Raw genomic sequence first — 242,126 nt, 5'->3', positions numbered from 1 at the left:
TCTTCACATAATCCTGCCCTGAAAAAAGAGAGGTGGGGAAAGAAAGAAAACCCCCATCAAACTGGGCTTGCATCCTGCTCTGTTTCTTTATGGTCCATAAAGAAGGCATGAAAGATAGGTGTGTTTGATAGATCTTCCTTTTTTACATTAGAAATTCAGGTTTTACCTACCCTAGAAGACTCTAGATGCCAGAAGCTGGGAATGGGCAATAGGGGATGGATCACTTGATGATTATCTGTTCTGTTCATTCCCTCTGGGGCACCTGGCATTGGCCACTGTCAGAAGACAGGATACTGGGCTAGATGGACCTTTGGTCTGACCCATTATGGCCATACTTATGTTCTTATGACTCTATGAATTATTAGAGAACTAGTAGGATTATGATATCACACTTGGGCATTGATCCTGCACATGATTACTTTGCGCATGATGAGTAGTATGCAAAGTGCATAAAGTTAAGTATATGTGGAAGTCTTTGTAGGATCACTGAGGGAGCAAAAGCTGGTTCACTGAGAGGGGAGAGGGCCGAGGAGCATTTGAGACAAAGGATGTCTTTGTTTAAGATTCATAAGCCCCTTCCCTTCCACTCAGTTAGGGTCTATGAAAACTCACGATGTACATTTCTGAGAATGCCAGCTACTGGGATGACTATACTTGACCTTCTTCGTATTTTTATGTTAAAAAACAAACGGGGGGAAAACCTTGGGGATGGAGGTGCATGGGGTCCCAATCTTTCAGGACCTCTTTATGCATCAAAAAGAGCATAAATGGGCACAAACTAAATTTTTGAACAAATCCTCAGTAAGTCACCTTTAAAGTGCCTTAAGGAATGAGAATTGTGAAAGGCCTTAACATTCTGGGGGCCTCCCCTCCAGGTATCTAACCAGGGTCTCTAAACAACCAAAGAAAAGCCCAGCTCCTAGAGAACGCAGGCCAGGTTTTTCACAGAGTCCAGTGCATGCTGGACAGGACTTTGGTAGTTTAACCTGGGCTCTGTGGATACCACCTTTTGCTGTCAGGAGAATTCCCATTAGATTGTCACAAGGCCAAGTGAAGAAGTAACCAGCTGTTCCATACAACCACTGTTCTTGTGACACCTGGGTTAGATTGGACAAGAGGGAAGTGGGGAAAAGAAAGCATTAAGGAGAAATGTCTGCCACTTGTCTTGTTAGGGGGGTGAAAGTATGAGGAGATGGGAGTGTCTGGTTGAGAGAACAGTCCCCTAGAGGAATGAGGCAAAGTCTGCACTTCATCAGAGAAAGTTTCCCTGATTAGAGGACACTTTAAGTGGCATTGGGGTTTATGCTGTTACCAAAGAATTTATAGCAAGATTTAAAATATTTACGCTCCCTAGAAGCAGATTCTAAGCCCAGCTGAGTTGATTCATCCCCCTGGTTCTTTTGTAGTACTGGAGAGAAAATGAGTGGCATGCAGTTTATTGGTCTGCTCTGCTCTACTGGACATGAAAGATCCCTGGGTTACGGGCATGCGTCTTGGCTTCACAGACCTGCCAGGCTATATGTGCAACAGCAGCAGCTAAATGCAGGGGTCCATCTTTTGGCTGCAGTGGTGATAGTTTGCTACAGACCGGGACAATAGGAGGACAATAGTGAGGAGGATAGAAGGGAAATGGAAGCCCCATCTCTTGCCAGAACGAGGCAGAAAGTCTGGCTTGGGAGAGCAGGTGAGGAAAGCGCCTGCCTAGGAAAAAAGGAGGAGAGGTCAGCATTGTGGAGAGCTGGGGCCAGCCAGTCACCAGCATGAAGAGAAGCTTTCAAGAAAGTGCTGGTGAGTGTTTGTTGTTTGACATAATCCCCAGTCAAGGGCTTGCAGACAGGTTGTAAGGTTAATCCTATCTTGAGTTGGAAATGAGGGGAGAGATGGAATTCAGTCCTTTGCTGTCACTGTTGTTTGTCTAGTGACAGTTTTCTGTCAAACTGGCTTAGCAGGCTGATAGGGAGATGGTTGGAGCAGATCAAGAAAGAATTTTGGTGTCCGAAGGAGGAGCAACAGAATCTTTTTTTTAAAAGCGAAGGTCAGTTTGAGTGTGCGCACTTGCACAGCCACAGGCATGTACATACAAACACATACACACAGGTGAGTGCACTTAGAAATACATGCATGTGCATACACACATGCAGCCCCCACATGCACATACCTGCTCAGATCTAGCCATCCACACACGTGCATGTGCACACACACACACACAGATCCAGATGTACACACACATGCACATGCACAGACACACACATAGGTAGGTACACACACAGGCATGCACATCTGCATGGACTAACACATGTGCAACCCACGGAGTGAAAGTGTGTTGTAGGTTTCCTGCGGTGCCTGGTGCACAGAGGATCTGAGACTGTTACAATGCCAGCTGGGTAGCAATGGCTCTTTAGCTCAAGCTGCAGCTGCTTGTGTTCTTCCGTGCGGGAGGCCCCTAATTCAGTCCCTGGTGTGCTGGTCAAAAAGGCAGTGGTCACACGTGTGATGCACACACTGTTGTAGTCATAGGCACATAAACATATTGACCTTCAGACTGGGAAATCTGCAATTGACTGAGCCCCAGATTGCTCAGTGTCCCAGCTCAGTCCCTTGGGGCCACTTTAACCACCTGGTAGCCAATGATTTTAGTGTATTGTCATTTAGTGTGTGACGTGATGGTTAACTAACATGTTATGCCATATATAATCATTGTATGCTAACTAGATTTAAATTCTAGGCTTATAGAAGTATAAGATTGATCAGTAGTTAGAAGGGATAATTATGTATTAGGTATGTCTGTAAGCTGTGCTGAAATGCAAGGCCTACAGGCTGAGGCCTCTAAGATTTTAGCTTAGTGCAAGGGTGAAAATGGGCCAGTATGAAGCCAGTACCGGTAAGAAGCCAGTACTGGCCCGTACGCAGCCCACGTTAAAGCGCTGCTGCAGCAAAGGTCCCTGCTTAAAGCTGCCCCTTCCCCAGCTCCCTCCCCGCCCCCTGCCCCCCTGCGCAGGCCGCGCGGCGCCGGAGGCAGGGCACAGTGGGTTGTGCAGCAGTGGCAGCACTGCCTTTTCCCTTCCCTTCCACCCTCAGGGCCCAGGGCGCCAGGGGCGCGGGCCAGGGCCCCTGGCTGCCCCGGCGACGAGCCGCGCCTTTTCCTTACTGGCCGGGGGTGGGGGGGGGTGGGTGGGGGGGGGGGGGGAGCTCCCCACAGCCCCGCCCGAGGGCCTGCCCCTACTGGGGGCTAGAGCCGCCCCTGTACCGGTAAGAATTTATTATTACTTTCACCCCTGGCTTAGCCATACTAGGCCATAGGCTTAAGAAACGCTTGACATAAGTAAGGACCAAAGAATGCCCCTATGCCACAAGGTTACGGGAAAAGATGTACCAATGGATGATATTACAAGAAATTAACAGCAAGAGTCATTTTTTGCTTACAAGCCTCCCCAGACAGGGCAAGAAATGCCGGCTGCAGCACACCTCCCTTTGGAGGCCTGCTGGCAGAAGATCCCGAGAAGTGAGAGGGCCACTAGTGTTCGGACTGTGGCCTCGCCACTCCTGCTCCACCCTGAGGCCCTGCCACCACTCTGCCTCTTCCCACCCCCGCTCCGCCTCTTCCCTCGAGGCCCTGCCGCACCTGCCACCCACTCCTCTCCGCTGCCTCCCCCGAGACCCCCCTCACCCACTGACTCCAGCAAAACTAGAAAATGTTCAAGATTGGTAATAATTGGAGAAATACCAATCTCCTAGAACTGGAAGGGACCTTGCAAGGTCATCAAGTCCAGCCCCCTGCCTTCACTAGCAGGATTTTTTTTTGCCAGATCCCCCTGCCCCTCCAAGTTGAGCTCTCACAACCCTGGGATAAGGTTAGGTGCAGGGCGTGTTGCATGTGGGGGAGGCATGAGGTTGGAATGAACAGTGCTTGTTGAAAAGGGAAGAAAAATTGTGAAATATTTTGAAATTTGTTTTCTTTTTGCAAGGTTTGAAATGGACCAATTTTTCTTTTCTTCTTTTTCCAATATTTCCCCCCATTTTTGAAAATTTTCCATTTTCAAAAAAGACGGGAAAAGAAAATAGTTCAGTCATTTTTTAAAGGAAAAAGTCAAAAGAAAAATGAAAAAATAAAAGAAGGGACAAGGAAAAACAAGAGAAGAGGGACAAAAGGAAAAGATGGGGGGGGGGGAATGAAAATCTAAAATCTCCAAAAAAATGGAAAAAAATAACTAACAATCTAGATATTTTCATTTCTGATTTGCATCTAAAAAAAGTAAGAGGTTAAAAAATATCAAACATTTTTCACAAAAAAGTCATTAAAAAAAAGCCATTTATCAAACAATAACAACAAAACCAAACAGAAAACCACACCAAGCCTTTTTGTAGGAAAAATTTCAACCAGCTCTTTTACCTAAGGGTTTGTTCACAGGACATGAATGTGCTGTGTACACAGCATGCTTCTGTATTAGGTGGAAGCAGAAGGAAGTGCCTTGTGAAAGTGAGGTCTGTCACTGAGAGAGAAAACATACCTGTGGGCAACAGGATACTGTTAAGAGGTGCCCCAGAACTTGGTACAGTATTGCCTGCTTTTTAAAATTTGCCTGGGGAAGGGGGAGATATCAGAGGTTGTCATAAACTGAACATCCAGCCAGACGATCACATTGCCACAGATCAACCCAGGTGGCACTCGATCTGCAAGGAGGCTATGTCCCTTTGGGATCTGTCATTATGATTATGACGACTTATAATACTTAGTCCTGCCATGAGTGCAGAGGACTGGACTAGATGACCTTTCGAGGTCCCTTCCAGTCCTACGATTCTATGACATAGGCGCCAACTCCGTGGGTGCTCCAGGACTGGAGCACTCACAGAAAAAAATTAGTGGGTGCTTAGAACCCACTGGTAGCCAATCTCCCCTTCCTCCGTCCCGCCCACCAGTGGTCCTGCCGATCAACTCCTCCCCTTCCCTTCCAGTCATAGGCGCCGATTCCATGGGTGCTCCGGGGCTGCAGTACCCACGGGGAAAAAATTGATGGGTGCTCAGCACCCACCAGCAGCTCCCCTTCCCACCCCCCTGCCCAGCTCATCTCCGCCTCTGCCTCCTCCCCTGAGTGTGCCACATGCCCGCTTTTTCCCCCTAGCTTCCAGCACTTGCACCGCAAAACAGCTGGGGAAGGGGTGGAATCAATGGGAGCAGTGCCTGGGGCAGAAGAGGCAGGGCAGGGGCAGGGGTTTGGGGGAAGGGGTGGAGTGGGGGCGAGACCTGGGGCAGAGTGAGGGTTGAGCACCCCCCAGGGAAACTTGGAAGCTGGCACCTGTAGATGATGATCTGCAGCAGAATGAAGATTACAAACAAACCCTATTAGACTGCATGAGTAGTATCAATGAGTCGGCCTTGCTATTGAGCTATGGAGAGATGGACCCTTCCTCACCCTCCTGCCGCCTTTGCTTCCATGCCATGCAGCGGCTTAACATCCAGAGAGTGTAACCTCACAGCAGGAGAATGGAAGCCACTGGCCAGATGAACAAGACCTTGTGAGTCTGCGTCACTTCCATGTTAAGAAGAGAAGATGAACCACTACCTCTCGCCCCTGGTGTGGATTACATTTGCAGCTCTGCATGGGAAGATAATAAGGATGATCAGATCTCATTCTTTAGAGCATCAGCTGGTCACACATGGAATCAGGAAGGACCTCCTTTGCCCCAACCCTGCACACAATGGGCCAGGTACATTATAGGTTTTTCTTCAACTGCTGAAGCCTTATGTATTGGTTAACTCACAGGCAGGATAGGAGACCTGATGGAGAAATGGTCTGAGAGGGTACAGGAAATCTTATGTTCCTAGGTGTGTAACTGCAGTGGTTATTGATCACTTACACAGGTTAAACTGGGCACCATCGCTGAGTTTTTCTGGGGCTGCGGGGAGGGGCTTTTTTGCTTTCCTCTGGGGCACTGAACAGAAGTCACCTGTTAGGGTCACCTGATGCTCCAACTAAAATCCACTAGGGAAGATTCTGAATTAAGCAGTATTCTCCCTACAGAGCCTTCTCATCCTCTTGAACTAAGGCTTCCCTACAGTGCTGTAGCAGGGTAAAGGACTTCAGCATATCCGAGGAATAAGGCCAATTGTCTGGGTCGCCATGTCACCTAATCGTGTTCCGAAAGATCTGAGAGCTGCAGAGTTAACATTTTATTAAGTATCTCAATCACCTTCTCCAAAAGGTGGCATTACAAGGGATCCCCAGACTCAAATTCCTTCTCCCCAAATGGCTCCAGCTCCCTGCTCACATTTCCAGGCGCACTGGGAACAGCTGCGTCCAGCCCAGTGCTCACCCTTCCTCCTCTAACCCAATTTCACTATGAGGCTGGCGGCATCTCATGCCTGTCCTGTTTACGCCAGCCAAGTGTCATGGCCGTGTGCCAGTTCTTTCTAGAGAAGAGGGGAATTTCTCACAGCTGCCTCTGCCTCTCTCACTGCATGTGTGTGTCGAAGGTGAGGTTGTGGGCTTTTCTGAGAAAGATGCTTATGGAACCACCTAGAATTCAAACTCTCCCTGGCCTGGCTCCAGATCATCCTCTAAGCCGGGGTGGGCAAACCTTTTGGCCCAAGGGCCACATTGCAAAACTGTATGGAGGACCGGGTAGGGAAGGCTGTGCCTCCCCAAACAGCCTGGCCCCTGCCCTCTATCCGCCCCCTCCCACTTCCCGTCCCCTGACTGCTCCTCTCAGAACTGCCGACTCATCCAGCCCCCCCTGCTCCTTGTCCCCTAACCGCCCCCTCCTGGGACCCGCACCCCTAACCGCTCCCCCGGGACCATACCCCCTATCCAACCCCCGCATCCCCTGACTGCGCCAACCCCTATCCATACCCCTGCCACCTGACAGCCCCGCTCCCGGGATTCCCATGCCTATCCAACTGCCCCTGTTCCCCGTCCCAGGACCCCCCCCCCCCAAACCTCCGCCCCATCCAACTGTCCACTGTCCCCTGACTGCCCCCCGGGACCCTCTGACCCTTATCCCCTCCCCCCTTCCCATGCTGCTCAGAGCAGCAGGAGCTCGCAGCCCCGCCGCCTGGCTGGAGCCAGCCATATCGCCCACGCTGACCGGCAGGAGCTGCAGGCCAGAGCGCTGGTGGCGTGGCGCACTGAGGTTGTGGGGGTGGGAGGACAGCGGGGGAGGGGCCGGGGGCTGGCCTCCCCGGCTGGGATTTCAGGGCTGGGCAGGATGGTCCCGTGGGCTGGATGTGGCCTGTGGGCCATAGTTTGCCCACCACTGTTCTAAGCTCATATCCACTCATTCCACTCGTCCTATCCTGGTTTTCTCTCTGGCCTCCTCCCCAAGGCTCTCCGTAGTGAGCAGGGTCATACTTTCACTTGAGTTGCCCCTCCTTTTGGAACGATCACCACTTCTGTACCTTCTAGCACTGGAGACGGAGAAATAACTGTAGTGCATGGATGATATATGAATGAACACCACCCAGGGAGATCAGGGGAACAGGACTCCATCCCTAAAATGTTTACCAAACACTACTGAGTGCAGAGAGACAACTAGCATACCATTAGCAATAACTATGAAGCTAATTATACTGACCTGGAATAACCCACTGGATCTATTTCAGTTTGCAAAAATACATTCCGAAAAGCAGAATTGTATGCAAATACTTAGAATAATATGGAATGCAGTTAATTAGTTCCATGATCTCAGATACACTTGTGAAGAGGGCTGTACGAAGCTTAGATAAATACACCTTGGTGATTCCATATATCCTGGTATTTTGGACTTGGAGATAGAAAATCCCTCCTGGATGTGGCATTGCATCTTTATTCCTCAGCAGAGCTAAATAATGGAGACTCTCCAGGGTTTGTTTCCTCTCAAAAAATTTAAAACTTTATTTTATGAACTTGTATCAGGATGGTTTCACAGATGGACAATACAGTTGTGCTCATAAATATGATGGGTTTTTAGGGTTGCCAATACTCACAGTATTTGGTGTTCATCTGAAAGCCTCAGCTCCTGGAGTCATGTTATTACACAAGAATCTCAGGTGTCATTCAAAAACTGGAAAATTAACATTTTCCCAAAAATAATTCAGTTTCTAACCCCGAGGGTTGCAGAGGAACATTTGAAAAACAGGAATCCTAAAGCCTCCAAAAACAAAAATAAAAAGAGCCCCAAATGTATTCTTCTTAAAATCTGATTATTTTAAACCAATCTCATGATTTTGGGGGGCTTGGCTCATAATTATTGAGTGCTTGGGGTTGGCAATACTCAATTTTGCTTTTATTCATTTTTTTTGTATTTTGCCTGCCTCATATTTCCATAAATAATTGTGGCAGTGTGTGTTACTTTTGTTAATATGAAATTTCCTGCATTCTAGAGATCATTTTTTAAAATTCAGAGACCAAAAAGCCATAGATAGGGACACCTCAGCAGCAGACCAGAAAATGAAGTGTTTGATCCTGCTCCATTAAAATCAATGGGGTATTTTCATTTGACTTGAATGGGAACAGGATTAAGCCTTAAGTCCTGTATTATTATTAACTTAGCATCCAAATCTGCACTATAGGGCATAAAAATAAAGAAGAGAAATAAATGGAATACATCTTCCTCAATTTAAATCACACCTTCAACCATCTTTTGTTTAGCTAATGAACACTGCTTTGGATGAAGGAGATCGTAGGAAACTAGAAGTGTATTTTATTGATTGAATGGATTACACAGTTATGTTAGTTTCCAGTGCTCTCCTGTTACAGGGAGTTGAGCAGAGTCAGTTACCAGTACTTTGCACGTTTGATTACAAAGTGCTTTGAGATGAACTGCACTAATATTAATCAGTGCTCATAACTCACCCTGTCAGATTTAAACTGGTGCATATTAACAGAAATTAGCTTCAAGGACTGTGGCTCAAAGGTGTTGGGAGCTCCGTAGTGCACAGCAAGTGGATGCAGCCAGAGTAAGCACTTCCCCTCTATTGAACAGGGCAGACAGGATCTGTTTGTGCAGGTTCTCCTGAGCTCCATTCAAATGCAGCTAGACAGTCAAGAGCTACCAGTATCAGAGGGGTAGCCGTGTTAGTCTGGATCTGTAAAAAGCAACAAAGAGTCCTGCGGCACCTTATAGACTAACAGACGTATTGGAGCATGAGCTTTCGTGGGTGAATACCCACTTCGTCAGACACATGAAGTACCAGCGGTAGGCACTGTGGTTGGTCTCCCTCTCTATGTGATGTCATGGAATGATCTGGAGGGACAAGCTCAGGTACTCTGTGTTGGGAATTGGAAGCAGAATAAAGGTGAGTCTGAAGTATGTTCACAGGATTCCGGCATTCCTAAGAAATACGGCAGTCAGGAGCGCACTGGGGAGCCTGGATGATAGTGGCTCTAAAAGATATTTAAGAGGAAAGGATTGTTCCTTGATAAACAAGGACCAAAGTGGAGATCCCAGAAGGTGTCAGACAAAGTCTAAGTTCAAGGCACTCCTTAAGGGACCCTTGGCAAGCAACCATTCCCTGAAGCATCCAAGAGAACATGCTTGTCAGAAGACTGGCTACAAGCAGATCCTCTGGAAAACAAGTTAGTTTCCTGTGAATGAGAGCCAGACCAAAGGGAAAAGTTAATGGATGGTTAGACGGTGGCTAAGTGTGCCTCAGTGATACACAGCATGATTGCAACAACTCACTTATGCCAGCCTGTTTCTTTTCCTGTAAAGATAACTAACAACCCTTTGATTAAGAATTTTTCCTGTCCAAACATACATTGGGACGCGGCAAAGCATTACCAGTTACGATGAAAACCACAGAGCAAGGAAAATGGGTGTCAAGGACACAGAGCTCTTGTGCCCATGCCTTAGACAGTCCATTTCAAAGGGTGGCATTGGATCCAGTAGAGCTGCTGAAAGGTATCTCAGATGGCCTATACTACAAACTATTGTGAAACGCTGGCCTTGTGGCCTGCAGGGTCTGAAAGGATTGCATGTGCCTGAATGGGCCAGCCAGTCAGGGTGTGGTTCCAGCACTCAAATGGCCCTGGAGCTGGAGAAGGTTCCAGCTCTGATATTCCAACGGAGATCTATTGTACAGATTAGGGCCAAGCTGTGATATTTGGATGTAGTGATGGCCCTGCTATAGCACACACCCACACAAAAATCTGTTCACAAAAATGAGCAACGTGTTGCCCATGCAGCACTGTCCAGAACCATCACATTGAAAACTGGACTCTTGTTGTGTCACCTCTGCCTCTTAAGGGAACAAAGGGATTTCTTGTTCATGTGAATCGGCGCAACCAATTCTCTTTATGTTACATGGGGGAAAAGCCTGCTGTCACTGCTGTGCACTAGCTACTAGTGCATGTTAGCTATTCCACATTAACACCCTGTGTGGACACTCTTGCTGAGCACTAAGAATAACTTCGTGCACATTAGCTTAATGCACTTGGGAAGTGTGTTAAGCTAAACCACCCGAGGGCACGCTTAGTGCACAGTCAGAATGGCCATATGGGGAGTGAGTGCAGAGTAGCTAGTGCGCTTTAAATTCACACCATTGCTTACGGTGCACTGATTTGACAAATTCTGTGCAACTACACATTGGAAGGCTATTTGGGGATACCTAGTTCCCTCGAGCCCTTCTGGTTTGCCTCCCTTAGCATTAGCTGCTTCTCTTTCAGAACGATGGGTCAGAATGGAAGGGGCCCCTTGCCAGCTACATATGGTTGCCTGTCCCCATTTTCAGATGCACTTATTGGAGGCCAAGTGTAACAAGCATCACTCTAACCTGTCTCGGTGCCTATACCACACCCTTCTCCACAAGATCTGAGCTGTTCCAGTGATTCTAAGCATAACCAGACAGTTGCAGAATGAGAGTCCTGAGGAAATGAATGGGGCCTGTGTTGGCTTGAGCAGAAAGTGGAGCTCTGAGCATTGTGACAATCTGAAAGCTGAAAAATGGGTCTGACTGGGACAAATCCCTCCATGACATTGGCGAGAGGGTGGTTGGCATCTCATCTCCACACTGTCATTAGCTAGAGGTTTGGGGGCTGTCCAAAATACTTTTCATGACATTCCAGATCAGGTGAAACGGCCTCATTTTAGGAGTTTGATAACCAATCTGAATCTCAGGCCAGATTCCCTGGGAATTTCATGAGGTTCATAAAGCTTGGAGTAAGCCTGGGGCCAGGATTTGGGCAAGCCAAGAGTATTGTTCTAGTTCCAGGTGGGTGACATATGGAACTGCAGTTTGGCCTGCAAGGCCCCGAACATATTCATTGCATTCCTATTCATAGCCATGCTGCTGTGCAACTGGATTCAGAGCCAAGTTCACTGCTTGCTTTCACAATCTGAAGAAATCGCCATAAATGTGTGCTGCCCCCTAGTGTCCCTCTGTAAAGAAACAGTTGAGCTTTCACCATCACAACTTTCTCATGTATGGTGCCAAATTCACACCAGCAATATGTTATCAGTGCAGGGGGTCTCAAACTTCATTGTACTACGATCCCCTTCTAACAACAAAAATTGCTACACAATCCCAGGATGGGGGACTGAAGCCTGAGCCCCACTGTCCCAGGTGGCTGGAAGGGCAAAGCTGAAGCCCTTGGGTAACAGGGGGCCTGTTACCTGAACCTCAGTAGCCCTCCACTGCGGTTGGGCCCTGCCCCCCTCTGGAGCCACAAATGCTGGAGGAGGAGATAGCTGGTGTGAGTTCCCCACCTTCCCGGGGGGCTCTGGCATCTGGCTTTAGCCCTGGGGTGGCGGATGGCAGGCTCTGACAGTACAGTGGCCGGCTCCAGCCAGAGGCTCTGACTGTGGGACTTCGGCTGCGTAGCAGCGGGCTCCATCCCTCATTCACAAGGCCTAGCAGTCTCTGTCCCCCAGCACTGGGCTCACCTCCCCCCTCATCTCCCCTGGCCCCCGCTGCCTCCCCAAGGCTCACCACTCTGCTCATCACCCCTGCTGCCTGCTTACCCACCTCCCCATCCAAGGCTCAAGTTGTCCCCCAGCTAGACAGGACTGAGTAAGTCTGCTGTGAAAAGTGATATTTGTATGTTTGTCAATATCGCTTTTCACTGCCTCTCAGCTAGCTAACAAGGCTGCGGCTGTGAAAAGTGATAATAACAAACATACAAATATCACTTTTCACAGAAGTAGACTTACTAGCTAGCAAGTCTAAAAAAATGCAACCAAAAAAGCAAAAGAAGCAATAAAAAAAGACAAGTACATGCAAAGCACCTTATCTGTGTTTCTATTCTGTTTAGATCCAGTAAAAAATAGAGACAACGGTACATTATTTTTATTATTAAGTTTGCAATAAAACCCTACATAAATAAATGACTATGATTTGGACATGTAGATGTGCATATTTATTTGTTTTTCCTAAAGTTAATTAAGTATTTTAGGAAAAATTGTCAGCATGGTCACCAGCAAGAGTCGGTGGCCACACTCAGAAGCCAATAAAAAATGTTGGTACTGAAGACCCCGTCCACTCTTCAGTCCCTTTTTGAAAACCAATGGCTGGCGTGCTGCCTGCAGGGAATGCCATTGGTTTGTATTTTAAAAATCCCTTTGTATCATTCCCCTGCCCTAACCTCTGTCTACCTGTCCGCCTGTCCTGAGACTGTGAGCTCCTCAGGGCAGGGACTATCCTTGGAAGTATGGAAACATCTAGCACTATGTGAATGTTACCAGCACCAGAAAACAATACTAATAATTTTCATGTGCTCCCCTATCTGTCTGTATCCACCTGGATCTCTTGTTTTATATGTAGATCGTAAACTCTCTGGGGCCGCTGGGTATTTTTGTGTTCTGTGGTTGTGCAGCACCCAGCACAGTGGGGCTGTGACTGTAATACAATTAACAACATTTGTAATAATTTGGAGTGTCTCAGCCCCACTCTTTAATTGCCCAGAAGAGCTGCTACAGCAGAGGTGGGCAAACTATGGCCCGCGGGCCACATCCGGCCTGCGGGACTGTCCTGCCTGGCCCTTGAGCCTGGCCTGGGAGGCTAGCCCCCAGCCCCTCCCCCACTGTTCTCCCTTCCCCACAGCCTCAGCTTGCCTTGCTGCCAGCGCAATGCTCTGGGCGGCAGGGCTGCTAGCTCTTGCCTGGCAGCGCAGCTGCAGAGCTGGCCTGACCCAGTGCTCTGTGCTGCATGGTGGCGTGGCTGGCTCCAGCCGGGTGGGACAGCTGCCTTTCCTGGTGCTCTGTGCTGCCAGCCACTGGTGCTCCAGGCAGCGCGGTAAGGGGGCAGGGAGCAGGAGCGGTTGGATAGAGGGCAGAAGAGTTTGGGGTGGTGGTCGGTGGCAGGGGTGTGGATAGGGGTTGGGGCAGTCAGAGGACGGGGAACAGGGGGGTTGAATGGGGGCAGGGGTCCCAGAGGGGCAGTCAGGAAGGAGAGGAGGGGTTGGATGGAGCGGTGGGAGGCAGTCAGGGGCGGGGAGTCCAGGGGCAGTCAGGGGACAGGGAGCATGGATGGGGCAGGGGTCCCGGGGGGGCATCAGGAATGAGAGGAGGGGTTGGATGGGGCAGGAGTCCCAGGGGGGCTGTCAGAGGGCGAGAAGCAGGGGGGGGGTCAGATAGGGGGCAGGGGCTGGGCCATGCCTGGCTGTTTGGGGAGGCACAGCCTCCCCTAACCAGCCCTCCATACAATTTCAGAAGCCCGATGTGGCCCTCAGGCCAAAAAGTTTGCCCGCCCCTGTGCTACAGAGCGCTGCAGAGACTAAGGGCTTGGCTACACTTGAGAGTTGCAGCGCTGGTGGAGGCTTTCCAGCGCTGCAACTTAGTAACTGTCCACACCTGCAAGGCACATCCAGCGCTGCAACTCCCTGGCTGCAGCGCTGGCTGAACACCTGGTCTGCTTGGGGAATAACGAGTGCAGCACTGGTCGTCAGGTGTGGCCAAACACCAGCACTGTTATTGGCCTCCAGGGTATTAGGAGATATCCCAGAATGTTTTTAACTAAATTACTCTCTTTGTTTTGTTATGCAGCCTCTCTTTGTTTTGTTGTGAACTCGGGGCTCCAGGGCTCCCGGAACTGCTTATCTAAAAAACAAACACAGCTCCTGTTTGCTGTGATCAATTTGTAACTTGCTGTGAACAATCAAATGAGATAAACCCCTGCCTGCCTCATTCACAGGGGTTGAGTGTTTGCTTAACGACAGAAAGGGGGTGGGGGGAGAAAGGGAGTCCGTGCTGCTTATCTGGTCTGCAGGCTGTTTGCAGTTAAGACTAAGGGGTCGGGAAAATTTTCTGATTTTGTAAGGCAGGGAGCTAGTGTCGGCTCCAAAAATCAACTCTCTCTCTCTCTCTCTCCCCCGGTCCCTGTCACACTCCACCCCACCCCCATCTTTTGAAAAGCACGTTGCTGCCACTTGAACGCTGGGATAGCTGCCCATAATGCTTCACTCCCAACAGCACTGCAAATGCTGCAAATGTGGCCACACTGCAGCGCTGGTAGCTGTGAGTGTGGCCACACACCAGCGCTTTCCCTACACAGCTGCACGACCAGCACTGTAACTCCCAGCGCTGCAACTCTCAAGTGTAGCCAAGCCCTAAGGCTATGGCTACGCTGCACACCTTACTGTGGTGTGGCTGTGCTGCTGCAGCTGCACTGCTGTAAGGTGCGCAGCGTAGCCACTCTTTGTTGCCGGGTGAGAGCTCTCCTGGTGACAAAATAAAACCACCCCCAATGAGGGACGGTAGCTTTGTTGACGGGAGCACGGCTCCTGCCCACAAAGCCCTGTTCACAGCAGCACTTTTCATTGTTCAAACTTTTGTCATTCAAGGGGATTTTTTTCACACCCCGGAGTGACAAAAGTTTTAACACTGAAAGTGCCAGTGTAGACAAAGCCTTAGAGTGTTGGCTCTACATCCCCCATCTCCTGCTGCCTTGAGGGATGAATAACTAGGAGCAGGAAATTAATTTAGGTCTCGCCACAGGCAGTGCAGGGCAAAAAGCAACCACAAAATGTTTGATTCGTCCCTGGTGTAATTTCACTGCTGCTAATGAAATTACACCAGTTATTACTCTGCCCTTTTATGTTCTGCATTTCCAAGTTACATAGCTTACTGCAGCCTCTCCTGGTAGCCTTCTTAGCTCCTGAAGGACAATAAATGCCTTACATTAGTCACTGGCGAGCCCTCCAGCTGGAGAAGTAGGGTACTAGGTGCTCTGAACATAATCACAACCAGGTCTTAGTGGGATGGATGAGAAGAGATCTCTGTCCATTTATTCATCTACAATATTTCTGGTGCACCCATCATTGCACAGTCAGTTTCAGATTCAAGATGAAGAATGCATTGAAACTGCTCATAGAAAGCTCCCCTTTCTTATTCCTCCTGCTCTGTCCACAGGTCATTCTTCAGCTTTCGTTACTGAGAGGAGGAGTGACGGATATGGCAATGTCCTGCAATATCTTGTGGGAAATCTTATTGAATGAAGGTTAAGCATCTTTAGAGTCCATTGCATCAAATGCAAAGGGTATGTATTATTGTGGGCCTGGATACTAAAAGGACTATATTGAACAATGTAGCAGGTAAGAATAAACTTTTGGGATAATACACGTGAAGTGGATTTCCCGTGAAATAGCTAGGAGGAGGTGAATGCAAATTCTTCTCCCCCCACCTCCAGTTATGCAAAAACCCAGCTTTTCAAGCTATGTCCGGAGGAGAGAGTGATTGTCTGCTGATAACCTGTTCCAGAGCCCCAACATCAAAGGCCCAAACTGCATAGAAGAGGGATTCACAGATTCATGGGGATGCTTGTTCCGAGCTAACACCTCCCATGAACTTGTAACTACAGAACAACCTCTTGGGGTATGAAGGACTGCTCCCTTGCTGGAGCCCTGACTGGAGTTGTGGGTGATCTCTGGTAAGCTTACTAGCCTGTGGGTAGGTTTGGCTATTGTTTTAATATGTTTCCTCTGGAATGCTTTCACCTGAGGCCTAGTTTACACTGGCGGGGGGGGGGGGGGAATTTATCTAAGTTACGCAACTTCAGCTACGTGAATAATGTAGTTGAAGTTGATGTACTTAGATCTACTTACCACGGTGTCCTCACTGCACTGCACTCACTGCTGACACTCCCCTGTTGACTCCGCGTCCACTTCTCACTCCGGTGGAGTACCGGAGTCAACAGGAGAGCGCTCGGCGGTCACTCCAGCGCGTAATGTAGACATGCCCTTAGAAATGAATGTGCTTGCTTAGAAAGGGTTGTGTGGTAACTTCTAACAGTGGGCAATTTCACTGTTTATAGCCACTGGCCTGCTTAGGCAACCTGGCTTGCTGGGGAACTCACAGTGTAGGCAGGGAACTGTGCAGCCCAGAAAAACCCTGGTCAGGAGGGAAAGAGACACGGGTCTCTGCTCAACAGAGGTGATGGCTGAGGGGCCAGGAGCCTAGAGTGGGTGCCCTGGCTACACCACGCAGGAGGAATGCAGGTGCAGTTGCCTTAAATTGTGACAGACGGCTTTTGAGAAAAGCTGGGTCTTGCAGCTTGCTCTGAAAATGGTCCAGACAGAGCTCATTCCTGCTTTGCACCCAGGTTAAAATGACGGTGTAAAAGGGAAAATAATGTGCCTAAAGGTGCTCAGCAGCATTATGGATGGGACATGGGCCCACGGACCTGCTATATTTTCATTGTAAGCTAACATGCTCTGACTCCGCTCCCAATAGGGAATACACACCAAACTTACCCCCGCTACTTAGATTTGACTTTAATATTAACTTAAATAGCAAGGCAACACAAAACTCATTTTCCTAGGTTTGGCTGTTGCCAGGGTTTTTCCATGCAGGACTTTTCTGTCCCTGCTTTTAGTTCCTTCTGTTTCAAATGCATTCCTACTCTGGAGTTGGCACAAATAGGATGCCACTGATCTGATAACAGAATAAGACCATGTTTACACTACCACTTTTGTCAGTATAATATATGTCGCTCAGGGATGTGAAAAAATACACCCCATAGCAACATAAGTTACACTGATAGAAGCGCCAGTGTGGACAGCACCATGTCAGCAAGAGAGCTTCTCCTCCTGACATGGCTACCGCTGTGGAGGTAGTTTTATTATGTTGACGGGAGAGCTCTCTCCCGTTGGCACAGAGCGGCTACATGAGCAATCTTATAGCAGCGCAGCTGCATCAGTACATCTGTGCCACCGTGAGCTTTCTAGTGTAGACATGGCCTGAAAGTCAGCATAATTAATCTGTCTCCAGGGTTCTAGCATCTGACATCAGGGTGACTCAGTAGAAGAGCTCTGCACAGTCTTATAATATGCCAGCCTACCAAACACCTCTATTACTTTTCCATTATGTCACTGTTCTGTGTGGTTGTGCGCGCGCACACACACACACACACACACACTTTCCCACTTAATGGCTTGAACCTGCAGCCTATACCTATGTTCAGACCTGTGATGGGGTGTACCCCCAACCTGCCCTGCAAGAGCTGAATTAGGCCAAATTAGCCAATTAAGCTGCCTCGGCTATATGGAAGGGGCTAATTAGAAGGAAGCTCATCTGTGAGGGAACAGATGAGGCTTCTATAAAACCAGGAAGCCAGCAACAGTGTGGGGAGCAGCATGGAGGAACCCTGTGGGCCCTCTCCCTGAGGAGGAGAGGCAGAGGCAGAGGCAGAAAGAAAGAAAGAAAGAAAGAAAGGAGTCTGGAGGTGAGAGCAATAAGGTTGTGTAGATGCAGACCTTAACTGCTCACTACAGAGCCCTGGACTGTTCACTATAGAGCAGAGGGTGGGCCTGGGTTCCCCTACCAACCACTGCAGAGTGGTATTGCTAAGGGCAGTAACTAGGAAGACTGCTGTACTCACTGCAGGAGTGACACAGTCAGGACAGTGGGTGTGAGGACTGCCTGTGGAGAGAGACTTTGAAAGACACCCTGGAAGAGGAAACCAAGTAGTGATCTGGCTGAAGGACTGAGTCACAAAGAGGAAGCTGCAGTTCCTGGAGTGACAGAGGGGCTGCAGAGCAAGAAAGAGACAATGATGGAGGGCAACTGCAGGAAGAGGTGTTGGCCTGTCACAGCTAATCCCCAGAACAGCCAGGAGGAGGTACCAACCACTAGTGAGTAGAGTGCTCTGTCACAAGACCCCCAAGAATACTATTCATGTGTGTAAGAGCTACTGTACAAGGCCCTAACTTTCAAAAGACTAGAGACCTGACTCACCACTGACTAACCAAAGTTTGTTACCTGTGTAACACCTTTGAAATCAGCAGAGTTAGGCCAGCTTTAAGAAGTGTCATACAGTGATTATTCCATCCCAATGAGTCTTTATCAAGCAGTAATGCACCATGCCATAAGCAGCTGACCATTGAAGAGAGAGCCCATCTAGACATTCTGCCTGATGTAAAAAGCATAGCAGAGGGTGTGGCTGATCTTTGCAAAAGCACTTTAATCAACAGAGCGATAACATTTCTATGCACATGATCAGAGGCTGTACTCAGACAACACTTTCATCTTGTTGGGGAGCCTGGCTCATTTTATGTCCCACGCAGAGATGTTGCAAAAAATTCTGGTTAGATCTGAGGCCAAGAACAATCAATTTGGAGGCTGATATGATTTCTTTGTGGGCAGTCCCTACAAGTTCTGCTCGTCCTTCTATCATTAGCAAGGGTACATGGAGCAGCCACTCCTATGACCATGAGTCCCACCAGCTCTGTATCATGCCAGTGCTGAGTGTCATGCCTGTATATGTCAGTCAATGGACTTCTCTGCAAAAAAAGATAAAGCTCATCTGTGTAGGTGACAGAGCTTTCTCGGATGCTGGTCCTAGACAAAAACAACGAGAAGTCCTTGTGAGACCTAACAAATTTATTTGGGCATAAGCTTTTGTGGGATATAACCCACTTCATCAGATGCACGGAGTGGAAAATCCAGTAGGCAGGTATAAATATACAGCTCATGAAAAGATGGGAGTTGCCTTACCAAGTAGGGGGTCAGTGCTAACGAGGCCAATTCAATTAGGGGGGGATGTAGCCCATTCCCAACAGTTGACAAGAAGGGTGAAAGCTTACGCCCAAATATATTTGTTAGTCTCTAAGGTGCCACAAGGACTCCTCGTTGTTTTTACTGATACAGACTAACATGGCTACCCCTCTGAAACCGGGTCCTAGACAGTGGTATGAACTACCCCAGGAGATAAGAACAATTGCAAACCTCACCACCTTCCACTCCAAGTGCAGAGGAGTGTGTACATTAATAGAACAAAACAATCCCCCCCCCCCGCCACCCAAACAAGACACTCTATTGCACACACTTCTCTCATTCTCTCTGCAGGGGGAGAACTAATAATCAGACATGCCAAACCCACAAAAAACCCCACAGAAATTGGGCTTGTTTTTAGCTTAATTGGCTTGTGAGTTGCTTGTTGGCTAGTTTTTGGCTTGTAGCTTGTTGCACCTTGTTTCTTCTCTCTTCTGGGAGAGAGTTGAGGTGCACAGCAGGTCCACCACAGTCCTAGACTGTACACTGGGGGAAACTAGTCACATAGAGTGTTGGGGTTCTTAGGGATTGGCTTGTTTTCGCTTGGTTTTGAAATGCGATTAGCTTGATTTCTGGCTTATTGTGAAAGTCGGGGTGCCAATTTATGGCATGAAAGTTGGCAACAGTGCTAACAATGCGTGATAGATGTTAGTCACGTTGCTTAATACACCACTGGAAAGCACTCAGATACTACGGTGATGAGCACAGTTTAAGAACCTATATAGAACAGTCAGATTTGTATATGAAATAGTCTGAGGGATGGTACCATGTCCCACAGTGAACTGAGAGTTCCGTCAGAGCACTGAAGACAACAAGAAGTTTGCCAGTTGCTATTAGAGACAGTTGTGCCACTCTGTATCCACTTATCAACAGGGAACTATGGCTTAGGGGGAAACATTACAGAACAGGGACAGCGCTTCCAAAGGCAAGACTGCAACTAAGTTTCCATTTTAAACTCCAATTTGCTCCTCTTCCCCTTGATAGAACCCCCCTCATCCCCACCCCGCAAGGCCTCAAAATATCACCCTCAAAATTAGCTGGTTATAGCTGGGGCTAAGACAGATTTTAATTTTTTTTCTAACTTTGAAGCAAATCAGACAAGGGGGTTCTGATTTATGACATCCTAAATAGAGATGTCCGGGGTTCCACATAATTCTTCTGATAGAAAGGACAGTGATAAAATCTACTTTACTGGACTCCTTTAGCGGAGATACCCAGGTCCAAAATATAGTTTTTAAAATTTGATTTTTAAGAATTATTTAAATTTCATTCTGTAATGCTGCCAGGAAGGTCAGCTCTGGTAATCTGAACACAAGACATCACGTGATTGCTGGAGACCTCAGCTTCAATTTTTTCTCCTGCCCTTTTCCTTGCAGAGAGAGAGCTAAAAGTGTAATGTGGTCAACTTGGAAGGCTCATCAAAAGGGGGGCGGGATTTTTCCACTGGAAGGTTCACAAGTGGGTCTCCCTATTTCTGTGGGTTGCAGGAGGTTCAGGGGAATGGGGTAACAGTTACCCCCATCAAAGCCCTGTTCTCAGCCAGTCCTTTCTCCTAGTGAACCTCCTGAGGAACAAGAAGAAAGTTTTTCTTAGTTCTACAATCTTCACCCCAACTCTCTTGCCAGCCATAGGCAGCCAGCTCCAGTCCTTCAAACATCACGCAATTGAAAGGAATGGGGCTATATTCCTGTGCACCATCTGGTCCCTGCAGGAGAGGAGCCTTGTTCCTATGTACCTACAGAAGTTTTCAGGAGTTCAGCTCCCTTTATGTGCACCCATGGGAAGCCTCCCCTCCAAGAATGGGTGGAGATGTTAGTAGCAGGAGTTGATGCAGTCAGCAGACCCACGAGGTATTCTTTCCCCTGGACCTCCTAAGGACTGCCAGTTTGAGCCTCCCCTCTTGCAAAACTCATAGGATTTGTGGGAACAGGTCAGGGCTCCTCTCCAGCCAACCTTAGGGCCATTTAAAAGAAACTGAGGAATTTCCCCCCACAAAAAACGTCAGTAATGTGAAGTTACAGCTGCAGGCTCATCAATGGTTTGAGTGCATATGGCCTTTCAGGAATGTTAGAAATTAAAAAACAAACAACAAAACACAATGCTTAAATGTTAGAAACCCAGTCAATTCAGAGTTAAAGTTGCATTTTTTAAAGCAAGGCACCCCAGGCATCTTAACTCTGTTTCACAGCAATATCCTGACAAAAGAATCAGAAAGACACACTAACTTATCCATCTCAAATGAAGTTTCCCTTGATAGGTGGCCACAAAAAGCTAGAAAGCTTCAGTCTTAATCATACAGTAATGCTGCTGCTTTCCAGCCTTCCTAACAGTCATACCCAGTGCACATCAAAGGGTTTTACAAAAAGTCTTGGTTAGACAAATACCACCAGCCTGAAGAAAATCATTCCCCACATTTCATTAAGGGTCCAATTCTCTCAGGTGCTGAGGGCACTCAGGGCCAGATAGGCTATGTGATGGAGCAAGGCCGGATGGCTACAGGAAAGTACTGAGGAGCAGGTATGTTAGCTCCAGGCTAAGCAAATCCCTAGTACCATGGGAACCAAAATTGCAGTTGCTCCAGGCTAATCAAGGCACCTGGGGCCAATTAAGAACTTTCTAGAAGGCACCGGAGAGAGCTACATTGATTGGAGCACCTGCAGCCAATCAGGACAGGTTAATCAAGGCACCTGGTATAAAAAGGGGAGCTCACCCCAGTCTAGGGGGAAGGAGCCAGAGGAGAGAAGTGTGTGTGAGGAGCTGGGAGCAAGAGGCACAAGGAGCTGAGACTGAGAGGGTGTGCTGCTGGAGGCGTGAGGAATTATCATACCATCAAGCATTATCAGACACCAGGAGGAAGAACCTGTGGTGAGGATAAAGAAGGTGTTTGGAGGAGGCCATGGGGAAGTAGCCCAGGGAGTTGTAGCTGTCATGCAGCTGTTATAAGAGGCACTATAGACAGCTGCAATCCACAGGGCCCTGGGCTGGAACCTGGAGTAGAGGGTGGGCCCGGGTTCCCCCCAAACCTCCCAACTCCTGATCAGACACAGGAGGAGTTGACACAGACTGTGGGTTCCACCAGAGGAGAAGATCACTGAGGTGAGCAAATCCGCCAAGAAGCGCAGGACCCACCAAGGTAGAAGAGGGACTTTGTCACAGCACCTAATGAGAATTTCAAAAGCACCTAAGTGATTCAATAGGAGTTAAGTACCTAACCTGCTAAGGACACTTTAAAAACCCACTAGGTGCTTATTAGCATCTTTAGACACCTAAAGAGCTGTAAAAATCTGGCCCTCCATGCCTTACAGGATCATGCTCTATTTGGAAAAGAAAGATGGTACTCATGTGCCTCTAAAATGGAATACAGTAGATTAACTAATAGTTCTGAGTGCTTGGAGATCCTTGAGTGGAAAGAACCGGCATTAGGTAGCTATTCAAATGCCATTAGATACAGAGCTAGCATGTGACTATATACAAACCTCAAAGACCTAGATCATGATATTAAAGCACTTACCTAAAATGAGCAAAGGTCAGTGTGGTGCCAAAACAGCACACTAAGTACTGGAGATTAGGTATGCATGAAATAAATTATAAAGCCAGTGTTCTACGGTGCACATTTTCTATACCTGCAGTGTAGGCAGACATTTCTAAGGCGATGGAGATAGGCACTCAGATACTATGGTGATGAGGACCATATAAGTAGGGTGACCATACATTCCATTTTGGCCAGAACAGTCCCTTTTTTAAGCCCTGTCCCAGCCGTCCCGACTTTTTTGAAAAAAGTGGGCCTTTGTCCCGTTTGGTCTTGTCAACTTGATCGATTGGCAAGAGCAAATGGGACAAAGACCCTCTTTTTCCAAAAAAGTGGGGTGCAGAGGAACATGGGGGGAGGGGCGTGAGTGGCAATGCCAACCTGGGGCGGGAGGCAGGGCTCTGGCGTACGGGAGAGCAGGGCTTGGATGAGCGGCTCAGGCCCTGTGGGGAGGAGAGGGAGGCTTGGGTGAGTGGCTCCAGCCAGCCCTGGGGTGGGGGGTGCTTGGGCCAGCCCTGCACGGTGTCCCGTTTTCCTTTGGGAAATATGGTCATCCCACGTATAAGTAACTTGAATGACAGATAACGGTCATTTGAGTTACTTGTTTGAGAAGTTCCCTTTAACTCTAAATTTCCTGGGTTTCTAACACTTGTTCTTGTTTTTTATTCAACTAGTATTTTTAAGAGGTGATATGCTCTGAAGCCACACATGTCCCTGCAACCTTAATTTCACCTTCTAGTTGTGTGTGTATAGGGATTGTACATGCCATGAAAGAGAGAGAAGAATACAAAAGGACAGAGTGATCTGAACTCAGCAGGGATAGCTGAGGGGGAAACCGTCCCTTCCAGTGTGGGGCAAGGGGGTTCTGGGAGGGAAAGGGACAGAGAAAGTCCCCTTCCAGTGTGGACACTGGAGTTCCAAACTGTTATATAGTGGATTGTTATATGACAGCTTGGGATAGAGCCCCCCCGACGCCCGCAAAACAGAACAGAGAAGGTAGAGACGTGTGTAAGTGTTCAAGGGCTGGTTGGGTCGACAGCCATTAAGTCTGATTGCTGTGGGTTTGTGCTGTTGTCTGGGCATATGTGTGATCAGAGCTGTAGGGTCTGTGTGCACAGAAATGTAGTCTCTGTGTGTACAAGCTGTGTGGTGGGTTTGGCAGGAATGTTCAGGGGGTTGTGTGTGTGTTTCTTAGGAGGTTTGTGTATCATTGATAACATGCAGTTGCATAATTTACAAGCAGTTGGAAGCGCAGTACCCAGAACAAGAGAAGCCAGGAAGCTCAGTTACCATCAGACCAGTTCAAAACCATTTCCATCAAGCGTGAGAGTGCAGTGCTAGCCAGAGGCCCTGTGCTAACAACCATGTTGCCAAGGTCACTGGTGGCCACCAAGAAAGTCCTCTGCTATGTAGAAGCTGTCACCACCCAGCTCCTCCTCTTCCTCCTCTTCCCCCTCCATTTCCAGCTGCTTGTTCATCATGGACTGCACCTGGGGAGGAGAAGAAAGTGGTCAAGTCACCCTCCAATGCCATAACACTGGAACCCAGAGATAGCACCACAACTGCTTCTGCCAGCCCTGAAAACTGAAGTACAGAACAAGTCTTGAGTCTCCTTTAAAAACAGTGGGGACTGTCTCCCTGGGAGAGGGGAAATGAAAGGTATCCTCTTTCTGCCCTTCCTTCTCTTTTGTCTTTACTGTAATCCCCTCCTATCTCCTGTTGTGTCCCCCCCAACCCTCCCCATCCCCACTGTCTCTCACTCAACAAGCTTTTAGTTCTCTGTATTTTAAAACCCTCTCATTTCTGATAGATCATTCTCTGTCCATGATCTTCCCCTCACAATTCCAGACACTGTCTTGTAGGACCTGTGTACCCCACCATCTCCTGCTGTATCCTTCCCTTCCACACACTGACCCTATCCTCCAGCCTTGTTTCCCCAACTTGCCATGTCCTGCCCCTTTAAAACACACTCAGACCCTGTCAACCAGGGCATTCTTCCCCATGTCCTATCCTCCTCCTTCCAAGTGCCAAGGCTCACGGCGAGAGGAATATTCATGGCTTCACTGTGGCTCCGGCCTGCTCAGCCACAATTCTGCTGCAGATTCGGAGGCAGACCTAAAAGACAGACTCGGTGTGTCCCCCCAAACACTCCATACCTGCAGCAACATGAACTGTAAGGGGTCATCGGGCTTCTCATACACCAAGTTTTCAGTGATCTCCTGAGAAAGAAAGTAAGAGGTGTTATTAGATTTTCCTGCTGAAGATGGGTAATAGGTTCAAGAATGCAGAAAGTTCTGCCGAGGGCAGGGGTGCCCTGTCTTTTGGGATGAGATTACTGAGTATCTGGGATGTGGTACTGGATGTATGGAAAAATAAAGAGGTGTGAACAAGTAACAGGGAGCTTGTAAATACTGGTATTGATAGAAACAGGCACAGGAACATTTGGAAAATGTGAACAAATACAATGAGCTGGACTGGACAATATGTCATGGGAATCGGATACTAAGTTTACTCAACCACTGGCAATTATTGTTCAGAACCCATGGGAAATGCTGGAGGCACTAAGGATTGGAACAAAGCTAATATGTTACTGGTCTGCTGAAAAAGAAAGAAGAGTGATCCAGGCAATTACCTCCGTAAGTCTAACTTCTGTTCCTGGATTTTAATGTGTGTTCTAGTATTTTTAGCTGTAAACATTTTGGAGCATAACAGGACCATGAGCAATAATGCAGGACCTGGGCTCATAAAGACAAAAAAAGCCAGCTTCGTTTCCTCTGCAGGTAGCAGAAGGAGATGAAGAACCCGCCCCACTCCCCTTTCAAAAACATTCACTGCCTTCCTTCCCAGGAGCCAGGGGATGAAGGATACCCTCCCTCCTGGCTCAGTGGAGGACGGGGGCACCAGAGAAAGGAAGGCTAGACTCTTGGCTAAGGCTCTGGACTGTGACTTAGGAGACTTGGATTCAATTTGTGCTTCTTCCCCTGTGACCCTGGGCATGTCATATGGACTTGTTGTACCTCGGTTCCCCATCTGTAACATAGATTTAATAATAGTTCATTTCTCCTACCCTTGACCGTCCCTGCCCTAAATCTAGATAGACAATCACAGGACAATGCCCTGATCTTGTCTTGGCCCTCCAGGTACTACTGGAGTAATAAATAATAGATTATGCATAAAAGTACTCTCAAATGGCTTCAGTGCAGGGATTTTTTGGGGGGGGGAGTGAAAGGAGGATGGAGATACAGAATCCTCCTTGCCTCTCATTTGTATTGTCACATCAATATGGAGTCTCCATCCTGGTCAATCGTACATAAGCCATTTGCAGGGGTGGAAATGGAGAGCACCAAGGATATGCTGCCCCCAGCTCCACTAACTGCATACAGCATATATCCGCCCTGCCCTCCCGCCACACTTTGCTTGGATATGGCCCTGCTGCTTGGAGATGGGAATGCCTGTCAGATACATTTCTTTTTGTCCCAATTCTCTTCCCCTTCCTGCATGCTGTCATCAGAAGATGATATAATGCTGCATCACCAAATGGGATCATGACCTGGGGTGACAGCCCCCTGGCTGGTCAAGTTCCCTTCCTTACTTAGATCTGCTTTAACCACTGGAAATGATCAGCCTTCCAATTTCCATGGTTTGGCCCTGAGCCAATATGAGGCAAGGACCAGAGGGAGCCTGTGCACAGACATTTGACTCAGTACAATGCTGACAAGATAACTTTAGGTCAAGTGAGTCACTGGGAGAAGAGAAGGAGATGGAAAGGAAAAGTTCACCTGAAATATCTGCAGAATGTTATGTTTCTCCATGTACATAACAGAAACTTCAAAGGGGTCTTCATACACCATAGGCTCTTCAACTTCTGGTGATTCGACCACTGCTGCTGATTCAGCCACAGGTGTTTCGACTACAGTCTCTGCTGGCTCAGCCACAGGTGGCTTGCCCACAAATGGTGACAATTCACACACAGGTACTTGGGCCACAGTTGGCAATTCAGCCACGGATGATTCAGCCTCGGCCTCTGGCAATTCAACCATGAGTAATCTGGCCACGGACTCTGGCAATTCATCTGTAGGTGACTGGTCCACTGATGTTGGCAATTCGACTATAGGTGACTGGTCCACTGATGTCGGCAATTCAACTATAGGTGATTGGTCCCCGGGTGACTCAATTACTGCTGCTGGTGATTCGACAGGCTCCTGCACTTCAGTCATTCCTACTTCTTCAGGCTCTGGCTAAAACGTTTAACACACTTTAAAAACTATTTTAAATGCATAGAGTTGTGCACTAGACCCATTACGTTACTGCACCCTTTTATACGAGAGTGGGATGAGGTCCAGTATTCCTTTGTAGCTACAGCTCCTACAGCAAGGGCTCCTCCACCATTTGCTATAGCACATATTTCTGGGAGAGGCTGGAAGCCTCATCTCTTTCTAGTATGACTGAAAAGGGGAATATTAATTTTCTATTCCTCATATAAGAGATGCTACTTTCTGGGTGAGATCCTGGCTCCATAGAAGTCAATGAATGACAAAACTCTCATTGACTTCCACAGGACCAGGATTTCAGTCTTTCTTTTCCAGCTCAGAAAGAAGTTTAAGCAACACGTGGCCCTGTAATTCTACCTTCTCTAAGAGGCTTCTGTTTTAAAAACTCTACAGCAAACAAGAATATCCACAGAGCTGAGAGCTTATACAAAACAGTGCTTTTCATCCTTAGATGGCAGTGTGCTTCTACAGGGGGTAGAGTCTTGGTGCGGGACTCAGGAGACCCAAGTTCTGCCCACAACTCTGGGTGACTGGAGGCAAGTCACTTGGCCTTTCCCTGTCTCAGTTATCCTACTCGTAAAATGGGGATAATGATATTGACCTGCACCTGCCTTGTGCAGCACGTTGAGCTCTATGGATGATAAGGGCTAGGTATTATGACAATGAGTGAATATCACTCTGCCAGTTTTATGGAGGGGAGGGAAATGAATGTACAGAGAGCAACGATTTGCCCAAATTAACACAGCTTCAGTGTGACAAACTGATAGCTGGTAGCATGGCTCCATGGTGCAGTTTTGGGATTTACATTTTATCAGACACACATTGTGCAGGGTGAGAGGGCAGAGGGTGCAGCGGGTGTGTGTGTGAGAGCAAGGGGGTGATAGGTTGGGGAATGTGTGTGTGGGAGTGTGTGTGTGGGGAAGATGCAGAGGGTGCAGCAGCAGTGTGTTTGTGCGCCAGGGGGTGATAGGTTGGGGAATGTGTGTGGGGGGAGTGTATGTGTGGGGAAGATGCAGAGGGTGCAGCAGCGGTGTGTGTGTGAGCAAGGGGGTGATAAGTCAGGCAATGCGGGGGGCAGTGTGTGTGTGTGTGGGGGGGAGATGTAAAGGGTGCAGCAGGTGTGTGTGTGTGAGAGCAAGGGGGTGATAGGTTGGGGAATGTGTGTGTGGGAGTGTGTGTGTGGGGAAGATGCAGAGGGTGCAGCAGCGGTGTGTGTGTGAGCAAGGGGGTGATAGGTCAGGCAATGCGGGGGGCAGTGTGTGTGTGGGGAAGATGCAGAGGGTGCAGCAGCGGTGTGTGTGTGAGCAAGGGGGTGATAGGTCACGCAATGCGGGGGGCAGTGTGTGTGTGTGTGGGGGGGAGATGTAGAGGGGGCAGCAGGTGTGTGTGAGCAAGGGGGAGACAGGTCGGGCAATGCGGGTTGCAGAGTGTGTGTGTGTGTGTGAGATGTAAAGGGGGCAGCAGTATGTGGAGGGGCCCCAGGCTGGGGGGCAATGCCAGGGGACACGGGGTGAGCTGGGCACAGTGCCTGGGGGCAGGATGTGCAGTGGGCAGGGGGCGCATATGATGCGGGCGGCGCAGGGGCTGCGGGAGGGTGTTACACCGGGGTGGGGGCGCTGTCTGGGGAGGCGTAGCCCGCCGGGGTCTCACCTGCCCCGGCCCCTCCATCCCGGAGCAGAAGCGCGTTTCATCGCCCAGCCGCCCCGGCCTTTTCTGTCTCTCGGCGCTCTCCGTATGGGGGGTGCGGGGGGAGGAGGGGACAGACGCTAGCGGCGGTCGGCATGGGAACAGCAGACCTCTAGCTCCGCCCCCTTTGTCCGCAGGGGGCAGGGGCGGGGCCTAAACCCGTGAAGGTCACGTGGCTGCCCGGCCTTACGGCTCCTGCCGGCCATCTCGGAATCGGGCGGAAGGGGCCTGAGTTCTAGGGCTGGACGGACAGGTGCTGAGGGGCTGGGCTCGTGCCGCCGCCGGGAGTGGGCAGTTCCGCGCGGCCGGCGGCTGCAGCATCCCCCCCGCAGGGGCGGGGCGCGAGGGCAGGGGGCGGGCCCCTGCCATGGGTGTGGCGCGTGCGGGCTGCACGAGAGGGGTTGGTGCGTGGCGGGATGCGGGGGTCACCCCCGGGCTTGGCATGAGCGCCTCGAGGCCAGGTAGCGGCCATGGGCCGTGCACGCCCGCCGGGCTCCCAGCGCCTCCGGCCTCCGGCTGGAGCCTGGGGTGGTTCTAATCTGCACGGGCCACCTGCCCAGTGCGAAATAGACGGAGCCCTGTGTGGGGCCAGGAGGTGGGTAGCGAGAGAGCTGGGGCAGAGCTTAGGGGCTCAGACACCGAACCCAGCCTTATCCATTGCGCTGTTGCTATAGATTGGTATCTACTTTGTTCACTGACACCTGAGGCTCCATGCATCGTCACCAATACTGCTCACTATGCTGGTGGTACTTTTCCCCACAAGATGCCTGTGCTGGTGAGAGAGCACATATAATTATGCTATTGTGTACACGTTAATTGTGGCCCTTGGGCTCCTGCAAAGGTGACCATATTTCCCTAAAGTGAAAATGGGATACCCGGTAAGTGACATGGGCCGGCTCCAGACCCCAGCGCGCCAAGCGCGTGCTTGGGGCGGCATTTTGCCAGCAGGACGGCAGGCGGCTCCGGCGGACCTTCCGCAGTCATGCCTGCAGGAGGTCCACCGGAGCCGCGGGACCAGCGGACCTCCCGCAGGCATGACTGCGGAGGGTTTGGTGGTCCCGCGGCTCGGGTGGACCTCCTGCAGGCATGCCTGCGGATGCTCCACTGGAGCCGCGGGACCAGCGCACCCTCTGCAGGCACATCTGCAAGAGGTCCCCCGGAGCCGCGGGACCGGTGACCGGCAGCGCGCCCCCTGCGGCATGCTGCCGTGCTTGGGGCGGCCAAATTCCTAGAGCCGCCCCTGTAAGTGACAATGCAAGAGGCGGCCCGAGTTGCCTGTTGTCGCTGCTGGCTGAGTTGCCTGGCGTCACTGCTTGTCACTCGCCCTGCTCTGTAGGGCTGATGATGGCCTAAGCCATCTCGCCCGAGACTCGCTCCAAGCCCAGGCCCTGCCGCATGAGGCGTACGCCACCATCACAGACATCACAACTTTTTAGGTAAAACTGGGAATTTGTCCCATTTGCTCTTGCCGAACGTTCCTCCTCGTCCCCATAAGGCAAGAGCAAATGGGACAAATGCCCAGTTATGCCAAAAAAGTTGTGACGTCTGGGACAGAGCTCACAAAGGGGACTGTCCTGGCCAAAATAGGAGGCGATATGGTCACCCTACTTCCTGCCAAAGTGCCCCTTTGTTTGCTCACACATCTCATCTACTTCTTTGGGAATTTCATTACTTCAAGCAATTTAGCAGGTCTAGACCTCTCACCTCCTTTGCCATATAAATGATTAAATACTGTTTCCCTTCCTCGATTCTATTGCAAAACTGTAGGGGTAGCTCTCTGCATCCTGTGGGATATTAACTAGGATAACCCTGCTCTGATCCACATCTCAGGTAATACTGCCTAAAGAACAGCTTCATTTAGTGAATCAGATACGCCTGCATAAATCCAAAGTAACTCCACTGCCTCCAGATTTGTACTATTGTATCCAAGAGCACAACTTGGCTCACTATCTTCACTGTGAATAATTCTCTAGATATTTTTAATTGTATTTTGGACACTAGAGGGCAAGGCAAAAGCAAAATACTGTACAGTGCAACCCTGAAGAAAATGGAAGTAGAACCATCTTTTGGGCTAAATTCTATCTATTCATCCAACCAGGTACCTCTCATCTTAGTACCTGAGCACCTCCGAGTAGTAAAAAAACATGACAAAGATCTCTTTCTCCACCCCTTCCTTACCAGTGAGTGGAAGTTTGGATTTATTTATTAGTAGTAGTATTAGTTCTTTATTAATATTTTTGACTAAGAAGAGTGGGAGTATTGGTGTCGCTGAGGGATCTATTATGGAAGAGCTTGGGTGAAGAGATGGGCTTTGCATTTAGTGCTGACTGTGGTGACCATTCTTATTTCATCTGGCAGTGTGTTTGGTAGTCTTGATCTAGCTTCTGTGAAAGTTCAGTCTCCTGTATTCATGAGCCTTCCCCATTGTTGACATTTTTGTTGTTTCAGACACAGTCCCTGCCCTGAAAAGTTCTGTGAAGAAGTAGAAAACATACAATCAATGTTTTTCATTTAAATTGACTATCAACATCATTAGATGCATGCATCACAGTGGCAGTGGGTCTTTGAGGAGAGAGCTGAAGGGGCAGAACGTGGGGGCTCTTACAGATCAAAATCGGGGAGTGTTCTCTGTGTAGGGCAGTGTGGAAGAAAGCACAACGGTGTTTGTAAAAGAATTGGGCAAACGCGAGATTGAGGTTAGCATCACTAGTGGAGAGGGTAAGGGATGTAAAGCAATATGATATGTATATAGGTATATATAATATAGTACACATTTATGTGAAAGAGAGAATCTCTCTCTCATATATCTCCTCCCCTGCTATACAAGCCCTGACAGTTGGCTCATTGCTCTACGAACCTCTTCAGATGGCACCAATAAACAGATTGCCAATTTCTCCCAAAGAACAGATGAAATGAATGGAGATAAAAGCTGTGCTGTGTTACCACAGTAACCAGCCTTCTGAAGTAGTTCAGTTCGTACTCCAGTGTGACAGAGGTGGGATTGGAATACAAGAGGCTGAAGTTGTAGCTGCTGGGAGAAAGGGAAAGACCCAGGACTTATAAAGCATGTTTAACTGAGAAACAGAAGTTAAGTTCTGTGCAGTTCAGTTTGTGTGTGTTTTTATATGAGACTGTTGACTTTTTTTTTTAAAAAGCTGTAATTGATTCAGAACATTGCAGCACATCTGCTCAGCACTGCAGACCACCGAGAGTCTGTCACCACACAGCTCCGCTGTCTGCACTGGCTCTGTGGGGAATACTAGTTCAAATGCCAGGTTTTGATCCTCATCTCCAAAACCCTTCCAGGCAAAGGTCTAGGATAGGTTACATGAGGTAGTCTCACACTGTGTGATCACGACAGCCATGTTCTACTGCAAAAATGGCACCGTGTCCAGGAGATAGAGCGTTTTCGATAACAGGCCCATGAATCTGAAACTCGCTCCTGGAAGACATCAGGGTGAGCATGAACCTAAGCACCTTGAGAGCAAAAGCAAACCCCACTTCTTCAGCTGAGCCTTCTCTCAATAAACCCACCAAAGTCACATACTTAAAAAGCAAACCAGCAAGTCAAGGTCCTTACAGAATGAGGGGAACAGACAGAGAACAATCTTCTTGATTTTAGTTTCATACGTTTATAAGACACTTGGGCTGGAATTGCCAAATGAATTAGGTGCCCAACTTGTATGGAATTTAGGTGCCTAACTTCTTTAGTCTTCTTTGAAAATCCCATTAGAAAAGCTACAGCGGGAGAGTTCAGTGCCGACACTGCAGCGATGAAAGGTGTTCTTCCATTGCTGTAGTAAATCCACCTCTGAGAGGTGATAGCTAGGTCGATGGAAGAAATCTTCTGTTGACCTAGTGCTGTTTACATGGCCTTAGGTTGGCTTAACTACGTCTCTCAGGGGTGTGAATTTTGGCTTGACTTAACTTTCTAGTGTAGACCAGCACTCAGAGCCCAAGTCTCCAGGCTCAGGCTCATGGGGCTTGTGCTATGGTGCTGAAAATAGCAGTGTGTAGACATTCCTGCTCAGGCTTGGAAACCCAGTGGATGGTGTGGTTGTCAGAGCCCAAGCTCCAGTCTGAGCTGGAAGGTCTACACAGCTATTTATAGCACCAATGCTTGAGCCCTGCGAGCCCAAGTCTGTCAACCCAGGCTCAGACTCACTGCTGCGGGTGTTTTTTGCAGTGTAGATGTACTCATAGATGCCCTCATCGTTAACTATTTCTATGATGATTTTTGTAATAAAAGTGAAGATCATAATATCTGAATCACATGGCGTGGGGTAGTATCATAGGCACCAACTTCCTCTCTTTCCCCTGGGTGCTCGACCCCGCCCCTGGCCCCGCCCTCACTCCACCCCTTCCATGAGGCCCTGCCACGCCTCTTCCCACCCCTGCCCTGCCCCCATTCCAACCCCTTCCCCAAAGTCCCTGCCCCAACTCTGCCTCCTCCCTGCCCCTATTCCGACTCCTTCCCCAAATACCCACTCCAGCCCCGCCTCTTCCCCACCTCCTCCCCTGAGCGCACCATGTTCCTGCTCCTCCCTCCCTCCCGGAGCGTGCTAATGCCGGATGGGAAGCACTGGGAGGTAGGTGGAGGAGCAGGGATGCGGCATGCTCGGGGGGGGGAGGGGAGGAGGAGATGAGGTGGGGGGTGAGGGGAGCTTGGCTGCCAATGAGTGCAGAGCACCCACTGATTTTTCCCCGTGGGTGCTCCAGGGTTGGAGCACCCATGGAGTCGGCACCTATGGGTAGTATCTACGGCAGTTACTACCATTACCGTTTTAGCTGAAATATGCAGCTACTCTGGATTTCTGGGTGGATTGGGCAATGGTGGGTGGAGCATACTAGCACTATTTCCTCCACAATACAACTCCAGTGTCAGACTCACTGGGTGCAATTTCACCCTCCACCCACTGTTGTGCAGTTCTGAGCAGACCTCTACCACCTGTTGGCCTCAAGCAGAGTCCAGCCTCTGGTAAATCCTGAGCCCCATGTGACACTTTTAGCATGTCTCTTCAACTCAGCCTCATTGGTAAATAACAGATCTCTCCGTTTGCAACATTATGTTCCTGCAGAGATCTGGCTGCTGGGTCTGGAAAGCCAGGATTTTGTACAAGGGAGCACAATGAATTATTCCATTAAATATACATCACTGCTCTGTTCATTCTTTCAAAAGAACAGATTACAAAAACCAGAAGATGCATTTTAAATGCATTAAAATTCTAAGTAAAACAATGTCTTAAATACAATGGTCATGTTACATAAATCATATGGCTTTTCTACTCAGAAAGCAAAACTGTATTATTATATTATTATTTATATCACACCATATGCTAGGTCTGGAACTTAAACACTTTGAAATAGATAAGAAAACACAAGCTGTGTGACTCTCCTTTATTGTGTGCCTACGGAGTCACGGTTTAGCCATGGCCATCCTTCCCACTATTAAGTTGAAACTTAGATTGTCAAAGAAATCAGATAACCATTATAGATTCAGTCTCTGTCTCAGGGAACACTTCTTTAACATCTGCACCACAGATCTGCTGCTGGTTTTGTCCTGTCTGTGTACTAAGTCACTGCTAGCATTTATCCTTGTGTGATCACACAGTTGTTATTTAGACAAGTTGGTTGATTTATTTATTATGATCATATTGGCTAGCAAAGTAGCCACCTTTTTGGCTAGCAAAGTATGAACAAACTGCTCCCTAGTTGCTTTGAAAGTATTTGTTACTTGTATTTGTTGCTGTAAGTATTCAGTGAAGAGTTTGAACAAATAATTTTCACAAATTGTTCCCTTTGAGTCTCTCTTATTCATGTTGTTGATTTAGTGAGATGTACACGACACAAACACCAGACATGCCCATCGCAAACCTCAGACACCCTTTACAAAACTGAACATTCATAATATTGACTTTTAAAAATGACATTAAATCAGTTACATCCACTCCAGTACTACACAATCTGAGTCAGATCCAGCCTGAAAACATTCTGAGCCCAGGGTGGGCTTTAAAAACCCCATCCAGCCCTGATTCCAGCCCTTCCCAAATACTGGATTATGAATGAGTGACTTTGCAGTGTGGCTCTGAGGGGGGGTCAGTGAGAAAAGTAAGAGGAAGGATGGTCCAATAGGCACTAGCTTATTACTTGCGAGACCTATCTTCAAATCCCGGCTCTACCCCACACTTCTTGTGTGACTTAGGCTCAGATTCTTAAAGGTCGTTGGGTCCCTCTGTCCCACTGGACTCAGAAGCATAGGGCTGGGTCTGGCGGTGTATTCTCCCATACCTTTTGTAGTATGTTCCCCCACACAATACTCCCCTAAGGTTGCAAGCACATAACATTTGGGTATCTAGCTCCCACTGAGCTCAATGGGAGTTAGGTGCCTAAATGCCTTTGTGTATCTGGGCCTTAATTCCTCTGTTTCTCATCTATACAACGGGGAGAATAGCACTTCCTGATCTCACAGGGGTGTTGGGAGAATACACATGTTGCAGTCTGTGAGGTGCTCAGATACTATGGTGGTGCTTCAATATAAAATACTATAGACAGATACCAACACTGAGCTCAACACTGAGGGAGAAAGAGACTGCTCTTGGGTTAGAGATGGAGGAGATTCAAGGGGGAAGAGAATATAGCTGAAGCCAGGGAAAGGGGAAGGAAAGATTTAGATCTGAGATGTTACCACATGTGAGATCCCCTGGTAGGCTGGTTCTAAACCAGGGGCGGCTCTACGAATTCGGCCGCCCCAAGCAGGGCAGCACGCCGCAGGGGGCGCGCTGCTGGGCGCCGGTCCCGCGCCTCCATGGGACCTCTTGCAGCTGGTCCGCGGCTCTGGTGGAGCTTCCGCAGGCATGACTGCGGAAGGTCCGCCGGACCCGCCTGCCGCCCTCCCGGGAAAATGCCGCCCCACGTGCGCGCTTGGCACGCTGGGGTCTAGAGCCGGCCCTGTTCTGAACAGTGTTCCTGAGGCATGCTGCACCCGTGAGCTTTTGAAAGGCTGTAACATGATAAGAACATGATTAAAATAATATTGTCATAGGGGCTGGGGTGGGGGGTGTTGCACTGAACTGTTAAGTTTTCATACATTGGTGTGACCGTTTATTTGTTGGGGGCAGATGGGGCCTGAGCATGAGTGTGGGGAGAAACCCAACTCTTCTGTCAGGCAGAAAAATATCCACTTGCAGTGTCCCTTCCAGCTCTTCCCACAAGAGAGCAGCAGAGGCTCAGAACTGCAGGGTTGGGTCTGACAGTGTATCCTGGCATAGCTTTTATAGTGCAATTACTCTACAAAAAATCTTTGCTAAGGTTGCAAGCAGATATTGTTCCTTTCAGGAACATTGGAGTGAACAAATAAGCAGAAAATACACGCTAGAAAGAAAGTCAGGAAATGCACACCTAAACTGGACAAAAACATCCCAACCTTTCAAGTGTAGGAATGTGCAGAAGAGGCACCCAAACTACCTGAGCTCTGACCTTTGAGCAGTGCCAGCCTCCCAGTTACCCCGCTTTGCATGTAGAGTATCAAAAATGGGTGCCTCCAAATATGGCTTCTGCAGCCAAAGAAACTCTTTCAGCCCACTGCATTGGGAATGTTTTTCGATGAATTCCATGAACTTTGTTGGATGGAGAAGGGTGGGAAGCCCTAATAGTTCCCCTTGTCCTCTCCTTCTGCACCCCTGAGCAACTCTTGCGCATCCCCTCACCCCACAAACAGGTCTTCGTGGTGGTACAGTATTGTGTGACATCTGTGCACTATCAGCCCTTGACTCTCTTCTGCCTTAGTCCTGCAATACCCAGTCTGTGCTTGTGAATGCAGATTCCGTTGATCTCATGATAGCTAACCAGAGCCAATGTTCCCTAGCAACATTACTAAAGAAAATGTTAATAACTTTTATGTTTTCAAATTAATTAAGTAAACGTTGGTCCTGGGGACTAGATCTCAGCTAGGAGAGGCCTGTAAAAGTAGGTTTTATCTGTCTTTTCTTCTGTTTTTTTTTTTATTGTTTTTGCTCCAAAGTGGGGGTAGGGAAATTAGAAGACTTTTAACAGCTTCCCCACCACCCCCAAGATGATAAAACTAATGAGCCCTAGTGTTAATTCACTTTAAATTTTCTAGAAAATTCAATCTTGGCCTGAGATTTAACTTACCAGTTTTGAGGCCCCTCTGACTTTTACTGTGGATTTTTAGTGGGGGAGTCATAACTAGGTTTATACTGGAAACTCAGCTGCAACTTAACTATGGAGCAACTACTGTCATTCCATATATCTTCCACTCTTATTTTCAAAGTCCAAAGCAATGAGGCTTTTATGTTTTCCTTCATGAGACTGCCATGGACCCAAACACATGTCAGATGGTGTGATGTTCATGCACCGCTACAGGCTGTGGGCTGACTGGCTAAGCAGCAGTTCTGCAGAAAAGGACCCAGGGATTATAGTGAACAAGAAGCTGGATATGAGTCGGCAGTGTGCCCTTGTTGCCAAGAAGGCTAACAGCATATTGGGCTGCATTAGTAGGAGCATTGCCAGCAGATCGAGGGAAGTGATTATTCCCCTCTGTGTGGCACTGGTGAAGCCACACCTGGAGTATTGTGTCCAGTTTTGGGCCCCCCACTACAGAAAGGATGTGGACAAATTGGGGAGAGTCCAGCGGAGGGCAATGAAAATGATCAGGGGGCTGAGGCACATGACTTATGAGGAGAGGCTGAGGGAACTGGGCTTGTTTAGTCTGCAGAAGAGTAGAGTGAGGGGGGATTTGATAGCAGCCTTCAGCTACCTGAAGGGGGGTTCCAAAGAGGATGGAGCTCGGCTGTTCTCAGTGGTGGCAGATGACAGAACAAGGAGCAATGGTCTCAAGTTGCAGTGGGGGAGGTCTAGGTTAGATATTAGGAAACACTATTTCACTAGGAGGGTGGTGAAGCACTGGAATGGGTTATCTAGGGAGGTGGTGGAATCTCCATCCTTAGAGGTTTTTAAGGCCCAGCTTGACAAAGCCCTGGCTGGGATGATTCAGTTGGGGTTGGTCCTGCTTTGAGCAGGGGATTGGACTAGATGACCTCCTGAGGGCTCTGCCAACCCTAATCTTCTATGATTCTATGATGTAGAGGGTCTTGAAGGTACAATTTACTCAGTCACCACCACAACTCTTCCCACCCATTCTTTACAACAACAGAAGGAACAGGAGGGGGGCTGTGCTGTGTTCTCCCTTGTTGCCTTTGGTGGACTCTCCCCCCATAAACTCACCATGTTAGAAGACTTTTAACATTGGTTAAAAGACCATCGGCAGACCATCGGTTGCTGGTGTTTGAATTAAAATAACAATGGGAAGAGGAGCCTAATTTGAAATCCCTGAAGAACAAAGAGCCCAGGAGTTCAGGAGAGTTTTAATTTTAGTGAGGGGCCATTTAGGGTGCTGTGCTGGGGTTAAGAAAGGGTTTTCAGTAGCTTAATGGTAGGACAAATCCTGACTTACCCTCCTACCCCACTGCTGGGACTTCTCCGTTATCCCTGCACTTCACACCTACTATGAGCTACCTCAGTGTAGGCAGACAGAACAGGCGGGGTCCATGGGAGCAGGTGGACATGGAGTGGGAGGGACACAGGTAGACAGAGTGGGGAGGAGGGCATGGGGACAGGCAGACAGGAAGGGCCCCTGGCATTTCTTGTCTTTTAAGGTTACATTTTGCTTTCTGCATTGCTTAGAAGCCTCAGAAGCCCTGCACCTGTACCCCCCACCTGGCAGCTGGCATATATGCCAACCCTAATTTAACATGTGATCTCCAACAGATCAGCCCCAGGGCCACTGGGCTAGCCTACAAAGTATCACATCACTCACTCCAGGAGGGATCTGTCCTCCTCTAAGGATGCGAATGATGCTTCATCTCTAAATTGCTGCTGTACATGCGAAAGATGCAATTAGCTGCTGCAGGCTGGGCCTGTCTCATGCCTTGCCTTGTTTAACAGAGGCTTTAATTAAAGACCCCCTGATGTTAGAAAGCCACATTAATTATTCATCTGAAAACATTTACATAGAATCCCCCGATTCCCTTCTTCAATAAATTATCAACTTCACGTCTCCATAATTTATTGAAATGACTAAAAATACATTGTCTCAGCCTCCATCACCATCCCCCTTGCTCTGGCTTTGTCTCTTCAAAATGTGATGGGTTTGCTTTCTTAATGGTAAGTTATCCTAGTGCCCGGGAAGGAAGGAAGGAAGGAGTGAAAGACAGAAAGAATTGTCTCTATGCAGGGGTTGTGGAGATGGCTGTTGTTTTTCTTTCTTAAATATCTGTCATGAGCTGTGGTTTACAGCAGCTCAGCGACTGTGTTTGATGAGGTTAGTGCTGGAGCCCTAGCCTTAGGCTCCAGCTGAGAAGATGCATGTTCAATTCTTGGCTCAACCACACTTGCTGTATGACCTTGGTCAAGTCATTTAATCTATCCTGTCTTTCAGTTTCCTCTGTGTGAAATGGGGATAATACTACTTTGATGGTAAGGATAAAATCCATTAACAACTGTAAGGTACTAAGAGGAAGACCACATAAGTGCCTAATTAGATAGAACATTAGAACCTGCTTTATAGCAAACCACAGGGAAAGTATTGCCATAGGAACAGCCAAGTGAATGATTCACAGCAAGTAGTTAATCCAACACATTTCATTTTGTGACAGAATGGACTGTCACACAGGTAGGAGAAAAAGACCTCTGAGAAGCAGGAAATTAGAACTAGGGTGTAGGTCAGCTAACCCTAATTAACAGCTAAGCCTTGCAGAAGCTTCTGGAAGTGGGAGGAGTCAGGCGCCTATATAATTTGGTCCTGTTTGCTTCAGGGTTAGAGTCAATTTCAGGATATAGGGGTCTTCATGTGTATGCAATAGCACTAAGGCATGCATGACTACTCACCCAATGTCTTCAGAGTGGCTGGGCCAGGTGATGGGGGAAGCAGAAGGAGGCCTATGCTCATGAGTATTCTTCAAGTGGTAGTTTAGCAGCAATGGCTGAGGTTCTGGGTACTCATGATGTTGAGTTGGGTGAGCCTAAAGTTTGATGGTCATCTCCGCCTGGACTTCTGAGTGACCATATCTTGTATAGTCTAATCTGCATGAAATGTGCTTGTCGTGTCACTCTAGGGAGAAACATCAGGTTTTTCTGTGCAAAGACCCGTGAGGGATGACGGAGAAGATGGGAATCGGATGAAGGGACAAACTCTAACATACCCAGACAACCTGCCAGATGCTGTCTTCTTCACTGCCCATCCTAACCTGCTGTGTGCTACTAAGAACCTGAGCAGCAAGAGAGACTGGATGTCCTAGAACTGCCACACTGGACAATCAGGAGAGGCCACAGTTCCTCTGAGCTTCTGAGGTAAATGTCACTCAGTTTCTTTGAAATCATTTTACAGTTCCTCAGAAAGACATCAAGTGGCTCAAGCTAGAGTTGATAATAGCAGCCCCAAGATAAATTGGACAAACAAAACAAACAAAAGGAAGTATTTTTTCACACAACGCACAGTCAACCTGTGGAACTCCTTGCCAGAGGATGTTGTGAAGGCCAAGACTATAACAGGGTTCAAAAAAGAACTAGATAAGTTCATGGAGGATAGGTCCATCAATTACTTTTAGTCAGGATGGTTAGGGATGGTGTCCCTAGCCTCTGTTTGCCAGAAGCTGGAATGGGTGACAGGGAAAGGATCACTTGATGATTACCTGTTCTGCTTATTCTCTCTGGGGCACCTGGCATTGGTCACTGTCAGAAGACATGATACTGGGCTAGATGGACCTTTGGTCTGACCTGGTATGGCCTTTCTTATGTTCTTATGGATGTGTGAAAGGGTAACTTTTTGGTTCAGATACTGTGGTGTTGGGAGTCGCTAAGTAGATAACTATTATTCATTATTTATTATTTGTGTTATCATAGTGCCTAGGATCCTGGTTTGCCCTTGTTCACTTTTTTTTTAACTCCTCAGAGAGGCTAGCAATGGCAGTCTTATGGCTTCAAAGAGCTTAGATTTTTCAACACTAGTGGATGGCTCCTTGCTCAAAAACCTTTGCACTGTCTATGGGGTTGCTAGCTGCACTGATTGACCAGGTCAAGCCCATTTTTCTTAGAAATGGGTCAAAACTTCTGGATCCAAATTCATCAGCTTGACCCTATCTCTTATTTCTGGGCTCTCCCAGCAGCACCTGTGCATAGAAGGCTGAATGACCCGTTTTCTCCTCCCATATCTTTCTTTCTATGTGGTTCCTCCATACCCCCATGCCTCTTGCCCCCATTAAACACTTTACCACAGCTGATGTGGCATCTGTAGGGAACAGCAGGCTGGCTCCTTCCCGTGCCTTGTCTGGTGATACCCTGCACCTTCCATTATGTCAAGGAGTTTACAACTGGCTGTGACAGATCTGAAAGGGACAAGGAAATGTCACGGGCAGCACCGAGAAACTCCATCCAAGATCCTGTTCCATACGGGCAGGTGCAATTCCAGCTGTTCAGCTCTTGGCATAAGCTGGATGCAATGCTGCTGTCATCATAACTCTGATGCAAGGCAACCAAGCCCCGCCTATGAGATCTTGTGACTAGGGAGAAATACAGTAACTCCTCACTTAACGTTGTAGTTATGTTCCTGAAAAATGCGACTTTAAGCGAAACGATGTTAAGTGAATCCAATTTCCCCATAAGAATTAATGTAAATGAGGGGGTTAGGTTCCAGGGAAATTTTTTTCACCAGACAAAAGACTATATTATATATATATATATATATCTACACACACACAGTATAAGTTTTAAACAAACAATTTAATACTGGTACACAGTGATGATGATTGTGAAGCTTGGTTGAGGTGGAGGAGTCAGAGGGTGGGATATTTCCCTTACTGCTAAATGATGAACTAGCAATTGGCTGAGCCCTCAAGGGTTAACTCTCACACTCTACAAGGCAGCAGGAATGGAGGAAGATATGCACATTTCCCCTTTAAGTACACTGCCTTGTTAATTAGAACAGCTTGCTGAGACCGAAGCTGCTGCAAGCGCCCTCCATCTTGAGCCCTGCTCTATGGAAGATGGGGTAAGCGGGGTGCAGGAGCAGGGGGGAAGGGGACACCCTGACATTAGCCCCCCTCTTCCTTACCTTCCCCCTGCACAGCAAGCAGGAGTCTCGGGGAGCAGCTCCAAGGCAAAGGGCAGGAGCAGCACATGGCAGTGGCGGGAGGGACAGCTGCAATTACTAGCCTGCTGGGTGGCTGCAGCACAGGGAACTTATGGGAGGGGGAGTTGATAGGGGGGCTGCTGATCCACCCTGGTTCCAAGCCCCCACCAGCTAGCTGCAACGGGCTGCTCTTCCTGCAAGCAGTAGACAAAGCAGGCAGCTGCCAAACGACGTCAGAAGGGAGCATTGCACAACTTTAAACGAGCATGTTCCCTAATTGATCAGCAATGAAACAACGTTAACTGGGATGACTTTAAGTGAGGAGTTACTGTAGTGGGGTAACAGCATCCCAAAGCATAGCACTGGCACTAGAGAATCATGCACTGGTATTTCTTCCCGTCCTGTTGATATTTGGGAAGAGGCAGGGTGGGGATTAATGTGTGGAGAAGGAAAATGGTTATTTATTTAAAGGTAGGGTGACCAGACAGCAAATGTGAAAAATCGGGACCGGGGTGGGGGGTAATAGGAGCCTATATAATAAAAAGACCCCAAAAACGGGACTGCCCCTATAAAATCAGGACATCTGGTCACCCTATTTAAAGGTGATTGTGCATTTAAAAAAGGGCTGTTTACAATGCTTCCTTCATGGGTAGGAACCAAGAGGGTGGTGTCCAGAAGTAAGAAGCGACTCCCTGACAATGGAGGGGAGTTTACAGGGGAGATATTGGTAACACCTAAGTTACAAGGTATAATTCTGCTGTGGCTAGCAGTGTTACTTGCATCAAGTGTCACAACTGGGTATTAAGGATTTTTGCAATAGAGAAATGGGACAGAACTCTCTTTCCACTGAGGTTTTAGGATTTTCTTAGTGTATGAATACCAAGAACCTAATCCTGCACTCCCAAAGCGCCCACTGATTCCAGTGGGTGCACATTTCCTGAGACAGCGATACGGATTGTGTGTTAATATTATTTACCAGGAATATCTGGGGCTTAGACCCTCTTGAAAAATAAAATTCCAGATCCTTAATGGTGTTACACCAATTTACACTACTGAGAATCTGGCCCTGAATGTCTGTATAGCAAGAATAGAGGAAAGCAACTTAAAAGATCAAACAATCTGTGTACTTGTCAATTCAGAATTAATCGGGACTAAGACAGAGAATACAGGTGGCCACTTCTAGTGTTACTACATCTAAATGTCAAATGGCAAGAGAAGACTATCTTGATTTCCACCTCCCCCCACACACCCAACCTTCCTTCAGGAAAACCCTAGCTTTGTCAGAGGCTTTACTGCCAAGAATTGAACAATGCACCCATAAACTGTTGTGCAAAGACTCCTATTGTCTCCACAGACAAAGCAACTTAACACAAGGATGTGAGCTGTAGAAGCCTAGCATATTACTCCCTGGCTTTCAAGAAGTTCACTTCTCAGAAGCCACACCAGCTTCTATGATTCCCACAATAATGTCACCGAAATGGCTACGACCAGCAGCACAAGTGAGACCTGGGGCAGCTCTCACCCATTTTGTGTGCTGCAAAGTGCATGAGTATCCAGATCCTGTGTGACACTATTGAAATCAAAATAGGTTTCCTTTAATTGCTGCTACAGAATGTGCTCTATATCGCACGAACATTTAGCTGATCCAGGAGTGATCAAACTGAAGCGAAAATAGCCTACATCAAAAGCCCTCTGTTCCAAATGGGAAGGCTTCACCAATGGGCCTCACTGTTTGAAAAGCTCATGAGAAATTAGCCAAGAGAAGAGTGTCTAATATATTCATTATTTATGGAAAGTAACTCAGTCACCTCCAAGCTGATAATGTCCTGTGGAGACAGGGGAAATCTGCTGACACAATTCAGCATCAGGCATGAGACCAACCCTTAGAAAATGAGTTGTGACACCCAGCTCTCCCTGGCACCAGTGACGTATTGTTGCTGCCTTCCAGAGGGACATAGCAATCTAACGCCATCCCTGTATGAATTGGTGGTTCAACAGATTGCACACAAATTAACCATCGGTAAAAATGTTACTTACATCCAGGTACCATTTTCAAAAGTGATTTAGGAGCTTAAATCTCCTGGACTTTCAATGAGACTTGGGCTCCTAAGTGCCCAAGTCACATTTGAAAATGGCACTTAGGCATTAGTAAAAACTTGACCCAAGGTCTGTGTTTTTGTCAACTTTAATTCTGAAGTAAGGTGGCCAGGTGTTGCTTTCCTTGGGAACATCTGAGCCTGGAGAACACTGTGAAAATGGAACGCTGGCTGCTATAAAGGCAGCTGTTATATCATCCCGTATACATAAGGAACAAACTATGCTGCGTTCACTCTAGTTTATTTTTATCTCGGACTAAGGAGACGCATAAACAAAATAACATGAGAGAGATCACACACCAGGGCTCAACACACACCATTCCCTGTCCAGACTTGAACCCATAATGGTAGCTGCCTCCAGCAGCCCCTGCATATCGACGCTTCTATAGTTAAAGGTACGGTACGCAGTAGACAGACTATCTCTAAAGGTACACAGTGTGATGATGGGGCACACAAACCCCACACTGGGCAACAAGGGGTTGAGGAGCTGCTTGGGGCTCAGGCAGCTCTGCTCTGCCACACATGGAAGTCATGCACTGGCTGGAGGAGGAGCTTTAAAAGGGGAGCAGAGCAGCTCCCTCGTTGGCAGGGCAGGGGAGAGAACAAACCCTCAACCCTTAGTTCCTGATGAAAGGTGGGAGCTTCCTAAGCCACTGCTGCCTGAAGGCTCCTCCTTGAGGGAAAGAAGAGCCAGATTCTGACATGCCTTGAGAGGGAATCATGTCCCTCTATTTCCTATAGACTCCACTTTTTGGTGTTACTTCCCCTTGCTTTTTGTCAGTGGACTACCCTGGAAGGGGAGAGACTTTAAAGTGACCTGTTCAGAGGGCCAAGTTGCAGGAAGAGGCAGATCATCACAGGGAGGGAGTGACCATTGGCAGGAGGGACCTGATAGGAAGAAAGCTGCTACGCCATCTCTGCCCACAAGGAGGCACTAACAGTGAGTCAACCCCATCACAACAGCTACCTGCTACATCAACCATCCTGGGGGTAAATACGGATGGGTGCTGTGAATCACACCAGGCGCAACAAAGGGAACTTTAGAGGAAGTAATGTCTTATGGAAATTAAAAAAATATATGCAACCAAATTTGAAAGAGGCAGAGAGCAGGTTCTGGTGTCTGGCATATAGCTCACAGCTCACTTGGCAGTCAGCAGTTCCATGCACAATGTGTCTCATTTATTTCAGGACTTGATCAGCTTTGTGCGCTGAATCCATACCTCAGGAATCTGCTGCATTTCAGTTTCCCCAGATGATTGACGTGTGATGGTTTGAACATTCTTTTGATCTTCTGAACAGCATTCTCCACTCCGGGCATGCTCTTGTCACATACTCTGAATCCTCCTCTGAGCAGCGGTCAAATGGAAATCTTGTGTATCTAAACGTCAGCTAATGCATATTGCACCAGACACACACAGTATGTGTTCACAAGTCTCCAAAAGCAACTGCAGAAGCATGACCTAACACTTGAGACCATGTCAGAACATGCTGCTTTTACAATCCATGCTTTGAGGGGGAGAATCGCTTCCTGGGGGATGGAAGAACATTAAAGGGATGAACAGGAGAAAATGGGGTACATTCAACAAAGAGAGCAATAGCCTCTCTATGTCCCAGTCAGCTGTGAGAGAGGAAATCCAGCAGAGTTCCCAAACAATAGTTTTCAGTTGGCAAACTTGTCTCTGAAACTATACAATTGTTCATTGAACCTGGATCCTGACATGGACATGTTCATTAGCAGTGAGGCAAGCAAGGGCTCAGATTTCGACTCAGTCTTGAATGCCATGAACTGCTTGCAAACATCTGTCTGATCCACGGTGGCTTTCTTGAGAATAGTTATTAGCATAATAACCACGCCGCAGAATGAAAGCCAGGGCTCATGCGATGGTGACAATGCCATGCTGAGAATTAAAATAAAGATCCATAAGTGCCTGTATAATCTGCTGAAAACTTATCTGTGAAGTGCCTACTTGATCACATCTCCTCGTCTGCTTCAGGCCCCCGGGTTGGACTGATTGACTGGAGTCCCAAGAATACTGTTGCAAAACAGTTCAGCATTCAAAGCTTCCACAAGGAGAAGATAAGGAAGCCAGAAAGCAGCCATACTTCTGCTTGGTATCCACTGGGGCATTGTGTCTTTGTGATTTAAGAATACAGACTATGACAAAGGCAGCAAATAAGACTCAAGCAATTAACACCATGCATCATACCTTCTATATGCTCCAGGCTATGGCTTTTTGTGGTAATATTGGTACATAGCAGAGATGTATGGATTATTCAGTGTGAATGTTATTCCTTCCAAATTAACTCCCTCTTCTGTTCATTACTTGTTTGGGACCCAGTCATGATCTCTTTGAATGCATCTGTTCATAAGAATTGCACCAAACAGTTATGACAGTTTTCAGACTGTGCCAGTAGGTTGTTTGCAAATGGTTTCAACCCACTTAGTGCTAGTTGTTTGTGATTTGTGGTTGGCCTCTTAAGTGGAATTTCTGCTTTCTGATTGGATGACAAGAACTTCTAAAACAGGAAAATAACAAATCACTTCCTACGGTAAACTTTGTGGACAAATAGTTATGAATGCTAAAATTCAGAATGTTCTCAGGATTATCCACCCTGTGATTGTCCGAATACCTGCAAATACCAATAAGACATCATGACTAAAGCAAATCAAATGCAGGGCTCTGATTCTTGAAACAGGGCTTCTGCTATTCAACCAATACTAGTAATACTCACTTTTTTGGGCACGGGGGGTGGGAGGAGAATCTGTGCAGGATGTAGGGACTGAAATGTGCTTACAGTACACTGGTTGCCAATTATTTAGAACAATTTTCCCCAACAAAACACACTTCCCTTTCCTTGAAATATTAACACCTGATTTCACAAAATTGTTCTATCTCCCAGGTACAGGGCCAAGATCAGCCTTGGTGAAAGTGAGCATAACCCCAGTGACATCACTAGAAGTGCACACATTTATGTCAGTGCTGAATTTAAGCTACAGCCGAGAACGCTTCTGATTTTATATGGTGGTTTCTGTGACTACTCGCAGAATAGTTTAGGCAGAAGTACTGACAATAAAGGAAATGGGGGTGGGGTGTCACTGATTAAAATGCAGCCTTGAAAACACTATGACATTCTTAGAACATAAGAACGGCCGTACCGGGTCAGACCAAAGGTCCATCTAGCCCAGTATCCTGTCTACCGACAGTGGCAAATGCCAGGTGCCCCAGAGGGAGTGAACCTAACAGGTAATGATCAAGTGATCTCTCTCCTGCCATCCATCTCCATCCTCTGACAAACAGAGGCTAGGGACACCATTCCTTACCCCCCTGGCTAATAGCCATTTATGGACTTAACCACCATGAATTTATCCAGTTCTCTTTTAAACGCTGTTATAGTCCTAGCCTTCACAACCTCATTCTTGAAAATACTATGAGCCCACTTCAGCCTCTGTTTAAGCAGGTGCAAATACTTTGGCTTCCATGGAGTCCCACCTACTTACATGATTTGTGAATGTGGCTCTGTGCTTGTGCATAGCTGAAAATTGTGTCCGGTTTCTGAAACCAAGTGTTCAAGTCCAAAGATAAAGGGCTAGAGTCAGTGCTGCAGTGTGTCAACCTGGGCTAGCCAACCATGGGAGGATCTTTACGTCGCATAGAGCCTGCTCCTATAAACTCTCATCCCCCCCAGCTGTTGGCATGGGGAATATGGTTGGGGAAAAGGGCCGGTAGCTAGAACATCCCAACACTCCAAGACCTACAGTTGCCATATTGGTTGCTGGAGCAGCCTATAAACCAGCTAGTAAGTTACACCTGGGGGCTGGTCTGGTACACAGACAGCCCAGCATTGGAAGAATGCCAAGGCAACTTGTGCTTTTCTGACACAGTTATGCTCTGCACTCCTCTGCCACAGATCATTATGTTAATAAGAATCATTATAACCTTAAAAAATTCCAAATCCCAAATTCTCCCATGGATGGGGCTCTTTACCTTAAAAGACCATTTTGTGTCGCTAACAACACTTCATAGGGAAACTCTGCTGTACTTTTCTCTGTATCAATCTGCGGGGGAGACCTTAACTGTCTGCAGCACCCCCTAGCCATGCATTAATTGCATTATAATCACTGCTTGAGTAGATCTGAGCATTTAAATAAAACAACAACACAATCCTAGCCGTCTGATTTCATTGCCATAGCGTCTCTCCCAGCTTGGAGCTGTTGACTGTGCTCCTTCCCCAGGAAGTCACGCCACCATTCTCCCTCCCTTCTCTTCTCCCTCCCCCAGTCGGGGAAAGGCTCCCTGTTTTTTAAGTGGGAGCAGATCATGGCAGATGTATGTTCTCCTCTGGGACTCGACCACCATTTGGTCTAATTACTCCTGACATGTTGCTGTTGCTATTACGGAAGAAATGTCAGGAGAAATTAGACTAAGCGGTTGCATGTAAAGCAGAGAGAACCCAGTACAGTGTTTCACTTTCCTGAAGAAGCTCTCATTGCCAAACTTTGCTGCTGCTGCTGCTTTTCCAGCAGAGAGATGGAAGGGAACTGAAAGAACATGAAAGTGAGAGGCTGGTCTGTGTGGACCAACCTTACCATTGTACTGAGAGAGCTGGAAAGCATTTTTGGGTGGTTCTGTTGTTGAAGCTAACATGTCAGGAGAGCTTTACAATGGACATCGGCTCTTACGAAATCCTGGCCAGTCTACCATGTAGTGGAAACAGCGGGTAACTTTGAGATTCAATGTTTGGAGCATTGAAATCCCACTCTAAAATTTTTTGGAGTCTGGAGCAGAGATTTTGGCTCAGCTCATTATAGAGGAAGGAGTCACTTGCATGTTTTGTTTCCAGATCTGAACTTCACTGCTGTTTAGCAAAGAAGCTGGGCTCTAGGGTTTTGTTTCAGGCCACTTCTCTACTTAAAACAGAGAATCATGGAGCAATCCAGCCACTTGATGGTAATGCTTGCTAAGTTCTGTGTATAAATCTTTAGTCACAGGTTTTAGCTGCTTAGCTATGTTACCTTTCCTTGTACCAAAACATTGTTGAAAAGGCAGGGGAAAATGTTTTGTGTGAGTGCAATATTTAACACATTCACCCTAGCCATCCCTTCCTTTTATAATTCATTTTAACATGCTTGAATTACAGTGCCAGCATTAGGACCCTGCAGAAGCCCAGAATTTGCAGCAACGTTCAAGAAACTGAAAAGTTTAGCTAGAATGGGGCAAATACTGATTTTTTTTATGAATATTCATTTAAATTTCCAAGTGAATTCTTTTGGAACATGCTTGCACCCCTCTCCTGTTTAAGTTCTGCAAATATGTGAGCAACTGAGTTTTAGTGACAAAAACATTTGTGGAGAATGAATTTCAAGTGTATGCCCGAAGGGGTTTTCATAGAAACTAGATTTAAAATCTGCATGTAGACGAAGTCACACATGAGTTTGCATGTTCACTGGTCAAGTGAGAACATAAACAATATCTGCCTGTTACAGAGTAGCAGATGCTTGGGTGCTAAAGAGAGCTGCAGAGCTATTCTGCTGACTCATTCTGGAAATCAGATGAGATGGATCATATTAATTCCAACTCAAGAGTTTTTCCAAGGTAGAAGGAGCTAGCAGGATCCTGCAGGGATTAGCCAGTGTCAGAAAGAAGTTCAGGCTGAGATGTGTTTGTTATTTGTTTTCAGTAAATGAAACTCCAGGAAGTGGGTAAGTTTGGACACTACATACTGCATGTAGGTAGTGTGTAGGATCAGGATAGAAATGCCATCTGCTTACAGTGACTTTTCACCAGCTAACAGCTTGTCTGCACACACGCCTCCTCTGCTTTAGCTAAACTGATGCAAACCTCTGCATGGGGCTTGAGTTTTTGTTACCTTGATCATCTTTGATCAGCCTCATGATCGTCCTCCCACTGTGTGATTAACGAGGGGGTAGGGCTGACCTAGGAGAGAAGGGCTTAAAAGCCAGAGGCTAAGTGATGCAGAGGAGCTAGCAAACAGGGGACAGCAAACGGGAATTTGAGATGGAGTTTGTAGGAGGGTATAATCAGTATGATTAGGAAAGGATGTACCACTAGTGCCAATACTGCTCCTGTCTCCTCCTCTTGCACTTGTATCCAGACACTGGCCATAGATCATAGAATAGAACCACAGAACTGGAAGGGACCTCGAGAGGTCATCTAGTCTAGTTCCCCTGCATTCATAGCAGGACTAAGTATTATCTAGACCATTCCTGACAGGTGTTTGTCCAACCTGCTCTTAAAAATCTCCAATGATGGAGATTCCACACTCTCCCTAGGCAATTTATTCTAGTGCATAACCACTCTGACAGTAGGAAGTGTTTCCTAATGTCCAGCCTAAACCTTTTTTGCTGCAATTTAAACCCATTGCTTCTTGTTCTATCCCCAGAGGTTAAGAAAAACAATTTTTCTCCCACCTCCTTGTAACCATCTTTTACGTATTGGATAGATGCCTCTACCCAGATCCTGGTGTGGATTTGCAAAGACTATGGCCCGCATTTCCCTTTCATAGAAAGCCAGGCTGGGGAGACCATGCAGTGTGAAAGGTGTCTGCTGGTGGAATCTCTCAGGAAACAGGTGGGAGAGCTACAGGAGGAGGTGTCTAGGCTGAGGAGCATCTGTGCCCATGAGGAATTCCTTGGAAATATTCAGATGGAGACCTCCAAGGCTGAGGAAGCTATTCAACTAGGGAGGATTGCTGGCACACCACCGGGAGAGGCTCTGTCACAGGAAGGACACTGGCTGCTGGCTACTTCGGGCAGCAGGCAGTGCTCCACTCCTGCTCTCAACCCACTGACCGTTGCTACCCTGGCAACAAGGGATGAGGAGTCATCCCCCAAAGGTGAAGGAGGAGAAGCTCTGTACCCCAAGACTGGGAGAATTGTGTCCACCATCCCAAGAGGAAATGTAGGGTAGTGATGGTTGTTGATTCTTTTCTGAAGGGGATGGAGGCTCCCAGGGGTCAGCCTCACATGGTATCCTGGGAGGTGTAGTGACTGCCACGGGCCTGTATCTAAGATGTTACAGAGGGATTGTTGAGGATCATTGTGCCCTCTGACTACTTCTCCATGCTACTCTTTCATGTGGGCAAAGTTGATACTGCAGGGTATGACCCTGAGCAGATCAGAAGTGACTACAGGGCTCTGGGAGTAAGGGTAAAGGAGTTTGGAGTGCAGGTGGTGTTCTCTTTGATCCTTCTGGTCAAAGGTAGGGGCCCAGGCAGAGCAGATGCATCCTGGAGGTGAAGGCCTGGCTGCGAGGATGGTGTCGCAGGAGGGCTTCGGCTTCCTTGACCATGGGATGCTGTTCCAGGAAGGACTGCTGAGCAGAGATAGGCTCCAACTATTGAGGAAGGCAAAGAGTATCTTTGGATACTGACTGGCTAATCGAGTAAGGTTTAAACTAGGTTTGAGGGAGGCAGGAGACAAAAACCCACAGGTAAGTCAAGAACATGGAGACCTGGGTCAATGGTTGGATTCTGGGGGGAGCATGAGTCATTGTAACAGGGATAAAAGAGAGACAAGAGGGAACATAGAAGGGCAATCAAATCCGTATCTTAGATGTACATATACTAATGCAAGAAGTGTGGGGAATAAACAGTAAGAACTAGAAATACCAGTGAATAATCACAACTATGACATAGTTGGCATGACAGATAATCACATGACTGGAATATTGGTATAGAAGGGTACAGCTTGCTCAGGAAGGACAGGCAGGGAAAAAAGGGATGAGGTTTTGCCCTGTATACCAAAGATGTATTCACTTGCAGTGAGGTTGAGATGGAAATAGGAGACAGACTTGTTGAAATCTCTGGGTAAGGATAAAAGGGATAAAAAAACCAGGGTGATGTCATGGTAGGTGGTCTACTAGAGACAACCTATCCAGGAAGAAGAGCTGGATGAGGCTTTTTGTAAACAACTAACAAAACCATACCAAGCACGGGACTTGGTGGTAATGGGGGACTTCAACTACCCCTCTCTGTTGGGAAAGTAACACAGAAGGGCACAGAGTAGCCAACAAGTTCTTGGAATGCATTGCAGACCATTTTTTTATTTCAAAAGGTGGAGAAAGCAACTAGGGGAAAGGCTGTTCTAGATTTGATTTTGACAAATAAGGAGGAACTAGTTGAAAATTTGAAAGCAGAAAGCAGCTTGAGCGAAAGTTATCATGAAATGGCAGAGTTTGTGATTCTAAGGAATGGTAGGAGGGAAAACAGCAGAATAAAGATAATGAATTTCAAGAAGGCAGACTTTAGTAAACTCAGGGAGTTAGTACATAAGATCCCATGGAAAGCAATTCTAGGGGGAAAAACAGTTCAAGAGAGATGACAGTTTTTCAAAGAGACATTATTAAGAGCACAAGAGCAAACTATCCCACTGCGTAGGAAAGATAGGAAGTATGGCAAGAGACCTCCTTGGCTTAACCAGGAGATCTTCAGTGATCTGAAACTCAAAAAAGAGTCCTGCAAAAAGTGGAAACTAGGTAAAATTATGAAGGATACATGTAAAAAATCAATACAAGCATGTAGGGTCAAAATTTGAAAGGCCAAGATACAAAATGAGATTAAATTAGCTAGAGACATAAAGGGTAACAAGAAAACATTCTACAAATATACCTGAAGCAAGGGGAAGACCAAGGACAAGGTAAACCCATTACTCAATGAGGGAAGAAAGAGAATAAGAGAAAATGTGAAAATGGTGGAAGTGCTAAATGACTTTTTTTGGCTTCACTTTTCACTAAAAAGTTTACTAGTGATAGGACATCTAACATAATGAATGCTAATGAAAATGAGGTAGAATCTGAGGATAAAATAGGGAAAGAACATGTTAAAAATTACTTAGACGAGGAAGATGTCTTCAAGTCACCAGGGCTTGATGAAATGCATCCTAGAATACTCAAGGAGCTGACTGAGGAGAAATCTGAGCCATTAGCAATTATCTTTGAAAACTTGTGGAAGATGGAAGAGATTCCAGAGGATTGGAAGAGGGAAAATACAGTTCCAATCTGTAGAAAGGGGAATAAGAACAATCCAGGGAATTACAGACCAGTTAGCTTAACTTCAGTACCCAGAAAGCTAAAGAAGCAAATAATCAAGCAATCAATTTGCAAACATGTAGAAGATAATATGGTGATAAGTAACAACATGGATTTGTCAGGAACAAATCCTGTCAAACCAACCTTATAGCTTTCTTTGACAGGGTAACACGCCTTGTGGAGGGGGGGAAGTGGTAGATGTGGCTTTAGTAAGCCTTTTGATACTGTCTTGCATGACATTCTTATAAACAAACTAGGGAATTACAGCTTGGATGGAGCTACTATAAGGTGGGTGCGTAACTGGTTGGAAAACTGTTCCCAAAGAGTAGTTATCAGTGGTTCACAATTAAGCTGGAAGGGGATATCGAGTGGGGTCCTACAGGGATCAGTGCTGGGTCCAGTTCTGTTCAATATCTTCATAAATGGTTTAGATAATGGCATAGAGAGTACACATAAAGTTTGTGGACAATACCAAGCTGGTGGGGGGAGAGGGAGATTGCAAGTGCTTTGGAGGATAGGATTCAAATTCAAAATGATCTGGGCAAACTGGAGAAATGATCTGAAGTAAATAGGATGAAATTCAATAAGGACAAATGCAAAGTACTCCACTTAGGAAGGAACAATCAGTTGTACACATACAAAATGGGAAATGACTGCCTAGGAAGGAGTACTATGGAAAGGGATTGGGGGGTCAGAGTGTATCACAGGCTAAATATGAGTCAACGGTGTGTAAGCAGAGTCTGAATGAGCTCTCCCCTGACATCTAGTGGTGAGCTGTGGAAAAGGATTTCTGGAGCTGATCTTGTTTGCATGGACACACCCACCCTGCCTAGGTGTTCAGCATGATGGGATTGCTTGCCCAAATGATCACTTGTAGCTGGTGCTGGATCCCCAGTCTCCTCATTATTGGGGCCAGAGTAATAAAAGGGTTGTTATTCTTGTTGTGTGAAATGAGGGCAGCAGTACTATACCTGGCATACCCCAATGGAGGGACTCACCCTCAACTGAAGGGCACTCACTAGGCAGGGGACATGGATTCCAACAGCCAATGAGTGGAGAAAGAGTGAGGGTTCTGTTTAAGGGTTCTAGATGCCATTTGACCCTTTCTCTCTTTCCATGGTCTAATAAATGAGGTAATTTAGACTAATTTGAGAGTCTTGTTACATGCTGCAGAGCAGAAGTTATTGATCCCTAGGTCTAAATATTAAACTTACTTTGGGATAGTGTCTCTCTTCTAAGAGACTGCCTGGTGTTTACCAGCGGTGAGGGTCCCCCAATAACAGCTGAAATCACTGAGAGCTGTGTTAAGTGGGGGGCCCTGAAGCTATCTTGGTGAGTGGTCAGGCTGGTGGAGAGGTGTGGTGAGGAGGCCAGAGCAGAGCCCCGCAGAAAGGCATGGCAATTGGCCGTTGGGGCGATGAGTGAGGCACAGCGGAGCATGTAAGGTGCCTCCTTGAAGTGCTCCTTCCACCCAGGGGGAGAGGTGAACTCTGCGGATGAACCTCTGAACTCTGGGGCTGCACTGGCCAAGAACAGCAACTGTGAGTGGGGTGCAGAGAAGGAACGGGCATGTTAAAAAGACTTTTGGGTTGCTGGACTTAAGAACCTGAGGGGGAAAGGACACTGCCCAATTTACTTGGGGGTGGGGTTTTTTCCTCATGCTTTATATTTATGAACCCTAGTTGTAGTGGTTTCACAAATTAATGCTGAGTTACTTCTCTCCATTTATTAAAAGTTTTTTTGCTACACTCAGACTCTGTGCTTGCAAGAGGGGAAGTATTGCCTCTTAGAGGGGTCCAGGGGTGGTGTGTAATTGTCCCAGGTCACTGGGTGGGGGCTTGAGCTGGTTTTGTGTTGTATTGTTGAAAAGGAACCTATAGATACTAAACCCAGCCCTTGTTGCTGCTGGCTCCACCTGGCAGAAGGGTTACAAGTGTAACACTGTTGCAAAAAAACCCCAAACATAATTCTGCAATGTATTAGCAGGAGTGTTGTAAGCAAGGCACGAGATATAATTCTTCTGCTCTACTCTGTGCTGATTAGACCTCAACTGGAGTATTATGTCCTGTTCTGGGCACTACATTTCAGGAAAGAGGTGGACAAATTGGAGAAAGTCCAGAAGAGAGCAACAAAAATTATTAAAGCTCTAGAAAACATGACCTATGAGGAAAGATTGAAAAAATTGGGTTTATTTAGTTTGGAGAAAAGACTGAGAGGGGACATGATACCACATTTCAGGTAGTTAAATGGAGAAGGGAGCTATATTGTTTTTGTTGACCTCTGAGGATAGGATAAGAACCAATGGGCTTAAATTGCAGCAAGGGCAGTTTAGGTTGGACATTAGAAAAAAAACTTCCTAACTGTCAGGATGGTTAAGCACTGGAACAAATTGTTTAGGGAGGTTGTGGAATCTTCATCATTAGAAGTTTTTAAGAACAGGTTAGACAAACACCTGTCCGGAATTGTCTAGTTATTACGTAGTCCTGCCTTAAGTGGTGGGGACTGGACTAGATGACCTACTGAGATCCCTTTCAGTCCTACACTTCTAGGATTCTATGGGCACTCTTAAATCAGTTTAGAAGTGGCTTAGATCAATTTAGCTTAAATTAGTTCCTTACTGACTTAAACTAACTGGATTTAAGTTATTTCTTCACTGATTTGAGAGCATCCTTATGAAGGTAATCCTTCATATTTGCTCAGATGGGTCATGGTCTCCATTGGGCAGGAGGCCAAATGCTAGTGGAAGTGTCATACAGGAACCCTATGGGTTTTGCCTCATTGCCAATGAAGAATACCGTAGGGATTTTATTATGCCGTGGTACCTTATTGAGGGAATGAAGTGCTCCTCCCATCCACTGTGGGAGAACAGGACAAAAGAGGGAGGAGTGAGCTGGAACAGAGCTTGTCTGAGCTGGAGGATGGGCTGGCCCCTCATATATATATACTGTGGGGATTCTGAATGTATGAATGGGCAGATGCAGTTACCTCTCTGACTTATGAAATAAAGGTGGGTCCAGATGTCAGTGGCATGATCAGTGCCCCTAGATCAGTGCCCTTAATGTTGATCAATGATCTTGATAGCACAAGGTGTTGGTGATCTCCATTCACAGGGACGAGCACTCTCAAAGGATACTCAGGCACTCAACTCCCACTGAATTTTAATGATATCTGGGTGTCCATCTCCTCTGGGTTCCTTCAAAACCCCCTGCCTTAGTATACACCCTCCAAGAACCCTTCACAGTGTTTGTGTATTTGCTGCAATTTTATTAATTTACAAGGATAATTTCAATTAGGAGAGCTCGTTAATTTGTAAAATTTTACTTATTTACATTGCTTCTTAGACAGGGCCCTTCACTGAGCATGATGCTAACAAGCTTAGGCATTACAAACCCTCTTGCTGCTGCTGTTAATGTGCAGGCTGAGCGCAGTAATTAGAGGGAGACATTTTCACCTGGGAGCTGCACTCTAGTTTCCCAGCCACTGGGCCCAGTTCTACAAGGCCTGGATCTCCCACTGAAGTCAATGGGAGTTCTGCCTGGGGAGAGCTTTCAGGACTAGATGTCTTGCTTTCTGCTGTAGAAGCCCATTTGAAATAACAATGGCGAAACAAGTGGTTCTTCATTAATCGCTGTGTAAATAACAGACACGAGGGAGACAGCGTTTGCCTTAAAATGCAGCATGTTGCCTAAAATGTGCACCTCAGCTGCAGATGCTTTATCTGCACAGCGTGTTTGTTTTCAGTGGAAGATATGGTTGTGCATGTGGATAGGTCAGTACACTCTAGAGCACATCCCATCTAGGAATCCCAAACACCTTTGCAAACTAATTAAGGTTCATATCACCCCTAAATGGGAGAGGAGTATGATCTTAATTTTTCAGATGGGGAAACCGAGGCACATAGTGGGAAGGTGATTTGTAAAGTCAGTCACAGAGCTGGAAAGATCTGAGGTCTTGTGACATCCAGGCCCGTGCCTTAACAAGACCGTCCATGCTCTCATCTGCTGCTCATTCATATAATTAATCCAAATTAATTCATTGCTAGTGAATTTTACTTGCAGTGTTGTTTTATTAGCACATGCTATTAACAGGGCTAGTGTGGGAGGTAGCGGGAGATAAGCACCACTGATGTGCCCAGCATGGTTGGTGCTAGCTGATTCTTCTTAAGGGAATAAATTAGAGATGTGCTGAATGGGTTGATTTTCCTCCCCTGCTGTTGCTTTATCAATACATCACCATCAGTACCGACTCTTCATGGGGAAACGTTTCTCATTCATTCTGGTTACTGAGTGTTCGCTCAGGGCTTTTGGTGAAACTTCTCTCCCTGCTGTGCAGATGCTCTCAGTGCACACACAGCACGGTTCATGCTGGAACACTGCCAGCTCCTGCCAGCTGGTTTCAGCTGGCAATAGTGGTGAGGCTGAGCTGGGAGTGGTTAAAATAGCACCAGGTTTATTTACAGGTATGGGCCACATAGGAAATGCCTCAGGCTGCAGTATATGAGAGGCAACATCTAGCTGCTAAAAGCGACAGGTAAGAGAGAGACAAAGGGTTTTTCAAATAATGTTTCCATTTTTGCTCTGGTTTGCCTCTGTGATTTTTCCATGGTTGGCTGACTGCTATCTGCAATACTGCATCCAATGCATCCCCTCGCCCCAGCTGCTCCCTGCCCCCTGGAATGCCCTGTCCAATGTGCCCCCCCAGCTACTCCCTGTCCTCTGGGATGCTGTGTCCAACAGGATACCTCCCCCCTGTCAGCTGCTCTTTTCTCCCTGGAATTTTGCATCCAACTGGACACCCCCCACCCCAGGCGGCTCTCAGCTCTGGGGATTCTAAGCCCAACAGGGATCCCTGGGCAGCTCTCTGGTTCCTTAAACCCTGTTCAACACAGGCAAACAAATTTGAAATATTGTCTCTTTGCTGTATTTGGCACCAGCTCCCTAGAGAGCCAACTGCCATGGGGGCAGCCTACAGACATGGAGTGATCCTGGAAACTACATTTTCAATTTCCTTCCAGGGCAAGGGAAAGAGGTTGCTGGGTGGGCAGACAGGGAGAGGGTGGGACAATGTTTTTGCACGGGGAGGAAGCCCAGTCGATGACATTCCAAAATATAACCTCTTGCAAAATATGACATTGCAGATACTTCCTTCACCAAGAGTCATATACCTTCATTAAAACAGACAGAGAGAAGCTGCGTACCACAAATGTCTTTGTACCCACTGGTGCAGGGAAGGGGTTTGTTTCTTTATCAAGCCAACTCCCCAAAATGTAACTCTGAAGCACAGATTTTGAAGATTTCACCCTGGACGGCCAGGCCACAGGTAACTGTGCTAGAAGGTGTTAACATGCACGCAAGGAGGTTGCTAGGAAACTTGTGTGAGCTAAAGGAAGATACGCCTCTAATAGAGGCAATGACAGCTTAGAAAATAGGTGTTTGCAGCTCTTGCAAAGTTACTGCATATGCAGTATTTAGTGACGGAAGGGAAGGGTTATGGGGAAGAGCATCTGTGATCAGTGTTAGGTCCTCTGATGTTAGCCTGCCCTGTTTAAATATGGGCATCCACAAATCACGTGATCTATGTTTCTTCCCTCCTCCATCTTCCCTAATAAGATTCTGCTGCAGCTTCATCCCAGATGACATTCCCCAGAGACCATTAGCCCACACTGCTAACCTCAGGAAAGGCTTAGTAAACCCCTGCACTCTGGACTGGATTGCAGGCACTGAACTACTCCATTCCACTGGAAACTGGGCACCTGCTGGCTGCTGGCTGGTCCTGTCTCAAGCCTGGATCTAAAAGATGATTTTGTTCCTCCCCTTCCCGCTATGACAATATTCTGAGCGGCTGGTGGCAGCGAGGGGGGTGGGGGTGGTGGTCCCAAACCCCTCTCATTCGTGACTCCAGTGTGCCTCTTGGGCCTTACTTCACATTCGCCAGACATACCGGGATTTGCAGGCTGGAGACTCTCCTTCTTGAGGGGCAATGGAGAGCAAAGATTGCCTGGGGTGGTGTAATGTGGCTATCTTCATTACTTCTTGCAAGTTAATGAGGGACAAGCCTGACTAATGGAAAGATGGGAGACCTAGGATGCTGCATTTCCCAAACATTTGAAAGCTAAGGTCTCCTTTGGCAACCTTAAAAGCCTTCATGTAATCTTCCATGCCCTTGCCCCCAGCTAAACCTTCATGTCTCCCCTCACAAAGGGGCATACTTCACACTTTGGGAAACACTGCAGTAGGTGGTTATGACATGTGGGGTGCAATCCAGACCAGTGAAGGGTTGTGTCACCCTTGCCCTGCAACCTGGGGTTCCTCACAGTGCTTTGCTGCTGTAATTCCCATGCTGAGCCCCAAACAGCAGGCAGGTCACACCCTGAGTGTCTGTGTAAAGCCACAGCCCTGGTCCAGCAGCTCTGACCCCAGCAGCCTGTCAGCAAACACCAGCCACACTCTGGCTTCCAGCAACCTTGGTTACTGCTTGCAGGGCAGGGCCATCCCTAGGCGGGCGCAGGGCCTGGGGCAAATCAGCCTGTGTGGGGCCCCCCTTAACATTTTTTTTATACAGGTGAAATCTGGTTACAGTGAACTTCAAGGGCAGCTGCTGGCCACAGGTTAAATATTGATAGCGCCCAGCTGTATAATTATAATGTTGTTATATTATATTGTAGTTCTTTTAAATAATTATAATGAAGTTCATATAATTAAAAAAAACCCTCACCGATCACGATCAGTGTTGCGCCGCTTACATTCTGAAATCCACCTGCATGGACTTCCTTGCAGCAAACTTACTTCCCAGGTTGTTACCAGCTCTGCCCGTTACTTTGGGGTATGCTCATTTATTCAGGTTACTCTTCTGGGGGGGTTCTGTAATTCTATCAATGTACTGCTTGTGTCAAGTATATTTTCATATGGAGCTCTACGTCTCCCTTATGCAAGTCCCCTCCCAATGGAGCTATGCTGCAGGACCTGGGTTCCCCAGGGCTGGGTTCCTCCAGCCCCAGAACCCCCCTCCACACACACTAACAGAGCAAGTCTGAGCGGACTGGGTCAATCAGCACTATCAAACTGACCCCTTATGTGTCTTTGGACTCAGGGGTCTGGGTCAAGCAGCACTCTCAAGCTGCCCCCCTTATGTGCCACAGGTACCGCTCCGGAATAGAGTAAGCCTGAGCAGTCTGGGTCGAACAGCACTTCAGGGCTGCCACCCTTATGTGCCCCTGGACTCAGTGGACTAGGTCAAGCAGCATTTTCAAGCTACCACCCTTTATGCTCCTGAACTCAGTGGTCTGGGTCGAGCAGCACTTCCAAGCTGCCACCCTCATATGTCACAGGTTCAGCATGTCCCTATCCCCACTTTCACATCACAATTGTACCAGCAGTAACCCACTTGATGAGCAAATCCCACAGTATTTACTCAAGCAGAGTGCCCCAAGGGTCGGTGCTGGGGCCGGTTTTATTCAATATCTTCATTAACGATCTGGAGGATGGTGTGGACTGCACCCTTAGCAAGTTTGCAGATGACACTAAACTGGGAGGAGTGGTTGATATGCTGGAGGGTAGGGATAGGATACAGAGGGACCTAGACAAATTAGAGGATTGGGCCAAAAGAAATATGATGAGGTTCAACAAGGACAAGTGCAGAGTCCTGCACTTAGGACGGAAGAATCCCATGCACTGTTACAGACTAGGGACCGAATGGCTGGGCAGCAGCTCTGCAGAAAAGGACCTAGGGGTTACAGTGGACGAAAAGCTGAATATGAGTCAACAGTGTGCCCTTGTTGCCAAGAAGGCTAATGACATTTTGGGTTGTATAAGTAGGGGCATTTCCAGCAGATCGAGGGATGTGATCATTCCCCTCTACTCAGCACTGGTGAGGCCTCATTTGGAGTACTGTGTCCAGTTTTGGGCCCCACACTACAAGAAGGATGTGGATAAATTGGAGAGAGTCCAGTGGAGGGCAACAAAAATTATTAGGGGGCTGGAGCACATGATTTATGAGGAGAGGCTGAGGGAACTGGGATTGTTTAGTCTGCAGAAGAGAAGAATGAGGGGGGATTTGATAGCTGCTTTCAACTACCTGAAAGGGGGTTCCAAAGAGGATGGATCTAGACTGTTCTCAGTGGTAGAAGATGACAGAACAAGGAGTAATGGTCTCAAGTTGCAGAGGGGGAGGTTTAGGTTGGACATTAGGAAAAACTTTTTCACTAGTAGGGTGGTGAAGAACTGGAATGGGTTACCTAGGGAGGTAGTGGAATCTTCTTCCTTAGAGGTTTTTAAGGTCAGGCTTGACAAAGCCCTGGCTGGGATGATTTAGTTGGGTTTGGTCCTGCTTTGAGCAGGGGGTTGGACTAGATGACCTCCTGAGGTCCCTTCCAACCCTGAGATTCTATGATTCTATGATTCTATTTTGGGCGCTGCAGGGATCTTTAGCTTAGGTAAGAGAAGCGTTGCTGCGGAGTGAATGGGGGAAGCTAAATACACAAAAGAGTAAAGTTCAGAGAGAAAGAGAGAGAGGGAAACTACCAGCTTTACCATAAAAGTTATTTATTGAAAAACTACACAAGCAGAGCCTAATCCAACATAAGTTACATTATTAAAGGTTACAAAAGTCATATATAGAAAACTATACCTGATCAAAGAAATCAGGGTTAGAAAGTTATACCTGAGGTAGAAAGGAAAACACACAGAGAGAGAAAGAGGGGGATCTCACCCACTCCATGAGGCTTGAACTGGTCAGGGTTCCCAGGTGATGGTGGTAGCTCAGGGTCCTGGGTGCTGGAGACAGGCAGAGCCCCCATCAGGAGAAGATGGGGTCTCCTGAGTGGAACTGATGCATAGTTTGGATCCATGCATCAGAACACTTACTTGAACATAGGTAGGGGTTTTTGTAGAGAAACAACAATGGTTCAAGGGAGAACACTAGATTTGTTTATGGGCAAACTGATGACTCAAGGGTTTTCTTTAGACTAGACAATAGGAGCTGGTCTCTCTTGGCTGTGGGTGGTGTTTTCTTCCAGGGAGCTCACAATGCAATTAGGCTGCTTCAGTATTTTGGCTATCAGTCAAGGATTCATTACTAGAATTGGTCTGATAACTGCTGAGCTGGGTGTGGGCAGGCGTAGGTTCATTAACATTTGGAGCAGAGATTCCCATGATTCAGTGCTTCCCTGTTTTTCTGGTCCCAGAGTTCAGTGCGGTTCTTGCCATGGAATCTCCATTCTGTATGCTAATGAGGATGCTTCCCTGTCCCATCTTTGATGCAGATAAGGCTAGGGGAGTTGCCTTAATCCTATCACCCTTGTCAGGAGTGGTCTAGGTGTGTCTCCCAATGCCCTTCACTGCTCTCTGCAAGTCTTTTCGCTGATCAGTTTTGGTTCAAGCAGAGACCGGGATGTGGGGTGTCTTTCATGAGTCAGACAGGCTGGATACTGCACCCTGGTTCCCCAAAGGGGGAGGGATAGCTCAGTGGTTTGAGCATTGGCCTGCTAAACCCAGGGTTGTGAGTTCAATCCTTGAGGGGGCCACTTAGGGATCTGGGGCAAAAATTGGTCCTGCTAGTGAAGGCAGGGGGCTGGACTAGATGACCTTTCAAGGTCCCTTCCAGTTCTAGGAGATTGGTATATCTCCAATTATTACCTTTTTTTTATTATTACCAAGAACACAGAGCTGACTGGTATCAAGGTGCATATGGTCTTGCTACCCTCAGTGGATTTTAAAAAAATGTAATTATACATTTGCAACACTGAGAGCCCATGTCTTGGGAACTGGGTGGCTCTTGGAGGGCCTATATGTGCCCTGTTGCTGGGGAACCCCAGGATCCTCCAGCATGGAGGTGGGGCTCTAAGATCTGTTTTTCTTGGGGTGATGGAAGGGGGAGGGGAGGCAGAAAAGCAGATGGATGGAGGACTCCAGTCCTGGTGGGTGGTAGAGAGAGCAGAGTTGTGGGACCCCAGGTCCTGGTACTGCAGAGAGGGGGACCCCCACTACTGGAGAGCTGAAAGGCAAGGAGGACCCTGAGGCAGGGGGGTGATAAGGGCTGTCCCTGGCCTGGAGATGGCATTGGAGGACCCCACCCAGTGCTAGGAGAGGGGAGAAAGAGCAGTTGAAGGGGGAGATGTGGAGTAATGGGGGGACACCAATGCTGGGCGACGTTGGGAGCCAGCAGAGCAGACTGGGGCTGGGTCGCTCGCTGCTGCTGCCACAGAGACTGAGCCCAAGCTGGGGCTGTGGGCAAGAAAAAGAAATAAATACCCAGACCGGTGGGTGTGGGGCACAGGCCCAACCCCTGCTGCCGGTGCCAGGCCCTCTGCTAACCCCCTGGGCTGCCCTGCCCCCCCCGCATCCCCCTGAAGCATGGGGCCCCCAAAGCATGGGGGCCGGGGCGGTTCCCCCGTCCGTCCTATGGAGGGTGGCTCTATTGCAGGGTGACCCCAACACACTACCACTACCGGATTTTCCCAAAAAACATGTGTTCTGCACTGTCCAGCCCTCTCCTAGATAGCCCAGATATATTAGGTCCAATGCCCCTCTAAGAAGATCAACATACAACAGTCTGCTCCATTATATGGAGTTCCCCAAACCATGCACAACACTGGATTAGTTTTAATTAAAGAATAGAAAAAGTTTATCTACAAGGAGAGAGATTTTAAGTGAGTACAAGTAACGTGGCATTAAAGTCAGAAATGGTTACAAGAAAGATAAAGATAAAATGCTTTCTAAACTTAAAAGGTGAAGTTCTTATCCAGGTTCCCAGTATCATTGCTGACCAAGTTTCAGGTCAGACTCTCCTCCCAAAGTCAAAAGAAACAGCCTGTGGTGGTCTTAGGTGGAAAAGAGAGGGATGGACTGGGACAGATAAGTTGGGTTGTTTTTCCCTCTCACTTTTACAGTTCAGTTGCTCTTTGAAATGCATTTTCCTGACAGTTACCTGTAGTTAAAGTTCATTCGAACAGTAAACAAGGTGAAACATTGTCTGATGGCGGAAGAGGTTCCATGCTGGTTCTTCTCACTGGTTTACTGAAGTGCAGATTCTCCTGTCTTCCCCTCTCTTATTGTTTACACCTTGTATATAAATTGAGGTAAACACACACTCTTTGTTTAAGACCTGCTTGAGCAATTCTGCCTCATTGGAGCTACATGGGTTTGAACATGTACTGACAACATAATTCAGGGGGAACTCATAACTTTACATATAGTGTTGCTACACACATTCTACCAAGATATTGTTGACCAGCGAGTTATTCGTTTTCTAGTGAGACCTCACAAGGCATATTTTGTACCAAGATTACTACAATGGTGTGTAGGGTGTGAATACGGGGTGCATTCTGTCACAGTGGTGCTCTTCCCTCTACCAGGCCATGAGTCAAAGCCCCGCAGTATGGAGCGTGTGGCACTGGGCAGCTGGAATTGCTACCTTTTGGATGAAACATTGATTCATTAAAAGTCCCACACTCTGTAAGAGGCGGGGTGTTAACTTTGGGATCCTGGCCAACTTCCAACTTACACTCTGCCTTCCTATAATTACCCCAGCATTTTCAATTGGATACAATATCCTTCTTCACTGCTTGACACAGCCTTCTATGCCATGCTCGTGATGGCGAGAAAAATGTCAACAAAAAGTTGTACTTGAATATTCTGTCGTCATTTCCCAACCAGCTCTACTATGCCTTGTTCAATGCCTGCTGCATTCCACCCCAGAGGTGGCTGTGCTGCCGCTTGGATGAAGTGATTCCTCTGTGTGAGTGGGTGGGGTGGGGTGGTATAAAGTTTTGATGGGTCTGAGTTTGGGGTGGTCGCATTGCTCATCCATGGCGAGGCTATGAATCAGTTATGCAGCTTGTCCTGAATGAGTGCTGATAAACCTTTATCCCAGCTAATCTGGATGTGCCACATGTGTTACCCCCACACGTTTTAATGGTGTTTTGGCAAGCTTAAAACAAATGTTTATTGGGGTTATGTTTTGCATTGCTCTGCCTGTGAACCCAGGTGCCTTAGTTTCTATGAGTCCACCTGTGCAGGGCTCAGAGGCAGGAGCCTCATTTGCTATGGGGCTAGAGGGGCAGTTGCTCCCTCAGATCTTGGTTTGTGCCCCACACCAGACTTTTCATAGGTCTATATACTCCATTATGTCTTCCATTGTTGCCCTCTCCTCCTGACTTTGCAGGATATAAGATGATCTTTGTGCAACTCCTCAGAAGATAGTGATCTTGTTGTCTTAGACTCTTGGACATGGTCATTAGGGAAGCAATTGGACTCAGATCAATGGGAATTAGGCTCAGATCAATGGGAATGGAAATTCCTCTGAGAAATGAGAGAAGCAGATTGAAAGCAGCGAGGAGAGCAACACAAGGATGAATAGCCGGTAATGCTCCTGATGACAGTAAACTCCCTCCTTGCCACTTGGGTGATTGGGTTTTCTAGATGCTGATGGTTTTGCTTATAAGAAATATCCAAGTTCCTTCCACCTCGTGAACCTGAACTGGAATCATGGTAATATGGGTTAGTGAGTGAACCTGCCTGTAAAGGAAACTGCCTTGCTCAAACAGACTAACATCCCTGACTAAGGTGGTATGTCAACATTGACGCCATCGCTCTGCAGCTTTTTACGACACACTTTTAGTTGCAACATTTTGCAGGTATACTTCTTCCATGGGTCCACTGGGATCTCCATATTTCACCTCTGGGTGCGTGGGCTGTTGTTCACCGAACAGCTTGAGCTCTCTGTGTTAGATACTTAGGAAGTCTCACTGCATAAATCAGTACAACTTTGTGCCTCTGTCAGGTGTTTGTTTTCCTGTTGGCGTCCCTTGTATTTCAGACCAGATTGCTTCTGAATGCAGAAGGCCACGGTGCTATTTTGTGTGTAAATGGGATGCTGTCTTCTTAAAGGGTTGTTATACGGAGCCTACAAATCAGGGCAGTCATTGGCTCATTGTGTCTGCATCCTAGTCACAGCATTTACTCGACCCAGCTGTGAAGTCCTGGAGCTTAATTTCTGACATTATATTCACAGCAGGCTTCTGCCTGATCATGCATGCAGGATTATGATTTGACTACAGGATAAAGTAGATAAGAAACAAGGTTGGGAGGGAGAGAGTTGACAAGTAAATGTTTGTCTCACTAGGGCCAGAGTCTGCTCTATTAGTCTGGACTCTGACTGGTGTGACTGAGTTTAGGCCTATGGTCTCTTTCCAGTGTCAAAGTTTTTCTTTGTGAGATACTTTTTGAAAAGCTTGTTTCATACTTCATTGAAGTTGTCCATCTAGAGAAACCAATTTGCTCTGTGATTCAGCTCAGAGGTTGCTAGCACTGGTAGGATCTGTTCTTGGAGCTCACACCTCCCTGAAGCTGTTATATGCTGTAGTGTCTCTGGTGGAACTATAACTGACTACATTCCTATACTTAAAAGAAGGAGTTTGTGATATTTTAAATTAGGAGTTGAAAGGGAGGGGAGTATTGATGTTGGAAAACAGGATTCTGAGCTGCACCCCAACGGATAAAAGATGTGTATGAACTTTAGACCTCGAGCCTCATATGTTTCAGCTTAAGTCTTTGCAGAATCAAGGTCCTATTTACTACATAGCAATGCCTGCATTATCCTATAATTCTCTCTTATTTGCTATAATTCTGCTGATTCTATGACAGAAGTGTTGTTGTAGCCATGTTGGTCCCAGGATATGAGAGAGACAAAGTGGGTGAGGTAACATCTTCTATTGGACTGAGCTGAGCTGAAGAGCTCTGTGGAACTCGAAAGCTTGTCTCTTTCACCAGCAGATGTTGGTCCAATAAAATAAATTACCTCACAGTTAGAGAAGCTATTTAGACCTTGTCCACACACACAGAATACCGATTTAAGTAAACTGGTCCAACTCCCTAGTGTAAGGACTCTTACACTGATTTAAAAGTGATTTAGTTTGTCAATTCTTTGACTTAAATTAACAATATAAGACACCCGTGAACTGATTTAAGAGTGTCTGTACTGTGCATTATATTAATTTAACTAAATCACTTTATAAACAAATTTAGTTAAACTGGTGCAACTTTTGTGGGTAGACAAGGCTTCAGTGGAACTGATCAAATACAATTTTTTAAATTTCTCCATTTTTTAGAAAATTTTATATTCTAACTGTTCAGCCCAAAAATTTTAATTTTTGAAACAAGAAATATTTTTTAAATTAATCTTTTGGTCTGCTTAGTTACATAGTGGGATATTTAAAATTCTTATTTTTTTGGAAAATACATTTTCAGAAATTTCTTATTTCAAAAACACTAAACAACAATTTTCCTATGAATTTTCAGTAACAAAAAGAGCACCCTCCACCCCCCAAAAAAACCAATTGAAAATTTTGACCGGTTCCATTTCTAAATAACATCTCATATTTTAGATTTTAGAGTAGCAGCCGTGTTAGTCTATAGCCACAAAAAGAACAGGCGTACTTGTGGCACCTTAGAGACTAACAAATTTATTTCAGCATAAGCTTTCGTGGGCTACAGCCCACTTCATCGGATGCATGCAGTGGAAAATACAGTAGGAAGATATATATATATATATATATATATATATATATATACATACACACACACACACACACACACACACACACACACACACACACACACACACACACAGAGAACATGAAACAATGGGTGTTACCATATACACTCTAACGAGAGTGATCAGTTAAGGTAACCTGTTACCAGCAGGAGAGAAAAAAACTTTTTGTAGTGGTAATAAAAATGGTCCATTTGCAGCAGTTGACAAGAAGGTATGAGGAACAGTGTGTGTGGAAATAAACATGGGGAAATAGTTTTACTTTGTGTAATGACCCATCCACTCCCAGTCTTTATTCAAGCCTAATTTAATGGTGTCCGTTTTGCAAATTAATTCCAATTCAGCAGTCTCTCGTTGGAGTCTGTTTTTGAAGTTTTTTTGGTTATAATATTGCAACTTTTAGGTCTGTAATCGAGTGACCAGGGAGATTGAAGTGTTCTTCGACTGGTTTTTGAATGTTATAATTCTTGACTTCTGATTTGTGTCCATTTATTCTTTTATGTAGAGACTGTCCGGTTTAGCCAATGTACATGTCAGAGGGACATTACTGGCACATGATGGCAGATGTGCAGGTGAACAAGCCTCTGATAGTGTGGCTGATGTGATTAGGTCCTATGATGATGTTCCCTGAATAGATATGTGGACAGAGTTGGCAATGGGCTTTGTTGCAAGGATAGGTTCCTGGGTTAGTGTTTTTGTTGTGTGGTGTGTGGTTGCTGGTAAGTATTTGCTTCAGGTTGAGGGGCTGTCTGTAAGCAAGGACTGGCCTGTCTCCCAAGATCTGTGAGAGTGATGGATCGTCCTTCAGGATAGGTTGTAGATCTTTGATGATGCGCTCGAGAGGTTTTAGTTGGGAGCTGAAAGTGACGACTAGTGGCATTCTGTTACTTTCTTTGTTGGGTCTGTCCTGTAGTAGGTGACTTCTGGGTACTCTTCTGGCTCTGTCAATCTGTTTCTTCACTTCAGCAGGTGGGTATTGTAATTGTAAGAATGCTTGATAGAGATCTTGTAGGTTTTTGTCTCTGTCTGAGGGGTTGGAGCAAATACGATTGTATTGTAGAGCTTGGCTGTTGACACTGGATCGTGTGGTGTGGTGTGGTCTGGATGTAAGCTGGAGGCATGTAGGTAAGTATAGCGGTCAGTAGGTTTCTGGTATAGGGTGGTGTTTGTGTGACCATCGCTTATTAGCACTGTAGTGTCCAGGAAGTGGATCTCTTGTGTGGACTGGTCTAGGCTGAGGTTGATGGTGGGGTGGAAATTGTTGAAATCATGGTGGAATTCCTCAAGGGCTTCTTTTCCATGGGTCCAGATGGTGAAGATGTCATCAATGTAATGCAAGTAGAGTAGGGGCGGGGGGACGAGAGCTGAGGAAGCATTGCTCTAAGTCAGCCATAAAAATGTTGGCATACTGTGCGGCCATGCGGGAACCCATAGCAGTGCCACTGATTTGAAGGTATACGTTGTCCCCAAATGTGAAATAGTTTATTTATATTTTATATTTTAGAGGAATTTGGGGGCAGATGATTGTTGTATTTGGGGTAATAATAATTAAGAGTTCTGAGCTGAATTAGAAAGAATAATATTTATTATTTAATATCTATGTGATAGTGTGATAGCCCTACATGGGACTGAAAAGGTTAAGGTGGCCAGGCAGGCCAATGAACTCCACAGGCTGCACGTGGAGGACGAGCCAGGGAGCAGGGAACTAACTGGAAGCAGGTTCATCTGCTCAAGAACAGGGTCCTGTATAAAGCCAGGTAGCTGGCAACAGATGAGTACTGCTAGGAAAGGCTGCAGGCAGAAGTCACTCCCTGGGAAGAGGGAGGAGGGTTTTGCAGCTGGTACACCCAGAGACAGAAGGGGAACCAGGTGTGGTAGGAAACAGCCCAGGGAAGGAGCAGTGGGGGCTAAGAGAGGAAAGCTCAGAACTGTGGCGCCAAGGGTCCCTGGACTGCAACCTGGAGTAGAGGGTGGGCCCGGGTTCCCCTACCAGCCACTGAGGGAGTGGTACTGAGGCAGTGGAAGGGAAGAGTGCCTAGAGCTTAAGGGAGAAGGGACTTTGATATCCCAGAATGGGAGAACACTGAGTGACCAGCCAGAGGGCTGAGTCACAAAGAGGACACTGTGGTTCCTGGAGTGAGAGAGGGGCTGCAGACCAGAGGGAGAGACTGAGTGACGGAGTGCAAACCACAGAAAGGGAGGTGTCAACCTCAGGAGCTAATCCCTAGAGTGACCATGAGGAGGCATCCCAGCCGCGGTGAATGACACGCCCCATGACAGAAAGAAATGCCCGGAGGCCCCAGTGGAGATCAGGGTCCCATTTTTACAATGCAAAAACTTATAGGAAGAGCTTACAATCTAAGGCCTTGTCTGCACTACAGAGTTTTGTCAACAACAGGCAGCTTTTGTCAACAAAACAGTGGATGCGTACACACTACAATGCAGCTTTTGAAGGCAAAAATGCCCTGTTTTGGCCACAAAATAAAACCACCCTCACAAGGTGCAAAAGTTTTATTGAGAAAATGCCAGTGTAGACACCACACTTAATTTTATCACTTTAATTGGCCTCCAGGAGGTGTCCCATAATATCCATAATACCGCTCTGGTCAGCAGTTTGAACTCCACTGCTCTGCGGCCAAGTAAAATTCATCCACCCCTCCTCCTTTAAAGCACTGGGAAGTTTTGAAATTCCATTTCCTGTTTGTTCAGCATGAAGAGGTCTCATCTCATATTCCCTGGTGACCATGGCAGGTTATCGCAGCAAATGCCCTCCCACTTGGACCTCTGTGGATCTGCTGGATCTGCTCAGTATTTGGGGAGTGGAGACTGTGCAGTCCCAGCTGCGCTTCAGCCATAAGAATTTCGATACCTATGGACCGATTTCTCGAGGCTTGTGCGAAAAGGGGCATGAGCAGGACACAGTGTAGTGCAGAGAGAAGATAAAGGAGCTGAGGCAGGCATACCATAAGGCAAGGGAGGGAAACTGTCGCTCTAATGCAGCACCCAAGATCTGCTGGTTCTATAAGGAGCTGGATGCTATCCTTGGCGATGACCCCACCTCCACCACCAATACTTCGGCGGGCCTGGAGGTGGTGGAAAGAGGACCTAATCTGGAGGCTGAAGTCATTGATGAAGAGATGGAGCCCATGGCAGGGTTGTCCGGTGGGGCAGGCGGACAGAAACTGTTCACCACTCTGGAGTTGTCTCAGCAGTTGCCCTCCAGTGAGCAAGAAACAGGATAGGAGACACTTGGTAAGTGGCTGTGGTTTAAGTAGTACAGAGGTGGGTTCAGGGTATAGAAATGTACAAGGCTGGCTGTGTTTCTGTGTGCTGGACATTTCCCTGTGCAGCTAATCTGTACAGTGGAACAGGGTGTTGATGCACGCTGAGATTTCACAGGAACCCTCCAGAGAGATTCTAGGAAACTTTCCTGGAGGTACTTGGCAATCCAATGCCGAAGGTTTCCTGGCAGAACTGCTTTGTTCCTTCCCCCATTGATGGAAACTTTCCCACACCATTTGGCAATCACTTGTGCTGGGACCAAAGTGGCACACAAGCAAGCAGCATAGGGACCAGGGTGAAAGCTACAAGCATGTAGTAGTAGTGGTATCAGTATATTTATGCCTGCATCTGTAATTTTCACTCCATGCATCTGAAGAAGTGGGTTTTTACTCACAAAAGCTTATGCCCAAGTAAATCTGTTAGTCTTTAAGGTGCCATCAGACTCCTCATTGTTTTTGTGGATACAGACTAACATGTTTACCCCTCTGATACTTGAAAGCATGTAGCAGATGTACCCTTGCTTCTCTGCTCACCCTCAGGAGTGAGATATCTGCTACAATGACCCCTGCCTATGGAAAAGTGTGAGCGAATTAAGAATTTTTCCCTATTTTGCTGCACTGCAACCCTTCCAGAGTGCTCTTTCCCCATGTAGAGCACCCCCCAAGCCAACATTCACCAGGCTTTGTGTGTTTGCCGAGATGAGTGTTTGCCAAGAGTCAGTGAGAAAGTGATTGTTCTTACAAGAGGTGTATTTTACTGAAATGTTTCAATGCTGTGTGTGAACTTAACAATCATGCTTCTGTGCATTGTTTCTTGTGCTTCTGCAGATGTGGCCTTGAGGGTCAAACCCCGCCCCCACCCCACTGGCAGAGTATCTCCGCTAGATAAAAAAAGTGCTCGAGATGGAGCAAAGAAGACATGTGCCAGGAGGTACTGGAGTTCTCCAATGCAGAGAAAAGGGAACATAGGGAGTGGAGGGAAGCCGAAAGATAGTGCAGAAAAGAAAATCAGGAGTTTGTTAAGGATTATGCGGATGATTAAAGTCATGGAGGAACAAACTCAGATGCTGAAGTCCTTAATAATGCTGCAGACTGAGTAGATGTGTGCCCGCCCTCCCTTGCAGCACATTCAGAACTCTTTTCCATGCCCTCCCCCAACTCTGCCTGCACAGTCCTTTCTACTTTCCGGGAGTTCTCGGTTTCCCCTTCACTCCACCCCCTTAGACATTCAAAATGATGGCTGGACCTACACACAGCTCTGAAAGTCTGCCCTTGTGTGTGTGTGTGTTTCTTATGCAATGGAGGCAAAGTTTAAACATCTTTATTTGTTTCCTACAAATTGAGATAGCAGGCACTACTAATACATACACAGGCCATTTAATCATTTTTTTATTTGAATGTAAGGCCTCAAATTTCACCATTGCTTCCTAGGAAAACTACATGTAATGTGACAATCACAGAGATATACATTACTGGTTCTCAGTTTCAAAGTGTTGCCTCAAAGCCTCCCTGATTCGAATTGCCCCTCTCTCGGCCCCTTTCATAGCCCTGGTAGCTGGATGCTCAAAATCAGCAGTCAGGTGGTCTGCCTCAGCACTCCACCCCTGAGCAAACCTTTCACTGGTAGCTTCACAAATATTATGCAACATACAACATGTGGCTATGACCATGGGAATATTATCCTAATTGAGGTCTAACCTGCCATAAAGGCATCGCCAGTGCACTTTTAATCTGGCAAAGACACGTTCCACAGTCATCGGTCTCCTACTCAGCCTGTTATTGAACTGCTCCTTACTGCTATCAAGGTTTCCTGTGTAAGCAGAGCCATCCCTTAGATAGGGCAAATCAGGGTGACTGCTCCAGGCTCCGTGCTTTTCTGGGCCCTGCGGGCCAGTGCAATTGGCCAGCGTGGTCAGTCCCAGAAGAGATGAATCCATCACTTCCGCCCACCCCCCTGGGCCCTGTGCTTTGGGGGATCCAGTGGGCCGGTACGATTAGCCAGTGAGGTCGGTCCTGGAAGATACGAATCTGTCACTTCTGCCCCAGGCCCTGCACCCCCCTAGGGATGGCTCTGCATGTAAGGTTTCATGAGCCATGGCTGTAAGGGGTACACCGGGTCTCCTAGGATCACTGTGGGCATTTCAATAATGTGCTGTAATTTCTTTCTGGAGGGACCATTCTTGAGGATGAGAAAGGACTTGTGTCTCCATGGACCATTTGGCCCTTGAGCTTTCTGCTGAGACTGACAGGAAGGATGCCCATTGCAGTGGTAGGTTTTGTAGTGTGGACGCTTCTGTGCTAGATCAGTGGTTTCAACCTTTTTTCATTTGTGGACCCTTAAAAATTTTCAAATGGAAGTGCAGACCCCTTTGGAAATCTACTGTCTGTATATATAGTTGAATTCTGTTCAGTCAGCTTTCAGTCTTTTGTGGACCCCTTAGACATAATCTGTGGGCTCCCAGGGGTCTGCAGACCAGAGATTGAAAAACACTGTACTAGATACTGCACTGAGTCCACCCCACTCATTTCCCATAGAGTAACCATATGGCTATTGGAAACCTTCATTGTCTTTTCACTTCTAGGAGTTCAATTTATATTCTTAATTTTCTAGCACTGCTTTAGAATTGGCTGGTCTGAACTTTCCAGTTTAAAATATGTCTGACTGTACTTTCAAACATGCAGATAAAGCTGTTAGATAGAACAAGATGTTCTTATTGTGTTACCATAGAGACATCCATGGTCTGTGAAAGTTTCTTGTTCAAAACCTGATTTTTAAGGGGAGTTGGGGCTTAGCTCTAAAAGCTTGACAGAGAAGGGCTTAAGTCTTGAGCAAGTATTGGTATAAACCAGTTTGGTCTGGGTGTAGTGAAGTGGCTGTCTCCATCCAGATCCTAGTAGACACGTGTTCACAACACAAAACTTGCTATTCCCTAAAAAGGCCAAGGACTGAATGGGCTGGTGAGACTGAATAGACTGAAAACATACAAAAAAAGAAAGTGGGAGTTAAAAAAAACGAGTTCAGGCTTTTCCTTAAATTTTAGTACTGATTTTTAAAATGGAAGATTTCCATCTGCACTCAGACAACTGAACTTTGCTTTTTAAGTGTATGCATTTTTAAGCAGCACTAAATGAAGTTAGTGGCAGTGAAAGGTGCTGGACTGACAGCTCTGCTCTGGAGACTGAAATCTTAAGTTCATCTGCAGAGGCATAATAGTGGCAGCCATAGCTGTCTTTCAAACCTGACCTGAAGAAGCCACCCTTAGGAGTGAGAGGTTGGTACAGTCTCTGGGTCTATTGACTGCCAACACTAGTGATAGGTTTTGTGAAGTGGAGAAAAAGGTGGTTCACTGCAGCTGTGGGGAGTGAAAACAAAATAACAGAGTTAGTTGACAATCTCAGGGTACGTCTACACTACCTGCCGGATCAGCGGGTAGTGATCGATCTATCGGGGATCGATTTTATCGCATCTCAATAAAATCAATCCCCGATCGCTCTGCCGTCGACTCCGGAACTCCACCATGGTGAGAGGCGGAAGTGGAGTTGACAGGGGAGCGGCAGCGGTCGACTCGCCGCCGTCCTCACGGCCAGGTAAATCGACCTAAGATATGCTATTCACGTAGCTGAAGTTGCGTACCTTAGGTCAACCCCTCCCTCCCCACCCCAGTGTAGACCTAGCCTCAGTTCATCAACATAATCCTCTGACAGGGATAAAGCTGTCTTTGCTTTAAACTAGAGGCTCTGAGCTGCCTATACTAGGAAAAAAGGTGTATTCTTAAATCATGTCATGGACTGGCCAGTCCTTTGAGGCAAGCTGGGCTCAGCCTTGCCCATGACTTAACAGCTATCCTCAACCTCACCTGATGAGCTGGCAACATAAGGACTAATCAGTGACCCCAGCTGGATGTAATGGGACTTAATTAGAAAGATTGCCCCTCTTCCCCCCAGTTGTGGTGATGATGGTGCAGTAAGGAGGGTACTATCTGAACAGAGCTGGGAATGTAGAAAGGAAGGAAGATTCTGGAAAGAGGAACAAGGGGAGTTCCTTTCTGGGAAAAACCTAAGGGAGTGAGGCTGATTCATCCACAGGGAGTGGGAGCCCTGAGATATGGCCTATATCAGGGGTTGGCAACCTACGGCACGCGTGCCAAAGGCGGCACGCAAGCCGATTTTTTACTGGCACGCTTCTGTCAGCCGGGGTCCTGGCCACTGGCCCTGCTCAGCCTGCTGCCTGCCTGAGTGAACAGAATCCTAGGCCGGCAGCGGGCTGAGCGGGCCCAATGGCCAGGACCCCGGCTGGCAGGAGCCGGCGGCCGGAACGCCAGACCGTCAGCTGGCTGAGCTGCTCAGCCCGCCGCCGGTCTGGGCTCCCATCCACCGGCCCCACTCAGCCAGCTGCCGGTGTAGGGTTCTGGTAGCTGGCCCCTTGCCAGCTGGTCCAGGCCCTGCTCAGCCCGCTGTTGACCTGAATGGACGGAACCCCTGGCTGGCAGGGGGATGAGCAGGGCCAGCAGCCGGGACCCTGGCTGGCAGGGGCCCGGATGGAAACCCAGACCGGCAGCAGGATGAGTGGGGCTGGCAGCCAGGACCCTGGCTGGCAGGGGCCAGTGGATGGAAACCCAGACCGGCAGCGGGATGAGTGGGGCTGGCAGCCGGGACCCTGGCTGGCAGGGGCCAGCGGATGGAAACCCAGACCGGCAGCAGGATGAGTGGGGCTGGCAGCCGGGACCCTGGCTGGCAGGGGCCCAGATGGAAACCCAGACCGGCAGCGGGATGAGTGGGGCTGGCAGCCAGGACCCTGGCTGGCAGGGGCTAGTGGACGGAAACCCAGACCGGCAGTGGGCTGAGCGGCTCAGCACGCTGTCAGTCTGGGGTTCCGTCTGCTGCCTGTGCTGACGGTCTGGGGTCCCGGCTGCCGGCCCCGCTCATCCCGCTGCTGGCCTGGATAGATGGAACCCTGGGTCGGCCACAGGCTGAGTGGAGCCAGCGGTCGGGACCCTGGCTGGCAGGGGCCGGTGGACAGAACCCCAGACCAGCAGCGTGGTTGGCAGATGGAACCCCAGACCGGCAGCAGGATGAGCTGCTCAGCCCGCTGCGGGTCTGGGGTTCCGTCCGCCGGCCCCTGCCAGCCGGGGTTCCTGCTGCCAGCCCCACTCAGCCCGCTGCCAGTCTGGGGTTCTGTCGAGGGGCCACTGTAAATGTAAAATTTATTACTGGCACGTGAAACCTTAAATTACTGAACACTTGGCACACCACTTCTCAAAGGTTGCCGACTCCTGGCCTATATAGAGAGCAGAGATCTCCTCAGAGGTAAACTGCTGGAGTCCCTAGCAAAGGGAAGCAGTGGGGGAATCCTGCTAGGGAAGAAGCAATTCCAGAGAATCTCTGCAGGGGCCAGGAAGCAGGAGATTTCAGTCAAGCCTGAGAGGGGCAGAAGAATTGTAAGTTTGGACATTGTTTGTGAACTTCAAGTTAGCCCCTAAGTTCCCCTGGATGGGGAGTGAACTGTTATTTGACCTGGCCGAAGGGCAGAGCCACAGAAGACCTGGAGAGGGAGTCAGGAGAAGATGCTAGCTGGGACTAGTCATTGCGAGGCCAAAGAAGTGGCCAGCTGGAGGGGCGCGAGGTCAAGTCCCCAGCAGCGCTGCATCTGGGCATGAGAGGGCACTTGAGAGGTGAGTAAGGCACTGGCCTGTTTGCTAACCCATTTTAAAACTGTAGCAGGGAAAGGGGAAGTTGTGCTTTAACACCTTAGTTGGCTGACGGGAGCCCTAAGCTCCCTGTAGAATTCACCGTGACTAGCTGACGTGTTACAATCCAACTTGTCATCCTATACTGGGGCTTAAAAAGGTGGTAGTTACCATGTTTTGAAAACCTTCCTTTTATCCTGTTGTGGGCCAGCCCTCTGATTCAGCTCCACATGCTAGACAGGATACAGCTCGCTCGCTCTCTCTCCTCCTGGAGTGGAAGGTGTAAACACAGCTCAAAGGAGTTCTTGTTTCAGCACCTTCAGTCTCCTTGTTCCAGATCAGTCCTAGGAGTCTCCCCAGGCAGGGCAGAATAGGAAATGAACACTTCCTCCTTCTCTGATCAGCCCAGATAATTTCCTCTTCTGGTTAGGTTTCTGCCTTGATGAATTTAGGAGTAAACTCTGTGCTTGGCAAGCACAATATAGTTCTCTACAGCAAGGCTGGTCTTTTGCCTTTCTCCTTTTGCAGGAATTAACCCCTTTCTTCCTAATCATATGCAGAATATGTCTATCCCATCACAAGACCATGGATATGAACCTATGGCATTCTGCTTTATGGATTAACAGCCAACAGGCTATTGCTTGCCGCTATGTCTTTGTGTTTTATTGTAGTGTTAACTGAGGGGATGTCACTAAGTGGATGTCACTAAGTGGAATGTTAAGTGGATCTGGGTTCTTGAATATCCAAAATGCTACTAACTCAATGGACTTTATCATCTCTGACAAGAGTCCATGTGGCCTGTGGTGTCAATAAACAACTGGCCATGGTGTCAGTTATAACCTAAGGATTAACAGTCCCTGTTTGTTTTGATATATGTGATGGATGGTACTAATGCCAGAGCATGTGGAAAGACCTGTGAGACTCAGACCTGGCATGATCTCAGAACAGTTTCTTACATCCAGAGCCAAATCTGAATGGACAATTTAGGGACAGGTTTGAACATTTGGCCCTGAGTTTTAAGAGGAGCATGTGCCTCCTGATATTTTAGCTAAAACTTAATTTAGGATTGAAGGCTCTTATTTTTTTTAATGAATTCCTAGAATTAAAGGCTTAGTTTGTTCCTAGTGTAACCCCATTTAATGAGGTTACATCAAGAATGAATGCAGCCCTAGGTTTATATGCATCACATCAAGTTGTACATGGTAGAAAGGCACAGAGGTGGTCTGAGATTCTGAACACTAGTCACATGGGAACTGGACTGGCACAGTTGGATTAGGTGCTGGGAAGCAGGCTAAACTAAAAGCTGCTTTTTTTTAAAGGCACTGTCACTTTCTCTCCATGTGTACAGCACCTAGCACAATGGATACCAACGTGATAGGCCTTGAGACCAGGAATATTTTTCAAAATGAATAACCCCCCCAACATAATAAGCAAGATATTTCAATGGCTACAATCATTACTATATCAAGATGAAAGAATCCCCAAATAAGCCTGTTGCTTTACATTTTTAGCATCTATTTCTGTCCATTTATTTGTTTTGTTTTTAATTTTGACTCCAAAAAGGGCCAGTGCATGATCATAGAACTAGTGTATACTAGTTGCCAATGCAGTTTAAAAAATATTATGACATCATGTAACAGCCATGCTATGTTGTGCATCCACAGGATAAATTTTAGTGCCTTTCCTCATTTTGTCAGTAATGTATTTTATCAATTAGAGCTATGTGTATTAAATTCTTCCAGCTATTATGAATAAATTAGATTTCCATTCTCTGAGCAGTCTGGGTTATGCTACCATAATACATGTTGTTGCCACCATTGGTTGGTGTTTGCTGGAAAACATAATTCTGTAATTCCAGTATTATGGACTGTTGGAGAGGGACAGATCTCTGTATTAAGAGTTATAGCAAGACCTTTGAATATGTTGCTCTAGTGTTTTTGTAAATCTTGGAAAGGAAAAAAACTATATGGGACAGATTCGTAATTGGTGGGTAGTGGCATCTCCAGCATTTGCTGTGGTTGGCTCAATCTATCTTGTATAGACATTAGTGTTCAGCAAAATCTGTTCAAGTTTTTTTCCTTGAAAAATTGTAAAGATAATTAAGTGTATGTATTTTTGATGTTCTGTCACATTTCTTCCCAAACAGAATTAAAACAGAGCAAACTGCCAATTCCACTTCCTCAATAACACAGAGAGAACCAAGTTTCAGTAGACTTTGAAGTTATTAATGATCGATTCAATAAATTTTATCATTATCCTTATAAGCCAGAAGAAAGCTGATTTTGTTCAATTCTTGAGCAATGGCACCTTTAATAAATTACTGTCTGCCAATGGATAACCCAATAACAGTTCAGGAGACAGAAGAGGCAATTCAGGACTTAGCATCTGACAGAGTTCCTGGAACCGGTGACTTCCCACCTGATTTTTATAAACCATTTGAAGACTAGGTAGCACCTATCCTGGAAAGGTTCTTCACTGACCTGTCCCAGAAAAGTATCATTTCCTTATATCTGAGAACTACCTTACTTACAGTAATTCTTTAAAAGGATAAAGCAGATAATGATTGTGGATTCTTTTGCCTTAGGTCTTTGCCAAGATCTTACATGCTATGTTTGGCAAAGATATTAGCCACTAAATTCATACAATACCTGACAGGAAGACTTGCAGCAGTCAGCTGCTGATGCCTGGAGAATTTGTATGTGTAATTCTCCTCCACTCTCAGGAGTGTGCTGCTGTTCCATTAGTGTCAGTGGAGAGTCACAGGCACTCCCTGATGGGCAAATGGACCCAAGGGAGCAGTACATATATACCTCACAGTCACTTGCTCCTACCCCTTGTCCAAGGGATCTAGTTGCAGATGTATTGACTTTTTTTGTACTTTGTCATCATCAAACAAGGAACTGGAGCATACTAAGTACTGGGAAAGACTAAATTTCCTTTCCAATAATCCACTTGAGTTCAAGGAACAAGGGGACGCCTCTAAAATCCTTCTTGAGCAATTTGTAAACTATTTTGGAGGTGGTGGTGTGTTGTGGAGTGAGGGTTATTTCTAAATATCTAGACATTTGTTCTCTGTAGCTGTCATTCCAACTTTCTGCATAGCCACAGGTTAATTTATTTTGCCAGACACTGAAGTAACTAATTAAAGCCATCTTTGCCTTGTTGGTATGACACGATATGTTGTGGTTGTCAGATGCTAGAAGATGATTGATAGGCACGGCTCCTACCCTCCTGACCAGGAGGAATTGGCTCATTTTAGGCCAGCTGGCAGAAGGGCCGCCCACTAGGATCACGATTAAAATCACGCTTATGGGGACTCTGCAGGAAGTGAATCCAATCAGTCACTGCATAGGGACCTTCTCATTGACTGAACTGATTCTAGTGGTCTACATCTCTGCAAGTAGATGACATGGCATGAGTGAAATTGGCATGTACTAAATGCAGTGAGACTGTTTTTAATCAAACACTTATTTGTCAAGAGACTGAGGTAGCTCCCAGGTCTCAGCTTTCAGCAGAGAAAAAGGACACTTCAGCACCACCATCAAGTAACAGAAACTGTTCCTCTTTGCTCAGTTTGTCTATCCATTTCTAATGGCCGCGTCCCTGTAATACCTAGGTGCCAGCTTCCCAAGTAAGAGCAGTGTCAGTCTCCCCTGTCCAGGGCCATAGCGTCTCCACCCTGCTTGGTGTTTTTTGGTGTTTCTCATGTTACACAGCATTGCTGGCTCAGCGTTCCAAATGACTTTATTTTCAGTAATATCTTGGTTGATTATCAGAGGTCCCGGACACCTGTGTCTCCCATTGACTTGACTTGGAATTGTTTGTGCACAATACCTCGGAAAATTAGGCCCATGGCATTGATGCCACTTGAAGTTGGGTAGTGCAGAGACTACTGGTCCAGACAAATCCAGTGTAGCCTACCCAACCCACTAATACAGAGATGCAATAAGTCCCACAATGCAGTCTTCCTTCCAGAACTGCAAACTCTAAGAGGGAAATAACATAGGAGCTAGCTAAGAGTGTCATCGCCGCAAGCCACAGCCTCTGCTCAGGTCGGGCTGGCACATCACAAGCTGGGTCCTGTTGTTCCCAGGAGGCCACATGCCTGCTGGGATTAAAAATTTGAGTATTGCAAGCAGGGACAGGGTAGGGCTGGTTTGTGAGGGGCTGCATCTTAGCTTGGACCAAAATGGAGCATCACATGTTGGAATGCCTCCTCTCTATGTACTAAAACAAGATGTGGGCATGTGCATTCTGATTGTATGGGCATGATGCTCCACCTTGAACTGAGCCAGGCAGGGAAATGACTTTGATGAAGAGGGAGCATCACCTGCAGGGAGGGACCTCTGCTGGGCACTGGGCTGGCAACAAGGCATGGCACAGCTGGACTGGTTGGCTCTGCAGTGCCCGGATTTCAGTGGCACGTTGCTGGCTAAGTCACTGGAGGGTGCTGTCTGCAGGGGCCACCCTATCTTAGACCAGCCTGAGGTGGTGCAGCCGGAGCAGGGCTGAAACCTGCTCGGTTTCGGGCAGCCGCAGAGCGGCCTTTGGGGCTTCTGGCAAGCGCACGGTCGAAGTTTGGGCAGCCCGTGTTTTCGAGCTAGGGGGAAGCAGCCCTTGGCTTTCCAGGAGCCAGCTGTGCTGGGTGGCGGGATGAGGGGGGCGAGAGCAGCGTGCGGGTCCAAAGCGAGCCCGCCTCTCGGGGGAAGGGAGGGGAGCGGGGAATGCGCCCTGCAGTTTTATTCCGCTTTTGGTGCGTGCGGCTCTCCAGCTTCTGGGGCAACAGCTCGGGGCCCCGGCCGAGCCGCAGCAGAGTCCCCGGGGGTGTGAGGCAGGCGCGGGCGGAGCGGAGCCCGGGGCACCGGGCTGGGGCAGGCGGTGCCCGGGCTGCTGCAGCTCGGCAGGGCCGCCAGGCTGCGCTCTCGGGCCGGTTCGGAGCCTGCCGGCGTCCCCGGGCTGCCGGGGCTCCGGAGCGCCAGAGCCTCCCGGGGAGCGGGCGGTGCAAGCGGGCGGTCCCGGGACAGCGGCTGCCGCGGGAGGAGCCGGAGCGGCGGCTGCAGCGGGAGCAGCCCAGGCTGGGAGCGCCGGGCTGCGGAGCGCACCTGGGGCTGGACCTGGGGGCTGGCAGCCGGGCGCGGAGCCGCCGCTGCCCGGGGAGGGGGCGCGAGATGCCGGCTGAGCCCCTCTCCCTGCCCGGCATGACTGCGAGGGGCTCCGGCGGCTGGGGGCTGTGGGTCGGCCCCCTGGCTGCGCTCCTGTCTCTGCGAGGTGAGTGCCGCCCTGGGCGGGGGAGGGGGGGCACCGGCCCGCCGACTTCGCTCCACCCGGGCAGGACTTGAACTCGCAACTTTCTCGGTGCCCGGGCCGGGCGAGGGGGAAGCGATCGCCCACTAGGCGCTTGGTGCTGGGGGCGGGAGGGTGGCATCGCCGAGCACGGCTGGGCACCCAGGCGCTGTCCGCTTCCCCACTGCAGGGGTGAGCTAAGCAAGTTGGCTCCAAGTCCCAAAGAGGGGCTGATCCGCCGCCCTCCCGCCAGGCTTCCCGAGTCCCGCACTATTCCGCCATGGGGACTCCAGGGCAAAGGGATGCTCCTTGCCAGCGGGAGGGAGCCGTTCTGATTTGTGCCCAGTAAACTGCCCAGCCTTGGCTTAGTTATAGGATTGGGAAGTGTGCGATTGCTCCTGTCGTCGTTTTTAACGCAGATGGGTCTGATGGAGTTGTTATATTGCAGCCAGGCATGGAGAGGAGTGTGGCCCATTTCCCCTCTCTCTGCTGTGTTCCCAGGAGCGTTTTCTGTTGAGCTCTTGAACTTGCTTTAAAGTAACTGTATTTCACGTCATGCTCAATGGCCTGGCCCCAGCCTAGTTCAAAGATTGCTTAAAGCTTCAGGATGAAGATCATGATTTACAACTTTGCTCCTCAGGCATAAGGCAACTTTCTAGCAGTAGAGTAAAGCTTGTCTGTGAGGGAGAAAGAGCTTGCTCAGGGGGTTGGTCCAAGACTGTGGCAGGAACTCCCACACGAGACTAAGGATCATCACAAACCTCACCAGTACCTTCAGCTGCAGGTGCATTTCTCCACCCTCTAACATAAACACAGAGCAGCACGTACAGTTAACAAGCCAGCCCCAACCCATACCCCTACCAAACCGAAACGCTACCTACCCTGCATTCACAGTCTCCCCTAGAGTAGGGGGTGAGAGAGCTCAAACTGCACACAAGATGTCACATCACTTAATGTGCCACTGGAAAGTGCTCAGATACTAAGGTGATGGGAGCAATATAAGAGTCTGTCTAGAATAGATTTTCACACTCATCCCTTGATCAGTTAGTTATGCCTCTTTTCAGCAGCAGGCAGACTGGGGAGCCTGAATTGTCTCTCATATGCAATGGTCCTTTCCCTCTCCATAGTTTAAGACTTGTTAAGGTATAGTTCCTCTAAGATACTGGGTACAGTTTTCAAACGTGCTGAAGTGACTTAGATCCCAAAGTCCAATTTTCAGAAGTGAGTTAGGAGCCTAAATTAGGTTGTTTTGAACATTTTTTCCTGTCAGCTTAAAAAAGAGAGTTTGTTTACAATATATTTCCTTACCCATTTTACTAACAACATTTTAGATTAAATAGGACAGGGATAGTCAATAGGCCGACTTCAGGACAAATCTGGACCACCAGATGCACTTGAACGGACTCTGAAATCTTTTTATTTACTTATTATCATTATTTTTGTATTTTCTCTGGAGTCTGGAAATTGACTATACTTTGATGAAGGAATTTGGACCTTGACAAAAATAATTGATTACCCCTGAAATAGGAAGTACTATTCTTGCTGTTTGTTTACTTTTTGAATTTTTCTTGGCTTGGATAATGATGAAAGTGAAAACAACTTCACTGATTAGTTTCTCAATGCTGCAGTGTTTGGGCTACAAACAAAACAACGGTATGATTGTTTAAACAGAACCTTTCCCCCTTCACCCCCAAATTACCGGGTCAGGGGGATAGTGAAAACATTTCTATTGATGTGAGATTTTTGTATAAGTTTATTACAAACTTCAATTTTGGGGACAAATTTGAGTTGCACGTCACTATCTCTTTACATGGTAAAGGATCTAACCAATATTTATTCTGGGGCTTTCATTTTGTTGTACAATGTTGATAGATACTACTTGGCAGATAACAAATTTACCTTTAAATAAAAGATTTTATTTACAGTACAGTAATTATTTTCCTGCACCTTCCTCTTTAATTTTTAAAGATGCATCAATGATCCTCCATTCTCTCAAGTTGGTGGTTTATTTTTGCCTTCAAAAGATTCTTTGAAATGGGTAGTAGTTGTAAGCAACAGTGCTGTAGTAACCTGCATGTTACAGAGAAGAAAGAGGTACATCCTTTTTTTTTTTTTTTGGTCCTTTTATAGAAGAATAATCTGTTGAATGTGTAAGTGTCAGGCATATGGCATTACTTACGTTGAATTAAACCCCAATGATTACCATGGTTGTTTTTAATCCAAATAATGTTTGAAGGAGACCCACAAGTGGGTCTCATTTTGGGGTACAACATTTAGATAGGAAGTGTGGTCTTTCTTTCCGATATGTATTTGGTTTGATGGGCGGGGGGTGAGAAGGCAGGGAGATTGGACCACATTCAAAGCACTGTTGCCAACTTTCACACGGTAAATTGGCACCCCGATTTTCACAATAAGCCAAAAATCAAGCAAATCCCATTTCAAAACAAGGTCCAAACAAGGCAATCCCTAAGAACCCCAACACTCTATGTGACTAGATCCCCCTGGCGTGCCATCTGGGACTGTGGTGGGCCTGCTGTGCACCCCTGACTCTCTCCTCCGCCTTATCCCTGTTTGCTGGGAGCCAATAAAAAAAAGGAAGCAACAAGCTACAAGCCAAACAAGCTACAAGCCAAAAACTAGCCAACAAGCAACTCATAAGCCAATTAAGCCAAAACCAAGCCCAATTTCTGTACTTTTTTTCACAGGTTTGGCATGTCTGATTCCAGGTGATATTTAGACTGAGGGTGGAACCTCCAGGGGTCTCCTTGCACCCAGTCACTTTATATCTATGACATGGTATGGGCAAACATTTTAGGGAATTGCCTGATGAGAACCTGGTGTCATAGCCCCTTTAATCGATGTTGTCTTGTTGTTTCGTGGAGCAGCAGTGATTCTGTTTCATAGGAGCAGGGGTGAAAGTAACTTACAGGACTTACCGGTACTGCCGGAGTCCTGAGCGTGGCCTCATCCGGAATAGGCATGGCCTCTCAAGATTTAAAGGCCCTGGGGCACAGCTGTGGCTGGGAGCCCCAGGGCCTTTAAATCAACCCGGGGCTCCCAGCTGAAGAGGTGGCTGGGAGCCCCCGGGGCTCCGGCCGCCGCGGAGCTCCGGGCCCTTTAAATCCCCCCCACAGCTCCGCCTGCTGGAGCCTCGGGCCGGATTTAAAGGGCTCTGGGCTGCCTGCAACCGTGGGAGCTCTGAGCCCTTTAAATCCCCGCTGCGGAAGCCGGCGTGGCGTACTGTCTCTTGCTGGTACGCCATACCGTACCGTACCAGCTTACTTTCACCTCTGCATAGGAGCTAGTGTGCAGCTTTGTTTAGGCTTATAATACCCATACTGCACGCTCCTCAGGGCAGGGACAATGTCTTTAGTTTCCCTGTAAAACATTAAGGGGGATTTATACAAATGTTAATGGACATTCAGCCCCCCTAGTGGAATATATGGAAAGTAGGGAGGGAATTCTGTTTAAAGCTTATACAAAACTTATGCTTGCAAAGCAATCCCGCTATGTTGCCAGTAATAGCTTATTGCAAATTTTCAAATGTGTTAGAAATCACACATTGGGAACAGCTAAACTGAAGATTCATTTTTAACGAAATGAGGTTTCTACCATGTGATGTCGTCGCAACAGGTGAACGTGTTAACTGTGCACATGCAGTGGGGCCTCTTGAGACCGAAGGACTGACAGCACCGCATAGACTCTGCCAGAGTCCCAGCAACTGCTCTGCAGCTTCTCACACAGTTCTACACAAGGACGGCTCCAGGCACCAGCGCAGCAAGCAGGTGCTTGGGGGGGCCAAGAGGAAGGGGTGGCACGTCGGGCTCTTTGGTGGTAATTCGGTGGCAGGTCCCTCAGTCCCTCTTGGAGGGAAGGACCTGCCGCCAAATTGCCACCAAAGAATGAAGCGCCGCCAATCGTGGCTTGTTGTTGTTGTTTTTTTTTGCCACTTGGGGCGGCAAAATCGCTGGAACCGGCCCTGGTTCTGCATCATTCATCTTGATCTGCAGCACCTTGTGCTCTTTTAGTCCAGTCTTGGACTCCTTTTACGCAGCTCTAGTAGTGCACTTCAGCCCTGCCATATAGCACCTGCTTCTATTGCAGGCCTGCTCCCTCTTACTCCCAGCTCTGCTACAGCTCCTGAGTTGTGGTCAGAGGACAGTGCCCCTTGCTTGTCCATCCTTGCGTATCATCTGAACAGACTGCTGTTTGTGTTAAACTGCATGGCTTCCTGATTGTGTAGATACATCATTTTACTTGTGACCTGACCTGTTCTCTAGAGGTAAACTTCTCCAATGGGCTTCCTCCCCTCTTTTGGAAAATGGGCATAAATGACTTTTCATCTCTTTTCTTTCAGTACTCTTCAAACAGTTTTTCATTTATAGGATGTCATTGTGGGATCTCAAAGCACCTCAAGACCAAATATATTTAGCTTTTCTGTAACAGTTTGAATATTCCAAGTGTTGCATAAACAGCTTAAGAAACTTGCAAATTATTTCTCCTCTCCCTCCTGAGACGTGAGTGAGTAGCAGTATGCCAATATTACAGATGGCAATATTGAGGCCCAAAGGGGTTTAAGGTCTTGCTCAAGGTCAGTGGCAGAGCCATGAACAGAGACAAATAGTGCTGGCTCCTTGGTCCAAGTTCTATCCACTAGAGAATATTAAATGCATGTGGCGGGATAAGCAATATTTCTAATGGTATTCTTAACTACTAAATTGTGGTGCCTCATCTATATTTAGCAGGATGCTACTATCATTGTGCTTTTTAAAAAAAAGTAAAGTGCTTTTAACACGACATATTTCAAGGAGAAATGCAGACACTGAGACTCTATTCTTTGTAGTTTTCTTCTTGTTGAGCAATAATTCTGCTTTCCTTTTATAACAGTCCAGAGTGAAATTTAACTTCTGGATGTTAACAGACAGAGGTGTAATGAAGAAAATTCCCTTCTTGCAAATCCTAGTTAGTATTAACATGGCAATTTACAAATATTATGCAATGAGTACTCCCAACACTTTTGTTTGATAAGGGAGGGTACAATCATTATACCCTTGTGACATTGCAGTATATATGGTTTTATAAAAATATGCCAATGAGTGAATATAATGTATCTGGAATATGCTTTATGCAAAAGGTCTCTTGTAAGGTATCATTACAAAGCTTATAATCTGAGTGTGATCATCCTATTTGTATAAATGTACCACTTTTGTATCTGAAACTAGAAATATGAAATATAACTCTGAGGGCCTATTGTAATTATGCAGTGTGGGCCATTAATGGTGGTTTGGAATTTTGATAACTCCCATTAACCAGGACAATTGACTGCAGATGGTTGTGTTTTACCTGTAAGTCTTCCTGTATACGTGTGTGCTGGCAAGTGGGCAATGAAGTCTTGCAGTGACATGTAATCATGTCACCTGAACTGGAATCCATTTTTAACCTGGTGTCTTTCCATTGAGAAGGAGGGGGTGGAAATCCAGAGAGGGACAAAGGATTCCTGCCTTATGCAAAAGATAGATAAATGGGTGGAACAGAACAAGGGAGAGGAGCCATCATGAAGAATCCCCTAGCTACCACCTGAGCTGGAGCAAGAGCTGTACCAGGGGAAAGAATTGTGCCCAGGCCTGGAAGGTGTCCAGTCTCACTTAAAAACATACTGGAGCATCTCTAAGGGTGAGATTATCTGTATTCAGTTTGATTAGACATAGATTTGCGTGTTTTATTTTATTTTGCTTGGTGACTTACTTTGTTCTGTCTCTTACTACTTGGAACCACTTGGAAAACAACCTATTTTATGTACAAATGCTACTGCATTTTTGAGAACTGTAAGATTTCAAAATGGTCTTTATACACATCTGTGATAAATAAAGGGGAGGAGGCAGCTCCCTTTTATGGACACTCAGCCAGCCAGTTGCTATAAAATCCCTCTTAGTAGCTGTTCTCTAATTGCTCTACCTGTAAAGGGTTAAAAAGTGTCACTGCTATGCATAGGTAAAAGGAAGTGAGTGGGCACCTGGCCAAAAGAGCCAATGGGAAGGCTAGAACTTTTTAAAATTGAAAAAAGACTCCCCTTTTGTCAGTCTGTTGTTATTCTCCCAGGGAGAGGCAGACAGGGCAGCAGCTATGCTGTAAGAAGCTTGGGCCAGGTATGAAAAAATCATCAGTATCATACCTAGAAACTACTCATTAAAAACCCCAGATATGTAAGTAGATCAGGAAATGTCTAGGAAGACGTGGATGGGAACCTGGGAGGCAGTGACCATGAGATGGTCGAGTTCAGGATGCTGACACAAGGAAGAAAGGAGAGCAGCAGAATACGGACTCTGGACTTCAGAAAAGCAGAATCATAGAATATCAGGGTTGGGAGGGACCTCAGGAGGTTATCTAGTCCAACCCCTGCTCAAAGCAGGACAAATCCCCAGACAAGTTTTTTTTAACCCCAGTTCCCTAAATGGCCCCCTCAAGGATTGAACTCACAACCCTGGGTTTAGTAGGCCAGTGCTCAAAATTTGACTCTCTCAGGGAACTGATGGGCAGGATCCCCTGGGAGAATAACATGAGGGGGAAAGGAGTCCAGGAGAGCTGGCTGTATTTTAAAGAATCCTTATTGTGGTTGCAGGAACAAACCATCCCAATATGTAGAAAGAATAGTAAATATGGCAGGCGACCTGCTTAGCTTAACAGTGAAATCCTTGCTGATTTTAAACACAAAAAAGAAGCTTACAAGAAGTGGAAGATTGGACAAATGACCAGGGAGGGGTATAAAAATATTGTTCAGGCATGCAGGTGTGAAATCAGGAAGGCCAAATCACACTTGGAGTTGCAGCTAGCAAGGTATGTTAAGAGTAACAAGAAGGGTTTCTTCAGGTATATTAGCAACAAGAAGAAAGTCAAGGAAAATGTGCTGAATGAGGGAGGCAACCTAGTGACAGAGGATGTGCAAAAAACTAACGTACTCAGTGCATTTTTAGCCTCTGTCTTCACGAACAAGGGCAGCTCCCACACTGCTGCACTGGGCAGCACAGTATGGGGAGGAGGTGAGCAACCCTCAGTGGTGAAAGAACAGGTTAAGGACTATTTAGAAAAGGTGGATGAGCACAAGTCCACGGGGCTGGATGCAATGCATCCAAGGGTGCTGTGGGAGTTGGCTGATGTGATTGCAGAGCCATTGGCCATTATCTTTGAAAACTCATGGCGATCAGGGGAGATCCCAGATGACTGGAAAAAGGCTAATATAGTGCCCATCTTTAAAAAGGGAAGAAGGAGGATCTGGGGAACTACAGACTAGTCAGCCTCACCTCAGTCCTTGGAAAAATCATGGAGCAGGTCCTCAAGGAATCAATTCTGAAGCACTTAGAGGAGAGGAAAGTGATCAGGAACAGTCAGCATGGATTCACCAAGGGCAAGTCATGCCTGACTAACCTAATTGCCTTCTATGATGAGATAAATGGCTCTTTGGATGAGGGGAAAGCAGTGAATGTATTATTCCTTGACTTTAGCAAAGCTTTTGATTGTCTCCCACAGTATTCTTGCCAGCAAGTTAAAGAAGCATGGATTGGATGAATGGATTATAAGGTGGATAGAAATCTGGCTAGATGGTCGGGCTCAACGGGTAGTGATCAACGGCTCCATGTCTAGTTGGCAGCTGGTATCAAGCAGAGTGCCCCAAGGGTCGGTTCTGGGGCCAGTTTTGTTCAATATCTTCATTAATGATCTGGAGGATGGCGTGGACTGCACCCTCGGCAAATTTGCAGATGACACTAAATTAGGAGGAGTGGTAGATACACTGGAGGGTAGGGATAGGATACAGAGAGACCTAGACAAATTAGAGGATTGGGCCAAAAGAAATCTGATGAAGTTTAACAAGGACAAGTGCAGAATCCTGCCCTTAGGACAGAAGAATCCCATGCACTGCTACAGAGTAGGGACTGAATGGCTAGGCAGCAGTTCTGCAGAAAAGGACCTAGGGGTTACAGTGGATGAGAAGCTGGATATGAGTCAACAGTGCACCCTTGTTGCCAAGAAGGCTAACTGCATTTTGGGCTGTATCAGTAGGGGCATTGCCAGCAGGTTGAGGGACGTGATCGTTCTCCTCTATTCGACATTAGTGAGGATTCATCTGGAGTAGTGTGTCCAGTTTTGGGCCCCACACCACAAGAAGGATGTGGAAAAATTGGAAAGAGTCCAGCGGAGGGCAACAAAAATCGTTAGAGGGCTGGAGCACATGACTTATGAGGAGAGGCTGAGGGAACTGGGATTGTTTAGTCTGCAGAAGAGAAGAATGAGGGGGGATTTGATAGCTGCTTTCAACTACCTGAAAGGGGGCTCCAAAGAGGATGGATCTAGACTGTTCTCAGTGGTACCAGATGACAGAATAAGGAGTATTGACCTCAAGTTGCAGTGGGGGAGGTTTAGGTTGGATATTAGGAAAAACTTTTTCACTAGGAGGGTGGTGAAGCTCTGGAATGGGTTACTTAGGGAAGTGGTGGAATCTCCTTCCTTAGAGGTTTTTAAGGTCAGGCTTGACAAAGCCCTGGCTGGGATGATTTAGTTGGGGATTGGTCCTGCTTTGAGCAGGGGGTTGGACTAGATGACCTCCCGAGGTCCCTTTCAACCCTAATATTCTATGATTCTATGAAATCCTACTTTCTGTATTTAATAAAATCACTTTTTACTTATTAATTGACCCAGAGTATGTATTAATACCTGGGGGAGCAAACAGCAATGCATCTCTCTCTATCAGTGTTATAGAGGACGAACAATTTATGAGTTTACCCTGCATAAGCTTTATACAGGGTAAAATGCATTTATTTGGGTTTAGACCCCATTGGGAGTTGGACATCTGAGTGTTAAAGACAGGAATGCTTCTGTGAGCTGCTTTCAGGTAAACCTGCAGCTTTGGGGCAAGTAATTCAGACCCTGGGTCTTTGTTGGAGCAGACGGGGGTGCCTGGCTCAGCAAGACAGGGTGCTGGAGTCCTGAGCTGGCAAGGAAAGCAGGAGCAGAGGTAGTCTTGGCACATAGGGTGGCAGCTCCCAAGGGGGGTTCTGTGATCCAACCCATCACAACCCATTTTAACAGATGGGGAAACCGATGCACAGAGCAGAGAAGTGACTTGCTGAGCATCACATAGGGCCTCCTCCCAGCTCTGCTTCTTAGAACTCAGTAGTACCTGATTCCCAGTTAAGTGTTAATAAAGTAGTAATAATATAATAATACCCTGCTCTTCATCAGTGGATCTCAAAGCACTTTACAAAGAGGGTCAGTATCATTATCCCCATTTTACAGATGGGGAAACTGTGGCAGAGAGGGGTGAAGTGATTGTCTGAGGTCACCCAGCAGGCCAGTGGCAGAACTGGACATAGGCCCAAGGTCTCCTGAGTATCTGTTCAGTGTTGTATCCACTGGGCCATACTGCCTTCAGACCACTTCTCCCTTGTGGAAGTTTCATGCTCCTAAAGACCATGGTAAGAATTTACCATTATTAGTTATGTACAGTGAACTGATGTCTCTACATAACAATTTATCTTCTTCCTTTTGGTGATCACTGTTATGTCCATTCCGACTCCACAGTTTACTAAAGTTATTTCTTTTGATTTTTTTTGAAGGAAGGTGCAGTTTAAAAATACCCCAAGAAATCTGCCTTCCCCTCATGACTGGTGATATTTGGAAGCAGTTATCTTGCTTTATTTAAAGTATTGATTGGTCCAGCATTCCTCATCCTCCTTCCCTTCCTCTATTCAGATTCAGGCATGCAAACACTTCTCACACACATGCCATGTTGCGTGTCCTTCATTATTCATATCTACGTAGAGCCCAGCTCCTCACAAAACGAGTGGATGGTGTAGCCTGAAGTGTCTTAATTTTGCATTTAACCCCCCCCCCTCTCCGTTTTTCACCTTCTGGAACAGTTGGAAGAGAATCAGAACAGAACTAGTAGATTTGACACAGCCATTTATTACTCATGTACATGCAGAGTCATACCTCCTTGCTGCACACACAAACTCATTTGCATGCTGATAAATCAAAGTGCACTTTTGCTCTGAAAAATGACTATTTAAAAATGTCCCCTCCTGACTGTCTATCTGAGCCTTGTGTGTATCAGAGGAGTCAGATCACTCACTGAAGGATACAAAGTAGTATCATGTTGTTGCTTTTTTGTCAGTCTTCTTGAGACAATAATGACGAGAGTGAGTTGGATTCTACATCTTCTTTTGCACCATCAACGGAAAGTTGATGTCTATATTCTGGTCAGTTACATCCATGCACTGGTTTTCTTCAAAACACAAGAGCTAGAAGTGTAACTTTAAAGAGATGAAAGTGTGCATTTGGAGGCACAATTCTGCAGCAGTGAGCGTAAGAACTGCCATACAGGATCAGAGCAGTGGTCCACAAGGTCCTGTCTCTGACAGTGGTCAATACCAGACGCTTCAAGGGAAGGTGCAAGAAACTTCACAGTGGGCAATTTAGTTAATAATGTTCATTAAGTCAAGAGGTTCCCTGGTGTTGTCTTATTGCTGAGGGCAGCCCAGTCACTGGTCTGTGAATGTAAACAACACTCCAGGTGTAGCTCCTAAAATCTTCTTCTGACTTGTCAAGGCCACATCATTTTCCTTCAATCCTCTGTTAGTTTAAGAAGTGCTCCCGAGTCAAGCAGGCAATCCACATTTTGAAGTTCTCATGTCTCAAAAGAAAGTAAATTATATATTCCTTTTAACAGCAGAAAGGGACCAAGGAGTCCAAAATCCATTCTTCCCTCAGGGAAGCCCTTTCCATCCAGAAAACAACACGCACAAAGGCCTGTCTTGGTTAAAAGCAAGATTCAGTTACAGCAACTGAAAACAAACTTGTAGACTATTCAATTATCTTGACTGTTGCAGTGAAATACCTTCCCCTCACTCAGACACCACTCCCACATCAGAGGGCTGGCGTGCCGTATCAGAATGGCACATAGGAGATTTCTTCCTGACCCCCATTAGTTAGAGGTTAACTTATTAGGCACTCAAGCAGGAAGATTTATTGTGTGTGTGTGTGTGTAATATTCTACCTAACATAACTGTTGTTCTCATTATCCTTATAAATGTGTAATCCATTGTGAATCGTGCTAAGCTCTTGGCCTTAGTGATAACTTGTGGTAATAAGTTCCAGAGGTTCATTATGTGCTGTGCAAAAAAAAAAAAAAATTAATAATAATGAAGTGTTTCATTGAACAGCCCCTTGTCCTTCTGTTATGAGAGTAAATAGAAGCACCCCACAGTTTTTGTTCTCTGTACCCCTCAGTATCTTCTCTATCTCTAGCCTATCCTTTTCTTCTGTATCTCTCCTCTGAGTTGAATCGTCCCAACCTTAAGTCATAAGGAAGTTTCTCCTGACCTATAAACGTTTTTGTTGCCCATTTTTGAAACTCTTCAGTTTCCGCTATATTTTTTAGATAAAGCATCCAGAAGTAAATACAGTATTCTCATTGAGGGTATGCGATCAATTTTCATAATAGAATATACTGAAAATAGAAATGCCATCTCATTATTTAGACATCCTAACATTTTGTTTGATTGCTGCTGTGCATTGAACAAATGTATTCCCTGAGCTGTCCATGATGATACCAAGCTAATTTCCCCAACGGATTACAGTTAAATTAGAACCTACTAATATGTATTAGTTCAAATGATTCCTTTAAATTTGTATTACCTTCCATTTGCTAACATTGAATTTCATCCTCCATGACCATGCTACTTGTTTGCCTAGCTTTGTTAGACCCCTTTGAAGTTCCTCACAGCCTTCTTTTGTCTCAACTCACCTAAATCATTTTATCGCTGGCAAATTTTGCCACTTCACTGTTCATCCCCCTTTCCCAGGTCATTCATGAACATATTGAATTACACCAGTCCTGATATGGGGCCTCGCGGCACCTCTGTGATGATCATTTACATTACTGAACAGTGACTGTTAGCCCTACTCTGGTTTTTGTCTCTTTAGTACATTCCTAATACATGCAAAACATTACCTTTCACCTCATTGCTGAGGGACTTTGTCTCCTTTATCCACTATTTTGTTGACATCTTCAAAGAATTCTAGGAGATTGGAGATGTATGGTTTCTCACTGGCTCAAATAGCTTCGTGTACCTTACCATTTAATTGCACAGTGTATTTGCTTGCCTTTCTATACTGTTTTTGTTTAGGGGCATATGTACCTTCTGTGCTTGTGTTATGGTTGCTTAAGTAGCCTCCATGCCAAGTGTAAGGATGTTAATTTCTCTACTTTGAAGTTGGGTTCTTTTGGACCAGCTTCCTCATTGCTTTTAAAATATCCCTTTTTAAAGTTTTTTAAAGGTGCTGTGAGGCACCTGTGTAACTTAGTAATAAGTCAACAGTAGCCTCTGTTCTTGTGTGCCCTAGAACTAGTTGTTCCAAGAAGCATTGTTTAAGATGTTGAGAAAATGTTTCTCTAACCCTTGTCCTGTTGTGATATTGAACCAGTTAACATGTGGATAGCTGAAGTCACCCACTATTGCTCTTTTGTTAGGCTTTGTTGCTTTTAATATCTCTTAACACTGTATGCTCCATATCCTTTTCCTGATCAGGGGATATGCGGCACCTCCTGCTGGTTACTTCAGGGAATTAGCTCGATTTCCAGCCTTGAGTGCCCTCTGCAGGCCGGTGATCTGCTGCCTCCTGGCCTCCATGTCCCTCCCAGGACCCAGTGCCCCTTTATCTGGAGTGCTGCCCCCTGACAGTAACCCCTTTCTCTCAGGATCTCCCCTTCCCACTATCCCTACCTTGCCTCAGTATACGGCTACTGCTAGTCATTGTCTAGCCCCCACACCCTGGGGCAGACTGCAGTATCAGCCTATTCATCACTGGCAAGGTTGGGTTTGGACCTGCTGCCTGGGCCTATCCCTGGGCTGCCCTCTGCAACCCCCAGGACCTGTTGGCCTTATGCTAGGCTGCAGCCTGGGGCTTTCCAGGCTGGAGCTCCCCAGCTCCTCTGCCTTTCCCCAGCCCTGCTCCCCTCAGGTACCTGTCTTTAGCTCCCTGCAGCCAGGCCCTTCTCCCTCTACAGAGAGAGGGAGACTGTTTGGGCTCCTGGCTCACAGCCTTTTTATACAGGCCAGCTATGGCCTGATTGGGGCGTGGCCCAGCTGCGGCTGCTTCCCCAATCAGCCCAGCTTTTAGAGCTGCAGCCCTCTCCAGGGCTGCTTTTTAAACCCCTCAGGGCAGGATCGGGTAACCACCCCACTACAGGGTCACTAATAGGACCTTATTAGTATACTAACAGTTTTGGTGGCTTGGGCTTTGTATCCATAAAACTTCTACTCTATATTCCTCTGCTCTCAGGAATTTCAGCTCGCTAGAGTCTATAGAATCTCTCAAGTACACCTCTACCCCGATATAAAGCTGTCCTCGGGAGCCAGAAAATCTTACCGCGTTATAGGTGAAACCGCGTTATATCGAACTTGCTTTGATCCCCCAGAATGCGCAGCCCCCCCCCAGGGTGCTGCTTTACCGCGTTATATCCAAATTTGTGTTATATCAGGTTGCGTTATATTGGGGTAGAGTGTATAGTGCTACTGCATCCACCTCTACATCTCAGCCTGTCCTTCTTGTAGTATTTGTAGCCAGTGTTCCACTGATCGAGCATGCAGGGGTGTAATCAGGAAGGCCAAAGCACAATTGGAGTTGCAGCTAGCAAGAGATGTGAAGGGTAACAAGAAGGGTTTCTACAGGTATGTTAGCAACAAGAAGAAGGTCAGGGAAAGTGTGGGCCCCTTACTGAATGAGGGAGGCAACCTAGTGACAGATGTTATGGAAAAAGGTGAAGTACTCAGTGCTTTTTTTGCCTTGGTCTTCACAAACAAGGTCAGCTCCCAGACTGCTGCACTGGGCAGCACAGTATGGGGAGGAGGTGAGGAACCCTCAGTGGTGAAAGAACAGGTTAAGGACTATTTAGAAAAGGTGGATGAGCACAAGTCCACGGGGCTGGATGCAATGCACCCAAGAGTGCTGTGGGAGTTGGCTGATGTGATTGCAAAGCCATTGGCCATTATCTTTGAAAACTCGTGGCAATCAGGGGAGGACCCGGATGATTGGAAAAAGGCAGATGTAGCGCCCATCTTTAAAAAAGGGAAGAAGGAGAATCTGGGGAACTACAGACTAGTCAGCCTCACCTCAGTCCCTGGAAAAATCATGGAGCAGGTCCTCAAGGAAACCATTTTGAAGCACTTGGAGGAGAGGAAGGTGATCAGGATGAGTGAACGTGGATTCATCAAGGGTAAGTCATGCCTGACCAACCTGATTGCCTTCTATGATGAGATAACTGGCTCTGTGGATATGGGGAAAGCAGTGGACATGATATACCTTGACTTTAGCAAAGCTTTTGATTGTCTCCCACAGTATTCTTGCCAGCAAGTTAAAGTGTGGATTGGATGAATGGACTATAAGGTGGATAGAAAGCTGGCTAGATCATAGGGCTCAATGGGTAGTGATCAACAGTTCAATGTCTAGTTGGCAGCCGGTATCAAGCAGCGTGCCCCAGAGCTCGGTCCTGGGGCCGGTTTTGTTCAACATCTTAATTAATGATCTGGAGGATGGGATGGATTGCACCCTCAGCAAGTTTGCGGATTACACTAAGCTAGGGGGAGAGGTAGATACACTGGAGGGTAGGGATAGGGTCCAGAGAGACCTAGACAAATTGGAGGATTGGGCCAAAAGAAATCTGATGAGCAGTTTCAACAAGGACAAGTGCAGAAGAATCCTATGCACTGCTACAGGCAGAGGGGTTGGACTAGATGACCTCCTGAGGTCTCTTCCAACCCTAATCTTCTATGATGTATTGTTTGTTTATTATTATTTTTGTCATCCCACCACCTCTCTGTAATATCTATTAAATCAAAGTTCTCTTCAGCTAGCAGGCATTCTAATTCACCCAGTTTTGAGTTTCTTGCATTGGTATATTAGATTAGTATGGCTATTATTTTAATAAGCCCGATGCCTGTTTAGATTTAACATATCACTTATTACTTCTTACAGAATTTAACTCTGCTGTTGAGCTGTTCGTTGGTTAATCCTACACTGGAAACAACAGTAGTTCTGTATTACAGGCATCCCTAGACGATGTTTTAGTCAGAGTTGAATGCCCCTCCACACCTGTCGGCTTTCCAGAGATGGCTGTGTTCTGTAGCAAATTCAGCAGCCACAGGACCCTAAATTGTGTGAAGCCCTGGTCATATGCACCCTCCTGCTCTGTGACTAACTTATTTATTTAGCTGTACAATACTCTGCTCTGTGGCAGTCAGCAGTTATATCATGCCGGAGGGGATGGCTTAGAGTAGATCCTAAGAATCAAATGTTAAATATTCTGACTCCCTGGAACCATGGGTTCTGACTCCAGGGAACTCTCTACAGTTCTTCAGCCTTGTGAAGGAGATAAACTGAGTTCCATGCAGTGTACTGTCTGATGGTCTTTGGGCTGAAGTCTTTAAAAACTAAGGTCCTGACTGCTGTACAATTGCTTGGATGCAAAAGGTTCCAGGGCTTTACCTTGGTGTTCTTGGCCAAAATGTCCCCTCCTACCCACATGCAGCATGCTCTCTGCTGGGCTGCTGTTTTCTACCCAGAAGTGCTGCATCTCCATAGTGCTAGCTGTATATGGTGTCTGATGCATTGGGGAATTTTTTGGGAAGAGTGTAATATATTTTTTTTTTACCATGGTAAAGCCTGCAATATGTTGTTTTAATGAAGCCACTTGTGAGCAGCTATGCCAAGGGCAACTCAGGCTGCCTGAATAATCTGAGTGTCCCTTGCCTCACTAGCTGCATTAGCCTCTTTGTTAGTTATGGAGCAATGAGAAGGTATTTCAGAGGGGCTGCAGTTGACCTGCTGGCTCGCTGTCAGGAGCTGGTAGCCAGGACAGACCAAAGAGAGCTTGGCTAGTTGGCAAGGGGACAGAATAGCCTCAGTCCCTGTGCAAATCATCCTGTCTTTGGTTTGGCTTGTCAAGGGCAACCCTTTCCTTTGCCCCTGAAACAGCTGGTGTGCCTGGGGCCCCTATTGCTGGGCTCATCCACAGTCAGGGCCTTCCATTCCCGGGCTGCTGATGTCCATGGTACAAGCCATAAGTGTGTCTTTTTCAGCTGGATGGTGTGGCAGTAATGCTGTATCCCACAGGGCTTGTGCTAGTACTCTTGGGGCACACTTTGTCTCTGGCTTTTGTAAGTCCTCTATCTATTATCTGCTTTTTTTCTTCTATCCCGCCTTCCCTCGTCGCTATTCCCAGTCACAATTTTAAACCATATTTTAAGTCTCTATCATGCCAGATTGTCAGCAATTCTCTGTTTATCCACAGAACAGGTACAACATGGGCAGCAGGCAAGCGGACTCTCCCCCCTCCCTCCCCCGGCAGTACTGCCCTGCCAATTTGCTGTAGCCCTGCTCTGGAGGGGTGACGTCTCTGGGCAAGAGGGGAGTTCAGTCTCCACATACTCCTGCTGCATCCTAGTTGAAATAGCCCTTCCAGAATCAGCAGTTTCTTGAAGTAATTGACAAGAGGCACTGGATTCTTGCTGAATCAGTGAGATGTGTGCTTGCCAAGTGACTGCAGCAGAAGGAGGCAGTGGCCAGCCTCAGATAGAGGGAAGCCAGCGTACTGTGGGCTCCTTAGCTGCTTTTGGGCGCTTTTACGCTGCTTATGCAGAAACTGAGCGGTAGCAGCAATGATCCTGTACATGAGGGGACCAGGAGTCTGCTGGCTAAAGCACAGGACTGGGAATCAGGGGGCCTGGGCTATATTCCTAACTGCCACTGCTCACTCGGTGTGCTACCCCTCCTACAGTCCGAGCCCAATTTCATAATGGCAGAAAGCCTGATGCAAACTACATATTGAGTATAGCTGGCAAATGAGTGTGTCTGGCAACAATGTGGCATGCAGTGGGCGTGAAAAATGAATGTGTCACCCTGAGGTGGGGAGGGAGTGCGGAAAGCAACAGGAGGATACTTTTTCTTACCCTTCCTGAGATTCAGAATGTGCTGTAGGTGCTTTCCATAGACAGATCCTTCTCTCATCTTATGACCAGCTTACAGCTAGCGCCTGCACTCTCATTGAAGATCTTGCCACTTACTTCAATGGGTGCAGGATGTGTGATTAACAACAGGGTTTATATCACTGCTGACTGTGTCCCAGAGACTTCCATGGGAGATGCAGCTGCTTACACTAGCCTTGCTGCAAATTTGAATTTGGCTCTCTGTCTCCCTGTCCGTACCCTAGGGATAGGGTAATACCTTCCTGCCTCACACAGAGGTACAGAAGTGTTTGTACAGCACTTAAAAACATCATGTATTATCCTCAGTCAATAAGGCCTGGGTCCTGCTCCCCAAGAGATGTTGGAGGTGGGTGCATGTGGTGTTTTTAAAATGTTACATTCATGTAAAGGGTGTACATGCTTTCTGTTGTTGTTAACAACTTTGGCATATGAATTGAAGAGTACCAGGAAAGAAGGCCCCACATTTTTTGAAAGCTACCCCACATCAATGTACTAAACCACACAATTTTTTAAAAAGCCACTGATTAAATAAGACATATCCTTTCAATCCACTGTGTTAGGTACCAGGTAAGTAGAGCGCATCCGTACTGTGTTAATGGCTGTCTAACTACACAGGTAGGCTCCCAAGGACACTGTGTGTCTTTTGAAAGTGGATGCACCTGTGATGACCTATTGTATCCATCAGCCCAACACACTCTGGTGTCCTGGGGCTTTCAGTTGTAACTTTAAGGCCAAGCTGAATTAACTAGAAACTTTAGTTTTATATTTACAGATGTTTAATGCTACTAATACTTTGAACCTCTATAGTTCCTTCCATTTGACGGTTTCAAAATACTTTCAAATGTCAATCAAATATTCCTTTTAATACCCTGGTGAGATCAGCAATTATTGTCATCCCAGTTCTGTAGCTGGAGAAGCTGAGGCACAAAGGGGGAGGAATTGACTTGCCCAGGGTCACACAGGATGAGGGTGGCAGAGCCAAGAATAGATCTTGCATCTCCCGACTCCCAGTCCTGTGCTTTAATCACAACTTCCCATTGATTTGCTTAAGCAGTGAACACCTAATTCTTTCCCTCTTGAGTTTTAATGGCAACATCTAGCGGATAGTTATTGATTTTTGGTATTTATAGAAAACCTGCAATTGCTAAATCAAATCTTGGCATTTTCTTTCCATCAGCCATACCTTTGTCACCTCCAGGCTGGATTACTGCAGTGACCCTTCTTCAGGGTATCCCGTGAGGCTGCCTTCTGAATGGGGAGCTGTAAGTGTGTGACAGTTGTGCTCCTTGCCCTCTGCTTACTTCTTTTGCCTTCCGGGGCAATTCAAGATGCTAAAGCAATGTGTAAAGCCCTGCTTGGCATGAGATGAGTATTTTAGAGAGAGCTGCTTTCCTTATGTTCTGCTGAGACATTTGAGATCTGCTGGAGTATCTTGGCTGCCAGAACCTGGTGCTCAGCTTCTGTGGGTCCCAGTGCTCTCATGAGAGAGAGGCCTCCTGGCTTTAGAAGTCTCTCCTCATTGCTGTCCATCAGAGTGTTTTAGACTTCCAAGCACACCGGGAGGCTCTCTGCACCGCAGGCTGATGACATTATTTTGTTTTTTTCTCTTTGAATGTTGTGCAGGTTAGTTGGATGTCTTAGGCCAGCACACTGATACAAAGGATGGGGGCTCCTCTGTGTTAAGTCTGAGCTCTTGAAAGGCCAATGACTGTTGTACAAGAGGATCTCCTCACTAGCCCTGTGTTCCATCTAACCTTCCACTCCTCATCCAACCCCCCTTTTAAGGCTCTTTCAGTGAACCTTTCAGTGCTGACCCCCCTGCCCCAACCCGAGCCTTTCCATGCTATCCACTCCCCAGACCTGCCATCAAAACTATCTGTAAAGCTGGGATTTTCAAAGGCACCTAAGGGAAATGAGTTCCTAGCTCCCTTAGTCTCCTTTGAAAAATTGAGTTTAGATTCATTTAAAAATAAATGAAAAGCAGAGGTACCAACAAGTGTCAACACCACGAAGCCCAGATCCTATTTTTGTCACTCTGGCACTGCTATAACTCTCCTCTCCTTCATCCCTTCCTGTGTTTAATGTAAGTTCTTGCTGGGATAAATCTGATTTAGATTATAAGCTCTTTGGGCCAGGGGCTGGGAATGGACTTTTCAAAAGAGCTTATGGGTAAAATCTTCAAAATCATGTAAGTGGCTTTGGTTCCTAAAGTCCCATTTTCAAAAGTGACTTGGGCACTTAGGAGCCTAATTCTCATTAAAAGTAAATGAGAATTAGTCTCCTAAACCACTTAGGCTGCTTAGAGCCTTTCACCTATATGTTTTGTCTGTAAAAACCCAGCAAACCTTACATACTCTAAAAATATCACAAGATCATAATACAGTGCCTAGTTACTCTTGGTATGTGTACATGATACCTTCTTGTCCAAGGACTATGCCTACTAACCAGGGTGAATCAGAGCTCTGTGTAGCTTCAAAACTTGTCTTTCACCAACAGAAGTTGGTCCAATAAAGGTATTACCTCACCTACCATGTCTCTCTACTAGCCAGGGCGACAGGCATGTGACACAAGGCCTATTGTCATTTCAGAAGAAGTCAAACAGTTGTGTGTTTATTGTGTATTGTGTGTGGTGTTTAATTGTAATACTGTCAGTGGGGTATTCATTCAAGTCACATTTGGGAGGTTATTTTCCCCAACTATAAGGGCCAGAATCATCATCTTTTTTTTAAAGGGAAGCTTAAGATGTGCAGCTACTGAGGAAACTTGCCGGTGAAAGGTTCCTACATGCCCTGTGTGAATGGCCAGGTAGATTTCTTAAGCCCCGATAGGTGCAATGGCAGGCCAGGTGGTGTATTCAAATACTTTCAGTGTCACTCTGACTTTGCTGTCATTCAGATCAATGAGGAAACACTGAAACAACCATTCACTTCAATGGGAGCAGAGTCAAGCCAATGCTGAATGCTTCTCTTCTCTTATCCCTCTCCCCCAACAAATAAATAGTATATGTGTTGTTTTTCTGAAAATACAGAAATTCGGTAATTACTGTAATTTTTCATTAAAGGTGAACAAAAATGCTTAAAAAACAACAACAACAAACTGTTGAGAGGCCAGACAAGTAACATTGTGTTTATCATTGAGAAATACATTTTAAAACAAAAGAATTGAAGAACTGTTTCCATCTTTAGTTATATGTGAATATCCCAGTTCACTATTCTGTTTCCTTACCAGGAGTGGTGGTGGTGGGGAGAGGGGTGGAGAGAAGGGAGTTAGTGTTTTACATCTATAATGCTTTTCCTTTGGCTGTCAATATAGACTACAAAACATTCATGGTTTTAAGCCCTGCTTCTCTCCATGCAAAATAAGTAAGTTTTCTTAATTTAGTGTTCTCATAGGCTAAATGTAAACATCTGTCTGGGAACCAAGAATGTACCCGTATTTATAGGATGGGGGACTTCATGCTGGAAAGCAGTGACTCTGAAAAAGATTGTCCACCACAACCCCCAGTCAACTGAACATGAGCTCCCAATGTGATGCGGTGGCCAAAAGAGCTAATGTGATCCTCAGATGCATAAACAGGGGGATCTTGAGTAGGAGTAGTGAGGTTATTTTATTGCTATATTTCATACTAGTGCCACTGCTGCTGGAATACTGTGTCCATTTCTGTTGCCAGCAATTCAAGAAGGATGTTGATAAATTGGGGAGGGTTCAGAGAAGAGCCACGAGAATGCTTAAAGGATTAGAAAACCTGGCTTCTAGTGATAGACTCAAGTTACTCAATCTATTTCACTTAACAAAGAGAAGGTTAAGGGGTAACTTGATTACAGTCTATAAATATTTACATGGGGAACAAATCTTTAATGATGGACCATTCAGTCTAACAGGGAAAGGTATAACATGAGCCAATGGCTGGAAGCTGAAGCTAGACAAATTCAGACTGGCAATAAAGCATAATTTTTAACAGTGAGGGTAATTAACCATTAGAACAATTTGCCAAGGGTCATGGTGGATTCTCCACCCCTGACCATTTTTCAATCAAGATTGGTTTTCTAAAAGATCTGCTGTGGGAATTACTTTGGGGAAGTTCTATGGCCTGTGTTATACAGAAGGTCAGACTAGATGATCACAATGGTCCGTTCTGGCCTTGGCATCTATGAATCTGTGAACTTCCTTTTATAGATAAGAAAATTGAGGCACAGAGAGGGGAAGTGACTTGTCCAGGGTGAGTCACGGCAGGGCTAGGAATAGAATCCAGGTCTTTCAGGCCTGCTGTTATCCACTATACAGTGTTCCCTTTCTTGAGGGCACAACTAACATCTGCTGCTGTTACCCATTTTGAAATGCATGGTAGAACAAGTCTGATTTTCGCTACTTTGCCTTGTGCCCTGCACATCCAACTAGTCAGACAATTAAAGAGCCCTTTGAATTCCCTCTTGGTCTGCAGCATTACTGTCTCCATGTGGCGATGAAGGCATGATGCAATCCTCTTGTTGCTGGGTTGAGGCACAACTTTTGTCCTGAAGGATAGTTGCAAGAAGGCAACACTCAACGACATCCCAGGCAGTGAGAGGACAGCAGTTCCCTAGCTCTGCTTAGTCATTGGTGGTGTTCTCAACTATTGCAAATGAAACATATAAGAACATAAGAATGGCCATACTGGGTCAGACCAAAGATCTGTCTATCCCAGAATCCTGTCTTCTGATAGTGTCCAATGCTAGATGCCCCAGAGGGAATGAACAGAACCGGCAATCATCAAGTGATCCATTCCCTGTCGCCCATTCCCAGCCTCTGGCACAGGCTAGGTGCCTTGAAGCTGGCTCATGAGACTTGGCACATCCAGTACCTAGCATCCAGACTTCTTAAAGTTTCATGGAGGATGGACTTGAATCCCTGGGTATTAGCCAAAACCAGAAGGGGAGCATTTTCTCATTTGTAGGTGGCTATAATCTTGTGGAAATGTCATTATGTCAGCCAATTGTGCAAGATTTCCATTATTTTTGGTCTTAAATCTCATGAGAACAACTTGTGATATCTCAGTCATGTTAAATCTGAGCTGGTATTCACCCTGGGATTGCCAAGCTAAACCAGTGCAGATCTGAACATCCTTCCCTCTGCCCCCTTTTGAAAGCAGAAAGTTTAAAATTTAAAACTAAATTTAAAACAGGAAAAACTGTTAATGCAGTTTTATGGCTGGATGGTTAAAATCAAGAAGTACTGGGAAATGCATAAGATAGCAATGCTGGAAACTTATCTTAGTTGCATTATACATCCTGTATATTTTATGGCATAAATGGTGGTAGGATTGGAAGTGGGTGAATAATTCATAGTAAATAACTTATTTCGTGCATTTCACCTCTATTTCTGTTTGTGAGCAGTTTGTGGCTTTTTCATGTTGAATTATTTGGAATTATTCACCATATAATTTCTGCAAATGTTTGAACTGCAGCTTGTTCATGGGTAGTTTGTTGCAAGTGTTCAAAATTCAAGATGGGTTGGCCAGCAGTGATTTGGACACAGAGGTCACATGGGAGTGTTTTATGTTCCCAGACTGCATGAATGTAATCCTTTGGAAAGGCTACCTGGGGCAGTGACCATTCCTTCTTGTATATCTGGGAAGCACCTAACACTTCAAGTGCACCACCAGAAATTATTACCACTGCTACTTATATATATTCCGGTTATTAGTATGGCTACTCACAATTACAAGTTCAAAATTCACTTTCTACAAATGTTCCCTAACACGAACATGCTGTTTCCATGAACATACCTGTTACTAAACTAGGATATTTGCAGAAGTGAACAAAAACGGATCTAGGACCCATTCAGCAGCCCATCTCTGCTCAGCAAGCTCTTATGCACATGCTTATAGTTGAGTATGTGCTTTGGTGCTATGCTGCATAGAGATGGACTTAAGCATGCATTGCTCGATTGGGGACTAAGAATACAGGTCAAGCAAGTTAATCTTTTTGGATACAAGGATGTGCTTGTGGGAATTGTTTGAATGTTTTTTCCCATCTCTAGTTTTGGAGGGGTGCTTTTTCACCCAGAGTTAAGGGTTAAGCTAGCTGTATGATATTCCTATTACCAGAGTGATTCACAATGCCCTATAATGTCACCAAAACCAAGCAATCCATCTGAAACTTTACTTGCGACATCTCATCCCTAGGTGGATATTTTTTTCTTGTCAGTTGGAGGCAAATAACACACAACTCCCTTGAATTCCTTGAATGTTGTTTTTGTACTTATCTGTTGGAGGCTATACATCGTATAAATATATAACTTGAATTGTATATAGTATATCAGTTTAATAAACCCTGTATTATTTTGATGTGTGCATTGCAAAGTGGGTCTAGCTCTAAGGCACATTTAAAAAAACAAACGTGTATGGACTGGATGCAGATGGGCAGGATGGGGTGTATGTGACTGGCAGGGAACCACACTGGGTGCAAATCACTATGGTCTGGAAGGATCAGGACAAGGAAAGCCACATGTGGGTCCAGTGGAAAGGGAGGAAAGAAGCAAGCCACATGTGAAGGAAGGTGACTTTTTAGGAGGGAATGGGGCCTGTTCCTGCTTGGCTAACCAGGTTTAAAATGAGTCCCTGTGCTGCTTGAGATGTCCTGTCACTGAGCAGTTCTTAAACAGTCTTTGAAATGGACTTCAAGGGGCTTTGGCTAAGGCTCATAGTTTATACATGTATACACCAACAAGCTGATTCTGCACAACTGAGGTTAGTAGGAGTTCTGCTGTTGACTTCTGTGTAGGTTTGAGATCTGAGTGACCAACCCCAAATATGGGTGATCTGTTAAACCCTGAGCATGTGAGCAAGACCCACCAGCCAGACACCTGGGAAAGAATTCTCCATAGTAACTCAGAGCCTCCCCATCTTGTGTCCCATCCCCGGTTGTTGGGGATATTTGCTGCTTGTAGTCGCAGATCAGTTACATGTAGGCAGTCTCATCAGATCACCCCCTCGATAAACGTATCAAGTTCAGTCTTGAAGCCAGTAGGTTTTTTGCCCCCACTGCTCCCCTTGGAAGGCTGTTCCATAACTTCACTCCTCTGATAGTCAGAAACGTTCATCTCATTTCAAGCCTAAACTTGTTGATGGGCAGTTTATACCGATTTGTTCTTGTGTCTCATAGGCACTTAACTTAAATAACTCCTCTGCCTCCCTGATATTTATCATTCTGATGTATTTATAGAGAGCAATCATATCTCCCCTCAGCCTTCGTTTGGTTAGGCTAAACAAGCCAAGCTCTTTGAGTCTCCTCTCATAAGGTAGGTTTTCCATTCCTCAGATCATCCTAGTAGCCCTTCACTGCACTTGTTCCAGTTTGAATTCATCCTTCTTAAACATGGGAGACCAGAACTGCCACAGTATTGCAGATGAGGTCTCACCAGTGCCTTGTATAATGGTAATAACACTTCCCTATTCTACTAGAAATACCTCACCTGATGCATCCTAGGACTGCATCATACTAGCAGCTCATAGTCATTGTGTGATCAACCAATACACTGGGATCTTTCTCCTCCTCTGTCACTTCCAGCTGGTTTGTCCCCAGTTTATAGCATAAATTCATGTTGTTAGTCCCTAAGTGAATGACTTTGCACTATTAAATGTCATCCCATTTCTATTACTCCAGTTTACAAGGTCACCCAAATCTTCTTGTACGATAGTCCAGTCCTCCTCCATATTGGCAATAACTCCCTACTTTGTGTCATCTGCAAATTTTATTAGCATATTCCATGAGGAACTCCACCTCCCTCCAGCCTGACAGTTCTCCTTTCAGTATGATTCATTGTAGTCTCCTCTTTTACCAGTTCTTTATCCACCTTTCAGTTCTTATATTAATACCCATCTTCTCCAATTTAATTAATTTCCCGTGTAGAACTGTATCAAATGCCTTACTGAAATCCAGGTAGATTAGATCTACTGTGTTTCTCTTTGTCTAAAAAATCAGTTATTTTCTCAAAGAAGGAGATCAGGTCAGTCTGGCACTATCTACCATGTTGTGTTTTATCCCAATTACCATGTACTTCTATGTCCTTAACTATTTTCTCTTTAAAAATTTGTTCCAAGATCTAACAGGCCTGTAGTTTCCCAGATCATTCCCCGCTGCCCTTTTCATAAAAATAGCAACTATATTTGCAATTCTCCAATTACAGGGTACGACCCCGAGTTTATAGATTCTTTAAAAATCCTTGCTATTGGGCTTGCAATTTCATGTGCCAGTTTCTTTATTCTTGGATGGAGATTATCCAGGTCCCCCCATTAAGCTGTTTGAGTTTGACTTCCAGCTCAGATGTAGTAATTTCTACCTCCATATCCTCATTGCCATTAGCCACCTTGCCACTACCCCTAAGATCTTCATTAGCCTTATTAAAAACTACGGCAAATTCATTTAGGTGTTGAGCCATGCCTAGATTATTTTTAATCTCCATCCCTTCTCAGTGTTTAGCTGTCCCACTTCTTCTTTCCTTGTTTTCTTTTTATTTATAGGCTAGAGAACCTTTTACTGTTGGTTTTAATTTCCTTTGCAAAGTCCAACTCTGTTTGGCTTTTGGCAGTTCTCACTTTATCCCTACACTTTCTAACCCCCAAAAGGTAGTTTCCCTTGCTGATCCATGCCCTCTTCCATGCCTTGCAGGCTTTCTGCTTTCTCTTAATCACCTATTTGAGACGCTTTCTCATCCGGGTTGGTCTGCAACTCTTCCCTATGAATTTTCCTCCCTTGCTTGGGATACAGGCTTTAAATAGTTTCTACAACTTTGATTGAAAGTAATTCCAAGCTTCCTCCACATTCAGATCCTTGAGATCTTCAGTCCAGTCCACTTCCCTAACTAATTCCTTTAATTTTTCAAACTTTGCCCTTTTGAAATCAAGGACCCTAGTTGCAGATCTATTTTTGTTAATCCTTCCATTTAGTTTAAACTGAATTAGCTCATGATCACTTGAACCAAGGTTATCCCCAAATCCTGTTCTTCAATGTGATCCTTACTACTCACCAAGACCAAATCTAAAATGGCTTCACCTATTGTTGGTTTGGTGACTATTTTGCTGAATAAATCTGTCAGCTATCACATCCAGGAAAATCTGGACCCTACATTATTAGTAGCTCTTGTCCTCCAATCTATATCTGGGAAGGTAAAGTTTCCCATAATCATTCAATTGCCAGTAGTATTTATTTCATTAAAAACGTTAAAGAGGTCTCTCTCCATATCCAAAGCAGATCCTGGGGGTCTGTAGCACACCCCAAGCACTATCCCAGGGGAGCCTCTAGTAGCTTTCTTTCCCAAAGTGATTTTGACCCAAACAGCCTCTGTTTTACCCATTCCATCACTTCTAATTTCTTTATAGTCTAGCTCGTCATTAGTATACAGTGCTACTCCACCACCTTTGCCTTTATTTCTGTCTTTCCCGAACTGCACATACCCTTCAATCCCTGTACTCCAGTCATGACCACTATTACACCGTGTTTCTTTTATCCCTATAATATCTGGTTTCATTTCCTGCATCCGTAGTTCTAGGTCCTCCATTTTGTTACCCAGGCTCCGTGCACTGGTGTACAGACATCTTAGTTGTTGCTGCTTGGTTTGGCCCAGATTCCTCATCTGATTAGATACAGTCATTCTGCTGCCAGTATCACCTATCTGACTGTTAGGGCCAGTACCAATGAAGCTATCTTCCCCGTTGATGTCCATTCTCCTACTCACTGCTGTTCCTTTCTCCATTGCTGTATTGTCTTTCTTGGTTTTCCTCCTGGGCAATGTTAGAATCTGGCGTGGAGATTACATGAGCATCTCCCAACCATCTCCACCAAGTTCCTAGTTTAAAGCTCTTTTAATCAGTTGTGCCTACCTCCATCCCAGAAGTCTGTTTCCCTCCCTGCTCAGGTGTAGTCCATCGCATGAGAACAGCCCTCGCTCCATGAAATGCCTCCTGCTGAACAAACATCCCAAAGCCCTCCTTATAACACCACTGCCTGAGACTCTATTGGTCATCATAATCTTGTCTCACCTTCGTTCTCCTCCTCTAGGGACAGGTAGATAGATGGCTTTCTTTTGCAGGATTGCTCTTGTAATACAATTATTTTTTTCTGCTCTGCTTTTTGCTGCAGAATGTGGCTGGTGTGTATTTTTCATTTGACCCATCAGATCACTAAAAATAACACTTCACCTCTATAGAGCCTTTAATTCAAGGGCCTCAGCGGTGCCATTGCCTCTATTTTACAAATGGGGAAACTGAGGCACAGAGCGGCAAAGTGGCTTTCGGTGAATCGATGGCAGAAGTGGAAATAGAACCTAGGTCTTCTGATTCCAAGTCTCCTGCTCTAATCACTAGATCTGCCCATTGCCCTTGGTGACGTTTGCTGTATGCAGTATGCAGGGTGAGCTTCGCTGTATGGTGTGGATCCAAGCGGCAGTAAACAGGCTTGTAATTGTTTCCCAAATCAAGCTCCACAGAGATGTTATGCTTGTGCGAAATCTCTGCTTACACGATGTACTTTTTATTAGGAGGGCTTCACTGCACATTTGTTCTGTTGGTTTTTTTTTCCCACATCACCCCTCAAACTGAGGGCATCTTAGTGCTCATGGAAGTGACAGCAGTGACTAGAGTCAGGAGCAATTCAGGCAGGCACTGTACAAGCTTTTCCCTTCACCGCTCTGCTAAATCACCTTCATCTGACCTGCAACACACCCTGCTGTTCCAAGCCTGAAACCCACTCCTCTTCCCTTGGGCTGCCTTTGCGCTACAGTCCCGCTCCGCGGCATTCCCTGCCATTCGCCTTCTCTACGGCCTCTGAAGAACAGGCTTGCAGTGGTGCCAGACTGCATGGTTATTTTGTGATCTCCTAGCCCTTGTGGGAGTAGATGGACGATACCAAACTCATTTCACCTGGGTCTGCTTAAAATAAGTGGTCAGTGCACCTGGAGTGGATAGGTTTGCTGCTGCTCTGTGTCTGATTTATATTTTTGCCTCAAGGTGAGATGTTCTGTTGTCCACTCTCTGGCTTGCTGTACAGCTCCGGCTTCTACTCCACCATACCTGAGTTCTGCATTAGGTCTATGTGACCAGAAAGAGGTGACTTCTCCTGAAGAGCTAGGAGCACAAGGGGCTGAGGTTCCCCCATGTCCCTTTTCCACATGTGCAGGGCAACCATACACTTTTGTACTGAACAATTGGTTTTCAGGTTTCAGGAAAACAAGAAAGAAAGAACAAATGTCAAGTTTCTGTGAGAGAGTGCATGGCAGAAGTAAGCCTGTGACTTAAACAGCCTCCCCACCCTCCCAACAGACAGCCAAGAAAACTCCTTATTTTAAAAGGTGCCATCTACAGTAAACAGTCATATTTCCTCCTTTCCGGTAGATGGAAGGTTGTACCAGTCTGATCATATGGTGCTTCTCCGATTACACTTGGGTAAGACACAGCTCTCTAAACATCCAGAGTATTTCTCCTTGCAGCTCCCAACTCCCAGTCTCCTCCAGAGGCTGCTTCATTTTGTCCTCTTGGGAGGTGTGGACTACACTGAGAAACAAAATAACCTCACACAGGGGCGGCTCTAGAAATTACGCCACCCCAAGCAGGGCGGCGCGCTCGCCGCCCTTCCCCGGTCCCGCGGCCGGGGCAGAAGTGTCTGCGGACGGTCCTGTGGTCCCGCGGCTCCGGTGGAGCATCTGCAGGCATGCCTGCGGGAGCTCCGTCCGAGCTGCGGGACCAGCGCACCCGCCACAGTCATGCCTGCGGGAGCTCAAGCGGAGCCGCGGGAAGAGGGGACCCTCTGCAGTCATGCCTGCGGTAGGTCCGCCGGAGCCAAATGCCGCCCTGCCGGGACAATGCCGCCACACGCGCCTGCTTGGCGCGCTGGGGTCTGGAGCCGGCCCTGACCTCACATTTCATCACAAAAGACAGGACTGGAATAGCAGGGGAAGTGGGGAAACTGCAGGGCAGGAGTGAGGGGCACTGGCAGAGCTGTGTGGGGAGCCCAGGCCTGGAAGAGCATGGGGGGCTGCAGCTCAGGAGGAATGAGGAGCCCTGGCCAGACCCACTGCCTTTAATATGTATGTGTAACCCCATTTTACCTTCCCAAGCGGTTCTCCAAGAATCCCCACTCAAGGCTATTAAAAGGGGACCTGTAAAAGGGTTTTGTAGTTATTCCCACTTCCTTGAAATTTTGTTTCCAGTGTCTCCCTTCCCCTGTCCATCTGGAGGATTTGGCACATTAATCATTTAAATTTGCCCAGGCTCACTGCTGATAACTGGCTCCTTTTTAACCCCAGTATTGCACGTTGTGAAACTATAAGGAAATTACTCACATACAAGAAGAATAAACAGAAAATGGTCCTAGGACTCTGTCATGTGCCCTTGCACTTTACATAACACCATCTGCAGGGGAGTAGGAAGCACTGAAGTGGGGTGCCCCTTAGGCAGTGATTTCCCCCAAAATGAGCAGCTTTGGAGACAGCAGGACCAAGAAGAAATAGCATCCTCATATTCTTGGCATCTGAAACACTCTAACTCGGGGGAGTCAGGCTGTGGCCCTATGTCTGTGTTCTGGGTAGTCAGGTTGGGTTCTGAATGCGACTCTGGGTTCTTTTCCTATTGCTTGTAGACCAGAGGGGTCAAATGGTTTGTTTTTTAAAAAAAAGTAGTGATGTCTCCATTCACCAGCAGGAGCCACTGTTAAGTTTGTGAGTCCTACAGAAATGCTACTACCTCCAGAAGGGATTCTGATAAGAGGAATAGCATCCTCAATCAGGGGTGAGACGGATTTCTAAAAATGGGATGGGGGAGCAAGTGTTCTCTTTTCCCTGAATGCAAAGCCTGGAAGAAGAGGTATGCGATACAGGTTAACGTACTAACTGCCCTCCCTGGACCAGTGTTGGAAACATGGATTGTTTTAACCTCTGGGAAAATCCCTGTTGTGACATGGGCTAATTTATTTGGTTTTAAGTCCTGTGGGATTATGGACCTTTTCAGACCTGAATTGCCACTACCGTACATCAAGCTCACTGTGCCTCTGTCGTAGTCAAACAGGACAAGGGGAAGAAAAAATACACAAATTTCTGCATCCACAGCAGCTGGAGAGAACGTCAAACAGATGGGCTTTTCCACCTCGATTATCCTAACCTCCTAAATATAGAAATACTGGCTTTTTTTTAAATATAAATTTAAATTACCCGAGGGGGTGGTGTTAGCACACGCTAGGGCAGTGCTAACGAGTGCAAATAGAAGTCATCTGCCGACAGTCGGAGCCTGGCTCCTGCTGCTGACTCCCTCTCTCGCCCTCTCTTCTACACGCTCCTTCTTTCCGCTAGAGAGTGTATATACCAAGCATCAGCTGAAGCTGTCTTCCCTCCAGACGGGTAAAATATGTAAGAGCAAGCTTTCATATTGCATCATGTCTATGGCTCTACACACACACACACACACACACACACACACACACACACACACACACAAAGAAAATTGGTAGAAATTTTTTATGTTCTTGCCTCTCCTAGCAGGAGGTGCTGAAGGGAATGGGGCAGGAGTGCTGGCTGTGGGCAGCTCACAGCGATTCCAGGGGTGGCTGCTCCCAGGAGGGGGCACTGTAAGGACTAGCACAGGAGCACTGTTTGTGAGGGGAGCTCACAGCTACTCCATTACCAGCCTCTACCAGCAGGAAGCGCTGCAGACAATGGTGTAGGAGCTGTTTTACAGTCTCTTCAGTCCCAGATTGTATTGTAATACAACAGCAAAGTGATCAAGAGAGAGACAGTGCCAGTGGCTGGGTGACTGCTGCAGCTGTGCCTGAGCCTTCTTGTCCTCTTTGTCCTGGAGTGTGTGACCCCAGTGAAGAGGCTGTTTTGTGTGTGTTGTTTTTGGAATTTTCTCCTTATCTGCTGTGGCTGAGAGCTTAGAGCTGGAATGCAGCTTTTTGTTCTTAGCTTCATTTGGAACGCTACATTTCTCATCATTTTATTGCATTCGGACTGATCTTAATAAATGTTTTCATCTTTGTGGTCACCCAGGTGTGGGATCAGGAAGGCAGGAAAGGGAAGAACGAGGTGCCAAATGCATGGAGTTGTGGACTGAGCACAGGACTGGGGTTCTAATCCACGCTTGGTTGTTCACTCTTTCTGTGGCATGCCACTCAGCCCCTAAGGGTACGTCTACATTGCAACGTAAGCCCAGGGTGAGTGGGATTCGAGTCAGTTGACCTGTGTTAGAGAACCCTGGGCTTGAGCATCTATGCTGATTCTTAACACTGTGGTAAGACTTTTTTCTTACCTGGGGCTCTGGTGTTGACATGAAAGCAGGCAGACCCAAGTCAAACCAAATGTATCCCAGACTTCCTAGCACCCTCCCCAAATGTGGTCGCTTTAGCGGTTTTACTGTGGTGCAATGTGGGAAAACGTAACTGCCCGCTCTGCATGTTATAGGAAGTTGGAACAGTCTGCCAGTACAACCTGCCAGACAGTCTTTTTGGTCTGTGCGCTCCCAGTTACTGAAGCCAGTAACATGGAGGAGCCTTTTGAAGAACTTCTCTTGCTTGAGTTTTCACTCCTGTGTCATGAGGTGGGCAGAGCTTCCATGAAGCGCTGGGGAACATCTTAGCAGCATTTTCTCACCACCGAAGGCACTTGGCAGCACTTCGGATGGAGGAGGAGGCAGCGGTGCTGGAGGAGTAACCAGCCATGGCAGACTAGCAGTGGCTGACGCAGCTTGGTACACTTGATATAGCCACTGATGCCCTCTACGTAGAGCGGCGCTTCTGGCGCAGGGCCACAAGCACAGACTGGGGGGACCACTTCGTCACGCGGCGCTGGGATGACCAGCAATGGGTCCAGAACTTTTGCATGAAGAAAGCCACATTTCTGGAGCTTTATAAGCAGCATGCCCTGACCCTCCATTGTAAAGACACATGCCTGAGGCCATCCTTGCTGGTCCAGAAGCAGGTCACTGTAACTGTCTGGGAACTGACCACCTCAGACAGCGACAGGTCTGTCGCTAGCCAGTTTGGCGTTGGAAAGTTGACTGTGGGTAAAGTGGTGGTGGAGGTTTCTGAGGCAATCGGGTGTGTGGTTTACCCCAAGGTGGCGGACATAAAAAATATTCTGAAGGTAATTGCTGTCTTTCAGAGAATGGGGGTTCCAAAGTGCTCCAGGGCCATTGAAGGGACTGATGTGCCCACAGTTTGCCCTTCTCAAGGAGCACATGGGTACATAAACCGCAAAGGGTACTACTCCATTGTTGTGCAGGCCACCATGGATCACAGAGGCCGATTTATGGATGCCAATGTGGCTTGCACGCGCAAAGTTCATGATGCTAGGGTCTTTCACCAATCGGGAGCCTACAATTGCAGACAGGCTGGGATACTATTCCCACCATATGACATTATCATAAATGGAGTGCCTTTATCCACCATTATTCTGGAGGGGCCCGTGTATCTCCTTTTGCCTTGGCTTATGAAACCAAAGCCCCATTTTAGAGGTCCTGAAAAAAGACAGGTTAATTACCCTCTCAGCAGGTGTAGAATGGCTGTTGAGTGTGCTTTTGGCAGATTGAAATCACGTTGGAGATCTCTACAGATGTATTTGCATGCCGGTGTCATCAGTGCTGTGCATTTGACTGTGTCTTGCTGCATTCTTCACAATCTTTGTGAAGCCAGAGGTGAGCCATTTCCCCCTGAATGGGCCTATGACAGCGAGGGGCCATATCCATACACTCAGCCAGAGAGTGCATTGACCACAGCTGGGGCTGGATGTACCCGGGAAACAGATATCAGGGATGCTTTGTGCTCCCACATTATGGACTTGCACTGGCCCAGTGAAGGAGAGGCAATAGTACCTCTATGAATGTGCTTGTGAGGGGGAGGGGTTAATTGTTTGTGGGGTGGGAGCTGGTGAGTAGAGGAGGGCTTGATTACCATGCAATGTATTTATAATTGACATGATGACTTATGGAATGGGGAGGGAGGAGAGAATTCACAGTATGGATTCATATAAGAAAGTGATTGAAGTGTGGGTTGCTGTACCTAACTATAGAGGAGTAGTGTTTGCTTATTAATTGTTCCTGATCATGTGTTTAGCTTTATTTCATATATTGATTGTATGACGCAATTCGGTATACGTTGTAATTTCAATGGATAATATCAATGTGTATTTTAAGTATTTTTTTATTTTAAAATTTTGACAGTTGTGGGAAATTATGGGTGGTGGGTCAGACAGTAATTATTTAATGACAGTAGATGTTGAGATTATCCACGGAAGTATTTTTTGTTGCATTGTGATTATGATGAAATTGACGTTTATTGACACTGATAATAACTGAATCCCTCCAAGCCTATTTAACAGTGACAGTGGAATGCTCTATGACTGTGTTCCTATGGAAGAGACATCTTTACTCAATGACTGACTATTGTCAATACATGGATGCTTTGCTTACAAACCACCCCTGCCAAAGATGCTGCATAAACAGTACAGTTTAAAAAGGAAACAAATTAAATTATTATTAAATAATTAAAAATCTAATAGGTTTAAATCTCAGCAGGGTAGATTCAATCCTTCCTCCTTCCAATGCAAATAAATCAAGTTCCAAAATTTCACCTATTTCCACTCCTGTCCTCACCACTTTTCTGCCTAGGCCAGAATGCCAGATTGCTATTGAGTCACTTGGAAGTGACTACATATCACAGGTACAGAATGAATATTATTGGTGTAGCAGTTAAGATGGATGGGGGTAGGGACTCTCTTTTTTGTTTGTACAATATCTAGCAAAATGGGGTCCTGGTCTGTGACTGAGGCTCCTACATGCTACCCTAGTACAGGTAATTAATAATTATCATTAGCCAATCCAGGACAGCATCCATTTTATTAAAAAAAAAAAGGGGGGGAGGGGGAAAGGAAGGGAAAGGGGAGATAAAAGTCAGTTGTGGAAAAAACTCTACCCTTAAAAATGTGGGGCTGCCAGAACTGAATGTGACAGAGGAGTGGGGAGACAGCTTCAGTACAAACACCATGTGCTGAGCAGCATATGTATATTGCAAAATGCGAGGGGATCTCAGGGATTCAAGCAATGCTAGGTGCCAAAAGCACTTAGTGTGGTTACACGCTTATGTTACCTGCATTGTTGATCTGTTCTCATTACACTCAGTCCTCAAGTATTGATGTGTAATTGAGATATGGCTTTTATTGGCAGTGACCGAAATATGCTGCTTGGGCTCACTGTTCCTTCACACTTTTTTGTTTTTATTCTGAATAGTAAAAGTTAAGGACAAAATCATCTCTAGCTTTGCTATGGTCTATGTTATGGCTGATGCCATCCAGTCTAGGGACTTTGCAAAACCATTCAATGGGAATCTTCCCCATGCAGTTGGGCCAGATATTTCATACTTGTGTGCCTACAGTTGGATACCTAAATCCATATTTAGTCATCTTAAATAAAAAACCCACCTCTTGTGAATGCAGCTGAGCATTGAATTCAGTGGGAGTTGTAGGTGCTGAATCCTGGTGAAAACCAGATGGCTTTTGCTTAGATGCCTAACATAGATTTGGGTGCCTAATTTTATACACCTGAGCTTGCAAGTGTGGTCTTATTAACAAGAAAATCTGCCTCACTGCTTGAAGCCTGGCTCCACTGCATCTAGCAGGCTTTCTCACAGAAATACTTTCTCACATGCATGTATCTGCAAATTGAGTGTATTACTTTCCAGGGCTTGGGAACATAGCAGTTTGTACAGGCAAGTGAGAGTGTGTGAGGGAGAACAGAGTTCCCAGAGAGTATTCTCCTATTAATCACTTGCCTTGTTTAGTATTTTGTGACTCTGCAGCAGGTTGATTTTGAAATGAATTGGAAACTGTTTCAACACAGCGCTGATAAGGAGTCTGCCTCAGTTGCTGGCCTTGTGTTTTTCTCCGTCCCTCTCTCTGCTTCCATTCTGTGGACAAATTCTGTCATGGAAGGAAGAAACAAACATGTGATGTGTGGTGCCTTATTCCTTCCCCCTACTAGAGCTGGTCCAATTCTGCAAAGAGTGTTCAGTAATTTCTTGTTGGTTTTCTGAAAGACACTTCTGTTTAACTCTCCTTGTGCCCCTTGTTGTTTGCAAACATTTGTGAAAATGGGTTTTGTTACCCCTGTGTTTGGGGAATGGCTGCTCATTGTAGTAGTATTCACATGTGCACTAGGATGTTTGTGTGTAAATGAGAGAGTTTCCTATTTGACTTCTGTGGCTCCTTAGTCTCTGGATGGAATAGAAACAATACTACATGACCTAGATTATCAACTATTTGCTGTATGCAATTGGAACAGTTTGTGAATATCACATACATTGAAATGTTCTTGAATAAACCATTTGCCAAAGAGTTGTGAGTAGATTAATAAAAATCAAACTCCGAATGAATCACACGCAGGGGAAAGGGTTAAAATTGACAACACACATTCACAATGAATGATTCAACCAGTGCCTTCTACTCAGGCTAAACTGTGGCCCTGAGAAAGAGAGCCCCCAAGCACATCTAGCTGTGTTTGAATTGTTGTTGAAAGCATTAATGGCATTATTGTGAGTGAGAAACCCATGAACAGTGCCAATAATTCATGGCGGTGGCTACACACCCAGAAAGTGGCTTCAGTGCGCCACACAACACATTCATCTCTTGAAATGTGCAAGTTAAGCTTTACAATCAAAGCCTCCCTTTTCTACCACCATAAGCCTTGAAGACACAAGCAGGATGTCTGTCTGTGCCTCTCTGTGCTTTATCCTCATGGTCTCTGAGTGAGACTTTCTCACCTACAAGGGGGAGTCGAATGGGTAACAGACAAGTTTCTGGCCAAGTAAAAGACTTTTCATAGTGGCTGGCTCGCTCTTTCCCCCTACCCCACTCCCGGTTCAGATATGTTTGCCATTGTCTCTTGTGCAGCTGTGAAATTGAGCCAAGCAGAAATGTCAGGAAAAGCTGCTTTCAAGAGTGAGGGGTGGAGCTGGGTAGCGGGGCCAGCCCATCATTAACCTCATTTTCCATGCTTGCTTTCCCTGCTCACCACCCTTTGCATGCATACCAATGTGGATTCACAGCAAACTCAAGCAAAGGGCAGAGTTCACTGTCAATTTTTTTTCTCATGGCCTGGGCTCATGTCCTGTGGTGACTGAGCTTTTGGAATCTGTCCTGGAAGATTACTCCGAAATTTGCCTCTCTATTATCCCCCTGCCCAATCTCAAGCCAAAACCCTTCTCTCCCTGCCCTAACTCAGGAGAGAACATGTGGACTGAACTCCAGATAGTTTTTAACTTTGTCTTTCTTCAGTCTCCTGATCAGGAAATATATCTGTGAGGTTCTTGCAGCAGGAATTTGAGTCTCTCCCTTTGGCTGCCTGTTTTGGTTAGGAGTCCAGTTTTAACATCACTTCATGGCAGATTATTACTTTATTGTGGAACAGGAAAACCAAGTTCATGTTAGCTGCATGGGCTTTAACCCTCACCGGAGGGTCTTTAGTTCCTCCACACCCCAAAAGCTTTTAAGACCCTTTCTCTAACTTTGGATGTATACAGCCAGTCCTGGAATGTGCATGCTTGAATGTGTCCCTTCCTCCTCCACCTCATTTGCGGCCCCCCCGTTCCATTTTTCTCTTTGAAACCTCCCAGTACCACTAGGAGGAATTGGTGCTTGTCCTTTCTCAGTGCAGGGCCCTGATTTCCATTTGAATAACAAGCTCTCTGCTAAAACTTCCCTGCAGTCCAGGTCAGCACACAAGGAGCCCACTGTTCGCAGACTGAATGTTCAGCCAGCCCTGACGTACCCACCATTATCAATGGAGCTTATTCAATACTACTTGTGTGTGTTGTGCTGGCCAGGGTGATGGGCTTGCTGAGGGGAGGGGGACTTTGCCACTGTTAAACAGACTCCCCACTCTATGCAAACACTCCAGTAATGTTATGCAACCCCCTCTGTCTCCACTTAGGACTTTATGGTTCATCGAAGGGTGTTTTTAGAGGCTTGTTTCACTTGCAGCTGGTTTTCATGTGGCACGTTGGTTCCTTTCAGCTTTATCCTCTGCATTTGTCAGTGTTCATTTTCAAGCTGCGAAGTGTGTGAGGAAATGGCAATGAATCTTTAGCAGAATCGGTTTTTATTTCACCCTGTTTGCTTTTCCTTTCATTGTTTCTCATGCTCCTTCGCAGTCTTTTTTCATCTCTTTATTACTCTTTCTGCACCTCTTTTTCGCTCTCATCTTTTCATTCTGCCCTTTCATCTGTTTCACATCTCTCTCTCATGCACGCATGTGCATATATGCTTTTCACCTGCCCCTATTTTGCTCTCTCTCTCACACACCCCTCTACCTCAGAGGACTAGCAGGGCGTCTTGTCAGCAGCTAGGTAATAACATAGAAGGCAGGGGTCAAAGGAAAGCCAATAATGGGTCGTTTGCCAAAGGCTTGAACACAGTTTGAGCGTGTGTACCGGGGAGCATATACAGCACCCAAGATGTGTCTCCTTGTGGACTTGCAGTGATGCCCTCAGGTTAGACACAGACCTGCGCTGAATGCCTAATGTTTTCTTCTAAAAAATGTATTTGTACCGCCTGTCGCCCAGTGTCTGGATCAGCAGCAGCTTTTTCTATTCACTCTTGTTGTCAGCCACACAGCTGCGTCTCTAGTGTTTCAGTGATAGAAGCAGGGCAAAGGAGGAACATCCCTGTCCCCGGTGTCCTCGGAGGCTGACAGACCAGAGGCCTGGCTGTGCCTTTCCATTGGCAGGGGAAGGGTTGTGTGTGAGCTGGGAGGGAGAGGGCAGTGAGGTTAAGATGGCCTGGCGACCCCATGAGTCCTGCTATGTCATGCTAAGCGCTGTGTCACACGACGACCCGGGAGTTGGCTGGCTAGGTTCGAAGTGCTGGAATCTCATTATCACAGCCGGATGTGGATCAGGGATGACAGGCCCTCTAGTAATTTTTTGAGTTTTGTCCTTCAGAGGAGGCTGGCTTGGGTGTCGTGACGGATTCTTCCGCCGCACTGAAATTGCCTCTCCCAACAAGGCACGGGAAGACTTGGCTACTTCTTCAACTGTGATTACCATTCACGATGTCTAATTGAATCTGGAGTCCCAAATGGGCTCCCAGCGTTGCTCTGTGCAAAGCTGGCTCTAGCTGCTGCTTTTTGGTATCATTTTTCTTTATGTGGACTAGTGAGAGAATCCACTTCTTTTTAAATGGTGTCGCATTAATGACACCGAAATCCTGTGCCTATCAAAGTGTGGGCAGCTGTGGAGCAAGTGTCTCCCCATGCTGCCCTGGAAAGGGTCGCTGGTAGCACAGGAAGGAGGTGAAAGTTGGCCATTCTCAGGACCCATTCAATCCTCTCTCTCCAGACTGCTAGCTGTGATGTGGTTAAGTCTTCTGTGTTACTGAGAGCCTACTCACTCATTACATGTAAGCCACCAATCTGCTAATGGATTGTACCCACTTTGGGTCACTTCTGACCTTGGCTGGAATTAAAGTAGTAACATATCAAACCCTTCAGCCATTCATCCAGTCCTCCATTCCACTCTCCTAACAGGGGACAGTTGCATTCTATTCCAATTGATATCTACCTGTAAAACCTTGACACGAAAAAACCGAACAAACAGCAGCCCAAGCTTTGAGGCCCAACATACCCATGTCTCCTTGCTACCAGCCAATCTCTGAGCAGAGAGTACCTCAGGACTGATAGCCTGATGTATGATACTGAAGGCTGGAGTGATAGCTGGGCACAACCAGACCAGAAGTGGAGGGCTAGAATACACCGATTGCCCCTCCTCTGCCTACTGACCTGTTTTAAAAGGCCCCTATTTGCAAGGTTGTGTGCTGTGGAGCTCTGTGTGTTTGTCTTTGGGTATAGCCACACTGCAGAATTCACTCAGATGACTTTCCTCGAGTCATCCTAGCAAGAGAGAGTGTAGACTGGCTACCAGCATTTTAACCTCTGTGTCTTCAGACCCTATTCATTTCAAGTCTAGGTGATGTGGTAATTAAAAAGATGGTGGCCTCTAGTACCTTGTCTACACTAGAGCTTGCTTCCACCAGTGGAGCTGAGCTGGAGGTTTGTAAGGGAGGGGAATTTTAGAGGGGGGAAAAAAGCCTAGTGTAGCCAAGGCTTGTGACACATGAGGAGCCATATCTCGGCTCCAAACTACATAACCTCCCTTTGTAATATCACTGCTTTTGTATCTCTTGGAGGGCAGGGATTCATCTCCAGTCCTATTCTCAGTCCTGCTGAGCCACTCAGCAATGAATCTTACATGCAGCTTCAGTCATATTCTCATCCCACTCCAGTCAGGCCTGTACATCTACTTATCTTGTGAGCTCTTTGAGTCAGGCATCATCTTTTTGTTCTGTGTTTGCCCAGCACGTGGTCCATGACTGGGGTTCCTAGGTGCTATGGTGCTAGAAATAATCTCTTTCCTCACCTCTCTGTAAGCATATCATTTATTTAATTGGCGTTTCTATGAGGAGCCTCACAAACATTAATGAGTTTATTCTCACAACCCCCCCACCCTTTGAGGTAGGCTGGTGTCCTGATCCCCTATTAACAGATGGAGAGTAAATAATTTGCATAAGATCCCTCAGCAAATTGGTGGCAGAGCCAGGGATCTGTCCCAGATCATCTTACTGCCAGTCCAATACTTTAACTGCAAGACCTTTCTTCCTCTCTCTAGAAGCCACTTGCTAGCCCCTGCTGTAGTTGGGAACTTCATTAGGCTTTAGTTTGCACACACCTGTACCTTACTGAAAAATTATCCTTATGGTTTGGCATTTTCCATGATTGATCTCAGCCTAGAGGAGAACTGATTCTTTGGAAAAGTTTTGAGCAAAACCCCTTCAGCCTTTGTGACAGCAAAGAAGCAAACTTTTCCCGTGACAAGGAATTTTGAAGCTCTATTTTTTTTTAATCATCTGTAATGCAAAAGTGGCTGAACTTTGGCATTGGAAATGTTTGAGTTGGCTCCTCCTTCCTGTGGGCAAGGCCTTCCTATTATTTGTCAGGTGAGTGGATGCAGAGAATAGAAACATTTCAGTTATTAAGTGTTTAAAAATCACTTTTGGCACATTCATGCTGGTTTCTTTTGCTGATGTTGGGAGCCATAATACTAACTGGGACATCAAGGGGCTGATCCTGTGAAGTGCTCAGCACCTCCAGCGCCCACTGAAGACACTGGGGCAGATGCTCAGTGGATATAACTTGTCACTGAAGTCAATGGAGTTTTGACAGTTTTCACCCACTGAGGATCTGCCCCAGGGGGAGTTGAGGGTACTCAGCATCTTTCAGGAACAGGCCCTAAATTAGTATTGTAGGCTGGACTTTTCAGACGGTCCTGAGGGAGCTAGATGTCCCAATCCCGCTGGAATTCAATGAGTTGGGCTCCTCTGAAAAACTCACCTGTAGCTGATATCTATGGGGAAATATCTTCAGTATAAAAACTTTATCTTTAGTCAGGTTGCAGAACACAAACAGATTCTCTATTGAAATCTTTATGGTGCTGGGAGTTTATCATCTCAAGAGGAGGAAGCCTTCCTATTGGCTGCTTTATGAACTCTGCAGGTGCCTTCCTTCCTGTGGCGTTTCTGTGAGTGAAATTGGTGGAGCTGGGTTGCTCTACAAGCCAGGTAGCTCCAGTTATAAATTCCTTGAGCCCAATAGTTTTTTATTTCTATTTTTTATTTATTTTTTTATCATGGATGAAGAGGGTAGGGGGGAAGCCAAGGAAATTAAAATACAGATGCTTGGATTACCATAACATTAAAGTCACAAATGGAAATACTTCTAACTCAGAAAATGAAATAGTGGAGGTGACATGTTCAAGTTAACGTTACACTCAGAATGGATTGTGTTTTTTATGCAAGTTTTCCTTTGTAAGTGTGTATTTTAGTAGAGTGTGGTGTTAACTTCAGAGTGCGTACCGTGGCTGAGCTAATGTTCCTATGAGAAGCTTCATCTTTTCCTTTCCTGATCAGGAGTGTTTAAATTTAAACATCAAAATGTTACTTTATCTCACTGCATTTCATTTGTATTGGCCAATCTGTACATAGAGCCCATTTGCTCATCACCGGGATGCCTCAGGTTTAATTAAAAATAAATGCAAAATTCACAAACGGACTATAAAGATTGTACAAACACCTCTATATCCTGCCCATAAAATGGTCCTGAGATCAACTGAGATTTACTTAAATAGGTCTGATGTACAGTCTTGGATCTTTGAAATTCCAGCTCTCCTTTTGAAAGGTAGCATCATTTAAACAGCATCTCCATGTAATTCAGTGAATGCAACCTGTGGGGCAGAAAACGTTAGCCAGGGTGTGTGAGGTTGTAAGGCTCCACAAGGTTACATTGATAACTGAACTCAGAATCTAGTGGGCCATATTTCTCTCTCTTATGCTTTTGTGCCTTCTCCATGCATCTCTAGCTAGCTCCACCTAGGGTGGCCAGACAGCAAATGTGAAATATCGGGACAGGGGGTGGTGGGTAATAGGAGCTTATATAAGAAAAAAGATCCAAAAATCGGCACGGTCTCTATAAAATCAAGACTTCTGGTCAGCCTAGCTCCACCCCGTGTCCATTCCTCACCCAAGGAACATTCAAGGAGATTTCCTCACATTCACTTTTGGACGTTACTCTGTTCCAAATGGCCACAGCTCTGATAGGGATAATGGGCCCTGTATTCTTATCTTGGTTTGTGTTTCTAGCAGTGAAGGGCCGCGAAGGCTAGAGATCTAGGTTCCAAAGTTCTGGAGTGTGTGTGTGTTCAGATCTGGGGTTTTGGCTCAGTGCATATTAGGGAAGCAGGGGGAAGAGGGTCAGTGGCAGAATCTGTATCCAGATCTGAGCTTTGTGAACTGCTCTGAGGTTTTGGTTCAAGCCCAGTTTATATATGTACAAAGAATGATAAGAGTGAATTCTCAGGGCCTGTGAGGCTGATGGGGCAGAGTCAGTGAGGCTCACTACGTACTTCTCAAAAGCTGTTGCTCAGATGAGCGCATGGCAGCCTGGACAGTGTAACTCAGGTTTCATCCCCACAAGCACAACAGGTCTGTTTACCTATTAAACCCAGAACTCTAGCGGGAGCTGCAGCAGACAAGCTCCTTGTTTATATTGCCTGCCATGCTGGAAAGGGACAGGATCCTCCAATGGATTGGCACCCACCTCCAAGAACTCAGCAATGCAGTAAATTATTCTGGTCAGAGCCATTTCTCCGAGGCGCTTTCCCATCTGACTCGCAGAGACAACGCTGGCAGGGACAGGACCCGGCAGCCACTGCAGCAGCTCAACAAGTGAGGGCTATGAAGATAATTTGCAGCCAGTCACAGATTAAGTGTCTTCCTTCTGCAGGGGTTTAATTAGACTGTGAATCACATTAGCGGAGAGGGCATAGTTACTGTGCCATACGGTGGCTATCACTCAAGCCTGGCCCTGCTGGGTGTGCAGCAAAGGATACGCCAGCCTGACTGTGCGGATTCCAGAGCTGTGGAAGAGGGACTGCACTCAGAGTCTCAGGAGTGCTGAAGGAAGCACAAAGCTTTGAGCTGGCAAGCTTGCTTCCAGCTTGGTCACAGGAGACTCTGCTAGAATAACATGGGACCTCCTGGAAGCTGTTCCTCTGGCAGAGTAAAACCCATGGGTAAGACCAAAGCTTTAGCGTAACTATGAACACAGTTTGGTCCCCCTAATTCTGCAAGATGGAGCCATGTTTTAACCGCGTATAGGCAAAAACAGTGGTACAAATTATAGGTAAGCAGCCCTAACCTGGTTGCTTCTACAGTGTGAAGAGGCCCCACCTAGTCTGGAATAGTAGGGACTGGAATAGTAGGGCATGCTGCTGATCAGGATTAAGAAATGTAAGCAGAGCTGTGTAAGAGAGCACCTCCCTGCACTCTGCCTGGCCAATTTTCATGTGCCAGGGTAAGTGGAAAATGATCCCGCAACAGAAGGCCATCCCTTAGGGAAGTAGTGGGGATAGGGGATAGAGCATGCACAAAGTAGTAGTGCCCAGGGAAGGAGTGTATTGGTTTAACTTATTCATGAAGCCTTGGCAAACAGCTGTTTGAGTGAAATCTGCATGTGCGCGCATGTACACGTACATACACACACACACACACACACACACACACACACACACACACACACACACACTTCTGAGCTGTTGAGCAGACCAGCAAGCATAGTATCTACATAAAGAAGAATGGTTCTGTGCTAAAGTAACACTGGCAAGGTGGACACCACACTTTTAATGACTGCAGAGTGGGAATTCATTGACAGATGCTGCTGTAGCGTCAGAGGTGGCAGAAGCTAAAGTGACTGCTCTGTTTAGGTTTCTTTTTTAAAATTTTATTTATTAAAATGCTCTAGAGGCAAGGGAACTCTGCTCATTATTTATAAGTTTCTCTGCTGCCTTGAAATGGGATCTTTTATCAAAGGCACTTTGATAAATGTGGTGGAAACTTGTCTGGTTTCATTGCCACTTCTCTAAAGTGATTCCTGTATCCTCTGCCGAAATGCTGTTTTGTAAGTTTATATAGCAAGACTCGGGGCAGGTCTACACTACCACTGCCGGTCGATCTAAGCTATGCAATTTGAATTACATTAGTAGCGTAACTCAAGTCAACGTAGCTTAGATCTACTTACTGCAAGGTCCACACTACGTCCCCACGATGCTCTCCCGCCGACATTGCTTCCGCCTCTCATTGAGGTGGAGTACAGAAATCAATGGGCGAGTGCTCTCCCATCGATTGAGCATGTCTTCACTGGACCTGCTAAATTAATTGAAGTGCAAAACCAGCTTTTAACAGCAGTAGTGTCTTCTGCAGGTGCAAAGAGAATAGCTGTTTTTTATTACGATTTATTCTACTGGTTCAGTTGAATGACTAGTTCATTCAAAGTTAAACAACCAGTTGGGAGATGGAAAAAACATTTTTTTTTCTTTCCAAACTATGAATAAGAATAAGGTGTGAGAGGATGAGCTTTATTAGTTCTAAAATCTTGAAGGATATGGTGACCAAAAACAATCAGTTAAGTTCTCTAACTACAGATAATACTTCCTTTGTTTAATAAATGAGTTTTTTTTTATCAAATTGCACACAAAAAATTAATCATCTACTAAAAGATATGTGATATAGTTGCTTAAATAAATGTGTTTAGATACACTATATCCTGCTAGTTAGCCAAAAGGCACACCAATTTTTGTGTAAAGCTATATTTAGTTGCAAATCAACATATTTTAATGGTACCTACCAATTAATATTAACCTTTCCTTAGGGAAATAGTTTAAAAGTTCAAATGCAAAAACATTATTAAAATTGGTGATTTGAATCAGGTTTTCTGCTTGCTGATTTAAATCTGTCCACTCTGGTCCACAGGGAAAAACAAAACAGTCAAATCAAAACATAAACGGAGATGTCTTGTGAAAAATCTTCTCTCTTCTCCTTTGGCAATTGGAAGGCTTCTCTACATTCAGATTACTGTTTCAGTGTGCATTCAGCTGCTCAGTAGTTTTGGGGGCTGACAGCCATTTACTAGCTAAGAGGGCAATGGTACAAAACTATTTTCAGCAACATGACTCCATCTCAGCCAATTGGATTGTGGTTGGGAATCCAATTTGGTTGAGACAGGGTCACACAACCTGAAATAGTTTGTGCTGCTGCCCTCACTGGTTCACACAGACATGCATGTACGGTTAAGAACTCTTGACTACATGCTTTGGTACTTGACCTGAACTGAATGGGGCTGTGTGGAATTTCCTCTGATTCCTGCTCCTCATTCACCGTTGTTGGGTGGGAAAGTTGCCATCTTTTTCCAGCTTGTCCTGCAGAGCAAACTCGTTGTGTCATCAATTTATGTGGCAACCTGATCTCATAGCGCCAGCCCCAAATAATTTTGACTCCAAGGACTAGCCTGCCAGCCCTGTTTATAGGATGCATAGCTACCCCATTGAGATTTGGATGAGTGCAAAATGGTACTGTCAGACTGATAGTGTGGAAATTATCAGCAGTTTTAAGAATTTGCATTATGGGCTCTCCAGAGCCATATTTTAAGAACATAAAATGGCCATACTGGGTTAGACCAATGATCCATTTATCCCAGCATCCTGTCTGCTGACAGCGGCCAGTGCCAGGTGCTCCGAGGGAATGAACAGAACAGGCAATCATCAAGTGATCCCGTCACCCATTCCCAGCTTCTGGCAAACAGAGGCTAGGGACACCATCCCTGCCCATCCTGGCTAAGAGCCATTGATGGACCTATCCTTCATCTCCATGAACTTATCTAGATCTTTTTTGAACCCTGTTATAGTCTTGGCCTTCACAACATCCTCTGGCAAGGAGTTCCACAGCTTGACTGTGCGTTATGGGAAAAATACTTCCTTTTGTTTGTTTTAAACCTGCTGCCTATTAATTTCATTGGGTGACCCCTAGTTCTTGTGTTATTAGAGCTAGACGTGCTGTGAGAAGGGTCAGGTGAAAAGGTAGTAAGGTCTACATTAGGGCACCTACCATTGCTGCCACAGCTGGATCTGCACTGATAATGCCAGAGTCTAGGTTTTATTGCTGCTGGTTGAACTTCCTGGTTCCTAGTAAAGGCTTCTGTTCTCTTCTTAACTTGACCTCCCGCTGTGCTGTGGGATTGCACTTATGTATTCAGAGACCTTGCCAGTATTCCAAAAGGGTAAAGTAAGGCTGGAGAAACTATCCTCAGCTGCTTTGGCCATACTTTGTGGTGGGTGTTTTGGCTTATTATGGGGGCTTAAGTATATTAGCGCTCTCTCTCTCTCTCTCCCTCTCTCTCGCTCTGTATATATAAATATATTCATACGGATAAGCTATAGTTCATGTTTACTACTGGAATGTTATTCACTCTCTGTATACTGCATCCAGAGCCCTCCTCTCCAGCATCCTTCTTTTGAGAAGGCAGCAACCAAGGCCTGTACTTGGCAAGCAGCAGGAAATGAGAGTGGGTAGCATTTAGATCTTTCTGTGACCCTGTTGGGGGTTGCTTAGATAGATGGTTTAGAAATGCTTCAACAAATCAAGGGGGTTAGGTTTAAAAAATGACACGGTGGCACTTGACCCATACTGATGACTCTTGTTCTTCATTATGGGTGAGTGGAAGGTTTCTTCCCCCTTAGCTGATTCAGGCTCCTGTAAGCAAGGAGTAGAGATGGCAGCTCTAGGCCTAGGCTAAACCATGGTGTGGCTGGCTCTGATGATTTTAATGGTGAACACTGAGAGTTTGGCTCCTAGGGGAGCCAGCCTGGCCATGCCATGAGAGGCTTCAGTGAATTTCAGCCCTGCCTGTGGGAAAACCTGCCTCTCTCACCTCCTGGAGAAGAGTACCCAATCAAAGCTGCTGTAGGAAGGAGGCAGAGCTCTTCCCCCTCCCTTCAGTAGCTGAGAGGAGTTTTTGGATGGAGAATGGGGGAGAAGGAGCCATTCATACCTCCTAAGGATTCAGGGGTTCTTTATCCCCTTTACCCCTTCCCAGGTCTGGTATTGCAGGGATGAAGAAGAGAGGGGCAAGCCTACTCCTCACCAGGGCTGGCTTTAGGACATGAGGGGCCCGATTCAAAAGAGCTGCGCCAAAATGCAGCTGAAGACAGTGGCAGCGATTGACCTGCCACCGAAGATAGCAGCAGCAATTTGGCAGCAGCTCAATCGGTTGCCATTGTTTCTGGTGGCACTTCGGCGGAGGGTCCTTCCTCGGCAGCAGTTGTCTTCCGGGGCCTTACCTTGCAGGGCCTCTCTTCCGGACACTGCAGGGCCCTCTGGGGTGCGGGGCCTGATTCACGGGAATCGGGGGAATCTGCCTAAAGCCGGCCCTGCTCCTCACCCTCCACTCTCCATTCCTGCAACACTAAGCCAGGAAGGGAAAGCAGGGATAAATCCGCTTGGAGCTGCAGGAGGAGCAGATGTGGGGCTGGTGGGGTGGGGGAAAGCAGAACTGATGTAGGGGTAGAGGGTGCATAATTAATAGCTGGGCTGGGGTTGGGCTGATATGGGGTGGCACGGAGTTGGGGGAGAGACAGAATTCACTAGAATTGTTGAGTGTGGGGAGAAGTTGGCAGCCCCATTTGCTGTACAGCCACCCATGCAGTGCGGTGGGCAGGGTGTCGAACAGCCAAAAGCAGACCAGACACTCAGGGCTGGCCTTACCATAAGGCGAACTGAGGCGGCTGCCTCAGGTGCCAGACTGTGTATGTGTGTGGGGATGTCACTAGGACCCAGAGTGTAGAAAATTGTGTCTGCTGCTGGTGTCTATGTATTCTCTCTGCTCTAGATGCAGAAAGATGGTGGAGTGCTGTGCTGGAGGAAGGAGGGCACAAGAGACATAACAGGCAGACAGAGAAATAGGGCCGCCCAGAGGATTCAGGGAGCCTGGGACAAAGCGATTTCAGGGGCCCCTTCCATAAAAAAAAGTTGCAATACTATAGAATACTGTATTCTCGTGGGGGGCCCTGCAGGGACCGAGGCAAATTGCCCCACTTGCCCCCCCCCCGGCAGCCCTGGGAAAAATAAACATTTAAAAACCTTCCGCATATCGGCACAAACCCAGTTTTGAGAAAACTTCTTTTCAAGTCACGTTTACAAGGTGTCACTGGTTCTCAGCATCAGCTAGTGCTAAAAGGCACTAAAGCTCATTAAAAGGGTTGGACAAATATTTTCCGTCGAAACTTTTTTTGGATTCAAAACTAGGGGTTTTTAAAAAGCAGAAAAAAATTACGGACAAGGTCTGCTTTCCTTCAAAATTTGTTGTGTTTTTTTTTTTTAATTGAAAAGCTGAAATTAGTCTGCCAAAACCTGAACATGATTTGGGGTTTCAGAAGTGTGTGGCCAAATATTTGCTGCTTGCTGTGTTTGTTTAAAGAAACAATAAAAAAATTCTGCTTAAAAAAAATCCAAAACTTTTGAACCACCTCAGCTTGTGACCAAACGCCTGAGCCCATCCAGTCAGAGATTCTTCCAGGTTTCTAATACTCTGCTGGCTTTTTTTGACTTATATCTGTCTCCATAACTTTGGGTTCATTTAGCTTAGAACATAAGAATGGGCCATACTGGGTCAGACCAAAGGTCCATCCAGCTCAGTATCCTGTCTGCCGACAGTGACAAATGCCAGGTGCCCCAGAGGGAGTGAACCTAATAGGTAATGATCAAGTGATCTCTCTCCTGCCATCCATCTCCACCCTCTGGCAAACAGAGGCTAGGGACACCATTCCTTATCCATCCTGACTAATAGCCATTAATGGACTTAACCTCCATGATTGTATCTGTTTCCTACAGACTGGCTTCATGGGGTCCCTCACAAACTGGAGACGGTTACTGTGGGTTTATCTTTAGTATAGCTTATGTACATACTCCACGAAGTGAGCATTTGAGCTTGTTCCACAGTCTGGGATGAGCCTATGTTGTGAAAACTGACATGCTCAAAATAGCACATGCATGTGAATGGACACAGGGTGCTAAAATTAAATTAACCCAGGGGTCCTCAAACTGGGGGTCGGGACCCCTCAGGGGGTCACAAGGTTATTACTGGGGGTTGTGAGCTGTCAGCCTCCACCTCAAACCCCACTTTGCCTCCAGCATTTATAATTGTGTTAAATATATATTAAAAAAGTGTTTTTATTTATAAGGGGGGGCGTCACACTCAGAGGTTTGCTATGTGAAAGGAGTCACCAGTACAAAAGTTTGAGAACCACTGAATTAACCCCTCTGGAGCCTCGGGGAATGCAGGGGAGGGGGGACTCCCTTGGTAGATTTGGGAAGGAGGTAGGTGGTGTAGGATATTGTTAAATAGCTGTCTGCAAGCCTCAAACTGTTGAATGAGCTTTAGGGTAGGGAAGGCTGTGCCTCCCAAACAGCCTGGCCCTGCCCCCTATCTGACCCCCATCCACTTCCTGCCCCCCCGGCTGCCCCCCTCAGAATCCCCAACCCATCCTGCTCCTTGTTCCCTCACCACCCCCCCAAGACCCCCTCCCCAACCACCACCCCGGGACCCCTGCCCCCCACCACTCCCCCCGGTTCCCTTTCCCATTACGGCCCCGACCCCTACCCCCCCCCGCCGAGTCCTGACAGACCCCCAGAATGCCCACGATCCAACCTCCCCTTCCCTGTCCCCTGACTGACCCCCCACAACCTCTGCCCCCTCCTTGTCCCCGGGACTCCCTGCTCCTTATCCAACCCCCCCAGCCCCAGCCCCCGGCCATGCTGCTTACCCCACCTCCCCCCTCTCTCGGGGGCTCAGCGCACTGCCTCCAGAAGCGGCCCTGGACAGCGCTGCAGCGGCCTGGCTCCAGCGGGGCCTAAGTTCCCGCCGGTCGGCCTGGAGCTCGCAGCCCCGTCCCCTTACCACGCGGCTCTGAGCGGGGAGGAGCTCAGGCCCCGCCCGAGCCCCGCCACTTTAACTCTGTGCAGGGCCGCTCCTGGACACGGCGCACTGAGGCGCCGCGGAATGGGGGAAGGCGGAGGCGGGGCCGGGGCCGGAGAATTCTCATGGGGGCCTCTGTGGGACCCGGGGCCTGGGGCAACTTGCCCCCCGGGCGGCCCTGCAGAGAAAAGGTGAGAGGGAATAATAGAAAGCAGCAGGAGCTGCAAAGAGAGAGAGGAGGAGGAGCCTCTTATGTACCTCTCTAGCACCCCCAGGAGCCTGGACTGATTAGCACCAGCTTCTCAGGGAGGTTCCTGTTTCCTGCTGCTTCCCTGAACCCACTTGAGGAGAACAGGCAATCAACTGAAATAGTAGGAGCCAGTTAGGCCCTTAAGACGCTGATGTCTTCCCTCATTCAGGCCCTGCTACCAGCCTGCTTATTTGTCCCCTTCAATTGAGTGTTGAGAGCCACTATAGCTGGCACAGAACAGCAGTCATGAATGAAAGAAGAAAACGCCCCTCTGGGGCAGCATTCAGAAAAAGAAAGAAAGCAAAGGAAGCTTTTCTATCTAAGCAGGAAGGAGCTCTCCTGAGATACATAGACACAGATCTTCATGGTGAGCCTTCTGGACACAGTGAGGATGTGAGTGGTGAGGAGATGCCTGATCTTCCAGTTAGTCAGAGTGCAGGTGACCTGGCAGCTACTGCAGCATCCATATCTCCATCTCAAATGGATGTAACCATGCACATTCCTGAAGAAAAGTGTAGATCAGAGAAGAGTGTGGTGGAGGCACAAGAAACAGCTGCTGCTGAGTTTAGTTCCTTAAGTCTAGATGATCCAAGACTGTGGACCCACTTGAGCAGTAGCCTGAGGGACTTCCTTGTACTGCATGGGCCACAGCAAGTGAAAAACTTCTTGTTCCCCAAAGGCAATGAAAATAGAAGTTTCCATCCAACACATTACTGGCCGGAAGTCCCCAATGGTGACAAAGTGGAGAGGCCCTGGCTTATGTACTCAAAAACCCAGAATGCTACATACTGTTTTTGTTGCAAACTCTTCCAGTCTAATATTCCAGCCACACTGGGTTCTACAGGAACAAAGGACTGGAAAAATCTGGCTAGAAATCTGGCATGCTATGAGAAGGCAGCAAATCACCAGAGAGCATTCCATAGGTGGAAAGAGCTTGAGATGAGACTAAGGTTAAAGGCCACCATAGATGATCAGCATCAAGAGAAGATTGCATCAGAGTCTCTTTACTGGCAAAATGTTCTGAAAAGGCTCATTGCCATTGTGAGAATGCTTGCTACCCAAAACCTAGCACTACGTTGCATTTCAGATCAGCTGTCTGTGTCAAACAATGGAAAGTTGCTTAAAATTGTGGAGCTGATGGCTGAGTTTGATGCTGTACCAGGAGCATCTAAGAAGAGGCACCACCCTAGAAATGTACACTACCTTGGAAAAACAATTCAAAATGAGATCATACAGTTACTGGCAACAAAAGTCAAACAGAAGATTGTGGCAGATCTGAAGTCAGCAAGATATTACTCTGTTATTCTGGACTGCACACCTGACATCAGCCATACGTAACAAATGACTTTAATGGTGCGTTTTGTAACAACAGAACCTAGTGAAAATGTCCCTGCATTGGTGACTGTCAGAGAGCATTTTTTAGAATTTATTGTCATTGATGATACTACAGGAGCTGGTATGACAAATGTGTTTCTTAAATAGCTGGAAGATACGGGAATTGCGATAGCTGACATGAGAGGTCAGGGCTACGATAATGGTGCTAGCATGTGAGGAAAGAACAGAGGAGTGCAGACATGGATCCAAGAGTTAAACCCTCAAGCTTTTTTTGTCCCATGCAGTTCTCAATCATGGAACTTGGTGGTCAGTGATGCAGCATCAGCTTCTAGTGAGGCTGCTGAATTTTTTAATGTAATTCAAAGCATCTATGTATTTTTCTCTGCATCAACTCATCGATGGCAAATTTTGAAGCAACATCTGGGAACATCCTCTCTGACACTGAAACCACTGAGTGCCACACGATGGGAAAGTCGAGTGGAGGAAATAAAGCCTATCAAACACCAAATTAGGAAGATAGATGATGCCATAGTTGCCATTATGGAGGATAATGCTATGACATGAACTGTTCGTGGGAGAATAGTGGCAGAGAGAAATGGATACACCAGAAACATACATAACTTCAAATTTCTGTGTGGCTTAGTGTTGTGGCATGACATACTGTTTGAAATAAATGTTGTAAGCAAGAGACTCCAAAATGTTGTGGGCTGACCCTGCAAACACCACTCTATATATACTATTTAAAAAGAAACTTGGGGTCAGTCTGGGGGTCGGGCTCGTTATTTTTAAACTCTTGGGGTTGGCAACACAGAAACTGGCCTTGCAATGCTTGGCCACTTACAGTGGGCATTTTTGGTTTGAAGGGGTCTGTGGATGTGTTTTGCTTTCCTCAGTAGAGAATTAAACTTCACTCCTGTCTCCACACAAATCCCTTACTCTGTAATCCTTAATAAAAGGGGAGAAAAATGAGATGAAGTGATTGCTAGACGGCCATATGGACACAGTTGCTGTGGCCTCCTCCTATCTGGCAGTGCTGCTGTCACTGAGCTGTTTTGTTTCCAGGCTCTATGCCTTCCCCCCAGACCTTACTCCTCTGGGGGTAAGATCTGGTGTAGGTCTGTGTCATTGTGGGAGTCAAGACTAATCTGTTCTGGCACGTTGGGTTTGCCCCATTAGGATCTGTGCTCCCTCCATTTTACGTTGAGTGTCTTGTTCAAACAAACCTGACAATTCAAAGTGCTACTCAGCCAAAACCACCACATTTTACCTGATTTAGCAGCTCATGGTGTCCAGTGGGGGCCAAGCTTGACCCCAGGTTGACTCAGTGATGGGCTTGCAGGTTCATTTTTGGATGGAGCTGTCCCTAGTTGCAAAATGGTAACAAAACTCCAAACCAGTTGAGTTTTACAGCTAATGATTAGTTCAGTTCGGACCAAGCACCTTCCAGCCTCTTCTGCCGTGTCCACTCTGTCCTTTGATTGACAAATGGCTGTCAGTGCACAGATGCAGGTTCCATATGGCTGTCTCACTCTCTCATCATTTGCAAACAGCTGTTAGTTAATCCCTAGGGCAGCCCCTGGGGCAGAGGGAAATTATCTGCTCTCCTTTAAGGGGTGACATGAGATCCTCACTTTGACCTGTAGCAGAGGTCCTGCAGGTGCAAGCAAGCCCCCACCATGGGACAAGGAATGACCCTGCTGCTGACGCCTCCTGAGTCTGCTGTTTATTTTAAGGAGTTACACAGCCACAGCATGTTTCCCATGGGACCTCAGGAGTAGCAGGCTCTTGGCGTGGGGCTCTCCCTGATGGGAAAAGAGTCTCTCAGCCTCCTCGGTAAAATCCAAACCCAAGTCTGCCATTTGAAATGACCATCAATGCCAGCCTCAAATCTGACTCCAAACCCATGACCATGCACCAGAGCGTGGTCGCCCTGTGAGCCTGCATTGTGTGGAGATGTGCCTCATTCATGTTTTATGTGTGATAAGCCTTTGCCAACTTGCAGCTGGCCTGAACGAGCTAAGCCTTGCAACAAACCTGGGAGGTCAGTCCGTATGCTACAGAGTGGGGAACTGAGGCGCAGAACTGAAGTCACATACCTAAGGTCACACAGTGAGACCATAGCAGAGCACGTAATAAAACCTAGGAGTCCTGGCGCCTCCTGCTGTAACTCCCAGGTCACACTCCAAAGCTGGAAATAGAATCCAAGAGTCCAGTCTCTGCTCTGACCTCAAGACCACACTTCTCCCTTCCCTACCCTGCTCCTACAAGGATGAGTAAATCTGATGTGTTAGTGGGTCTCAGGTGGGTTTGTTGCCTCTCAAATTCTGCCTGATTAAAAAGCAATTAGTCCCCGAGAGTTTGTGCTACCTCCGTTGTTGTGTACTCTGTGTGTATGGACAGTGACATCCTCCCGTGTAGACACCCACACTACAGAGCCCCTCACTTCACAGCTCTATGGGTAGCCACTAGAGAGAAGTCATAATAAAGGAAGCAGAATCTGAAGCACTTTTGATTTTGTGTGTGCACATGCACACCCCACGGCAGCAGTGATGACTGGCCGGGGGTCAGGTTCAGTGGGAACTTTATTGGCCCACCCCTCCACCTGGAATGTATGCAGAGGGAGGGGAAGGGGTTCTCTCCCCTCTTTAGAACATTCACACTTCCTGAGTGGGCATCAGGGATTTGTCAACTCTTCTATTTTGTGCTGCCTTTTCTGTCGTTCAGCCCCCTTCTCACCTGCCTCCATGGCATGTGCAGCAGCTGCACGGGAAGGAGCAATTCCCCTGACACACTGATAGCCATCCCCCCCAGATTAGGCTGCAGCCCATGTCTGTCACTCAGCCATGTCTCCTTGCTCCTCTGAGCTGGAGTAGATTTTTTTTTCTTTCCCAGGGAAACTCAGAAATGGCATCTGATTTAGAGTGATTTCTTTTTTATTGTTATCCAGCTGAGTGCAACCATTGTCTAGTTTCAGTGATGGGAATATTAGGGCATTGGGCTTGGATATTGCATGCGACGCAGAGACAAACTGCCAGCAAAATCTTGTGTAATAAATAATACATCCAGTTCATCTTGTCATGTCACTTACCCTAGGTATCTCTGGAAAACAGAGACTCTGAGAACTCATTTAGGCAGGGGAGAAGTCAAAACCTGTTAGAGACAAAAGGATCTTTCCAGCATAAGGGAATTCCCTTAGCAGATTTCAACATTCTCATCTCACCTGGGCATCATGCATTCTAAAACCATCCTATACATGCTGACTTAGGTCCCAGACTGCACTGGAGATGCTGAGGCTGGATTATGCACTAGGAGGTCTGAAGGTCTAAGTTCCGGGGCATTTGCTCTTACGTATCCTATACTGTGTGTGTGTCCATCCATCCTAGTGCTAGTCAGACTTAAGCACCTCTTTCCTGCCCTCCACCCCCATTCAATTCCTTTTATTCACTGCATTTAGTTCTGAATTGCAGCAGCCATGGTATTAAAAAAAGAAATCAATAATCTGGGTTTAGAAACAAGCTTCTAGGACAGGGATAGTCAATAGGCCGACTGCAGGACAAATCTGAACTGTCAGATGCTTTTGAACAGACCCTGAAATCTTGTTATTGACTTATTTTTATCATTGTTGTTGTTATTTGTGTTTTCTCTGGAGTCTGGACCTTGACTATACCTTGATGAAGAGATTTGGACCTTGACAAAAATAATTGATTACCCCTGTTCTAGGACGTTTAATTAAACCCAGCTCAGTGGACAAAACCAAGAAGAGCCCCATATTGTGTGTGTGTGTGTGTGTGTGTGTGGATTGCTGGCTGTAGTGGAATCGAGAGGGGACAAGTGCGTGTGTGAGAGAGAGCGTGAGCACGAGATCTGGTTAAATAGATCCTTTATATCCCTGTTCCAAATATAATGTTCTTAAATGTGTAACCCACAGGAAAACAGCAATCCCGTTATGAAATATTCAAAGATGATCTGGAGGCTGGTAGCTGGAAAAGGTCAACAGCCCAGCTTCACATGGGCAGCGTGGCGATGGAGCTGGGAGAGAGACTGCTTCTGTGGGCCATGGAAGTACCTCAGACAGGCCTCTGAGGGGGGAATATTTCTTTCTTGTGACATGCTGTAAAGCTGAGGAATCTCAGTTAACTGAAAATAGGACTAACGTGCTGTGATTGGGGACCCTACCGGAGAGTTTCCAGAGGCTATCACAAAGGGGGGAGAGAGTGGGTTTCGGGTGTGTGCGTGCCTCTTTGGGTGTGATTTGGAGGAAAACTCTTCCTGTGCCTATGTGTGGTAGGGAGGGTGGTCTGTGCCCATAGGAACAAAGCAATTGCCAAACCCACCATCATGCCTCTGGGCACTAAATGTTCAGAGGATGATGCCAGAAACAGAGATCATGGGATAACCTGCCCCCAGGGAAATTCCCTGCTAACCCATGCTAATAAACTTTTGGTTTAAGCCCTGAAATGTAAGGCTTTATATGCTCCTGCCCAAAACTCTTGTGGGCTTGTTGTTTAACCCTATTTGTGTAACTCTGAATAATCATAGAAATGTATAATCCTTTACTGAGTCTTACTAAGCTCTTGGCTTCTATATAACGTAGCATTGAGTTCCACAGGTTAATAGTGCACTCTGTGGGCTGGTCCACACTAAGAAGCGGGGTCGAACTAGGGTACGCAAATTCAGCTACGTGAATAGCGTAGCTGAATTTGAAGTACCCTAGTTCGAACTACTCACCCGTCCAGACGCCACAGAATCGAAGTCCGTGGCTCCAAGGTCGACTCCGCCACCGCCTTTTGCAGTGGTGGAGTACCGGAGTTCGAACTATCGCTTCCGGAGTTTGAACTATCGCGTCCAGATTAGACGCGATAGTTCGAACTCCGAGAAGTCGAACTCACCGCGTCGACCCGGCTCGTAAGTGTGAGTGTGTGTCTTTCCTTTATTCAGTTTTAAATTTGTTGCCATTCAGTTTCACTGAATGCTTCCTTGTTACTGCAGCATTATGAAACAGAATGAGTAGACGTGCCTTTCTGTGCCACATGTTCTTTTGCATTTGTTCACACCCATGTGTGTCTGCTTGTGAGTGAGCCGTTGCCTGATTCAAACATGTGATGTTGATGTGATCCCACCACTTCTCTCCCCCCTATGGAAGTGCATTGGAAGCAGTTAGGCTCTGTGAATTTCATCTTTGAGCCTCCCTGCCTGGCCCTGACACCTGTAACCACCACACCTTTCACTCATGCAGCAATTGCCAGTTTGATTTGACAAGGAACTGATTTTATTTTTTCTTCATTTTTGAGGGGAGGGAGGTGGAGGTCCAGAGGTGAATAATTTAGCATGAGCGTAAGTGGCTTTTATCTTCCTCACACCTTGCCCAGTTTTTCTGACTACTCTTTTCCTAAAAATAGCTTGGGGTTCCGTTTCCTCATTTCTGGAGGCAGGGGCGGCTCTAGAAAATAGGCTGCCCCAGGCAGCGCGGTGTGCTGCGCCGCCCTTCCTCGGTCCCCGGGGGTCCCCTCCCCCCCCCCTCCGGGCTCTGCTTGAGCTCCCGCGTCCACGACCGGGCCCGGGGATGGACCTGCGCGCCGATGACACTGGCTCCGGAGCTCCACCGGAAACAGCGGACTCTCCGCGGGGGCGGCTCGGGGGGCGGGCGGGGGGGCGGGGGGCTTGAGCTGCCGCAGCCGCAGTCATGCGGGGGAGCAGCCGAGCGCCGGCCGGGCCGGCGCCCCCTCCGCGGCCTGCGGCAGTCCGGTCCGGCGCGGCTCCGGGTGGACCTCCTCCGCGCATGACGCAGGAGCAGCGCCCAGCCCCAGCCCCCCCCCCCCCCGCCCTCTAGGCCCCAGCAGTGGCTTTTGTCTGGAGGGGTCTCTCCTGCCTCCCACTTGGTTCCAGGCACTGGAATCCCCGACATCTCCTTTCTTTCCCAGGCCAGCAGCCAGGAGCCCTCAAAGACACACTCCCTCCCTCAGGGCAGCTGGGGGCTGAGTCCTGTGTAGCTAAGTGCCAGTCCCACTAGTAGCTGTAGTAACTGCAGACTTCCCTGCTGCAGTATGTACGTTGTCCTTGTATTATAGCTGCTTGCAAAGTCTGTGTAATTCTCATGTGTGTTTTCCATAAATTCCCCCCCCCAACTGCTCTTGTTTTCTGACTGAAATAGTGAGTGTCTACAAGTCACAAGCAGCCATTCCCAGGAGGATAAATAAAACCATTGTATGCAACTCTCTAATAACAGGCCAGTGTGCTCACATCCCCGCTTCTATCAGTTAAGAAGCAACTTCTCTCCTCAATGTTCTGTTGACAGTGAGAAGACAAGGGAGAGGGGAAGATGTTAATAGTGACATTTGTTTGTAAATTTTATATTTAGCTGTGATACAGTGGTTGCAGTTACACATTTCAGTTGCATTAGATAATTAAATAGCATTTGCAGTATTCTCTATATTCAGCATTAAGAATATTGCAAATACTGAGGGTTATGTTATCTAGTTATCTGAGACAGAAATGGAAAGATTTTAAGGGTGAGCAGTGAACTATGAACTATCCCCCACTTGCAATCCTACATCTTTCCATGGAATATAACTTTCATATGTAGCATTATATTCAGCTACATGTTCCCATAAAATGTGGCAGTCTAACAACCTTACTTGCAATCAGGAAAATTTGGACTTCTTTAGTTTCTGTGGGGTTGTTATATGTTGAATGGAATCAGGTTATAAGAACTGGTCTGGACAACTCCTGATTTGATTGTTCTGTCAGAGTGATTGCTACATCCAGAACTCTAAAACAGTTAGCTTCTACAGAAATAAAATCCCCACTTTGCAGGGACAAGAACGAATCATAGCATTTCAGTGCCACAGCAGGTCATTCAGGTTATAATTGGCTCTAATTAGCACTCCCAGAAGCTGTGACATTCTGTACCTACAGCCAAGTGGCCCACAAAGGTGTAAATATCAAAGAAATGCCTTCCAATCTGCTCCTCAGATTCAAAGGCTGAGTGATAATGTAATGATTAGTACCAAGGGGAAATGTCTTCTGGCAACTGGCTTTTGGATCCATATCCAGTGCAAGTGGTGGTCACACAAAATGCAATCATTAAAGAATGTTACATTCTCAGGCTTTTCTAATAACAGTGAAGGACAATCTGATGATGAGCTCAGGAAAAAACCTCTGGTGAATTAACATGGAGCACTGATATTTAAGTGCTTTTTCAGCTTCTTGTTGCCAGGAATAAGTCTTAGTTCTGGGGAGGGTTAGATCGAGTGTCTCTCCTCAATCAGATTTAATTCCACTCCATCTGTTGTCTGCATCTCATGTTGTTCCTTGCTCAGTTAAGGCATCTTGCTTGGGCTCAGGGAGTGGTTATTGAGGTTTGGAATAGACTAAGGGCTTGTCTACACGGCACTGCAGTGCACTACAGGGGGATTGGGGAAAACCCTGGTTATCTACAGTAGCTGCATTTTGGTCCTCAAGTTCATTCTTGGTAACACCAGAATCAAATGGTGATTCCCTTGTGCCCTGGGGTTTGCTGATGGACCGTGACTAAGTGGGTGAGTGGTGAAGGTTTTATATAGCCCAACTGACTTCATCTTTAGCACCATTTCCTAAAGGGTGAAGTGACATCAGGAATGTACTTACCTGGTCCTCAGCCCCCTTTGAGCGGTGGAGAAAGGTGAAGTTGTTGGGGGTCGAGGGTTTGCACTGATATTTGAATAGTGAAGTACGCTGTTCACTCGGCTTTCCTTTCTTGAGCACAGCCATAATGCTGAGGTGGGGTAGAACCCTGTATCGGCTGTCCCCTCGCTGGCTTAAAGGAGCTACCTATGGTGGCCATTAAAATTCTGCCCCTCCACCACTTTTTCCCCGTATCTTCATTTTGTCCAGTCCTCCCTCAAATGCAAGCACAGCAAGAGGGCACCAGGAGCCTTGGCAAGATGGCTTTCCGGACAGGATGAAACCGTCCAAGCGGGTGCAGGTTGGAGCAGAGGACAAAAGAGAAGCTATTCCCATAGCTGCTGGGAATAATAGGAATAATTGCCTCATTATTCCTAAAGCAGCCGCAGTTCAAGAATAGCTTGTATGTAACAATGTCTCTTTTGTAAATAACGCTCTGGGCACCTTTTTGGGAAGCAAGGAAGAGAGACCCAGAGCGCTGTCCACCCCAGCAGTTCATGTTCAGCTTTCCTCCCTTTGATGTTGGTCTGCTGGGTGGTTGTTGTTTTTCTTTAGATAGTCCTGTTACTTAGTGCTTTTCAGCTATAGCTCTCAGAGCTGTTTGCCTAAATGCAGCTAAGCGCAGTTATCCCCATTTTGCAGCACGTGAAACTGAAACACAGAGAAGGAAAGCGATTTGCCCAAGATCGTACAGCAAGTTAATTGGAGACCAGGAGCAGCACCAGGAGCCCTGATTCCCAGGCCTCTGTTCTCACCACACTGCCTTTTATTATTATTATTTATTATTATTATTTATTATTTATTTAAATTGCCCTGCACAAGAGAAAACCATGCAGCTCTGTGGGGCAGGGAGTGTATTTCTGTTCTGTGTTTGTACAGTGCCTACCACAATGAGGTCCTGGTCCATGACCATGGCTTTTAAGTGCTACCAAAGAGCAAATAATATATAATAATAATTGTTCCATTTTGGGCTAGAAAATAGGCTTGGAAGGCTGTTTGGTTTGGTTTCTCTTTACACTGGAAATATCAGGGGTTAATCTTTCCCAGTTTTTGTTGGAGGTTTCCTTGGAGGACTGGAGAACTGAAGCAGGAATTTACTCAGCTCTCACTGGAAAGGGAAAAAGCCTTAAATCTTTGTCAAAGAGGACATCTCTCTCAAGTGTTTTGTCAGGCAAATGAGCTGAATAAATATTGCCACTAACCCAAAAGTCAGTTTCAAATGATAGTGTGTCTACTAACCCCTCCCCCATCAGTTGCTCATCAGTCTCATCAATCACCATTGCTAGTTTGCCAGATAAAGTAGTGCTTTTGCCAGAGAAGTCAAGAGCTGATATTTTTAATGTGCTTGCAAAAAAAGGAAGATTTTTTTTTTAAAACCAAACCCATCCAGACCGCACCTGTATACATCACAAAGAAGCAAAACTAGGTATAAACCCCATTTGATTTTTTAAATTGCAGATCATCCTTAAGGCTTCTTTTGCTAGAAGGCCCTTGTGCCTCAAAGGAGCTGTGGAGCGAGAAGGGGCTGGAGGGGACTTGCTGATGTTCACTGAAGGAAACCAAATGGTCTGTCAGAATGTGTGGAGTGGGGAGTTCTATTCCTGGCTCTGCCACTGACTCACTATGTAGAGCCTTGGGCAAATGCCACGCTCTGTGCCTCAGTTTCCCCATCAATAAAATGGGGACAGTAATAATTATCTACCATTCAGGGAGATGGTGTGAGGGTTAATTAGTGAATGTGTAGAGCTTGGCATACATAAAGTGCTGTGCAAATGCTAAGCATGTAGCCACCACCAAAAATCCTGGGAGGGAAGAAGGAAAACTCACCCTCCTCACAGCACATCTGCAAACAGTTCTGAATGCACCCTCTGCCGTTCCTCCCTGAGCCTCCATCTCGATGGACACTTAAAGATTGTCTCCCCCCGCCCCACTGCCACCTCCTTGATGAGCAAGGGCTTAAAAGGGAAGAGCTCTCTGAAATCCCAGCCATAACCTCAGGAAGTGCAGGCTACAGCCAAGCAATAAGACGTTTGTCTTTGCAACACCATCTGTCTCTTCTAACTTTCTGTAATCCTCCTGCTGCTGGATTAGAAGTTACCAATGGACAGTGCCAGATTGAGTCCAGGGCAGGGTATCTTCTTAGGGCTGACTTGGAGGGGGAAAGTCTCGTTGAAACGCCCTTCCTCATCCGAGTTAAAAAATGGATACATTGACTGGATAGATGGGGAGGGGTTTCTGCCACCCCTTTCAGACACTCCTTTCCTAAAGCTCTGTTCAGATGCAGTGTGGCAGAAGGGCGGTGTGTGTGGATGGGAAAGGAGTTGTGGGAATAAATTTGTGATGGCCCTGGTTTGTACAGGTCAGTCCTCAAGTCCACAATGATGAAATACACGTATGGCCCTTGGTTTCTGGTTTTTATTTTATTTCATATTCCCTGGGAATTTATCGGTGTTTATTACTACAACAACAAAAACAGCTAAAAATTGGTGCAAAAAACTATTCTATTATATTTCTTGGTAAATATCAGGGTTTGTTTTGGTGGCTGGAAGGACAGCTTTTCGTTTTCTACCCATTTTAGTGTGTCAAATCTTTAAACCTTTATCTAACAGCTTGAAATGTGTACGTGGTGGGCGTGAGATTCATCAGTACATTCAGATTTGCACGCATTTCGCTGCTTGCATGTGTGCCTGTGTGTTTGTTGTGTGTATCTTCTAGACTAATACATGGCCTTACTTCAACAGGCAGCTTTGCATATACACGCAGACTAATGTATTATCGTAATACATATATCTCATGCAGTGTATTGTATTTTCCTAATAAAACCAAGTTATATATATATATATATATATTTGAATGATACAAAAGTAGGGTGAAAATCAGAAAAAAAACAAATACTTTTTGTAAAACCTGGGATTTTTTGGGTAAAAATCGGTTTAAAGTAAAAACGAAGAGGCACTTATATATATGATATTGTGATATGAAGTTGCAGGTCTGTGTCAGTATGACAGCTTGGCAGGTTTGCATTGTAACACTGCACCATGACATACAGATGCAATAACACATGCATCAGAGTGCAGCATTCCAACCTTGTCTGGCAACAGAAATAAGAGGTGTGCCTTGTTCCTGATGGCCCAAGATTTCTGTTCCACTGTGTAGATCAGATGGTCTCAAACTATGATCCGCAGAGCCCCGCTTGATGGTCTGCAGAATAAAATAGTTTGGGAATGCAGTAGTGAGGGGACTGGGAGGTTGAGTCATGGGGAGGGGGTGTCTTTGCCTTATGAAATGGTACCCAAAATAGAAAAGTTTGACATAATCTAGTGGTGAACAGGGTAAATATAACCTAATGAGCTAATAGAGAAACTCCTCTAGCAGGTTACTTGAATCCCAGAGAGGCTCCTCCAGCTAGTCAGCAGATCTCCCCATTTCCCTGTTTTATATTGAGAAGTGATAAGATTATTGGCAATAACACTTCACTTCTCCATTCCCTTCCATGTGAGGATCTCAAAGCACTTCACAGCCATCTAAGCCTCTCAACCCCCCAGCACGGCATGGAAAGAATTATTTTATAGGTAGAGAAATGGAGACAAAGTGACTTGCTTATGGTCATTCAGTGAGTCAGTGACAGAACTGGAAATAGTATCCAGGAGCCCTCATTCGTAGTCCTGTGCTCTAATCCCAAGGTCATCTTTTCCTCCCCTATCACCTGGGGGACAATATCCCACACTGCAGTTTTGTTGGGAGATTTCAATGGCTATTTACATTAGGAGCGAGCATGGTAACCCCTGTGTGTGCTTAGCCATCTTATAGGCAAAGGCATGCTGTGTTTAACCCTTCTTATTGATATAATATCCCTTTTGAGTGCATGTAAGCAATTTGCTTAACATCCCCTTAAAATCGACCTTCATTTCCTGTGGATGATTCACAACCCGCCACCCCTGTGTTAGCACGTCTGTGCATGATTACGTGCTCTGGACCGAACTCAAACTTTTGCCTGGCATTCCCTTTAGCTCATCTCCTTGTGGCTCTGTGTTTCCCTTTCTGTATTTCCTAGCCAGGAATGGTGTGGGGAGGAACAGATCAGAGTAGGAAGCGAAGGAGCTGGAGTGCCAGCCATATTCAGGCAGGGTCTAGTCCTGTGCAGTGTTGGATGAGAGAGAATGCTGCACTATTGCTGTTCCTGTCCCCTGTAGTGAGCTGACCATCTGTTTACATTAATGGGCTAAAGATTAGTAGAAGGGTTAACTCATCACCATAATTAGCCTAGATCTCTCCCCTAGGGCTGTGGCATTCTTTTTTATTTTTATTTTTCCTGCCTCCTTCCTGCTCAGATGAAAAGAATCCCAGTGCTGTGAAATTCATAGGGTTCTCTGCATGAACATTGAAACTGCAGCTAGTGGAGGGAAAATCTTTTAAAAGTCTGAAATAATCCAGAGCCCTTGAAGTATAGATTGTGAGAGAGCACGAGGGGATGATGTGTCCAGAAATGAGGGCTGGAGATTTCCTGTTAAACAGAAAAAAAGGGGCCAGGCTGCCATGCTGCCCAGGCAGGAATGTGCCAAAAGATAGATGCCCCGATCCCTCAGGAGGCACAAGGTATTATCCCCACAGGGCTCCCCGTTGGTGGCCCCAAAGCACAAGGAATAAGCATTGTGCTAGCATTCCATTCCATCCTGTTGCTGGTGCAGTTCATTCACTGAGGAAAAAGGATTGGCAGCATTGTCTGAACCAGCCTGGGCTGCATTTCCTTCATACACCAATGAATATGTCATGCAGAACTGGGGGGCGGAGGCGGGAGGGGGGTTGCAGCAAGTTGTAGGGGAAAGGTAAACGTGCTAGTGATGTTCAAAACTGGAAACCAAATAGTCCTTGCAGTTACTATCCAGAAAGCTTGAACTTGAGCCCCTCCTTAAGTAAAGGAGCAGATAGTTATGGCAAGAGGAATCCACAGTCATCTTGAGGAAAACAGAACATGAGTGATAAGATGCATGAGTTAAGAAAGCACTATTCTTGCTAGAAAGACCTGATCCTGTTTTGTAATTAAATTAGTATACAGCATTGGGAAGACCATTCCCAGCATACTGCATTCAGCTCTAGGCATTTCACTGTCACAAAGAGATTGACAAATTGGAAGGAGTTCAAAGAAGAACAAAAACGATTAAGGAGTTGGAGGAGACGGAGGTAGGAGGAAAGGTTAAAAGAACTCAATATGTGTACGTTGCCTAAACAGTGATTAAAGGGGGAACATAACTATCTAGAAGTAATATGAAGGGTGTGAACACCAGTGAGTGAGAGGAGTTGCTTAGGATGGGATCAGGGGATATAAATAGGATTGAAGGGATGAAATTAAGAAAGAGAAATGTAGGCTGAATATAAAGAATAATGTCTAATGATGAGATTTCTTGGAATAGCTTCTGAAGGGAAGTGGTAGAAGCCCCATTGTTTGGGGCATTCAAAATAAGAGGGGGAAAAACACTGGAGGGACCAACTTTGCACAGCCAGAAGATGGGCTACTTATGCCCAAATAAGTCTTGTTATGTGCAGCTTCTCTCGCTGTGCGTGTGTTTATGTGTGTGTGTGTATATATATACATGAGAAAACAAGATGGAGTCTGGTAAAGGGATAACTGACAGTACTGTTCATGTTGAAAGAAATTTCTGGATAACACTTTGCCCCTGAAATGTCTCCAAAATGAATCTACTTTTACATTTTAGTATCATGTAAGTCTTAATGTCAGACTGGCAAAGTTTATAGAAGAGTTGAGAGATACAGGCTGCAGCTACCCCACCTTGGGCTGTGCTCTTGCCATGTCTTTTCAATTAAGCTGGGTGAGGCTGGGCCAGTAAGATGATGGGAGACAGTTTTGTACTAGGGATGTTCTGGAACAGGTTCAAAGACTCAAATATGGCTTCCCCCCCACTGCAAAAAACACCACAGTCGCCTCTAAGTAGTTTTACAAAGGGACCTTCTTAGCCTTCTATGAAGCAATCACATAAATTAGCTCATCTCAGTCCATCCACCTTGCTTCCGAGTTTTCTATAGAAATAACTACCAGATCGTGTAACCTTTCCTGCCTCCTGCATGTTCGTAGATAATTGTGAATAACTTTATCTTGCTGCAATTCCTTTCATAAGCAATCAGGGCTACAGGAAGACAGCAAAAAATGTGGTTTCTGTGTTAGAGAAACTCCCATCTAAAGACCATTTTGTAAATGTAGCTAAGGAGATCAGTGGGCACCTTCATTTGCAAGCCATCCTTCAGATTCACCTGCAAAAACGTACACAAGAGCTCAATCTCCTATGCAAAACTCTGAGTTTAAATCCTAAGGGTTGCAGCTTGTTAAGTTTCGAGTGTGCCTCATTAAGTCTTTGCTGATGAAACTTTTCTGTTTCTTGCCCATCAAAAAAGCAGACCTTTCTCTGACACCATTGTGCTTACACATCCTATTGTCCAGGTGTGTCAATATTTTGTCTAAGATGGGCTTGAAAACCCCATATTCAAAAAAAAATTTAGGATCAGTTAACCTTTCATCCTTTTACAGATTTGCCTGACGTTACTTTCCTCCTTAAAGATAGTTTTTTTCTTTGAACTGCATGTATATTCTTAATGTTTCAGGCTGTGAAGCAACAGCTTCTTTACATGTAACGAACCCAGAAGACTGTAATTCCCATAAAGCATCTCAAAGGCTACCAAATAAATTGTGAGCCATTTGAATGTCAAGACTGAGTGGACTCTGCAATTCTGTGCTCACAACATTAACTTTTGAGACAATAGTACATCATATCATGCCCAAAACAAGAAACGGAAACTCTGAAATGTTCATTTGCAAGCCATCAGTTTCCAGCTTAAGTTCTGGTATAAAACTGTGTGAAGCCCTGATCTCATCTTAAGTATCAAGAACACCATCCTCAACTTGAGTTCATAGCAGATGGATTGCCTCTACCCTTGCTGTGCATCTTGTCATGCTATGGTATTTTAATGTAATGCAAGTATGCTTTTTCAACGCATCCCGCTGACTAGTAGAAGCAGAAAACAGGATATATGATCTTTGAGCAATTCCAAAAAATAGAACAAAATGGGGAACAGCCATTGCAGCAGCTTCTCCAACAAGATTCACTGAGTGGGCAGTGCGTTGAACAAAATATGTATACCGATTTGATTTTGAACACCTTTGTATGATGCAGCCGTGTTAGCTCCATGGACATAGCGTTGTCCCCTGCAATCAGCCATTTCTAGACCATCTTTTTTCAGCCTCTCTAAAATAACCTCTGTAATACCTTCCCTTGTTTTGGTGTGGATATCAGTGAAATCTATAAAGTGTTAAATGGGGCCCTCCATGGTCCATATGGGGAACTAAATGGATCCCCAAATACACCAATTGGGGGTCTAAATGGAGAAGACTTGGGTCCCCCAACAAAAGGAAAGAGTGAGAAGTAAAAACCAAAACCCCCACATGAGGCCCTTCTATGGGCCCAGGTCAGGTTCCACTGGAGCTGTTTGAACCCTCTTCACACAGCCCTGATGAGAGAACTCCAAGGAAAATCCAATTGGTGGTGGTCTTCCCTCGGAAGCAGTGCTGAACCAATGCCCAGCAGATTGTGAGGACACTGTGTTGCTGTAGGTGCTGTCTTTCAAATAAATTTTTAAAAGTGCAGTCCTAGCTACTTGTGGCTATTGAAGACCACATTGCCCCACTCAGCAATGTGTCATAGACCCTATGGTGCTATCGGAGGGAGATTCTCCTTTAGCTCAAGTGGTCACCATCTGTGCTTTTGGAGGAGGGTCTAAATTTAATCTCTGCTGTCTCAGTGAGGTTCTGAGTAGCCAGAATATGCCAGCCAGTATAATGACAGCCAGGAAGCCTGTGGTGGCTTATGTACATGTTACCATACTATTACTCTTATTGTTCCTATGACTCAAAGTAAAACATCCACTGTCCTGACAGGTGGATGAATTGTCTGCTTCAAATCCCTCCAATGATGGCCATTTTGAACCCTTTCTTTGCACCTTCTTCCATTGCCTACAAATGTATTCCCTCCGCTCGAAATATTTCATCTCTGTGTTCCTCTCTGTGGTCTAAATCCAATTCCCCTACCTCTCCCTCCTTTTAGTTTATTTGCCAGAGAGCGTGCAGAGTGCTGGCTGATGGAAAGCACTGCCTGGAGGGGTTCCCATGTGGGAATCTCACCTCATTAATCCCTGAAGACAAATGCATTTAACACTGTCCTTGGACGTATACAACTTTCTCATTTTGTATCTTATTCTCTCTCTCTCTCCTGTTCCCTTCTTTCTGCACTTCCTCCTTCTTCTTTCTCTGCCACCCCCTCTCCCCCTCTTCCCCTGCATTGCTGTAACAGATTCCTGTTTTGTACATCAGATGTCTGAAGGCCATGGCATGGGGTACCAACGCTGCTAAAGCTGTGACACAGTGGCTGTGCTTTGCCAGTTCTCTTACCTGGGGCAGCCATCCCCATCAACTTAATAGAGAGTGACTGCTCTGAAGCCCCTGCAAGAACCTACCTTACTGTAAATTGGAGACATTTACAGCTAAAGATTTGCCTTTAACTTTGTTTTCTTTCTTGCACAGAAACATTCCTTTTTTGTGTGTTGTGGGTTTTATTTTTGATGCTGTCATGGTTAATAGGCCCCAAGATGAACTTCCCCTAAAAATAACTATTTATATAACTAACAAAGCTCCTATGAAATCTGATAATGGGGTGGAAGTTTCACTGTCTGGGGACATTTCAGTCTCCATGTAGGTGCCTCACCTGGCAAAATAGCCAAAGGCCTCCTACCCATCATGGTGACCATGGGCTTCTCTGAGATTGTCTCCTAACCCACTCCTGTAGGCAGGTGCACCCTGGACCTCTTCTTTGGCTTGGGATTAGACCTCTTTTTGACAGAGGGGCCTTGGTCCAGGGACAGGTGAAGGCATTGCACCTCAAAAACAGATGTTAAAGGGATGCTGCCTTGCTTGTTCAGTGAACCAACAATACTAATTCATCTCCAGAAGCGCTTGTCCTGGAAAATTTTCTAGAAATTCCTGGAACAGAAACCACCCATCTGAAAGACCAGGGCACCAGCTAGCAGAACATCGCCGCCAGCTGCCAGTTGAAACCACTCATGAATTAGCCACAAATGACCCTTGACCCTGCACCGTCCTCTTGCAGGTAACTGTGGCTCACTGACAAAGTGCACAAAATGAAGCACCAGAAGGCAGGAAACTAGAGCATCTATGGTGCAAAACCCACTCATCCACAGTCATTGAACAGTTCAAGGTCCATATGCTTCAGCCCTAGAGGAAGTTAAAATAATCTTCCTCTCTGATAGAACTACATCAGGTAATTCCCAGCTTGCAGAGAGGCTCTGTGGAATCTACTAGCTAGTCATCGTGGAGTTAGCTGGTTAATTGGCTGGCAATGCCTGCACCTGTCCCTGGACCAAGGCCCTCTTGCCGCAAAAAGCCTACTTCAGAGAGAAAAGTAATGGGAGATCGAGGGAGCCACTCCACAGCCAGAATGACATCCATCCATCTGCCTTTACCGAGTATGAACGGGTCACCTCATTATAAGACCTGCAAGCTGTTGAGGAATGCCTGAGCTGCCATTTGTAGGATGACCCCTTGCCTGTTACCGCTGGTGAAGTCTAGTGAAAAATGGCGTGCATGAGAACACTTTGACATACATGATATCAACTTTGCCTCCTTCAAAGAAGTCAGGCTACCAGATACCCAAAGGAACAAAGAGGCTTGAAAAGGTCTATGCTTAATACTAACGATCTTACCGATTACTGTCCAGTTTCCAACATTCCCTTTGTTGGCGAAGGAGGTGGCATCTAAACTCCGGGAAGTCCTCTCTTCTGATCCCCTGGGGTTCTTTGCATTCAGGTTTCGGGCCAGGTGCAAGAATAAGAATGGCCCTGATGAATGATGTTTTCATGGTTTGACACAGAAAATGAACCTCCTGCCTCTGTGGCTTTTGATGCTATTGGTCATAAGGTGCTAATGACACACGTACAAGGTCTTACAGGACTAAATGGAGTAAGAGTTTGCATGATCCACTCATTCCTGTCTGAAAGGTCACATGGGGTTATGATAGGCACATGCTCTTGTGACCCAGGTCACTGCTGTGCAGAGTTCCACCAAGCTCTATACTCTTTCCCTTGAGGCCATTCAGGGGTGGTGAGATGCCAAGGACTCATGCCATCAGTACTTGGATGACATTCAACTGTACATCTCCCTTTCCCCTCTCAAGGAACAGTCTTGTGTTCTCCAAGGTCTTTTCTCATCCCCACACACACATGTCCTCCCAGGAAATGGGTCAGCTCCCAATCAGCAACATATCCCTATCATCATCTTCATAAGAATGGCCATACTGAGTCAGACTAAAGGTCCATCTAGCCCAGTACCCTGTCTTCTGACAGTGGCCAATGCCAGGTACCCCAGAGGGAATGAACAGATAATCATCAAGTGATCTATCCCCTGCCGCCCACTCCAAGCCTCTGGCAAACAAAGGCTAGGGACACCATCCCTGTCCATCCTGGCTAATAGTCACTGATGGATCTATCCTCCATGAACTTATCTAGTTCTTTTTTGAACCCCGTTAAAGTCTTGGCCTTCACAAAATCCTCTGGCAAAGAGTTCCACAGGTTGACTGCGTTGTGTGAAAAAATACTTCCTTTTGTTTGTTTTAAACCTGCTGCCTATTAATTTCATTTGGTGACCCAAAGTTCTTGTGTTGTGAGAAGGAGTAAATAACACTTCCTTATTCACTTGCTCCACACCAGTCATGATTTTATAGACCTCTATCATATCTCCCTGTCGTCGTCTCTTTTCCAAGTTGAAAAGTCTCAGTCTTATTAATCTCTCCTCATACAGAAGCTGTTCCATACTCCTAGTCATTTTTGTTTCCTTTTTCTGAACCTTTTCCAATTCCAATATATCTTTTTTTTTAAATAGGGGACAACATCTGCACAGAGTATTCAAGATGTGGGCATACCAGGGATTTATATAGAGGCAATATGATATTTTGTGTCTTATTATCTATCCCTTTCTTAATGATTCCCAACATTCTGTTTGCTTTTTTGATTGCCGCTGCACACTGAGTGGATGTTTTCAGAGAACTATCTACAATGACTCCAAGATCTTTCTTGAGTGGTAGCAGCTAATTTAGACCCCATCATTTTATATGTATAGTTGGGATTATGTTTTCCAATGTACATTACTTTGCATTTATCAATATTAAATTTCATCTGCCATTTTGTTGCCCAGTCACCCAGTTTTGTGAGCTCCTTTTGTAGCTCTTTGCAGTCTTCCCCTCAGTGCTCCAGCTTTTCTTTCCATTCCAGCCAGTTTCCAAAGTGGGAAGGAGGTGGGGGAAGGGGAATTTTGTATGTGTAGGCAGATTGCTAGGAATGTTGGTGGATGGGAGGTGGATAGGCAGGGTGAGTTGCTTGTGAGAGGCTGCTGCTAATGGGGCAGCCACTGTCAGTCTCCTGCCACCTCTGATTTGCTTGTCTGCCAGCGAGGAAATTGAAACTTCTGGAAGTGTACTAGTGAGTGAAGTCTCATCATAAAATAGCCGGAGGCCAGATCAGAATTTTTTCCTGCTTGCCTTTCAGGGAAGAGACACTGTGGATCTTGATCAGTGTTGTTGGGCATGTAAAACGCGGTGTTGCACAGATGGACCGGATGCTGGCCCAGGGAAATACTATGCTCATGTGAGTTTTGGTTTGAATGTGTGTCTTCAGAAAAGCAAAGGTTTGGCTTTTTGGAGCAGATCTGTGTTGTGCAAACTTCTCTTTACTAGGCCAGCAAACCCCAAATCCTCACCTGCAACACTCACTGTTGTTCTGGACCTGGGGGCGTTGCTGATGCACTTCAGTCTGGACTGGTAGCACCACTTGCTATTGTTGTTGTGGGCCCCTGTACAGCTCTGCCAGTTCTGACCTACAGAACTTCAGTTCTGACCTGCAGTCTTTACTGCTATTCCAGTCCTGGGCTTTGCGTCCCCACTCCCTAGTTCTGCCAACGCACCTCTCTCCTGACCTGCAGCATCCTCTGCTATCCCAGTGCTGCCCCCTGCCCCTCCAAGCTTTGCTGATGCACCTTAATCCTTGCCTGCAACACCCTCCTTGCTTTTCCAAATTGTGGAATCATAGAATCATAGAATTCAAGATCAGAAGGGACCATTATGATCATCTAGTCTGACCTCCTGCAAGATGCAGGCCACATAAACCTCCAGGGCCACTGCCAATCTTCCCTGGAGGAAAATTCCTTCCCGACCCCAAATATGGCGGTCAGCTGAACCCCGAGCATGTGGGCAAGACTCTCCAGCCATACCCTCTGGAAAAAGGTTAAGAATATCATATCATTGACCCATTGTACTATTTACCAGTGTGGCACTTAATTGACCTATTGACTAAACCCGTTATCCTATCATACAATCTCCTCCATAAACTTATCTAGCTTAATCTTAAAGTCATGGAGGTCCTTGGCTGTTCCAGTATTGCACTCCCCTGATGGTTAGAAACCGTCTAATTTCAAGCCTAAATTTCCTGACTGACAATTTATATCCGTTTGTCCTCGTGTCCACATTAGCACTGAGCTGAAATAATTCCTCTCCTTCCCTGGTATTTATCCCTCTGATATATTTAAAGAGTGCAATCATATCTCCTCTTATCCTTCTTTTGGTTAAGGAAAACAAACCGAGCTCCTCAAGTCTCCTTTCATACGACAGGCCTTCCATTCCTCGGATCATTCTAGTGGCCCTTCTTTGTACCCATTCCAGTTTGAATTCATCCTTCTTAAACATGGGAGACCAAAACTGCACACAATACTCCAAATGAGGTCTCACGGACTAGCACCTCCTTATCCCTACTAGAAATACCTCGCCTAATGCTTCCCAAGACCACATTAGCTTTTTAACGCCACATCACATTGCCTACTCATAGTCATCCTACGATCAACCAGGACTCCTAGGTCCTTCTCCTCCTCCGTTACTTTCGCCCCAGATTATAACTAAAATTCTTGTTAGTCATCCCTAAATGCATACCCTTACACTTCTCACTATTGAATTTCATCCTGTTACTAATACTCCAGTTTACAAGGTCATCCAAATCTCCCTGGAGGATATCCCGATCCCCAACTTGGTGTCATCCAACTTTATCAGCCCACTCCTACTCTTGGTTCCCAGGTCAGCAATAAATATATTGAATAAAATTGGACCCAAAACCGAACCTTGAGGAACTCCACTGGTAACCCCCCTCCAACCTGACAGTTCCCCCTTCAATACTACCCTCTGCAGTCTCCCCTGTAACCAGCTCCTTATCCACCTCTGGATTTTCATTTCGATCCCCATCTTTTCCAATTTAACCAGTAATTCTTCATGCGGTACCATATCAAACGCCTTACTGAAATCCAGATATATTAGATCCACTGCATTTCCCTTGTCTAAAAAATCTGTTACTTTCTCAAAGAAGGAGATTAGGTTGGTTTAATCCATGCTGTAATCTATCCCAGTTGCCATCTTTAAGATTTTTCCATGATTTTGCATACTACAGATGTTAAACTAACAGGCCTGTAGTTACCCCTTCTTGAATATAGGAACTACATTAGCTAATCTCCAGTCAAACGGTACAATCCCGAATTTAGAGATTTATTAAAAATTATCGCTAATGGGCTAGCAATATCACTCGCCAATTCTTAATATTCTAGGATGAAGAGTATCCTCCGTAAGCTGTTCAAGCTTGGCTTCTACCTCAGATACCGTAATGTCTACCCCCATATCTTCATTCCCATTGGTCCCTCTATCACTATTCCTTAGCCCTTCATTAGCCTCATTAAAGACCGAGGCAAAATATTCGTTCAGATATTGTGCCATTCCAAGATTATCCCTAATCTCCACTCCATTTAAAGTTTTAAGCGGTCCCACTTCTTCTTTCTTGGTTTTCTTCCTATTTATATGGCTAAAAAACCTTTTGCTATTGGTTTTAATGGTCCATCTCCACCTTGCCTTTCTCACTGCTTCCCTACACCCTCTGACCTCAATAAGGTAGGTTTCTTTGCTGATCCCTCCCATTTTCCACTCCTGGTACGCTTTCTGTTTTTTCTTAATGACCCCTCTAAGACGCTTGCTCATCCAGCTCGGTCTAAAACTGCTACCGATACATGCCTCTGACAACTCCTGCAACTTCAACCTGAAGTAACCCCAGGCGTCATCTGCCTTTAGATCCCTAAATATGTTAGTCCAGTCCACTTCCCTAACTAGTCGCCTTAATTTAGTAAAGTTAGCCCTTTTGAAATCATAAACCCTAGTCTCAGATGCACTATTGATTATCCTCCCATTTATTTTGAAACGAATTAGCTCATGATCACTCGAGCCAAGGTTGTCCCCTACAACTATTTCCTCAACAAGGTCCTCGTTACTCACCAAAATCAGATCTAAGATGGCATCCCCCCTCGTCGGTTCAGCAACCACTTGATGAAGGAATTCATCAGCTATCACGTCTAGGAAAAGCTGAGCCCTATTATTATTACTAGCATTTGTTTCCCAATCTATATCCGGGAAGTTAAAGTCCCCATGATCAAGCAGTTCCTATTAGTATTTACCTCCTTAAAAACATTAAAGAGCTCTCTATCCGTCTCCAAGCTAGTTTATGATGTGGATTAATATCCCCCTAGTGACTAGGCTGCAGTCACCAAACTTATTTCCAGTGTTGCTCCAAGCAAGAACCTGAACGGAGATCTTAAAAAGTGAAAGGCTGCTATTATTTATTTTATTTTATTACATTCTGAGCACCAGCTGTGTGTATAAATCCTACTAATAAAGAGGAGGATATGGTCCGAACCCGAGCAGCTTCCAACCTACACTAACTATAATGCAGATGAAACAACATAAGTTGGAAGCTCATCATTAAAGCCATGCAAGTTTTTAAGATATGTAGGCAATACTTTGGGGGTGGGGGGCAGGAGAAGTAAAAATGATCAGCTGTAGGGTAGCAGTGAGATTTGAGGAGAGGAGAGGTTTTTGGAAATGGAGAGGTTTTTGGAAATGGAAAACAAGTGCCTTCTCCATGCTCCTTCATAGCGATTGTGGCTGATTGTTTCATTGGAGCAACTTGGTTTCACTGGTATAGGAGTGCCTGCTTTGACTGAATAGCCGAGATGTGGCAGAAACATGGTGCCTGTGCAGTGTTACTCCGTCCCCTGGAAGTGGAAGGGCTCTGCTCCAGAGGGAACTTTTCAGAGATACAGTGCACTGAATAACTGAAGGTGGGGCTGTGAATCTGAGAAATGCTGATTATATCCATCCCCCTACACCAAAGAGAGAAAGCACGTGCTCCCAAGCAAGCCGGTGGTTTTCCCTGGAGATGTACAAGCTCTAGATCAAACAGGGCTCTAAAGTCTATGATTCTACACTCACGGGTATTTTCTCTCTTTCATGCATGCTCTCTGGATCTATCTATCCTGTGGGGTCTCACGTGTTTGCTCTACCTCATGTTTGCTTCAGAAAGGAGTCTAGAGAAGACAGTCCGTTACAATAAAACTGATAAACTACTAAGGAGAGAAATGCAGTCTCAATAACTGGAATGGAGGTGAATCTGCTGACCTAGCACCAGGAGGCATGAGGGAAAGGGCAGTGTATTAATTATTTCACTAAAGTATTGCTGAACAGATCCTGATTTTTCTTGGCTGTGCTTCAGTTACTTGACTTGTGATAACTTTCCAATTATAATAAGCCTGAGGAAATAGAGGCCTATTCATTAAAGCACAGGACTGGGAGTCAGGGTTCCTGGGTTCTATTCCTTGCTGTTCCACTGACTCGCTGTGAGAATTTGGGTGGGGCACTTCATCGCTCTGTGCCTCGGTTTCTCTGTCTTCAAAGTAGGAATAATACCTCCCTCATACAGAGGTGTACAAAGATTTGTCACTGTTTTTGTAATGTTCCTGGATGGAAGGCACTAAAGGAAGGGCAAAGTAGTAGTATTTTTATTTTACTTGTTTAACTTTATACATTCTTCTAATTGACTGCCCAAATTATATAGGGCTCTTTTTTGATATCATTGAAATGCAGCTACGTCTGGAGTATCAGAGCAGTGTTTAACAGCCACACGCCAACAGTTCAGGTCAGGAAGTGAAGTACTCATATCTATGGCTGAAGCCACTGGAATCAGAGTTTACAAACTGCTGTCATGTAAAGGGGATGTAGCCCTTTAGTAACCCTGCCTCATGCGAGAGGCCAGGAAATGAACAGCAATCTCTTCCCAGCAGTTCCATAACAAGGGCGAGGCGAGTGAGGCACTTGCCTCGGGCGTGCAAAGCAGAGGGGCTCAGCTCTACCGCGATTGGCTATTTGGCAGCGGGTCCCTGAGTCCCTCTCGGAGGGAAGGACCTGCTGCCAAATTGCCGCCTCTGCTTCATTCATTCTTCGGCGGCAATTTGGTGGCGGGTCCTTCTCTCCGACAGGGACTCAGGGACCTGCCACTAAATTGCCGCCGAAGAGCCTGGAGCTGGCCCTTGCCTCGGGTGCAAAAATTCCTTGTTATGGCTCTGCTTCCCAGCACTCCTGTGTGTCACACCTCTATTACAAGGTGTCAGAAGAAAACTTAATCTTGGCAAAAATGGAGCATGTGATGCTACCTGAGTCCCTCAGTCTAGAAGGAGATCCAGACAGAGAATCGGAGGGGGTGGTTGCTGGGCTTCCAAATTTTCCTGGAAACAAGTGCTGCCCCAGAGAAGTGGGAGAGGATGAAATCCTCCACTCTGCTCCATGTGGCAGGCTCAGCAGCAAGGGGGACTGCAAACTGCTGAAAACAATTATTGAAAATTTCAAGTGTGCCATGATCCAACCAAGAACATGACATGGGGAAAACATTTTCTTTAAAGGAAACATTCTGTCACGTGAGATCACTGACAGTTATGTTACAGACCTTTGCTATCAAACTGAATCATGTGAATTTGAATGCAGATGGATTAATCAGCAATCACGTTCTTTGTGGTGTAACTGATAACCAGGTCACAACAAGGTTACCGTGAGAAATAGACTTGATTTTGCAATGTACAGTGGATATTTGCAAGGATAGTGAAAACTGTGCTTCCCAAATGAAAGTGTTAGCAGGCAGTGAAAGAAGAGAAATGCATCTAATTAAAAATGTATGTCAAGGAATAAAGACGGAATCAAAGGGTAAACGAATGGTAGAGACCAGATTTGTTTGCAATAAATGCGGAGGCAATCACAACACAAGGCAAAGCTATCCAGCACAACGGGTGCAATTTCATGCATGCAATGAAAGCAATCATTTCATTTCTCGTACGCAACACAAATTGCAAAGAAATACAAAAGAAAAATACATTCATGGTCATACAGCTGGAGGACAAAACTCTGATGATGACACAGATACATCAGTAACTGTCTGAGATATTTAAAAAAAAATTTCTCTGCCATCTTGTCAAGTTCAGCTTCTACTTTTTCTCATGATTGTAGAGCATGCATTATATGGCAGCATGGTGGCATTGATGTCCATGTGATGTATGATGATATATCCTCAAATGAATAACAGTCTGTTAAACATCTCATCAAATTCCTTAAGAATATCTTTGTATTCTGCTCTGCAGACAAATTATGCACTATTGGACCATCTGCATTTGCAGAGGTCTCGAGTCTGAGCACGTGAGAATTCCTGTTCTACTATTTCAAATGCTTCTGAGTGATACCTCTACTTATACACACATGGCAGTATAGCTTTGCTAGATGCGTTTGTTTTGTGCCCGTTACATGAAACAACCTAGGTTACTGAGCAAATACACACAATTGAATTCTCAATGTGGGCACCAAGCAAGTTAAAGATTTGTATAAATCCATAAAATTTGAGTCAGGCCCTCAAATCTGAATGCTACTGCTACTCCATGAGAACAGTCGAGGAGATTGTGCTTGGACTTAATGATTAAATATTTTCAGTTTTGTGCACAAGCCAAAGGTTTTGGCAGGGTCAACTCAGTTAGACGCCTCAAATACTCCGTGCCTTCAAGTCCCCTTTTGATAGACATGGGTTTAAGTGACTTTCTTTCACGATTGCTTCTGCACCCGAGGTCTGCCAAAGATCTTTCTCCCAGAACGTTGAGGATTTAGATGGGGATGCCAGATGCATTAATGACAGGTAAAGAACTGCAACCTGTAAGTAGTGCATTTTGGCAATTTTGTTCAGAGATTCTCAGGAAGAAGAACAAAGAACATAGTGACAACTTCCAGCAAGCTTCTTGAGCCAAAGACAATTAAGCCTGAAGTAGTTACAAAAGAGCTATACACCAGGAAACTAGAATAGAAGAAATCCTACAACAAGAATGCCAAAAAGTTACCCCTCTTGGAAGTGGGAGAGAATGTTAGATTTCAGACAAAGTGGTTGGGAATCGGTTAAAGGTCAGAGCTATATAATCCACACCAAAGTCATGACCATTTCTGAGTGTCTGTCCTACAGGAAGAACAGAAGACAACTAAACAAATGCAAGGCGGGCAATGCCTCTCTGTTCCTTGAGGAGGACATCCAGAATCTTTCAGACAGAAGTAACCTGCACACACAGTGGAAAATGCCAGGAGCAGCAAACAGAGGCTGCAAGTGGCCAATCCATCTCAGTGGCTGAAAGGGTCCCTGCAAAAGAAACTGTTTTGAGACCAGTGACTATGTGAACAGAAAGCCATTAGGCTCTAGAGATGGTACTTACTGACAGATATCTAATACTATGATCTCGGTCCTCAAAGTCTGTATTTATGTGTCTTATTAATTACTCTGTGGGTGTTATTTTTAGGTTATGATTTATTTGCATTTGATTTTTAAGAGAACTTGTAGCTACTGGTGAGAGTGGCTAATACAAATGTCTGCCGTGTGACAGGGGCATTAACCTTTTGTAACCCATATCATGTGACTGAGGCTACTATTTTAAGGTTAGTCTCATAGCAGCTTTCATGTGTGTCCCACCTGTGTTACACTGTCCAGTCAGTCCAGAACTGCAGAGGGGATTTAGATAGGGAAAATGTAATCATCTGGGTTGGAATGCAGCCATGAGACGGACTTTAACACCTCTAATCTTATAAAAAGTACCATGGGATCTTTAACAACCACAAGTGATCAGCGCCCCTCATCTGAAAGGCAGCAGCTCTGGCAGCCCAGTGCTCCCTTGACACCTGTCAGTTAGGCTGTTGGCTCAGTATTGACTTGGGGAAGAGTGCCACCTACTGAATCACCAAATTCACTTCCTGCAGCATCTCTCTCTCTCTCTTTTTTTTTCCGCTTTGAAAGGTCTCAAAGTTAGGGTGACCAGATGTCCCGTTTTTATAGGGACAGTCCTGTTTTTTGGGACTTTTTCTTATATAGGCGCCTATTACCCCCACCCCCTGTCCCTTTTTTTCACAGTTGCTATCTGGTCGCCCTACTCCAAGCCGAGTACCAACCGGGCCCTACCAGCTTCTTATAGGCCTGATCCAAAGATCAGAAGAGTCTGTCCATTGACTTCAGTGAGCAGGCCCTGTATAAGGTCTGAGTGTATCAAGGCTTGAGGTAGGGTAGCAGCAGGTTTTTGGTGTTTATAGCCAATTAAAAACAATCAAAACCCCGCACTTTGAGGATCTTTCTGTTTTAGGGAGGGATGAGGAGAGACCGAGTGATAGAGGAGGGAAAGGTGTTGCAAGGCATAGTGGGAGCATGGAGGGTAGTGGTGGAAATGGGAAGCCTCCCAAAGGTAAAAAATTAATCATCTTGCTAATAGCTTTGGGCAGTGGGAGGGCAGAGCATTGCAAGAATTCAACCATAATGGCTGGGTATCTTGCGAGGCCCATTGGTGGAGACCACATTTCCCTAACTCAATCTGAACTCTCTAGGCTCCAGTAAACAGGGACATGGGATTAGGATACACAGTATGGGATGCTGTGGGCAGTGTGTGTGGTTTTGATTCAAACTGACGGTTGGCCACTGGTATGTCGCTATTTGTCCAACATGAAGGAAGCTGTGAGATCTGGCACCAAGTTTTGTGTTCAGCCTTCAGCAATGTGCCCCCCATCCGTCCCACACGCACATGCACCTGAGCCAGGCAGTTTGCTTCAGCCACCCTGTGACCTGCTGGGATAGTGCTAGTGAAGCCGCTTCACCAAGGATCACTTCCCAGAGCAACGTGGTGGAAACTCTGCTGACTATGCACCCAGGAGATGAGATCCTGGAGGAAGATGAGCTAATGGCTTTAGTTGGCAATACATTCTTAATACCTGTGCAGCTCCATAGGCAGAGTTGCCTGAGGAAAGATGAAAAATTAATGGGGAGATTTTCACCCTAGCTGGCTCACATGCCATTTTAATCCTGCTGCCAACATGATGGGCATTTTCTGCCTGAGAAGAAGTGCCACAGCTAAATCCAAGTTGCTAGGATTAGTGATGGTGTCTGAATCAACACTCCAGATGCAACACACCTCTACTTTGGGGGAGTCTGAAGCCAAGCTTTGTCCCTATGATGGCCTGAACCAACCCCTCCAGCATATCTGGATCCTAGCTTTGCTGTCTGAGTCCATCTCTAAAACCAGAGGTAGGCAACCTATGGCACGTGTGCCTAAGGTGGCACACAAGCTGATTTTCAGTGGCACTCACACTACCCGGGTCCTGGCCACCAGTCCAGGGGGCTCTGCATTTTAATTTAATTTTTAAAAGAAGCTTCTTAAACATTTTAGAAACCTTATTTACTTTACATACAACAATAGTTTAATTATATATTATAGACTTATAGAAAGAGACCTTCTAAAAATGTTAAAATGTATTACTGGCACACGAAACCTTAAATGAGAGTGAATAAATGAAGACTCGGCACACCGCGTCTGAAAGGTTGCCGACTCCGTCTAAAACAAACTACTATGTTGGAGAGGTGGAGGGGGCATAGGTGTCATGGGGAAAGTGTATATTATTTCAGATGGCTAAGACCTGGTTGCACTGATTTAACTCAAGGCACGATTTGCTTAAACCCGGAAAACGTTGTCAACACCCGTAAACTGATTTAAACTAGGCTTTTATTGGTTTAGTTTGCCCCTGTGAAGTCTGATTTACACAAGAAAGTGGCAGTGATTTACCTACAAGTGATTTAAAATAAATCAGTGTCGTCAAACTGGTGCAAAAGTCTGTGTGCCTGCTCTAATTTCCATTTAAACCAATATTATTTTGGTTTAGTGTAAATCAGTTAGGCACAGATTTACTTTTAAGCTCCTCTTAAGTGTGGTTGACAAACAGAGTTGCACTGGTTTCAGTGGTAGCCATGTTAGTCTGTATCAGCAAAAAAACCGAGGAGTCCTTGTGGCACGTTAGGCCTGGTCTACACTGTGTGTGTCAGGGGGGGAATCAATCTAAGATACGCAACTTCAGCTACGAGAATAGCGTAGCTGAAGTTGACATATCTTAGATCGACTTACCTCCCGTCCTTATGGCACGGGATCGACGTCAGCGGTTCCCCCGTCAACTCCGCTTCCGCCTCTCGCCCTGGTGGAGTTCCGGAGTCGACGGCAGAGCATTTGGGGATCGATTTATCGCATCTAGACGAGACACGATAAATCAATCCCCGATAGATTGATTGCTACCTGTCGATCCGGCGGGTAGTGTGGACGTACCCTTAGAGACTAACTCAACTAAAGGTGTGATGTTAAACCTGTGCAACTGAATGCCTCTTCTGTTCTTACCTCATGTCAGCTAACCCATGGTATCTCTCTTGAGCTAATATCATTAGGAGGACAGGATGAGGTAATATCTTTGATTGGACCAACTTCTGCTGGTGAAAGAGGCAAGCTTACACCGAGCTCTCCTTCACCGCAAACTGCTTATGAAGATAAGGCAGTTTGTAGTTTTCACATTAGGTATTAGGTGGCTAAGGTTAGACTAGAGGGGAGCCCTGCCTGCCCTTTTCCTTATCACCCTTCGTTGAAATTGGTGTAGAATTGACTTAGTGCTTAATTTCCAGGTGCTGTTGGCACTTGGTTTACACCTGCCATGCTGGGTGTTGTGCAGGGAGGCAGTATCCCCTCAGCTGCGTCTTCAGCATATGCAAACTCCAGCTATCAGGAGGGAAAGGAAAGAGGTTAAAATGACAAGTCAGAAGTCTTTTTGAAGGCTAGTAAATATTTTGCCTTCCTTTACCGCCTCTAACCCAACCTTTTGCAGGCCCTCAAGATTCTTATAGCTACTAGGAAAAATAATTGGGGGTGGGAGCTGTTTACTCCACCAGCATCTCCAAATTTTTATGATATCCCAGGGCCTAAATTTATATTGCACGTTTCCCATTCTAACCATGGGCGCTATAGGTACTGAACGTTGCTGAAAATCAGGCCTGCAGAGTTTAGGGCTAGGAGCAGGGGATGAGTCTGTGGTCTAAAGCTTGGCGAGGCATCAGAGTCAGCTATTTCTAGGGGGAGGAATGAGTGTGCTGGCTGCAACCAAAGCTTAAAGAATAATGGGGAAATGAAATCATATTCAAGATAACCCAAGCTGTAACATTCAGGTTCAAACCCAAGTGAATCTCTGTGGGGTCTGCAGTGGGAACGATGGGCAAACATGCCTGTATGCTCAGAATATTAAACAAGGTATCGCACTGCACAGTCTTCAAACATTCCCAACTTGATTGCAACAGGTTTTCGGTAAGCAAGGCAAACTGGATCTTTCTTCTTCCAGACATACCAGGCTTTTAAAACAGACTCTTTTGGGTTAAAGATTAAACCTAAGATGATTAAATGATTTCTATTTAAAGCAAAAAATATTACTTTTCCCAGGTTACATAACTCACAAGCAGATGAATGCAGAGTCTGCAAAATTATTGCAAACACAATATCACCTAGGGGGCTGCCAAGCAAGCATGCTACATATCAGAATTATGAATAGCTGGAAACTGTGCAGGGGGCTGAAACAAAATCTCCACCCCAGCCATTATTACAGCATCAGCGCCACTACATTGCAGGATACTTGTGCAGATCTGCTCAGTTAGGCAATGTTCCTTGGAATGCCACGTCCGTACCATTTTCCCAGTCTCTGTGAGAAACAGGGCCGCCGGGGGGGGGGGGGGGGGGAGGGGGGGCCAGTGGGGCAATTTACCCCAGACCCTGGGCCCTGCAGGGGCCCCCATGACAGTTTTTCAGGGCCCCTGGAGTGGGGTCCTTCACTCGCTCCGGGGGCCCCGGAAAACTCTCGTGGGGCCCAGGCCCCCGGAGCTTCTTCTGCTCCGGGTCTTCGGCGGCGGGGGGGGGTCCTTCCACTCCGGGGCAGAAGGACCCCCCGCTGCTGAATTACTGCCGAGGTGGGACCCGCCACCAAAATTCTGGGTCTTCGGCGGTAATTCGGCGGTGGGGGGCCCCCGCCGCGGGTCTTCAGGGCACTTCAGTGGCGGGTCCCAGAGCGGAAGGACCCCCTGCAGCCGAATTACTGCCGAAGCGGGGACCTCCTGCTGCCGAAGACCCCAGGCCCCCTGAATCTTCTGGGCGGCCCTGGTGAGAGAGGTTGGATAGCTGGAGAATTTTGTATCTTATTGGAGGAAACTGGAAAGGCAAGAGAGGTTAAGTGCCCCCCGTTTCTGCCTACGTATGCAGTGCAACACAAACTGTTGTGTTGCATGGCCAGTGGGTAGTAAAAGCAGAGCAGGATGTAGCTGCAAAAAAGCTTTAGAGAAATCTGGTTCAAATCAATATCCAGAAAGCTCTTGCAGTGGAGAGACTTTGGAGAGGGAAAGAGGTGAAGCTGGGTTACCCATCTTGACTGCTTTCCTAAAAGAGAAAACAAAAACAAACTCCTCCATGTTGCAAAAACTTCTGAACTTTTAGTTAAAATCAGAAATAAACACATCCTCCTTATCATAGAGTTTAAGGCCAGAAGGGACCATCAGATCATCTAGACTGACCTCTTGCATAGCGCAGCCACAAACATCACCTGGCATGTGCACACTAAGCCCAGCAACCAAAATTAGACCAGAGTATTACAACGCTCAGGAGACTAAGCTGTTACACGCAGCAGGCAGAGAATAGGAGGGACCAATGTGTTACCAGTGCCTGAGGCCCCTGCAATGACAGGGAATTGATTAAGTGAGAGACACCCAGATGATCATGGCAAGTGACCCACGCAACAGTCTATAGAGGAAGATGTAAACCCCCCAGGGTCTCTGCCAATCTGACCTGAGCGAAAATTCCTTCCTCACCCCTAATATGGTGACTGGTTAGACCCTGGACATGTGAGCAAGCGCCAGCCAGCTAAGTATGTCAGGGAGAGAATTTTCTGTACCACCAGCCCACTCTGCCCAGTGACTCATTCCCAGACTATCTATGATACTTCAAAGGAAAAAGATAAAGAATACACTGGGGGTAAAAATAATCCTTCCTGACCCCTGCAGGAGGTGAGGAGGAGCCTTTTGGACATTAGGGGAATGTAGGCATTGGCCTAACTTTGCTCCCATTGACATCAATAGGAGGTTTGTGCCGGAACACGGCTGCAAATCTGCTCAGCATCTGATACCTGAGAAGTCACCTGATGTATCTTTGTCATTGTTCCTCCATTAGGAGGCTGATAGGCCACGAGTTGGAGGTTAATTCTGCACCAGTGACCCACTTCTTCTTGGGACACCCCTACTCACAAACCTTGCAGCCCACTTGTCATTACTATGTTCATCTAGGCAGCTACTCGTCAGGACCATTGTCTGACAGTATCTTTTCTCCCACGCCCACCTTTGCTGCTTAACCTCAGCCCTTAAAGGAACCTGAAGCTTCCGTGTTGCATGGGGTAGTGCTGAACACCTGGTCCAGCTCACTGTGGAATAGGCACTTTCTTGGTGAAATGCTGAACTGGGAGTTGTGGCTTTTGCTTTTCCCATATGTGGTCTTGAGAGCTTTGATTTTCTTTCTCTGTGCTGAGATTCCATCTGGACAATCCCTACCTCTGCCAGCTTCTTGGGGCCATGCTCCTGAAACTAGAGATTTTGGGTACACCTCCATCAGATTTTGCATCTTGCTGACCTCACACCAGAGGTTCACCAGAACTTTGGTGTCAGCATCTGGCCAGCTGGCAGCATGTTGGGTGGAGGATTTCCCAGACAACCTCTCTGTTCAAGTGCTGTGGAAGCGCAATAGAAATGTAGCAGGCTGCATGCAGTGTGGGGTTTAAACGCTGACCCAGTGTGTATAAACTGGTAGGTGACTTCTGGTGCTGAAGAAGGGAGTATGTTGAAGGCAAGACAATACAACCCAAGGGGAATTGTGAGAAGGCATTGAAAGACTATCAGCATCCAAGCTGATTAGCCTGCGTCCACACTGCAAAGTGATCAGATTATGAACCTGAGTGAAAGTGGCACCTGGGCTCTAACCCATACCCCCAGCCAGGCCAGCTGGCTTGGATTGAAAACATCTCCTAGTCCAAGCCAGAGAATTTTATGTGTGGACAGTAGTCTGGTGAGAGGCGACACCTGACTCAGCAGGGAAGACATAACCTTGCGGGGGAGGAAAGGAAACAAACTGTGTCCTCGCTATAGTGCAGGGGTAGGCAACCTATGGCATGGGTGCCGAAGGCGGCACGCGAGCTGATTTTCAGTGGCACTCACACTGCCTGGGTCCTGGCCACTGGTCTGGGAGCTCTGCATTTTAATTTTAAATGAAACTTCTTAAACATTTTAAAAACCTTATTTACTTTACATACAACAATAGTTTCATTATATATTATAGACTTATAGAAAGAGACCTTCTAAAAACGTTAAAATGTATGACTGGCACGCAAAACCTTAAATTAGAGTGAATAAATGAAGACTCGGCACAGCACTTCTGAAAGGTTGCCGACCCCTGCTATAGTGAGTGTGTCTCACATTTCTGCTGGTGACTGTGCTAAGGGGGAGATTGGATGTGGGGAACTCATGAAATTTTACTCTCCAAGCTATAAGTCACAGGGACCTATTTTTTAAAAAGCAAATGGCAGAAGCAAAGTGAGTGGGATCTTTGTGCCAGTGTCACGCTGAAAGTCAGCTTGCCCTGCTGCGCTCACAGGCTGCCACTCAGGCCCCTAATGCACTGAAACCAAAAACAGAGGATTCCAATTTACAACCGCGCGATGCTGTTGGGTGGCACATCTGTGCTCATAAGAGCTCCCAGCCCTGTGAATGTTAGACACGGGCTCCCAGAGATGAAGGGAGCGAAGGCTGAGGCTTCAGCCTGTGTGTGGCACTCAGGGAGATGGAGCGTAGGCCCTGATGTGGGCTACTCCAGGAGACCCACTACTCAGCTGTTGCCTTGCATGGCCTGCTCCTTGCAGGCCAGAGGGAGACAGCCAGCTCTTTTTTGCCTTTGCCTCATGCCAAGGCTGTTTGTCTCCCTCCTGAGTGGAAATTCCCAGGAAGGCTACTGTTACTGTGGTTTAGGGAGAGTTGGGGTCATAACCTGACTAGAGACATCGATTTGCCATATTGGATGAAACCGTTGGGTCATCTATTTCAGCGTCCTGCCTCCAGCAAAGTGACTAATACGAGCCACTGATATGAGCCATGTATCTTGTTTTGCAGGAGGGCTTCCTTTCCATCCCATAATACACCTGCTTAGCTGTGCATGGGAGAGGAAAGTTTCCTGCAGTGATTTTTGGAGCAGCTTGAGAGACTCAGGTGTAGTGCTATTAAATCGCCCCTCCACATCCACATAAATATCCTTCCTGCACTCAACCCTACCAACCTGTGCTGCAAAGCCAGTCTGCTGCCCCTTTCTTTTCTTAGACTGCGGTATCAGTGGGTTAAAGGTGGGCAGGAGTTTTATTGGTGGAGTTGAGGATGTTTGGGTGATTTACCAGCACTACACATGAGTCTCCCAAACTGCTGCACAGATCTAAAGGATAAACACATTCCTCCTTAGGGACTTTGGTTTCTGTCGATATCCCACAATGCTGACCTCTGATGGATGTGCCCTTGGAGAATAAAACTGGATCGTTAGAGTAAACACTCTCACACACCGTTCGTGGGGCATGTCTTTCTCAGTTGTACCCAAGCGGATCTACAGTTTCACATGTACAGGATGACCGCATATCCAAACTCCGAACCGGGCCCCATAGTCCTGTTCTCCTGCCCACATATCCTCTTGTCTCAGCACACCAAATCGCCTCTCCTTCCCCACCCTCCTCCTGTAGGTATCCTCTCCCCCTTATTCTTCCATCTCTCCTTTTCCTTTTCCAGACCTCTTCTTTCAGGTTGGGCTGCTTGGGCTCAGGTTGTCCTGGCATTCCTGCTTGCTGCCAAAGCCCCAGAGATCCCACTCTGTTCCAAAATCTCAGCATTCATTTAAAAAAAAAAAAATTGTTTCTCTCCCTTGTGTTTGCAAAGAATGCCTCAGAAATGTGACCTGAACATTAGAGATGCAGTGCAGGCGGCCTGAAACAATAGTTCAGGGAAGCGTGAGCTGCCCCATTCACCTCAAACCAGGAATGTAATTGTCAGCATTGTTAACTGTTTCACTGCTGATCGTTTGAGCAAAACATCCAGCTATTGTGATAATCCCTTAGTTCTTATTTGCCTCCCACATCTCACCAAGGGGCCAAAAGTCTCAACTGTCCCACATTCAGCTCCCAAAACCTCCAACTCCCCCCGTCCCCCGACAACTCCTATGACGCAGATGTGTGTTGTCCATACACAAATCTGGGGCAGGGTGGAAACTGAAAATGGGGAGGGTGAGTATAAAATGCATTGGATTTAACATAAATAACTAACAGGGATGCCGCTGTCCTGAGTGTACGATTCACATTTTTATTTAATTCACTAAAAAGCTCCATTTTTTAAATTTAACTGGCACTGCTGCAGCATCCCCGGCAGAGTTGCACAGAATCCAGGCATCTTGCTGCAGAATTTAGCCCCCGCGTGCTGTAGAGTACTTGGGGATTTACTATCAGATTTACTGCCTCTTGGCTGTGAGATTGCTGAAACACTGGAAGGAGTTTTGGTGTAGGCACTCTTTCGGGACTATAATGTTCTGGGGTCTTATTGAAACATCGGCCATAATTCTCCTGAGTTCAATAAAAAACATCTGGGATGTGGGCTCTTTTCCTCCGAACCAGGACAACCCTGGGCAACTGAAATTCCTGCTCACTCTACTCAGCTTGGAATGCATTTAAAGACTCTTGCATTACCAATCTGGATCTCTTTAGGTCCCTGTTTCTCTTGTCATCACTTTACTCTTTTTATTTCAGATGTGCCGCTTAGCTGGTATAGTTTATGCTCTTCTCCAGTGATAGTGTGCCACACTTGTAAAGCTTTTTAAACAAAGCCTTTACATACAGTTGTGTGTTTCTCCACTGAATCATGCACATTTCACGCTCCCTTGCTCGGATGTGCACGTGCTCTACTTTGAACGTAGGGTTTGAAGTAGCCTCTCTGTGAGGCTTCAAGGCTTTTTACTAGCCCTTCAGTCTCCTGTTTCACCACTTTTCTCATATTTCTTTGTCACCACGTACACATAAGGAGATTGCCCTCTGTACCTGCACGGGCCACTGCACTTCGCAGCACCTACGCTTCCCTGCGGTGGTGACTCCATCTAGAATTGTTTCTTCCTTGTAGGTTCCAGAGCAAACTTTTCTAAAACTCAGCAGTTGGGGGGGCTCATTAAGTTTCTATCCCAGTGAGACATTCGGCCAGTTCACAGCACTGTTGGACCAAGTGACTTCATAGTTTGGATGAGGCCCGACGCTAGTGAAAAGATTAAACACTGGCCCCAGATCAGAACTTTATATAGGGGGCCAGACCATAACCCCAGATCCAAACACCCCTTCAGTGTAAGGCTCAAAAGCTAGTTCTGAATCCAGCCTTTCCTGCAGTCTGGGGGTCTCTGGATTCGATATTCTAACTGGATAGATTACTGCCTGGTGGCCATTCATCCACCCTGCCTAACCCTCCCAGAAAGTCCGTGGTGTGTCTCCCTTTTGTGTCATGCGGCCCACACCCCACCCTTGCTTTGTGACCTGTTCTTCATGGCAGAGTGGAGCATTGTGAGAGATTTATGTTAATCACTCTGTATTTTATTCTCCTGTGGTCTCAATGAGAAATGTCTTGTCTGCTGAAGCTGTTTTTTAAAGTGTAAATTTGGGCTCACAAAGACTAAGTGACTCAGCTGAGTGATACAGAACAATGGAAGCTGCATTCCCCCCCCCCCACCCCATTTGGTAGCTCTGCCTCTGTTCTCTCCCCGTTTTAGCCACCCCACCATATCGCTCCCACTCCAGAGCATTCGGACATGGGACTAGTGCCCTGAGCATTCATTCTTCCCATAGCTCTCCGCCCTGTTCCGCTTCGTGGCCACACGCAGCTGCTCTACTCGGGGTTTCACACATTGTCCAACACTGGGAGCTCTAGGAGCATAGTAACTCTGTTTTCTAATGGTCTGGAGACCCAGAGTAGCACTTCCTTACTGATCTCCAGTGGCTCAGGCAGTGGAGATATTGAAGACAGAGTACAAAGCAGGCAAATCCAGTGGCAATCCACACGCACGCTACTATCTGCAAATGCTTTTAAAGGGCTTCTGGCAGAACTCAGGCAGTCTTTTAAAAAAAATCCCGTTTCACCCTCCCACGACTTTGGGAAGTATGAGGTGAAATCTGGATAGTGTCTGTTAATGGTGATTTCTCTAAACCCTAGCTACCCTCTTTACTCTTGGGAGCGGGGGGAGTTTTTTATCCATGTGTTTTTTATCTCTGCTCGCTGAATTCCCTGTCTTTATATGGTTCTCTGTTTTCATCCCTATGAGGGTCTTGTCTAGTCACTCCCTCCCATCATACCTGTTTATATTCAGCACTTGGGCATGGATTTGTAGATGCTTCCAAGTTCGGGTTGCCCCCAATTTCCACCTGTTGTGAAGATTCCACCTCTCCTGGGAGAAGGGCTCATTTAACAGTTTGCTGAGGTACAGAGTTAATCCCTGGAGTCTTGAGCTGCTCCTGTTTAAAGATCTGTCTGGTTTTCTGCTCCCAGACCTTGTCTCAGGAGGCTAGAATTACCGAAGATGGCAAGAGGGGGTGGGGAACGTGTCTATTCTGAGGAGCAGTGTTTGGTTACCATCTCCTGCTTAGTCTGAATCCTTAGCATTCCAAAGACGCTCGGGTAATATTAGATCTAGGAGGGACCCCTACCCTTCCCACCCCCCGCTCAGGGTGGCTAGTGAAAGAGCTGTGAAGAGATGAGGGAGGATGGACCTACAATGCTGGATTAGCATTCATCTGTTTCAGACAGGGATCATGGGGACCATCACCGGGCATGAAGTGAAATGACTCCCTGGCTCACTTGAACACTGAGGTCTTCCGATCTCCTCTGTGCATGCCAGTAGTGCTTTGTGGGCACTCATGACCATGCACAAAGAACCCAGTCTTCATGTGGGCAACAAGCCCTGAGGCAGTGGCCCTTCATCAGTAGGCTTTTGCAGGCTTGAGTTTTACAACAGCTGCTCTTTATTGTGCTAACTGCTGAGAAATAGAGGTGGGAGAGAGTGTGTGTGGGGGGTATATAAAGCTTTTCGTCCATACACCTTTTTCTTTTGCTTTCTGAACTCAAAAGACCTGTTGGCCTACAGGAATGTGCACAGATCCATTTTCCAGATAGATCATTGAGGTTCAGCACAATTAAGTGATTTGACAAAGGATATATAAGAAGTTTGTGGCAGAGCAAGGAAGAGGACCTTGATTTTTGCTGACAAGATAGACCTGCTGACCACTAGACCAGAGGTGCCAACCTGAGCCTGAAAAGGAGCCAGAATTTACCAATGTACATTGCCAAAGAGCCACAGTAATACGTTAGCAGCCCCTCACCAGCTCCCCCCACCCCGCCTGCTCCCAATGCCCCACCGATCAGCACCTCCCCCTCCCTCCCTGCACCTCCCAATCAACTGTGGTGTGCAGGAGGCTCTGAGGGGGAGGAGCAAGGGCACGGCAGGCTCAGGGGAGGGGGTGGGAAGGGGTGGACTGAGGGCAGGGCCTGTGGCAGAGCCAGGGTTGAGCAGTGAGCACCCCCCAGCACATTGGAAAGTTGGTGCCTGTAGCTCTAGCCCTGGAGTCAGTGCCTTTACAAGGAGCCGCATATTAACTTCTGAAGAGCCGCATGTGGCTCTGGAGCCACAGGTTGGCCACCCCTGCACTAGACCATGGTACATCTTACATAGATTGCTTCAGAACTATATACTCAGGCAAGATGTAAAGTTGTACTTACCTGGCGCTGTAAAGTGCTTTGATGTCTATAGATGATAAAGCACTAGATCAGTGCAAAGTGTTAATCAACATACTCCTCCCCTCCCTCCAGTAATGTCCAAGATTCAGTCTTTTCTCTCTGACTTCATGTCTATAAGACCCTCATCTGGACTACTGCAACTTCCTCCTCTTGCATCTGACGAAGTGGGTATTCACCCATGAAAGCTCATGCTCCAATACTTCTGTTAGTGTATAAGGTGCCACAGGACTCTTTGTTGCTTCCTCCTCTTGGGCTCTCTCTTAATGCCCGTCTCATCTCCCATTCAAAAATGCATCATCTTTCCAACCATGTCAGCCTGCTCTTTAAGTTCCTCCACTGGCTCGCCTTCCTCCACTGCATCAAACTTCTGCCCTTACCTTTAAACCTTTCACAAGTTAGCCCCTCCCACCTCATTTGCTCTTATATCTTCTGGTATTTTCCTCCTCCCTTCACTACTCTGCCTATGAGACCCTCCATGAGCTATTTGTCTGACCCACAACACCTCCACAGTTTCTTCTATGCTGTCCTGGAGCCATCTAGCTGTGCGCATATCTGCCCTTCTTTTCTGTTTCTATAGAACTGTTTCCCTCATCTTCCCTCCCCCATTTCCTTCTATTGTTTGCTACATCCCTTTGTCGTGTCCTGTCTTAAATTAGATTGTAAGATCTCCTGGGCACAAATTGTCTTTCACTCTCTATAGTGCCCACACAATGGTGCCGTGATCTCAGCTGAGGCCTGTTAGCAGTATTGTAATACAATATATCATCATCATCATCATCATCATATTTTTGGGGCTGTGTAAAATTCCTGATGTCCTAAACTAGCAATTTCCTTGCTTTCCTGTGTGTGGGTTTTATAAGTGATGTGATAGGTAAGTATATTGTAGTCACTTAGCAACCAGAACTGGCTTTTGAAACTATTTTTTTTCCACGTTTGTTTTAAAATTAACTTCTACGTGCTCAACAAATCATTTAAAAGCATGCGGGGCTGTAGTTTAAAGCTGCTCTATTGGCTTTTGCGTATACGCTGTGTGGACCTGACTTTTAGAAGTGCTGCAACTTTGATTATAGTCAATGGGACCTAGTGGGGCTTAGAACCCCTGAAAAATGAGCTCCCCTATGGGCCATACAAACACAAACTGCCTCCATGCATCCCCAGGAGCTAGAAGTTCAAACTGCCTCTTAACTCAACAGCCAAAGCTTCCAGATTTGTCCCTGGCAACTTCTGAAATGCAGTCCTGAGTGATCAATGCAAAAATCTTTGGCATGTGAAAACTAAAAGTGTGAGGGCAGCATAAAATAAATTGAATTGTAAAATAACACAGAGGCAATTCTACTGATTGCCTTATTCAACTTCACATTTATTTAATTAAAAAAACCTACATTTTATAATTAAAGTGCAGCTCTTGCAGAATCTTCAGGCTGCGGCAGCAGTGTGTTAAAGAAACTAGGACTCGTGCCCTAGACCTGCTTGCTGTAGGAGACACAGGGCTTGTGCACTGGGGCCCAACCTACGAACATATGCTAGCAGGAATAATGCTTACTGCCCACAGTTGTGCCACTGAAGGACAACCAGGTTCAGGAAGTCAGTGGGATCACCCTAGACAGCATTTGACCCATGGGAATGATATTCACTTCCAACATTGATTCCTGTACAGTCCATCAGTGAGATTAGGGTGGCTGAGAGACAGAGCATGTTTAGATTTTGAAAAGCAGAACAGTGCCCCCTAATGCTATTTGGTGCTGCGGGCGGGTGGAAAGCATCCAGAATACGAAGGGCAGCTGCACAGCACCCTCTGAAGCCCTGATGTGCTGTTGAGAAATGACAGGACACAGGGAAGAAAGGGGCCTTTTTTGTCTTTTTGCAGACCTGAAGTACTGAGAGGAATAGGAAGTGTCTTGTGACTGGTAAATTGAGCCACTGTGACTCAGCTGATCAAGAAGCTGTGGCGTGTGAGACCCACATTGCATTCTGACCCCAGGCTGTTCGACAGATATTTCTGATCCAATACATGGTTTTGCCTGTCTGCTACTTGGATGTGCTTTATCCGGAGAATCTTTACTGCACACAGTGCAGTGTTACTGAGCTGGTGGGAAGAGCCCTACGAATAGGCCTTGTGCATCTGGGCGACTTACACCATCCTGTCTGGAAGAAAACCTTTCCTGAAGTTTGCAATAGTTGAGTTTGGGGCCAAAAATCATACCCCAAGCTCTCCCCTTTAGCTGCACTCTCTCCTGCATGGTCCAGTAGTTTGGGTTGCTGCATTGTCAATATTGTCCTTTCCACCTCCTCCCCCCATGCTTTAGAAGCAGGTGACCAAATTGAACATCATATTGATGTTAAGGGTGTCCAAAATACCACCCCCCCCTGCTAGGAGCCCTCTCTTTCATCTTAATTTCTATCTGTGTTTTAAAAAATTTAATTAACATTAAGTAATGATTCAATACTGACTGGTACTTATATTAGAGATGAGCCTGAACCTCTTAGCTATAAAGGGAGGATTAGAAATCAGGGCCTGGATCTGACTTCTGTGGCTTGAGTCCATTTCTTGCCAGAGATTTGCTAGTTGTTTGGTTCTTCACCAATAACTACCTGGAGTTTGATGAGCTCTGTGGTCACACGGAAAACTTTTGGGCTGCAGATAGGGCCGGCTCCAGGCACCAGCAAAGGAAGCAGGTGCTTGGGGCGGCCAATGGAAAGGGGCAGCACGTCCAGGTCTTCGGCGGCAATTTGGCAGTGGGTCCCTCAGTGCCTCTCGGAGCGAAGGACCCGCCGCCGGATTGCCGCCGAAGAATGAAGCAACGCAGTATATATCGCAGCTTTATCTTTTTTTTTTTTTCCTGCTTCGCCGCTTGGGGCGGCAAAAAAGCTGGAGCCGGCCCTGGATGCAGTTTAACGCTCTGCGGGCCCCATTTTTGGCACACCTATTTAACTGTAACCCAACTGCTCTTTTTTCCCCACCTGCTGAGAACTGGGTTGCGGTGCAGAAAGCGACTGTCTTAAAAACTTGCTGCATTGCTGCTGCCAGTGGTTGTTTAAAGTTGGGCGGGTGCGCGGTGTTCTCTAGCTTGGGAGGAGGATGTGGGTGCTGGAGTTCTCTCTGCCTTTCTCTTGTGCGGGATGACCTCTCCGTGGTCCAGGAAGGAGATTGGAGTAGGCCGGGCAGCTGGTTCCAGCTAATGGAGTTCTCTGTGTTCCTGCCCCGAGGGCAGTTGGGTAGGAAGCTTGGCTGGGAATGGCTCATCATAAGACTGTCATCAGTCTGTTAAAGTCAATACCAATTACAAGGCTATTAATTAAAAAAATGTGACTGATGCCTACAATGAATGTAACTTTCTATTTTCCATGTAAGCACGTTGCACACATCCAGTAAGACTTAGGGAACTCTGCATGCACGGATTGTTAAAGGGGCAGCATAGTCTTTGAAGTGTTAAGGCTAGTTTTGTTCTGTCTTGGCCCCTCCAGCCGCTCAAACCTCCACAGACACCCACACAGACACAGTCCACTTTGAGATTCCTTATTTCCTAATCTCCTGCTCGCTGGGAAGATCTCAGACTTGGGGGTGGTCTTTTTATCTCGCCCATCACGAAAGAGTGAAAGGCATGAATGGCAAGTCCATTGATGTCACATCTCATTCTCTGGAAGGCTTGTCTCTTATTCAGCCTCAATGTTCCCATGCTTAATCTGGGGGGAAATGGAGATTATGATACTTGCCTTCCTTTTAAAGCACTTTAAGATCCATGGATGAAAAGCAGCTAGCTAAGGCTATGTATCAGTACCATTGTGTGTGAACACTAGCCTGGAGCTAATTTCCTGACTGACTGTTCCATTGTGACTATTCTGAAGAGGTAATTCCTGACTGAGTGGCTTCCATGGAAATATATGGGAGTGGGTTCTGGAGTGGCTGCTGTGTTGGCACAACACCATAAAGGGATTTCCAGGCTGATTGATGGTTGCGTCTCCACTTTCCTGGAGAGGGGGTGGGTGTGGATGGGAGGAAGAGAGGGACTGCATGTGTAACCATGACATTATAATTTTCCTGCCAAGGGTTATCTTTACCTGATAGCACCCAGTCCTGTCTGCATTAAGTAGTTTACCTTCCTCATTTTGGGAATCTGGAATGAGCTGCCTGGCTTTGCTTTGTGATTTACCAGCCAGACTTGCTGCACTGCTCCCAAGCGAGTCCACCCCATCCGAGCACACATATGCCTCTCTAATAAACCCAGGTAACCTTGGAGTGCCATGTAAACTTGGCAAAGAAGAGCGTGATTCCCTTGTGTTAGCTGGCAACTTGGATAGCATTGGGGGCATGAATCCTTCTCAGAGCTGCACGTAGAATCGGTTCCATCACTGCCGGGCAGGACAGATGTGACTCAACGTGCACCAGTGACGCAGACAATCTGTATCTGGCCAGATGCCGGGTCTTTGAATGTTCATTGGGGGGTGGGGGAGTGGGGGGGAGAGAATCTGCCTTCTCCTTGCCTCTGGTGTTGGGGGGGATGAAGGGGGGAGGGGGGCTGTGACGGAGAAGCCTGTTTGTTGGTAGGTTCTTGCCCTGCTTGATGGCAGAGATGGAACAGAATGGGACTGATGCACAGAAGCCCTGCTGGAGCTGTTTGTCCTTTTGCTGCATCTGTTGGATTTTTGCATGTTGTTTTGTTTTTCCATCCCGTGTGTGGTTTTCTGGTAATAATCCCCTCCAAGGTTACAGCGATATCATTTGTCAGGCAAGCCGACAGAGCTCTTTCTTACTATGGGATTACATAAGAGAACACAGGCTTTATTACCATTTTAGGGAGTATTAGCATTGTGGATTATTTCCATAGAGACTCAGCGGCAGCCTTCACTCCTCACTCACTCTTCCTCCCTCCCCCACCACTTAAAAATAATATTTATCTGTTAAACAAACACTAGACGTGACCTGTGACCCAGAAACTGGCTGACGAACGGCACACATGGAGGGGTTGAATCTAGGCAGCGCGTCTCACAGACCCATGAATGGAAGGAAAAGCTGTAAAGGGAGAATGCGGAACAGCAAGAAACAATAGCATCTCTCCTATAGTCCTGCTTTTTGGATCTAGGAGAAAACAGTGAGGACTGGGATTTGAGATTCTGGGGTCTAATCCTGTCTCTGCTACTGGGTGATCTTGTGCAAGTTGAGTGACCGCTCACTGCCTCAGTTTCCCCATCTTTAAAATGGGGATAATGGTTATTGCCCAGCTTCTTTGTGCTATGCATCCCACTCGACCAAAATGACGATGCCCAGATTGTGGCAAAGCAGAGCAGCAAGCCCCTTGTCGCCATCCCACTGCCCGCATGAGGTGCATCTGCCTAACTGACCATCTGCATAGGCAAAGGTGTAGGGGGGTTATGTTCATAAACTAGGCACCTGAAGTTGTACATGCATCACTTTGAAAAACTAGTCCTGCCTTTCTGATTGATATTGCAAACTCCTCGGGCAGGGACCTCGTTCAGGAATGAACTCGGTGGGGCCTATTATGTCTTTCCCATTTCCAGCTTAGCTGGTTATGCAGGTGAACCTGGACGGGGGAATAACTGTACCCTGTAAAGTATCTCTGTATTGTGAATGGCAGAGACATTCTCCTTGGCATGTGATGAGCACGATGAGGTAGTTTCTGCTTATCACATCTTTGAACCGATAAAGTCTGGTAGGTGTTAACTTTGTCGCTGCTGCAGCACAGCGTAAGAACATTCTGCCTGGAGCATCACCACCTCAGTGCAGTGTGCCTGGTTGAAAAGGCAGCCCTCGCTGTGTGTCTTTGCCCCATCAGCTTGCTAGGTGAGGTAGCCCTCAAGAGTCCCCGCCCATGATTGTCTGCCAAATCCATTCACATGATCGTGCTCAGCTAAGCATGGAATTGGTGTATGTGATTGATGAGATAGATGATATCATGTGTCTTCAGGGACTGGGATCAGAGCAATGGGGCTAGGCAAGGGAAGTGCCCCGCCTCTGCATCTGGGGCTCCCTTGTGTTGCCTGACACTGGATGTTGTGCCTTTCAGGGGCTGGGAGTTGTGCAATTAGAACTTCTTCACTTAATGTATATCTGTTTGTAAATTTAGTATTCCTGCTGGAGGTATTGGATTATGTTTTATTTTGTTTGTTTGGACCTACCTATAGGCCCTTACCTAGGTAACAGCTATCCCATGTGCCCCACAGTCATTTGTCATGACCATCCCTGAGGGTTAGCCCGACTGGAAGAACAGAAGACCTCTAAACAAATCCATGGAGGAGACTGCCTCTCAGTTTCTTGAAGGCATTTGCTGTCTAGGGCCATGGACAGTGTGTGTGTGCTGATGGAAGTAGCACATGCAGGGCTGATGAGAGGGGAGGAAACTGGTACAAATTACCAGGGCCCGGTGGTCTGGAAGGGGGCCGGGGTCCTGGAGCCTGGCTTCCCCGGCCCTGTTTAGCTGGTCTGCCCTTGCTGGGGGGCCCGAAAATTTTTTTTCACCAGGGCCCAAACCCGCTGTCGGCGGCCCTGAGCACATGCCCACCCAGTCGCCAATAATGGAAAACACCAGGAGCAGCTTCAGGTGGCAGATCCACCTCAGGGGCCGAACAGACCCTTGTAGAAGAAACTGTTCCTGCAGGAGGAACAAGAAGTGGCCATGTGATCAGAAAGCCACTGAGGTTCAGACATTCACAGATGACATGTAAGAGCTAAAATAGGATATTGTGGTGATCGTGAGGGGGATGCTGCTCAGTTCTGGGGTTAGGGGTTGGGAGTGGCTGAACAGTCTTCTCGTGATAGAAACCATTAGAGATCCTTTTTTTCTAGCTACATTTTTATTTTGTTTTTTATTGAGAAGAACGTGTTTTCTTGTTTAGTAATTTTAGTGCTTGAGACATTGGCCTCTTGTGGGGTGGGAGGGGAAAGGCAGCACCTAACTTGCTTACCAGGAGATGATGGTCCTCTTGATGAGCTTCTAGCGATTGAGGCACATGGTTTATAAATGTAGTGTCAGGTGATTAATATCCACACTTTCTGACAATTGGAAATTGTAAAAATTGTAGGCTGAACCCATCCCAGCTCTGGGTTCCTTGCTGCCATTTGAAAAATAAGTATCAATACATTTAATTTTTCTTGTGCAACAGGAAAATAATCTCTGTTGCTACAGATAAGTGAATCCCAACAAAATTGGTTCTCAGGGACTCAAAACTGTGATCTTTGTGGCCTGTCTTGACTTTCTGTTCCCACTCTAGTCTCTTATGTGTGATCTTCATGGATGCATCTCACTAACAGACCTCAGAGGATGGGCATGGTTGTGAAAGCCTATGAAATCCTGCAAAGCCTGAGTTTCAACCCAAACATTTGAGGTTATTGATCTGAGGGTATACAGGTACCTGGTGCAGATACACCAGGCTACAAGTTGCACAAAGATTTCAACTGGATTCCTGGAAATGTTAGCCAAGAACATGGGCCAACAACCATAAAGTGCCATAGGAGTTCTAGGATTCTTCTCTAAATGGAGAAGATTGGCCCATGGTTTTAAAGACTAGACCCAAAAGCCTTGCTGATGCTAAGCATCTTGTATGAGCCCTCAGTAAAGGGACACGTCTCCTCCTGATCGAAGTGTTCTAGTCTGTCTGCCTGTAGCAATGCTGGAACCGCTCCCGGGGAGTACCTAGTGGGACATGGTTCAGGAGGGAGTGAAAGTCAATATGTAATTGGACTAATGAGATCCATGTGAATAGCAATAGCACATTCGGTTACCGCCCACACATTGTACACTGCTGATCTTCTACCTTGGAAAGATGAAAGGCTGAGTCGATGCTGCAAGGATTCAGACCTGTTGGAATACTAAGCTATGGCTCCTGGCGGTAGAAAACCCTGCCCAGCAATCTGAGATCTCTATATTACCAGGGCGATAACAGAGGGAGTTAGGGGAAGATTTTTTTTTTAAGAGTAAAGACCGTGATGTTTTAGGTCTAGTAAGTCGTGCGTGGGGAAGGCTTGCTTCAAGGTTCCTCACTCAGGACTCTGGAACAACTAGGGAATCCCTCCCATGTCTCACGCTAGACTCAGGGCAGGGAGGGACTGTGGGCACTTTAGTGTCAGGTAGATACAATAAAGCTACTGTCCTTCAATACAAACTCTTGGTCCATCATTTAAAGGCCCTTGATGACTTGGGACATGATCACAAGCATTCCTACCTTATCCCCATGGATTTAAAAAAAAAACTCCAGCCATGTGTAGGCAGTAACCATAAAAACGAACTATATTTCTCATCTAAATACACCCACATGTGCTCTTACAGGCCCCTCGGGGAAGGACACACAGCCGCACGCTGGAACTTCTGTGATCAGTATCTATTAATCACAGCTATTATTAATGTGCAGTTACAGTCAAAAACAGTGACTGTGGAAATGGGACCTTCGTCCTCAACAGATCTGTTCTCTCCATGTCTACACTAAAGCCTATGTCAGTAAAACGTATGTCACTCGGGTATGAATATTCCACCCCCTGAGCGACATACGTTTTGATGGCACAAGTGCTCATGTGCACAGCTCTACGTGGCGGGACAGCTTCTCCTGCCGACATAGCTTCTTCTGCTTATAGAAGTGTCTTTTTTAATGCCGATGAGGGAGCGCTCTCTCCCATAGGCACAGAGCATCTTCACCAGATGGTATTGGTACAGTTGTGCCACTGCAGCGCTGTATGTATAGACATGGTCTTAGCATTTTCAAATCAGACCTGTTCACTGATACAAGCAATACAGCTATGGGAAGGTGAGCTGGAATCTTTTCTGCCTCACACATCCTAACAACAGTTAGCTAGACCACATTCCTGCCCCGTTGCCATTCTTCCAGAATGTCCGTGGTCTGTCTCCCTTTTGTAGAATGCAGCCCCACCCCACCCTTGCTTTGTGACCTGTTTTTCATGGCAGAGTGGAGCATTGTGAGAGATTTATGTTAATCACCCTGTACATCCTAACACAACTGTTAGCTGGACTTTGATTGCAGGCTCTTTAATATCAGCCGTGGTGGAAGAGGCAGAAAGAACGCATCTTGGCTTTCAAATAAATCTTGAGTACTTTATAGCTTCAGAGTGCTTTGCAAATGTAATGAACCATGTCCATTACCAGATATGTGCAGAGATAATGATCACTATTGGCAATTGAACCCAGGGCCTTTGGTACCAAAAGCAGAAGCTACCATCACTTGAGCTAAAGATGTGCCTTGAGCCTTGCTGCTGAATGCTGTGTCTGTAAGCAAGCAGCACAAAATGCCACTTGAATGCCTGTGCACCTCAGCATTTAAGCCACTAGCATAATGCTTGTTTCTTTCTCACAGCTGGCCCTAGAGGCTACACCAGTCAGCTGGAGAACTAACTCCTTTAACTCACCTGTCAGGGGATTGTGCTTTTGAAACTGTAGGTCCCATGTCTGAATCCTATTGACGATCCTGGTGTCTGTGTATCACTCGTAGGCACTTCTATGCCCCAGTATCTGAGCACCTCACCCTCATTAATGGATTTATCTCCACAACACCCCTGTGAGGTAGAGCAGTGCTATTACCTCCATTGTACAGATGGGGAACTGAGGCACAGAGAGGCTTGCCTCAGGTCATCCAGGAAGTGCATGGCAGAAAAGAGTCGTGAACCCAGCTCTAAGTGCCAACCCAACACCCTAACCACTGGACTGTCCCTTCTATCGTTAGTCTTTGATTGTCAGCAGCTGCAGTGCATTACAGAAACATTCGTGTTCTCAGATCCCAGTTTGTCTCCACTTTTGATCAGTGAATCAAGCAAATTTGACAGGGAACTGTGCAGAAATAATAATTAATAACAATTATTTGTGTTGTAACAGGCTTTCATCCAATGATCTCTCAGAGCTGGGCAAACAGGAATTAATTCAGCCTTACAGTCCCCCCCCTTGGGAGGAAGCAAAGTATTATTATCCACATTAAGAGTCTCTCTGTATGATTATGATAATTATAGTACAGCACTTTGGTGATGCTCTAGGCACTATATAAGATGGTAAATACATAATATTTGACAGCTAGAAACAAAGGAATTTCCATTACAGATCACACTAGTGGTCCAACGAGGCCAGTATTCTGCCTTCCACAAAGCTCAGTGCCAGATGCTTCAGAGGAAGAGGCAAGAAATCTCCTAGCAGACAATTCATGAATAACCTGCTGTAACAGGACCACAACTCACTGGCGTGGCGCCTCCTACTGGTCATCCTGGGAATTAGCTCTTCCAGCTCAGAGCACCCTCTGCAGGCCGGTGTCTCACCTGCCGCTAGCCTCCCCATGTCCCTCCCAGACCCCGGTGCCCCTTTACATCAGGGTTCTGCCCCCAGCAGTAACCCACAATCTGGGTCTCCCCACTCAGGGGAACCCCCAACCCCCTATCCCCACCTTGCCTCAGTGGCTACTGCCAGTCACCATCTAACCCCCACTCACTGGGGCAGATGGCAGTCTGTAAACCACCCATCATCAGCAAGGGGGGTTGGACCAGCTGCCTCTGCCTCTATCTGGGCTGCCCCTCTGCCGCCCTAGTACCCTTTTGTGGGCCCTTAACTCGGCCTGCAGCCCGGGGCTATTCTAGGCTGGAGCTCCCCAGCTCCCTCTGCCCTTCCCCAGCCCTGCTCCACCCTAGGACCCTCCTCCGCTCCCAGGGAGCCAGGTCCTTCTCTCTCAAGGAAGCTAGAGAGAGTATATGCCTCAGCCTCTGGCCCTCAGCCCTCTTATAGGGCCAGCTGTGGCCAGGTTGGGGCGTGGCCTCACCTGCGGCTGCTTCTCCAATCAGCCTTTCTTTTCCCAGCTGCAGCCCTCTCCAGGGCTGTTTTAACCCCTTCAGGGCTGGAGCGGGGTGGCCACCCCACTACACCTGCCCACTGCGCGTACTCCAGGAGGTGAAGGCCGCCTTGTCCCCTGTTTCTCTCATCTTCCTGCAGGGGGCCCTGCGAGAGGGCGCTCCCCGCCCGCCCCTCACCCCGGCCCTCCGGACATTTTTATTGGGCCCCTGTTCCGTGGGCCCCCCCGGCCTCCCAGATCCCACACTCCGAGCCGGCTGTGCACTTTGTATCTGATCCGGTTCCGAACCGCACCTCGAGACCACCTGTACACGCTCATGCTCCACACACTGCATTTCCTCACCCTCGCGTCACGCCCCGACACCAAATGGTGGGACTATCTTCCACCTAAAGGGGATGAGGAGCCCCGGTGGGCCAGCCTTTATTCCACCTTGGTCCCACGGCCTGCCGGGGACATCGGTTGGTGGCTCCTTCACGGAGCCGTGAGCACAGGCATGTACCTGGCACGGTTCACACCCATCCCCGAGGCCTGCTCCTTTTGCGGCGTGAGGGAGAACCTGGCGCACGCCTACCTTGAATGCGCCAGGTTGCAGCCCCTGTTCTGGCTCCTCCAGAACCTCTTGTTGAGGTTCTGGCTGCACTTTTCCCCACACCTGTTCCTTCATGCACACCCCATCCGTGGCCCCACAAAGTCACGAGACCTCCTCGTCAACCTCCTCCTGGCTCTGGGCAAACTTTCCATCTACACTACCAGGAGGAGGATGCTGGACGAAGGGGTGCTCTGCAACTGTGGAGGCTATTTCCGTTCCTCCCTAGTTTCACGCATCCGGGCAGAGTTCCACTGGGCAGTGTCCGCTGGCTCCCTCGACACCTTTGAGGAGCAGTGGGCACTGTCTGGGGTTCTTTGCTTGGTGTCCCTATCCGGTACCCTCGTTTTGAACCTCTAACCTTCACCTCACTCCCTGATTTTCTCATTTGTTGTCCCCCGCGTTCATTTGGTCCCTGGGTCCAGTGATCCCTCCAGCTAGAAGCTGGGGGAGGGGCCTTTAGAAGTGGGCAGGCGCAACCTCCCAGATTTCCAATACGACTACACCTGCCCAGAGCCACAGAGAGGTGAAGTGACTGGCCCAAGGTCATACAGTGAGCCTCTGACAGAGCTAGATGTCTACAGTGATGTAGGGTGCCTGTCCTATGACATAACAGAAAAGACCTTTCTCCATTCCCTACACAATCACCCTTCTGATGTTTAAAGCCCCAAATGTACATTCGCAGAAAGGTTTTGGTGCTAGAGTCTGAGATCACTTTTTGAATCAAGACACTGAGACTTGCCACTGAGGCACCAAAGCATCGGCTTTACTGCTCCTACCTGCACTACTTTAATGTACATCCACAGACCACACACTGAGCTCTCAAAATCCTGCCTAGCATGGATCAGATTTGGTTTAAAACTAGGGATGGATTTTCTGGGTCAGACTTTTCTTCCTTTGTCCCAAGGCCTGGTCAGAAATGTGGAGGGGAGCCCCCCAGATATTATAAACGGGGAGGCACTTCCTGCCTGCCATGATGCCCCATGATCCAGCGCGATCTTCTTTTCTGCCATCTATGTTCCCTAGGAGACCAGAACACAAGGACAGGTCACGGATTCTGAGCTGCTTTATTAGTACAGCCTAAGCAGTTAGTGGCTTTGTTCTGTGTGCAGTAGCCCTCCTCTTCCTCTTGCTCTAAGCCTTGGGAAAAGGGTTACAGCTCAGATGAATTGGGTAGGTTAAGTCCGTAGGCACTGAAGAGCTATATCTGGACAAATTTGGGGCTGCCCTGGATCCTGGCATCTGAGACCTCCAGCAGGGTTTTTCCCACCCCAACTCCTCAGATACACGCATGGAATAAAGCGATGTTTGGCTTTTCTGAGGATAACTGGCTGGGCACGGCAATGTCTGAAATAAATATAGTTTTGGAGGAGAATTCATTTCCCCTGAATTAATGCAGCCTGACACAGAGCACAGGAGCATGTGCCATCTGGTCAGATCTGACTTGATTTTCTGAACAAGGGGGAGGGTAAGTGATACTTTTATGAAGTGGAGTTGCAGCACAGGCAGAAACAGTAATCCCTTGGTACGGAAAATGCGAGATGCTAATCTGAAATTAAAATGGGTAAACACTCACAGGGCCAGTAAGGTCAAGAAGGTCAAAATGTTGATCTCTGAGGAAATGAACCTTTTTTTAATCTCCAGAAATCCTAGGCATAACTATCTAGTCCATTAGTTTAATAGGCACCTGTGTGTAGCGAGCTGTTCTTTTATTTCAGAACCAGGTTGTTCATTGTATGCGTAGAGTGTAATGTCATTTCCCCTCTTCTACTCCAGGAGTATAATTCAGTTCTCCTATATAGTCATGCAGAGTATGTAATGAAATGGCTAAATTCCTCCAATCCTTTCCACGGGGGTTGTGTGTGCGCGGGGTGTGTGTGTGTGTGTGTGTGGAGTGGAGTGGAGTGAGGGGGAATCGAAACTCTTCAGCTTGGTGCCATAATGTAAACCCTAATACTGCTCAAGATGAAGGCAATTCTCATTTAGCCCCAGCAGTGGGGACTTGTGTTTTTTGAAGCTGAAGGATCTGAGTTATACTCCCACTTCTGCTGTGGTGAAGTTCCTAATGGCCGTGTTATGTACTGCAATGACAAACGTGAAATCCTAGTTGGCCATGATTTTGTTATAAGCATGGATCACAAGGGCAGCCAGCTATTGAAGATTTAGTGGATAATGGCTTAGTGACCAGAGCCTATCTAAGAAAGGGACAGAAAGAGGCTGTCCCTCTTTCCAAGGAAAATAACAGGTGGAATGGCCCAGCTACTAGCAACTGTGCAACCATTGCCCTGGCGCACGGAACAGCTCCCATCAAGTTGAAATGTTTAGGGTGAGGAGGCAATAAATAACACATCTGACCTGCAGGACCATGACTAGAGAAGAGCTGAGTTGGAGAGGTGATCAAAAGCATCTGTCATGTGCAGTAAAATACTTGCTTGTACAGGGGGGTTCCCCCATAAAGGATGTAATACAGAAGCCCCCCTACCTCCTTTACCCTCCAAGAGGCTAGCAGAGGAGAGTTGCCCAGGGATAAAACCTGAATGGATCCCTAAAGTTAAGCTTGGAATGAAAAGTGTAACAACGCTTTTTGCTGTTGTCAGAAGTCGGTCTTTTATCCTCTATATGGGCCCAGCCACTATAATGGGCAATATGACTCCTTCATACGCATAAAGTCAGTAAATTACAATAGCTGTCAAGCTGACATCAGTGGTTCAAGGTGAGTTGGGTCTATAGGAGGAATAAGCTGAAGGGTGCTGTTTTATACAATTGCTTTTTAAAGTTAGCAGTGAATGTTGCTGCTCTTCTGCACCGGGCAGAGAGGGAGGGGGGATTCCCCACCCCCCCAATAACTGTTCATTTGTCACTAACCACAATGACCCTGGTGTAAAGCAAGGACAGAATCTCACCATGTTATGTGTTTTAGGTTGCTCCACTCATTCTTGGGTGCAGTAAATCTTACCTCCCGCACTGGGGAGAGGAGAGTAGCTTGTGAGGCTTGAATGACTGTAAGGAGTGTTGTTGTAACCGTGTCAGTCCCAGGACATGAGAGACACAGGTGGGTGAGGCAATGTGTTTTACTGACCCACTGCTGTTGGTGAGAGAGAGAAACTTTTGAGCTTACACAGAGTGCTTCTTCAGGTCTGGGAAACTACCTCAGAGTGTCACAGCTAAATACAAGGTGGAACTGATTGTTCAGCATATGTAGTTAACATGTTACAAACCTTGGATGAAGGATGCTATAGAAGAGCAAAATGTTATAAAGATGTGCCCTAAAGTCATGGTTTGGGCTCAGCTCATTGCTGAGAGATTCCAGCTGTGAACTCTGGCTCTGCATCCCTCCACAGTCCAGGGGTGTTAGGCTTTGGGGATTTAGTTCAGCTGTGTTTCTACAGAGCCTCAATCTCCACCTCACACCCTTTTCCCCAGGTCCCTCCTCATAGGCCTGGTCTACACTGGAGGGCAGGGGGGTGGTCGATGTAAGATACGCAACTTCAGCTACAGGACTAGTGTAGCTGAAGTCGATGTACCTTATTTCGACTTACCTCCCGTCCTCACGGCGCGGGATCGATGGCCGCGGCTCCACCGTCAACTCCGCTTCTGCCTCTCGCCCTGGTAGAGTTCCAGAGTCGATGGGAGTGTGTTTGGGGATTGATTTATCGCATCTAGACGAGATGCGATCTATCGATCCCTGATAGATCGATCGCTACCCGCCGATCCGGTGGGTAGTGTGGATGTACTCATAAATTCACTTCACTTCCCAGAAATGAGAGAAATCAACCACTCGTTCTCCTCCTCTACTCCACCTCCTTTACTACCAGCCTCATTTGCAAATCTGGAGCAGAACATCTGATAAAATCGTGCAGAGGTCTTTTATTAATGTTCGGCTAGCAACTGACCAGATGCCCCGGCCTGTGAAATAATCACCATCTGTTGATTGCAATTGTAATTGCAAGGCAAAAGCCAAAAGCCTGGAAGGTTTTTTCAGTGATGTAGTCAAAGAACTGCTGCTTGAAATTTCTGAATTAAAACAAAAGCCTCCTTTGCTGACCTGCTTTGGGTCAAGGCTTTAAAAAGAACACCATACCCTCTGAGGCCTGTGAATAGCTTTCCGGTTTTTCCCCTCCTCCTGGAGTTGCTTAGCTCGCCCCAGCCTCTCTTTCCTTGTGCTGTGTTGTGGCTGGAGTGCAGTATTACTATGTGCTGTGAAAGAGCCGATGCATTTCACCCTTGCTCTGGCTGTACTTTAGTGCAAAGCGAGTTTCTCTCTGCAATCGTGCTCACCGTATAGGTTTCTTCCATCTCTAACGTCTGTGGTTCTGTAAACCTCAGTGGTGAAAACTGGAGGTGCGGTGGGGGGTTGTTTTGGTTTTTTAGAATGTTGAAGGCAAAGGATCTTTCTCAACAGATGATTAATGATAAGAGTGTAGGACAAGGTTTGGGCCTATTTAAACTGTATGAAGAAAGCATGATGCGCTATAGGAGATCTAATCTGGTGTCCTGTCTCCGTTTGATTCTTAGGAGGCCAGTGACATGGCCATTTTGTGCAGTGTTGTATCTACTGGGGCAAGATTCAGAGATTCCTTTCTGCCATCCCATCCCACACATGTGATCAGTGGACAGCTGGAAGCATGAGTGGTCTGGGGGCAGGGAGTTTTATTACTGTATGTTTGTATAGTGCCAAGCACAATGAATCTCCGACCTTGTTGGCCTCTAGGCACTACCATAATATAAATGTTTATAATAATGATCATACTGAAAAATGGTGCTTGATGATCCTTAATATCTTCTCTTAACTCAATACACGTCTGTTAATGGTCATAAGATTCGAGAGCTACTGAAAAATCCAGCCTCGCTGTTTGCCTCTGCAGCAGTATGAATTCCACAGGGGGGACTACATGCTCCGTGAAGTGTCTGCTTTTCTTAAAAACAAATCGAACAAACAAACAAACCCATCGCTAAGCCTTTTTTGGTGTACGAAAGAATCAGATACATTGGAGAGACATAGATGACCTAGTTCCTGTTTGTGATCTCACTCATAACAACTTTATATTAGTGTAGCCCCATTGACTTCAGGGGAGTTACTGCTAATTTACACTGATGTAAAAGCAGAATCAGGGCCAACATATTGCAGCCTGATTTTCCTGTCTTAGTTTAATCCCATTACGCCTAGTTCTTACCCAGCTACCACTCTAAACAATCCCCCCAACTCCATAATATTGACATGCTTCAAACAACTTTGTATAGCTATTATGCCTGCTCCCTCTCAGTCCTTCCTTAGTAAAGGATGCACATTTAACCTTTTTTTGTCTTTTCTCATAAATCTCTGCAGTTCCCTGATCAATTTTGCTGCTCTTCTGTGAATTCCCTCCAATTTGCCATTCATTGTGGGTAACAGGATGAGCAAAACTAAATTCCTAGGGTGGTTGCACCAAAGGTGTGCAGAAACGGTCTATTCTCTCCCTATGTCATGATGTGATCCCTCCGTATACACAGCCCACAACCCCAAACTGCATGAGCTTCTTTTGCTTCAATGTCACAAGCTCATTTCTTATTTGCTGCTTTCTGTTCACCCTGATCTCTTTTAACATGATTGCTTTCCTGTTTTCTCCCTCTCATTCAGTATCTGTGTTCTGGATTATTGTTCTCCAGGGGTATCAGCTGCATTTTCCCAAGATTAATCTCATTTTGTTGTGTTCAGCCTATGTTTCTAGTGTGTCTAGTTTCCTTTGCATTATGGCTCCTCTCCTGCAAAGATTTATGTACGTGCTTAATTTTCAGTTAGTTTATTGCAGTTACTTGTATGCTCATATTATTCACATGTGTAAAGTTATGGATGTACATTTGTACTTGCTTACAGTTGAAGATGTCTTTGAAGCATGAAGGCCTGTTTCTCTGTCCACCCTGGCATTTTTTTTTTAAAGAACATCAGGGTTGGAAGGGACCTCAGGAGGTCATCAAGTCCAACCCCCTGCTCAAAGCAGGACCCATCCCCAGACAGATTTTTGCCCAGGATCCCAAAATGCCCCCCTCAAGGATTGAAGTCACAGCCCTGGGTTTAGCCGGCCAATGCTCAAACCACTGAGCTATCCCTCCCCCCATGCTTGCCACTTGAGTGTCATCTGCAAATTCACTGACATGCTGTGACTTCCTTTTGACTTTCCTTCCTTCCACTGGTTTAATAGACGGGACCTGAGAACAATCCCCATGGTACCCTATTAGACACCTCTCCTCCAAATGATACTTTATTTACAGTCCTTCCACCAGTTTTCAATCCACTGGATAGTGTTCTGTCCAAGAGGATGCAGCATCATATGCATCACTAAAATCCCCAAACAGCCCGTTTCCACTTTCCCTTCATATGCTAACTGTATTATTGTACCACAAAGATGGTTCTCTTCTCTAGGTGCTTAATGATCTTTTTTTCTCTTTAATATATGTTCTATTATTTTACTAGGAATAGAAACTAGACTTACAGTAAAATAATTGCTTTAATTTTCTTAATAATAATTTTCTTTGAAAATCAGTATGACATTTGCTATTCTTCAGTCTTCTGGAAATGCCCTACTTCTCTGTGGTTTTTCAGATTTATATGTCGGAGATACAGTAAGTTTGTTAGCTAGTTCCCTTAACAACAGTCTAGGACTCCAATCCTGCAGATACTTAAACATGTGCTTAACTTTACACTTTGTGAGTAGTGAAAGAGACTGTTCACAGTGAATGAAGTTAAGCAGGTGCATCCATCTTTGCAAGATCAGGATGTTGGATGTTGCTTACTGTATCTGGACTAGCTGATTTGTAAAAGTTCCAAGTGTTTCCTTACTTGCTGTTTTTCAGTAGCGATGTCTGAGAAGCTTTTCCTCCCTTCCTTTCTAGTCCAAATTTCTTCTTCCTTTTTCTTCTTATAAAGACAGATTTAAAAAAGCTGCTCAGTCATTTTCGAATCATTAATTTCATCCCCATCCTCATGTATTAATGAACCTACCTTCTTTCAGGCACATCTTTCCCCCCTAATGAATTTGTAAATCCCTTCTTATTTCCTTTAGCGCCTTAGGCAGCATAAACTCATTTGCTTTTTTCTTCTTCTTCTGCCCTTATCTTTTCCCTGCAGCCTTAACTGACTTGGTGTATTCTTGTTTGGTCCCATTCTCCCTTTCAATTTCCATTTCCAGTAAGGATTTTTTAAAAACGATTGCTTTATGACAAGGTGTGGGTTAGAACTCACGGCCGTATGGCACAGTGAAGTATAAGTGTGTTATTCAAAAGTCTTGGGTGGTGGCGTCTCCTCAGGGACAATTTATATTAGCAACAGTCATCTGGTTGCAGTGCTAGAGTAGCTCCACTCTTAGAGTGCCCTCACCATTTACAAAGCTCAGCCCATTGTCTGGGTAGACGGAATGCCAGCAATCTTGGAAGTGGGAAATGCTTGAGTACATCAGTGCTCATCTTCCTTCTCTTTTGTTTCTGAACCGCTTCATCCTCTACCTTACGAGATGTGTCAGCAGTTTATGCTAGATTTGAACTGTGAAAGCTTCTCTTCTTTCCTTCGTATGTACTTTAAAACCCGACTAGTTTTGAAGCTAGTGTAGGAGATCAGCAGTATCCTTCCTGGTTAAGAGGAGACCACAGAAACCAAACAAAGAATAATTAGCCAGTGAGTGTTTCAACCAGTTGTTGTTCAGAGGAAGGTTGAATGTTGGGAGGAACAGTGTGGGAGAAGCCCAGGACTGACTGAATGAATTCCCTTAATACAGGGTCATTGTGTGAGATAGCTCCTTCTCCTAGTCATTTTCTCCTTGTAGACTTTCTTTAGGTACAGATTCACCATGTTGTCATACTGTATAACACAAGCATGGCATTAGTACCCCACTGGTGTGCAAGGAAGCTGTGATCATCACATTTAACATCAGGACAGGTGGCAAATCCTTGTGGACTTTAAGGCCAGAAGGGACCATTGTGCTAATCTAGTCTGACCTCCTGCATGTTGCAGGCCACAGAACCTCAGCCACCCACTCCTGTAATAGACCCCTAACTTCTGGCTGAGTTCCTGAAGTCCTCAAATAATGATTTAAAGAATTCAGGTTACAGAGAAGCCACAATTTACCCTAGCTCAAACTAGCAAGTGACCTGTGCCCCATGCTACAGAGGAAGGCAACCCCCCGCCCCCCACACACCTCCCCAGGGTATCTGCCAATATGACCAAGGGGAAAATTCCTTCCTAGCACCAAATACAGCGATCAGTTAGACCATGTGCATGTTGGTGACACCCACCAGCCGGACACCTGGGAAATAATTCTCTGTCATAGCTGAGGGCCTTATCCATCTAGTGTCCCGTCTCCAGTCATTGGAGATATTTGCTGCTAGAAGTCGCAGGTGGGCCACATGCCATTGTAGGCAGTTTCATCATACCATCCCCTCCAAAACTTTATCAAGCTCAGTCTTAAAACAAGATAGGTTTTTGCTCCCACTGCTCCCATTGGAAAGCTGTTCCAGGACTTCACTCATCTTTCCACAGCATATTTGGGGGAGAAAGGTTGAGAAGGGCTGTAAGAGGAGTTGCCTTGTGAAGTCCAGATATGAATAAAATATGGAGATTGAATTCTGAGTGCTCATCAGAAGAGGGTGATATTCGGCCATTAAATACAGGATGGTCTAGTAGCCAAAGCACATGCCTGTGACTTACACTATCTGGGGTCTGTTCTCAGCTTTGTCATTGACCTCCTGAGAGACCTTGGGTGAGTCACTTCTCCTCTTTCCTTTGCCACCTCTAAAATATGGATAATGATGCTCACCGAGGGGCTGCAAGGTTTGGTTCCTGAATGGCAGTGAAGGGCTCTGAGCCCCTGGAATAGAATGGCACAATGTACCTTTATTACAGACATTCCTTAGGAGCACTTTGCTGGAGCAGGGCGAGAGGGGGCAAGGCCTAACGTTCAGCAATTCATTATTTTCTGTTGAGTCTGTTGTTTCAGTTATTCTCTAATGGGTTGTTTTCACCCGCCTTCTCCCTCCCCTGTCACTGTGTTGGAGCTGTTGCTATGCAGAGGGTTATGGATAAGTAAAGCATAATGAGGTCACAAATTCTCATGCTCATCTGAGACCAAAATAATACCACCCACCGCTACCCTCTTCTCCTTGCATCTCTCTCCTCCCGAAGGTGGACAACCCCAAACAGACTCATGCAACCTGCAGAGCAGTGGCAGGGGGTCCCAAAGCGATGTGGGTTTTTTTTAAAGGACGTAGTAACTCATGCTTCCCTCTCATATTCTTCTCAAGTGTCTGGCATGAGAAAGCATTGGGCCTGATCCATGCTGTGGGCATTCACTCATGGAAATGTACTTCTGTGAGGCTTTTGTTTACATGCGGGAGAGAGAAGCTTAGAGAAGAAACCTGGCACAGAGCAGTTGGGATTCGGTTAATCTGCTTACAAATACATTAATCAGAGGATCAGATGCTGTCAACAATACTCCTCTTCCCCCTTGCTCTCTTTCCCTCCTTCTGTGTCGTCCCCCCTCTGTCTGTTCCTACTCCTCACTCCCTGACCCTGAAAGTCAGTGGGTAATGAAGCACAAGGAGATTAAAACAAAATTAACAACTAAAATATAAATCCTGGATCTAAATGAAAATTAAAAATGGGTCTTTGGCTGTTTATTTAAGATTCTAAAAATAGCTCCAAGTCTCAGCCAAATTGAAGGTAGCAAGACTTTCCCTGGAAATCACAAGGATAATGGGGAGTTCACAGCAGATAATCATATAACTGCTGTCCACCCTGTTCCCCCACTGAGCATGGCACTGCAGAATAGACTCATTGATTCACTGCACTGGGTCATAGCACCATCCTGGCACAATGTCATGATGCAGCTACATTGTGTCGTTACTAGAGAAGGGTCCACTCAAAACCCACAGCTCCTGTTGACTGCAGCTGGACTTCTGGGTGCTCAGCATCTCAGAAAACTGGGCCCTAGTGGTTTAAAGTTAGGCACCCAAAATTTGAGGAAAATGTAGTAGATGTTTTTGGAAAAATTGGGCATTAGCCTCTTGGTACTGCAGTTTCTATATCTGTACAGCGGAGGTAATGGTGCTGATTTAGCACACAGGAGTGTTGCCTCTGTGGATAATGAGCTACCTGGCTGTTTCAGTGGTGTATTATTAGCAGCAGATTCCATGGCATCTCACTACCTCTCCAGATGGCCTCATGCAGATTTGGAAGAGGAGGGGGGACAGGATGGATTCCTGTGGCAACATGTAATTGAGGCTTTTGGAGGAAAAGGATACGTTGCCAATCACCACTTTGTGGATCCTTTTGGAGAAAAATGATTGGAGTCATTGTAGTAATGTCTGTATGCCCCAGCTATGTGAGAGAAGTGGGACAATAATCGTGGTTCTCTTTGTGGGACGCTGCAGAGAGATTTAGAAGTAGGAGGATTGTGGCCTCTACCATCTCCAGAAAGAGGTGGTGCATTAGTGTTTCTTGGGCCGTCCTCATTCCATGCTCAGCTGGGAAGCGAACAGCATGTTGGCTGACATTGCACATTGTCATAAATAAACAAATAGTTAAGGGTTAAGGTCTCTTTTACCTGTAAAGGGTTAACATGCAGTAGCTGATGACCACCTGACCAGAGAACCAATCAAAGACAACATAATTTCAAATCTCTGTGGAGGGAAGCCTTTGTCTGTGTTCCTTGTTTGCTCAGAGCTCTCTTTGGATCTAAGAGAGGTCAGTCATGTCTCCAAGTTCTTCTGGAGTAGTTTCTACTATTTAATAGTGAGTATTAATTAGAAAGGCGGATTAGTCTTTTGAGTTGCTTTCTATATTTGCAATTGTGTGTTTGCTAAAGGAAATTCTTTATTCCTGTTTGCTGATATTGCTTTTACTGAGAAAGGGGGAGGGGGAATTCTCTCCAGAAATTGATAATTTTAGACCCTGTGTATTGTTCCAGCTTGGTATCACAGAGACAGTTACTTTCTTTTTATTCTTTAATAAATTCTGTTCTTTTCTTTGGACTTGGTTAATTCCTTCTTTTGTGGACATTCAAGGGAAGGGGAGGGGGAGGTGAGTCCCTCTTTGTGTTGAATCAAGGATTTGACTCGGGGTAATCTCTCCAGAGCAGGCTGGAGAGAGGGAAGAGGGGAGGGGAACTGGCTGTTTCTCTCTCTCTGGTGAGATTCAAGGTGTTTGGATCTGTGTTCCCCAGGGGAAGTTTTTGGGGGAACAGGGAGTGTGTCAGACACTTAAAAACTGACTGGTGGCAGTGAGAACCAGATCTAAACTAGGATTTTTAAGTTTAGATAAATTCATGCAGGTCCCCACATTGGAACCCAACAGCTCCAAGTGGGGGTGAGACCTATGACACACATTGTTGAAGATTGCCTGCCACTGCTTTGTCAATGATTTTGTCTAGGAATGGGAGGTTGGAGATGGTGAAAAGATTGGAGAGGTTTTCTGCATCAAAGACTGGTTTTGTGTGGATCAGGCAATGGTTTTCATGGAGGTGGGCACGTTTATGTCTCTGAAGAAGGTATTGATTATTCCTGTTAGCAGTGGGTACAGTTGTTCTTCATTGGCTTTCATCAGCCAGGAGAGGCATAGATCTATTTTGTAGGTGGTGATACCATGGGGCACAGGAGATCAAACACAGGGTATCCTTGGAAGTTGCATAGATGCTGGAGAACACCTGGGGAAGAGGAAAAGGAGAAATTCCCCCGAGGAACCATTTGTTCCTTCCGCTCCCCTGAGCTCTGAGAAAAAAAATGATCTCAATCTCCAGAGTGCTTACTGGCTAATAACGATATCCTGGGCTAATGAGTCATGTGCTGGGAACCGCTGGGCCTTGGGACACAGCAATGGCAGGGTGCACAGTTACTGCCTACTTAGTACCTAGGGAATGAGAAGCCCCCTCCAGATCCCATTGTAATATTATTCAGACAGCCCCCTGGGTGGGGAACAGGCTCCCCTGAGCCCTCATCACAGATCCCTGGGTTCAAATCTGGAGCTCACCGCTAGGCCAGGCAGGCAAGCTGAGCAGCCTCTCCAGAAGGCACGCATCACAGAGCTTTTTACCCAAGCAGGAGTCTGAAGCCAGACCCAGCTCTTTGCCTTGTGGGGAGAGCGGAAGAGATGAACGAAAGAGAGAAGGGCAGAGCATGAGCAATGGAAAGGTCAGGTTCCAGGAGCCAGTGTATGATCCCAGCACTAGGTTGGGCAGCAGGTCCGTTACTTTGGCAGGGTCTTCGTCTGGAAGCCATTAGGAATCCTAGGTTCCTTCTGCCTTTCATCTCACAGGTTAGCTGCTGTGGACATCAGGAGCTCTGGAGGATCTGAGCTTCATTGAGACCTTGGTGTGTGGGTGGGAGGAGTGGGAGTGGATATCATGTACTGAAGCTAACCAAGACCTTTGGTTCGCTTGTGTTCGAATAATTGAGATTTGATTGTTGGTTCATGGACATTACAATGGCCTGCAGAGCTTGTAAGCGTGTGTCAGCCAAACAGATCTAAATTTGTTCTCTGATTTTTAATTTAGTTCCGTTTCTTTAAAAGCCCAGACAAACTGAATTTTTGAAATTATGATTAATGCAATGGTAAGGTTGCAAAATCAAGTGCTCAAAGCTCAAGAAAGCCCAAGAGAGGAAAGCTCCTTCCATAATGTTAATTTGGCCATGTGGCACACATGCAGCATTATCTTCTTCTTAAATGGTTTTTTTATTAATTTATCACAAAAAACAACACAGCAAAATCCACTGCAGCGAGCAAGCTATTACTACTGACACCCAGACAAAGGAATGCATGCATATGTATCCATTGCTTTTTGCTTTTAATTGTTGTTTTTCTTCAAACAGATGGTATTTTGAAGTCCTGTTTTCTATATTTAAATGTACAGTTCCATGTTTCATTCTCAGCTATTGATGCATAATTATAAATGGTACAGGATGTACAGTGTGGCTGAGTTAATGTTTCAGGGGAACATTTAACCTTAAGAATCTCCTGACCCTTGATGTAACATTAAAGCTGCATCCATGTTAGTTCCCTGCAGTCACACATTAAACATATTTGCTTTTGCTTATTTAAGGCTCAGTCCAAATCCCAGTGAAGTCAACAAAAAGACCCCCCCCCAACTTCATTTGGAGTTCCATTGGGTCATTAAACTTGACATTGTGTTGGGTGGGGGAAGGGGCTAGAGTAAGGGGCACTGTGCTCCCATATCTTCCCCTTTCTCCTTAAATCAGAGAGAGAGCTCACCCTCCTCTTCCTTTCCTCAGATCCCTCCATATCTTCATTTGGTGGTGAAGTTTACAGGGACCAAAGTTTCCTGCCAATCGGAGTAGCAGCACCCCTACCTGCATCTTCATTCTTTCTTCTTTAGGAAGATATGTGCCTGTGTTGGTTCTCCGTCTTCTGCTTCCTCCAGTTGTCCCAACCCTGCAGGGGAAATGGGAGATCCTGCCACCAGATTCCTCTATTGTGGTCAGAATTAATGAAAACAGAACAGTTCAACGTTGCATTTACACCCCCCCACACACAGCCCCACACCCCCGCCCCTCCCCACACACGTCCGTCTGGCTGGCCATGAACCTGTCTGGGGACATGGACTCTTTGCAGATAGATGTATTCTTTGGTCTCCATTCGATACCCCAGGCCATCTCTCCCCCAGACAAGATGATGCATTGTCAATTCACCACGTGACATCAATACCCATAACAACATAATAGCCACCAGAATGGGTAAGATTGCCTTCCTACACTGGTCTGCTTTAACCACTGGTGTTCTAGTAACTTCAGGCCTCTTCATCCCATCAAGCTAGAGGTGCTGATCCCATAACCTCCCATAGGCCTGCACCTTAGCATAAGTCTGGAAATCTAGAGGTGCTGAGTCAATAACTTCACAAAGTCCTATGCCTTGGCTTTAGCCCAACAAGCAACAAGTGCTGAGCAAAAGACCTCACAGGAGCTGTGTGTAGACATTCCAGCTAGGTTGAGATGCTGAGCTTACAAATTCCTGCATCTTGGCTTCACCCCAGCAGGCTAGAGGGACTGACCCAATAAACCTCACAGGCATGTGCCTTGATATCAGCCCAGCATACGAAACTTCTCTGCCACTGACCTCACACAGGACGGAGCTTGACATCAGATCAGCAAGTGAGCGGTGCTGAATCAGTGAGCTCACAAAGGCCTATGACTTACCACCATCACAAATGGTACATTTGCTGAGTAGATCTGGTCCAAATTTTTCATTCAAAAATATCTGTTGATGAAAATTGGCTTTTTTTTATTAATCAAAAATGGTCACGGACATTTGTGTTTCAGAGTTTTCCAATTTTTCTATGAAAAGCTGAAAAATGTTCAGGTTTGAGGGTTTGGGTTTTTTGGAGTTTTCTCCCATTTATTTTCTTTATTTCCATTTTCCTTTTTCCATTTTGCCACCAGAAAAATGGCGGGGGGTGGGGAACGGAGCAGTAAATTTGGAGAAAAAGGGGAAACAAGATGAAAGCCAAAAATGTTTGTTTTTTCATCAAAATTTTTTCACAGAAAATTTGTTTGCTTTTCTTTTCAATTCCCTTTTCTTTTCCTTCCCTTTGCTCTTCCTCTCCATTTACTTGTATCCCTCTTTTCCATTCTCTCGCTTTCCTTCCATCATAGCAGTCACTTGCTCCTTTCACGGAAAAAGAAATGGCTCATCAGCCACCTGAGAACTTATCTGCAAAATGTATTTTAGAAAACAAAGCAATTCCCCTATTTTGACCAGTTCTAGTGCTGAGCCTGAAGCCCATCATGTAGACTTGTGCTCCACTCTCATTCCTGACGACTACAGCTGCTATGCCGGTGACCTCATTGAGGCCTGAGCCTTGACATCTGCCAGCAAGAGGGAACTCCTGAATGACAGAGCTCACGGAGGCCTGTGATATGTCATCAGCCCAGCAAGCTAGAGCTACTGAGCAGGGGGTAAAGCACAACTCCCCCTCCTCTTCCTCTCCTGGGCTTGTGGGAACTTCCCCTCTTCCTGCCTCTTCACCGGCTGGAGAGACAAGGACAGGTCAAGAGGAAGATCTGAAGCAGGAGCAGCAGGAGGGGATGAAGTCTGGCTGGGGAGGTTAAGGGACTCCAAGCCTTCTTGTCAGTAACTGGAGATGGGAGAAAGAAAATTGTCCAGGCTCAGAATCCCTTATCCACCTCCTAGAGGAAGAACTGCCCCCTGCTGTCTTCCACTCTCTCCCAGTGAGCAGAGGGAGAAAGAGGAAGAACCTGTTGCCTCCAACTCTGTCTCTTCTCCAGGGGAAAAGGAAACTTTGCCACTGGCTTCCCCGCTCCCAGCCAGACTGCAAAGGCAAACAGGACCGCCCTGGCGAGTTCCCTCTCCCTGCCAAGCATGCTGTCGTGGGGTGGATGGTGAGCTGAAACAGGCAGTTGGGAGCACAAGGGATATTCCCCTACATGGTTCCAGGCTGCACACACACTTGTGTATGGCGGGCTCTGGGCCTGATTGGGGACATGGACTCGTTTCAGACACATTTATTCCCCAGCTTCTATTATCGTCCCCACGCCTTGTCCCCTCAAGCAATCTGAGGCAGTGCTAATTCACCGCATGACATCAACATCCATGGCGCTTTCTCTATTTACCTGTATAACACTTATTTCATTCTCTCTTTCCTTCTTCCTTAGTGGTCACTTTCTCCCTTCACAGAGAAATAAATGCTCATCGTCTCCTGAGGACTTACCTGCCACATCTTGTGGTCTCCATTTGCCCTTCCATGCCCCATGCAGCCTCTCTTTTTGAAAGGCTCCTTCTCCCCTCATTCTTCCTTAGCTGTTGGTTTAATGGCTCACCAGTAGTGAGTCATGTGGACTCTTGGTTAACCCATCCTTTTGGAGTGTTCACTGGCCAATCAGAGCATGCACCCGCAGGCCCCGGCAACCTTGTTTCTAACCTGAGACAGCTCGAGGCTCAGATGCTGACATTTTCACTTGTGCTCTAGCATGCCGATGCCTGGGGCTTGCAGAAAGGTTCATTAATTAATCCCTTGAGCCTCGGTGTGTATACATCTATCCGGCAGAGAGATAGACACACGTATGACCCCAGAGCATATGCTATACATGCTGCTATTTCTAACACTCATTTACACAATGGGTCATCCCGTAAGGGCTCAGCCCCCTATGTGAGCCAGGAGGGGGTCGGATGGCCGGAGGGGTCTAAAGATGCAATAGGGTGTGACACGGTTTGCACCATAAATTAAATTTTGAACGTTAACATTTGACACTAAAGCTGGATGCAGCTTTTGGGAAGCTCCTTGCAGGGAAACCTGTCACAGATCCAAGCAACTGAAAAGCAGGGGGAAAGCTACCTTGCCACCTCCTGTGTTTTGCATTTTGAAGAATGTAAAACATCGAATCAGAGTTATGTGGCCTTGTTGGCTTCACTGAGCACTGCTCCTCTATCACCCCAGGAGGCAGGTGTGCCTGGCAGGGAACTGAGCGCTGTCAGGTTGTCATTTTCCCTTCTCCACCCCTCGCTTGGGTCAATACACTCCCAGCCTTAGACTCACTGCACCTTGGACAAATCAGGTAAGTGCACCATTTCCTGCAGAATAATACTCCCTTAGCTCACACGGGTGTTGGAAGGGGCTCAGATACTAATGGGGAAAGGAGGTGGCATATCAGTACCTTGAAAAGATAGGTTTATGTTAAAGATGGACTTGTACACTAGATTGCATGTACATTTCTAATTGCCACTATTTTAATTTTCTTCAATTTGCACGTATAGTGGGTATTTGTAGATTTTTGCTTCCTCCTTCCTGTTTTCTCTCTGATTTGATCACGCAGTGAAGCTGTCACAGCCTTCCATCTGGGGCCTCTCCTATGGGTGCCTGAGCCGGGTGAGACGTGATATCACGAACTCAGCACTATGACTTCACTGCATGATGAAGCAGCGGAGGAGAAAAGCTGGGAAAGGAGCCAGGCTTTGATTTCACTACAAAGATCATTATTACCACCATTAGCAAATACAGCAGGAAAAGTTATGATAAACAAGGGAGATGCAAGCGGGATTTGTGTGTGTGTGTTTAATCTCTTCTATTTTTTTCTCCTAGTCTGAAAGTACCAATTTTAAACGAGGGACGGTTGCATTGTTCTCTTTGAAAGTTCAATAAAATTAGGGTTATGCATTGTGCAACTGAGGCCAGACTACAGCAGAATTGAATTTTATATTCTAGGCATCACAAAGCACTTTGCAAAGCAACCAGACCAGATTCTCCTCTGTACCCCAGCCCCTTTGCACTGCTTTGACAGTACAAAAGGGAAAAGAAAGTCATTGGATCTCCCCAGCTGGGGACTCCATGGGAGAAGGTGTAACTGACTTGTGTGTCTGCCTCATCCACCATCCCGACAGTGCCCAGAATAGGGGACATGTAGAGAATAGGCCCAGTGCTACGGTGGCATGGGCTGTTCAGGTTACAGCAGCCCGGAGGTGACAGTTTTTCAGGTGAAAGTTTTGGAAAGTAATGCCCATGTGTGAATGAAAAAGGGTTAGGATAGAAACTGTCTAGTGACTGCTACTGGGTCTCCTATAAAGTATCGTTATACGTTTCCCATGGAACATTTAGAAAGAACCACCCTCTTCTCCCAGTTCCTGATGGAGTCACAGTGCTGCAGTCTGGTTACAGAAACCCTCCCTGTTCTGCAGTCACAAGGACACAGCCTATCGTAACAGCTCAGCTGACGGCGGGAGGCTCCCCACTTGTCGCTGTTCAGGGTGCTTTGGTCATAGACCCTCTCTGTGCTTTTTAATGTCAGCTAAATTTCTTTCTTGCTGGGACCAACAAATTCAACATTAGAGATGGGGCTGAGCTTCAGAGTTTGGCTACAAGCTTCCCCAAGCTTTGTGGGAGATCCAGCACTTTGGCTTGGGCCTATATGTTTTCAGTGTGTGTGGACAGTGGGGCTCAAATGGGATTGTTTCCAAAAGGCATGAGTTACCACAGAGAATTATTTCCCAGGTGTCTGGCTGGTGGGCCTTGCCCACATACTCAGGGCTAACTGTCCGCCATATTTGGGGTTGGGAAGGAATTTCTGGGTCAGATTGGCAAGAGACCCTGGGGAGTTTTCGCTTTCCTCTGCAGCATGGGGCACTGCTTCCAACTTGCTGGTTGGAAGCAGTGTAAATGGAGAATTGTCTGTAACTTGAAATCTTTAAACCATGATTTGAGGACTTCAGTAACTCAGCCAGAGGTTAGGGGTCTATTACAGGAGTGGGTGGGTGAGATTCTGTGGCCTGTCTTGTGCAGGAGGTCAGACTAGATGATCACAACGGTCCCTTCTGACCTTAAAGTCTATGAGTCTGTGATTCCCACTGTGTGACAGTTAGGTCAACCAGTCATCTAGGACCTATGCTCCGCCTCTCCTAGCAGCATAGGGGTTTTGTTTTGTATGTGCCACTTGTTCCAATCAGGACAGCCTGTGCTTTGCTTCAGGAATCACTCCCCATGGACTTCTGATGCTCCTGAAGGCTGCTCTGAGAGTGGGATGGGCTCCCTTTGACTCTGGAGACACACGCATCTCAAAAAGGGAGGCCTAGAGACCTGGATTTCTCCAATTCTTTGGAGGCAGTGGCATGACTTGTATTTTTGTTCCCTTTCTTCGTGTTAAAGATGATGGTGAGCACATGCCATTGGCCACAGAAGGAGGAAAGGGGTTGGAGGAGAGCTGAGCTTGCAGAGTGCCGCTGAGCTGAATTTTTAATAATGCATTTCACTTGTAAATGCTCCAAACTGTAAGATTTTTTGAATTATTTTTTAATCCAAAGTTTAACATTAAAGTTTAACGTGAGTGTCTTGAATTTCAAAAGGGAATTTACCCCCAAAAGGTACAGGGGGGGGTTAGGTCTGCTTCAGTGGGCTTCTCACTTTTTTATTTTTTGGCATGTGTAAAAGGGAAAGCAAAACAAAGAAAAACCTAGTATCCACACCGTACGTGCGGGATTTTCAGGCTGTCGTTTAACCCCTGTCTGATCTGGCTCATTGATATTAATGTTCCTCTGTGTCTGCTTGGGGTCTGCAGGGGCGATTTACATCTGAAAAGCTACTCCAACTGTACAGAAAAAAATATCCCTTCCCAGTGGTGCAGCTCCCCTGTCCTTTATTACATTGGCATAAGCAGCTCCTCAAGTGTGTCATGTAAGGGAAATTTACAATGCTCACCCAGATGTAAAAGACAAGGAAGGAACCTCTTCAGTTTAGCCTGTAGAAGATTTAATTTTATAGCTTTAGCATCTCATGTAAAAGGGAATTCTAATGTATCCAGAAAGGGAGAAGGAGAGGGCAGGTTGCCTGTCTGACGGCACTGTTAGGTTTGGTTAGCCTGGGTCAACTCTCAGGAAAGGGGGGAGTAAAGAGGGAGACATGTGCTATGTGTATTAGTGACAGTCTCTGGCAGCGATAATGTTCATTAAAGGCCCCTTGCCACAACTCAAGCAGACTGTAACAATGCTGCATGTTTCCCCTAAACCCCACAGAAAGGTTCCGAGTCTCTTGTGAGGGTTTGTAACTTTTCCCCCGTCTGTGCTCCAGAATCCCTTCCCATCAATGAATCCACCACAGGGATTATGTGGTGCCCAGTAGGTTTTGGAGCTGAGTCATTTGGGGGAATTTTTGTTGGTGTTATAGTGTGTAGATCTCCAGCAAAGTGGAACATAATCAGTAAAGCTGCTGGTCTTACCTTGAAAATAAATGTGTACATTAATTGCAAACCGTTACCCATAAGACATTGCGCTGCTCTAGGAGGAGTGGTGAGTAGATGGGCCATGAGACTGGCACTCGAGTGAGTGAGTTCTATTCCCCTCTCTGCTAGTGGCTCATCTGCTGTGTGATGTTAAAAAAGACATATTGTCTCTGCCTCAATTTTCTCCCTCTGCAGGTCGGAACACTGATGCATACCTGATACCCACCTTAAGAAAGGGTTTTGTGATCTTCAGGGGAAACCCTATACAGGTTACATTTTTCAAAAATGGCCACTGACTTAGGGCGCCCAACTTTGGCTGGGTTTTCAAGGGTGCTGAGCACCTACAGGTCAGTTGAAGTTGGGGGTGCTCAGCATCTCTGAAAACCAAGCCCAAGGTGCTTCAGGTTAGGCAACCCAAAACAGACACCCCAAATCAGCTGGCTCTTTTGACAGTTATGGCCTAAGACCCTTGGAATCCAGTTCACTATTTGCCCTACAACTTGTGCTGTTATTTACACCAGTGCAAATTGGGTGTGTATCGGGGTCGTCACCCGCTCCTGCCCTGAAGGGCTTGAAATCATCCCTGAAAGAGGGCTGCAGTGGTAAAAACAGCCCTGGAGAGGGCTGCAGCTCTGAAAGCTATAAGAGGTTGGGAGCCAGGAGCTAGATTCTCTCTCTGCCTTCAGAGAGAGAGGGGCCTGGCTGCTGGGAAGCTCAGGGTGCCTAGAGTGAGGCAGGGCTGGGGAAAGGCCAAAGGGGCTGGGGAGCTCCACGCTGGCAACTCCCCAGGCTGCAGGGCCTTGTTCAAGACCCAACAGAGGCACTGGGTTGCAGAGAGAGACAGCAGGTCCAGACCCAACTCTGCCTATGATGAGTGGCTGACATTGCAGTCTGCCCCAGGGTGTAGGGGCTAGTTGGTGACTGGCAGTAGCCTACGACTGAGGTGAGGTGAGGATAGTGGGTGGGGATTCCCTGGGGAGGGGAGACCCTGAGACTGAGGGGTGTACTGCCAGAGGGCAGCACCCCAGATAAAGGGGCACTGGAGTCCAGGGAGGGACATGGGGGCCAGTGGTAAGGCAGATCACTGGCCTGCAGAGGGCGCTCTGGAAGCTGGATGAGCTAATTCCCAACAAAGACCAGCAGGAGGCCCCACAGGGGTGAGTCGTGCATCTCTACAGGGTGTAAAACACTACTATTGTGATCTGGAGGTGTTTTACATGCACTTTGCATTCACTTTGCAGTGGTATAAACACCTACACAAAATACAGGGAATGGGGGTTCTTAATATATCATCAAGAAAGGCCCCTCTGGGCTTTTAAGTAGGGAATCTTAATCTTCCCTACTTTCTATCTTGCTGAAGGGACAGAATGTGAGGAGAAACTGTCATCTAGCTGAAAGAACGGTGTATAAAAGATATATATTTCTATTGCTTGTTTGTGGGTGTGTGCATGTGTATAGCAACGTCCATAGTAACATTTACCTAAATGTTTCCATTCTATTCTAAGCTCCAGTTTTGAGTCTCTCACAACCAGAGAAGGTCAGAAATGGCAGTTCCTGTTCCATTGGAAATTCTAGCATTTAAAAAAAAACGTTTCATTCCAAATTGGTACAAAAAAGTAAAATATTGAAATTTCCCAAAGAACACAAATTCTGAAAAAAATTATGTTCAGAACCATCAACCCATTTTGTTTCAATAATGTAAACATATGTTTTGATAACTTCAAAATATAATACCACATAAAATATTAAATATAATTGCATAATATAGTAACAATATGTTATAAAATCTAAAATAAATTAATCAAACCATTAAAGTCAGAGCGAAATGGTTTTATCTTCTCAAAACAAGATATCTTGACATTATCATAATTAATGAACATCAAAATGATTCATTTTGACTTTTCCTATAAAAAATTTCATCAAAATGAATGTGTTCCTACAAAACATTTTGATTTCAATGGAAAAGTGTTTTGTCGAAAATTTTTCAACCAGCCCTACTCAGAATCTCCTGAAACATCACGTTACTGAATTGATATGCTCCAGGTCTAGTCTATTCTGATGGGGACTTTATTTTAATTTTTATTTATTTATTTATTTGTTTATTTATTTATTTATTTAAAGTTTTGTGGGAAGGTTTTAAAATTTCAGTGAAAGTGGTTGAGTGCACTTTTGGATTCTTTTGGACAGTGTTAGATCCAAATGACCTGACAATACAAAGAGGAATCATATAATATGTTGACGTTGCTTACCGCAAAGTCATGCCTTTGAGTATCCTGGTGAAAACTGGGTTTGGTTTGGTTGCATTAGGAGCCTTTGTGCAATCACAAAGAGCAGTTTTCAATCATTTTTAACAGCATTAGCAGTTTTTCAGCAAAAGGACAGAAGACTGTGCCATGTACACATGTGCTGCTCATGTAGGGCTCCATCCTGACCATTCAAATCAACGGGAGTTTTTGTAACTGAAATATATGGGAGCAGAGTCAGACTCTTACACCCCAACTGAGCAAGCTAAAGAACATACTTTAACTTTTCACATGTTACCTTCAGGACCAGCTTTAGGCACCAGCAAAGTAAGCATGTGCTTGGGGTGGCACAGTTCCAGGGACGGCATTCCGGCCATTTTTTTTTGTGCTTGGGCAGTTGCGCTCTTGGAGCTTGGGGCGGCAAAAACCCTAGAGCCGGCTCTGGTTGCCTTCAATGGGACTACTCACAGCACAGAAAGTTAGCCATGTGCTTAAGTAGCTGGCAGCATGGGATCCTGTGTAGGCAACAAGAACATCTTGTAAGGTGCCGATTAGGTGAAGCAGGACTCCTTTCTAAATTTCTGTGCAATAAGATGCTTCCATTGCTGTGGGAGCTGGATAAACAAGCATCCCAAACAGGTGATTAAGAGAGAGACTACAACGAATGGAAGATGGGATGGATCAGTAAGGAAAACTACCTCTTGGAGATCAGAAAGTGTAGGGATAAAGTGAGAACTGCCAAAAGCCAAGCAGAGTTGGACCTTGCAAAGGATCTGTAGCCATACAAATAAAAAGAAAACAAGGATAGAAGCGGGACTGCTAAGCATGGAGGATGGGGTGGCAATTAAAGATAATATAGGCCTGGCCCAACACCTAAACAAATACTTTGCCTCAGTTTTTAATGAGGCTAATGAAGAGCTTAGAGGTAGTGGCAGGGTGGCTAATGCCAGTGAGGCTATGGAGGTAGACATTGAAGCCCAATAGCAAGGATTTTTAAGGAATCTGTAAACTTGGGGGTCGTACCCTATGACTGGAGAATTGCTAATAAAGTTCCTATTTTTAAGAAAGGGAAAAAAATGATCCAGGAAACTACAGGCCTGCTAGTTTGACTTGAATTGTATGCAAGGTCTCGGAACAAATTTTGAAAGAGAAAGCAGTTAAGGACATAGAGGTACATGGTAATTGGGATAAAATACAACATGGTTTTACAAAAGGTAGATTGTACCAGACCAACCTGATCTCCTTCTTTGAGAAGATAACTGTTTTTTTAAACAAAGAGAAATGCAGTAAATCTACTATACCTGGAATTCAGAAAGGCATTTGATAGTTCCACTTGGGAAATTGTTAGTTAAATTGGAGAGGATGGGGTTTAATATGAGAACTAAAAGGTGAATAAAGAACTGGCTAAAGGGGAGACTACAACGGGTGACACTGAAAAATGAACGGTCAGGCTGGAGGGAAATTCCTCAGGGATCGGACTTGAGACCAATCTTATTTAACCTTTTTATTACTGACCTTGACACAAATAGTGGGATTGTGCTCATAAAGTTTGTGGATGACACAAAGTTGGGAGGTATTGCCAGGAATATCATAAAAGAGGATCTGGATGACCTTGTAAACTGAAGTAATAGAAATGGAATGAAATTTAATAATGCAAAATGCAAGGTTATGCATTTAGGGACTAATAAGAATTTTTGCTATAAACTGGGGACGTCAGTTGGAAGTCACAGAGGAGGCAAAAGACCTGGGTTTATTGGTTGATCACAGGATCACCATGAGCCACCAATATGATGTGGCCATGAAAAAGGCTAATGCAATCTTAGGTTGTATCAGGCAAGGTATTTCTAGTAGAGACAGGGAAGTGTTATAAAAGGCACTGGTGAGACCTCATCTGAAACACTGTGGGTAATTCTGGTCTCCCATGTTTAAGAAAGATGAATTAAAGCTGGAACAGGTACAGAGAAGGGCTGCTAGGATGATCAGAGGAATGGAAAGCCTGCCTTGTGAGAGGAGACTCAAAGAGCTTGGCTTGTTTAGCCTAACCAAAAGAAGGCTGAGGGGAGATATGATTGCTCTCTATAAATACATCAGAGGGATAAATACCTGGAAGGGAGAGGAGTTATCTGAGTTAAGCACCAATGATGACACAAGGCTTGAAATTAGAGGAAGGTTTCTAACAATTTCAGAAGTGAAGTTATGGAACAGCCTTCCAAGGGGAGCAGTGGGGGCAAAAAACCTAACTGGCTTCAAGACTGAGCTTGATCCATTTATGGAGGGGCTGGTATGACAAGATTGCCTACACTGGCATGTTGCTGGTCTTTGACTGCTAGCAGCAAATATCCCGTGACTGGAGATGGGACACTAGATGGGGAGGGCTCTGAGTTACTACAGATACTTTTTTCCCAGGTGTCTGGCTGGTGGATCCTGCCCACATGTCTAACTGATTTCGGGGGAAGGATAGCTCAGTGGTCTGAGCATTGGCCTGCTAAACCCAACATTGTGAGTTCAATCCATAAGGGGGCCATTTAGGGATCTGGGGCAAAATCAGTGCCTGGTCCTGATAGTAAAGGAAAGGGGCTGGACTCAATGACCTTTCAGTTCTAGGAGATAGGTATATCTCCATATATTGTATTATTATTGCTATATTTGGGGTTGAGAAGAAAGTTCCCTCCATGTCAGATTGGCAGAGACCCAGGGAAGTGGGGAGTTCACCTTGCTCTGCAGCATGGGACATGGGTCACTTGTGGGTTTAAACTAGTGTAAATGGTGGATTATCTAACTTGAAGTCTTTAAACCATGATTTGAGGACTTCAGACTCAGCCAGAGGTTAGGGGTCTGTTACAGGAGTGGGTGGGTGAGGTTCTGCAGTTTGCCATGTGATGATCACAATGATCCTTTTGATCTTACAGTCTATGAGTCTGAGCTCAGGAACTTTGCAGAAGAGCAAGACAAGGTATTTCCTGTCCCACAGGGCCCCAGAATGCTACAGGAAAAGGAAGTTTCAAATAGGAGCCATTGAACTGGGGGAAAGAGTGGGAGGAGGGAGAGAGGTTGGCATTATTAGTTGGAGGTTGAGGGAGGCCTGGAGAGTCTGCTAAGGTGTGTATTAAGGGCCTGATCCAACTGCCATTGAAATAAATGGAAAGATCCCCACTAACTTTGAAGGGAGTTGGCCCAGCTCCCTAACTTTGAAGGAGATCCTTTAGAGTGGTGCATTATAAGCAGCACGATCCCTGTGGAGGTGAGAACGCTAGACCTGTAGGCCATGGAGTCATGGCTTATATGGGTAATGGGCCTGGTGGCACAGCTCCTGTGGCGAGTGCCAGACCCCCAGGTTGACATAGCACAGCCCCTGGGCGGGGAGGAGGGGGCGCCAGACCCCTAGGCTGGAGTGGCACGGCCTCTGTGTAGGTGGGGTATCAGCTTCTTAGTTATCAAATAAACTTAACCCTAAAAGTCTGAAAGCATGAGGGTATTTCCTTTTTTGGCATTATAAAGGGGACCCAAATCCTCCTTCTAGCAGGACTGTGGTTCCCACTGTAACTCTGGAAAGGCCACCACCACCTCTCCTCATTGAAACAGCTGCAGAGCCGAGACTGGCCACTGGCCCCACAGCTCCAGAAACACTGGCCTCCATCTACCGCTTGAGCTAAAGGCAGCTGTCTCTGGGGAACGTCCCGACTCCAAAGAGCTTGTTTTCTCAAACCAAGCCTTCCGTTAATGTTAACTGTCATACTGTCTATGCACAGACCCACACCCCGCTGCATGCAGTCTGTGGGCCTGTGTGTGAGAGAATACAGCACCATCGGGGCAGGCAAATGTTGTGTGTTTCAATTGGCTTGTTGCCTCGTTATTTCTGCAACATGCATCTGCATCAGCGCAAACACAGCCTGGGCTTTGCTGCCAGGTCTGGCAGATTGTCCCTGGCACAGAGCAGCACCACCTGAGGCCTGCTGCAGATCCCCTTGGGGGCCACCTTGGTGTCTAGGGGCTGGATTGTTTTGAGATTTGGAAAAGTGGGGGTGTCTCTCTTTTACATATGTTTGGGGGAGTGCGTGTGCGCATCATACACAACTTGTGTTTAATCAGGGCTGGCTTGTTCCAGGCAGTGTGTTGCCGTCTCTATTCCCGACAGGAAAAAAGTGACCCTCCCCTTCCCTCCCTTTTGGATTCTTGGCAGGGCGAGGGAGAGATCTCTCTGCTTTGGGTACGAATAATTCAGTCCTAGGTCCCGAGCATTTGTGTTCAAGGTGAACTACAGATTCTTTGCGACAGGCTGGTTTAAAAGGCAGTGACACCCTGCTCCGGTCTCTGTGAGTCCCCAGGGAGAGCAGAAGGTACAGGAGATGAAAGCATTTTTATTTTGGGAGCAGCAGGGGGACTTCCCTGAAGCTGTGTCTGGTCCCAGGGTCACTGTTTCTGCAGGCTTTTCGGGGCCTCTGCAGCATTAAAGATTCCAGCAATGAGAGGCGAGGATCCAATCTCTGCCTTTCAGAAAGGTGTGTCGGTGTTGGGGGTGGGAGTGTGGTTGGAGCAATGCATTCAAACTCTGTGGTGCCCAATCTTTGGTGCATTTTCTAGGAGTGTTAAAAATTGCTGATGATCCAGTTCCCCCGTCCCACCTGCTTTCCTACCCATCTGCCCCAGTGTGCCTTGCCCCAACATGCATAATACCCCGGGCCATATGCTCCAACATGCCCAGCCATTTATTCTGTTCCCCCACCCCCACAGCTGTGCACCGCCCCTCCCCCAGGACCCGTTCCTTGTGCCTGCTGGCCCCTTTCCTTCCCACCCTGATATATTATTGATCAGGTTTGAGCTTTGCGTTCTTTTCCCTTATTAAGCAGTTTATCATCATGTCGCCTTTTTCAGGGGAGGAGGAAGAATTTTATTCTTTTGACCATAAATCATTTACAAGGCTGCTGGGCCATTAATGTATTTTTCATGGCTTGGCAAACAGCAAATAGAAACAAGCGCCGTGGCAAAACCTCACTGACCTGTTTCAATTCCCCGTTCCTAACTCCGACCCCTCTTCCCTGATCCCGGGAGCGGATGCGTTCTACTGCAGAGATACTGGTGGATTTCTCCCCTCCCCCCCACAGGGGCCGCTCTGCTGTGTCAGCAATGGCACACGCTGCTGACTGCACTTGGCACCAATCCATAGAGCGGTGCATCTCTGCTGACTTGGCTTTGTCGAGAGAATTTTAACAGGGAAATTGGGGGGAAAAACGAAGTGGCAGCGTCTCTACCTTCAGATTCCAAGCGGAGCATGAATTAGGCTCCTGTTCTGTGTAAGACTGTCCAGCATTCCTACACAGGTCTTGTGTAGGAGAATCTCAGGAGACTTGACGCACTGTGGCCTGGACTGTATAAACAAAGGGGCAAGGATAGCTGTGTGGGTGAAGTCTAGCTGTGAATGGAGATGCTCACAGGAATGATGTCTATCCAAAGCAGGGTTTCCCAAACTTTTGAGAACTGAGTCCCCCTTCAGAAAAATGAAACCAATTACACTGCTGCTGCTCCCCACCTGGTGGTGTTAGGTCTCCACGTCTTAACATATATACAGCACCCATTCTGCTGCACCCCCAGGCTAGTCCTTCATGCCCCTCCCCACTTCAGGAAACACTGATATACATCTTTCTAATGACATTTCCCCTCCTCTCTGACATGCTGTGAAAAGCAGTGAAATAGTTAACAATAGTGGCCTTTAGCACCTGAGTCAGCACCAACTGAAATGAACGGGGGCTGTTCCCACTTCAGAGCTACTGTTTCAGGCTCTCTGCAAACTCAGGCAGACATGTCTGCATTGGTTACATTCCTTTCACATTTTCAAGGTTTCCTTCACCACCATAATGTCATTGTTTAAAATGAAAGCTGAAGCTGGAGAGCAATTGAGAGGTCTGTCTGTGGATCCAGCTAGTTCTTTGGTTTCCCCCCTCCCCATGGTGCTCCCCACACATCTATGGGCACTTAGGAGGAGATAAAGACATGTAGACTTCTCTGTAACTCCCATCCATGACAGCAGCTATCCTGGCTCCCTATAGCCATATCCCTACCCTACCCAGTCACCCACTTGTCGTGCCTTTGCACACCAGAGTGCTGGGAGTCAGACTGTCATTGCTTCTTGTTTTGGTGCACTACTGGGAATGGGGAAAGGTGTCCCCAACTGAAGCAAAACTCGTATGTCCTGCAGCTCCTCTGTAGAGGCAGATCACATTTAGATACAAAGAAAAGGCATGGTCTGAGGTGGAGTGTAGCTGTTGCCACACGGTACAACATTAAGGACAGTGCATGAAGGCAATTGAAACTTCAGGGGAGATCTAGGTAGGCAGCTGGTATTTTCCCAAGCTGAGCTTTGGGTCACAAAGATGACACACTTATGCATGAAATGCAATGGGGTCTTTAACAGATACATGTAGAAAGGCCTTGGCTTGACTTGTGATTCAGGAGACTTTGCCTCCAGCAATGGTGCCCCCCCACCATTCTGGGGCAGTTGTTCAGCACTAGCCCAGAAGGGAAGAGCGCCCCCTACTGAACCATCAGCAATACTTCCTGCAACAGCTAGACATTTCCTGGGAGCGAGACCTCCCATCCAAGTGCCAGTCGTGTCCTCTTCACAGAGCCAAGGGGATCACTTACTGAGGTACTATGGCTGCCTTGTGTGCCTCTTTTCCCCTGTCGCTATTTCACCCAGCTAGGGGAGGGGATGAAACAGTGACCTCGAAGGTTGACACACTGGGATCACGGGCCTTGTTGTCTTCCCAGTCGGCAGAATAAGCAAACTATTGAGCACTTGAATGGGTTCCTGATCCCAAAGGGGCTCCCTATGCCTTTGCTCAGCAAACATGATAAAGAACCCCCCTAACCCGTCAGTACAGCTGCTACCAAATTTCTCTGCAGCCAGATGCAAGCGCTGGGAATTCAAGGACTGTCAGACCAGAACAGAGCAGTCTCTGACATCGGCCAATGCAGCATGTATCAGAGGGAAGCGTTAAACCTCCCATAATGTACCTAATTGTGCAACACTATACCACGGAGAGGGGATTAACGTATGCCCCAGAGCAGGGAGATTGATTAGTTTTATCCTAGCTAATGTCATTGTAGCTGCTATTTTTATTCCTGTCAATGTCCCTTCCTATTTTTGTAATCTCACTATATAATACAATGCAATTCTATTTGTGTCACCAGTGTGCATACAAAGAGCATCCTAACTGCAGAGGCACAAGGAGACCAGCTCCAGGTGGCATGTGCTGCAAAGGAGAAGGCTCTTATGGCAGCCGTAGTCAGATTGCATGGAGAGGCAGAAAGGAAGCCAGTGCTACAGAGTGAGGAGGGGAGCAGAGAGAGAGGATGGAGGTTCACGAGGTTGGCTGGAGAGTGCTGAAAAACAAGGAACACAATGTCATGTCTGGAACCCATTTCTAGCCCGCATATTGCTGAAAATAAGACAAAAATATTCACCCCCTTTTGTCCCTAGTCAGAAGCTTTTATTAGGATTTTTTTCAAGTCAGAGAAGCTCATTGAGCAAGTACAATTGCTGTGGCGAGGAGCTGGGATGGAAAGAAAGCCATCTTGCAAAATCTCGCCTTTTTTCTTCTTGCCTTAAACTCTGGTTCCCGTCCCTTATGTCCGCTGCAGGGAAAGGAGATGCGCTCCACATTATCGTGGTAAGGCAGCTGGTTCCAGGCCTCCTCCCAGCAGCGGGGGAGAAACTTACTTCTACAGGGGGAGAAGGCAGGAATGCTGGCTTATCACTGTTCACCAGGCCAGCAGCTGAGTATAGGGCAGGGTGGGTCAGCAAGGGGTTTTCATCAGCAAGTTCCTCTGTTGTCTGTCTGTCTAGTCCAGATGTGGGCTATAAATGGGATCAGCACAGATGTGCGGGTAATAGATTTCTCTGATCAGCTAGCAGAGCAATCAGCAAGGCATGCCACAGGCCAGGGCTCAAGACCCAAAACCCACTGATTGCTCTATGTGAATTAGTGTGTTCATTGTCCTACCTTCTTATTTAGTGGGATGGGGGATGCTCCCTCCGGGAGAAGGTGTTTATTCAATGGGGCGTATGGCTCCTCCTGCTGGGACAGATGAGTCTGTTTATTCAATTGGCTATGTGCCAAAGGGATGGATTTCTGACCATTTCTCTAGGTGTGAAGGTGCTTATAAGTTAACTCTGGTTTTTACCTGTGTTGAACTGAAGGAGGGGGGGGAAACATTGAATGAAGATTTAGTCTGTTAAGATCTATATAAATTTTTAACACATATGTCACTGAGATCTTGCATTTCTGGGATCAGTATTAAGTTTTTCCTGCTCTTTACTCCCATTAGCCCTGCAGAGCCAGCACAGTCAATGGAGAGGGAGCTGGAGTCTATGCCTTCTTGTCCATCATTGACGGTATTGTTAGCTACAGCTTTGCTGGAGCCAGAAAGAATGGAGCTGGGGCCTTGATATGGGACAGCATCCCTGTTCAGGAAGTGGGGATGGGCAAAGATGTTTTCCTGTATTGGGATCTTGATTCCCAGATCCCAGGGTGAGCTTGTCGTGTGTGACTCAATCACAACTTTCTCCAAGAGCAAAGCAGGTGAAGCCAACCTGGCTTATTTCTGTCCTGGCTTGTAGACCCGGGTGATGAACTGTCATCAGCGAATTCTCAGCTGCGAGTGGGGATACTGGAGGGATTTGGGGAGGCTCTGTAGGTGGGAGTGAGGAAGGAGCTGGATCAGCAGTGTGCCTGGTGCTTAGGTACACATGCCCAGATGCTACAGGGATTGGAGCCCTGAAAATGCAATGGGTAATACTGACAGGTAGATGCTTTTCTTGGATGTACCCAGTTGGGTCAGCAGACTTCCTGACAGGGTTCCTTATGGCGCCTGCCTACACTGTGTGCCCCGATAATGGATCAAATGTGGTGTAAGCAGGTGCAACACCCATGGACGTGTCTGGGCCAAAACTACTTGTTCTTGCGATACACTCTCAAAACTGTGTTTGTGTGCCTTGGGCCTTCTCTCATCTTACTAGCGATCCCAGGTCTCAGTGGCTGTCTCCCCTGGAAGTCTGCCTCTGGGCAGCCTTCCCATTTGTGTCTGAACCTGTGAGTATGATGTGCTGGTCATTGGCGTGTTCCATCATCACCAAATGTGGGCCTATCCCCGACTCCCCTGCCTTGCTGAGCAATGACTTCCCAGGCTGTGGTCCTCGTTCGGTCACCCCATTGGACTGAGATATGCTGGACTAGTCAGACATTGGATCCAACCCCCACTCCATTGCACTTCCTCACCACTCTGGGCTCACAAATGGGCTGTGGTCACTCAGGAGCTGGTGCACGATGCCATCCTGGGCAAGTACTGCTTTTAGTTTGGCCATCACTGAGCTGGCAGTCTACACACCACCAATGAGAACAGGAGAGATCAATATTCTATCCAATCAGTGCCCAGCCTCTTCCATGGCAAGTCTGAGCTCTGGTGTGGCTGCAAGCAGTTATTTTGGATGCTGTAACTTCTGGGCACATGCCAACCAGCCTTCTGCTAGCCTCTCACTATTCCTGAGTGTGCTAGGCACCCTTTCTCTCTGGCCTTGGTGATCCTCAGAGAGCGGAAACACTTCATTTCTCTGGCACTCAGGAACAGCCATCTTTCCCCCTACCAACTGGATTGCTGCATGGCAATGCAGTTGCTCCTTCATAGGCCAGAAGGGATTAGTGGCAGGGACAACATCCCTCCTGTGTCTTGGCTGTCCTTTCTGTATCAATGTCATTAGTACTTGGAACTGCGAGTCTCCTCTAGTGGTTTCTTAAGTGGATGCTGTGCTAGCAGGTCCTGCAGCCAAAGTGCTCGTTGCATAGATCACTCTTGGAGAGGGACCTACTGTTGCTCTGGCACCATATCCGCCTGCTACATCAGCTCACCTGGGGTGAATAGCATGGTGAGACCATGCCTCTGGAGCAGTAGAAGCATTCTCTTTTAATCTCTCTTTTTCAGCACTGAAGACAGTTTTGTCCAGGTCATTTCACCCATCGTGGGGTCAAACAGTGACTTGTTTTTACTTTTAATCTCAATAAAAGACAGTTCTGTCATTTCTCCCTCTGGCTAGGATCCCAGAATTTATCCCACTTGAGCACCACATTTCTATGTGGGTTAGGGAATTTTCTGAACACACTTTGTATGTGTTCTCTGGACCCTCATTCCTAGTGAAACCAAAAGTGTTCTATGCCTTGAAGGTTGCAGAAATATGAATACTTAATAATGAGGGGCATAGGCAGAGCTGTGAGGGGAGCCCAGGACTGGGATAGCTGGGGGGGCTGCAGGGCAGGAGTGAGGGGCATTGGCAGAGCTGTGTGGGGAGCCCAGGACTGGAAAAGCAGGGGGGTTGCAGGGTAGGAGTGAGGAACACTGGCTGAGCTTTGTGGGATAACCAATGCCAGGGATAACAAGGAGCCCCATCCCTCCTACAGAGCAAGTGTCTGTTCATTGTCTGCTTTGATAACAAGGGTGTGTCTACACTGCAAAAACAAGCATATTCTTAACTCTTAACACTATAACTGATGGTGAAAGGTGATTATGGGCTGCACTACAAACACATAGAAACTTAGCTCAACTTCTCTCCTCCCCTTCCTAGAAAACATTATAGATATTCATTGAACTGCTGCATTTTTGTACTCCGCAAAAGGGTTCAATAAACGGACCTTGACTGCAGCTTACTCAGAGATAACTTTGCCTGCACCATACCCTGTTCCAGCCAGTTGCAGGTCCTGGTGGGAGTATCTGCCAGGGCTCTTAAAGTCACGTTCTACTACATCCTCTGAGATGTGTGCAGGTGCCATGTGTCTGTCCGGCCTTATTTGCACCTGATTGTTTCTAAGCCCAATACTGGCTAGAGATCCATATATGGGAGCTAATAGAGTAGTAGCATCGGCCTCTTCCTTACTCCGGGACAAGCAGGGAGCCTGAGGCCAGCTGTGGGGCTAGATCCCACGGGTGTGAGCATGAACCATGTGGCATGAATGTTGTACAGTGGCCCCATAACTGATAAAGAAGGTAGCTGAGAATAGCACGTGGAAAGCTGAGGGAATCTCATCAAAGATAAAATCAAAATGATCCAATGCCAACAATTATTTTGTTAACCAGGTCCTAGAAATACAAGTGCTTAAGAATACTCGAGTGGTAATTTCTAAAGCTCCCCTTGTAGCCAAAACATCAATCTGCCAGCTGGTTCCCCTAGAATTTGGTGACACAGAAATGGAACATTTATTCTATGTAACTGCTGCACCCTGGTGCTTCAGGACCAAAATGTAAAGCAAAGTGCAGTCTCTTGTGCACAGGCTGTGGGCTAGATTCACCTTGCGCTTACACCGGTTCTTATCAGTCTAACTCCACTGACACCAGTGTAAGTCAGGAGACCCTTGTGAATATCCAGTGTGTACCTATGGGCATTGAAGTCCAAAGCTCGGAGAGGCTACTGTACCTGGAATCAATTCCAGGTGATTGTTGCTTACAGGGGAGAGGTGATTGCCTCTGACAGGCAGTTTAAGATTGTTGAATGCTTGGTGATGTTCATTTACTAAAGGGGGAACCATTAACACAGTTTCACTGAGTTCTCTGCTTTATGTTCTGGTGTATAATTCAATATATTAGGCTGGGATTTTTGAAGGAGTCTAAGGGGTTTAGCTGCCAAATGGGACACCTGATTCCCTTAGGTAGCTTTGAAAATCCAAACCTTAATATTTATGTTAAGTGCAAAATTTACATCCCCCTGGTTAGGTAATGGGCCGAGTTCATGTCAATGTGGGAACGAGACACTTGCAACTCCTGTTTTTTTTAACATTTAAACATGTAACCCTTCACAGTATAGTAATGGGAGTGCATCTGCATGCATGTCTGTGTTTGTGTGTGTCTGCATATGTGTGTGTCAGCACATGCATCTGGCTGTGTTGGGGCATGTGTTGGTGTGTCTGTGTGTGTCTACCGATGGGGTGTGTGTGTCTCTCTGTGTGGATATTTATAATAATAATTTTTATTTGTCTGAGATATAAATAAAAGGGACTTATGCTAAAATGAGGCACCTGTAAAGAGCATTTGATCTTTGCTGTTTCCGCTCTGCATTAGACGGTCTCCCTGGCAGAGGAGTCACTTTGTAGTAATGACCCCCTGGTGCTGTGTGTGCTGGTCTCTCTGTTTACATTGGTGCAGGATAACTCTGCACACACACAGTCTCCCGCTCCCCTGTCACCGTTGGTAAGTTTGCTTGTCAGAAGCTGTTGTGTGTGTTTTCCCCAGCTGTAGCCCTGCAGGTGCCATTTAGCTTAGCAACATGAATCTTTGTCTTTTATCTGCCTCCTGCATCATGGGCACTCAGGGCCAAAGAGCAGCTGACAGCATTGGAACACTCTGGGCGATGGCAGCTCCTGAAATATGGGGCAAGGTGGCAAAGTGAGAGTGGAGCATCTCAGCGAGGAGGGAAGGTATCGGGCCATGCACTGAATTCATATACTGCACATCCTGGTTCAGAGATGTACCCTAGGCAAATGAAATGTGTTTGGGTCTCCGCTATCCCCTAGTGCCCTCTTCTAAAACCGCATCGCACAGTTTAGCAGCACTGATTGACAGTGTCCTGGAATAGCTGGGCAGTTGTTTGGAAGAGTGGTCGGGGACTGGAATACCAGAGGGGTGGGGGCTGCAGGGCAGGAGTGAGGGGCATTGGCAGAGCTGCATGGGATAACCAGTGCCAGGGATAACAAGGAGCCCCATTCCTCCTACACATCAGGTACCTGTTCCATGGCTGCTTTGGTAACTCAGGGAGTGCCTACACTGCCAAAACAGGCATATTTGTAACTTGGGTTAGCTAACCCATATTAGTTAACTTGGGTTCAAAGAGTAGTGAAGTCACGGCAACTCAGCTTTTAACTCAGATTAGCAGTTTGAGTTAAAGGCTTTAGGGCAGCCTGGGGTTGAACTCGTGCTGCCAGTCTGAGTTAAAAGCCAAGTTGCCGTGTCTTTGCTGCTATTTTAACCTGGGTTAGCACACCTTTTTGCAGTGTAGACGTTGGAGTGCGGTGGTTGCTTTGCTTCCCATTTGGGTGGTCGTTATTCCAAGTCAGGCTCGCATTCAGAGCTGGATGAATAATCCCCATTTTCTTTCTTTTTGTTAATTGTTCACAAACCGATTGGGAAATTCTTCCATTGGTATTTTGGCCACTAGTGTTGCGTGGCCATCGCTGAGCAAATCAGGAGTCCAAAAGGATCCTAAGTTTGTGTTTTGCCTTAGTGGTTTGAAGGCAGAGACCCTGTACTGAAGGGAGGTCGTGCCTGCTAGCTCTTCAAACTATTTCTGCTTACTGCCAGTATCCCCTGATAGTAGCTTGCTGGCTTGAACTTAAGCCAGCTGTTTCTTCCCACAGCTCCAAGTTCTCTCTGATAGTAGGACAAGAGCTGGGCAAAGTGTTTCAGCAGGAAATTCTGAAATTCTAAATAAAAATCATTCTGAAACAGGCAGACAAATAACATTTTGAAATTTCCTGCAGAAGGGGAATTCGAAAATGTCACTCTGACCTTTTCAGAACATTTCTGAGACTCCCAGAGCTGCCTGGAGCCCCAGGAGCTGGACAGTTTGGGGAACCAGGGAGCGAGGGATGCCAAGGAACTGAAAGCCAAGGATCCTATGACTTACAAGCTCCTTGTTCCCCATTAGCCCACCAGCCAGGCTGCCAAGGAGGCTGAGTGGGCAAGATGGCAGGAAACCAGGCAGGTGTCGAAATCTGTCTGTTTTCCATCGATACTTTGTTGAAATCAGCACTTTCCCACAGAATATTTTTATTTCAACCCACATGGGCACCTCCAAACAGAAAAATGTTCTGTTGGGAAATTTCTGACCACCTTTCGTTAGGACTGAAGGTGACAGGACTGTCCATAGTCAGGAGATGTACAGCTGGGTGTTATCAGCATCCTCATAAGATCTGATAGCTGGTAATGCCTTACTGTGCTCCCTAGAGGCCTCACATATATGTTAAACATGAGAGGGACTGAGTGACATTTGAAGTGATGCGAGTTGGTGGTTTCAACCCAATATTTAGATTTTGTGGGAGAGGAAAAAAACCTCTTTAAAAATGTAATGTTAATAGAAATCTTTGCAGAGTTTTCTTGTTAATTTTCATATGGACAGAGTTTGGCTGTATGGATTTAAATCTCTCCCTGCATGGTTTGCAACCCAAACATTGCAGCCCTGAGCCAGTGCATGAGAGCTGGAAACTGAAAACGACTGGGAGTCAAAGTGAGGCTGGTCAGGCTACTTGCATTATCCAGCCTGGATAAAATGCAAAAAAAAAAAATAATAAGCGGCATGAATGCTGGAAAGTCATTTTGCTTCGATCTGTTCTTTCAGCATCAGGAGCCATTATAATCACATAGATGAAATTGGGATTTAAAAACAGATATTATTTGAACCCTTTTAAATGTAAAACAATCACAAAAACTTTCCTGTTCATACTGGATTTTGTTGGAGAAAAAATGGAGGGCTAATTGCATGTCTCCTTTAACATGAGTTGTTTCTCTCTCATCTCACTACCCCTTGTTAAAACCCCTGTACCTGGTTTCCCTTCTTGGGCAGTTTCAGAGCTGCTCGCTTTCTCAATGTTGGGTGGGTTTTCAAATGCTGCTCATTACACCTCTAGGACAGCTTAGCTTCTCTTGCAGATTTTTCCCTGTCTTCAAAATGGGCCCCGTTATTTTTAAAGGGACTGAGGCCAGAATGTCCTCAGTTAAGATGGCCGTCATTTCACCTTTGCCTTCTCTGGGGAGAATGGCTCCATTTTGCAAAGCGCTGGCAACGACGTTGCCCTTTTTGGCCTGTGGTGGTTGGAAAGGGACTGCTGCCCCTGAATCAGTGCTGGTGCCATTCCGCACTCATGTACAGTGCTGCATGAAAAGGGTGGCATTGCAAGAACACAGGGAAGAGGGTGGATGTTTGAACTTTGTGTTCCTTTCTTTACAGGTCTGGTGAGCCCCCTAGAGGTGTCAGTGAGCTCAGGGAGTATCCAGGTTGCTCGGGGACAGACGGCAATCCTGCCCTGTACCTTCACCACTAGCGCTGCCCTCACTAACCTTAATGTCATCTGGATGGTCATCCCACTCTCCAATGCCAACCAGCCAGAACAGGTACCAGTCTTCACTGGAACATGGAGCTGTCTGTGTCTTTTTCTTCCCTTGTCCCATCAACACCACTTGGGCAGGGGTGCGTGTGTTGGCTGCGGGCTGTCTGATCACCCTTGTGGATTCTAGTGCAGCAAAACTGTGCAGTAGCTGGACTTCTGCATTAGTGTCACCAGCTCATGGCTCAGGATAGGGCATCCTAGAAGACAAAGCATTCCTGTTGCCTTGGCCCTGGAAGGGCCCAGCAGTGGAGCAGTAGGGTGATGGAGGTCAGGACTGAGGTTCTTTGGCAGAATTCATAGCGCCTCAATTGTCATCCCCTCTAGCTCTGTTGCCTTTTGTAACCAATATTGACTCTGTCCTTTTACATCTTTCTGTGTCTCCAATTGTCACCCTGTGTCCCAGCATGTCTTCCCATGTTGTTGTATGTGCCTTATGTTCCTTACTCTTGCCTTGTGCTTCTAATTCTTTCCCCACTATCTTATTTGGCACCTAACCTGTCTCCTGTCTCCTCAGTTGTTCTGGTTTGACTTACACACTGGACAGGTGTCCAGAGTAGTGTGAACTGCTCTGGATTCTAGGTATTCTGTGGGTAGGATGGGGCACTAGGAGGATGGCCCAGCTTGGGGCACTCTCTGGTGTGGGAGCTCAGAGGTGGCTCTGGAGGATCTGGAAGCAGTTGAGGCTAAAGCTAAAGGGATGATTGATCCCTTTGTACTGGGGTTCTGCAGTATTTCCATTCTACAGAACACTTCTTAAGAGACAGATGTTCTCATGGATCCACCTGTCCTCCTAATACCCCACTGCTTGTGAGGGTTTCATTTTGAAGGACATCAGGAGGGCCTCAGTATCTCTGTGGTGGCCCAGGGACCATAGTTTGAGAATCACTGGGCCTTACGCTCACACTGCTAGAAAACATTAGGAAACCTTGTTCTGAAATTCACTTGTCCCAGGCCAGCTCGCCTCCCTGAGGTTCAGTTGTGAATTCTGGAATCCACCAGTGAAGCGCATTTGGTTTTCAGCAGCTCATGTTGTTGTTCCAGCTGCGTAAGCAGTCGGTGACTAGTGACTGTACCCCTTTGTTATTTCCTGGGGCCTGGCTGCCTGGTGGTGAGGATCATTACAATGAACTGAACAGGCAGTTTCAAATCATGTTCGGGCATCTCCACCAAGGGGACAGCTAAAGTGACTCTGGCTGCTCACCCACCAGTGTCGGTTTCCAACAAAGCACTCAGGGCTGCAGCTCAGGGAGCCATGGAGATTCATTCTCTCAGAGTCCATCCCGCCTGGTGGATACTGGCCATCGCATGAATGAGGAGGAGGAGGCAGACATCCCAGATCCAGTCAGAGAAATAAACTTGGGAACCTGGCATGTTGCCTCTGAGAAGAGAGCCTGTCGCAGTGTGTTACTGACACACACCCTTTGCCTCTGAGGCCACTGCTGAGTTCCCGTGTTATCACAGAGCAATCCTCCCTTAGAGACAGGGAGCTACTGTCAATTGGCATTCTCCACATGGGAGCAACTGTCAGTTGGCATTCAGTTTCACTAAGGTCCATTAGGAGGTGCCCTTTCTGATTTGCCCCTCATTGTAATACACATTTTGCTTCCAGGGCCAGCTGCGGGAGGGGGACAAATGGGGCAATTTGCCCCAGGCCCCGCAGGGGCCCCAACGAGAATATAATATTCTACAGTTTTGCAACTTTTTTTAATGTAACGGGCCCCCGAAATTGCTTTGCCACAGGCCCCCTGAATCCTCTGGGCAGCCCTGTTTGCTTCTTCACAGCAGCCAGTAGAGAGATGTCCAATCCTTCTTTCTTTTCTAGGTTATTCTCTACCAAGGGGGGCAGATCTTTGGTGGTGCACCCCAGTTCTATGGGCGAGTGGGGTTTGCAGGGACAATGCCAACCACCAGTGCCTCCATCTTCATCAACAATACCCAGCTTTCGGACACTGGCACGTACCAGTGTTTGGTCAACAACCTTCCAGACCGAGGTGGCAGGAACATTGGAGTGATTGGACTCACCGTCTTGGGTGTGTGTATTGGGAATGGGGAGACGAGGGAGTTGTGTATGTGGTGGGATATGTATTGGGGAACAAGACAGTCTGGGTGTGTGTTGGGGGGACCTGGAAACATTGCGGGTAGGTTGTGAGGTGGGGCTGATGGCTGTACTGGGGGGTATGGGAAGGTATCTTGTGCAGGTGTACATATTGGGGGATAAAGGGCTCTTGGGGCTAGGATGTGAGGTGCTTTGGGGAATGTACTGAGGGGATGAGGGTGTCTTGTGGGTAGGTATATTAAAGAGGCCATGACAGTTTCTTACATAACAAGAGAATGGAACAGACCTGTGGTCCTTCACTCTGGTTTCCTTCCCCTAAAAGTGGCCTGTACTGAGTGCTTCATAGTAGGTTGTAGATCCCCCAATAATGCACTTGGACAATGTGCCATTACTATTTCATGGGGGCAAATGTTTTCCTGTCCTCAGCCCATAACCAGCATATGCTGTGGAGCAGGAGGATTTAATGAAGGAGGGAATTATCATGTGATCCCAGCTAGGGAACTGCAGAGGCTCTTCTTCTCAGGGATGGGTCAAATGCAAAGTGACCAGGACAAAGTTACACTTTCATTTTTCGTGCCAGAGTCTTAGTGGGGCTTCTGTGTCTGTGGCTTCCCTGTCAATCTCCCCCCTTCCCCATTCTGCCCTTTCACTGCCTTGCAGCTGCATGCTGTTGCTCACATATACGTGATCCTGTTTTCTCGGACCTGGGGGGCACACTCACAGGCAGCGGGTGAGCGGCAAGAACCCAGGCCCTTTGTTGGATATGCCTCCTGATGTGCTGTTGCTTTCCCCTCTGCTCTCATTGTAGTTCCTCCTTCCGCTCCGCTCTGCAGAATTCAGGGGTCCCTGGATGTCGGCAGCGATATTACCCTGACCTGCAACTCAGAAGAAGGCATCCCTCGGCCGACATACCTCTGGGAGAAGTTGGACAATGCTCCCAGGCTACCCCCGACTGCCACGCAAGGTGCTCGCTCTATTGTTTACCTTCCTCTTCCCCAGATGGCTAACTTGGCTTGGTTTTGTCTGTGCTGCCAGTGATGACACAATTTATGGAGATCACCCTGAGTCACTGCACAGTCACTTATTCGTAAAGAAGGTACCATGTGGGGAATAAAAGGGTGACTTGACAGCTGTAGTGTCTTGGGTGCCCTCTAGTGGCCATTCTCTCTATAGTGTTTCTTCATATAGGAAATGCCTCTTGAGCTACAACTGCTCAACAAAAAAAGTTGTGGCCAAAATGTTCCCAGGTTACTGTTGATTTGGGGGGCCACACCAATTTAAATGCATTTCAAAGCAAACTCAAATAGCCAAGGACTGGAAATTGTGGAAAGGTAGCCTTAGGATCACCCAAAGAATTTTGCAACCTCGTGAATCGGAGACTTACCCCTATTCCCCAGTGTGGTGCCGAGGGGTGCTGTGCTTCTGGATCAGCTGTCCTCCAGATGTGAAATAAAGCTAAGGCCCTGATCACTTTTGGTTCTGAAAAAAATCCCATGGTACCACTTGTGAGTCTAAGGGCAGGTCTACACTAAGAGCGGGGGTCGAACTAGGGTACGCAAGTTCAGCTACGTGAATAGCGTAGCTGAATTCGAAGTACCCTAGTTCGAACTACTCACCCGTCCAGACGCCGCGGAATCGAAGTCCGCGGCTCCAAGGTTGACTCCGCCACCGCCTTTTGCAGTGGTGGAGTACCGGAGTTCGAACTATCGCTTCCGGAGTTCGAACTATCGCGTCCTGATTAGACGCGATAGTTCGAACTTCGAGAAGTCGAATTCACCGCGTCGACCCGGCTGGTAAGTGTAGACTAGCCCTTAGAAGTTTGTCTTGGTGTACTGGACAAATGGCAACCCGCCTATTTCTAGTCTTCTACCTTAACTTACTCCAGAGTTTCAGTTGGTATGGGATCCTTTGATTTTTGTATAAAACAGGCATGAGGGGCATTGGCATTGGCTGTGTGAGGAACCCAGGACTGGACTAGCAGAGAGGGCTGCAGGGCAGGATTGAATTTTATGGGAAGAGCTGTGTGGTGAAGGTTGCACATCCCTTGCTTGTATTTTGCCTGGCTCTCTTCTCATGCACAGTACCAGCCCCAAGCTTTCACGTAGAAAAAATTCATTTATAAAAAGAAAAAGAAACATCTACTGTAAGCTCCTTAAGACCTAATCTTTTGTGTGTGTGTGTGTGTGTGTGTGTGTGTGTGTGTGTGTGTGTGTGTGTGTGTGTGTGTGTGTGTGTGTGTGTGTGTGTGTGTGTGTGTGTGTGTGATGCTTCCATCTGAAGGTTATTTCCTAATTTATTTATCTCTTAAGAGCCTCACACCAGAATTCCCTGTTTGCTGGATTTGCCTTTTCATGGTTTTCTGGAGAGGTTATGTATAAATCCTTCTTTGTCTTCCTGCTTGTCTAGACCAAGTCCAGGGCACGGTCACCCTCCGGAATATCAGCACTGTGTCCTCAGGTCTTTACCAGTGCGTGGCTTCTAATGCCATCGGAACCAGCACCTGCCTTCTGGACCTGCAAGTCATTGCACGTAAGTACATTCCAATGGGAGGTTTGACAATGCAGTTTAGCTCTGCTCTGGCATGTACACCCTGAGCCATCACAGGTAGGACCCTAGTGCCCACGACTGTGGGGATGGAGAGCCATCTGGGCCACCACATTCTTCCCTAGCTCCAACCAGTGGAGCTCCAGATTGCACCTTAACCCTGATTTTGTCTTTCCCTTTTTGTTCTATGTCCCCACAGCTCATCCCCGGAGTGTTGGCCTGATTGCTGGAGCTGTTGCCACGGGTGCAGTTGTGCTCATTGTTTGCATTGTCTTGGTGGCTGTGGCACTCGTTTACTGGAAGAACAAACACAAGGAGGAAGAAGAGGAGGAGATTCCCAATGAGATAAGGTTGGGCTCAGGGCAGACAGATGGCAATGAACCTTGGGTCACAGCTGGCTCTGAGTGATCTTCGCTCCCCTCTGCTGATCCCACTGATGTTCACTGGGGCTGCCAAGACCACCTGCATCCAGAAAATGGAGGCAAATGCTAGAGATAAAAAATTTCTGGATGGGCAGAGGAGGTCTGAGTTCTTGTAGGTGAGCCGATGGGGGTGGGAGATCTTTGCATACCCTGTCTTTACACAAGGGGGATGGAGGCTGACAGCAGTGGCTGTGTGGGGAGAGAGATTTCAAAACTGAAGGGATGAATGTGGGTGTAAGATGAGTGAGGCATCCCATGCCATGGTACCAAACAGCAATGGGGGAGGGCTCTGGGGATAGAGGAGAGACTTTGTCCAAGCTTACAGCCCTGTCCCTGGTTGTCCTCACCACGCAAACACACAGCTGCTTCCCATGGGATCTTTACCTCAGTGCTAGCAGGTGGGACAATTAATAAGAACTAAGATGAGTCATGACGGATGATGTGTGATCAGGACAGGATGGTGCCCTTGGTTACTGCATCTGTCACCTGGCACCTTCGATCACTGCTGCCATTACAGCTGGGTGAGTAACGGATTTTTTGGTTAGTTAGCAATTGTGAAAAAGAAAAACCACCTTGTTTCGGGCCCTCTGGCCACAAAACTGTTTGAAATTTTTAGCAAATTAAAAAAATAATAATAATTTTGGGTCAAACAAAACGTTTCATTTTGATTTTGAGCATATTTACAAGTTTTTAAAATAAAATTAAAGGACTTTTTGAAACAAGAATTCCTTTAGAACTGTTATAATGGAACCATTTATTTCCTTTGCAAAACAGTTAAGTGAAATCAACATGAATTCATAGAAGGTTTTGGTGTTGCTGACTCAGTATTTGTTGCCAAAATATATTTTTGTGTGGAAAAACTGTGCCCAGCTCTGTCACCTGTGCCTCTGTGGAGGGAGGTCAGGGGCATGAGGGGGTTACAGACAGGATTCTGATCTCCTGCTCTCTCTCATTAGGGAGGACGACCTGCCACCCAAATGCTCTTCGGCCACAAAAGCGTTCCATGGTGATGCATCCTCCTCGGAGAATGACACCCTCACCTCCTCCAACACCTACAACAGCCGCTACTGGAATGACCCCAAAGCCAATCATGCCACAGACTCCTTCACCCGCTTCAGCAATAACAATGACGTGCGCCAGCCCTTCTCCCGCTCCGGGAGCACCAACGCCCGCCCTGTCTATGCCAACGGAGGCCACCCGTCCCCAGCTCCACCCAAGACGCTGGTGGTGACGGCCAGCACGGCACCTTCCCCACAGGAGGTGGCCAGGAGCAATGGCTCAGTCAGCCGCAAGCCAAGGCCTCAGCACACACGCTCCTATGCCGTGAGCCAGGCAACGTTGGAGCGGATAGGGGCTGTGCCTGTCATGGTGCCGGCCCAGAGCCGGGCAGGCTCCCTGGTGTAGGAAGCGAGAGCGGGTGTAAGGAAAGCAAGAAGCTATCGTACCAGATGGGGCGAAGATCTGGCCAAGAGACCCTCCTCTTCCTCCCTGAAATGGGATGAAGGGGGAAACGTGCTTCTCCCTGGTGCCCGCACCCCTTCACTAGACTTTAACCTACCAATGCGATGGTCCTTTCTTTGCCACGCCACCCTCGGGATCTCAGGGGGCTCCTCCACACCAGCTGGATCTCACAGATGTGCCAAGGCGATGGGAGGGGTCCCAAGGGTGCCAGGCCCTTGCAGGGGATGCTTGTTTGTTTCTAATCTCCACCTGATGTGGGGTTTGGGGGTTTTGATTTCCGAGGAGTGGGCGAGTTAGGTGGGGTTCGTGAGGAGAGCTGGAAGGGGCAGGGAAGGGGAAGGAGGGGGCCTTCCGTGGAAGGACATCAGCTCTACTGCGCACGTGCCCACCACCAGCCCAAGAACGGGCGATGGAATCAGCGAGGTGAGCGAGGAGACGCTGGCCATGCCAGGCCGATTTCAAAGGGCCGAGGCAGAGACAGACCCACCAGCCAGAGCAGAGCGGAAGGGGCGGGGGATGGGCTTGGACTTTCTATTTATTTATTTCTGTTTCCTTCTCTCTTCACACTGGACGGTTTCCTGCACTAGTTCTGGATGCTTCTGGAGCCCCATTCACCTCCTTGGAAACCGCTGCCACTGGGGCCTCCTTCCCCAAGAAGCTGCTTGGAAGGATGATGAGTGTGGCTGCTGCAGCAGGAGTTTTCTTAGAGGCATAAAGGAATTGAGTGGGGTGGGAAGCAGCAGCCAGCTCCTGCCGGGCTGGCCAAAAGCCTCCGTGGCTGAAGAGCCGCCCTGTTTCTAGGCATGTGGCTTAAATTCCCAATGAGCTGGGCTTAGCTTTGGCCTTTGCATGGCAGGTTCTCCCTACTGGGCTGTTCGGGGCTGGCCTGCATGGTCCTAGCACGGTGCTTGTCGAACCGGGGAGGCCCTGGCACTGAGGCACCATATTTACTCCTCCCTTGCTGGATGCTGGGGTTGTTGGGGTTTGGTTTTAAATACTGCTCTTTAGAAAGAGTGAAAGCAGGGGGCTCGTGGAGGAGGCAGGCCCATGGGGCGGGTGTCCTAGCTGTCTGCTCCGTTCCTTCCATGCCATGTGGCCGGGTCTCTGAGGCACCTCACCCTGGCAGATGTGCATGGTGCTCTGTTGCCTCTAGGCCACACCTCACATACAGCCAAGTTTTTCTCTTGTGACTAAATAGCCTTAATCAAAGCTGAGGGTCTAAACCATTTGAGGGTCTTGCTGTTACAAGGGGGCTGGAGCCCAAGGGGCTGGAGCCCACTGCCTCAAGGAGGGTGGAATCGCATCCTGACATCCACAGGCACCTCCTTCGTAATGCTGACACTGACATACTTAAAGGGAACACCCCCCACCCTCACCACCACCACCACTAAAGCACCAGAGGCTCCCCCGTGGCCCTAGGAAAGGGAGGCTGCTGTCCCTATCCTTGACCCTACATGGGAAGAGGGAGCTGTATAAATCTACCACTATCATCCTCTTCCTTCCCTCCCCACTCCCCTGCCGTCCCTTCCATATGGCACAGATGCTGCAGGGGCCATCTCTTTCATGATCACACAGACACTGCTGGGAGGCTCCTGGTCTCCATGTGAGCACAGCCATTGGGCTGAGGGCTGCCTGGGCTGCACAGGTTTGAAGCTTGGCTGAGATTTTGTGCCTTCTTTGCTTAAAGAAAAACAAAAAACAACCACCCTCTTTACCCCCGCCCTCCAACTCTGACCACCGATATTGCAAACCTCCCAGGCAGACAGCTGCCTGGCTTACACACCTTTCACAGGGAGCAAACTCTTTCCTAGTGTGCTCTCTGTCTCTCCCTTGACTGCTTGGAGGGGAAGAGCAGCTTTGAAAATCCTAATGTGAAAAAAATCCCAACAGATTCTCTCTGCTTTTGCAACAACTCCTCTGTGAAGTTTAAAGGGATGCTGCCCCTTGGCAGCCCTGCTTCAGGGCTGGGAAAATTCTGCTGGTTCTACCCTTCATGAGACTGTTCACTCCTCTTTCTTTATTCTTTCTAATTGTCTAAAATTCAATAAAATTTTATTCATATAAAAAGGGAACATTTTTTGCTGGCTTCTTTCGTTCAGCCTCGTTCTTTACATTTCTATCTGCTATTGTTGAAACTCTCCCCTGAAGGTGACCTGCCATGACCACATGACAATTCTTGCCCCTTATTAGCGCAGTCATTGGTAACAAACACTTTAGTTCAGTTGCAAAATAGCTTCAGTTATAGCCTCCTGGTTTTGCTTGCTCATAGCTTTCTGACACATTCTCCCTGGGGATGTAATTTACCAAGCCCGTGCGCTCCCTCTCTCGGCCCAAAGGTGAGTTTTATTTTCTTGCTGGTCAGAGGGAAATTGCTTCTGCTGAGTTATGTTAATGGGAAAAAGGGTTTTAAAAATTGTCACACCTTTTCTCACACACATTGCAGCACAGCTGCACTTCATAACCTGAAACATGGCATGTTCCTAGTCCTCACTGAGACTAAGGGCCTGAACCAGAAACTTCAAAGGGCTTTAGATCAGGCTTCAAGTTTGATATTTGGAGGAAAACCTGGTTGGAAATTAACTAAACTTCTGACCACGTGAACCAGGCCTGGAAAATACTCACTGCCTGAGTGTATGAGGTTTTCTGCTTTCAATACATGGTGATTGTAGCCAACTGGTACCTGTTAACTTTCTCAGTTCCAGGTGTAGCTATCTCAGCATGGTTGCTCTGCTACGTTCTGTTTGGTTTTTCCTATTTTTTCCTTAAAAAAACCCCAACTCATAAAACTGAATTCATCATGAATAAGCGTAAGGGTCCAAAAGCACTATTAACTCAGCCATGCTGACTATGTGTCTGTTCGGGACTTCGGTTTAATGTCCAGCTTAAAATATGTGTGTGTGTGTTGTTAGCTAGGGCCCCCACATCATATAGGATGTATGCATTATACTTGCTCTTGGAACCTTAACTTTTGCATTTACTAACTTAATTGTGCAACCCTGGTGTTACATTAATCCAGGAGTTTTTCCATTTTATTCCTATTATAGCCCTTTAAGTATTATGTACTATTAGCCATTCCCCACCATCAGCTCACCCTGGGTCAAATTCTGTAGATGACACCAAGCCCACAGCATAGGTCCTTGTAGTGTCTGGAGTGGAGTAGCCATAGTATAAGGATATGCTGCTTAAGTAGAGAGGGCAAAGGACTACAGAAAGGCACACACAGAGACCTCTCCGTTGCTCTCCTTAATCTCAGCTTTCATTTTAAATGAAATAGCTTGTTATGGTTGCAAAGAAAATCTTGAAAACACGACTTGAGTATAGCCTATGCAGCACTATCTGCCTGAGTTTGCAGAGAGCCTGAAACAATAGCTCAGAGGTGGGAACTACCTCTTCTTTTCACTACATGCTAAGTCAGATACCACTAATGATACTTAAAATGTCAACATGGTGAGTTAGTTCACTGCTCATCACAGCATGTAAGAGCTTCCAGTTTCCCACATGGGGAACAGCACACAAGACTAGCTGTAGATGAGAGAGGTATGGAAGATATATAAACGTTAAGATGTTCAAACCATTAATGAAACATGGCAGCAGGGGTCCCAGTGATTTCATTTTCCTGAATGGGGGCTCAGTTTCAAAAGTCTGGGAAACGCTGGTCTGCACATCTTATTCTCTGTTTACTTCCTTTGTGCAACAGAATCGTGACTGAGACTCTTCCAGAGGTGGGCATGTGGCTGCAGAAGCAGCAGGGGGAGCAGTCACACTGGGTTGTGGTGTGGTCTGCCAAAATGATGGCATTTTAACAAAATATTTATTAAAAAACTGAGCTTGAAGAAAGTTAGGGCCGGATCCTCTATTTTCATATTGACTAATAACATACCCCACAAGCAGCCCCATAATTGATTTCACCACACTATTGCAGGAGGAAAGTCCTCTCCATTGTAACACAATCTGGCCAGTAGGAGTTGATGAGACATCCCTCAGACAATGACAGTTTCATGGAAGGTGACCTTTGATACTTTAAGCTACTTAAGCGTGTCCAATTTTTCAGGAGTTTTCCACTGAATGAGCCTGTAGAGTGGCATAGGAAAGTGTTGTCCTCACTCATTAAGTTTGAGCTTTTGGGAATAAAAGAAAGCTCTCAAAAGGTTCATGAACTGAAAATCTGAAGGGAAAAGATTCAGGTCAATTGCACTTGTTTTGATCTTTTCTATTTTGTTTAAATTTCAACGATTTTAAATAGGTTTTTTTTTAATTAAAATAAAGTTTAGATTTCAAACTGAAAAGTCATTTTAAACCAGGAAACAAAGCTTTCATTGAGAAAAGTGTCAAAATTGGACATTTTGACAATTTTCAAACTTGAGTCAAGAAATGTGTCAAAACTGATCCTTCGTCAAAACCACAATGCTTTTCTGGCATCAGCATTTCTTTTATGGAAAAGAATATTTTGTTGAAAAGTGCCCAACCAGCTGGACATGCCACACACACAATTAGCCAGCCACCACCAAAATCAGATTGAGGCCATAACAGAAGGTGTGAGGGTTTTCCATTACTGCAATGCTCTTGCCTTGTGGGGGGGTGCTACACTGAGGGCCAGCGGTACCAACACTGAGTCTGATGCTGTGTTTGTTAATCCAGAATTGTGCCCTGATTGCCCTCCTAGCCTGGGCACAAGAGAGGAAATGTAAATAACTGAGCCAGTACTTAAGTCTGAGGAGATGGAAAGCCAAAGCCCTGGCATTCCACGCCATTTTCAAATGGTGTCCTCCCCTGCAAATGATGATTCTGGTGGCAGGCACTGGTCTGTGGGGAGGACACTGCAAAAGGCTATGAGCTGTGTGTCTTACCCTGTTCACCTAAGGCAGGCCCAGGCAGTCACTCGCACAAGGAGATCGATCCCTGGGACTGCAATCGCCCAGAGCTGCTGCCTAATTCTTGCTTTCATCTGGCCTGTGGAAAAGTTTCTCTAGGTCACACTGCACAGCAGGGGCTAGGAGTGGGACGATAGATGCCTAGCTTGAAAGCATAGGACACATTGCTAGGGCCGTTGATGGGCTCGAAGAGAAGTCTCTCTTTGGGGCGCTGACACATCCAGCTGGTGATAATGAAAAGCCCTCATCTTCTTTAATATTAGGTCCTGGTCCTGCAAGCAGTGCTTGTTCATGTGACTAGAATCCCTGACAGGTACAGGACCTCCTGTGAGTGTCAGGATTGGGCCCATGCTAAGGTGGCTAACGAAAACAGTACGTGTTTTGTTTTCACACTTCCCCCCCAAATAATGAGCTTGAATGAGAACATGGGTTGGCAGGATTTTAATCTACCCTGAGAAAAAAACAAAAAGCATCAAGGAGAGGCGATTAAGACATGGCTTGTATGAGAGCTGGCAAGGATTCTTTGGCATTTTATACAGGCAGGTCAGCTTCTGGATTTGGACTTATTAACTCATGCTTGAGAAGGGACAAGAGCAGCATTTACTTACAACCAGTTTCTAACTGATACAGTCTTATGGGAGAGCTGTTGTCGCACAGCCTGCGACACATGAGCAGAAGGGCCTACCTGCCACATTAAAGCCAAGAGCCCCAACTGTTTAGTTTGACTGTATGTATTTCAGTTGTTACATTTCACAGAGCTGGGCCTGAGCTGCTGAGCCTGGAGCCAGACTTCCCCTCATAGTAACAATGACAATACACACTTGCCCTTATATAGCACTCTGCCTTGGAGGATCGCAAAGTGCTGTGCCAAGCTGGGTAACTAAGTATCACCATCCTAACGTCACAAATGAGGAAACAGGCACAGAGAGCTAGTGTGATTTGTGTCACTGACTTTTCAGTGGCATCACTCTAACTTACAGAGCCCAGATGCCCCCTTTCAGGGCTGTGCACAGTGGGTGCACCCCCTCCCACTGTTGGCATGCCCCACTATACAGCGACTTGTGAGGGAACGCAACATAGGGCCACTTATGCCTGGCCATATTATCACCTTGGGGCCCACGCAAAGCCCATCTCTACCAATACAGCGGTGATTGAAGTCATGGCTAGAAGTGGCCGCATAGAAAGGCCAGTGCAGTATTAGACAGTCAAAGCCACAGAATTAGGGATAGAAAACATCACAGAAATGTGCTAAGAGAATTGTTGGGACTTGATTCTTTCACTCATGATGTAACACTGAGGACAGAGAAACTAGACTGTCCTGTAACACCCAGCACAATAAAAATGTGTATTCTTGGCCAGTGAAACACTGATCTGGCCACCGGAAGGAACTTTGTCAGGCACACATGGAAAATATCCCAGAGTGCTTTGGGATGAAAGGCCTTATAGAAATGCAAGACATTATAGCATTTCAGAGACGTGTTGCTTGCGGGCCTGAATGTAAGTCAGGACTTCTTGGTCCTATTACTGTCTAAGGAATTGACTCAGTGTCACTGGGTGACCTTGGGCAAGTAACATCACTTCTCTGTGCCTCGGTTTCTCCACCTCTAACATATGATTAATGGACTCAAAGTGAATAATCACAGGAGCTGTGATGACTAATTCTACAGTCTTCAAAAAGGGATTGGAGTATGAGCAATGCTGATGTCAGATGCGGATCTGAGCTGCCCACAGATTGGGGATGTCTGGATGTAAGTGTTGGGTTAACTCATAGATATTAGGTTTCCTTCCCAGAAACAGTGAGGAGGATGAAATCATATGAAGGACAAAGCTGGCAGAGAAAGCTCAATGCAGGGTTGGTGGGGCTAGGGCATGAAAAGGGCAGCAGAAAAATAGAAGCAACGGTCTGCTTTCTGTATCCGTTCGCTGGAGGAGAGGGGTGAGTGCACACTGTACATACACACAGACACTAGAGAGATCAGGAAGACACCAGGCAAACCTGTGACTCTCATGAGTTTGAGGCATTTGCCAAGTCCAATCAGCTATCGTGGGTTATTTTCCAAACTAACCTGTTGCAAACCCATTGTCATGAGAGATGTTGCTGTGGCAGGACGATGTGCTTGTCTGGAACAGGCGGTTCCTTCTTGGTTACTAGGAAGTTGTGTGCACGCTGCGGTCCAAGGAACAGTGTGTCATTAAGGTTGATTCTCCCTCTTTCTGGATTTGGGTCACAGATCTAGCCTTTTCAGCAGCTCTATGACGACACCTGCTGGAAGTATGAGGAATTGTATCAGATGCAGGTTCCCCACCAAGGCAGTGTGTCTGTACCAGTACTAGGCTTGCTTATTGCCATTACCAGCTTTCCTCCTCATTTTAAAAGGATGCAGAATGTTGCTCAGTTTCACTTCCTATCCTAGCTATTCCCACTGGGCATGGTAAGCAGAGCTGAGGCTGAAGTCCAAATCTGAACGCCCCAAACTTTTACACTGATTATTATTTAACACATGCACATAGTGCTATGGTCCCTGGTGATTTACACAGGAGATTGAGCATGTGGTTCCCCCCACACCCAGAGCAAACAATGGCCTGGTCTCAGCTTCACAGCTGGTCCCTTTCTCTGTAATGGGCTAAGTGAAAGCCCCGAGCCGAACATCCCCAACCCTTATTGATGATCAGCCCTGGAGCAGATGCTGAACATTGCAGCTTGGGGTTGATGACTAATTCTAAGGATACCAATTTCTAAGGGACAGGATAGCGAAAACCTAGCTGGCACAGACACTCGCCTCCAGTCTCCGTGTTGCTCAGCAGTCACGTATCAATCCATGGCTGGGAAACTAAGGTGGGAAGGAGCACACAGTGGGTATGGCTGTGGAATGCCTGTTCTAGAAGTAAAAGACAGGGACCAGACACCTTACAATGCACATCTGCTAAACCACCCACTGTGGCAGGAGACTCCTGGTTTTAGGTGCGATGTAGGGAGGCAGTGTGGCCTAGTGGGTGGAACACTGGACTGGGACTCAGGAGCACACAGGCCACTAGCCTGCCGGGTCCCCTCTCTGCACCTCAGTTTCCCTATCTGTAAAATTGGGGTGATGATACTCAATTCCTTTGTTAAACATTTGAGTATCTACGGATGAAAAACACTATATATTGTTACTAACCAGTGTCTCTGGCTTCAAGGGAGCTAATGATTTTTTTCTACTTCTGCCCTACTCCTTTAGTTTGGGGAGGCAGGTGCTTTCTCTGCTCTTCCACTCTGCCTGAATCTTCCACATCTGCCGTAGGAGATGTGTAGAGGACTCAGAGCAAATGAAGAGGCTAACCTGCTTGCCTGCCCAGCTGCTCTAGGTCAGGGTGGATTCCCCTTTATAACTCTTAAGAGACTTGGTGAGGAGGCTATGCCCAGAGCTGGATCCAGATCAACTGGAAACCAGAACAGGACTGGAGTGCTGGTTCATACTTAACAGTCAGACTCTTAAACTCTCCTTATGAGATGCTGGTCCCCAAAGGCAGAAATCTTCAGATCATTGATCTTATAACATTTTAGCTGCATTTGAACTGGCATCAGAAAATACATTTCTTTAGGTTTTGAATCAGACTAAGAATCAATACTGCATATCTTTCTCTCATATCCAGGGCCTGCTAGGTTTGATCTTGAATGTTTATGGATCGATTTCCTAATAGATAAGGAACAAGATAGGGTACTAGTTGGTTTCTGCTACAGACCACCAAGTCACATTAGGGAACAGGATGACCACTTCCTTATGCACCTATCTACGTGTAGGACAAAAGCTGTGTGATCATGGGGGACTTCAATTTGAGTGACATATGCGGCGGTCTCATGCTGCCAGTACTAAAACATCCTTGAATTTCTGTTCATAATAGATGACAATTTTCTAACTCAAAAAGTGTTGGAACCTACTCGGGGGAATTCTATATCATACCTTTTCCTAACAGATAAAGAGGAACTGATCACAGAACTAAAAATTAATAGTAGCTTAGATACAAGAGTTTATGACTTGATCACATTTATAACATGCAAGCAGAATAAAATCCAGATCAGTGATTACACACACAACTTTAATAGGGCCAGTTGCACAAAGCTGAAAGCAATTATGAACCAAATAAGCTGACAGGAAGAATTTAATCAGAAAAATGTGAATGATCATTGGGAATCGTTTAAGAACACTCTACTAGATGCCCAAAAAGTCATGATCAAGGAAGAAGGCTGTGCTGTTTTTTTTTTAATTGCTTCGTTTAGAGGGGAAAGTGAAAGCAGCTATAAAAATACAAATGGAAGATGGGGAAGTTGATAGTAATGAATATAAATTAGAAGTTAGGAATTGTAGAAAAATGATAAGGGCAGCAAAGAGACACAAGGAGAAATATCAAGGAGAAGTAACTGGCCCATTACTAGATGGAAATGGTAGAATCATCATTAATAATGCAGAAAAGGCAGAAGTATTCAATACATTTCTGTTCTGTATTTGTGGAAAAACAGATGCTATAGTCTCCTCATATGGTGCTGATAACACTCTTTCTATTCCAACAGTATCTCAAGAAAATGTTAAATAGAAACTACTAAAGACATTTTTAAATCAGCAGGTCCAGATAAAACTCCTGGATGCAAATTAAAGAGCAGTCTGAGTAGCTTACTAGACCATTAATGTTGATTTTCACTAAGTCGTAGAGAACTGAGGAAGTTCCAGAAGCTTGGAAGAAAGCTAATGTGTCAATTTTTAAAAAGGGTAAATGGGATGATATGATAATTATAGGCCTGTCAGTCTGACATTGATCCTAGGAAAGATAATGGAGCAGCTGCTACAGGACTTGATTAATTAAGAACTAAAGGAGGGCACTGTAATTAATACAAATCAACAAGGGTTTATGGAAAATAAATCCTGTCAAGCTAACTTGATTTTGTGTGTGTGTGTGTGTGTGTGTGCTGAGATTACAAGTTCAGTTGATAAATGTAATTGTGTTGATGTAATAGTCAGATTTCTGTAAAGTGTTTGACCTGGTACACACAACATTTTGATTAAAAAAACCTAGAATATAAAATTAACATGACACATTAAATGGAATAAAAAGTGGCTAACTGATAGGTCTCAAAAGGTAACTGTAAACAGGGAATCGGGTGCATTGGTTCTCGTCCCTACACTATTTAACATTTTTATTAAAGACCTGGAAGATGACAAAATCACCACTGATAAAGTTGTCAGATAAGACAAAAATTGGGGGAGCGGTAAATAATAAAGAGCACAGGTCACTGATGCAGAGTGATCTGGATTGTTTGTAAACGGGGCACAAGCAAACATTGTGTGTTTTAATAGGGCTAAATGTAAAGGTATACATCAAGGAACAAAGAATCTAGACCAATGGGGGACTCTGTCCTGGGAAACAGGAACACCAAAGATTTGGTGGGTCATGGTGCATAATCAGCTGACCATGAGCTTCCAGTATGATGCTGTGGCCAAAAGAGCTAATACAATCCTGGGGTGCATAAACAGGGGAATCTTGAATAGAATTAAAGAGATTTTTACCTCTATATTTGGCACTGGTACAACCACTTCTGGAACTCTGTGTCCACTTCTGGTGTCCACAATTCAAGAAAGAGATTGGTAAATTGGAGAGGGTTCAGAGAAGAGCCAGAAGAACGATTAAAGGATTAGAAAGCATGGCTTCTAGCAATAGACTCAGGGAGTTCAATCTATTTTGCTTAACAAAGAAGGTTAAGGGGTGATGACTGCCGTCTGTAAGTAATTACACACGGAACATATATTTAAGGATGAGCTCCTCAATCCAGCAGAAAAGGGTCTAACATGATCCAATGGCTGGATGTTGAAGCTAGACAAAGTCAGACTGAAAATAAGGTGTAAATTTTGAGTGGTGAGTAAATAACCATTGGAACAACTTACCAAGAGTTGTGCTGGATTTTCTACCACTGACCATTTTTAAATCAAGATTGGATTTTTTTCTTCAAGATCTGCTCTAGGAATTATTTTGGAGGAGAAGTTCTATGGTCTGTGTTATACATGATCAAAATGGTCCCTTCCGGCTTTGGAATCTATGAATACAGGCCCAATCCAAGCTCCCACCTGTGAACACCCTGTGCTTGAGGGGTATTTGAAATCTGAGCTTGATTCTAAATCTGAATTTGCAAATAGCTCCAATCTTAATAATGGACCAAACCAAAAAAACAAAAAACAAACAAAAATCAGACCCAAATGAAGTGTTTGAAACTTTGTGATCTGAATTTAGGACCCAGCATCATTTCTGTTCATGGTAGTAAAGCCAGAGGTATATGACAGACATGCTCTCCATGGTGGTCTGAGAGTTAGGCTGTGTTTTACAATAAGTGTAGTGCACAGCCTCAGTGACTTAGCAAAGCCACAAAGTTTGTGTATCTAACTGACCTTCTCTATGAATGGACTTGTGAGCTACATGACACCCCCCGCCCCCCACACACACACACTGTGTAGTGTTTCAATGCCTGTCAGTTATGTTGTATGCCTGAGAATTAGCACCAAGGCCTGGATTTAATAAAACGGAGTATTTGGAATTGGAGCTGGACATATTGTCTTTTGCCTAGATTTTTTTTTTCCAAAGAAGTTTTGCTGTTCATGAGTTATTCACAAACAGGCCACACTTTACTAATTCATTTGTTTTCTTCAAGGGTTCAACGAAGAGTCTGTGAGAACAAAGGTGAGTTGCTGGATTGTTTGCAAAAAGGGCCCTGAGACAGAGGGCGGGGCAACAGCAGCTGAACTGGCACTCTAGTCACTGAAACCCCATTTAGTTGCCTGGGATTAAACCTGACTATGAAAGCTGTGCCTAACTGAGAGACTGGGGATGGGCTGGAGAGAGCTACGAGGCTAATTAACCCATTCACCCAGAAATTAGGAAAGGCACAGTAAGGAAGTGCTGGGAATTGGTCTCAGAGTTAGTCCTAAGCAAGCTCTGTAAGGGGGAGATCTCCCCCCACTCCTATCCTTGGTCCCAAACCCAGATGGACTATGAAATACCTTACACAAGAACAGATTAGACCCACTGGGAGCCCTGCTCTCACCCCATAGGGGATACAAGTAACTTCCAGTAAAATCAACAGGAGCTACACACATTCTGCAAGAGGCAAAATCAGGCCCCAGGCAGCTGGTTCCTACCCAAAGAAGAGTGATGTGTGCTCTCCATGGCCACAGCTGGACTTTGTAGTAAAACACACCCTGTGCATGCTTTCATGCTCTTCCCCCCACCGCCTTAGACTTAAGAGGAGATTGCAGCTTTCTTCTCTGAAGTAGAACGGTGAAATAACACATTCTCGAGGAAGTGGGCTAGAAATTAGCTATATTCTCATATACAAGTTCCACATGCATTGATCTAGGGGGAGAATATAGGCCCCCTGCCATTCAGAGGCTCATGGATTAACAATCATACTTGGCTCTGCTTTTCAGCTCCAGAGCTGAAATTGTTTTATAATCCCCCCCCCCGCTTATTTCCATTTTATTGGTGGGGAAAATGGAGTCACCAAGATGAAGTGCTTGTGCAAGGTCACCAGCAAGTCGGGAATTAAAACAACTGCACCAGTGTCACATGAGCTAAGTACACCAGCTTTCCACAGGCTGAAGCAGAGCCCCAGCATGTGGGCATATAACCCACGTGACCGGGGGCTTGCAGGATTGAGAGTTGAAATTGGTTTTTGACATGTCCAGTTACTTGAGCTAAAGCAGAATAGCTGTTTCGAGCAGCAGAACTAAGACTGCTATTGGTCCTGCATCAGCCACAGGGTTTACCAATCTTTGATGAAATCGTGTGCCTGCAGACATCCATCTTTACTGGGGATAAAAGCTAAGACCTTCCATTCCATTGCCCAGACCCCTGCCAACTGAGCTAAACAAGACCCTCCCTTAGAAGCTTTCCTAGGTGCTGGCTATGTAGCACCAAAGAACTAACGCTGAGGGGAGTTTGGAGACACCTTAGGGGAGATTTTTGAAGTGGTTTTGTTCCAACAAATGGTACCAGCCTGAAGACCCCTCTTCACAGAACAGCTCCAGCACGGGCAGCACCAGCCCTCTCAGTGCTGTCCCCGCTCACGTGCCTCATTCCTATGGTGACTGTCATTTCAAAACAAACCCCCATGGCACAGCACCCCTTGTCCCATACTCCCCCCCCAATCCTGAATGGATGGATCTTACCCTCTGCTGCCTAGCACCTCTGCCTTTCTTCTCCAGCCCCCCTCACCTTATCCCCCCCACCCATTATGTCTTTCACTGCTCCTCTCTCCCCCTGCCTTTGTCTTTCCCCTTTGGGGGGTTGTCATCTCTTGCTCCTCACTCGAACTAGCTCCCTTCAGCCTAGTGCTGATGGGCTCCCCTCTTGCTTTCTTCCTCTCTCCCTCTGCCAGTTTCCTGTGCCTTTCTCCAGTCCTCTCCCCCAATCTTCTGTGCCTCATTCCCTGCACATCTTCTCTTTACTTCCCTCAAACGCCTCCCTGTGTGCAGAGGCAGATTTGGGGTTTGTGGGGCCCTGAGCCACAGCAAGTGGGGTCCCCCCAGCACTACTGCCAGGGAAATGGGGTCAGAGCACAGGGGCCTCCCGCACTTCCCAGCAGGAGCACTGGGCAGAGCAGGTCAGGGCATGGGAGTGCCCATTTTTACAGGGGCCCCCAGGCACAGGCTTCAGTGGCTGATCCACCTCTGCCTGTGTGCTTCCCCCCCTTTCTTGTTTCTCTTCCCTGCCCCAGTTCTCTTTGGCACTTGGTTTTCTCCAGTTCCCCTTTTCCTCCCCCAGTTCTCTTATCTTTGTGCTGAGCCCAGAGGAGCCCAAAGATCCTTCTCACCAATACCAGTCCCAAGGGCAAACTGATGCTGGGGAATGATGGTCTTGTAGAGGTCCAAAGGCCTTCTGGAAGCACAGGAGCTATTCCTGGTGCTAGCCAACAAAGGTGGTTTTAGGGCTAGAGGCCCCCCCGGTGAGAACTACAGATGAGCCCTCCATGCATTAAAACATCAAGGACAAGAGTGCCAGCCTCCCAAAATCTGAAAGATCCTTCCCACAAAGGAGTCAATCAATTCTGTCCTTGATCAATAAAGTGACCATTTCTTGCCCCCTCTCAAATAAATCCAGTATAAATGCCACTTCCTCAGCACATCATGTGTGCTTTGTGGGGCTCTACTACTGCTGCCTTTTTCCTGGGTACCAGGACACCTCAACCTCCCACTCCTGATATGCTCCTCACTTGCTCTCACCTCTCCCCCCATCCTGTGCAAGCCCCGGCTCTCTGCTCCCTCACCCCCCACCATTCAGCCTCTTGAAGGTGGAGGAGCAGTGTGAGACGGGGTCCAGTCACTACACTGGGACCTCCTGTTGTCCAGCCTGGGAATTAGTTTTACCAGTTAGTGCATCTTCTCCAGGTGGTGCTTCTCCCACTGTGCCCTCACCCTGCAGGGCCTGCCTCAGCCCAGGAACCACAGCATCCTCCTCATGACTTAGCCCTCCAGCCAGGTCCCCAGTCATGGTGGCCCCCTTCCAGGGTTACTCCAAAATACCTTTCTATGCAAACAGTCCCAGGCAGCCTTCTCCTAGGCTGCCATGATGATGCCACTGCCCCAATGGCCAGTAGGGGAACCCAGGCCCACCCTCTACTCTGGGTGCCAGTCCAGGGGCCCTCAGCTCAGCAGTTCTGGGCTTTACCCTCTCTGCTCCTGCCCTGGACTGTTTCCTACTCTGTCTGCCCCCACCCCCCCAGGAGTACCAGCTGCAATTCAACTTCCCTCTCTCTCTCAGAATGGCCACAGCCTTTCCTAGCAGCCCCATAACACTCCTTCCTCTTCCCACAGTTACTACTCTTTCCTCAGAGCCCTGTCTATGGTCAGCTCCTGGGCTTTATAGGCTCTGCCTATTTCTTCCCAGCTGAGCCTCCTTTAATCAACTCCCTGCTCCCTGGCTGCTCCTCCAGGTGCAGCCTGGGCAGTTAATTGGCCTACCTGGCCACCTTAACCCCTTCCAGTCTGGTCCTGTTGGGTGAACACCCTATCACACAGTGGCTCAGAGACCATTCTGCTGTCTGAGCAGAACCCCCTCCTGTTAAAGGAGCAGTGCCCCACTCCCTGGCTCTGGCCGAGTGGTGCAGTGACCAGATGTCTTGGGGTTCTAAGGAAACCCGGTCAAAACCCTAGAACTAATCAGAAGACTGAGTCTGCCCCTCCAAACTGTGACCAGCTTGGGGAACTGGGTCATTTAGTTTCACCGCTCCTGAAAGGATGCCTTCAGGGGTCAGGAAAGGGTTTCCTCTCCCTGGCCCAATCAGTCCTTGACCTCATGGCTTAGACTGCAGTAAGGGGCCTAATTAGTGGCAGTACTTTCTAGGGTACAGATGCAAGCTCCCAGAACTGAAACCATCAGCTCAACTCGTACAGGCTGTGAACAGCTGTCTGCCTGTGACAGCGTTCATTCACTGAACACACAAGGTGAAAGGCTTCTTAACCCATTACTAGCTCTATTATCTGCCTAGCTAAAGTGCTTACATGGCTCTTGTGCCTCATAATTAACAGATGGATCTTCACAAGGCCCCTCTGAGGTAGGGATGTGCCATTGTCCCCATTGTGCAGAGGGGGAACTGAGTTACAGCCAGACTAAGTGACTGGCCTTCAGTCACACACAGAGTCTGTGGGAGTGCAAGGATTAAAGCTAGGTTCCCAGAGTCCCTCTCCACAACCGTAACTATAAGGCCTCTCGAGCTAGGCAACACAATATATTCTATTTTCCGTGCAAAATGACAAAGAAAATAAATGTTTTGTTTTCATCACCATTTTCCATGGACTTCTTCTGGCTTTTATCAAACCTCCCAAAACTGAACCTTTTATTTTGGTTTTATACTGTTGAAAGCTGACAACTTTCAAGTTTCAGTTGCCAAAGGTTTTCAGTTTAATC

At 46.6% G+C, this 242,126-nt stretch overlaps 2 protein-coding genes and 2 long non-coding RNA genes across 13 annotated transcripts; 2 read left to right on the top strand and 2 right to left on the bottom strand.

The window, feature by feature from the left end:
• Positions 1-23,767: 23,767 nt before the first annotated feature.
• On the bottom strand, positions 23,768-28,564 carry TEX55 (testis expressed 55). Of its 3 annotated transcripts, XM_039501645.1 has the most exons (5): positions 28,408-28,564; positions 26,618-26,724; positions 26,266-26,581; positions 24,643-24,705; positions 23,768-23,976 (listed from the first exon to the last, which is right to left on the bottom strand). In XM_039501645.1, exons 1-5 carry the CDS (start codon positions 28,423-28,425, stop codon positions 23,863-23,865), a joined length of 618 nt encoding a protein of 205 aa, XP_039357579.1. In that variant the 5' UTR covers positions 28,426-28,564; the 3' UTR covers positions 23,768-23,862. The 3 variants fall into 3 exon arrangements, with proteins under 3 accessions (XP_039357579.1, XP_039357571.1, XP_039357587.1); XM_039501637.1 differs by having other exon boundaries at positions 26,266-26,724; XM_039501653.1 differs by having other exon boundaries at positions 26,266-26,720; positions 28,408-28,496.
• On the top strand, positions 28,561-58,031 carry LOC120383493. 2 transcript variants are annotated; one of them, XR_005588480.1, is made up of 4 exons: positions 28,561-28,696; positions 39,576-39,810; positions 57,190-57,260; positions 57,868-58,031. It is a non-coding gene; the product is annotated as an uncharacterized LOC120383493 (long non-coding RNA). The 2 variants fall into 2 exon arrangements; XR_005588481.1 differs by lacking the exons at positions 57,190-57,260; positions 57,868-58,031 and adding an exon at positions 44,872-46,016.
• A 23,401-nt stretch (positions 58,032-81,432) lies between these two features.
• On the top strand, positions 81,433-228,380 carry IGSF11 (immunoglobulin superfamily member 11). 6 transcript variants are annotated; one of them, XM_039501616.1, is made up of 8 exons: positions 198,048-198,140; positions 199,196-199,313; positions 219,687-219,850; positions 221,669-221,876; positions 222,711-222,866; positions 224,309-224,431; positions 224,646-224,796; positions 225,825-228,380. In XM_039501616.1, the coding sequence occupies exons 3-8, from the start codon at positions 219,812-219,814 to the stop codon at positions 226,270-226,272; spliced, it is 1,125 nt and encodes a 374-aa protein (XP_039357550.1). In that variant the 5' UTR covers positions 198,048-198,140; positions 199,196-199,313; positions 219,687-219,811; the 3' UTR covers positions 226,273-228,380. The 6 variants fall into 6 exon arrangements, with proteins under 6 accessions (XP_039357527.1, XP_039357561.1, XP_039357536.1 ...); XM_039501593.1 differs by lacking the exons at positions 198,048-198,140; positions 199,196-199,313 and adding an exon at positions 81,433-81,513; XM_039501627.1 differs by lacking the exons at positions 198,048-198,140; positions 199,196-199,313 and adding an exon at positions 85,296-85,313.
• Positions 183,606-196,802, bottom strand: LOC120383504. 2 transcript variants are annotated; one of them, XR_005588482.1, is made up of 4 exons: positions 196,747-196,802; positions 196,095-196,176; positions 189,583-189,660; positions 183,606-183,787 (listed from the first exon to the last, which is right to left on the bottom strand). It is a non-coding gene; the product is annotated as an uncharacterized LOC120383504 (long non-coding RNA). The 2 variants fall into 2 exon arrangements; XR_005588483.1 differs by having other exon boundaries at positions 196,095-196,213; positions 196,747-196,780.
• Positions 228,381-242,126: the final 13,746 nt, after the last annotated feature.

The sequence above is a fragment of the Mauremys reevesii genome, linkage group 1, assembly GCF_016161935.1.
Source record: "Mauremys reevesii isolate NIE-2019 linkage group 1, ASM1616193v1, whole genome shotgun sequence".
Classification (NCBI taxonomy): Eukaryota; Metazoa; Chordata; order Testudines; family Geoemydidae; genus Mauremys; species Mauremys reevesii.
The sequence above is the reverse complement of the archived record's forward strand: the minus strand, read 5'-3'. Positions and strand labels throughout refer to the sequence as shown.

What these genes read in the sequence shown, in the direction of transcription:
- TEX55 (XM_039501637.1), bottom strand. An exon ending in ACATTCTGCAGATATTTCAG is followed by an intron (nt 24,706 to 26,265) that starts GTGAACTTTTCC and finishes TTTCTTTCTCAG; the next exon opens with GAGATCACTGAAAACTTGGT. An exon ending in TACAGTTCATGTTGCTGCAG is followed by an intron (nt 23,977 to 24,642) that starts GTATGGAGTGTT and finishes TCTCCTCCCCAG; the next exon opens with GTGCAGTCCATGATGAACAA.
- IGSF11 (XM_039501593.1), top strand. Translation starts at nt 81,444, where the DNA reads ATGACTGCGAGGGGCTCCGGCGGCTGGGGGCTGTGGGTCGGCCCCCTG. An exon ending in ATGCCAACCAGCCAGAACAG is followed by an intron (nt 219,851 to 221,668) that starts GTACCAGTCTTC and finishes TTTCTTTTCTAG; the next exon opens with GTTATTCTCTACCAAGGGGG. An exon ending in GGACCTGCAAGTCATTGCAC is followed by an intron (nt 224,432 to 224,645) that starts GTAAGTACATTC and finishes ATGTCCCCACAG; the next exon opens with CTCATCCCCGGAGTGTTGGC.